The following is a 287,166-nucleotide window of genomic DNA, read 5'->3' on the forward strand; positions in this document are numbered from 1 at the left end:
GGCATTTCCCACTGTTGGGTTTCACACCTGCTCTTCATCTTCTGAGTTACTTCTTTTATTGTCATGTCATAAAATATCCTGCAAAGGCCCAATCCATGTTTCCTATTCCTCATTAGGCCTTTCTATGAAAATACTATGGACGCTTAGACAATAAAGTAGTCATTGTTCTTATCACTCTCACTTCATAATTTTCACTTCAGAAAAAGCTCCATCATTTCTGTCAATCTTACGATAAGGTAAAACAGTAAAACGTCGCTAAACTGTACTGTTTATTGCTAGAGTTGGTGCAGTCACTGTCTGTCATCACCGGTATCATATATGTGAAATGTGAGTGTGTTTAATGTAAAAAATTTAAAAAATATATAACATATTGGTTGTCTGTTTAAAGTCCAAATCTGAATTGATTTGTCTTTCAATTAAACAAAATAGGTACTTGACATAAATATTGTACTTTTTACTACATTACATGTATTCGACAGGTATAGATACTAGTTACATTTCAAGATTTTACTGGGAAAAAAAAACGTGATAATGAATTGTTAAGTCTTAAAATTCTCTTGTGACCTCTGGTTGAGACTCCTTTATGTATCAGATATCAGATGATATCACTTGTAAGCGATTAATCTGTTTGAAATTGTTGTTGTTGGCAAATTTCCTGTACTTGTAACTTTAAATACAGGATTTTTTTTTACTTATAATCCAATTTTTTTACACTGTGTTATTAATACCTCCACTTCAGTAAATTATCTGCGTACCTTTTCCACCACAGGAATTTGCATTGGCCTTAGTATCATCATAGTTTATGGTTTAGGTGTCCTGCTCTTCAAAGGATAATTAACCTTGAAAAGCTTCTATGAATCCAACATTAGAAGACATTTTTGGTTTTGATTAAGCCTGTAAGTCACCCCCTCTTACACTGGGAAGAGAAACCAGGAGGGGAAACCACGGTTCTTGCGAGCATGAATGACACCTGTGACATTGACGTGATGATGCACAGCCAGTTCTCCTCTTGGCTGCTGCTGCAGCTGTTAAGGGTGAGGTTAAGTTTAAAAGTATGTCACAAAGGTCGGGGCAAAGTCATTCTTCCAGTAAGAAGAAAGTTCGGTGAAATTATGAAATCAAGTAAAACTGAGAAATGTGGCAACCGAGAGTCGGCACCAGAGTATCGACCGCGTAGTTGTTGTCTTGTCAGCATGTAGGCATGTTCACAGGAAGGGAAGTCATAATGCTCCAGGGGTGTTTTGAGTGATTGCAGATGATTTGCTGTTGTCAGTTTAGATGTCATGCACGAGGCACATCCACAAATCAGATATTGTTAATGGAGGAATTCTTAGAATCAGATCACTACTATTATCAAGTCATCTTGAATGAACAGTTTGGACGAGGTGGTACAGAGAAAGAAGCTGATTCAGAGACAGCAAGCGAAGAAGACGATCAACAAGCTAATAAATGGCAATTAAATCACAGGTGAACAATTTATGATGTTTAGGCTCATCTTTTGTTGTTGACTTCTCTCTGCAGTTTTATTGTTTTTACCAGCTTTTATTAGGCTTTTTTCGAATTGTGCTGTCTATTTGTTTTGATGTCGTTTATCCCCATTTTGTCTTGATTCATTTCTTGGCATCAAAATAAATTGGCTTTAATATTTACCAGACCTAAAGCTAAATATAATGTGAACAGAGTCGCTCTTAGTGACAAACCCACATAAAACTATTACACAAATCTGAAGTAGAGCAAAGAGGAGAGAGATTATTGCTAATGTTGCTCAGCGTCTGCTGCATGTGTGAATATGGAACTAACCTGTTGGCTTTATGAACTATACGTGTCACATTTGTGTGACGTTCAGCTTGTTGTGGAATTGAACTTCCACAAAGACAAAGAACAAAAGAACATTTGATGACTGCAGCTTTAATGGGAGTTTTTGGGGATTCATAAATTCACATAATATAATGATTTAATGTCAGAGATTATGCACCAAACATGTATTTCACATCTAATATCACATGTGAAACAGAATGTTATACTTGATAAATTCACATAGATGTACATATGATCTTTGGACTCTTCAATCGAAATACACTACATCAAATAAACTGTTTGCAAGTGGACATACAATAACATCATTAATGATGAATAAATTGTAATTTAGTTATGATGGCTTTGCTGGGACACAGTCACCTGCGTGTCTGTAAATGTCTTTGAAAGGATGGGGTGTGTATATATGCCCTTATCCGCAAATAAGGTTTAATAGGTGGTGCGTAAAAAACACGATTATTAATAAAAAACTTCATGGATGCAGAGGGACAGATTTTTATTAGAGGGTGAGTGTGATTCCTCCTCTGAGAGTGACTGGCCTCTTTCTCTCTTTTCTGCTGTACCTACAGTATGTTCACCACTAGAGAGCAGTGTTTTCAATTTAATACTGTTGGGCTGTCTGGTTGCCTGCCCCTCCACAGTGTGTGTGTGTGTGTGTGTGTGTGTGTGTGTGTGTGTGTGTGTGTGTGTGTGTGTGTGTGTGTGTGTGTGTGTGTGTGTACCTACAGTATTATACAGTGTTAGTACAGTACACACGGGGTTATCACAGCAAGAAAGGACAGACCCCGATCATCAAATCCCTTGTGTTTAATGTGCAGGGCAGTTTGCACTCATGACGAACCTGACAGACCTGAGTCGCTTTTTCATCTTTAGTGTCCTGACCTTATTATAGTGTGTAGAGTGTTTTTTTCCCCATAAGTCACCTGTCAATCAAAAAGAGTGTGAAGTGCAACAATGTGACATCTGTAATATTTATTGTTCTGTTGTTGCACTCTCTGGTAATCGTGGATGCATGTCGCACAAACTCAAACTCTCCTACAACAGCAGGAGACTGAGTTGTGTGAAATGTTGCCATTGTCTTGCTGCAAGTTTCAATGAACAGTAAACTATTTGTCTTAATAGTAAACCCACAAAGCACCGTGTGGGTATAATCTGCAGTATTTGGTCCATAAGCAACTCTATGAATATTAAAATGAAGCATTAATCTAATCAAGTTTAACAAAATAGTGTTTCCTCCCAAAAGCTGCAAATTCAACGTAGCGGTCCGCTGATGGAGTGAAAATCCAATCTACGTCATAAGAGAATGAAATACAACGAAATAAAGTCACGCATATTTATAGATATTATGAAATTATGCTTTCAATGACTCATGTTGCATCAATGGAATTTACTGTTCTTGTAACAGGTTAGCTATTTAGTTACGTCTCAAACTGAAAGCTCACATTAAAGTGAAAATTTACAATAAATAGAGTCCCGTGGGCGTATCTCTCCCACCTGTGACGCCAAGCGGCCGTCAGACAGGTCGTCGCCTTGTTCACCCGCCAACTCGTTGGCCAGGGAGAACACATGTAGGCACACGCAGCTCAAGAGAGATGGCGTCTGTAACACACGTGCTGGACCCCACTTTGTATCACTCACACCTTCCCAGGGTCAAACGTCACAGTTGAAACACAATGTGCTGGCTTCAGTCAGCCAGCGCAGGAGATGCTGTAGATGAACAGTCATTGTGACGGCATGCATCATTGTTGTTGTTTTTTAGAAGAATTTTTTAAATTGAATTCAAATTATGAATCTGTTTTCACGGTAAATTGTTAGAACTCAGGCACAGAGTCCAATACATTCAGCAAATATCTCTCGCCAATCAATCGGACTGACAATCATTTGTGATCTGTGCCGCTGCCAAATAAACACTGGAAGGTCACCGAGTCTTTGTCAGAGAAAATTAAAAAGGAAATAAGTAAATACACCCATACTGTTATGGGAATTAGGAGGGTAATTTATAACAGACACAACGCTCCGTCACAGCTGTACGAAATGTGCTCCATCTGCTGTGGGACTGCACTGAAGGTAAAGTTCTTTACAATACTATAAGGATCAATACTCCATTCCGCACCGCACTACAGTCATATATAAACTGGGAGATTTGCATCACTTCAGCACAGTTCCTTATAAAACTGTCTTTCTCTCGTTTGTGGTCACAAAGAAAAAAAAAAGGGAATCTAACATGTAAAAATGCTGATGCTGATTTTCACTATGAACGATGGATCAAAGTGTTAAAAGAAAGAGTTGCTCCTCTGGTAAAGAATTCCTCTTCATAGTCCGCATCACACTTCCGTCATAAACAGGTTCACCCTGAAACGTTGTGATGCCGGCAACCGCACGAGACGTGTCTTTGCGACGGTGAGGAGTGGGAAAGGGAAAGCTTTCGCTCTGGGGAAAAACACCTGGACCGCTACGAAATCACAATCTGGGCGCGGCGCGTCGAGCCCTTGAGGATTAGCAATCAGCAATCAGCACAGATTAGGGCTGGTGACAAACGACTGCTTCTGTAATTAGGACGTCTGGCTGAACTCACGTCAACTGTTTGTGTGACGCACTGCAAAAAAATAAATACATCTGTGTTACTCTCAGTGAAAAAAGGGCTCCGAATATCTGTCAAGCCCCGCTCCCCGTTCACTCCAAACTGTTCAATGTCACGCGCACAAACACATTTGCCTCAGTTTCACCTCCATCCTCTCCTCCCCTGCAGCTTCTGAGCAGCGGCGCGCGAGCAGCTAATCTCTCAGGCCGACAGTGTGGCTCATGGCTAATGACTAAGTGTCAGCGAAACAGATGGGGCTGCTGTCCACACTGACCTGTTTACATACACCGAAGGCTACAGGCGCGGACGTCGCCCCCGTGATAAATCCTTCGTCCGCCACGGCAAGAAAATGAACTGGTGGCAAATGAAACCAGCGGCCACAAAAAAAAAATTGCTGTCAAATCAATACACCAACCAACGTAATTGGTCGTGGAAAATGGCATCAAACACAAATTATAACTTCTTGTAAAAAGACTCCAAGGGTGCCAAGAGCGAAAATAACCAACAAACATTATACGGTACAGCAAACAACAACAACAACCGGTTTCATATTTGAATTTGAATATGAATCTGATAAGCTGAGCTCCCCGGGCAGACAGAATCAGACAGGGCGCCAGGTGACGGATGGAAGCGCTCGGTGCTCCTGTAGACTCTTGTGAGACAGATGGAAGGAGATGGATTGGACAGTGAAAGTTACAGCGGTGTGCACTGGAACCCGATGAATGTCTGGGGGGACTTCCACTTCCTCTCCCTCATATCTTCTTCAAAGAAAGCACGGTGGACGGTATAACCTTCCTCGCTGGCCAGATGTATTTCAAAAGGGAACTTTTTTTCGCAACAAGAGGCCACCATCGTGGCCAAAAGCTTTGGAAAATGGTCCTAAAGCTCGGGTGGCCGTGGGCAATAACGGTCGGGCGGCACAGGATGAAGCGGTGTGGCAACAGAATTTAAACTTCATGACTTAGACACAGAAGACCGTTGGTCTTCACACCTTTCTTTCAGCGGTCTTTTGGCATGTTCAGGATCTTTTCCTTAACCTATCCAGGTTGTTTTTGTGGCTATCCCAGGCGTGTGTGTGTGTCTGTCTCCTAATGGCCGCTGCTTTGCTTGTGCCGAACAGGCCCGCCTCTCTTTATGAAATTAGTATGTTCTGGCAACACTAACGAATGGGACTGTTATGAAGTCTCTTCTGTTGTACAGTCATAAGATTCTATGAAAATGGAAAGACATTTTCCCCATGCGTTCAGACCATCGGGAACGTTTCAGGAACGTTCTGCGGCGTCCGGGTCGATCGCGAAGGAGTCCGGACGTGACGACGCTGCCGCTGTGGGAATCAGTGTTTTTTTGTTTATGGTCATCATCAATGTCTGGACTCCAGTGCCTGTCTGAAAGCAGCTATACGGTTTGACAGTCAAGTCGAGACTTGACATGGCAAAATCTTCATGAGTCTTGGAACTCGGACCTTGAATCAACGCGACAGCAGACAAGAATGTCACACGAGCAGGAGACTCATGGGTTTGACAGCAACAAGACATTTCAGAAAGCACTGTCCACTCCTGTAAATAAGCACAGCTAACCGGTGTTCCTCGGGGACGGGGCCTGGCAACAACTTGGTGCCCGTGTAGATTAGGAGACAAATCCTGGAAATGTTTTCACTTCCCTCAACTAGAATTTATGACAAATAAATCACATGGGGTTATCAGACCACTTCCATTTTTCCTTTTATATTTCTTCCATAAGAACTGAACAATCACATGTAGTGTTTTGCTTGTTGTTTTCCTTTTTGATACGACCAATAGGGGTTGCTCATATCCTATAAATTGGGGATGGAAACAGATCCGTAACCGACTAATAGTGCACATTTAAAATCCTCCCGTGCATCCTCTAGCACTTCAACGCCCATTCGCTCAGCCAAACGCCCGACATGTGATTGACATTGACTGCACGCACGGCGCACAAAGTGTACATTGACGGCGCGTTTTCTAAAGGGAATGCCTCCTCTGTTATGCCAGTGGCCCCCTAGATATCGCCGGTAATTCAAGGTTAGTCAAACAGGAGTTTGTTTGGTTGCTGGGCACGCTCGAGAGACTTTCCTGTCCTGGCTCGGCGACGCGCTGGCAGGGGCTGCAGCCATCAATGTCACTGCACAGACAGCACGGGGGGGGGGGGGGGGGGGGGGGAAGCATTTGTTTCCGTCCAGGCCTGTGTTGTACACAAAGAGAAAGCCGGGCGCAGAGCCAGCAGCGAATGTGGTCACCGAGAAAAAAAGGACGGGGTGTGTAGCGGCGTGCCGAACGTGAGACACCAAGTGAGATTTTGCCACCTTCGTGTCCACATGCAAGGCGCTCAGTGTAGACATGTGCACTCAGAGGCTGCCGATAGCCGGTCTGCCAATGTCAGGTCCCAGCTGCCGATGGACTCCTCCAAGACGGATCGTCACCGACTGCCGCGTGCCTCTGCACTGCACCGTCTCCTCGGACTGTTTTTCCTCAAACAAACCGGCTCAGATTGCTCCAGTGCTCTCAGAGAGCGGGGACGGCAAGGAGAGATTAATACCAACTGAAATATAAAAGAGAGGGCGTGAGATGCGGCGGGGGGGGGGTCGAGCCAAAAGCGTCACAAGTGGGAGGAGGTGGAGGGAAAGAGACGCAAGGAGAGAGAGAAACTGGGAAGACAGTGAGAGAAAATCTTTATTACATTTTTATCCAGTCGGTCTGACCGGAGGGAGGCACAGGAACACAGTTATTCTTTGGAGATTTGATTTTAAGGGCCTGAGAATAAATTCTGTATGTACTGCCAGGTTCTGCCATTCTACAGAAGAGGCAATTTTACCCTTTGTGGACTTTTTTTCCGCCTCCACTGTCGCAAAAAAAATACTTTTTCGTCGTGGAACCAGTGGGTTTCGCTCTGTAATAGTGTGACTTTCTCTGTAAAGTGCCTCGAGATGATGTCTGTTGTGATTTGGTGCAATAATACAAATAGAATAAAACTGAACTGAGCTTTCTTACAGTCTAATATTGTTCAGCTTTCAACCGAATGGTCAAAGAAATCTGTAAAACCAGGAACACGTCTTTGTTAGAGCCTCAGATGTATTTTGTTGATGGATAGTTTTAAAATCTACAGAGATTCAGTCTGATGAAATCCAAAAAAAAAGGAACAGAGAAATAGTTTTTCACTATTAGAAAGTGTTCCAATATGCTTTTCAGAAACATGATTTTAGGTGGGAGTTATCCACAAGCCTTGTCTGAAACAAAGGACTGAGCTTCGTTCAGACAATGAAGTCCGGACATTTTCCTTAATATTTCCCGGGGGGAACATGTGAGAAATATTTGCAAATGTTGCTCTGGACATTTTCTAAAATTCATGTCCGAAAAACAGCTTTGCTGACACAGTGGGATCATTGAAAGCTCATTTCAAGAAAAAAAATTTCAATCAGGAAAGACAAAGATGAACATGAACGCAGACACGATATTTGAATTGTTCAGTACTGTCCATGTGTGGCAGTTAAATATATTTACTGTATCAATAATACTGTGGTTCACCTTGACCCGAATCCAAACGAACGTGCTCGTGTGACGTGTGGTCAGAACACGTCCGACAGCATGTGGGTATATTTGTGTTTATAAGTGTTTACACTTGTTCTGAATGGACGCACTTCCAAGTGGCCAGAAAAACTGTCAGCATTGCCTCCTCCGGGCTGCATCAAGCCTGCTTCCCAAATCTGAATCTCTGTTATGTATTTTGTGTCTTTTCCCAATGGGATGCGTCGTTCAAATGGGGACAAAGGCGGACACTTGGGCCCCCTCTCTCCTCAGAGGCATTCATGTTGTTGCCGTATATAAAAATGGACGTGGTCACAGGGTCCGGAAGTGAAGCCAATGTGAGAGTGATTGACGCCTGTAGTCTCTGAAATCACCAGAAGAGGGCGACTCAGCTCGTTGCAAAAAGAAGTCAGTTTCTATAGAAGTCTATGAGTTTATGGTCTCAATCGCTAGTTTCATGCCTTCACCAACACACCAATTGTGGTCTCACGTGGAGTAAAATAGACAATAAAGCACCGTACCGTTGATACAGCGTGATTGACAGCTGGCCCGTCCAATCGGTGCATGGTTGCAGGCGTAGGTGGCCGCACAGTGGACGACCTCTCAGTCGGACCCGCCATCCCCGATTCTAAGTTTGGTGTAAACAAACAACGACATGGTGCTGGTCAAAATGGGTCACATGATCAAAATGGTGGGTTGCCGCTGGGTTGAGGCACTCAAGATAAGTTGAACAAACTATAGTTATTTTACATCAAGAGTTGTGAGATACACCAAGGGTTCATTGTGTCTACTCAACAGCGTTAAGTTTCAGTTTTACTTCTTAACCCTCTGTCTACATTACATGATTTTAGAGCACCTACTGATGATGGTGGTGTTATTGCAGCACAACTAGGCATGGCTTGTCGCGCTGCCATCATTGACTTGGCAGAAAAATGTAAGAAGTGTTCCAGCCCCACACAGATTGCAGATGTACATATCATAGGCTGGGGCTATGGGGCTATTTGCCAATAAAAAGGATCACAATAAAAAGCTGTGTCTTTAACATACCTGGCAACGGCTAAAATCAGCCTAGAGATTATCATTTTGATCAGCGCCATTTTGGTTTGTTTCTGGAGCCGGAGGTGGGTCTGATTGAGAGCTTGTCTCCTCTGCTACCGAGACCTGTGACAATGCACCGATTGAAGGCTACCAGCTGTCAATCACGCTGTATCCATGCTCCGATGCAAACGGTGCTTTGTCTTCTTTTTTACTCTAAATGAACTTTAATTTACAAAGTGAACTCCATGCTGTTTAGAAGAAGACTCGTAAATTTGCGATCAAGACCATACAAAAATTCTTTTATCTTTTTCTTTGACATTACATGATAGGGCAATTTTAATTTTTTTTTTTAGATTTTCACTGATTTGTCAGGGAATAAATATGAAAATCTGGCATATTTAGGGGATCAATATCAAATAAATTTAGGTTTGTTGTTTCCTTCCATGTTTTTGAAAATGCCTGGAGTTAGGATACTGATCAACCGACTGACCAAAACATCTAAAAGAGTTTTTTTCCTCTTTTCTCAAGCTGATGCCATCAAATGTCAAGCGGCCCCTCTGAATGACTTTTCATCCAGGTGCAGAATACATCAAGTCATCCACCAGCAGAAGTGCCGGACAGAAACTTATTTCTATGCTAATGGTGTTGACAAATGTTGTTGTGATCGGGTTGCCATTTTTGAACGGATTCAAATTGCCCCCTCGAATTGAATTGTACTCTGTGAATTATCATAATTGCATTTTCAGCCAAGATTTATATGCACATTGAGGCCGGTGTGCTCCAGGTAGCAGGTCATGGCATTCCTGTAGCAGGTCTGACTCCAAACACTGTGGATGTTTCTTCATCATTAAACATCGGTCTATAGCCCCACCTTCTCCCCTCCTCTCCTTTTCTACTTTTTTTTTCCATCTTCTTGTTCTTTCTCTCTCTTCCTGTCTTACTTGCTTTCATTCAATCTTTGACTTTTTATTCAGTTTTTCCCTGCGGGCGATACATTGGCTCACTCCTTTGTCCATTCCATCTTCCATCATCTGTCTGAGCTGTATTTAAGGGGATGACAGTTAGGCCCCCTCAGGGTTTGACTATACAGTATATATATAGTAGTATAGTTCTGCCTCCTTCATTGCACACACACACACAAACACATACACACACACACACACACACACAAGTCCTCATTGTGAGAGTTTTCTATCTTTCGCATCGACACATTCTCTCTCCAGCTCTTTTTTTAATATACGCCATTTTATCACCTGTGTAACACATATCAGTGCAATTTTCCCCCATTCTGAGGAGACATGCACTGCAGATGGCATCTCTGCTGCTGTGAGCATACGTATATCTTCAAAAGTGGACTCTGGCAAAGACACCGTCACTACCATTTGACGTCAGACGCCTCGCCAAAGAGAAAGAAATCCAGCCACCTCCGAGGATGTTAAACTGAAATGGCTCTTTATAGGAAAAAGCTTCCGCGACCCTACTCTCGCACCTCTCTGCCAGTAGGCGCCGTGTGAGTCATTGAGTGTCACCACTGTGCACGTTCCTCTCCGACCTCAATCACACACACACACACACACACACACACACACACACACAAACACACACACACACACACACACACACACACACACACACACACACACACACACACACACACACACACACACTTGTGACATTTGACATGATGTCAAATAATAGCCAAGCCTCCGGGATCACATCAACAGCATCTCTGGAACCAAGCTTACACTGGTGACGGGCTGCAGACTCAGCTCCGTGTCAAAGGTTATTCTGCTGGAAATCCCATCATCCAGGGTCGACTTTACTGGGACCAGCTTGTGTACTTGTGACGCTCTTTAATAACTGCAAAGCTCAGAGCTGGACCGGGGCTTGTGTATGTCTTGAGAGGGTGAAAGAATAATAAACTCAGATTACCTGAAAATGAACAGGATTTTTTCTTTTCTTTACTGCATCTACTCCCTATCACGTTTTGACAAAGTGCTCAGGTAATGCTGCGCAGATTGCAGTTTACACTGGACAAATAATGCCCACAGCTGCTCCGGAGGCAGCAATAGAAAAACACCGGCTGATAGAAAAAACCTGGACAGCTTTTTCGAGGAAGAGGCACAAGTTTGCAAACTGGTCGACATTGCGCTGCAAATTGAGTCAATATTTACAGCAAGTTTGAACTGCATTAATCAATATTTTCAATGTAAGGGTCTAATGATGGAGCGGGTGAGGTTTTGTAATTTGGATTGGAGTGAAGCATTTCAAAGCTGCAGAGCCTGATACAATGTGTGCTAGGTTTTTTTAGTGATTGAAAAAAAATATTCCACAATAAATTTGGATTTTATATATGTATATATAAAAAATCCAAATTTATTGTGGAATAAAAATATTCCACAATAAATTTGGATTTTAAAAAAAAAATATTCCACAATAAATTTGGATTTTATATATATATATATATATATATATATATATATATATATATATATAAAATCCAAATTTATTGTGGAATATTTTTTTACTATACTATTTTCACTTACTATTTTATTGTTTAAGTTAGTAGCAAGAGTCTTCAGCTAGCTCTTTTATCCTTTGCTTTCCACTGGACTCATGTCTAATCTTACTCTCTGCTTCCTGCCCTTTGCGATTTGATTCTGTCTCCAGAGCAGATTGGCCATTAAAAAAATCACATACATCACCTGACAAATCTTTGCCATGGTAAATTGTCATTTAATTTGGAAATGCATCCCTTAGCTGTGAGAATTAACGACACGCTGAGGTAATTTGATTGTTCGCTGTTGTTCAGTGGCGGATGCTCTACGTCGCAAGGGCGATGCGAGCATAGCGTATCTGCGGCGGGACCGGTTGTGTGACAGAAAATTATTTTTTGCTTTTTGGCCCCACACTATTTTCAGTCGTTTGTCATGTACTGTCACGTACAGCCAGGCGCACAGACACACACACACACACACACACACACACAACTTGTGAATAAAACGTCAATAATAATGTGGTCAGTCTGACATGAGTGCAAAATGTGATGGCAGGATTTAAAGGAGCAGTACGTCTGATGTTTATTGTACCAGTAAAATGGCAGGATTTTATGGCGTTGTTGATCGATTCCTACAAGAATCAAATATTACACAACTGGGCCTGCTTCAACTATAGGCAAATAAAAAATTTTTTAAAAATGCATTTGCAATTCTGGCCAGATAATCCAAGATTTACATTTCTCTTTCTTAGAACAGCCCCCCCCCTCTGTGTAAATTACTAATAATATCGAAAACAATTTCAGTCAAAATGTATCTCAGTCAAAATGACATTTTCCTTGATGCTTGATTTCCAAATTGCTCTTTGTGTGTGAACAGATGGAAGAACATGCAATCAAGGCTGATGCAGCATGACAATCTTATATTGGAATAGAGCCTTTTAAACCATTAAACCACTCCATCAGACTCTTACAAGTGATTTATGATTGAGTAAGCCCATTACTTGGTTTTCACCCAAATCATTGAGCATGAGATTGATTAAGCCACCGAAAGCCATTTTGTTTAAGTGCAATGTAATACCCAATAACTATCTAAAAAGTTCCGGTGGTTCCTCCCGTCCTCCTCACACATTAGCATTCCGGGGCCGCTGCCTAATCCAAACAATCAAAGGGCCTTTCATCCTGTGAAATTATGAGCTTGTTTGCCTGCTATTAGTTCGGTGAGAACCAACTCCATTAGCCGGGATCAGACAGATCTCTTGATCCGCGCTGCGTGCATAATTAACCACCATCGATTAGCTCCTTGGCCTCAGGTGGAGAACACCAGCAAGCCGGGGAAGTTCGGGCGCTTATCTGTCTCAAGGACCCTTCAATGGATCCGCGAGACCAGTGACCCCTGTTTGATCCAATCCTCTTCAGACGAGCCCTGTATCTGGGATGTCAGCTGTGGTTAGACGTGACCTTGATCAGTCACAGGATGATGATGATGATGATGATGATGACACAAGAGAGAGGAGAGGCTATATCATCAGCAACACATCCCTCCCCGTGAAGTGTTAGTCTTTCGAGATGGCCAGTGTGTCAGATCAGGCGGCGGTGAGGTCATAAATTCTTGCCGTGACCTCACCAGGAGACATGCAGCAGATGACAACATGTTGGATTCCGAAGCGATCATCGCTTGCCACCTTGCGTGCCGTCAGTGATCGGAAAGGAAGTGTCACATGTCCTCACTGCGACCACAGCATCGTTTCTCTTTTGTCTCAGCATCTCTACAGTTCAGTTGTTGTTCAGTTGTTCAAGCAATTCAGATAGTCTTTTTGTCGAGACGTTGGGAGGCACGTCAGTTGTTTTCCACTCTACAAATCAACCGTTGTGCCTCATGTCTTGTCGTCTGAGCAATGTGGAAACAACCCCCAGGCTTACATTAGACTAGTTTTTCTGTTAATCAATGGATTTTGTGAATTATCATTCATTGCAGAATAACTGGCAAGCATTTGGCAATTTCTTGCCAGTTCATTTTCTTAAAAGTATTTCTCTGGGACCTGCGGAACTCAAGTATGTGGAGTCACCCCGAATAGCCCGTGTCTTTGTCTTACCACTGATCCATGACAGTTTGAAGGAACTCGTTTGGAATAATCTACGCGAGCATTAGGACAGATAATGGAGGTGAGGGTGAAAAGCAGCATTGCAAGAGGCTTCTGAATTTCCATTTCTTTTCTTGTGTTACCACCAGGGGACCCATGGAACTCCCCTCGAGCAGCCCTTAGCCATGTCCCGTGGTTCCAGATTCGTATTTAACAGGACGAGCACAAACCCAACATGGGCGACGCATGTGGCTCTCTCCATCTCCGTGTTTGTGCTCGTGCCTCAATGTTCTTCACATATTACTTTTTACACTTTGACACCTTAATGTCCAGGACATCACAAGCTCCGTAAGCTCCTTCCCTTAAAGTGACAGCAACATGCGTAACTATTAGACACGCCGTACTAAACAAGAGGAATATAAACGGCACTCATTCTAACCTATGAACATGTAGCAGGGTTTATTCTCGGCGGACTATGAGTGATGCGCACGACCCCCCCCCCCCTCTCTCTCTCTCTCCTCACTCAGCCTACGTCGCTCTCCCTCCCCGGGTTCTCTCCCCTATCCAGTCTCCCCTCCTCTTCTCTGCACCTGCTCCTCCCCTCCTCCCTTGTTATCCTCGGAGTCAGAGCAGCCGCGCTCCTTCCTCGCCAAGTGATGCTCCTCGGCGGGGCGGCGCGGCGCACATCGGGTGGGTAATCGCCGCTCGCTCCGCTGCAAGGAGGGCAGCCGGGGCTGGAGGGGTTGTTGTTTTTTTTTCTTCCTTTTCTTCCTCCCCGGGTAATCACTCATTAGCTCCAAGACGACTGAACATGGGAATTTAACTGAGCTTCTGTGCGGGTGAGCTGGAGCAGGGTGGAACGACCAAGACGGGCTCAAGTCCCATCCGAGGGAAGAGCAGGAGCAGGAGGAGGAGGAGGAGGAGAGGGACCACGGGGGAAACGGTCCCGTTGAGACAGGGGAGAGGGGTTTGTGCTTGACAATAGTTTGAATTGGACTCCGGCTGCTGGTTTCTGTTGTTTGGTTGTGAAGAATAAAACCACACGGGACGCGGCTCCTGGAGTTGCGATGGAGTGAGTGGAGGAGAGGGCGCGCGGTGACTTCAGCCTCGCCATGAAATCCGTGCTGTTCAGCCGCTTCTTCATTCTGCTGCCCTGGGTCCTGATTGTCATCATCATGATCGACATCGACAGCAAAAGGACGCTCCGGGCTCCGGCGGCCGGCCGGAGCGGCCGCGCGCAGCGGGCGGCCCGCACCGGCGCACCGCGGGTCGGCGTCCCGCGCAACCAGTCCGCCCTGCCGGTCATCTACGCCATCACCCCGACGTACACGCGGCCGGTGCAGAAAGCGGAGCTGACCCGGCTGGCCCACGCCTTCCGCCAGGTGCCCCGGTTCCACTGGGTCGTGGTGGAGGACGCCGCGGTGCGCACGGAGCTGGTGGCGCGCTTCCTGGCGCGCTGCCGCGTGCCGTTCACGCACCTGCACGTGTTCACCCCGCGCAGGTTCAAGCGCACCGGGATGCCACGCGCCACCGAGCAGAGGAATGTGGCCCTCGCGTGGCTCCGGCAGCACCGGAGCAGGCGGGACCCCGGGGTGGTCTTCTTCGCGGATGACGACAACACGTACAGCCTGGAGCTGTTTGAAGAGGTAACGAGAGGGGACGTCGGTTCGTTCTACCTGTGTTATCACTGTCGTCCATCGACAGTGGCGTCGTTTACGAATATAACACACATGGGGCCCACTGCGTCTCTGATAAGTCACCAATAACAACTTTGTGTCCGTTGTAGAGGAAGAACTAAAGAGCAGATGTAGAGGTTTTAATTATCAAGTTAGATTGAGTGAAATAACAGAAATGTCATCAGTGAAAATGTAGCCCCTCAAAGTGACACTGTGTGTGTGACCCCAGAAAGCAGAAACAGCACTTGCGCACAAATACCGCAGGGTTGTTAAACTGTAAAGTCAGATGGACTAAAAGAAAAGTATGAAAATATCACACGTGATTCTTTGCACCTCAATGTAAATGTTGGGCTCCAGTTTTTGTGAAAAATCGATTAACAGCAGTAACGTCATATGAGCCTTTGCCCGTGACGTTTGGACGCAGGGAGATGCAGTGATAGTGTTCATGGAGTTTTCATAGAATACACTGTTTCAGCAGTGGGAGGTGAACTGACTGTGTTTTGACTGCGCTCTAACCAAATGTGCTGCACAGGAACAGTCACTGTTTGGCATTCCCCAAACGGGATCATCACAAAGGGAACTCAAACGTTGAAATTCACCAGGCTCGTATACTTGCCCGCCCACTGATGAGATCCCAGCGGAACCCTGAACTAAAGACCCCGGGGGACGCTTCAGACCCTGCTCTGGGAGCCGCCGGTTTCACCCGAAAGGCACCTGATCGAAAACCGCCGTGCATTCTGGTGACGCGCTCACGGTGAGGCCACACAGACGCTCGGAATTGGAGCGGCCTGTTCACTGAGGGAGCGGGAGATGACGAGGGGAGGCTAAGAAAAACGAGTGTGAGGCGAAAACAGAGGGAGAGTAATAGGGAGCACATGACTGACAGACACAGAGATGATAGGGATGGATGGCGGCCTCGCCGGTGCTGGTGCATCTCGCCGGCACCGCTGTCCAATTTACCACTGATCCTCGCCAGCACATTAATAAGCAGGGTTGTGTTTGTGTGTGTGTGTGTGTGTGTGTGTGTTTGTGTGAAAGAGTGAGAGTCTATACTCATGTGAGATTGATTGTTAAGGGTTGACAGCAGTGCTGCTCTTTAAGAATTGAATGAAATGGTAGACGTATTATTTTTCACATTTTCGGTATTTCACAGTTTTACCATTTTGAATTCTTACACTTCTGCATTCCGGATGTGATAAAACACCCCCACGAGGTCGCATGGAGTCTCATATGAGAGACTCAAAGTCGTCTGACGTATAAATACTGACAAAAAAATCCAAACAGATTGTCGTATCGATCTGTAGCCTGCTGATCCCAGTTGAGCAACATAGGCCGGACGATGTGCCGGGGTCGACCCTGTATATTGGAAAACTGATTCCTCCGTTTTTTCCGAGCGTTCTGTTTGTGTGATTTCGTGGGTATCTCTTTACACGTCACCGTTAGCGACCCTTTTGTCGTTTATATCAGAGCCGCCCTGCCGTCCTCGTCCTCTACATCCAGCTAATGGAGAGCGGCGTGCCGGTGGCGGCGGCAGGAGCAACAAAACAACCCTCTCACCCTCGCAAAATGCACAAACGCTCTCAGAGAATGCTTCCCTGATTGCAGATGGCGGGGTTCTGATTACTGCCATTCAAATATGGCTGGCCCCAAATCAGGATGCAAAACATATTTTGATGAATTACCGGAGAATAATATAGCAGTACTCTTAAGGCCGGCTGATTTGGTGACGGAGAAAAAGACTGGTGGTCTTTAATGGACGTATTTGATGTGTGATGTTTCCTTCCACTTTTGCAAGCCGTCTCGACTTCCATCTAAAATGATGTTCTGCAAACAGCGAGACCGAGTTCATTTGTGCTTTGCGACTTTTCTTATCTTCCTCTGGTTTCCCAGGCCGTGCGAGAACAAAGCTACACGACTGAAAACGGGAAAATCAGGAGAGACCTACGAGGGATTACAGAAGTGCGACTAATGCTTATTTCCATCCGACAATGAAGCAATTATTTGTTTGATTTATAAAATGTCAGAAAATAAAAAAGGGGAAACTCCCTTCACAAGTTCCTGAAGCACATTGTCACGTCTGACAACTGCTCGTACAAAGAACCCAGCAACAGTCTGTTTACAGCATAAGACAAAGGATGCTGGAAACACACAATGTTTTCTGGCAGTTTTGCTGGATCAATGTCTTCAGCAATCGATCCGACTGCCGAACATTTTTGCAGAATCAACTGAGGACAAACTTCAGTCTGAGGAGATGTTTCGTATGAGAAGCACGGAAATGCTGAATTTCCAGCTACACCAGAATCCGATCAAAAATGACTGGATATCTGTCCAGTCAATCAAAATGCAGCAGAGTAAATTTTGCACATTGTTTTGGCCTAAAGGAATCCAACCTTAACTAGAAATCGTGTGCCGACTTCAGATTGTCCGCCCTTCAATTGCATCCCTGGAATGCAACACTTGGATAAGAAAATAAACCTGACTATAGTAAACCCAGTGAGCAGGGGCTGACTCTCCTCCGACACAGAGTCCTGAGCGTTCGATTCCGGCGGCTCAGCGCAAAGAGCATCTGTTTGATTTGTTAATAGCACACTGTCTTCTCGCTGTCCTCCTGCCTATTTCATTACCCAGCTCCTCTGTGCAGGTAATGGCCTGTCATGGAGAGATAATAGGCTGTCATACAGCAGTAATAACCTGCAGAAACTGTCTGCAGGCTTTAGACTGATGGCAGTAACTGTACTAATAGTGGGTGGCAGCTTCAAATTAGAAACCCTTATATCATTTCTGGAAGGGAAATTATAGAGGTAACATTCAAGCAGCTAAAATATTATTTCACCTTGGCCCCTTGTGGTGATATTTCTTGTAGCAGTTGTGATTTAGTTTAATCCAATGCCAACAGTTGCTTGAAAAGATAGATTTAGATTTTCTCAAGTACATCTAAATACAGTACTGCCATGTTCACGCCGCAGTTTCATGGGTCTCTATATTGGCCCTAATATAATATATAATAATACAGTTAATATGTTGTAGAGACTGAATATTTGAGTCATTTGAAAATCTGATGATCAGAACACAATTTCCTATTGTTGCCAATTGTTACTTGTGAACACCTGCTCATCCAAAACCCAAGAACAGTCTGTTTACAACGAAAGACGAGCGGTTTTGCTGCATCAATGATTGAAATAATCATCCGACTACCAAACATTTTGCATCGTAATAGTTTCTCATTTTACAAACAGATTGATCAATTAAAGGCTTTTCAGCTTTTCAGTTGAAACGTCTGTGATAATATTTCTCGTAGTGATTGATTGCAATCCCCACAGTGGTTTCAAGGTAGATTTACAGTATCGCCATATGTACACAGCAACAGTTGTAGGTCTCTATACACTATATACTATGATGCAATAACTTTTGGACTACAAAACACCCACCGTCCTCATCCTATTTGAATTCCCTTACACACTGTAGTTTAATGTCCAAAGTGAAAGTGGACAGCGTGTGGTGAAACTGAGGGCCGATCATGAATACAGTTAATATGTAGACGCTGTGGATGTGTGTCATCTGAACTTCTGATGATGGGCATTATGCTGCAGCAAGGCGACGTAGACTTCAAGCATTAAAATCCGGGCCCACATCTCTGCAGGTCACATGATTTTTGGCAGCACTCACTACCAGGAGCTTGCTTTATCAGGCAGGCCTGAGATGAGCCACTAAAAGTTGCCTTTTGTGCTTTAGCCAGGTTAAGTGTTTTCCTTTTTTTCTCCTGGCCTGCGTGTGTGTGTGTGTGTGTGTGTGGTCTGTGTTGCTGAATAGGAGACCGACATCTCACCACCGTGGCTCAGCGAGTAAACGCTGCTCATTTGAAAACTATATTGGGAAGTAAATATAACTCGGCAGAGAGATAATGGTACGGGGACACGAACTGTGCACCTGCAGTTCCTTTAAGCTGCAAAATACTACAGTACAGTAACTGATCATTCATATGATGTGTATTTAGACACAGGTGAGACTTGTGACTCGTGATGCTTTTTTTTTAAGGGTGTGATTTAATGGTGATGTAAGCAGCGAAAAAAAACAAGGAATCTTGCTGTCAATATTTTGTGTTTAACTAATTTTGCCATTTGATTAGCCGGAGCGCGCGGCACTCCGGACCTGCTGTTGCCCAATTAAAAAACGCAGAACTCCAGCTGAAATCAACCCCCCCGTTTTTCGACTCGGGGTTGTTGATTACGCGAGAGTAGCTGCCCAGGCACTTTTGCTCCACGAGCGCGGCTACAAGCCACCGCCGAGTAATGAGCAAAATGTGTTACAGCCCGCCCCCGCTCCCCTCGCTTCCTCCCCTTATGAAAAAAACATTGGTACGTAGCAAATGTTTAACAAGCTCGCCTGCGCTCCCCTTACTCTCCGGCAGCGGAGTTAAAGTGAGAAATCAGGCGGAAAGGCGTTTAGCGGGAAGACACGAGCAAAGAGGAGTATTCTCCGTTTCCACACATCCGTCAGATCTCAGTCTGGCGGTGGTTTATTATGCATGCGACATGTTATGGATCAGTTGGCTCCTAGCGGTCGGCAGAGTAGAGTCACAAAACGCAAGGCTGCTCATGTTATGCCCCCAACCCCCTCATGCAATGGCGCCATGATCGGCCCTTTACACACTCTGCCTCCGTTTGGTTTCTCAGGGTGATTTTTTGCATTTTTCGCCCTCAAGAGTACAGTGTGTTGCCTTCACACGCTGCTTGCACCAGAGATGCTGCTTGTGTGGGACAATGCAAATTTCGGCAAATGTTGCTGTGGACAACTTTTCCTGCGAGCCCATTTGAGAATGCAGCAGGAAAAGCACTTATGATTTCGCTGCTTCCTTGGATTGAAAATAGCTGGAGTTGAATAAAACGCTGATAAATTCCTTACTTCATAATGTCAAAGTCATATATTTTGTCAGTATTTAATAATATGATCATGTATTTCACGATTTCTTATTTATTTAACATTTAACACTCCACGGTTTGCTGCGCAAAGAGGGATTTCTGCCGACGTCACTTCATTTAATTAAAAGTTAATTCTTTATTCATAACAAACTGACTAAACTATTGACAAAGCTGTTCTGATTGTATGATCACTCCCATGGCTGCCCCTGTCAGATCTCAGCAATTACTTTGGTGCGGGGCGATGTTTTCGAACCCAATAGGGATCATAAGCAAAGAGACCAAAATTGTGATAAATCTGAGTTTCCCTTTAAAATCACTCCTTTTTGTTGATGTGTACACGCTTGATTTACGAGTACTCAACAATAAGTCCATCGCTGGGACCCGAAGACTTTGTTTTGGGTCCGTTTCACAGTGGAGGAGCCCATTCAGAGTTGGTCGCATAAGCAGCAATCAGTAAAATTAGGCGCCGCCTCCCCCGGTCTTCGTTCCTGAAAAGCTGACTACGGGGATTGAGGGCTTTTCAGCTGACGGCAGCATGGCGGAGCTGCTTGATTCAGCTGCAGCAGGCTGTCAGCCAGGCAAGGGTTTCGTCAGACCTTTTTTGAATAATTGAACTCCCCCGGCCCCGAGAGCTCCGCAGCCGGCACGGCGACTATTTCAGGGAGCAGGTACTGTGGCTAATGCTCTTTGCTGGAGTGTGACTCAGGCACACCTCTCTCGAATGGTGCCATACCGGGTCTACTGTTCATTTATTAGTTCTGATGTGGTGCGATGGCTCCTCAGATTGTGGAGTGCAGTGTTGGATATCCACCGCTGTGCTGAAATGCAACTGGGATCTTTTAAAGTCTCCAATCATACGGCTCAGACACTTTAGGAATTTGTGCTCACAGTTAATTTCTTTGATATTAATTAGACGTTTTAATTAAACTTTCATAGTGTTAATGTTCTTCTCTTTCATTTGTTATACATCCAGTTTGGGAGTCAGATTTTTGGTTTTTTTAATAGGAAATGGTCTTAAAACCTACATGTGCAAACATTAAGGACATATTTGATCAAGTGTCCAAGCAGCGGACTGAATGCCTGCAGAGAATCGCGGGGCGGTGGGGAGGCGGCACAAAGAGGAAACTGGTGGGATAAAGGAACCAGAGCGAAATAAGCAATTCAATTTCCTCAAACCCCTATGAGCAATTATTATAATTACAGTGTTGTGGGAGAAGCGAGGGGGGGGGGGGGGGGGTGTAATGTCAGCGAAGCGAAGCAGAAAGGAGACGAACTTTGCTGAGAAAAAAAATGTCTGTGCTCGGGTTGGTGGGAGGATGAGGTTGGAGGAGAGAGGAAGGTGAAGGTGTGAGGCATCAGCTCTATTCCACTGCTTTTTTTGTTTGTCCTGAATTGGCCGCTTGACGACACGCCATCCCTACGCTCTCTCTGCTCCCTCATCAAATCACCTTTTTTTTTTTTACCCTTATGTGACACAGAGGCCGGGACACATTTCTGCTAAACCAAACCTGATTTTCACTGAACCTGTTTTTATTAAAATTGAATTGACACGTTCTGCCTTCGGGGCTTGTGACCGGCTTACAAAGGCCAAAACCTGTCTCCTCTGCTCTCTGTCTATGGAGGAGGTTCTGTAGCATCTCAGAAATGTGGAAACCTGAAAAGTTTGCCGGGCACTTTTTTTTTGCGAAGTGTAGCTGTGCCTCCTGTCATGGGAAGATTATCAACGATGTTGTTGTGATAATTGCAGTTTGTGATCTCCTTTTACTTGGAGAATAGTGGCTATTATGATTAACATACAGATTCCTGGCTATTATGCATGACATAATAGTGTGTGTGCAAAAATGAAAAAGTTGATTTAGAAAGAACATTTTTTTAAACATTTTGTGAAATGTGTTAATTTGTTGTTATGGAGCTGGCGCAGTGTTTGTGAAGCTCCGCTTAATAAACACATATATTTAAATGACTGCAACGGATTCCTGGAGTATAATATTTGATATATAACTCCATGTTTGATATATATTAATCCCAACGCCCCTCCCAAACATAAGATCATTGTGACATGTCATAATGGTATAGAACTGAAAGTCATCATACATATTGGTAATGTGTCGGGGGAAACTAAACCTGGATCTGCCGTTAACAATCCGATCACATCATCCTTGTACGCTGGCTTGTTTGGAGTGACAAACCTGTTCCGTGTAGTCCACAGTGTGTGTGCCTACAAACAGGGGATTCGTGGTGCGTCCTGTACCCGCATAGTAATGGTAACATTACACAAACCTGGTGAACCCACACATGTGCCGTGGACTGCAGGATATAGAGTTGCCAGCTCATTAGGTACAAGTAGCTAAAGCTAATGTCCTCTAATATAACAGCCTTCCAATAGATCCTCCTTCACGGAGAGTTATAATGGTCAGTTTGTGTCGAAAAGGCTTTAAGGAGGTGTTGATTCGACATTGCGGTGATTCTGGAGTTTGTGGTTTGTGGTTTTTGCTGAACTGTGCCGGGCTATAGTGAGGGGTGTTGATCATATTTGACATGCACCCATTGATGTGAACATGGTGGACAAAATACCAGAATATCAGGCCTCTCAGCTGGGAGAGGGCCTGAAAAGAAATAGTGTGACATTGCACACACACACACAAACACACACACACACACACACACACACACACACACACACACACACACACACACACACACACACACACACACACACACACACACACACACACACACACACACACACACACACACACACACACACACACACACACACAGCATGCACGCACCTTCATCTCTTTTAATATTTGTTTTTTTTCTCCCAGAAACCCATAAAGCATTCAACACGCACACACACATCATGCACCATTGAATCGCAGTTTCGTCGCCCATCCCGCAGCCTCTCTAATTTGATTCATTCATTTTCTCCCAGCTCATTTCTTCCCTCCCTTTCTCCCATTGCCTCTGCCATGCATATTAATAACACACACAGATAAAAATACGCTTGATTAAAATCACACCCGGCCCAGCCACCCGAGCACTCGCCCCGGTGCGCGAAACAGCGCAATGACGGCTCTTTCTCCGGGGCAGGAGGCAGGAAACGAGAAACATCCATAATGGATTTCATATACTTCATCATTAAGCGTCTCTGGGTGTACACACAATCCACATCTCACCTATGTGTTTGCGGGGCAGGGAGTCAGAGTGTCCTGGCAGATGAAATGTGATTCCTCTTCCCACTGAATTTTTCACCCCCAGCTTTTCTTTTGTTTACTTGTAAATAGCAGGCGATTACCGACTGAGCTGCTGGTGCCATAATTCGTCAGGACCTACAGGCTGTCACGCGGTGAAATTATTATTTCACGTGTGGCACCAGATGAATGATTTGTGATCTCAGCGCGGCGACTATACCCTGTGGCGAACGTATCCATATTAATAATGAGACAGGAGCTTTCTGGACGCATGACAGTGTCCGCCGCTGGCTCCCGACGCGACACGACCCAAACTCATGTACAGGGGCCTTCACAGATTCAACGGAGAGGCCAAGAGATTGTGGAGAGATTCAGTGAAGAGCTGTCATCAGGTCTTATCAGAAGGAAAAAAAATACTGAAATGACATTTAACTGGAATCATATTTTACTCCCTTATCCAACATTTACAAAAATATTTTCATGTATGAGTCTGTTTGTCTCCATAGAGAGAAAATATTTGATTGACTAAGGTGACAAAGGTTTATAAATATATTTTAATAAAATCAAAAAATCAAAAATAAAATGAATAATTGAAACAATTCCACGCTAAATTATTCCATCCTTTCCACAATAGAGTGGTCCAGACTGCCAAGGCCTTTTGGTCCATCCATGTGGATTTTTTTGCTGTATCATTAATGGAGTTTTGGTTTATTCATGTGAAACCTTGCGTTAAGAATTGTTGGGATTTTTATTTTAGTTTTTATTATGGACTTGGAGTGCGTTATTTCCTATTTCATTTTGAAATCGTGTCACCTTGTGTGTCTCTACATTCTTAATATCCTGCCCTTGTCCGGTTTTCCCGCTCCTGTGATTGTCTGCACCTGTCCTAATGTGTCACACCTGTGTCCAATTATCTCCCCTCGCTGTGTGTGTGTGTGTGTGTGTGTGTGTGCTCTTTCTGGTCCCATTTGTCTTTGCGTTTCTGTTCGATATCTCGTGTTCCTGCTTGTTTTTGCTTTGTGGAGTTTGGATTTTTTTGTTCGTCCGCCCGCCTGCTCGCCGGCCCGCCCGCCGATAAAGACTGTAACGGTGCGTTCACACCTCACGCGACACACGTGGTACTACCGCGGTTTGTTGTGCGTTCTATGCAGAGTATTTTCACAAGGTCGATGCTGTAGAAGAGTCGGTTACGCCCTTTTTAATGCGATCTAATGCTCTTGCCTCAAAGCAATCGGCTAGTACATTGCCTAAATTCCCCATATGCAGAAGACCTTTAAGATTTTCCAATATACCATCACCCCTCGAACCTCAGCTCAATGTAAATACGACACTGAGATCCCCCAGTCAGTATTTCACCATGTTCATGTAAAATTGTATTCATAATAAGGAAATTATTTGTTTTGCACCATTAGAAATGTACTAAGATGAAAATGTGCAGGTGATTCATGGCCCCAAAAAAAGGAGAGTACACAGGTGGACTCAGAATTAGTTGTAGCCTCTTCACACCCCATGGAGAGGAAGGACAGGTGTATTCTATTGGTGTTGCGGCAGCTTTCAACAATAACAAAAATGCTCATCCCCACAAAATCCCAGTGTGTGTCTTTCGGGGCATCATTTATTATTTTCCTTGCCCAATTCCGTCCCAGTGGGGAAGTTGTTTGCTCATGATGACAAACCTGATCATAAGGGTGAGCTCTGTGGTCTGTGGCTTTCTGGGAGAGTTGTTTGTGTTCTCATATAGACTGGATCACCCAGAACAGAAAATACAGGGCTGAGATCAGGCGTGGCTGCCAGCTCGTATGACCGTTATTCCAGAAAGGATATTTCTGTAAATATTTTTTTTTCTGAATAGTTGTTGTGTTTGTATTTGTATATTTGTATTCAAACTTTTAAAACCCTTTATTTCTATCACTTTATTAGTTTGTTGTTATAGTGATGAATATAATAATTTCATAGGGCTGTATGGCAGGCTTAAAAGATGGGATATGTGCCTTTCTTACCACTGTGGCAACACACGCACGCACGCACGCACACACACACGCACGCACGCACGCACGTTTGTTGCAGTGTTGGTTTGTGTTTGAAACTCTATTGTTCGGATTCCGTTAAACTAAGTGGGACTTCAACACTACATGTTTTATCTTCTTAGATAAAAGCTCCAACAATAAGAACACAAAGTGGGAATAACCCCTTTAAAAATAGCAGGACTTGTTTTAAATTAGTTTTGTTGGCAGTGCGATAGTAAAATGTGTGTGTGTGTGTGTGTGTGTGTGTGTGTGTGTGTGTGTGTGTGTGTGTGAGTGTGTGAGTGCGTGTGCGCTCCTGGATTGTTTCAGAACTGGCAGTGACGAGAGCCTGGGCCGCAGCCAAGAGCAGACAAAGCAAACCGCTGGTCAAAATTACGTTGATAAAGAATTGAATGCTCAGCTACAGTCAGAACTGCCAAGTCAGGATACTACAGATCTTATTGACAAAGTTTATACTCAGAGCAGCTGGAATCTGAACGGCAGCTTCAATAAATGTGAACTTCGCTGTAAGGAATCTGATATTGTGAAAGGTAATCTCTTTGCTGACTCACTCATTAGCTTTATTTACTTATTTCTCACTGTCCAGTCGATTCAACTCGTGTAATGTGAGTAATGTACCTGTTTTGCCTAAAACTACAAACTACTAGGAACCATTGCTGCAAATATTAGTTTCCATATGGCCTCAGGCTTTAAAGATGTCACACGGAACATGCAATTAGTATTTCAGTTCCTTTCATTGTGGTAGGTGCAGTTGCTTTCATAAAGGATGCATTTTGGTACCACCAAGAATGGATGTGTGGATACTTTTGAGGCGTTTCAACAATTTGGGTTGAACGAGATTTATGAGATCAATCTCTCTGCTTGGATTCTTGAGTTTGTGGAAACATACTTATTTTTTCAAAGAACCTTTCGTAGTCTTACTTGAATTTAATTTTTTATTAACCGCCTTTTTGAACAGTTTTAGTTTACCGTCTATGTAAGCACTCAGTGTTCATCGTGTTATTCCGAGGATTCAGAGCCATAGATTGTGGCAATTTGTACTTCTGTGACCCCGTTACAGCACTTGATTTTAACCAAGCCGTCGCTGTGTTTACTGTTCTCTCTGTCTGTTCCTGTCACATTAATTGATTTATTTTATTGTACCTGCTAACAAGACAGTGCTGTTTATCAGCATGCCCTGCACTGTGTGCTCACCCAACCTTCCCCGTGTAAATAAAGGTATAACTACAAGTTTGTCCTGCAAACTTTACCGGTGCCAGCAGTAATCTGCAGATGGTGGTATGAAAATCAGCATGTGCTGAAGCAGTCTCCACCGAGCAGAATAATGCACCATCTGTTGAAACACTGTCACCCCACGGCTTTGTTTGGCTCCCAGCAAACATTTTGACATTGAGTTGTTGTTGATGAGACAGCCTGCGCGACTCTGACGATGAAAACATCTGCAGTCAGCGACTTCGCACAAAGAGACCTAAACACAGTTTGTCTCTGACAGTTTACAACTGTCCACGAAGCTGGTTTAATAGACCTTTTAACTTCCTGTTATATCACATATTTATAAGCTGTACTCGACAAAGCGGATCCCGAACGCCTCCTGATCATCGCTGTCTTGTTTTTGTAATGTGATTTTTATCCTCAGATCCTACAATGAATTGACCCGGAAGCTTCCGAGAGTCATTTTGGATCTAACGACACCCTAGATAGACAGACTCACGTTAGACACTGATAACTACATGGGCTGGACCCAGTCTAGTTATAATGGATAAATGAAAGCTATAAAGACAACAAGGGGGAAAGCAGTAAAAAAAGAAAAGAAAGAAAGCTGTTGATGTACCTGTGTTTACCTCACTCATTAAATGCAATTTGGAAAAGCACAATAGACATTTGTTTGAGGCAGATGTCATTTTAACTAGGCTGCAGAATGGATTATTGACATTTTGCTCCTCCCATCAGATTTGACCACAAACCCTGCGTCTGATTGCTTTAATGCACGACTCGCTGCACTGTCACTGGTCTTTTCTTCTAGATGTTTAACTAAAGAGCATGAGAAATGTGAAGCTGTTTGAATTTCAGGATGAAAATTCCAGTGCAATAATATCTAAATTTGTTTTATGAATTCTAAACCGCAAAGAGAGAAAATGTAAAAAATATTATCCAACATTTTAGCGTCTTTCAGCTCATTGTTTTGGATTTTAGCAAAAAAGAGTCTCTGCTGCTGAGATGCTCAGCACCATCAACCAACAGACACAGTTAGTAACTTGCTGGTGAACATAGTGCAGCATTAAGCTCCTGGAGAGTGTTCGTTAACAACATCAAGAGAAAATCTTTTGCTGTTTATGGAGTTTATTGGGAGTTTCTTACGCAGGTGGGACAATAATTCTATCTGGGAGAAAGGATATAAACAAGCTACAGAAGCTTGCAAGATACTTGTAAAACAATGATAATGCACTTAGATGGTGCTTAGAAAATTACTTTCTTGCAAACCTCTGTTAACTCTGAACACTGGAATGCTGGAGGCAACGAGGACAGACTTGACATACCAGTGAAATAAATTGGATGTGCTTTCAACAGTTTGTTTCCAACGGCAGGCCAAATAGAATAAAAATAGTCCAAATCAAGTAATGGGCTTCAAAGTGATAAAGATTGGTTCCCCTGTAAGTCCAGCCAGCAATTCTGAATACGTTAGCATATCCACAGACTCTGTTTCCGTTCCAACTCTCTCTAATAATGTGTCAGTGCGCTGAGCTTGGAGACACAGCATGCAAACCTGGATCATTAGCAGTCAAACTAGGACTTAATCGCTAAGCCAAAATAACGATCGTGATCCAGGAATGACCTGGAAACGACCAACACTCAAAGTCAGCCTTGCCTTCTTCCTCTCTCTGCGCGTTTATTTTCATCTGCTTTTAAAAACCCAACGGAGCCGGAGTCTTTGAAGAATGACCTGAGAAAGAAAGGCAGACGGCAGCAAAAGAGGAACGAGGGGGAAGGGTTTTAGTGTCGCACATGCGAACGCGAGGGGCCACGGTATTTTACGCGGGGAAAGAGCTTCAAAGCCTGTGGTGTTGCTCAGGGACTCGGGCAGGAGAGATGTATGAGGCTGTAGGGCAGGAGGAAGAGAAATTAAAGGGGAGGAAAGGGAGAAGATGCTCACCGTTTTTTCTTAAGTTGAAAAAGAGGTTGTTCCGTTAAATCTCCCAAAGTCTATGCACGTCGTGTTATTTAATCAAAGATGAATAAGTTACCATTATCATCTCTGACAGTTTGATGTAAATATAGGTCAGTTTCTTGCTCTTTATCTCATTGCTGTCACACAACACGGCCTCAATGTATCCAGATCGTTCGTTGCAGGACTCCTTGGTTCTAAGTGAGTTCGAGATTCAAGTCATTTTATATTGGTGGATTTACCAGGTAGAAAGAGAGAAGGCTTCTCCGCAGAGGAAACAGAAGTGCTCGTGCACAAAGGAAAAAGAAAACACATCATGCTTGTGCAAGCACCCGTCAATGTAGACGTATATTACTATCTTGATCATTCTCCATTGAAATAACAGTGAGCTATAGGTCTTAGTTGGTCCTTCACACAATTGCTTTCCACTGCCAGCACGGGCAACTTGGCAACTTGAGTGTTTTGAGATTCAGTGCTCCTTTTTGATTGGTTGGTACAACCTGTCAAATGTCAATAACAAAAAACCTTATGTCTCCAGTAAAATCCGTGCCGACAGTGTGTGGGATTTCTATCCATCTACCGACTGAGTTATTGTTCATTTGCGTTGTATTTACCATACGTACCAGAGCCTACAGTCACTTGTAGTTTGCCGCGTGTTCGACTCCGTCTTCTGTTATCGAGTGCTGGGGAGGCTCAACGTGCTTTTTGCTGGAGGCGGACATTATTTAATTAAGCTGTCAATGGCACTTCTCCCATTCACTAATAAATCAACATTAACCTTTCCTGAACCTTATTGGACATACACACCACTCGCTGGACTGTTGGTTGTCATTGGAGAGGCCCTGGAATTATTTATTAAAGCTACAGTGTGTAATATTTAGAAGAACTTAGAAGAACTTGAATATATTGTCCATAACTATGTGTTCATAAATGTATAATCACCTGCAACAAAGAACCAATGTTTTTTTGTCAACTCTGAATGAGTCAAATGTAGATACATGAGGTGGACCCAACGTCCGGGTGAGTCGCCATGTTTGCTACGTCGTGTTGAATACGGTTGTTGCACAAAATGGTCCAGAATACGATGCGTTTGCGTTGAATTTTCAGCGCTGCCGGAAACTGGAAACGGAATCAGTGGTGCGCCACAATAAAATGTCCCCTGTTGGGTTCTCGGTTGGCAACTTTACCACCCGATGCGGCCAGAAAATTACAAAAATGACACACTTAAACTATTACATTATACAGTATATGAGACATGGATTTTTCTGCCAGACAGACATGTCATGCACTCCAGTCTTCTTTGGTCTCCTATACTTTTTCTTTGCACTGTAAATCCTCTCCATATATACGTGTGCTGTGTATACGATGTGGCTCCCAAAGCTAGTAGTCAGTGTGATGTCTGGGCGCAGTAATGCAGCGCTGCTTACCGTTTTGAGTTTTGTTCTGTTGTTTTGTCACGAGCGACTGGCTGGAGGGCTGTCTGGGTGAGCGATGAGGAGCAGTGTCTGAATGAATGGCCTTCAGGGTGGCAGGCGCTGGAAAGTAGAACACACACACACAGCGTTGGAGATACAGATGTCTCTTACTCCATTACAAAAACTCAGCTGTCCTCACACACTCCACTCTCTTCCCCTCTCTCTCTCTCTTGTTGCACTGTTTCTGGCTGTGAGCGAATTCATTCGCTGTGAATCTGGAGGGCAGCTCCGAACGGCACACTTTCATTTAGTCTTCTGTTCAGTTGGCCACAGAGTCTCTCCCCGCTGCGCTCGGCCGCACTTCAGATGACGTTACACATCTGTAATCGCTCATGCAAACTGACACACAAGTAATTCAGTTAAAGATCAACGTCCCGAGTCCGGTCACTGACTTTCACCGACTCTTTTCGCTTCACTCTGGGTGGACGTGTCCCTTGAGTCTCGCGCGTCATGTCCACTATGTTGCACTGTGATTGACGCGATGGACGAATGTGGATGAGTGAGCAGCACGGCTGTCATTACTACACCAACACATGCTTTAGACCAGCCCAACTCAAAAGGCCTTGGTCAGGTTTCAGTTCATCACACAGGAGTCTATATTTCTAGGAGTCTTCTGGACATTTACACCCAAAGATGCTGAATTCATTTCTCTAACATGTCACCAAGGACTCAGGGTAGAGTTTTGCATATATCTTACCGGATCTCTTTTCCTCCCCCCCTCTCCACAGATGCGTAGCACTGGAGGTGTGTCTGTTTGGCCCGTGGGATTTGTTGGTGGCAGAGCTTACGAGCGCCCCCTGGTGTCTGGGGGCAAAGTTGTGGGTTGGTACACCGGCTGGAGACCGGACAGACCCTTTGCCATCGACATGGCAGGTAAGCAGATCTACTCAAGTGGAGAGATGACTTGGACACGAAGCAAAACAATGATGACATTACAATATAACTAATGCGTTCCCTTCTGATTGATCCCAAGTATACTTGTAATATAGAGAAATTGATATCTATTCATCTATTGCTGAACACTTCTAAATAGATGATTGGCTCTGGAATATGATACTTCATATTTTTGCAGTGTGTCCACTCTCTGCAAATCTTGTCACGCTTTGAATGATTTAAACTTACAAAGCAGTAGTTTTAATTCCTCTATTTGGTGGCCAATGCTATTGTCAATAATTTAAATATTTATCCGTTTTATCAATTCATTTATTACAGAAGAGTTAAAAGTGAGCGTGACTCTTTTTTTTGCCCCCTGGCTTTCACAATAGGAAACTGCGAGCGTCGATCTTTCTTCCCCTTTTACCTGCAGAGATCAGACGGCTTTTCCACTGAGCTTCCGTTTTTTTTCTCCCGTGGATTAATTTGCCATAAAATGAGATCTGATCTTTCCAATTTAATGTTCTGACTGTTGCTCCTCCACGCTGGAGCTGCTGCGCTACTTTGCTTGATTGTTCATTCCTGAGATAAATCACAAAAGCAGGATTGTTGAATAAAAGTTTTCTGAAAACAACAGACTGTAAGGAAACAGAACGGGAACCCAGTGGAGTGAAAATCAAAGTGAAAGGCCTAAGGAAACTCACCAGCATTTGTGTTCTGCACTTTAAATGTTGAGTACGTATCACATATAAAATAACATATAAGAGTAACTATATTCTATTTTAATATTAGATGGCTTAAACACTATATGATCATCCAAATACTTTTTTAAATTAATGGGTTTAACCTCCTGTAATGACTTAACTCGATGATTTATTTGTCATTGCTGTTTCCTTCCAAAATAACCGAATGTCATAATGTTACATCTTATATTGTTATAAGAATTATAGAAGCACTGAATGTGTGAATGTAACTCATAGTGTTTGTCAAGACTACAGAAGTGCCACGTAAAGACTAATGTATTTGATTTCATACATTTGTAATTGATACATGATTTAGCAACACGGATGGAGACACCACATGATAAATGGACTGTATTTATGGCACTATTCTCCTCTTATCGACCACTCTAAAGTGCCTTTTACAGTACAAGTCACATTCACACACGCACACACACACACACGTTCATACAGCGCTGCTATTTACCGCGCCCTTTTTCTGTCACATTCAATTCAATTAGACTCGTGTTAAGTGTCTCGCCCGTTTTGTTGGACGACCTCCCTCACTACTGAGCCACAGTCGCCACACCAGACTTAAAAAAAAAAACTTAAAGTTAGTGAAGTTCTTCATCTTGGCTCGGTTGAAAAAGTAAGATATTTTCTATCGCTATTTATCTTTTTTATTTCCAGCTGGATAGGTGCAGCACACCGGACCCTTGTTGCTATGATCCACCGCGACATGTCATCTCTCCAATGTGCCACAGTTATCGGTTCTTTGTTGAGACGGTCCTAAGCTGAAATATGACAGGAGTGAAAATACTCTGGAAAATGGATGTGTCCAGCTTTGGCAGTGATGACTGGTCTTACATTCCATCTCCTTCCCACAGCTAACATGGGCCAACTTAAAGGAACAGTTCAAAACGTGTTACAGTCTCAAGTCTCTTAGGCCAAGTACGGAGTGCGAGCCTGGACAAGGTTTGCATAAATACAAGTGAGCACGGGGAAACAGCAAGCCTAGCTCTTTCCTAAGAGGAAAAAACATACGCCTGTCAATCTCTTTTGTTTATTTTGTGGTTTTAAAAGCCTGGCGCAGTTATTTCCAAGAGTGAGGACGAATAAACCAGCTAAGATGTTGCACTGAAGTATTGGGTGGATAAACAGTTTACAACACCCCCTCGTGAAACAAATCACAAATCATCGCTTCTACATTAACACAGCACGACTGCAGTGACATGAAAGCATCTGGGGGATTAGTGATTGAGTTTTTTGAAGGAAACAATCCAGCATCCAAATTTGTCTTGTAGTTATTATGATCCTAATGGAGAGTAAAGACTCGGCAAACGTCCGCGTAAATCTATTTACACCTTCGTGTCTCCCATGTAAAAATTCCAATCAGAGGAGGAATGAGCAGCACCGAAGTTCCCTCTGACCTCAGAGAAAAAATAATGAATCAGCTGGCCAAATAATAACACCCTGTCAGTCCCCCCACATTACGCCACTTCACCCACACGTGCACCGAATTCGGAATCTGCAGGAGGTTTTTCGCGAGCAAATCATATTAAATGTCAGAGCGTTTCCCGGGCAGAGGGATTCACTGATAGAAACGATGATTGCATGCTTATATCATTCCAAACACATATGTGGACAGAGCTGAGGGCACAGCCGCAGAACGCACGCACACGCACACGCACGCACGCACGCACGCACGGGCGCGCACACACACACACACACACACACACACCCACACACACACACACACACACACACACACACACACACACACACACACACACACACACACACACACACACACCCACACAAACACACACACACACACACACACCCACACACACACACACACACACACACACACACACACACAGGTCTGCCCTTGGGATAAGTGTTAATTAAACCACAATAACAAGATGGAGCCTCTTTTTTCTCTCCTCCACCTTTTCCCTGCTCCTGCTCCACCACGGATCTCAGCCCACCATCCTCCAACCCAACCTCCCTGTTCCACCTAATCTCACTCTCACACACAAACACGCACTGTAATTATCAGCCTTACTTTTACACTGCTCTACATAATTACACTGTCAATTTGCAACCCTAAGATTTACAGCCGCGGCTGTATTACCAAGCATCTCCCCCCCCCCCCCCCCCACTCCCTCGAAGAATAACAATGACTGTGCCGAGCGAGCGGCCCAAACTTTATTCACTCTTAAATTATTATTCATAGGATTTACAATAGGGTGTCTGCAGCGCGCTGAGTGAGTGCCAGTGCGTGTCCTAATAGTATTGTGTTACAGCGCTGTATTGTTAGCAGGCCACTAAAGCCTCCCTCCCATCTACTGCTCTGTCTCATTTAGCCAGACACAAAGGGACCGGGACAGTGATTGTGCGGAGCACTGTTCACCTCACTGTGTCTGTAATTATGCACATGTGCTCCAACACACACACACAATCACATCAGGAGATCTATTGGAAAACACACGCAAGCACACACCTGCCAGCACTTGAACTGACATGGACTACACACACACACACACACACACACACACACACACACCCCCGCACACACACACACACACACACACACACACACCCACACACACACACACACACACACACACACACGCAACTTTCCAATCTCCCACATCTTTGCAAAACAGGGCAAACTGAATGACGGGGCGGGGACATAGACGACGCAAGTACACGGACACAAAGGTTGTGCGGCTGGTGAAGTGGTGCTCGTGCGGCGGCAGTGTTCTCTGGAGATGGGGACATCGGAGTGTTTAACCTCTGGTGAACCAAGTGCTCATATACCCAGCTCCTGAGATGAGAGGAGCAGAGAGGGGGGATAGAGACGATGTGCAGACAAAGCCGAGCGCCCGCCTCCTGCTCTGGAGTAGAGTAAAGGGGTGAACCGAACAGAAACAGCTGAGTGAAAGGTGTGTGAAGCCGGTGGAAATTTTGTAAATCAAACCTTTGCAGAACTTCACCTCTCAGTCATCTTTTAGCTGTTTGTTGTAATGTGCATTAATATGTGTCTGGCGATGCTCTGGAAACCGTTTCCTCTACGTCGACACAGATGGTGCTTGAGCTCACAAACCCCCCCGGCAGAGATTTGATGAACATGTCGAGGGGAGGATGCTGAGATGGGCACTAGTGAGTGCAGAAACAGGATGAGTGACAAATGTTATTGCAATTCTTTCAGATCTTTTTTGCCTCTTTCTTATTATCCAAGCGGGTCAGGTGATAACAGGAGGTCGTACAGTACATTACAAAGAAAACCCCCTCCTGTTTCTGAGTTCAACAATGAACCTTGGAATTCAAAATTTAATAACAAGAACAAGATCCAGAGATAGTTGAATCTGATCTTTAATAATCTGGGCTTCGCTCACTTGATATAATTTTGCTCGTACAGTGTACAGGCTGCAAGGAGACAAAGAGGTTGTGTTAACGTGGAACGGGGATGAAGCAGGATAAAGAAGGAATGAGAATGATTCTTACTCTTCTCCGTATCCAGCAGGTTCACATGTACCGTCTTATTCAGTTCATGAAATCCCAGCAGCTGTTTGAATGCGGCAGGACATTGATGAATCTCAGATTTAAGAGTGTGTTGTTATCACGTCGTCTGTCCACTATGTTTACCTTCATAAACTCCTACTGCGAATTACACCAGAACGACAACACAGGCCACAACTCAGTATTCTGCGCGTTTGCGCAGCAGAGAGTGGTTCATCAATCCACGCGAGTCGCTGCCTCCCTTCCAACTTTCTTCTTTCAGCTAATGTAGCATTTCAGGGATTTATTCTCGAATTGCATAGCGGCGCTGACGTGCCTGTGTCATCTTTTATGATATGTGGTGACAGTTAACGAGGCGGGGTACATTTTCCCGAGGAGGCATCTCTCTCCGTGTGTTTAGCTGTCGTCATGCCTCACTGTGATTGGCACAGCTTATTCAGAGCGATGATGTGAGCGCTGACGGGGAATTGATTAATCACCACACCTACCGCCCTCCTCTATATTCACCTTCAAACAGCCCATTTGTGCTCTCTTGCTTCCTCTCTTGCTGTTTTCCTTGCAAACGCTCTGTCTTAATCTTACTTTTAAGACCTTTTAAGGAAGCTGACTACGTAACTTTGTTCCTCGACATTACAAAAACTCTCTAAAGCCGTACAGGAGTTGTCCCAGTTTGACCAGTAAGCGACGCTAACTCGGCCCCAGTAGTTCCTGAAGGAAGCCATAAGAAAGTGATTGAATCCAGGTGGACATGAGGGCCGAGCGGTTCGTCACATGAGCTGTGATCGGATCTCTTCCATCACTTCTTCAGTCATCAGGGCTGCTCAGTAATATTGTGTTTAAAACGCAAGTGTTTCCATGGAGATGGATCGAAATTCCAGACCATGGAACTAATTTCAAAGTGTTTTTGAGCTGCCGGACACTATTCACGTTCACATCGACCCCGCAAATGGCGAGTCCTCACATTTCATCACAACCTTCAACAGTCGAGTGTTCACATGAACATTAAAACACAGTTTTGCTTGCCCCACTTACAAATCCTGTGCTCCTCTTAGCCTGCCAATGCGAGTGATAAGAGACAGACCTGGTTTTGTGCAAACATATATTGCAACGTTTATCTTCCTCAATATGAGGTTTCGGCTTTTACCATCCCTCACCCAGTGAGGAATTTTAAAAACTAGAGACTGTAGCTTTGGAAGATATCCACTTGATTTGAATAACTCAAACTGCTACTTATATTCATATTGATGCCTGAATGTTGTTTTACTTAAGTCAGACTTACTTACTAGTTTAAGTCAACAAGTCTGCATGTGCAGTAAAGAATAGACGTTTGATGTTTGACTGATGAACTATATTTAGATTCTGGTCCCCCTGGTCAAACGGCCCATGGCAACGGGCTAAAAACAGGCAATAAGCTCACACATTTTTTGTACAGAAGGAAAATCTAGGAGAGACTATTTTAGACTTTCACTTGTTGATAACTCACTGCATGTTCAGGGCCTATGGGAAATATTTCAAATAAATGTTTTTATTCCAAATGGGTAATGTAGCATTAAATAGATACATTCAGTCATATAGGTCGGCCGGAGTGGGTCAGGAATAAAGTGGGACAAAGTTAGTGCAGAGTCTGGACAATAGCGATCTATTATGCGATCTCCATATCACAGAACTGGCTGCAGGGCAGGAGATGTCTATCTTGTAATTGCTCTCATATCTATCTGCTCCACCTGAGCCGTATTCATCTCTGTGATTAGCCTGCAGAATTGCACACGGAGCAGTAATTCACCTGATAGCAAGTGTAACCGAACGATTGTACAGGTATTTGATCAGGGTCTCTGCGTGGGGGTTTTTTGTGCACGTATAAATCAGTGTGTAAAAGCTTTCTATGCCCTTTAAGGAAAATCTCAATGATGTATCACATTTTGCTAAAATGCTAAGCACATTACACACGACTTCTGAACGAGTAGCTCTCTGTCTCACCTGCCTGTACATGTATATGTGCTGTATTCATCTGTATGTGTACATGACCGTGTGTACAGTACCTGACCTCAAATCAAGTCTACGTCTACATTAATATATTTTTGGTTTTGAAAAAGGATCACCTTTTTACGTCTATGTCCACACTTTTCCAGCTCCTAAAACGGCAACTTTTGGAAAATGCTGCTGGCCCCTTCTTAGTTAAAATAAACTCTGGGGTTGCATCTTAGTCGGGACAGGGAAGAAATTCAGACTTTTTTTTTTAAATCAACGACGCAGACGGCCACTTTCTCTTCCCGGCTGGGTCTTATCAGTCACGACTCGACTACCAGATGTGAATGTAAAGTGCTGTTAACACTTGTCGTCCTCGTCGTCAGTCGCAGGTCTTACTTTTCGCCATTGCTGTTCCTCCTTCTTTATAGTAGTTCTGCAACTAAGCAAACAACTACAGAGGAGACAATCTGCTTCCTGTTTACACCGGCACGGGCATGACCAGTGTTCGTGAATGGTCACATGATATGTGTGTGTGTGTGTGTGTGTTAGTATGGATGGAGATTCCTTGGAGATTGTTTTCATTTTAAATCATATTAATATGGACGTAGCTTAAATCTAAGAGTGACAGACTGAATCAATTTGCATGACTCCAGCTCCTCTCGGTCTCTCTCTCTCTCTGTGTGTGTGTGTGTGTGTGTGTGACCCGCGCTGACACTCACATTACTCAGAGGACAGCTGTCTGCCAGCCAAGTGTTAGTACCTCAGGATGGCTGCAGCCGAGGCGATGCTGCTCAGTCAGGGGGAGAGGGGAGAAGAGAGGAGGCAAGAATGGTGAATGACTCTGGGTGAACTGAATTCCCCACACTAACTCACTGATTGCCAAGGCGTGCCACCCACCAACAATTTGCATAGACAAATATTTCGTAATTGCGGCGAGACCTTGAGCATGGAGGATTTCTGAAATGATCCTGCTGTCAGGCTGAAAACCTGAAACTTCAGCATCCCTCGGAGAAATCGCTTCTCTGCTTTAAAGATAACCACTCTTTCATTTGAACTCTTTTGATTGGGCATTTAGGTGTAACCCTAACCGATGCTTTAGCCCTCTTACTACAAATTACATGTACTTAAAGTTACACAGTAGAGATTATTTTCCCCATCATCTTGCATTTTGCTTGTGAAAGGTAAGAAGCATCAATCATTTCAAAAAGGCTTCTGCCATGATGCATTCAGGTGTTAGTGAGCGGCTGCAACCTCTGAGATTTCAAGTCGGCCAAACAGCAACATTTGAAATGCAACAAACCACGTCCATGTGCGCTCCCGCTTATCAATCAGATTCACAGGAACAGTCTGACATTTTTGGAAATTACATATATTCTCTGAAGATTGCAGTGTCATGTCTGGCTTGCTTGTTGTAGCATGTCCGTTAAACCCGCACACAGACAAAACATTTTAAAATATTTAGGTAAAAAAGAATTTGTCCGATGTGTGAACGGCGTGTTCTCCACACTCATGTTGATGGGCACAAGGTTAAGTTACAGCGGCTGATGGTTAGCTTTAGCTTTTGTGTTTGGTTTGTCGTTGAAGTGTATAAAAGTGAACGTGTTGCTCATTTGAGTCGTCTGAGTTACTTTTCAACCTTCAAAGCCCATGTGTGGTTGTGAGACAAAGCAATTATGTAATATCACATATCCATTTTTCCAATCAGATTGATTAAATGTGATTACAGGCCAACCACTAATCCCCACCTTTGATACGGCGCACACTGCAATCAGGAACATTTTTGACTTCCCTCTGACTTTGTCATGCTTTCCTCCTCGTCTGCAGCACAATTATCACAGGCGAATGTCAGACCCCGCGGAAAATGAATTTCATATCAGCCATATCATAGTCATTAGATCCACTAATGCACTCTATCATCTTCCGCTGTGATTATAATAGACTCATAATGTGCTTTTAATTCATGCTGCCTGGCCTCCTCACCCTGCCTCCGTCTTTGATCCTCCTCCTCCTCGTCTTCCTCTCCCCGTCTCTCCCCCCAGGTTTCGCGGTGAACCTCCAGGTGGTCCTGGCGAACCCGCGGGCGCTCTTCAAGCGGCGCGGCTCCCAGCCGGGAATGCAGGAGTCGGACTTCCTCAAGCAGATCACCAAGGTCACCGAGCTGGAGCCCAAGGCCAACAACTGCACCCAGGTCAGTGCCCGCGCAACGCTGTCGCCGTGGCAACACGCTGAAAGCCTTTTGGCGGAATAACAACAACAGTCAAGGGCCTGATATGCTTCACGCTCAATTCAACAGCATTTACTGTTTGTGCTTCATAATACAGAGTATTCATTAAGGCATGTCAACAAATAAACGATTCCGATGTGCACAGATAAAATGCTGTCGGAGATGCGAACAGCATACACATTTTAGAAATGTCCCCCTATGACCACTGACACTCCGACCCCCCGTCACAGTTCTGCCTCTCTGACTTTCTAACTTGCTTTAGCCGGTTGCAGTCATTTTAAGGCCTAGATATTCCGTTTTTTTTCCCTCTATAAAATGAAACGATTTGCCTGGGTTTCGCTTCTCACTGCCATATGCAGGGCAGGATCGATGGGTTAGATATCACGTATGTCGTCACACTGCACTGACCTGCATGTTGGAGGTGAACGACACAGACTACGGTTTAACAGAAGCCCGATTTATCTTGATCTAGCACTGGTGGGTTTACGTGTGTGTGTCTGGGGCACATATTAAACTGCAGTCATCATAATCACCATCACAGCAGCAGCAGCCAAACGTGGGGCATCTCTCCTCCATGTTCACAGCATGAGTTGTGCTAGAAGCCGGTGGCACAATCAAACTTAGACACAAACAGCTTGAATTGGTTAGAAACGGCGTTATGGAGCTATCAATTCTAGTTGTGCGGTCGGACAGCTCTGATCGATGCAGCTCATCTCAAATTACCACAGTCCCTGTCGGCACTTGGATTTTATGAAGCCACTCATCCTCTTGACAACCACCTTAAAAGAAGTTTTTGTGAGAAATGGATTCTATTATGTTTTTACCTTTCAAGAAATGTGTGAGCGCAAAGTGTCACGGCCCCCGCTGTTCTAAACAGAAAACCGCGTCGGCGAGAAATTCGTTCACTGGATTTAGTTGCTGTTGGAGCTGATTTTGGCAAGTGTGATATTCTCTCTGTCTGAGCTCGATGTCTTTTCACGTCGGTATCCAGTCTCTGTTTTATTTCACACGACAAATTGTATATGTGAATGAATGAAACGTGGAGATTTCAGCGTAGCTGTATATTGTAATGTATATTGTATTCTGTAATATTTGCAGTAAATGTATGTTTTGCTTAAAACACTTCATTACTAATTGCAGTACCCTCATAACCGTCATGGACGTGAGTGTTTTGTTATGTGTACATAACAATGGATGTTTGAAGAGGGGGGAGGGAGCTCAGTGAGGCCAGTTTTTGATGCTACACACCCCTGCTGAGGATGAAAACTCGAACATCATCAAAACTGCCAACTCAGTCCAGTAATTTTTTGGTGTTTCGGCGTGTGACAGACATCTAGCAGCATCTCGGGTGCACCGGCAGTGAGTAAATGGAATCATTCATTCTGGTAGCTGCTTCCATCCTTAACACTTCAAACTGTATTTTCCCTCTCCGCGGAGACGCTCCGCCTGGCTGGAATCAACAAATGTAAAATCTAAATTTGCTGTTTCACCGTATGTGTGCAGTTCACATCGTTGCAATCCAAGTCCCCGGTGGGTTATGGGTAAATGTTTCCTGCGGGGAATGGGATAAAGCCCCCCCGGAGCTGCTGGATCATCATTTACAGCTGGCGGCTGCTGCTGCTGCTGCCGCAGACAGCTCCGTGTTGAAACTATCATCATCATTATCAGCCCCATTACACTAATGGAGGTGCCCTGCCGCTGATATTAATACAGACCATTAGGGGACTATGACATCATCAGTCACCGCCCCGCACCGCGTGGACGAGAGGATGTGAGATCAGCATTCATCATGTCACAGTTACAAAAGCAGCGGCACGTGACATCATCGATCATGAAGCCTATCGGCGTGCAGTTACACGATTCAGGAAGTATAGTTCCTGCACAGTTACTGAAATCACTGATCATAACTCAAAACCGCTGCCGCGGTGCGAAAGCGCGAGATTCAACGTCGCGGCTCTCAACCGGTCACAACATGAAACACTGGAGTTCACTCAGCCCACTGCGGTACAAAAAAAATGTGATGTCATCACATAATGCACCTGTATAGTTCAAGATGACATCATTACTCAGTGCCCTTTACATGCAATACTCTGAATTTCAGGTATGTGTGGATAATAATAACTTTGCATTTTCTGAGCAAGAAATGTGGGATATGCAGATTTTATTCTGATTTATGTACCTGTCAAATGAGGGAATGTTAATAGAAGTAAACATTGTTAAATATTGTTCAGAAATATTTGCGTGACCCGACGTCACGGAAGCCAATTAGCGCTGAGATGAATACTCGCAACTCGCCGGGTGACACATGTTGTGAACGCACCATTAGGTGATTGTGACAAATTGGAAACTGGGATCATGTGATAGGAAAATCTCAAATAGATCATATGGAAATAAGATAATATTGACATTATTACTCAAAAGTTATGTTCAACAATCTAAGAACCCTGGTCTTGTAATCACATCATCATAACTTACACATGTTAAGACTGGACACAGTATATTACATCACTGTAAAAAGCTGAGTCTGGACACCTTGTGCTTAACAGATTTCAGCAGCTCTTAAACCTAAGTAATCATCCCGACCACCTCTGGTTGGGTTTGGCCGGTGCGAGCGGTCGAGATTGAAGGGATTTCGTGTCGATGGCCTCTCCAGCGGCTGCGACACACCCTAACTCCAGGCTCTGTCCACTCAGGGGAAGCTATCGAGGATCAGATCACAGAACCTGAATCCCCCGACCTTGACAATAGCGGGCAGAAATGCTCATCTGATGGCCGGGTCAGTATCTGGAGACGACTGACAGGAGCTGTAATGCAGTTAGAGCGGGAGAGTAATGGCAACAGACAGCAGTGACAGGGCGAGAAAGGTGGGGGGAGGCAGAAACAGATGGAGACAGATGATAGCGCGGGAGGAGAGGGCAGGAGAAGAGAGGAGCAGAGGAGGGAGAGCAAAGGGCCGTATGGAGGAAAGGGGATGGGTAGATGGGTTGATTGAAGGCGGAGATTAAAGAAGTAGACGGAGGAAAGGAAAGGGACACGGGAAGGACTGCTGCCACAGACTGAAAGACTATACCATTGTCTGTTTCATCTGCATTGGCTCTCAGCTTTCTAGTCTGTCTACTAACTCAGATTTTATTTTGTTAAATTGGCTCAAGGCATTTCTGACCACTATTAGTCATTAGGTCTGGTTTGGGTGATCTGATCCTCAGTGCTTCTCGAGTGCATTTACAAAATGGATTTGATGCATTGACTTCCATCCGTCCAACCCGGGGAGAAAACTTGGACCTTGAGATTCTTTTTCTTGTTTTCATTCTTGACCACGGAAACGGAATATTTGGCAAAAACAGTCTCAAGTACTAAAAGTACAAAAACCATAACACCTGTGAAAACCATCTGCCGAGGGAGGATTGGGTGATTTGATCGAAAGCGCCACAGCTGCGGGCAAACGGCCGTGTGGTGTGATTGTTTTCGTTGAATTGGGTCTCACATGATTTCTATCAAAAACAGGCACGTTTTTTGGGCTACTGCAATGTGGCATTTAAAAAATGCTGTTGAATTTTATATTGCGTCCCATAATCAGTTTAGCATGACGTGCCAGTTTCCTTCCTTCCATATTGGTAATGGTGAACTTGTACTCACTGAGTTCGTCGCTGACGTCGCTGATGTTTCCTGAAGGACGGGGCCTGAAACACAAGTAGTCACATGATCAAGCAGGTTTTGAATGAAGCCCCAGGTTAGCTCAACATGGCGAAACAACATGGAGGCTAACAGTTATCATCCAAACTCCACCACGGTTTACAGCCTAACGGTATTATCAAATAAATCAAAATATATTTTTAATGGTTTATTTTAACACCTCAATTGATTGAATTCAATGTGATAATCAGGCTTTATCTATATTTAATATATATATTAAGTACAATCTTTTCATTATGATAGCCAAAGCCACAGACATAAGATCCATGTAGTGACTGGAATTTTAGCACAGCCATCCACGATGAGTGAAGGTAAGCTCGTGTTGCCCGATCGTCGTCCTTCCACCGCTTCTTTACAAATGTCTCCACCTGATGGGGGCGAAACAAGCCTGGGAGAAAGAGATCGAGAGAGGACGGAGGTAGGAGCAAGTGCAAAGCCATAAGAGGAAAAAGTCAATGTGATGAGTGAGGAATACACAGAGAGAGAGAGAGAGAACTGGGAGGAAGAGGAAGAGGCAGGTGAGACCAAGGGAACCGGCAGGGCACTTTCTGACTGCATGCACGCGAGCATCCCCCCTCCCCACAGCTCTGGAGTGATGCTCTAGTGGCTGCTACATTAGCCTTGTTAGATATGCAAAGCGGGCCAATTAGCAGCACAGTGTGCAGGAAGTGACATGTTCCACCTGAAGGAGCCCAGAAACAACGGCGGCGTTTCGCAGCAGCAATAAATCACGCCTGTGTGTGTGTGTGTGTGTGTGTGTGTGTCACACCTGAATTATGAGCTCATTAGCTATGGGCTAAAAAAACAAAAAACCCACACTCACTCCGAATAACCTCACTTCAATCTCGGAGGAATTAAATCCGTCCCCCTCTCCGGGAAAATATCAATCTGTGCTTCCACCGCAGCGTCTCCTCACCAATCTATTGCTGTGAAATTGGCTGCAAACACAAGACAAACAGCTGCAGTGAGTTGCGTGCTGTTTCAGATCTGATCCATGTGTAATCCGCTCTGGCATACCGACGAGCATCAAATTCAACATCAGGACCACACGACACATTGTCTGTGTCAAAGAATACGGCGGTGGCTCCTTTTTTGGCATCACAAAGGAATGCGTTTTTCCAATAAGGGAAACTGTCCACTGGCTTTTTGACAAGCATATCGACACGTCATAAAAAAACCAAAAAAAAACAGACAATGGCCAGTCTGTGCTGTTCCCCTCCACTGATACAATATGTAGCATCAGGGGTGTCTGGAAAAAGTCAGCACTGACGCTTGGTATAATCTGTGCAGCCATATTCTCAGATCCGCTCACCTCAAAACAACAATGCTCTGTAATAAACCAGAGTCATGCTTTTCAGTCTGTACCATATTGACCTCAAACCTTCTACAGACATGTTTCTATACTGACACACACACAAAAACTTGGCCATTAAATATCAGGTATCAGCAGCTTTAATCCAAAAAGAAGTATCACTCCAAGTCTTCCACAGTATCAGTAAAGCTCTGCCATCCACCCGCGTCCGCGCTGTATTTATCCAGGCATAACAGCCTCTTCTTTTTTCTTTGACGGGGAGTAGCTTTTCCCCGCTGTCAGCACATTTCCTCATCCTTTCTCCTTTCTTTTTTTCAGGTGCTGGTGTGGCACACTCGCACCGAGAAGCCGCAACTTGCAAACGAGCCCAAACATCGAAGGGACACCGTGGTCATTGAGGTGTGAGAGGACGGAGCTGAGCAGAGGATCCAAAAGCAGAAGGCTGATTTGTGGCTGAGTGTATCTCTTGGCTGGGACAAAAGACGGCCTCCTGCTTTGTCTCCTTATCGAATCATACAATCTGTTCACGGCGGCCACAGACTCGGCGGAGCTGCATGGTTCGAGACTTCTGGCCGTCTGTCCAAATGCGCTCCGTAAGAACTGGACAACACTTCGTTTTACAAACTGAGATGACTTGGATTGTTCACTTCCTCCATCTACCGTTTGCCGGTTGTGGGCAAAAACTGCAAAAACCATGTTGAATCAGTAATACGCCGTCGTCAAATGAACCGTTTCCATAAACGAGGCTTGTGGTCCATATGTTTCATGACAGTGGTATTGTATTGCTGATGTTTGTCATATTTAAAATGTTAACATTTGGGGGAAATATGTCAATCAAGACCTCAAAAACAGATGCATTGACACAATCTACTGCATCTCACTCATTGCCATTTGTGGCGTTAGGGAAAGTCATGTGGTGAAATTATTTATCTGGGGGGGAAAAAAAATCATTCAATCAGAATTGAAACACAAAGCTACGGGACGAATGGATACATTGTTTTTCTGTTGTAAAACATGGGAGAGTTAAACTCCAGTCGAATCTCAAAATTGTCATTTTTACGTTACAACGTGTTGATCTTTTTAACATAGAAGATAAAATGTGTTCATTGGATTCAGAGACGATGGGATTGTCTAATAGCGGTGAGTGCGTTTCCAAAAGTATTAGTATCATTTGTTTAAAACCACACTTTGCATAACAACTCTACAACTGTCTCATTGAGCAGATTTTTTTTAAACATACATCAGCTGTTCACTCCTTTTATCACCTGCCAAATGTTTTAGCTCCATTTGATCTGAAACAACAGCAGCTTCTTCATATCTGTACACCACGAGCAGCTCTGGTCTTCATTGGTGACATAAATTCCATTAATGTCTCAAAGGTAACGTGGTCATGATTTATTGACGCCTAAACGCAACGTAACGCTCCTTTAAATCACCCTGAACTGTTCACATGTAGCGGACTCGATCGACCTTTGCCCTCCTCTCATCCTGCACGTGTGTGATCAGGTTTGGAAGTGGCACGCGCAAGAAGAAACGAGAAACACCTCTCCTGACAAACCCCTATCAATAATGTAGCGTCTCTGGGCCGACAACAGAGAGAGAACCCTCCCTCACAGGGAAAGAAAAAACCCCAGCAGAAAGAAATGGAGAGGAATGAATGGAGTCGATGGGATGTGAGCAGCACATCAGATAGGTTTCCGGTTTCACAGCACAAATGTGCAAGGAACCATCTTCTTCGGACTATTTCGACAGCAGTGTTGCCTTGAAGCTGGAGTGCGGGACTCTTACGTACAAATGAAACGTGTTCCATTCAAGCACTTCCCCAAACGGGTTCACGTTTCAAGTTTCACATCCGGCGTCCGTCGCGACAGTCACCAGAGCTGAAACGGTGGCCGCATCCGACGCGACGGAGAGACAGCACGGCGGGAAGAAGCCTCCAAGAAAACGTCTTTGATACTCCGCCGCAGAAAGAAAGTCAGCGTTCAGAGAAAAAGGACTGCAGTCTAAAGAAGAAAGCGATGGACGGCCCCAGCAGGTGTGGCTGAAAGAAGAGATGGGAAGTCGCCTTCCTGCTCTTGGGACAGTTTGGCATCCGTATGGTATTTGGAGTGGACTACGTAGCCGTTACATTTACTCTAAAAAATGAGTTACTGTCATGGAACTGTGGGAATTTTGTTCGGCTAAAGTTCCACACCGCAGGTTTAACACTGAACTGTAGAGAGGGCCGAACATGTGTTTGTATTTCATGTACACGCAGGAAATAAAAACAGGATTGAATCCAGGATTTAACAGCCTTTATTCCAAATGACCCTCTTGTGAAACCTGGAACAGAAAACAATGGAGCAAAACTAAATTCCACAAAAGATAAAACACTACTTTTACAGTTAAAAGAGTCATTGGACAGAGATGAACAAGTCTCGCTATTTATTGTTTTAATGCACGGAACCCCCCCCCCCCCTGTACTAGGCACCAGAAAATGTAAACACATCGCAAATAAACCTGGAGGACGTTTGTATCTAATGGATGTGTGCATGTGTCGTTCACACTAACCACTTGTCACAGAGTTCTACAGTTATTGCATGGCAGAGGGACCCTGTGTACTCGGACACGAATCTCTGCAGTGGAGCTCGGCAGTGTGATCGCAGCTCCGTGTGTGTGTGTGTGTGTGTGTGTCGGAGTTTTGTTCATTTCTCATTTTGCTCTGCTGCTTTTACTCCAAGTCGTGAAGGTCGGTGGGACCCATCCAGTGTTTTCATACAGGTCCCCTTTCTCTAACACGGCCCAGTCCTGTTCCATTATCCTCCTGCTGCCAGTCTAGCCCTCTGATTGGTCTTGCAGGTTTATTTGCTCATGACTCACTGTGCTTCTCTCGTACCGCACACAACAAAACACCACAGTAAAGATGGCGGATGGCAGAACATACAGTACACTTAGAGCATCATAGATTGAAGGAGAAACATGTCGGGTGTCCCACTGGTCCAGTTTTGAAAAGAGTTAAAAAAAAAAAGGAATGAATAAAAGAAATGGATTTCCTATCCTGCTGTCGACAGATCACTCAGCGGCGAAACCACGACACAGTGAGAGAGATACAGTACCTGCTCTGCTGTTTAAAGTGCCGAAAAGACGAGCCACTGTGATTCCAGTGGGGCTCTAATTTGCCTCGGGGAGCGCAGGAGGGAAGCGGCTCGTTCCGACAACAAGGACGTGTCTTAACTGGGTCAGAGCCCGTCTTCCACTGAACCCCGTTTGGTTTTAAAACGCTTCAAAACATCACGGCGAGGCTACCAAAGACATCCAGGGGACTCACTGGGCCACCCGGCAATTACTGACACTTATAGGGGAATCCTTGACATTTAGAGTTTCGGGATGTTTTTAATGGGATGTCAGTCTGAAAAACTGGGTTGGATATATTCAGCTCCTAATAAAAGCACCAATACTGGTATTACATGTATATATATATACATCAGTGGTTCCCAACCTTTGTGGGCTTTGACACTTTTAACGATGGTTTTCTTTCAACTAGAACTGGGCAATTAATTATTTTGAGTTTTTGATGTGCAGTATATCTTTAAACTGAAAACTGGCGCATAACAGACAGCTGGGTGCATTAGCTGTCTTTTACCACATTTCCTTAAACTGTCATGTAGATACTGCAGTTTTCAGGAATGTGCTGAAACTGATTAGTTAGCCGAATGTGTATGCTCATGACATTTTGAGATATACGCTTATTCGTTTTCTTGAAGAGTAAGATGCACAGATCGATTCCGCGCTCACGTCTGTGTGTGGAGCCAGAGTCAGGAGGTGATTAACGTCGCTCGGCGATGAGACTGTAAACGGGGGAGCACAGTTAATCTGCTGCTGTCCAGAGTCTGGGTATAAGATGTGAGATATTAACATGTTCGTCAGCTTCAGAGAGGCTTTTAGGCATATAAATAAACTTTGGACGAAGTCAGCCAGTCTAGCTGTTTCCCCCGGCTTGCAGTCTTTATGCTAAAATAGGCTAATCCCTTCCCAGCAATAATTTTCAATAGCAGGCAGCCAGACATGAGTGGTAAAGGTGAACAAAGGTATTTTCCATAATGTTTCCATATTCTTTTAATTGGAGAACATGGTACTGACAGTCCGTGGCTGTATGGGCGGCTAACACATCTTAAGAATATTCATAACAAAGACAGGCCTGCAGGTTATTTAGTTTTTTTTGGCTCAACTGTTTTGTGAATATACTGAGTTTCAAATTTCATATGCAGGAGGAAAAAAAATGATTTTGATAGTGTAACTTAACTTGTGACCTCTTGTCTAGACAGAAGTCCAGAGTGATGTTGCCTTCTCTAAATAATGTTGAAGCAGAACATTTGTTGGGAGTCTTAGGAGGAAAGACTCTCCATTTATCTGTTGTGCTCCAGCTCGGAGGTAAGGAACCACCTGGTGTGTGTGATCTTTACTGCGGAGCTGATCAGTGGTGCACTCGCTGGTGGTGCGAGGACAACCCCCCCCCCCCCAAAGTGAACCTGAAGTGGTTGTAATGAGACGCTATTTGCTTTAAGAATTCTTTGCAGGAAATTATACAATTTTGTGAAATCAGTGCAAAAATAGCAACTACTGTTGAAGCAGCATTAAACACATGTCGGTCAAACCCTGTGCATTTAACAGCAACGGATGCTTTTAAGTAAAGGGAGGACCTCATCTACAGACCACCCCCCACCACACACACACAATGCCCTGTGACAAATAAAACTCAAAACCAAAGTTGCTGAGAGTAAAAGCATCAACCTCTCTCCAATATGGCTCTGAAGAAGTGGGGGTTTCACATCATATTCACATGGATACAGTACTGCTCACACGATTATCTGCTACAAGGCCCTGCTCGCCCTATAGGGAGGAAGAGGGAGACGGAGGGAGGGGTTACAATTAACACAGCAGAGAGGGGGGTGAGGACAGGGTAGCATAAACCAACCACAAGATAACCATATCTACTGTAGGTACTATTCACAAACTATCCATTTTGGTAAAGATATACTGTAATATTACTATAACAGGACTTGATGTTATTGGTCAAGCAGCTTTCTTTTTTGTTTTGCCATTTTTGAGTCTTTCTTCAGACATCACCAACAAAAAGGAAACCAAAAGAAAGAAGAGAAGAAAACACGAATTAAGACAGGACACAACGGCTGCCAGTCAATCTCCCCCTCCCCACGTTGCCTAATGTGATGTCATCTTGGCTTCTTGATGTAACCACGGTGAAGGTGGATTTAGGAATTGAGGGCAGCAAAACTGCCCCCGCTGTGTGTTCTTTATTTAGAGCCGTGAGGAAATGGGAGGGTTGGAGGCAGATTTGGCTGTTTGGTTGCCATGTGACTGCGCCATGTTTCCCCCCACCCATCCTCTGGACCACCCTCCTCGTCACTTCCACAGCTGAGTGCTGAGGGTCTGGCCAGAAGCCGTCTGTGGAGCAGTGGGCCAACCAGCCGCTGGGGCGCCTGACGTTGGCCCTCCGCCGCTCATAGCCATGCCAGACATCTGCTGGGTCATCTGAGAGAGAAAATGAAGGGGAAAGAGAGGAAGTGTTAGCAAGAAGGAGACAGCAGCGGGAGGCGTGGGCCGACCCTCCATCCTTTAGCTCCACTCCCATACCTCCCTCCGTCTCTCGCGTTTTACCTTCACTCTTCACTCAAAGGTTCCCTGCTTACCTTGCTCCCCCCCCCCCCCCCCCACCTCCTCTGCTCCTCCCGCTCGCCTTCCCTTCTGTCTCATCTATTATGTATGTGCTTTGCTGCAGCGCGACTCACTTATCTGGTCATCTGAGAGCTGTGGGTGAAGAGTGTGCGCAGGTATGTGTCAGGCCCAGACATACAGTACATGCAACCAAGTACTCCTTCATCAATCACTATTCCATTACATCTTCCAGCACAATCTGCACACACACACACACACACACACACATATCTGTCACACAACTACTGCCTTTACTCTTAAAAGCTGCTGTATATGTGTGTGTGTGTGTGTGTGTGTGTGTGTGTGTGCGCGCATCTCAGTGGTGATATACGATCTCTCATTAACCTCCCCAGTTGTCAAGCTGCTGACAGCTTTGTGATCGCTTTACAAATGTTCTCTCTGAATATTGGTGAGCTTGGTTCATATACAGGGATAAAATGAAAGGTGTAAAATGTAAGACCCATTCTGTACTTGGTGATAACGTGATCTGTGTCTGGATGTCTGAATAAGGCAAAAGGGCTTATTGAGACTAGAGCCTGACTGATCGATAAAATTACTATGGACATATTCTGTTTTTTTGATATTGAGAAAAACTTCGAAGAAAATCTATGTAGGCTATTTATGACCATTTTACTTTGAAGCTTTGCTTCCCTCGTCCTGGGTCACGTTTGCTCATGTCTGCCAGAGGCAATTGGGATCTGATTGCCATAGTGTCTACGTCACTGCCCACATAATAAATCCAGATGCAGGTCGTATGCTTATACAGTATCAGGTGTAAATGGGGCATAGGAGACGAGTCATGAGGGTAAAACAAGGACAGAACCGACTGATGTGTTGTCAGAGACGTTTGTAACTGGAACGCAGATGGTTTACTCTGTAAACACACTCAAAGTACTGTTGTTGCTGAGTGTCAAAGAAGGGAATGAGGGAGGTGTGTAATATAGAGTCAGCTAATAACTCCGTCTGCATTGAAGAGTCACACCTAATGGCGGTGACTACATTATGCAGTTGCTTATTATTTCATGGGACAAAGGACAAAATTGAGAATTTTTTCAAGAACATAATTTTATCATAAAATAACCCTGGTTCTATAAAAAAAAGCCTGAACAGTTGTTTTAAAGCTGCTCTTCCTGGGATTTTAAAGCGGCTGGAGGAGTGAGGTCTTTACTGCACTGGGCTTTGCACAGGATTAGAGAGCAGAACATTGTGTCAGACCATATATTATATTTTATGACCTGGATGATGGAAATCTTTCACAGGAAAAAAAAGAAAGAAAGAGTTCCATCGAAGAAAAAGGACAACATTTATGATCTTTTTATTTGGGTTACTAGAAATAGAGTAAACATTTAAGTGTGCTGCCTAAAAGATTAATGAGCGGAGAAACTGGAAGTGGAACCACAATGAGCTAAGTGTAAACACAAATTAATCAGCACTTATTTCTGAGTGTGTTTTAGTAACATATGCTTTATATTATGTGTGTTACCTGGGTCATATTCCACTGTCCTTGCTGCTGCTGCTGCCCCTGCTGCATATTGTACATGTTCTGCCCTTGGTTATTTGGCATCCCGCCCGGCTGCTGCATGCCAACGTAGCCTCCGTTGGCCAGCGCCATGCCGGACATCATGGCGCCTCCGCCCATCATGGTGGTGGGTGGGGCGGCTCCTCCAATCCCGGGGTTGAAGCCCTGTGGGGCGAACTGCATTTGGGGCTGGCCCATGTACATACCTGCTGGAGTACAAAACATCACACACACACACACACACACACACACACACACACACACACACACACACACACACACACACACACACACACACACACACACACACACACACACACACACACACACACACACACACACACACACACACACACACACACACACACACACACACACACACACACACGAGTTAGGTTTGCAGAGGAGATCAGAGTAACCTTCCAGCTACTGAGCGAACAGTATTTTAACTGAAGAGAAAATAAAAGAGAACCGAGCTGCATTGGCTTTCAAACAAGCTGTGATTAACCCAGTTCGGTTTTATTTTACTATTTTAAAAAACCCTACAAGAAATGTGGGAAAATAATTAATTCATGAAACAAACATAAAAAAAATCTTAATGGTGTCAAATTTTTCCATACAACCCACTTATAACAAAACGCAAAAAAAAGGAGAATTATGTCCACCACAGCCACGGTTTTTATACCTTGTTATTGTACTTTATGTCCCTTTCTGTGGAAAACAAGCTCACTCGTCATCCATTCTGCATTTTCCCACGGGATTCAAATTTGGGGATTCACAAGACACGATGCAGCATGAGGTTCAAGATTACTGCCGTTTGTTTCTCCAGCCTCCTCCCACAGTCCAAAGACATGCAGCTTAAGTTGACTGGAGACTCTAAATTGCCCGTAGGTGTGATTGTGAATGGGTGCATGTCTCTGTATGTCGGCCCTGTCCAAGGTGTGCCCCCCCTCTCGCCCAATGTCAGCTCGAGATCGGCTCGAGCTCCCCCACGTCCCCTTTAAAGGAAAAGCGGTATAGATAATGGATGGATGGATTACTGCAGTATTATCTAATTTATACATTTGTTTACTGTTTACTTGCCTGGTGCGATATCTCAGCTGTAATTAATTTTCTGCTGCTGTTTCACATTAAAAGCGTTCAACTGGCAAAACATGGGGTGCCGGCTTTTATCGTGAAACAGCCTCGGAGAACGCGACGTATTTGGCGATTTGTGGATCAGTGATAAATACTGCAAGGTGGGAGGAAAACAAGCAGAATCAGCCACAGTGAGGCAGGTGACAAACTCTTAGTGGAGTTAGTTTGTGTCACAGGTTCCAGCCAAAGTACCTCCCTCCTTGTACAGTGCAGCGGTCAGCATGGACTCGGATTGCATTTGCTCATGTCACAATGGGAAAAAGGCCAATTCTTTACTTCGGTTTTTAACAGATTTAAAATTTGCACTGGTTTGCGGGTGTTTTCTGCACATTGAAAAGCGACAACACTTCTCATTACTTCCTCTACAGAGTGTGCAGAATGTCTTTATATTTTCATGAACACATATCACCCATCAGCCCCATGTCCTCATCAGCGCTGCAGGAGACCACTGCGGGGAGATGATAAGTGGAAAAAATATATAGCAGGGTTTTTATCAGTATTTTCACTGAGTGGAAAGACCTCAAGGAGCAACTTCTTAAAACTGGCAAAAAAAAGGCAGATGTGTTCGCTTGCATGCAGGAAATGTTAAAGAGAACCTCCTCATACTGACATACACCGCAGCTTCTTCACATCATGCCATGTATCACCAGTAAAGTGGAGTCCATGAAAACATATAACTAACATGGGCTGTATATAAAATTTTATAATATTGACAATGTTGTTATTCACTCACCACTTCCCTCCTATTACAGTGCGGAGAGGCACAAACAGCCCCACGCACGCACGCGCACACACACACACTTACAGTACGTGAGTGATTAGGGGGCATTAGCCTGGCAAGGTTCTTTTGGCTTTGATCTCCATCAGCATTTATTTGGATTCAGAGAGGACAATCAAGCAGCGGAAAGCTCTTCATCCCGATTTCCACTCCTAATCCTCTGTACACATCAGTGTTATCATGCAGCAATATAATCAATATGCAAATGAGCCTGCTGTACAAATTTACTGCCTTTACCAGCCACCATTCAGAAAACACGTATCACCAATTCTTTTCCACATACTCCGAAAACATGCTCAGGTTGTTGCGTGCACGCACACACGCATGCACGCACGCACACACACAGATAAACAGCCTTGGCACTTCAGTGTTCAATCATTATAGCTGTGAGATGAGTGTGGATCCGCGGACACATCTCTATTTTTTACGGCTGCAGTGGGACTCCAGTAAATGCAGCGTGGAGTGGACCTGGCCGCTCTTCAGCGCACTGACCTTTCATCTGCCTCGCTCTGCTCCATTTCTATGATGCATCCTCCTGCCTCTCATGTGTGCGTTTCTGTGAAAGGTGTGTAGGTGTGCGTCTCCGCATGTGCGCGAACCCCGCGTCTGAGTGTGTGTGCCCTTGTGTGTATGCAGTATGCCGCTTATTGTTCCTCAAGCGCGAGACACTGCGTGTTTGCTGTCTGTTCATATCCTACATGTACAACACATGAAGTTGTTTGGCTTCAGGCGCAAGGCAAACATTTCCTTTGATTTTCATCTTGTGCGGTCACAGCCGTTTCTCCGTTTGAACCAGATTCACACCCGTTTGAAGCCACTTCCTTCTTTCCACTGACTCTATGAGCAGTGGTGCTGCCTTTGAACTTCCATTTATTTTTTTGGGCCTCTTGGGGCCAAAAGATATAAACATGACATCAGACATGTTATACCATCATAAAGATGATATTGTGAACATGTTAGCAAACAGCTACCTATGAACCAACAAGCACAGATGAAAATTCATCATTAATTCTTTGTTTCTAAGAACTCAACGAGTAAAAGTACATTCGGTTTGCTTTCACACCTACCTTGTTTGGTCTGGACGTTTGTATTTTTCAGTTTGGTCTAAACCATAATTACGTCGAACCTAAGTCCTATCAAAATTAAATCAAACCAAAGGTGGTGGTCTCGGTCCGGATCAATCTGAACCATGGTCCGGGTTGTTTGCAGTGTGAAAACACTTATTGGGATTGTTTGGTCATTCAGACCGATTGCAGGAATTTGAGTCGGCATCAAAAAACAATAGAGGAAGACGCAAAAATGAGCTGTGGTAACACATGGAGGGAGGAGGAGACAAAATATTTGCAATTTTCGCAGGATTGCTTACAGTCTTCACCTCCAACGATATGTTTGAATGATGAGGATGTTCATATGGCCTATTTAAAATAGTGTGGAGTTCTGTGCCTGAATTTGGTGATGCTGGGTGTAAAACCATAATGATATGACATTGGCAATGAAATTAATGAAATTTTCTCCATTAAAACAGAAAGACTACACCTGCCAAATTGACAACACAACGACGTCAGGAGAACGCTTAAGTCTTCAAACCAATCAACATCAAGCATTTGTAGACGCAGCCCATGTAGGGGACAATGCCAGGATGTACCTGCGTCATACAAAATCGTTCAGTGCGATCCCTAAATTCATAAATCATTAATCCGTGACACCTTTCACAAAGTCATTGTTTCAATCATTGATTAAAAAATGTATTGATGTGCGCGACTTAAACATTTGCTACAACTTTAGTGTGACGACATGCGAACACCGACTCGAGGTAAGGCCAGTGGAGGCAGTTCTCAGCAGTGGGTCGTTATTTCGACGGCACAGTAAAGTGAAATGAGCCGAGACAAAACGAAGATCGAGCTTTTTAGTTTTGTTGCCGCTTGGACGAGATGAAAGGCGGAGAATCGATGCAAAGTGGACGGATATATTGTTAAGCGAGATTCTACCGGGTGTGGTTTGTTGAACAGCTGTGAACTGTGACACAGGAGTCAGATGCCAACAGCAGAAGGTCAAAAGGTCAGTTTTGCGTGAGGTTTTCCCCTTTGGGGTTAGAGCCTGTAGTTTAACAGACTATGCTGCGAGTGCTAATAGTTAATAATTGTTCCAAGTGGGTTTATTTTAGGGTAAAACTACTCAAGGTAAAGGATTAAAAAATGTTGCAGAGCTCAAAATAACACACCCCCTTTTGCTTGGGTCTCAAGACATGAGTACGTCTCAAGACTTGAGTACGTGGAGTTGATGGGGATGATTAAGCTCAGCTGACTAAACCTGGATGACGAAGGGTTAACGAAAATGCCGTGTGTGTGTGTGTGTGTGTGTGTGTTACCTTGTCCTTGCGCAGTTTGTGGCTGGCTCTGCGGCTGACTGCCCACTGAGCTGCTGGCATACAGAGACAAGATGGAGTCTTTAGATAAAAGCTTCTTCTTCTCCTCCGCTTTAGTGGTGGTAGTGGTGGGGATAGAGGAGGAGGCGGAGGAGGAGGAAGAGGTGGAGGCATCCGCCTGCAGAGGTGCTGTAGTGGAACTGGACTGTGACGGAGACAGACAGGGGGAGATCATGAGGAGAAATATCATAAAAAAGTAATGTTTTTAATGTCATGCTGTATACATGGCCTGTGCACGTCCACGTATGAGATAATCCAGAGTATTGGGTTGGATTTAAAACTAAAGGTATCTGGTTGAAACCGCAGTTTTGGAAACTAAAACTATACTTTTTTTAACATAAATTCTAGAGAACAGACTGTGTATGGACTTATTTCAGAAATCATCTTCATTGCTTTCTGACCTGCCCGTATTTCATTTTGCTCCACATTTAAGTCAAGTCTTGATATATTCATCCTAATGGACAGTTCCACAGCACTAAATGCTTCAGCGCAGCAGCAATGTCATAGTTAATGTCAAAGTTAGTCAGTTAATTCCACTCACTTCCACATATCCATTCTTTTGATTGGTGTTAAGCTGATGTCAATGACACACTCCTCGCACATATTAAAAACTCGCCACACGACTCAAAGGGGAATCCTACGTGTCTTTCCTAGAGACTTTTAATCAGCAGAAAGCGTTGCAGCTTCACTGACATCAGCTCAACAGTGATGGAAACAACGACAAAGTCAAACTCAGATTAATTAGCTGGTCGTAAGGAATAGTTGGCCATTCTCTATGAAAGTTATTTGACGAAGAACTATCAAACTAATGTTACACGTGGTCTAAAAACAAGCGGCCTTGTAAAATAACTGTGCAAGTATAAAGTTCAAAGCCAACTTTTGGTTGGCGGATTTTGATTGTCTGTGCTGTGGACGTATTTTGGTGAGAAACAAACCAACATGCCATGTTACCTTTACAGTACCCTTATCCCTAAAGGACTTCATGTTGTTTAAGGTTTCCCTCTTGGTCTTTCTCTTGCACTTCTCATCTAAAGTTTCACAAGTGTCAGTCGCCAAATTTGACAGTTTTTCTATGTTTCTCCTCGGATCTCGAGTCTATAGAAGTAAGAAAAATGTACAGACAGACTGAGAATATATTTACTCTCACACGGTGTATAAATCGGGGAGAACAAAGACAAGACAAGACAGGGAACGAGGAGCGAAGAAGGGGGGAAGAGACAGGATAAAAATAAAAGGGAGAAGAGCAAGAGAGGAATAAAGGAAACGAAAGGGGGAGAAAAGAACGGAGAAGACAACAGAGGTAAGGAATTGTCACTGTAAGTGAGATAGATGGCATTAATTAGGCTGCTGCGCGCGCGCGCACACACACGCACACACACGACCACCTTTTCATATTTTGAAACCTTTCACTCACATCCATTACACCAAATGGATGGAGCTGACAAAAGGCAACACCTGCTTAAGAGCTCTATAAAAGTGTGTAAGTGTGTGTGTGTGTGTGTTGTGTGTGTGTGTGTGTTGCGTGTGCGGCGAGGATAGAGAAGGGGGAGGCGACAGTCAGGTGGATTTCATGAATAATATAAGGAGAGACAGTGTGATAACAGAGCACGGAGAAACAGAGGAAGGGAGGAGGAAAAAAGGAGAGGAATGATGGAGAAGCGCAGGAGGGGCATGGAAAGCAAGAGAAGGAAAGGTAAGGAGAAAAAAAAAACAGGGACAAAAAGGGGACGAGGCTACAAAGGGAAGAGGAGGAAAGGAAGGACAGAAGAAGTAAGAAAGAGAGAGGATAGTTGAACGCAGACACAGAAAGGAGAGAGAGAGAATGAGGGGACAAAATAGAACAAGGAAAAAGGAGAAGTTGAGAGGAAAGGAGGAAGGGTGGATGAAGCAATAAGACATAGTTGAGGAGCTAGAAGCTGGATGGCTACTCATGCCAACACACACACACACACACACACACACACACACACACACACACACACACACACACACACACACACACACACACACACACACACACACACACACACACACACACACACACACACACACACACACACACACACACACACACACACACACACACACACACACACACACACACGGTCCCTTTTCTCTGTAATTGTTCCAGTGAAGTTGAGTCAGGTGTTGACGGAGGCCAGGGGCGGAGCTTCCTATTAATAACTGCAGCACATTAGCGCGATGCACGGCCGAGTGAACGGAAGGTGAGAACTGTCCTCGCCTGATCCGTCTGAGGACAGACAGCTACCACGTACCACATGACTCAATCAAGCAGCCACTTTGCTGCTAAGCTCATTCGCGAAGGTGAAAAATGCACAGACCTGAAATCCGCAGTAACCGTCAGACGTTCAGCTTCGCTCTTAAAGACGCGTTCGTAGAGCGGACGGTGCGATTCAGACGGGACGTGTCGGCTCTGAACTGTGTGATGACAACACCATCCTGGATGATTTAGGCAGGACGCAGCAACATGAGGAGCAAGATGGAAACTGCTCAGAGTTGGTTTAATTATGTTTGCACATCATTTGAATTTTGATATGAACAAGGGATTGACTTTTTGCTCATTTGCTCTGTTTTAATAAGACTTATCGTACGTAAACTCTGTGAAAAAACTGTTACGCAACCGAGACTGATGCAGATGGTTCTTCAAATGAAGGTTTCTTTTGGTATTAATGCAGTAGCTTTCCCAGCTGCCTTTCACTCCTTCCTCCTTGTGAGATTGCAAGACACTAAAGCAACTATTAGTCTCAGTTTGCACTCAAACAATAGTGGAGCAATTTAGGAGATTTTCTTGCCAAAGCTAAAACAGGTGGTACACAATGTAGAATGCATCCGTCTGACCTCACCCGTGAAGGAGGAGAAACTTGAGCTCAGTATGTGCGTCGTCCGTTCCTTTCACTTTCTCATTCAAACTAGCATTAACTCAATTAAACACACACACACACACACACACACACACACACACACACACACACACACACACACACACACACACACACACACACACACACACACACACACACACACACACACACACACACACACACACACACACACACACACACACACACACACACACACACACACACACACACACACACACACACACACACACCCCAGCATCCACATTGTGTGTGAAGTGTTCCTGGGCTCCTAGCAGCAAATAGCGTAATAGAAAGCCTCTACAACAAGGCCCCATTCTTTTCACCCGGTGTTGGTGCTGCAGCCAGAGCTCTGAATTTCCACTGTGACAGCCTTACTGTCGCTATCGATAGACCCCTACAGCCACACACACACACACACACGACTATGTCTCCCCACGGTTTTCCATCACTGCTCGAAATACCTATACACTCCCCTCTGATAGACCATCTGTGGCTTTAAAACCACGCTGGGCTGGGCTGGGCTGTGTGTGTGTGTGTGTGTGTGTGTGTGTGTGTGTGTGTGTGTGTGTGTGTGTGTGTGTGTGTGTGTGTGTGTGTGTGTGTGTGAGAGATTGTGTTTACTGAAAACAAAAGCAAAACCTGGAAGTTAGAATTCCAGTAACAGCGTGTCAGAGAGAAATATGACAATAAGAAGAAACAGAAGAAAAATGAAATGAAAGAAGGAAAAAAATCAATTTCTGGTCAACGGTTCATTACCTCATCCCTCTCTGCCTCCCTGCACACACTGCATTCATCCCTTCTTCAGCAATCTCTTCTATTCTTCACTGTACCTCCACCCCTTCACTCCTTTCTCCCGACCCCCTCCCCTTATACCCTCTCATCTCACTCCCGGAAGTCATTTCTAGTTCCCCTTTCCCGAAACCAAACACAACGCACTCGCACAAAAGCTTCTTTAACTTTAACATGTGCGTCCATGTCACCACAACAAAGGCCGTGTTCAGCATGGGAACACCGGCTAGATGTTGGTCTCTGATGTTCTTTTTTCTCTCTCCATGTAACATGCAAATTTCAAGGAAAGTAGATCTGATTGGCACTGAGGTTTGTTGACTGAATGACTGAAAGCTATGACAGTTAGGATGCCTCATCCTTCACCATGCCTGATTTGTTCAGCTTAGACACGTGAAAAAATAAACCCACAAAGAACTATCACCCAACTCTGCAGCTCAGCATTACCATATTATCTAAGTATATTAATAATAATAATAATAAGTTCAAAGGGGCCACAAATTCCCTTTGCTGTGAGGGGAGACCTGGGAGTCACTAACATCTGCTCCATGCGCAGACCTTAGCGGTCGATTGGGAACAAACCAGGTCAATAAATCTAAAATGTATTTGGGTGCAAGACCATTGAAGTCCCTAAAAGTGTGCAATAAAGTTTTAAAATCAACACGACATCTAACAGGGAGCCAGTGTTGGGAAGAAAAAACACCTGATGTGGTCCCAACTTTGAGCTCATTGTTTAAGTTTTAAGGCGCACAACGCCATCACTGATACTGTAAAAATATAATGATGTATTCATGATATAAGATTTTGTGGTTTTGAGACTCCAACTTAGTGGAGTGGAGCCCACACTCACAGTGTTTCCACCACAATGGTTGACTGTACTGTCCGTTTTTATGCACTGTTGCATTAACCTCTTGTGTGTGTCCCACCTTCAAAAGGGATTTTGTCTTCATCTCCTTTTTTTTGTTTGGACATGCTGTCGGATCAGACTCCTAAATGGTTTGACAATCATCTTCTGATTGTGATTCGTCGCCAGTAGTCGATCTTCACGTCTACCTGTCGTGCTTCTGATGAAAATGAAAATCTCTCCAGCCTTCACTGCACTGTCCACTTAAAGAGACTTTCAAATTGGTTGCAATTTTGGCGGGCAGGGAGAGTTTTCGAGCACTCAGGAGAACAATTTTGGTTCCTAACGGCTTCATCAACACTCCTCGAAAATAATTAAGGGAAAATGGAAAGTGTTATGATGCATTTATCCTTAAAAGGGGAGTATTTTATCCTAAAAGTCCTAAAAGTTTTCACCGAGCAATCTGTGTGATTCACTAAGTTCCTGAACCTGGTGCTGCCTCTTCATTAATACATTACGGAGAAAGACAGAGAATCTAATTTATTTAATGAGCACAAACTACAACTCGCAATGCACTAGGCATGTGTGTCATAGTAATCAGATATTATGTAAATTACCAACAGACTAATTGCTTAATTTTTATTTCTTAAACTCTTTTTTTTTTTGCGGAGCCCCTAAAGGGAGACGATGGGGATTTTTTGGGGTCTGAACTACTTTTGTGTATAAACCCGACATTTGCACTGATTCACAGTGTGTTGATCCAGTCCAGGAAATGCTCTGCAGATACACAACTACAGCGAGGAGAGATGATGTGACGCTACTTATGACGCATTCACCGCTCAATCCTCTTTTCAAAAAGTCAAAAGCGCTGACAGCGCAGCTCTGCCAGGCCGCAGGACGTGTGGAAGGTTTTTACTCGGACTACTGCCGCATTAGTGGGTAAATCTATGATCCAGCTGCAATGACACAGATGAGCACCTGAGCCGGACACAGCTGAGGAGTGCACCCGTTTGTGCCGTGGCAACAACCAGCAGTGGTCTACTAACTACACAATACTGTATCATACAAAGCTCTGTGGATCAGAGGGAACACAACATGCATTGTGAGGTAACGCAATTTCAGTTATGTAGTGACACAGTCTTCGGTTATATCCGAGCCATGAGCGATGGTTCGATCACCAGGGTCTTGTGGCTCGTGTGAATCCCATTTGTACACCTCTTTTTTTTGTCCATAGGCGTGGGAATCTCCCCCACGAAACTGACAGTTGCAGACAGCGTGACCCGAGTAAAATCCAGAAAAAAATACATAATCCGCCTCGGTTTATACGTCTCCTCCTATAATTCACACGATTTGTACAATGCGCAGTGAGGAGAGAGAAACCCACCTTGCAGACACTCAAATGACAAATGACACAGGAAGTGCGAGTCCGCTGAGGTGCATCTACTTGATAAATATACCAGATGTGTTTTTGTGACAGACAAATGCTCACAAACGTGTGAATCCGGCAGCTTTAGGAAGAAAAAACAACAACTCAGAAACAGGATTGTGTGTGGTGATTCGAGTCAGTACCTCTCATTCTCTTAGGGCTGGTGGGACTTCACGCTTCATATCTTTTTTTTTCCCAGGCCTCCTTTTATTTGTTTATTCCTCTTCCAACCGGCTTTTCACCTCAACTGCCCTCAAACATTTCCTCCCGCTCCCTCGTTCCATCCTTCACCTCCCTACCATTTTGATTGCGTTTTAGTGCTTGTTTTTTTTTAGTTTTTTTCATTCTTTAGAGTTTTCTTCGTAAACCTTATCTGCAAACTACCTCACTCAGGGTGGGGTGAATGAGACACAGAAGAAAGAACATGAGCGTGTGTGTGTGTGTGTGTGTGTGAGAGAGAGAGAGGGTTAAAGCTGGGGATAACACAAATCCTCCCCCTCTTACAAGGCTGTAATCACATTTTTATAATTGACGTATTTGCAGATAGGCAAGCGCTCCCCGATGCAGAGCAATAGCTGCTTGAATCAGCAGGCTGTGGGCTTCCTCTTTCTTGATGCATCCAGCTAATCACTGCTCTAAAGCAATATCCGCCCGCTGAATCCCAAATTCAGCCCACTGTGTATATATATATATATACATGTGTGTGTGTAAGAGTAGGCGGATGTGTTGTCCTTGTGTTTACTGCTTTTGAGTGTAGGAGAGGAAAGTTAATGAAAATGGAAAAAGGCTGGTGCTATGGAACGGTGGTGCGACAGGTAGATTTGTGTCGTTTCCTCTTGGCAGCAAGAATCTGCACAGCACATTTTGCGTCTGATCAAAGGAAGGTTGGTAAAGTAAACTCATGACACAACTGGAAGTTTGGCCTGATGGTGGTACCATAGGAGAGGTCACAAGGTCATACTATATATATATATATGTACTTGTGTATTTCTTTGTGCAACTTTTCCAGAGATGGAAAAGATTCCAATGCTTAAGTCTTGAACGACAATGTAATATTGCACTAAATGTAATAAATGGATGTGTCTGGCCTTTCAGGCACCTCTCCATTATTAATCAGCAAGATGATTCGTGGCAGTTTTCTAAAATAACTGAGGTTCCCACAAAGACTATTTAGAAGTTGAGAAATGGATAACTGCCATAACTACTATTAACACTCCGTATAACCCTACAAAAATTGAATGGATTTGATGTAAATGCGTTGACCAAATTATAGAGAAGAAAATGCCACAGCGTGATAGAAAGCTTCAGTAGATGGAGTGACAGAGGACCTGATCATGGAGGGGAGATTAGACGGTAAGTGGGAGAAGAGGGAGCCTGGTAGCGGTAGAAAGGTTAGCTTGCAGTTACAGCAGCCCATAATTGTTCTTCATGCCTGGGTGTCCCCCAAGCCACTGCCTGGTCGGGTCCCAGGAGGCAGAGAAGCCTGTGTGTGTGTGTGTGTGTGTGTGTGTGTGTGTGTGTGTGAGTAACGAGTGAGATATAGAATTTGAAACCTAGGAATAGGTCAGAGAGTGAAAGAAAAAAAAAAAGTCAAGCCCACGCGTGGATCAATGTGGATATTTACCGTGTTCTTACAGTCTTACAGTATATGACGTGCACATCATATCACCGGTTTGTTTTGTTTTTCCTGTATGAATATTGATTCTTTGACTCAAAGGATTTACTCCATCCTCAGAGTGAGGATATGTATAAAACATAAAAAATAAAAGAAATTTGGGTCCGCATGAATATGCATGTCCTCATTTCCAGCTGAGCTGGAGGTCAAAGGCCACGCTTGAGGGACCTTGACAACGTTGCTCGGTGAAAATGTTTAATTCAACCAGACGCACTCGTTCCCTTGAGACTAGTCATGGAACGAGTGAGAAAAGAAAGAAGAAGAAATGAGTATCAGGAAAATATAGTATTCATACTCTATTCCATATCCATATCATATTCCCCCCAAAAAATGTCTTCTTCAGTTTTCATTGATAGTTAGTTAGACAGTCCTTCTTCCTCAGACAAACATCCAGTAGGAGCAGGCACTCATGGACACAATGTCTCTCAGACGCATTCACACATACAGGAGCATTACTGGAACATTCTGTGGTGTCTGGGTGGAGCATGCAGGAGGCAGGACATGATGATAATTCCACTGCTGAAGGTAGCGTTTTTGTTTAAAGTCATTAACACGCCAGCTCGCTCGCTGTGAATCTTCCAGAGATTTTCCTGCTCTATTCTCACATGGGCTTTGGGGCAACATTTACGGACATTTGTGTTCTCACATGAAGCCCCTGGGGGGAAATTTCGAGAAAATGTCCATACTTCAGTGGATGTCTGAAAGCAGCCTCCGTTACTTGCCTGTGGTGCGTGTTGATGTGTCGCCCGTTGTGTCCCTGTGTAACCTAACAGGTTATCATCGTGTTGTAGGTCAAAACACTTGTGGCCGACAATTCTGTGCACCTGAGCACAAATTGCTCGAGGCACTCAGTCCCTGCCACTGTGGCCTGTGTGTGTGTGTGTGTGTGTTTTACTGAGCGTCCAACATGTATCCGCTGGATAAAGAGTCGGCACAAAAAAATACACTGAACATGTTAACCTTATCATCCCTGCAACAAAAGTTTCTCACTAACGAAGGGTGTAATGACTCCTCTTGCAGTCTTTTCTTAAGAGTGGATCTTTCATTATAGTTTAGTCAAACATTTCTGTTTCTCCAAACCGATTGGCTTCAATCTTCTTGGCATTGTTTATTCCTCCCTTTCATTCCCAGCTGCTCTCTTCATTGTTGCAGTTCACCATTGTTCCCTCTCAGACAGACCCATTCCCCCCTTTGCAGGACAACGGTTGAATTATTTCAATAAAGGAAGAGTCCATGACAGTTTACTTGGATGTGATTCTCAGAGACTGTGTGTCTGAGAACGATGGCATGTTTGTGAATATGTGTGTCTTTGTGTATTTGCATCATAGGAGTCTCCACGGACTCCCTATGCTACAGCCTGCCTGCGGTGATAAGCACATGATGAAAGCCTCTGTGCGTGTGCGTGTGTGTGTGTGTGTGTGTGTTACCTGAGCCGGCTGTGTGTTGTTGGCTGAGGGGAGAGGGTTGGAGACCATTGGTCCAAAGATGTCCAGCTCATCGCTGATTGGTGCAGCACCGCCGGAGCTCTTTCCACCACCCCCCGGAGCATCTGAGAGAAAATATATTAATTTTACAAACAAATAACAAATATTGTTTTATTTATGTGTATGTGTATGTGTGCCTTACAATAATGTATAACAGTATAACAGAAAGCATTCGAGTGGTAAAGGTGGAAGTATTCATTATTCATATTTCTTTCTGCACTGAGAGAAAGTTACATTTGTAAAGACTGTATTTCTAAGTCAAATCAATATTTAACCTCCTGATGAAGATGATGTAAAAATAACTAAAAGTTTATGAGCAGTTTCTAAATGGACCCTTTGATGCGATTCTTTTCTTTAACTGCTTTTTTAAGGGTCAATAATGAACTTTGAAAATCAGCTTTTAAGATAACAAGGACAAGAGGTCCTTTAAGTAGTATGAAAATATGGAAATTTCTTTTATCTTCTTTTCAATGACAACTGGGCAAAATCCATCAGCTAATGAAAACTGTGCTACTACGTGGACCTTGCAGTGACACTGTTTTTACAACCAATATGTAAACACATTTAAATCACTTGTATTTGGTTGATTAAAAACGATGCAAGGCTTATGATTGACCAATATGCATGTATTACATACTGTATAAAGCCTTGTTTCAATCCAAAAGTAATGACAATTTAAATTCTAATTAAATTCAACTAAATATCATGCTTCACATTTGTGCTGCACTGTGAGATTAGACTAGTAAACAGTGACCTTTGGAATGATATGAAACGGTTTCGACTGAGCACCACCACCATATTTGCTTCAAGCTAAGACGGCGTGCAGGGTGTGTTTTCACCCGTGTGTGTGAGTGTACAAAATAACTCATCAACGCATTGATGGACTTTCACCAAACTTGGCAAGAATATAACTTGGCTGGGTATCTCCAGATGATTAACTTTTGGGGCTGATCGGTCAGTGTTAAGGTCAACAAAAATATGGAAAAACACAAATTTTCCCAGATATGTCCACAAATAACAGGGCTAGAGAGACACATTTGTACACAAATTGATTTGTGAAAATTACAGATTACCTAAAGTGGGCCTGTAAAATACTCGTGGAGTAAGAGATATGATGGTGGACAATGATAAGAAATCTATTGCAGCCAAAGTCAAATTTTAAGCCTCAAGTTATTTCTTATCTGGTTTCAGAGGAAACTGACATTAGCGGAACTGATCTTCATTATCTTTATGTTGTTTAATTAACAGTAATATCACGGAGAGTCCGTGCTGTCCGAACAGCGACCTGTTCCCATGCTGCTGGAGACAGAAACCTCCGGTACACAATGTTCGCTCATCTGAGAGAAAGAGAGAGAGAGCGATGGAGAGGCAGACAGGGGGTGGAGAGGAAGTGTGTGAAAGGAAACAGTGAGTGAACTGTGTGTGTGTGTGTGTGTGTGTGTGTGTGTGAGAGAAAGAGAGCAAGTGAGCAGCTGAGGTCATTTATATAACCACAGTGATGAAACATCCATAATTTATCCCTTTTAAAGTGTGAACAAGACTGAGCTCCTTTAGCAAGACAGCGGGGAACAAGGAAAACCATTTACTGTGAGAGGGCCAGAAAAGACCGCTCGACATCCTTTTAAACCACTTATTAAAACTCGTTTTCAAAATAATTACTTTGACTGTGAGGTCCTCCATCCTTATTCAAACTATGATTTTAATTTTTTACCCCCTATCCATCCTGTGATGCCTTCATGTGCTATATGAACTTAGCTTTTATGAATTTGGCTTTTTTTGTAAATTGCTGTAAAAAAAGAAAGAAAAGTGCTTTAATAAAAAAGCCTACCACGATTACAGGACTGTAGAGACATGACAGGTTTACATACTGAAATGGAAAAGGGAAAGACAGGATTTCATGTGCATCAATCCCACCACCCCAGCTCCGCAGTTACACAAAACTCTTTCAGCCATTTCCACGGTAATGAGCCAAGGGGGGAAAAAGGGCCCATCATTCTCATCATCTTCCCTGCCATGGCGGGCAAAGTGCCCACCATCCCTTACTATGGGATGGAGACCCTTTTTGAGAGCACTCTCGACTTCACCATGGTAACAGACCAATAGTTCAGCCTGGGGGGCGGGTTAATAATCAGCCTGAACCCCTTTCGCCTGAGTGTACACTCTCACACACAAGCACTGATACATATATACAGTACTGTATGTATGTATAGGGCTTCCCAGTGTTTTCAATGAATACAGTGACCTCATTCTGTAGCGGGGGGTCCTCACGTTAAGGGCTTGGCCACCACATCTCCCTTGATTAAGCCCTGGACTGATATCCAGGGCAATATTTGACACAAATACATGAGAAGATGTTCTATGATTCTGTCGTCCCAATGGTCAAACTGCTGTTTCACGTGATTTTTTTTCTCCATCCTGTCAATTATAAACTTCAGTTGTTTTGCTACGGCCATAAACTAAAAGATATATATGTTAAATTTAACCCATTTTCCCACCGAAAACACAACCAGGGCAAGAAATGAGGCTCGCCCCACTTCCCTGCTAGTCATCCTGGGAGTCCAGAAAAAGGGAAAATGAGCCCAGGAGGTGACCACGGTCATTAGTTACTGGGAGAAAGAGTCATTACACAAGAGGGAGGTGAGGGAAATTGACACTAAAATGACTCAAAACATTATTTATGAATTTGCCAGACTACCATTTCAACAACTTGTAAAGTTGCATAACATTATTTGCTTTTAAGTTCATTAACACAAAGCTGAATAATGGATAATGGCACAAGTTGAAACACTAACAGGGCAAAGTGAGCTACTGCCCCGTGGCCCCAGAGCCCAGGGGTGCTTCACTGCGTTTACTTGAGCTCAAATGATGCATATTTCCTACATGATGTATTTCATCACATTACCATGAAAGCAAATGACACTCTGCTCAGCTAGCTTTATTCCAGCACCAGGGGAACTATAGTTTCTGGGTCTTTGTGCTTATAATGACTCCACCGTCTACAGAGTCTGCCATGTGCACTGGATGGGAACAATTTGGCAGCGACGGGACACGTAGACAATGCACTGACGGTCTTTGGTGGTGGGTGGCCGACGGGAACAACAGGGGCCAAGCAGGGGGACATTTTTCCTCCATTAAGGTTAATACAGCTTTGTTTCTCCACTCTAAGCTTGTTGATTTCTTAAAAGCCATTTATATGTCGAAAACATTGGGGGCGACCTGAGTCGAATGGTTAATGTGCGCACAGCATGAACATACATGCCCTAAGCAACAGGTTTCTGGTTCGAGTCCCAGTCGAGCCCAAAGAAAAGAGTTGTAATGTGTGTAATGTTTTTTTCTTTGCTCTTTTCATGAATGTTAAATGGCTGCAATTATGTGATGCCTTCATCCAAAGCGCTTACACTTTGACTTTCGGTCTCCGTCGCTCATTCGCACTCACACAATGGCAGCGAGCTACCATGCAAACTGTCAGGAGCAGTTTGGGGCTCACTGTCTTTCCAGAGAAAACTTCGACATTTGGACAGAAGGAACTGCAGATCAGAACCATCAACCCTGTGAGTAGTAGAGGATTTTGCCTCATGGGTCACAGCCCACCTTTTCTTTAAGGTGTTTTCAGACATGAATTGAGTTTTTTTCTTGAACCTATGATGTTCGCAGCAGGAGACTGTCGGAGTAAGAGGCGTTCACACCATCAGCAACATTTTCGGACCATTCTGTGGCGTCTGGGTGGAGCATGCAGGAGGCAGGACATGAAGATAATTGTGTATTCTCCCATGGGCTCACTCAGATATTTTCCTGACATTTTACAGGCAGGAAAAGTTGAGGAATATGTCCGGACCTCAGCGCAAGGAGCTTTGGTCCGCCGCCTATTTCAGTCAGGACACGACCAAACTCTGCAGTGGGCAGAGAAACAGACTGGTTACTGTGCTGTGCTGCATCTCAGTCTACTCTGACCCTCAGCTGGTTAAAACCTTCATTCGGTCTCCTCCTGCTCTCTGTCATCACCCACACAGCGTTCTCATGCAGCCAGACTCACAATTTATCTTCTTACTGAAACTTTTTTCTTTCTTTTTGTTCCCCTTGTGAGAAAACAGAATGAATTTACCACAGTGATTTTAACTGTGGCTCATAAAGGCTTTCTGCTAACTAGGCAGTGACAGTAAATCCCTCACTTTGTGCTGAGGAATTGGTGCAAGCAATATTTTCTGATCATTAAAGTGTCTGACAAAATGAACTAAAAGAAAGCCTAAATGGCACCCCGTGGATGTTTTATTTTTACAGTACCAAAAGCAACATTTTTACAAGTTGGTCCATATTTTGTTTTTTGGAATTATACCGAGACAGATAAGTATGCAGTCTTTGCGTTACAAATCTCTGCAACATGTTTCACACTATTCCACTGACAGCAGCTGTATATGTATACAATAATTTTTACTATCAGGCTACACACAATCTTCTGACTTTCTTCCATCACCTACCATTTTCTCATGGGAATGTCATTTAATGAAATATGAATAACAGAAGGGGCCAAAACACTAGATTGTGACGTCCCTGCTTCATTATTTAAATGCCAACAGACCAGACAAGGTTTATATTCACAAAATGTTGTGTTTTCCCAACACGAAAAAATGTACTGCAGTATTTGTTCCAAGATCTGCTCAGACGATTGCTTTCAGAAAGCTCTTGTAATCTAAAAATCAAACAGTTGGTTTGGACAGAGGGTCAAAACAGAGTTTTTTAGCCTACTTAGTATGGGGATACATTTTTGATGATCACTGTTTTGGAGGACCCTGCGTCCTACACATTACACTTTCTTTTCTCTCTGGAGTTAAGAAGCCAGAAGCATTCCATCCCCGACTTCTTGTTGAGAAATGTTACGCTGCTCCTCAAGACTCACTGTGAACATGGACGACAACATGCCGGAAGTCAATTCATCACATCTATAGAAGAGGTCTGAGCTAGAAATGAGAGGGGCGTGCCACAAACATCTTTCCATTAATAAAAGTTTTTGAAATTGCTCCTGAACACATCTATTTTTGGAAGGGAGAAACATCTCTGAGACAGTATTTATCATCGCGGGACACCAAAACCAGCCAACTAAACCTGAAACAAATAAGTAAAATATGTTTTTTATGAGGCCGTTGTCAAAGAGAAGATTCCTTTACATGTAAGAAATTTAATACATTTAATTTAATATTTTTTTTTGTTGAAAAAGTGAATCAAACAGAAGCGCAGGGAGGAAAGTGGCTCTTTGACAGATGTACAGTAAAGTAACCAGAGTCATGGAGGAGAGATGGAGGAGCAGGGGGGACGTTTGAGTGCTGAAGGCAGACTGCCACGTATTTGACTTATTGATTATGTGTGAAATCTCATCCACTCGACATGGCTGCAAGGTGTGTAGCATTGGTTATTTATAGCACGGCATCTACTCTCACTCCTTCCATGCTGCGGTCAGGAATTTTTGATCAACCCTACATCCAGCAGTTCTTTCTTCGGCTCTTTCAGTTGTCTAATACAATACAGCTGTGAACTGGGGAAACATAGGGTGATTGCAATATTACAAATTTATGGTGCCAGGGGTTGGCTAAGGGGTTCCGTCCTGCATTTCTCTGCTGTGGTACTAAGGTCAACAAGCACGGAGCACAATGTTGGTGGCGGTTAGTGGGCCTAGACTCATGCCATGTACTCCAAACGTCACTGGTTTGAATCCAGCTTGTGACCTTTGCTGAATGTGGAACTCTCAGTATCTGATTGTCAGGTTGATCATGTAAAGAAAGTCCAACCTGATAAGTTTTAATCATCCATTCAAACTATTTTGATTAAACATTCAATCAAAATTACATATTGAAGCACATGACTGTTGGGTGGATATACCTAACTGCAGTCAGCTTGAATTTATGTGGTCTGAAGCCCCTAATGATGTGTTAACTGAAAAATGATATAATAAGCCATTAAAATATAATATCTCCGTACATGACTGAAATAAAGCCTTAACAGCATTAAACTTTTCCCCTGATAATGTTAGACATTACTTAACCTGCAGTTATCTCAAATATCAATCTAGAATTGTTATTACATCTGGCGTAACTCGATAACAGATTCGATGGAACCTTTAAATGGATTCTCTAAATTTATCCAAAAATGTAGTCAGATCTTCAGCCAACTTACAATTTTGAACAAACACAATCTATTTTTAACTAATAACACACAAATCATTGTATTGTTTTAGTGCACATTGAACAAATCAATCAAACCTTGACAGTGTAGGTACGAAAAGGGTTTAAAACCTTTCGGCTAATGACATCAACAAATAAGTAATTGGAGTCAGGAGTTTAGTCGATGAAAGAAGACTGGAGGTGTTTTGTGCCTCATAAAAAAAGAGATCTCAGAAGACTGAGGAATCGATCATTTGCATAAACTGTAAGACAAACTCTCTATACTCTCACTAGAGGCGGGCGTGAAGATAAGATGTCTCCAAACCCTAAATGCTGAATGTTCATGCACTATAGAAGAAGTCCAGAGTAACAGCTAAAGGCTTTAAGGACTCATTGGAGCTGGTTAACATCTATGTTCACGAGTCTACCAAGCAAAGGTGAAGTATAGTGGAGGGAGCTTCGTGATTGGCAGCCTCTGGGGAAGGACAGCTCGCCATCATCGAGCGGAAAACAAAATTCCCAACTTTAACGAGGTATCTCACAGGATAACGTCCGGGTAGCTGTCCGTCAGCTGAAGTTCAGTCGATGTCGGATGATTGAGCAGGACAATGACGGCACACATCAAAGTAAATCTACTACAGAATGACTTCAAACAAAAAAAAAGAAATCCACATTCAGGAGTGGTCTCCTCGCAGCCCAGACTTTAACCCAAGGGAGATGGATGACCTTAGAGTGAGTCACAGCAGAAATCCTGAGAACATGTCTGAGCTGAAGCCGCTCTGTGGGGAGAACGGGATGAAATTCTTCCTGGTCGTCTGATCCACAGATACTAGAAGCTTGTTTGAAGTTTCTGCTGCCAAACAAGTTTCGAGCACTTATCAAAGGTTTACTTCCTATTTTCCATTAGCACTGTAAATGTTTTATGGTCAATTACAAACCAGGCAATTCTTGCCACTGTATCTGACACATTAGGCATTCATTTGAATACAGGTTGAGAAGTTATTGTATAGCCCGAGGGGTTATCATATTGGTAAAAGGGCCGTCATGACTTACCCAGGCCAAGCAGGTCCACAGCTGGCTCTGTGCTCTTCTTGGGACTGGCTCTGCACTCTGACTGCTGAGACGCACAAAGACAAAGAGAAAGGGGAACAGAAATTATTTAGTATGTAATCGTAAATGTTTAATTTGTCCTGGCTGGCTTTTGTGTTCCTAACTTCACATCATCACAGACACTTGCGATTGTGTGTAAGGATTAGGCCAGTCAATTACAATGTGGAAATTACAATTCAACATTGACCTTTAGCAGAAGAATATTACAGTAGACCCACTGGCCATATAATGAAGGTCTCTGCCTTCGCAAAACAGCAGAAGATAAACTCATTTGAATTGCAGATTGCATTGATCATTATGACTTTTTGTCCTATATTTCCCCAACCAACAAGTTGATGATTTGAGTCACAATACCTTAAAAATCTAATCTTTTTTTGCTCTCCTGGTCACTAAAATCTTTTAAAGTTTTTGACCACTAGCAATCAGTATTGTTTTGGTGGCCATGGATCCCTGATTTGTCTTTATATATTCTGCTCTAAATGAAGCACATTCTTGCTGATGGCTCTACACATTTCCACTGATTGATGTACAAGTTGATGTTAAAGCAAGTACCAAGGGATATTCTTAGCCACCTAGGGTCGGCAGACGTCTGCAAAGATCTGTAAGACACTCCGATACAGTATCACCTTAATAATTTATCATGGTGAATGCACACAACCAGGAAGCAAAGAGTCAAATTAGCATTTTCAGTAATGTTCCTACCACCCTATGGATTTGGAAGACCTTTTTGCTCTGTTTGGTTCTCCACCAACTGAATTAACTGGCTCTGTTTTAGCTGCTACGTTCACAAGTCAATCACTTGTTTATTTATATTGAAAATAGTGTATCTGCCTGCATCTTTGTATCTTATTAATGAAGGTGCAAGTGAACCAAACGTTAAAGTATTTGTTACCATTTTTTTAAAAGACATATTCAAAAAAAAAAAAGATAGGAAGAGAAACGGGGAGAGATAAGAAGTCAAAGGGTACAAGACTGAGGCAGGAGAATGAAGAGGGGAGGACGGGAATAGATAGATATTTGAGAGAAAAGTGTGGTGAGGGAGAGAGTATAAAAGGTTAGCACATGGTCCATGAGAGATCAACAATGCTGGTAACAAACCCAATTTCCCCCCCAACAAAAGATCGATGGGCCACATTAGATTCAATGTCGTTCCAATCCAAAGCAATGAAAACAATTACCGTGTCCACACCTAATCAACAATGCATTGGCTCTGAATGGATGTGTGTGGAGACTGCAGCAAAGCTTGAACAGTGTGAGTCGCAGTGGGGGAGAAGTGGTTTGTGTTCAACAGCAAAAGGTTGGTGTTTGCTGTACATTCAGTTGTAGTGCAGTTGTACGGGAGCAGAAATTAAAGGGGACTTGTTATGTTTTTCTTTTTCATTTTTTTCTAACATACCAGTCTTGATATGGGGTTTTTTTTGTGACAAGAAAAAAGAATTTCATAGCAAAATGATGCCTCAACTCAGTGCAACTGCTGGAGTCTTCCCTGATGGTCTAAAATAATAATCAATAATGGTCTTCCTTGTTTAGTCCAAGAACTTGATGAACTTGGACTAATTTCTGTTGTCATGTGTTTTAGTGCAGTGTACACAACAATAAGAAACTTATTGAAAGAGATATGTGTATCTGTTCTTTTATGGCCAACAGCCAATTTGTATAATAAGGTCTGTACCCACCCGAGACACAATAATTTGGGAAAAAAAGCTGTGACTGGTCAAACCACACCCCAACGTTGTCCTCAGAAAAGCTAACATCTCCATTACGACTATTGGCAGGGAGAGAGTGACAAGAAAAAAAATTGATATGCTTGTCCATTTGATTTCCGACCATGTGCAGTGTTACATAATTGAGATTACAAGGCTACAGCCCACGCAGCTGCTGTGAGACACAGAATAAAGAATTAAGAAAACCATAATTGCTACTATGCAAAACAAGCTTAAATATGTTCAGAAGGATTTGGATTGACATGCTGGCAAAATCTGTCTGAAAGCGCAGACTGACGAGTTGCGTTTTACTGTTGAAAAAAAAAAACAGTTCTAGGTCTCCCTCGTAATTAGTTATCCTGTAAGACACAGAGTGATGCAGCTGACAGATGGCCAGTGACAGGCTGTGATTGGCTGTCAGGGTCCGTTGTGTTTCAAGAGAAAGAAATAGGAATTGGAAAGGAGGTGAGCAGTCAATAACCCCCCCCCCCCCCCCCCCCCCCCCTCACCACCACCATGTGAACAGTCTTTGGCAATGACAGCAATGCCAGTTTGAATGAAAACCACTGAACAAACCAAATGCTCTGATGACAGCTGTCACATCAGATTGCTGTCAAACACACAGCAGATAAAGAAATCAGCTGACGGCTGTTACACTGACTGACTGAGTGGGGGCAGACTCTCCTTTAAGTTCCTCCCTGATGTACTCAAGAGCTTCTGCTGACGCCAAAGACCAGACAAGTGACAGCGAAATAATGTTGAGTACCATCAACCTTTTTAGAGAAAAGCTGAAGAAGGAATCGACGAAATGTGGGGGGGACGTTTTGGATCTTGGGAATTGGCTCAGCGTTGAGGACGGAAAGTGTAGCTCTTTGTTTGCGTTTTTGCAGAGTTGATGAAGTTTCGTTAGGTTTTCTTTTGGAGCTCCAGCATTGTGGCACCTTACATGCTAGGTTCCTCCCACTATTAAGACTTCTTTTACCACGCAAGGTTTGTCAATGTAGGTTTCTTCTATGTTATCTGTGATATGTACAAGGACTATTTACACAGTAGTTATTCAATTAGTATAAGTAGTAATTAATTCCAGTGGCAGCTACTTTGCTGGTTTTTCTTTCCACGTAAAAGCCTATGTCAATAAAACAAGTGTTTCACATTGTGAGCCTACCAGTAGCAGCTAAAAGGCTTTAAATGTAGGACGCCGCTCAACTCAAAAGTCTCAAGGTCTACTGTCCCACAATCTTTCTCTGAGCCAACAGTTGACAGTCAAAGTCAAAGTGACCCAACATTGGCAAAGTGACCCAACACCGATGAAAACTGAATCGGTTCCATTTGCTGATGAACCGAGTACACTTCCTGCACAGATGTTTTGCATTAATGGCCTTCCGTCACATAATCATCCGACATAATCCCAAGGTCGTGGGAAATAACGACTGTGTTACCAGGATACTAGGTTAGGTTTCAAGGTTTCCAGCGCATCCAGATGATATTCAAGTTGATAAATATTCAACAGATAAAGCTAGAAAATGATTTTAAATAATCTTGAAACATTTTTTTAAATTTATGCTGACAAACCAATGCCAGGGGAATCACAAGGCAGAGAATTAATCAAGATAGGGAGCGAGCTCCCGGAGATGGTGATACTGTATATAAATATTCATTAAGTACATGAAACTGGACCTCAGATCCCTCGGGTACCTGAGGCATCCTAATTACATCAAAGCATGAGATAATGCTATTATAAAAAGTGCTTGATGAGACCATAAGTATCTGTTTGAAAGCAGGAAACAGCTTGTGTAACGGGCATTTAGGCCACTGCATGTAGTTTTGTATCACGTTCGGCACCTGCACAATCGGCCAAACATTATAGCTGAGAGAAAAAAAGAAAGCTACTGTCAAGGCAGCTGAAGCAAAATGATGTGTTTTCATTGTGACCCACAATGAAAACACATCGTTGTGGGTGATGTGTTTTCACATGGCTGACCTGAAAGCTCAGTTTGAAACCAAGGCTGATTTTCAAACTCCCTATACCAATTTAAACTTTACAACTATAGTGCTTAAATTTAATTTATCTAGATTGTGAACACGTTATTTGTAGGTAAAGTAAATAAAGCTGTTAGCCTTTCCACAGGTCTGCACTTAGTTGATCAAGGCTGAATTGAAAAACAAGTACAGAGTTATTGAGTCTTGTTTTACCATGTGCAAAATATAAATCACTTAGGCTGACCTGATTCTGGCTTTTACTTCACCTCATCTTGATTATAGTGAAATTAATTCAAACCAAGAAAAGAGAATACTTTCCCCTTTGCCTTTATTGACTTGCAATTGCTTAAAAAAATACAGTACAGAATTGAAATTTTCACAAGTAAATCGATTTAGATGGGGAACCAAGGATGATTTAATCACTGCATTGTTATATTAAGTGTGGACTATTCATATGCTGTTAACATTTGCATTTTATCCAACTCAATCCTCTGCCTTTTACACCACTCACCATGCCATAAATTTAACTGACAGACTACAGAACAGAACTCTGCTACTGGAAGTTCTAGTACACACCTTTCCTCTCGTCAGCTGGTTCACAATGCTACAGCAAGGCTGAAACTAATCCTCTGTCCCACATCAACCCAGATCTAGCCTCCCGTCATTGCCATGGTCTCTCTGATCATCTAGACGAGATATGTTTTATCTGTTCTCTGCTCTCTTTATAAAACCAGAGGTGACTGGGCTTCTGAGGGTGAAGCTCCCAAACTTTGGAGCAGCCTTAACTTGTCCATCGGGCTGTGGTTTGTTTAAAAAAATACCTACCAAAAACTAATTTCTATAGGATAGGCTTTTTTTTAATAAATAGTCTGTTTCCTATAGTTGTGTGTTTAAATGAACATGTATGTATATGTATGTGTGCGAGTTAGAATGCTGGTAGACTTTATTTGAAATGTGTACTTTATCCAATATGTGAAGTATTTCATAACTGTGTGCTATATAAATAAATATTATTGTTGTTATTTTGTGTTGTCTTTTAAATATCAGCCTACATCACATTTTTGTCAGATAAGTGTCTGATCATATCTGATCAAGGATGAATAAGATCAAAGACTGACTTAAATTACGTATTTCATCTCCCAGACTCGTATTTCAGTTATCATGCTTCTTATTTGATTAGGATTTTACTTTTCATTATACAGTTGTATTCCTGTCTCTTGTGTTCTTTGTTTAAACACTTTGTATCTTCAGAAAGAAAAATCCAAAACACTATTATTAGTTTTTTTGGTATTTTATGTGTGTTATTATTCAATGTATTTATGAATTCTGAAAAAACTAAGTGAGGCATCACAGTGGCACTGTATTATAACATTGATCTGTACTATAACAATGATCTTGTGGATTCAGTGCATGTTCAAAAAAAAATGCAAGCGTTGTAAATCACTTAAATCAGTTCAATTGAAAAGTGATTCAAAACAGTTCTCTCAGTGTCACACTGGTCAGTGTATTTCACATAATTCCAGGTTGGCTTGTTTAAAGTCTTGGGTCACAGCAACAGTTACATTGTGGGATTTTTGGTTTTAAATTTCTGAAGCTGAGAAAGTGGCCTGTCTATCTATCTATTGAAGTTAAACATCATCCGTAAATGTGTTTATGGATCAAAGAACTTCACTTTGGTCTGATGACCAAAGACTTCCCAATGTTTCTCAAATGACTGGTTTCAAAGTAGCACAGTATATTGGGGCTTTACTTTTCAGTTTGCAATGTCCCCAGTTTGGGCAGTGTTGTTGCAAAATAAAGGCAAATATCTAAAAAAGAAATGTACCTTGACAAAATCACACATGCTGTCAACAGCTTCAGTCCAAACATGTGGGTGTAAACCTTCAAAAAGCAACACCATTCAAACTCTGGGGAGCACTGCGTTACCACCTATTCCTGTATAAATGATGAAACAAAAAATCACACGCACACATTCCGTATGTAAACACACACCTGCCCCTTCTGCCCCTTCACAGAGAGGCTGGCACTGTACAGTCTCCACTGAGACTGTGCTGAACAGCCGAACGCAACACGGTGTTCCACTGTCCTCCTGCACACGCACGAGAGGCAGATGAAACAGGCGTCTTATCCTCAAAGGAGAGGCAGAGCAAGGTGATGGAACAAACAAAGAGCAGACAACACCAAAAAAAAAAAAGAAGAAGGAGAGAGGGAAAACAAATATTGTGGAAGGAGACGAGCGGGAGATGAGGGGCTGCAAATTGGTTAGCGGGGAGAGCGAGAGTCGGCGTGAGGGAGGGTGGGAAGGAGATATACAGAGGACAAACACAACAGCGAAAGGAAATTGAGGACGGATAGGAGAATGAGAATAAACATGAGGATGATTGAGGGAGGCATGAGACAGATAGCTGCCGACAGTGCAGCTGACAAGGGGGTCTCTAACAGAGGCAATCGTTAGAGACCCCTGCAGTTCTCGTAGAAGCTACGAGCACTGCAGCAGAAGGCAGCAGAAGCAGTAGTTCTCAGATGGTTTGATTTACCTCTATAGTTTTATTTAACTCAAATACGGAGAGAAAACCGGCTTTTATTACAGAGAGGCCCTCACTTCTAAATGGCGCTACCTTGTTTTCTCATCTCCTATTCTTATTTGCTATCAGTGCAAACTCTGGCGTCTTGGTGAATTCAGGACAATGTGTCCACTGATTCCATTTACTAAATATATCCAGTTGCAGCGGTTGTCAAACAACTGCCGATGAGACTGCGCACGTCCTCTGGTCGTTGCCTTTGTGCAGATGGAGGGCAATTGAATTCGCATATTTATGAAGGAAGTGTTAATGAAATGAAAACTCAAGCCCTACAGTCTTGTCACCCACATACAACCAACCATGTTTGAATGACAGACACTTAGGTGACGTGACAACACTCGGGCTACATCCATACTTAGTTACAAAAAATACTAATAGCAGTAGATGCTTTTCAAAATGTGGATGTAGCCTTAAGCCAGTTCCATTTGTTGAGAAAGACCATGAGATGTGGTTGAAAGCCACATTAAAAAAATCTGGTAATGGGACCTTGAGGTGAGACTGTTTTGTCACAATGTTTTGTACTTTTGAAACTCCTCCAATCACTTTAAATATGTCTTTTTTTTCCCCCATTCAGTGTGACACTCCTGTCACTGCAACACTTCCTGCACATGTTTCAAATTCAAAGCACATTCCGAATGAGACTTTCCATCCCCAAAAAGAGAAACTCAAATGCACGACATGTTGGAAAGTTGACTGATAGGTGTAGTGCAGTGGTGCCAGACGTCGTGCAGTATACCAGTCGCAGCGGTAGAACACCGGAGGTTACAGTCGCGCTGCAGGGAGTGGATTGTCTTCCCGTGGATGACAGCTGCCTTATTAACACTATAAAAGAGAATAATAAAACTGCCACCGGCTGATGAGCAAATGATGCTGAAGACAGACAGAGGCAGTTGAGAGAGAGGAGGAAGAAAGAGAAGGAGGACCGGAGAGAAAGGGGAGGATAAGGGGTCAATTAGGATGAGGTGGAGAGGGGAATAGGAGGCGTGAAGACAGGGCAGAGTAGGAAGGAGAGGAAGAGGAGGTGAACAAAACAACAGAAATGACAGGAGAGGATTACAGGGGGTGGGGGGCAGAGAAGGATGATGAAACAATGACTGGTGAACAAGAAAGAAATGGGAGAGAAGAAACAAAGGATGAACTGAGGAGATGAAAGGAGGAGAAAGATCAGGAGACAGTAAAGAGAGGGGACGATAGTGGGCAGGAGGCCAAATGTGTGTGTGTGTGTGTGTGTGTGTGTTTGTTCGAGTGACAAATGTGTGTGTGCACTGAGAAGGGAGAGTGTGTTGACAATGCATTGTCAATACAGACTGAGACATTCATATCCATGCTTCCTACTGGGATGCACACCACAAAGTGTGTGTGTGTCTGTTCGACCGCAGTAAGTGGCTGTTAAGTGTACTGGGTTGCTGCAGTTCTGCACCATTCAACATGATCTGTCACTCTGCTGGTGGTACTGACACACTCTGACACACACACACTCTGACAAACACACACACACACACACTATGACACACACTGACACACACACACATCTAAAAGGTTTTGTCACAGAGAGAAGATCTTAAGCTGCCACATGCAAGCATCTCTTCCACCCAGTTATATTCATCTGACAGTCAGGGAGAACCGAGAGCAAGAACACACACAATCTCTCTCTCATACACACTCTCTCTCTCTCTCTCACACACACACTCTCACACAGAAGTGTTTTAGAAAGGTCACAGTTTTGGTCTGATGGCTTAAGCGTGACGGCAGTTCAGGGAAAGAATAATCAAATCAAAACATTGGCCACACACACACACACACACACACACACACACACACACACACACACACACACACACACACACACACACACACACACACACACACACACACACACACACACACACACACACACACACACACACACACACACACACACACACACACACACACACACACACACACACACACTTCAATTTAGGTACTTTGTGAAGTGAATCTTATTTGTCACTTAACAGGAACAGAGCACAGAGAATCTTGTTAGGCTGTGTTTTTTAAGAAAAAGTGGCGGTTAGAATTTGTTTGTTGGATTCAAGAAAAAACACACAAACACGCAAACACACAAACACACATGCACACAGCACAAATCAGATGCTCCACATCCAGCGCCCAGCTTGTCTTGAGGAGCACACATGAGGAACTAAGACTCTAACACACATGGCTATGGGGAACACACACACAGCAGGATTTGGGATAGACACGCACAACAAGCTGGTGCTTACGTCGAACACTGGGCCAATGATCTACTGGGAAGTTTCCCCTCAGTATTTCTAACCCTCTAGAAATTGACTGCACTAGTGTCTACGACAATAGACCTCTGGTGCACGTCCGAGGGAGAAAGTTGACAGAAACGAGAGAGGTAGGGATTACAACTGCAGTACTGTTTAGATGCTTTCATACATGTACCCAAATCTGGACATTTGTGCACGTGAGAATGCGAATGTCCGCAAATGTTGCTCCGGATGTTTTCCTACCAGTCCCCGTGTAAGCTTCGTCAGTGTGAGCCCATGTGAGAATACAACAGGAGAATCTCGGCAGAATTCACAGCGAGCGAGTTAATGACTGTAAATAAAAACACTGCTTTCCATCTGTCATATCTATAACCACCTGTCATCTGTTACCTCTTGCATGCTCTACACTGACGCCCACACATTTTCCTGCCGGTGTGAACGCGTCTGACTCGGACAATCTCCTGCTGCATTTTCCTCATATGTAAAAAGGCAAACTCCAGAAACTGTCGGAAGCCAATTTTTTTCCCGTTCGTACTAAAAAACCTTTAAATCCTTCCTGCTCCCAGCCACTAGTTTGTGTGGACTGTAAACAACAATGAGAAAAAACAAACCCTCCCTATTGATTAATAGAAAACATCTCTCATTTGTTTTCGGAGTCAGCCAGACAATAAAGAAAAATCAATCTAATTACAAGGCAAATGAAGTATTTATTCAGATTTGATGATCTGATAATACTGACATATAGTGAAACAGCTTCACGCCTGCGTCAAAAATAAATAGGTTGGGGACCATCTCCTTCAGCCGGGCTTCGACATAAATCTATGATTGACAATAAATCTGTTGTGTGATATATTTTACAAAGCCTCGAGCTCTGTAAATGCCAACCAGCTCGGCGGACATGGCTCGTTCTGTTTGGAGAGGTGAGACGCGATATAACAGTCTCAGCGCCGTACAGGCTCGGCCGCATCACAGCGAGGGAGACATTTGCCTGTGCTGGTGGTGTGTGCATTATTACATCTGTGCACTTATGGTGGGGGAGGGTGGGTGTGCGTGTTTATGATCGAGGGTGTGCAAGTGTGTGCGTTTTCTTGGGAAACAGGCCTGATTCTCTTCCTCCAGCAGTGTAAATCCAGCTTATTGATTAGCCTCCTTGTGGCTACACTATCGATCCTTTGACTGCTAGACCTCAGAGATCACCACTTTGTGTGTGTGTGTGTGTGTGTGTGTGTGTGTGTGTGTGTGTGTGTGTGTGTGTGTGTGTGTCGTTATTAGTCACAGAACGCTACTTCTTTGGCTGCCCTTCACACCATCCACTCAAACTAACTCCAATCGACCACAGATATGCTTTAACAAATGCTACTGCTGCTGCTGCTGCTGCAGTATGTGTGTGTGTGTGTGTGTGTGTGTGTGTGTGTGTGTGTGTGTATGCGTGTGTGTTTGTAGGTGCTTGTACGTGCATGTATGTGTGTGACATAACCAATCTTGGGCACCATTGGGAGCCCAAAGTCCAGATGTGCAGAGCACCTAGCGATAACACCCCCCCAAATCCCCGCTTTGAATGAAACACACACACACACACACACACACACACACACACACACACACACACACACACACACACACACACACACACACACACACACACACACACACACACACACACACACACACACACACACACACACACACACACACACACACACACACACACACACACACAGCTCCATTCCTATCTCCTACAAAGGCGAGCGGCAGTGAAGGAAAGCAGCATCTTGTTCTCTTTGATAATTTATTCATGGGCTGAAAGAAAAAGACAACATACGCCAGCGGTCTAACGGGACGACAGTGATTTAGTGTTTATGGAGAGAGCGACAGACACACAGAGAGCTAGAAAGAAGGAGGAGGAGAAAGAGAGCGAGAGAGGGGGAGGGACAAATGAAGGAGAGATGAAGATGAATGCAGGTGAGGAGAGAGTGGAAACAACTCGAGAGATAATGGAGTCACTCCTTGCCTAAAAGGCACTGTTTTCATTGAGTATGGAGTACACTGTGTCCTTTCTCTTTACTTTCTAACTCACTGCTTTAAGGTTAAAAAAACACAGCCTCCTGTGTATACATGATATCTACTACTCTGTATATTTTTATTTTAAGTCAGATGATCACAGGTGATGTGGCGCTTTCTTGATGACCACAGCTGGTGAACATGTTATTACTATTTAAGATGCGTGAGGAAGAAAAAAAAAACAACAGTACCTCTAGTTAATTTCTCATTTAAATGCCCAACATATCCCAGGGTTCCTCCTGTCAATTAATAGACACATCACCCTGTCTGCCCTTCAGCCGAAAACATAAAAAGGAATTTATTTAGCCCGAGAGGAGAGAATGTGAGTGGATTTCGAAGGTCAAAACACTGTTCAAGAGGCTTCCCCCGACAGGAAACACAAGAGGGGCCATAAAAAAAGGCCACGTGTGAAAATAATGGATGACAATATCACCAACCTAGTACAAAACCATCAGTGTCGGTCGTAAAAGGTGGTTTGAACAACAGTCATTCCTCTAGACGTCGCACTAGCAGCAGCATCTCGCTCCAAAACAAAGGTGTTGTCTAAACAGTCTATGGGTGTTGCATTGCCTTAACACACAATGAGCTGAAGGAAGTTGGCCAACGGACAGGAGGAGAGTCAAAGAAACATGGTACGTTTGAGGGCGACATCACGGTACCGACAGCGCGATAAGAACGAGCTCGTTCACCTCCTGGAATTCCAAAGATGGCGGGCAACGACGTAACATCTCACGTAGTTTCTTTGATTTGACACTTTTAAATCATTTAAATGCTGTGTTCAACTTCAATCAGGTCAGGGTCAGGGTTCATTGACCTATGCCTATGGTAATAGCTTTTGGCATATACCTAATATGGTTCGTAATATACAAATGCTAACTGCAGTTTTGTATAAACTTGGGTCTCCAACTTGTTATTCTTAAGAACTCACTACACCTCTGTCATCGGGAGCGCTTCACCTTGCAAGATCCCTTCATGCAACAACACCCCAGGCGACACAAACCCCCGAAAATAAAAAAAGAAAGGAACCAAAGAACCGGTTTCTCTTTTCATTTTTGAAAGTAAGAATCTTCTTCGGGAAGCCGAGGCATGATTCTTCAGTGACACTTCTCACTCACAGTTCACCACTAGCAATAACATGGTTTGGGGGGCAGGACTGAACCATTTCATGTAAAGTACATTAGTTTACATTTCTGATCTGCAGACACATCACTACATCTGAATCTATTTATTACCAAGGATAAAATATATGTGTGACATTTAGGCTGTACACCCAGCATCTCATGTGTTGTTCAACCATGTGATTCATCACATCCTGAATTATTGATTAGGTCATATCTCAACTCTATGTTTTATAATCTAATACAGCTCTCTATATATCTGGATCTTTGACTCCTGCTCATCTCATCTAGAGAAGGGCAGTGGCCTACTGTGGGCAATAAAATCCAATCTGGCACAACCTGGATCGGACCACGACCTTACGTGGAGCAATGTTGAGATTAATGTACAAGTGAAACTGCTGTTAGGGGACTGATATGTCGCGGTAAGATATACGGAATGCAAGTTTTACTATCACAATGGACTGACGTGCCGTGAAGGCACAACACTGCCCAACATCTGCTGGAACACCTGTGTTACGGCGGCTTTGGGAAATAATCTACACTTTAGTGCGCTTGATTAAGGAAGTAAAGAAGACAGCATAATTTATCAAAATTAACATGTTTCAGCAGATATAGCTTAATTAAGGGATGTGCGATCTCGTCCTGAAATTGGCATTTAAATCCGGTTTCAGTATAATCTTATTTGTGGAGTTTACTCACACACCGTGTTTTAATTGGCCTTTTTTCTTGGTAAAAAAAACTATGCTTACACTCTACAGACCAATTAATTGGTCAATTAACAGATTAATTAACAGATCAATTAACTGGCCATGAGGTGGATGCTCACTGAATGTATGTGGAATGGTTTTGTTCGTTAAGTTTATTCAAATGAAATAACATTGTTACTTCTCCAACAATATTAAAACAAGCTGACTTTATAACAGATCTTTTGACAGCAGCCATGTGGGAACTGGACTGAGGAACTGCAGGACGAATTACGGACATGACACAAATCCACCTGATCATCCAAGAGCCAGGATGTTGTTCGCTCAGGCAAGCAATCACAACCCTCCTCAAACTGCACGACAAACGACAACCAGTCTGGCAGGAATTGAGTGATTCTGGAGTTAGGCGGGGGGCGTTCAACTCATGGCTTAATCGGTGCAGTGTGCCCAGCTTAAGAGATCAGCATCCAGAAACAGCGAGCTTTCTTGAGTCTTATTCTGTTTAGCTCAGAGATAAACAGTCAATAGCGGCATAAGTTGCACTGCTCTGACCTACGAGGTAAATTAATTGCAGGAAATGGACACTGCCAGGACTGAACCTGTGACTTTTGGTAACAGGACCATATTACTAACTGGTAAAGAGGTTTTTTTTATGTCAGCAAGAGTGATAACATCCCTGCTTCCTATCAAAAACTACTTATTCCCTTGTCCTCACACATCACTAAATGGTACAAGTCCAACAAGTGACCAATCAATTATCAAAACACAAGTTGACCCACAACCGAAATTAAATTGTAATCAAAACAGAAGTGGATGGGAAATTACCACCAAATCCTCCACAAAAATTGCAGGGAAAAATTAATGCTCTAATCATTTTCTGAATTAAAAAGGGCAGAGGCAGATGCAGCTGAGTGCAACAGCAGCAACGTTGATTTAAAACTATTCCATTGGGGCAAATGGCTTCCTATGATTGACACCTCTGCACTTACCTATCGCCATACAAGTGAAATAAATGAAATGCATAAGAGGACGTAAACAATTAAATTTTTCTATTAATAATTTGTCTTGTTGCATCTTCAATTAGCTAAGCAGAGTACAGTAAATTACTTTTACTTCTTTAGAGGTAAAGTGTATAATAAACTCTGCACCTGTAACTATATCTGTCAAATTTGATGAAATAATCTTGCAGGGTTGCCCCCTAAACCTCGATGATTTGAATACTCAACTGAGAGAGCTCCAAGGTGATTTTGTCAGGTGAATAACTGCTTCTTTATTTTTTCTTCTTTTTTAAAAGATGCTTCATTATAGACGGAGCAAAGCGGGAAAACAGGACTGCAGGTTGTAAACTTTAATGGAAACTGAAGGGAGAACGGTTGGCTGCTCTGATGCTCTCAGCTCGGGCGTCGAGTGTTCGCAAAGTCAGCTGAAATACTTATGAAGCAGACCCTGGTTCACTGCTCAGTGTGACTGATAAATCTGCAGCTGCTGCTGCTGCTGCTGCTGCTAAACAATGTGGGATAAAGGTCTAAAGGCTAAATCATCTCCTTCAGTGTTAACTGTTCAAGAGATTTTTTCACCTGCAGCAGAATTATCGGCAAATCCTCTCCAAAACAAACGAGACAGTTTGGAAAAAGTTGAAGAAATTTCATCCGACATCAGGGGAGGCTGCGGGCTGTAAACTGGACCGCCACTAATGTTAGCTCAACCTGTTCCAAGGTGAGGTTACGAATGCTTCAGTGTTCATTGTTCAGGGAGATTTTTTTTACCGAGAGCCAAATTATCCACAGGGGCCTCCCACTCTCTCTGTAAAAACAAAGCAGTTTCACATTAAAAATAAGTTACTGAGATGCTGTTCCACAGACAGGAAAGGAAATGAAGTGAATAGTGAAAGGAAATGAAATATATCTGCTGATTAAAACTCTGGTGGAGTGGAGGGGCAGAGCAGGACGAGAGAGAGGGAGTGAGAGACGAGGAGAGTGCGAAAGTGACCGGAGAGATACAGAGAAACATGGCTGTCAGCATGTTTCCTCCTATACTGGAAGATTAAACGTCAGCATAAACTTAGACTAACAAGCCTCTTTCTGTCTCCACCTCTCTCTCACTCACACTCACACACACACACACACACACACACACAAGAAATGTCCTCAAATATCTCCTTGACACTGGGGCTCATCGGCAGCAGGAGCAGCTGATAAGGAGGAAGAAACAGATAACAGCGCCACATATCTCAGACAGCACACACACACACAAACACATGCATGCATGCACGCACGCGCACACACACACACACACACACAAAGACTCTTCCATTCCTGCAACCAAAACAAGATCAATGTGTAACCTATCTGCAGGTCAACAGAGTAGCTGCAACCTCCTGATTTCTGACTTAAGGCGGCGTATGCCTTCATTTTTTCCTCTTCCTCTTCTCACACGACATGTCAATGTAAGGACAAGGACACACACACACACACACACACACACACACACACACACACACACACACACACACACACACACACACACACACACACACACACACACACACACACACACACACACACACACACACACACACACACACACACACACACACACACACACACACACACACACACACACACACAGAGCAGCTGACTGAAGAGACATGACAAGTCGAGATGTGATTGCAGTTTTGCAGACACGGTGTACACAGTGTACAATCCTAGATAATACATCTGTTTGGGATCAGGTGGTGCAGCCTTTTAACTACTTTGGTTGTGGCTGTTAAAAAATTTGTTGTTTTACATAATTTTTTTTACACACTGACCACTGAGCTTGAAAAGAGATATGAACAACTATAGCCTCTATAGATTCATTTATTATTCCATGATGCCGATCAAAGCTGAAATTTTTCCCCCTCCATACGGGAAGACAGTGCAACAGTATACAAAGAGCGTGGAGGTAATTGCGTTTTCATCGATTGCAAATAATCCCATGGCCATTGCTTTTGTTTGCCGTTAAAAATGCAATCTTTTCGGTTTTCGACGTAGATTTTCCTTCTGACACTGGAGCAAATTTATTACAGCGCGACACCGCTTCTCAGATCAGACTAGATACACAAGCACAGCAGTAACCTGAGAGAAATGACTTCAATGCTCCACTGAAAAACAGGAGTTGAGATTTATTGCAGCCTCTGCCTGCGTGGCGACAGACCGCTGTACAAAGACAGTACAATGATTTTCATTATGATTCTAGTTTTGATAATGACGTCACAGACGTTACGGTAATTCAAAAAGGGAGAAAGAGATACAAGCAAACACTGAAATAACTGAATTGAGACTTTGATGTATTTTTGTGACTGCAGGGGACTAGAATCTCATTGGGGGGAAAATTCAAAGATGAAGTCCGTCACAAGCTCAGAAATAAAGAAGAAGAGAGAACAATAATCCATCAGCAGAGTGGTAGTGAAAGTGTGGGGTTTACATTTACTGCTACTTTTTGTCTTAAACTAAATTAATATATTTTAGGTTTTTGAACTGTAGGCTGGGGAAAAGAACCAATTTGATGATATCTTACCTTCAGAAAATAATCAAGCAGCTTAATAATCAAAATAATTGATAACTGTGTTAACCTTTTTTTTAAGTAAAAAGTGGAAAGTTGAAAAGAAATAAGTGAGAGAGAGAGAGCGAGAGATGCAAAAAAGGTTCCTGGCTGGATTCAAACGCAGAACCTTGGTGATTAATCACCATCTTGACAAAATCCACAGGGACACCTCATGAAATTTGATATAAGAAAGTGTATGTGGATAAAATGTCCAGAAAGGAATTTGTATGTTTGGCTAATCCAGCAAATTAATTGTTCAAAATATAGTTGCCTCAGTACAATGAAGCAGAAATCTGGTAAAACATTAATATTGCTAAAAGCAACCCTGCTCATTGAGTTGTGACGTCGCCCATAATAGAGATATGAAAGAGATTGAATAAGCAGTACATCAACATCTCTGCTGCTAATGTCCTCCGCAACACTGTACAGAAGCAGGGAAGAAAACTAATTTAATTCAGCTCTACTGCGGGCCATTTGGTTGTTTTCCCATTTTTCTACTGTCACCAATATGCAAGATATAGATACCAGTGGAAATTTGCATCTGCTCTTTACAGGCGGAGGATTTTTCAATCCACAACCCATCTTTGAATATTACGTGACCCTGCGCAAATCCAGCAAAACACATCTGGCAAAACTCTATTATCTCCTGCTGTTATTTGTGCAACCGTCCCTTGATGCAAACATGAGAGCATGAAGAGGTGTGGTTACTGGTAATTGTGTGAATATTACAAAACAAGTAATGCTCTCAAGTGGACGGAAAATAAGCCAAAGGATAGACCCACTGAAAATAACAGAACAAAACAAAGCCTGGGAGAGAAATGCCGCAGCAGAATATAGAAATGTGACAGTATGTTTAAATAGTAGTAGAACGAGTCGAGAGAGTCCGGTCTCTGAGCAGACGGAGGTCGAGGGAGAAATGTTAATGCTTGAGCAAAGACCTGTGTGTGGTTACATTTCACTCTGTCGATACAGTTGCCCATAGCCTACATTTCTGCTCCCTGTAGAGCATCTGAACACGAACACACACACACACACACACACACACACACACACACACACACACACACACACACACACACACACACACACACACACACACACACACACACACACACACACACACACACACACACACACACACACACACACACACACACACACAGTAGTATTCCCATCACTTCGAGCTACAGTATTCCCTCTCCGCTTCGCAGGCCATGGAAATACTGAATACTCAATTTACTAACCGTGACCTAGAAACACACACATTCGCTCCTTCACACACACACACACACACACACACACACACACACACACACACACACACACACACACACACACACACACACACACACACACACACACACACACACACACACACACACACACACACACACACACACACACACACACACACACACACACACACACACCGAGTAAAGATATGCATGAACATACTACAGCCCTGGCATGCATACGTATACCCCTTATACCCCGTAACCCACCAACAATCACTGCCCTCTGTTCCAGACATCAGTTAACACAGCTCATGCTGACGTCGCGACCGGGGTTTCATTCTAGTCAAAACTGCATTACTCCAGTATAATGTTATTGCAAGTTCCCTTTCATGACGTAAGGACATCTTTCTCTGGCACAGTGACCACAACGGTCCATCTATATTTTACTAGAGCTACATTTCCCCAAGTCTCCCTGCAGCAAGGGGCTTCACTTACTACACTCAGTGACGTAATGATTTGGTTGTTTTGTGTTTAAGACAATAAGAGTTCTAGATACAAAAGTTATTACAGATTTGTTGGAAAACTCGCTAAATGCAGCTGACGTTCAAGTGACACTATCCCAACACACACTTTCACTTTTTCATTGATGGTATCACAGCTTTTAAGGTTCGGTTGCCATGTTTATGCCCCTTTTGCATGAATGAGAAATGCTCCGTGCCGGTGCACAGAGCAAAACTAAGGCATCTGTGAACAATATGAATGTTTATGAGGAGCTTCCCCTTGAGGATTCAGCTCCGGCACCACAGAGGTGGAGCGACTCGGCCTCTTTGTTGTCACACGTTGTGCATTCATAACACCACGCCGACACACGCACGCATGTCTCCGTGTCCTCATTCAGGCCTTCAGAAGCCAACCATCAATGTACACAATGATCACTTTCACTGGACTGCTTTCTCGGTCTTCTACTCTGAATCTTCCTTCAATACTGAAGTTGCATCATAGGCCAAAAGACTATACGGTTGCAAATAATGACTTTTTTCCCCATTATCGATTAATGTGTTGATTATTTTCTTGATTAATTTGACTTGTTGTTTGGTCGATAAAATGTCGTAAAATGGTGAAAATTGTTGATCCTGTTACACAAACCTAAAGATTTTAAGTTTACTGTCACAGAGGATCAAACAAACGAGAAAAAATTCACATTTAAGAAGCTTTTTTCATAAAAACTACTTAATTGATTAGAAAATAGTTGGTGATTAATTTAGTAGTCGATTACGAAACGATTAATCGATTGATTGTTGCAGATCTACAAAAGACAGGAGAAAATGTCAACATTCATAAATTTGACTTGAGTACTGATGTGATAGATCTGTGAAAAATTTAAGGATGAAAATCTAAACTCACCTCCTTAAATTCTGGCGTCTGGATGAAGGATGAAAAATAATTTGGCCACAACTCACATCTGTCATCTGAAGCTGAAGGCAAACATTTTTTTTTATTTTTTTGAACAACCAATTCTTTCTATTTCACACAACAAAATCGATGACACAGGGTTCGTAGTTTGTCCTCATCAGACCAATGTCTGTACCCCGCAATCATTTCATCCACCGGAGGGTTGAGGGCAAATGAGTGGGGAAAAAACCTTTTACGTGACACAGGTAGAAATTATGTGCAGGTTTCACCTAAAATACTACACAACCAAACTAACACAGATCATAAATGTTAATGAGTATAAATTCATGCCCTAACAGGGTTGTTGAGTAATTCCATATACAACCTAAAAGGTATAATTGCACAAGAGATAAAGTTAGTGCTAGAACTTAAACACGTCAATACATGTAAAAAATTATTTGAAAATTGAAGCTGCAACCTGACATAAGTTCATTAGTTTTTAATTTTGGCTATATATTTCAACTCTTTTTTCAAATACGACAAGGTGAGCTGGGAAGGTCAAAGTCTTTAAGGTCTTTGCACATGACCAGTTCCCCGACTTTCACTTGTCGTCTGCGTGAAGGGTCATGGGGATTTGGTTCACCTGTGTAAACTACCAGTTTTCCAGGTGACATGTCATCTATTACTTGTGGGCAGAAATTTGTACCTTTGTGTTGTTGAGTCTCTCCCCTTTATCGGCTTCCTTCTCTTTCTTCTTCTCCTCTTTTTTCTTATCACGCTCCTTCTGTGGGGAAAAAAATGTGATGGTGTAAAACAGTAGGGTACAGCTGTATCAGTTAAAGGTCATATAGCATATACTATTATACTACATGTATCAGGACAACATGGATTTACATGAGCTCTACATGTTCAAACATCAAAAATCAACCACATTTTCAAGACTTAATAACCCCTTTTTCAAATCACTAGAGACTAGTTCGCCATTAAAAATAATATTTTTATATAAACATGTTTATATTATTAGTTAAAACCCCCAAATTAACAATAAACATAACATTGAATCAAAATGTCTCCTATCCTCTTCCGCCCATTCCATCCCGCCAAGCCTTTGCTAGAAGAAACAAATTCATAAAGCTAAAATAAAAGCCCAGCAGCAGAACAAATGAGGGTGGAGTATGTGATTTCCAGGTTAAAGGTATTCACCTGGCCAAGAGAGTCGCCAAAGCGAGCACATCCCCCTCATTGGAGTTGCGAGGGAGGTTCTCCGCTGGCACCGCGAAAACAGTCAGCGACGGGCAAATGGTTGTAGATTGTTTGTATTATTTAATAATCTACAGTAAAGATGCGGTGAAGCGGTTCTGCAACATACAGTCTATCACACTGACACCTGTTCCTGTCATGCAGTCGCATTATAAGCATTATAAAACGTTTCTTCATTAAAACACCACCTCGCATCCGTCATAACTTCCTATAGGAGGAAACACGAGGAAAACACGAAAAGATTCGCCATAGCGCACAGCAGGTTACAAACAATTACATACTCGTCCCTTAATGTGATTTTAATGCACTCACAATGCAGATTTAATGTGCGGACATTATTAGCGCACAGAGAGTTGATGTAGTGTTTTCAGGTTAATGGCTCCGTCTTGCTTTGTTGTATGTAAATGAGCCGCCGCTGCTGATGCCAGCCACCGACACGCTTCAGCTAATGACTGTCAGGACACCAAAGAGAAAGGCTTTACCTCGGCGGCTGAACGCCGACAACCCAGACATTATTGTCTCTCTGCGTCTGCCTATGTCTGTGTGCAATTACTTCATTAGCTCTCCGTGTGCTTACGGCTGTTTTATATGCTGAGGAGGTTATTTCTCTCGAGAACATAATAAACAGCAGTGCATATCATCAATATTTAGGATTCAGCAAATCAGAATGTGCATTGAGTGCGTCCACCGTTATTCTGCAGTCCGTTATTTATTTATTTTTTTAAACTGTGGCTTCCGTTGATATATGCACAGTCATAAACTGATCTAATGAAAATTAACTAAAACGTCTGATGACTTCATACGCTGGGCGGTAATATTGTGGCTGCATCTTTGCTAACGCCTCCATCAGTTAGTTTCAGGATATTAAATTTGAGACCCTGGCTGGCACTAAGTCTTTGACTCAATTAACTAAGTGCTAATGAGGCTAGCATTGGGCAATTTGCTCCGGCAGCATTAGTGGGCTATTATGCTCCCATCTGAACATCACTATTAAAACATCAAATTACAGCCGGGATATTAATCCACATTGTCATGCGGCTTAGTTTATAACTTATTTAAATAGTTAATTCAAAGGGTAGTAATTAAAAGTTACTACCTCTGTTAACTATTCCACATTTCTTGAATAACAGAGGAAACTTCTATAGTTTACAGTAGTACTGTATATACTAAACACTCATTTAAAATGTATGTATTTCAATGGCATATAAAATGTCCATCCATTTGGATTATACAGATTTAACATAAACCTAATAAACCTGTATTGTTTTTTTATTGTCTTACAAATTCAAAACAAATTGGATTAATTGTTTATAGTATATAATTCTGGTTATTGTGTATTGGGGTTTATTAGAACCGTACATACATTTCAGTTTTTGACTGACAAACATGCTTCGCATTGAGTTAATTCGTTTTTTTGTGTTAAAACTATCATCCAAACGGATGGAAATTTCATATGCAACTAAAACACAGAAATCTTAAATATTAGGCCTAAATATTTAACTACTGATCTTTTGGACACAGACTAAGTTTGCAACATCACAAACAGTTCATCTGTGAGGAAAAACTGTTGGCTGTTCTCTGCTAACCAGACTGTAACCAGCCAAAGATAATCTCTTAGGGAGATTACCCCGTTATTTTAATGTGACAGTTCATTTGATCAACACTTCATTTGTTTTTATGCTGCTCAACTTGTTCTCATGTTGTAGCTGGTTGTGAACATTTTCAGGCTGCCACTTCAAATGGCAGCTACAGATCTTTGAGTTTTAGTCCTTTCTAAGGTTGTTTTTTTTCAAAGCTATAACTAATTAGATTCCATCAGGCATACAGAAGGATTTTTAATGAGGATTTAATAAAGTGATTCAATACTGGATTCAGATTTAATTAAATGCTGTTGAACGAATGCAAAAGATAATGTTTAAAAAATGTATTAAGGGGAAGAAAAAAAAAGACAAAGAAATGTAAATGCTGTCTCTGATCTCTTGCTTCTTCGGACATCTTTGAGTTTAACAAAGTTCACCCGAGTGTGACGTACTTCACCAGAACAAAGCCTTTAAACCACAGCTAAAACTGTGAGGGTGACAGCAAGAGGCCTCCCATTCTGTAAAATCAAAAATGTCTGACAGAATTTATATGGTTTAATAATCTCTGAGGCTAAAAGGAAAAGAAATCAGCCAACATTGTTTGTGACAGAACCTGCCAACTTATAAAAAAGAAAAAAAATCTATACAAGCCAATCAAATAGTCTGCCACTGACTCACTAGTGGCTTGGCCCAAAAAACTCACTGACACAAGACGTGATGACAATACCACAATAAATCAACATGACAACAAACGCTTCAGAACACGACCACAACGCGACTCCCGACCACAGAGGAAACCTTTACCTCCTGTCTGCTCCTGTCGGCCTGGGAGGACGGGGAGGTGGAGGGAGCAGCGGCTTCGGATGACTTCTGCTGAAAGACAGAGAACTTCAGACCGAGGCTTGGACACGGACGATAAAGGAAGAGAGGGTTAAAGATGAAGAGAGAGAGAGCCTTGCGGGGGGGGGGGGGGGGGCAGAGAGCACGCAGAGTTAATTAGAGGGAATGAAGGAGATTTTTCGCCGCTGCAGCAGAGAACAACTCTTCTGTAAATGCTGAAAGCCACGGGTCGTATTCAGCCACACAGCCGCACAGAATGAATGGTGTGGGGAAAATAAGGGATGGAGGGCAGTGCAGGGGCGACCTCTATTAACCTGCCGTTGACCTGTGAGACAGACTGGATGCAGGCTTGGATTGACTCTTCAGTCTTCCTGGCGACAGCACAGCTCGCCGTTTTCACAAGCAGTTTGCTTTTATTTCTCTGCTCATTAAAGAGTTTCTGGTGATCAGGTAAGAAAAAAGGGTATTTTTTATTATCCTGAAGCGCACTGGGACACTCGTTATGTGCACCATATCATACTGTATGTACTGGATTTCACGTCCTTAGTTACAATTCTTGTGAGGCATTCACAATGGCCTTTTCTTTCTTTTTTGGCATTTTCATGATTTTCAGGCAATGCCATCACATGCTCTGGTGCACATGTGTGGAATGTGTCTGTGTCATTATAGCAGTGATTGTGGTAAAACATGGCAGCACATGGCGCCGCTAGCACATGTTAGTCTCGCAGGCTGCTCTGCTGGAACAAGGTCACAATTTTCCGTGCATCAGTCAGGGTTGGACAACATCTTTTGAAGCTGTTTCGGAGAGGAGGACGCTGAACAAACTGCTATCCATCATGGATGACCATGACCATCCTCTCCAGCCTCCACCACACACTGGACAAAGACAGCGGAGCTCCATCTCCAAAAGGCTCATTCAGCTCCGCTGTCACAAGGAAATCCTTCCTGCCTCAAGCTATTAGACTTTACAATACCTCACCTGTCTGACAGAGACACTCTGGACTCTTTTTAACACAAATCCCATCACATTTGCACCGTAATGTTAGCATGTTCTTCTGCAAATCAACTGATTACACATACTGTACTATTTTACGCACATTCTTTATATATACAAATTTCTGCGATTCTTATGAAAAGAATGGTGCATTATGAACTCCTCAAAGAGAGGCTCGCCGACCCGCCGCCTCCTCCAATTACATTTCTAGCAGGCTAAATATCTAGACCAATCGGCGACAAGCAGCCAACCAGAGCACAGGTCAACAGCATTGTCGGTGGTTTATCCTGATGTAAGATCTTGTGATCGTGTGTGACACCCTGTCGCCAGGCAGTCGCGTGGCTGCAGGACTACCGATCTCAAGAAGTCATGTAGTGTGACGACTTTGAAAGTCGTGCAGTTTGAACTTGGCAAAAGCAAGAAAATAATAAACACAGAAGTAAAATAAAAATAGAAAAAAAATAATTCAAGAGTCAAGAGTCATTTATTGTCATATGTACAATAAAAACAAGTGTTACATCGCACAATGAAATTCTTACTTCAGTCATCTGCTTCTCAGAAAAAACTATTGTTTGTTTTTGTACTAACCCGGCGTAGTCAGTCTAAAACACGACACAAATGCGTATTAGTCTGGGATCTCTCGGTAAATTTTACACCAAGAGGCGTTACCAACGGACGCAGACCAAACTTCCTCCTGACGCAATTGGGTAGCAACGAATCATGCGACGTCTGTTGAAAATGTCAACAGACTACCAGAGCGTGCGGAGAGGAGATGCCTGTGACGATGATTCCGCAATGTTTGTGAACGAGCGTTGCCGTTTTTGTGGGAGACAATGTGAAAATATTGGGTACTTTTAGTGACATGCTCGTTCATCAGCGGCAGCCTTGGTTGTTTACAGAAGTCGCTTCTCTCCGCAGTAATAAACCGCAGTAATAAACCGCAGTAATAAATTATCAGATAGTCGGTTGTGATTGGACCAGCAAGTTTTCTGCCGGAGGGAAATCGCTTGTGGCAAAGGAAATGAAAAGTAGCTCCCAGCATTAGTCTGGGTCCCATGAGGCTACTGGTTTTGTAGTTCAGCGTCAAAATATATGTGGGTTCATCACTATGAAGGATCCGTCACATATTACACAAATTATTTGATCAACTAATCTAAAAAAAAATATTGATAACTGCAGTTTTAAAAGCAAAGGCAGTTATATGTGAGGAAGCCAAGCTCAGTATGCTTTTCTCCACAGACAGAGATAAACACGGTGCCAGATGGACAGAGGAGCAGAGAGGTGGAGAGGCAAGAGGGAGATACAGGAAGGGGAAAGTCAAGATTACACATTCGCAATGAGCCATATTAGTACATTCGTGTTCATGGGGCCTTGAGGGAATTCAAACCAAAAGACTGGTTTGTTCTTGGTGCTCACAGAATCGATCATGAGAGCAGGCGCCAAAAAAATAACGAAACACTTTCTACATCGATAACTGCCACTTTCAATCTATCTACGACGTCAATATCAATCCGTGCCAACATTACTCCCATCGGCTGCTTCACCACAGAAGTCCATAAATAATGAGACACGTCAGTTTAAAGATGTAACTAAACCGTTCAGACACCACGTCGGCCTCGCCTTAATCTCTTCTGTGTTTATTCTTTGCCATCTGGCTTTTTCGCTGCCTGTTCATTAGCTGCCTCCCACAAGAGCCGTGACTCGTCTTCACTTTCTTCCTCGCCACAGAACAGCTTGACATGTTGATAATCCCAACAAAAAAACAATATGAATCACTAAGAGAGAGAGAGAGAGATTTGTGAATGAAGAGTTAGACATCACATTTTCCAACACCTTCATCTCTCCCAGAAGATTTCCAGAGACTGGGAGAGGCACTGAAGCTGTTCTGGTGGCTCGTGGTGGCCCAACACCTTGTACCAAATTTAGCTACCAGCTAATTCCATTTGCAGTCTCCAGCCCAGGGACAGGTGAACAGAAACAATAAAAAACACAGCAAAACCAATTATTTCCACTACAAATAAACAATAATATTATTTTGTTTAGGCCTTAAAATCATTATCAGCATCGACTTCAACAATCAAGTATCGGTCGGGCTCTAAATATATACAAAGCTCTCCTTTTAGCATCAAGCTGTTAAAAGGCGGTCGGAGAAGAAAAATGACATCACTAACATCAACCCACCTCCTTTCTTCCCCCTCCCTCTCCTCTGCTCTTTAAACCACCTCAGGGTGCAAACTAACTCTGACAGTGTCTTTCTGAGGGCAGAACAGAAGGATGTTTTCTCCGTTTTTCATCTTCCTCCATTTCCATCTGTCTCCCTCCCTCCTCAACTGTTAAGGCATCAAACGGCGCCTGCTCCGGTTGCCTGTGGTGGTGGAGGGAGTGCAGCTGAGACGTGAATTCAGAGCATTTTCTATCCCCCTGCTTATTCTGTTGATGTCTTTAAAGGTTTCATTTTTTTTCTTCTTCTTCTTCTTCTTTTCCGTAACCCTGAAAACTTCCTCCTCTTCCAACTTTGATGCTGGCCGAGATGTCGACACAGCACTAAACAGGCACAGATGGACTGATGATGAAGATAAAGAGAAAAGAGGCTGGAGGGTGAGAGGGAGAAGTGAAGCTCAACACAGAGGAGTATGAGAGGATAGATAACACGAGCAGTGAAAGAGGATGATACCGACGTGGAATATTAGGACTATCTGCTGCAGCGAGTGCAGATAGTGAAAGAGAAAAATGGTTAACATCTTAACTGAAACCCGTCTGCTGGGTGCAAACTTTAACGGCTTCATTTGTACTCGTATACAGAGGACACTCGCGGTAGAAGTAAAGGGGGATTGGTCATCCTGAGACCAATAAAAGAAGAAGTGTGGAGGCTAAGGGATGGTTTTAGATAGTTAGGCAGTAATAAAACTCCAAAGTGTTCTCAAAGAATATGGAGTCACGGTCAACACGGTGACCTTGAGCTATGTTTTCGCGACACAGTTGTGATCACAAATCTCCCTGCAAACACTAAATATGGACGAATGCTTCTAAAGGGTTTCTGCAGGCCTCGACAGGTTAAATTTAAGACCTTCTAGGACCATTATGAATTCTATTTAAGACCTTGTTTGGCAAAAATGTCCCAGAATTACTTACAAAGTACATAAATTAGTTGTTCACCCCTTTGCCACAGTCTCCTGCTCAGTGTTCTTGAGCTCAGCTAACTTTACCTTTATTGATTTTATACGACTGATGTTTGGCTGCGATTAATACAATTTTTGCTCCAAAAACTTTTACAGGAAACCTAAACTTCATCATCCAATCATAGTCATAATCCATCAAAACATCACATTTAAGACATTTGAAGGCCTGAAATTCAGATTATTATAATAGATTTTATACTTTGTAAAACTTGTTAAGGAAACACGGAAACCCTGTTAAGGAATGGAATTACGCTAGTGCCAATTAGCAATCAGATTGATGATCGTCAACTGAAAACACAAACGCCTGTTTTCCCCCCCAATGTCAGTATAAAGGAACAATCGCTGTTAATGAGCATAAGTGGCTGCTCCTTAATTTGAAGCAACCTGTTTGCAATCCCTTTTCCATCTGCCAATGCTGACGAGTGCGCTGTGCGATCTGACAAAAGCTGGAACCTCCAATCTCCACAGGCCTGCTGCCATTACTTTCTTTTAACCAGGCTGTCCACCGGGTCCACGACCCAGACTTTTCTCGCCACTCCCCGTTATCTTTACGTGACGGGCCAGCCCACCCCGAGAGACCAATGAGACGGAGGGAAGGGTGGACTCTCCATTCAGGACAAACAAGCTGTTGCTGTTATTTCAGGATAAATAAAGTCTGATAAAACAAGTAGGTTAATAGCAGCAGCTATGCAGCGAGGTCGACATATATAATCTGAGTGCAATAATCGTCAAATATGGGGATAATTAATGGTCAGAGTTCATTCTTTAGGGGGAGAAAATATATCTTAATGAGGAGCACTGAATTCAGACACGTGAAACAGATCAATCTCAGTTCAAACACGTAAGGCAATCGACCATGAACAGAGCAACAGAGGAGTTTACACAACCACGTCATGGAATAAAACATATCTAGATTGTACATAAGAGGTTTGACTAGATTCTTATGAGGACATACAGCAGTAAGCTCTCCCAGCATGGCTATAGGTGTCCCGTGAGTGACCCTGACACCGACACTTAAATCTTCTTGCCTGAAGCAAAAGCATGTCACGAATGATGTATGTGAACCCTTAACATGCCCAAAGTGGGATCATGCTACACGCAGTCAATGCACAAATCTTAATAACAATAATCATGTACTCGACAGAGAAAACTGTGTTCTCCTGTTCAAGAAAGAAAAAAACCAGTGTGGCCAAACACTCTCTGCCATGCTCTTATGCCATCCACTGACGTCAGAACAAAATATGTCAGTGGACGCAAGGAAAGGCGCTGTAGCACACAGAACGCTGGCAAGTGGTGTGGACACGGCAGACAGGACATCCCTGTGACTAACTCAGGCTAAATAAGGCTGAAAATCAGCAGAGCCCTCCTCCAGGGGGACTGTGCGGCTCTCTTGTGACATTTTCAGGCCAATCACTGGGCTCATCACAGAGGGTTTGCGAGATGCACTGCGATGTCTCGTTGTTTCCTGTAACACTGAAATAATCTGCGGTCCATGTTCTCTCTCTCACTCACACACACACACACACACACACACACACACACACACACACACACACACACACACACACACACACACACACACACACACACACACACACACACACACACACACACACACACACACACACACACACACACACACACACACACACACACACACACACACACACACACACACACACACACCAATGAGCTCATGCGGCATGAATGATGGAAACGGAGTGGATGCACTTGTACTCCACTGTGAGCAAAGTACTGCAAGCTGTCCATTACAAGACACTGCTCTCTCTCTCTCCCCCTGCTCTCTCCAGCTTTCTCCCCATAGTCTCACACGCACACATAAACAAATAAAAGTACCATTGATTGAAACTCCTGGCGACAGTGGCAGTTCACCATAAGTCACAAAAGTTGCTTCACATGATCACAATCTTGCTTTTAATAAATCAGCCTTCATTTTTTTTTTTAGTTGTGATTTAAATGCGGCAGCATGTTGAAATCTAATCTCAACTGTCTGAGAGCTCGTTCAATGCAGGTCCACTTACACCTGCAGACACGCACCTATTGGACGGTGCTAGCGGTTTTCGTTATACTGTATCCATCACGTTAGAGTATTAATACTAACCATATAAAGTTTTCTACTGTCTGACAATATCATTCAACGTACAGTTAACAAATAAAGTGCAATGTGTCCATTGAAGACACATTCTTTTCTATAAGTGCTCAACAAATAAAGTAAAACCAACACATTCCTCTCTCTGAATTCCAACACATGCACAACCACATACGTACGTACACACTAACTATAGCTCGGGGTTAATGCAGCCAGCTCTTCTTTCTCCATCTGCACGGAACTGCTTAAAGTGATAATGAGTTGTTTTTAATAATTAATTTGCATATAAAAGCCGAGCCGTCCGCATTGGTGGCAGAAACAGATCCTAGATCACAGCCTGACTGCTGGCAACGCTTCAGAGAAGACAGAGAGAGAGAGGCAGGAGGCGAGCGGCAACAAGAAAACCAAAGAAGTAGAAGTAGAAGAGAGTGAGAGAAACAAAACGAGAGACAGTGAGAGGAACAGACAGGGAGATGAAATGAAGACGCACCACAGAAAGACTGCTGTGAGCAAAACATTCTGCATTAATGTAACGTAAGAGCGTGGCGTTTCAAAGCGTTTACATTTTCCTGCAGGTTCTTTTTTTTCTAAATGTTCTTTTAGTGCCAGTTTGTAGCCTTGCTAGACTCAATGGAGTGAGTATATACATATACATATATATACACACACACACACCGAATTCTGCTCTCTTCCTGTTGACTTTACAATCTAAATTGTGGTCAAACAAACAAACAAACAAACACAAATACACACAGATTTAATCGAATATATTCCGGTGAGCGTTCACACCGCTCCCACGTAACTCGCAGCGTACAGAAGTAGCCCACTCAGTGCAACACACCTCACAGAGATAATCTCTCTGGAAACAATTAAGACAAAGCAAATGTGCACACACCCACTCACATAAACGCCTACACAATCACCATCATTTCTATCCCATCTTCCACACAAACGGAGGGTTCAGTAATGACACCGAGATACACAAACATGCATGGAGACATCTCTCCTTACCGATGAAGCTGTATAACTAGATAACAGTGTCGTGGAAAGGTTATTCTCTGACTGTCTGCGACAGAACTTGCTATCAGATCCAGGCCACATCCATTCTAATTTTTATCTTAAAACAGCATTTTGAATCTAAAACGATCTTCGCCCAGAGGTGGCGTTTTAGAGATCAGAACTAAACTAAAATCCATGTCCACATTACACACCTTAAAACACATCCATTCACGTAAAATTGGAATGCGTGAGCCAGTTTTTGCAGGATGCAGATTGTCTACTCTGTAGTCCGTTACAGAAAATACTAAATACTAAAACAAGAAACATTTATAGTGAAAAGGGATTTCTTTTCTTCGACCATAGATAACGAGGTATAACTTTTACCGACAACACTCAAACAATGTTTTACAGTAGCTTCATAGCCGGTGGTCAAGTCGTAAGAACCAATCAAGAAGCCAGTGCCTCATTGATACAAAACATCTCAGTTTTTCCCCTCCACGCTACAATGCTCCCTTGGAGTTTTCAAAAGAAAACTGGGCCATCAGCATATCCCAGCCTTCAGTATTAGCGGGGCTCTGAAACTCCGGGGTTAGCGTGGACGGCAGGCGTAAACGTAGCAGCAGCAGCGATGGGTTTTAAAACTAAAATGGAGTTGTGTGAATGAGGCCCCAGTAAGGCCCCGTTCACACCTGGCATTCACATGCATCTTGGTGACCAATACCGAGCACAGGTGTGAATGCAATCACCTTTCATCGAGGACACACCGAGATCTGATTGCTCAGACCACAGTCAGAGATGCTGTGTGATAAACTGATGAACTTCTCCGGCTCGATGTGTGAAAGACATCGATCGCCAGCCATGCATCGACATTGACGAGTCAGTACTGGATCTCATTCAAAAGATTTGTGTAAGGAGAAGATGCCAAATGTGACAAGTAGCACATTTTGACTTCAAACATAACAGCAGCCAAAACCATGCCAACAGTCTTTGATGCGGTTCAGTTTGTCACCAAAAGGCAAGTGACAGTAAAACATTTATATTTGATCATTAATATGAAGCTTAAACAAAAGTGTGTGTAGATGGCATGATAAACACCTGAGTAAACTAAAGGGAAAGAAAAGCTGCCATTCTGCTTTTAAGTTGGTTTCTGCTGTTCGCAGATACTGGCATCAAACTGCTTTGCATGCAACAAGCAGCCGTTGATGCACAGGTTCAGGAAATGGCATCCAGCCACAGCAGTTCTGTAAACGACCGTAACGATAATGGGGACTGACAGGCCAAAACTCTGACCGTAGAAACAAGTGGTGTTGGCGATACTCACAGGAGCTGTGGTCAGAGCTTCCTTGTCGAAGTACTTTTTCCTCTCGTACTTGTCCCGGATGAAGACCTCCACTGCTCTGAAGATCAGGGTTAAGTACAGAAATGCAAAAACAGAACATGTCCAAGTATCCATCGTGAATAACTGGTAAAATCATCAGCATGCGCTGTAGTTCTCTGGAGTACTGGAAGTATGGAAGTAAAAAGGTGTTTCATGGGTGTTAGACACCGCAGACGATAGTTACAGCGAGGGAATTAATATGGCAACATATCATTTGAATATGGCTAATTTGATAAAAATACAATAATAATACCTTTTTACTAATTTGTAACATTCATATTGACCATAAAAATTCCACACACACACATTCAGGCGGTAGCTCTTCTAATCCCGAGTCTGTTATCTGCTGCTCTCAGCCAGCGGCGCTGCTGTCACGACAACTAATGGACTTCAAAAGAGTGAAGAATGATGACCACCCGCACAAATGGGCCTGCCAGATACAAGATAGGGTATTAGAGCAGCGTTTCAAAACTGGGAGATTATTTATTTCAGTCGGCTGGTGGAAGCATGAACATATGCTGCTGTGTTAACCACGCAGCTGTCTTGTCTTGTATCGTAGAAAAGGGCAAACTGGAGACTGCTGCCACGCCACTAAACAGACACTGCTGGAGGTGTCCCGCTTAAAAGTGTAGAATGTCACTTGACAAAAGCCGACCTGTCACTTCTTATTCATACTCTGAAAAGACTTCTGGGTGTGCAGACCGCGCCGAAGTTTGAAGATGAGTGAGTCACATTCGATACTGTGACTTCTCTGACTTCTCTTCTCAGAAAAAAGGCCCAACGCAGCATTTGTAGACGCTTTTCATGGATAAAGAACAGGTTGTTGTTGTTTTTATTAATTGCCCCTGAATCTCATGTATGTCTTGCAGCAAAGCCTGAGAACTGTGCAGTATTATTATTTGTTTTATAAGGCAAGAAGAGCAACTGCATTATTTTCACCAGGTTGTTCATATATTGGGGAAAACAAGTTGCTTCTGTAATGTGGTATTTTTATGCCTTTGCCAATTTTATTTTTTGTTTGTTTCTGCTGATTCCGTCCATTAAATACAATTCCAATGTTGGCCCCAAATTCACATATCGATCCTCAGCATGGGCTCAGGACGCCTTTACAAACGTGATAAAATCTTTTGGGAGATTACAGTTTAGTGCTCTGGAGGCTCATGGCGACAACAAAAACAACTGGGTGACAACCAAAAGGGAAACAATGAAAGCAAAAGCTTTACGTGACTGCGGTGACTCAAGTCATTTTTATGCAAATTTATGGTGACATTGGGAGTTTGTATGCACATATGCAATAAAAAAAAATAGGTTGCTCTTAGATTTGTATGTAAATATAGTGTGACATTTATGGGGATAAAGGGACCTTTTATGCAAATCAATACTAACATGTATGTTGACAGAAGGTTTTTTACAGTTTATATGCAAGTGCTCGTTGACGGGGAGTTTTTATTGCCAACGTATGCTGAGGTGAGTTTTTTTATGAAGGTTAAAGTGGAGGTCGAATGACTGCCGTTTCCGGTGACAAGACCATGTGAGAGAATCGCAGACAGGCAGGAGGAGGAGGAGGATACTGGTCGGTCTGCGGCCGTCTGAAGCTCTCCGGTAGGTGGGCTTCATACAGCTGTCTGGCCCTGGCGTTGCTCATGTCCACCATACTCTGCAAGAAAAGAAGAAAAGATTGTAACACTAGCGAAAGCCAAACTGTGAAACTCTTTTAAGGACGTGTCACACACACGAGTTCCTTCATACATCACATTTGCATTTAACTCAATTTAACCCCGCTGATTCCTTCACGTGCACGCTCACGCGCAGAATGAAAGACACACTGGCCGCATGTGTCAAGGCTAAATTAAGAGGAGGGTGATGAATAGGGTGATGATAGGAGAAGTAGAGGAGACGGAGGCGGAATAATCAGCCATCAAGAATTAATTAGTCATTGAAAACAGTGATTAACATTCAGAGTGAGACCCTTTCCACTCGCACTCAGCTGATGGATCGTCTCCGCCATGAAGAAACACACGCATACCTTTATCCCGGCGCACACATGCACACCAAACAAGCGGATGATTAAATAAATTAGTGGCATGGTCGGGTGAGTTTCTCACACACACACACACACACACACACACACACACACACACACACACACACACACACACACACACACACACACACACACACACACACACACACACACACACACACACACACACACACACACACACACACACACACACACACACACACACACACACACACACACACACACACACACACACACACACACACACACACACACACACACACACACACGTATTGTGTAATTCAATCAATGAGGCAGGTAAGTCATTGTATTCACAACACAACAATTCAGTTACAGTTCTTTGTATTACCGATGCACAGTGTGTACACGTGATGCTGAGTATATGCATGTCACAAATCCACTGTGAATGAGAAAAAACACTGGGATGCATACTAAATACGGCCTTTCTCTCTCTCTCTCTGTGTGTGTGTCCTTACATTGACATGTCGCTGCTTTATTTATCCCTCGTACGCTTTTGACCCACATTATTTACAGTTACGTCATTGTCACAAGATGTGCAGTATGTTTTGGACATCAAAGCCGATCTATTTCTTTTATCTTTTTTTAAATTTTGGGTGAATATACTTTCAGATTTCTACACACTAGGGTTCCCATCATGCTTGAGGTGAATGATGATGTAAATCAGTGCAATGAAAAGTCATACTGCATTAGGTGTGAGCGTGTAGAAGCAGTAAAATGCCTGGATTACGTCTGATACTTTGATTTCAAGTGTTAAAAAAAAATAAAAAATTATATTTGAAATCATTGAAGTGAAAAGAAGTGATTCCAACGTGAAAGGGGAGTAAGTTGTAAAAGTGTGCTTTTGATCTAACCGAACGGATCAATTCCAATCAATCTAAACAAAATCATAAATATAAATCACAACCAGTCCAATAGTTGTTAAGGGTCGTTTTCTTTACGTAGAGACCAGGTCAAATTCACAAATAATAACTGAGGGTTGTCATCATGGATTTTTTTCTTTAATACTCATGTTGTCACATCAGTATTTCCTAGCTGGTTCTGTGTTAAAAGGTGTGTGTATGATCCTATCTGTGCGTGCGTGTGTGTACCTGGATCTGCTCAGGTGTCCACTGGTCCAGATTGACGGATTTCACTCTGGAGATGTGGACGCCCAGGTTGCGGTGAATGCCGGCACAGCGGATACACATGAACACCCCGAGGTTCCATGATGCCCATCGAGGTCCTGAGAAGAGAGAGGAAGAGAAATTTCCGCTTTAAAACTGTACCTTCAACCAAGCTGTTTTTAACTAACTCTAACACGGTTACAGAGGAGTAACAGTGCCTTCGCATGGTGTCGGAATAGTCAGAAAAATTAGTTCCAGACTGGGAAAATGAACTTTCTGTGCGTCTTTATTATGCAAATATTTGAAAGGGGTGTCAATGTGTTAATTAAATGATCTATACATATACAACACATTTTGCTACAGTATCCGTGTTTTTCCACATTCTGACTTCAAAGCACATGAACACATTGGGGAAATGGGACCGTCCGAGGAGCATGTGGAGGCACAAAATCACATTGGGGTTTGTTTGTTTTTTATAAACGGACCTGAGCTCATCGTAGCACTCTTGGGCTTGTAGAGGTTGTCAGGTGCCTTGTTGGAGCATTGATATCTTCTTGAGTCAGTGAAAAGCAATTGCACAATTGAAAACCTGTTCTGAAAGCACAAAGTTTCCTCTGCAGAAAAGAGTTCTCTCTTACTAACCAGCAAATCTACCAATATCAATATGTAAGTGTTCGCCAGGCTTTTAAAGGGAAGGGGAGATGGCACTCTAATTGGTTTATTGCATGTAAGGCCTATAACTTACTCATGATTAATTAAGAGACTAAGTAAAACCCTTTATAAACATCCAACTGACCCTTTTGGTGCACAGCCCTCGGTCTTTGAATTTTCATTAAAACAAAATAAAAATTCTGGATAAGATGAAACAGCAGAAAACACAGCCAAGAAAAGAAAAAGGAGGCAAGCAAACATTATTCTCTCTGAAACTCTGAACCCCAGCAATGTCATTCAAAAGTGAGCTTTCAAAAATCAAAGGTAACTCACTTGAGGCCAAAAAAAAAAAGGTTGAGTTGCTAAGCAAAGTTTTCAAATAAAAAGTTTGTTTCCAGGTTCTAGTCAAACCTTTAGTTTCAAACAGTGCAGGCAGTAAGAAAACTTTACTCAGCACAAGAGTGCTTTGGTTAAATTCTCTCAGTTGAAAAACTTATTTGAGTATTTCAGGACAAACACACACTCGTCCTGAGACATTCAGAAGACATTCCTATCAAAATTGTTTGGGAAGTAATATCCCAAATCTCTTCACTCATCTTAATGGGATTTTACAGGGGAGCAAAGTGTGTTTTGTTTGTATCATTTGATTATAGTTCCTGTGGTTTTAAAAAATATATTTTTCTCTGCCCTATGAGTCCTATCAGTAAAGCAGCAAAAGGAGCAAAGGAAAATGTGCGGACGTATGTTTTTTTATTTTCTTAATTCAAATAATTACTTTCATTTAGTGATTAATAGCTTTAATTAAATGTTGCTATGATTCAAAACCAATTTCCAAATATGAGAGGTACTATAATAAAGGGGCCGTTTAGCTTAATGAAAGCAGCAGACTCCCAAAACCTGATTTTTCAAAAGCTCAAGTGTCACATAATTTATTTTTAAACCATACAATTACTCCACAAAAAAATAAATGAAAGCAGGAAAATTGCCACATTTAATCCACTCCATGTGATATGGAGACAAGTACTAATCAGGTTTCTTTTCGAATTTTTTTTGCACAGATGTGTAACGTTCTCTTTTTTGTAGAAGTCCAAGTTGGACTGAGGATCTTTGCTCACTACAAAGAGACCACACTCTAAAAAATAACCAATACTGGACTGCACACAAAAAAAAAACCTGGAAGATCCCCATCATGTGTCATTACAGGTGGAAACATGCAGCTGGACAGGATGAGTTGTGAGGACACAACTTATCTTGGACAGAGTTTAACACTCTTCAGCCTTCACAGCACCACATTCTGACAGAGACGATGCAATGCCGGGAAATATGGGCTCAAAAAGAACATTTGCGAAGGAGCTTTGTTGAAGTGAGAACCAGACAAAGTGAAACTGTTCCAAAGTGTCCGTTTGTCCCGAAGATCTGTCACAGAGCAGATCAATGATGTGACACAACATATTGGAAAAAAAAAAGTTTTAATCTCTGGCCTGAGATGAAACAACAGACATAACAAAAACACAACTAACTCGCCCTTTTTGATCCGGTGGCATCACTGCCGAGTGGAAGGAATTACTGACTTGTCAAGACACACATGAAAACACCCAATATCGAGGATCTGTTTGAGCAAGTTGTTGTAGCTAAAACCCGCTAAGTGTAGCATCATCATCATCATCATCATCATCATCATCACTAGCATCTGACATCAGACGCCTCTGAAAAGAGAAGCAGTTGCAGCCATCACATCACAGAGGTGAGAAAAAAAGTAAGTAAATAGTATTTACTTATACGGCATCTTTCACAGACACAGAACCACAAAGTGCCCCAAACCAATAAAAAATACAGCAATAAAAACACCAACAACAACAACACAGCAATAAAACAAATCAGGACCATAACAGGTAGAACATATTTGTGTTCAATAATTTAGTATAGCCCACGAAGGATGTTATAAAAATTTTAAAAACCTTTGATAGGAGGGAGGTTTCACCACCCCTGATACATAGAGGACCAAACGACCCCTGCTCTGCCAGATCTCCGTGGGGATAAATAGGAGATGGCACAGAAATGACAGTCAAATCATTTTAATGGACTGGTGGCTACAGTCCCTCAGCACCATCTTCGGCTCTGCCCTCATCCAGACCACGAAGCTTACTATCTGTCAATTTGATGGCTGAAAGCGACTTTGAGCTCAGGAAGTGCAAAGGGATCAAAATTTATGGATCCAGGCTACATAGCGGTGTGGTGAGGCAGGCGGGTTGGACGCCAGCAGGCATGCATGCAGTCAGTCCAGTGGGCTCTCCGGGGTCTCGCGTAAGAGCATCAGTGTGTTTATGCAGTGGCACTAATGTACTAGACGGCCTAAAGGGGTATTAGGGCGGGATGACTGAGTGTTAAGCCTAAATCAAGCAGCTCAGCCGTTGTAAGCTGGACTCTATCTGCTGGAAATCTATCAGCGTGGATTGGATTTCACTTTGGTTTTGCTCTCAGTTAACCTATTAAAAAGAAAATTCCCCAAAAACAAAAGTTTTACATCGTGCACAGAGCACATATACATCGTTGATGTAAGCATGAGCTGGAAATTAGTTTCTGGTACACACAGCCAATCACATTTTCCTCTGAGATGATACTGGTAAGTACCAGTGGATGATGACCAGCAGCGCCTCTGGGTCACTTTAATTGTAATCTGATTATTTCATTGTTTCAGCTGTAGCCAGATTACAGAAACTCGGCATTCCTCCATCAGTTTTAAGAAAAAAAAACGATTAGCAGAGGTAGATCTCGACTCTGGAATCCCGATTACTTTGCCATGAAAACCATGAACTAGGGTTTTCAAAGTTGTTATCGCTATAATATTAATCAAAAAACATCTCACATTCAACCAAGCCCAATTCCTGCGCTGGGAACACACGCATGGATAAAGTTGTTCCATCATCCTACAGTCCATGTCCTCTCTTTTGACTGAATTACTTCTGATTAAAAACCCAACAAAACTTAAAGACGTAACTAGCCAACCAAATTTATGTAAATCTACAGTTTTGCATACTTGCACGTAATCAGGTAAACAGCATTCAGTCCCTTTTCTGTTGGTAAAAAAAAACAACAAATTTGAGGTCCACTGAACAAAAATAGGAAGTCCGTGGATAAGTAGATGCTTTGCTTCTGAATCATTAATATCCGTTTGTGTCTCTCATGCACATAATTCAGATTCAATAACTGCTTTATGATGTTATTCATCTTTATACTTACTCTGCATTGAAGTTTGGACAAAAATAGACAGCTGAATTGAGTTCCCCCCGTAGATATGAGCCCTACAGTCCCTTCACACACTCACACACTCACTCACTCACTCACTCACTCACTCACTCAAGCACTTCCATGCAGGTAAATTTGAGTGCACCCTGCAGAGAGCTTTAAGGAAGGACTACACACAAGCCAATATTGAAACAAGCTGATGCAGACAGACACGCCCACAGATAGATGAAGATCTTCATAACATGAAGATGATATCACAAACACACAGCTTAATAAATGTGCATAAATATTCATTTATATTCAGACAAACTCAAACACACACACACAGGCACACACACATCGAGGCCAACAAACAGAGCCATCTCAGCTCTCAACAAACACCCCCCCCCCCCCCCCCCCCCCCCCGAGCCTTGGTGAGTGACAGCGGAACTTTCCAACTGGGAGGGGGGGCAGCTAGCCGAGCATGAAATTAAAGCCCCAACTGTCAACCTGAGGACAGTCAGGACGACTGATGTGCGTGTGTGTGTGCATGTGTTTGTGCAGCACAGGAGGCAGAGGGTGACCACAGATGTGAGCTGAAGTGTTTCACTCCCCCGTGCAGAGATCAATCTGAGAGATCAGGTGATAAATTCTGCAGAGCACATGCCGAAGGTGTGAAAAACGCTCCGAAGCAACAAATGCGTACGAAAAACCAACGAGGAGCATCTGAACTCACTGATGTGACTCCTGCGAGTTCATTCGATCAATATTTATTAGTGGGAACAAACGTCAGGAGGCAAGGAAAGCGGAGCCGGCTCTTGCTCCGGAGGGAAGAGGCACAAAGTTTAAAGGCTGAAGGAGGCAAACTTTTTGGACCTGAACCACGTCTGACTTGACTCGTACAAATCCTCCGGGTCCAATAACACTTCAGCCTTTAACTGCCCTCAACCACAACACCCAGAAATCCATCTAGGCTACTGTTCCAAAAGATTCTGGCTGCTTTTATTTGAATCATCTTTTCATTTTAAGTACCCTGTCTTCACGTCTTTAAGGTTCTTTAAATTATGTTTGTCTGTATGACCGCAATTTATTCTTTCTCCATTTTACTTCCAGGAATGAGAAACAACAGCTTACGCTGCTGCACGAGGGCAGAATGGAGCGGTGTTCTCCTTTAAAAAGGAGGTTGACAAACATCCATTTCCTAATTAATAAAATGTCTTCTCGCCGCATCACACGAACGCTGCCAAAGTCTCCAGCAGAGGCTGGAGAAGAGTGACGGGCAGGACACCGAGGGGGAAATAAAGAAGAGCGGTGTTGCTCCCTGCTGGTCCATTAGAGTGATTCAGTGTGAGAGCAGAGAGGAAGAGGAGGAGGAGGAAGAAGAGTGGACCGACTGCCTCTACATGGAGAAATGATTCCCTTTCTGCACTGTCTCTCTTCTTCAGGGAAAACCTGATGAAAACTAAGCATGTGATCATAAACACTTTAAGAAAGCATCATTACATGTAACAGACTGAAACAGGAGTGTTAATAAATCACGTTCTACACGTTATTTCATCATTAGATTAAAGATTAATGAGTCCGTCGTACTGTTTAGCATTTTAATGTCACACAACAACTATCAACACACACAAGCATGCACACACACACAGCAAAAACAATGGATGAATCAGTCAAGTGTAGATATGACTCCATCTGCTGGTGACAGAGGGTAGGGACGGAGATTCAGCCAGAATATATTGAAGGATTTATGTTCCTTTAAATTCCAACAAAGGACCCAAAACCAATGATGAATTGATCCCATCAACAGCACTGTCTGTGTATCCAGCACGTGTTGTTGTCCAAAAACTAATTTTAAAAAGAAAACACATCAGTGCGTCGCACCCGCTCCTTCAATATTTTCAATCTCCAGTACAGTGAGTGATGAATTATCAAGTCATTTGATATACTCAAAGCTGATATAATTAAAAATATAGGACCATGTTTCATCCTTTTCCATGCCTTTACATTCATAATTTATCCTTCACAAGACAAAATTGTGTCCACAATACAATAAAGACTTTTTTTTAAGTAGATAGTCGACACAGGTTCACATAAAATTCACTAAGCGACTGGAGAACAAAAACAGCAAACTGCAGCTTCTTGCCGTGTTAACTCGCCTGTCCTTGACAACTGCAATCGCTGGTGTGTGCGTGCAATGTTTATGGTCCATATTAGCGTGTGTGTGTGTGCGTGTACCAAGACCAAGGACAGGTTGTCAAAGCACTGAGTGGCCTGCAGGCATCTGCCAAGATCTGCTGTGCCAGCACCGAGGAGAACATGTGCCAGCTCAGAGCAGCGCCCCTGCCGCAAATCACATCGCTGACACACTGCCCGCGTGTACATGGGCAGCATTTGAGTCACATTGTTGAAATGACAGTGTTAAACCCAAAGGCGAAAATGATAGTCTTGACTCTAAGTAGTTGATGGACCGAGATGCCAGTGAGGACAGGGGAGTGGAATTGCAATCAATAAGGACTCTGTCTGTCTGTCTGTCTGTCTGTCTGTCTGTCTGTCTGTCTGTCTGTCTGTCTGTCTGTCTGTCTGTCTGTCTGTCTGTCTGTCTGTCGCACACACACACACACACACACACACACACACACACACACACACACACACACACACACACACACACACACACACACACACACACACACACACACACACACACACACACACACACACACACACACACACACACACACACACGAGACGAGCGGGAAGCTGTAATTACAGCTGAGAGACTAAAGGTGAGTCACCACACTGCAGTGGTCGGAGCGGGACCAGCCACACCCAGACATGCCGACTGCAGCAGGCAGCTTGGAGGGCACATGATGTGTGGTCATGCGAACCTCAAACCAAACTGATCAATCGAATCAGAGCCCAGTGGACTGTCAGCCATGAGGTGGGAAAAAAATCAATAAAGGCTAATACACTGGCTGTGTTGAGCGTGGAAACGCTCATGTTCAATCTCTGAAGGAAGAAAATTTCACAAGCTGACTAAGAAAACAAGCTCAGGTGCACCTACTGAACAGAAGCTCATGTCTGAAAGAGACCGTTTTACCCACAAGCCGTCAGGGTACTGAGCCACGGACGCTGCACACACAACATACACATTGCCCCCCCTTGCCCTTCCAACACACACACACACTAGGCCACTATAATAATATCATGTATAAAAAAGAATTCCTGTTTACATTTTTTTATACTGTCTACATTTTTTTATAGTTCTATAGCTTTATTCATATAATTATACTCATTGCTGCCACATAATGCTTATTACTGCCACTGTAATATGTCTACTGTAGTATATGTCCTTTATCTATAAATTGATTGATTTATTTCGTTATTGGGAACATCATCACATCCTGTGACGAAGGGGGCGAAAGTAACTTGCCAACAAGTAATATCCCTCTTCGGGCAAGAGGACAACTGAGAAATATAATATTTATCTTCCTCGAGGTGGGACCTCCACCTCCAATGACTTCAGAGATTATATTAAAAAAGAAGGACCAGAAAACTTTGTGATCCTCAACTACAATTTGAAAAACACGTGTAGGACAGCAATTAAGATACTTCAGCAAATTCTCTGCACGGCTGGGATTTCTTCACTAACACACTCTTCTTGTCAGTCAGCTTTTTTTCTTCCTTTAAATAAGGCTTTACAATGAGGCTTTTCAAACCGCGCATCGTTTGTATAAAAATAGCTGTGACATTTTCACACATGACTCATAGGGCATGGATGGATGCTGCTGCTTTATGACCAACATAAGTGAACTTGCCCCCGGCTGCAGGCTTGGACTGACTGTCGCTGAATGATGGGGAGGAAAGAAACCAGTAGATCAGATTTTAATGCAGCTCAGTAAAGGGAAACAGGTAAATAACTCGATCAACTGCTGTGATCATTCATAGTCTGAATAAAGACTCAGCTGTGACAGGATGGATATAGGCTGAAACGTTGTTGGGGCTGTTAACTAAACACACACACAATACTTGGGTTTACAAGACAGGTGCTCCACAAATGATGATAATCAACTCGAACGACAAACACCGTGGATCATGAAGTGCTATTCAGTTTATTCCTTAAATTGAAGATATATATATCAAAAGCAGCAAGTGTCAAATCATGATGAAAACAGATTCAGTGACAGAGGGAGGTCTTGTACTACAGACTACTGTTGTCAGGTGACACCAGAGGTGGTGACGTCAAAGGCGTCTGATCTCAGTCATAGGTACCCCCAGCGACGTTCAAACTCCCATTCAAAAGTCTGGGAATTTCACACTCATCGACAAACATACACTTCGTTTTTGAGACGTTTAAGTCACGATCCTTCCTGTGGCATTTTCACTACATCAGTTGTGCATTACATAATGACATTAATAAGTTGTGTTTAAATTGATGCAGCTGACTGATTCTGGCATTTATTCAAAAGGCGTGCACATTTTAAGTTTACATCTTAGTGAAATACAGTTATGTTTTAATGTAGTTGTTGCAGGTCGAATTGAGGAGTAGTTGCTAAACTGTCATGAAACATATTAGACGGAACTGTACTTTCGACTCTGTGTAAAGGAAATGTGGAAATGTCCCGTTTTTGAATGGAGCCTGGTTGAGGGCAGCTGCTCTGCATGTGGGCATCGCGCGTCAGACGTGAGGTGTTGGCTGCAGAGATGCTGGCGGGTTTTTCTACGCGCAACATTCATCGGGCAGAGTAAAGTACACCTCTAATTTAACGATGTCTACACGGGACACGTACGTTTTCCGCTCATAAATAATCCAGTCAAGGACATGACATCGATACTGTCAAGTTAGCCACAGCTATCTAATAGGAAACCGGAATTAGCGACTCATGGATTTCAAATAAAAAACAAAAAGGTATGAATTTCGGGAGGGAAATCTTAAAAGCACAAACGTGTATTCAGCGTGAGAATAAACAATATTCAACCTTAATATATATAATGAAAAGGCCATAAAATCATAACGCTGCTTATCATATATATATAGTCAAGTAATCACAGTGTATTCACAGCTTTAAAAAAAATACAACCGATAAAAATAGAAAGGTAAATCATAGTGTGAGCTACACACATCAACAACTCACGTGATTTTTTAAAACAAATGCATAAACACAATTATCAATTGTTATAAACAACACCCGTTGCCGTAGTATCATGCGTTCTCGGCCGTTGTCGAAAATTAACGACTTTATTTTGAAAGTGCTACACGGAAGTTGTTCATTTTTGTCGTTGATTGGCCGACTGTCGCCCAAATATTAATTCGTTTTTTAGGTTTATTTTTCGGACCGGACAAGCAACAACATGTTTGCAATGTACAAAATTATTTTACAAATAATAACAATTTGAATGACCCTCTTCGGTGATTAATAACTGGGCCAATGGGGAGATTGTCAGCGTAGCAACACATGAAAGTGACTCCCATCAGAATAACGTTGCACTGTGTTGCTAGCTTAAGCTAAGTCCTCACCCACCAGGTGCCCACATCCTCTCATCTCTTCCTGCTCACGTCTGACACACACTTGTCTGTTTGTTTGTTTGTTTGTTTGTTTGTTTTTTACCTTTAGCTTCACAGTCAGCACAGTGTTTGTTGTGGTCTTCCCTCAGCAGTTTTGACAGAATGGCCTGATGCTGCTCGTTGAGTTTCTGGGCTTTCTCTCTCTCCGACCGCGTCGTCATCTCGCCAGAGTTTTTTGGGGCAAGTTTTATTCCTGCTCGTGTGACGCACAATTAAAATATTAAACCACAGCAGAATCCTCAGCTTGTTTCACAGAGGGTGGCACATCCCCGTGTCGTCGCCGCCGCCGCCGCACTGGAGCGCCTGTGTTCGGTTAGCTGCAACCTGCTAGCAAGGTAATATGGACCTACGGCGGCAGCATCATCCCTGCTGCCTTCACGACTGTCGGAATTTTTAACGTCGCAAATTAGTCAGAATCAGCTTTAAAAAAAAAAATAATTTAAAAACACATTTGCTTTATTATTTGCTCCTATAATTTAAATTATTCCAGTGGGCTGAGAGGAGATAGGGAAAGTGAATGATTATAGATAAATGCAATTGGAATTTCATGAAAATTATGATTTAGGTTTTAGTTTTTACAAGTATGAAGAATTTATGGACAGATCAGTGTTTTAGTTCAGATCTTAACCTGAAGAAGAAGCTCAATAAGAACCAAGAAGCCTTGTTTGACCACAGAGATGGGAGCACCTCCCTCACAGACAGGTGTGATGGAGGCTCCACCACCTCACACACAGACTTATTGACCGTCTTAACAAGTCAGGAATGTCAGTGCCAAGTCAAATAATCTCTGAATAATCCTGTCAGTTTCAGCAACTTTATGAAAATTGAATGAGGTGTTCAGAAATATGATCACCCCTTAAAATAGCATCAATAATTGATATGAAATGGGTCTGGTTCTACAAAAGGTCAGTGCAACCTCAGTCTGCAGGATAATCTATTTTTTAAACTTCTCTAAGGTAGACCAAGCCGGACAGAAGCAGTATGACGTACTGCCTGACGTAATGCCCTGAATGACATTATGAATGAATGATCAAAGATTAAAAGCAGTGGCAGTCTCATTTTGGTTGCATGGAAATTGTTACTGTATCAGCTTTAATGTTGACACACAGCAGGACCAAAGAGACAGCAGTAAAGTGTTAGACAGTGACATGGCACAGGCAAGGTATTCGTGAAAAGAAAAAAAAAATGTAAGTACATTTCTAACAAGTGGTTATCAGGATCACTGGCAGTAGAATTAATTTTAAAATGTATCATCAAAACACATTTTGACATGAAGTGTTACAAGATCATAATTCAAGTAGTACAAGAAGTTAGAACAATTGCAATAAATTAATATCAAATATATAAGGTACACCACATTGCACGTAATTACATGTGATTGTACCAGATCAACTCAACAAAACATCAGCATAAAAAAATCAGTTTTAGGTTAATGGAGCAGTTGTTAGCTTAGAAAAGTGTCAAATCTTAAATGATGAAGTTGAATAAGAAACTGTTAGACATACGGGTTTACTTCACCTTTAAAGCAGACAATTTCAACATACACACCATGATCCAAAACTAAAGCAGCATCACCACGTCATAATGAGCGAAACACAGTGACAGCAACATGAATGAAATTCATTTCACAGACATATAGATCCTTTACCTCTTAATGGTCTTCACCTTCACATACGGTATGCCATCACGAGACAAAGGAATGAAGTGGTCTTATCTCTAGTTTCTCCCTATGAATAACAATACATCAAATAAACACATTAAAAAAAATTAAATTACTTGAACTGAATTTTCACATTAATCCCTATCACCACTAGAGGACAGCATAGGTCAAGTCATGTATCTTAAATGGAGTCTTGTATCCCTTGGTCCAGTTATTTTGGAGCAGTATCGACTGTACACAAAAATAATCCACCATAAAGGATGGATTTTTGGATTGTGATGTGACAGAGCATAGGTTGCACTGAACTATCCCCTCAAGTCTTACAAAGAATTAAAATACAGGTATTAGCAATCTTCATGTAATTTGCAGTTCCAATGGAGGTCATATGGTGTGATCCTTAGACACTGAGAAAAATTCTTATAAAATCACAGAATGGATTCACAAAATAATGACGTTATCTTTCATTTTGGTCCAGTATGTGTGCAAACATTGGATGCTTTCAGTTTTGAGTGAACTTAAATTACTACACAGATAAGTCAAATACGTGTTCTTGAATAAAACGAAGACTGGAGTGTTTTCATGATGTCAATCAAGGGTGTTTACAGTCGTAATTCTGGCCATGACTCTGTCTTTAACAGTATCCCATGACATCATCAAGACGCCTTCAAATCGAAGGCTGCAGGGACGACGTACTTTTTTTTAGGGCAGACTGGAAGTTAGCATCACCCTGGTTTCCCTCTACAAAAAGCCAATAGGATTTTTTCATAGGAAGAAAAAATTGATGTGAAAATGTTAACTGATCTTATTTCAGGCCTGTAACCAAAAACTAATTAAATAAAAACCCCATCATCTTTAGGAGAAAGTAAGCAGATGTAAAAAACATGCTAACACAGAGCCGCGGCACTTAAATTCACCCTCTGGCGGCCATGTTAGCGGTCTTAAAAAATTGGGGCAAGAATGGTATTTAAGTATTTACTACTCTTCTGTTTCAACAGGATTGAACAAATTTTGTTAATTCATAATCTGGTTTTGACAGCGAGCTGTTTTTTTTCCCACCAAAAAATAAATCTAACTATCCTGCTAATTCAAGTATCAAGTTAGCTAATCATGTATTAGTCTAAAAACCTCATGAGCAAAATTAGCTAAACTACCTAACTCGCAGCTGCATGTTAACACTTCTTTATCTGGCTAAATAGCAAACAAAACTCAAAACAAACAGCCTCCTCGGTGCGTACATGCAAACTGACCGAAGCCATTATCGGGACCCAGACCCCAGGAGCAAAATTGGAAAAGAAGGCCGCTCTCATTACAAAATTAGCTAAACATCCTTATAAAATGCTGATATGAATTGGGAAATGAAGTTTGGTAATGTTCGTCCATCGTCATCATACTGAGCAAACTGGGTCATAGGGACCCTGCAGTCAACATGTTGCTGTCCAAATGTTTGACATGTTTGACAAGTCAATGTTTGCTGATGGTCGGCAAACAGAAGTTTGCAAGGCTTCTCTCTAGATTATGACAATTAGTTAACCTGGGAAAAAGAGTTCCCTATTTCATACTAAAACGAAGGACAAAGATGTTCTATACAAACTTATGGCTATGAGCATCTCACACAGTGCATGAGACAGAATGAACTATGACATTTATGGGAGATATTTTACACTGTGTGTTTCCATCACTGTTTGACGTCAAATGTTTGATAAAGATTAAAAAATTGAAAATAGAAAATTGAATTACTGAGGAAAATTATCGATTTTCAGATGCCAATTTGCATTCAAATACTTGGATGAAAACTAAACTCTTGAGACAATAACAAAAGTGATCAAATTCCAAATTAGCAGCAGCAAGTAAACCGAGGCCTGTCAATACTGTTACTATGGCACTTTTCCCCTAACAAGTGAAACCATCAGCGACCTTGTTTTGTTTGTCGTTGCTTTTTTCAATGGACACCGAGTCAGAATTGTGTCCCATCAGCAGCAATGTCAGCATTGTTAAAAGGTCACAGGAGATGAAAAAAGAAGTCTTGCTGTGTTCACAAGACAGACTCGATAGCTTCCGGCAGGCCCTCTGCGCCTTTGACTTGGTGCATGACTAGTGGCGAGGTCTCCCCCTCTGCCTGGGCGTTGGCCACTGCCTCCACCCGGACCTCCGCCAGCTCCCCGTCCTGCTGCTGCTGCTGCTGCTGCTGCTTCTTCATCTCCATCTGGTTGATGTGGTGGAGGATTCCGGCACCCAGAGCATCGCCCTCCACGTTCACCACAGTGGTGGTGCGATCCCTGTATACAAAGTGGTCATAACAGAAAGTGTCAGGCGTGCACAGGTCAGTCTTCTTCATATCAAACAGCTCAGATTATATTAAACGGTTAAAAGCGGTTATGTCGTGTAGAATCCCTGACGTTAAGATTTTTAATGCTTTGGAGTAAATGTCTTCTACCAGAGTTCATCTTTATTATCTATAAGCTACTCCAATTCACTGCCCTATTATTCTCTATGCTAAATGTACACTATTTCCTCAAGAAAAACTAGAAGAAATGCCTAAAAGGAGCAAAGAGCCTTCCCTATCAAGCAAGCAAATGCATGGAGGGGCCACATCACCTTTGAACTCCTTCAGTTCAAGATCGAGTTACTTATCTTCAAATCTTCTGTTTTTGTTGCAGAAACATGAGAACTAGTTGAGGCCCTGGAGTGAGTTTTGAAAGCCATACTTTTGTACCGCCTTTGACCTATCTCATGGAGCAGGAATTATTTTTCAAATGTAAAACACTTATTTTGTGTTTATATTTTTTGTTTTATATATATTTTACTTATATTGCAGCGTGTTTATTTGCTTTGTCATTACAAAACAGTGGAGCTGAGGGGTATTTTTTTCACACCGTGTACCCTTGCTTCCTGCCTACTGACCTGCCTTTTGGGAAACTCTGAATTACTTTTTCTTACTGTAATGTTGGCAAGGTGTGCGTGTATGTGATTAGAGGTAGCTTTGTGCGTTTTCTAATGTGAGAGTCACTCGGGTTCGCAGGCTGTACTCACACAATCCAGTCAACAGCCAGCATGAGGGACAGGTCATTGGTTGGCAGGCCAATGGCCTCCAGGATTATGGCGATGGTGATGATGCCGCCCGCTGGGATGCCTGCTGCGCCAACACTGGAGGCCGTGGCTGTCACCCTAGAAATATTAATACATCATTTCATGAATGAGAAAAATGCACTGTTCTGTTTTCATCTCTGAAAAGTTCAGCTGACCAAAAGGAAACTCACAGGATGGTGAAGATCTGTCCGGCATTCAGCTCAAAATTGTTGAGCTGAGCAATGAAGACGGCAGCAATGCACTGAAAAATGGCTGCCCCATCCATGTTAACTGTGGCTCCAATGGGTAGGATGAAGCGGCTAATGCGTTTGTCCACACCATTATTTTCCTCAACACACTTGATCATAGAGGGAAGAGTTGCTGAACTGGTGATTGACAGGGAGAGATACAATACAGTAGTGAATTTATTGCATTTTTGTCAGCCTTTCAAGTGAATGTAATGCCAAACATTTTTTTTACATTCAAGTTCAAACAAAGACCTGGAACCTCCGCATCCCTGCAAATGCCTCCGCTGCCCAGTGACCTAGAGCTTCCACTTCTGAGCAGCAAAACCTCAGGTATCATTTCTACAATATTATCTCTTTGCGTATGAGGTAATGCGACTCTACGTTCACCATTAACAAAGGTTTACTGTCTGTAGGATAGCTATGACGCCAGCATCTCTGTTTCTCAAGGTTAGATATTCTCTCTTGGTGGGACATTGGTAACTGGGATCTACAATGTAAGTCACACAGTGTGAAATTGGCCTCTATCTGACGGTTAACTCACATATGTTTCTATATATGAAATTAAAATTGCTTTTTACCTATCAATACAGTTCATATGGATCCCTGTGATGTGACAGTATACCTGGAGCAGGTGGCAAAGGCAGTGGTGAAGGGGGTGATGAGGCCTGACAGGAAACTGAACGGGTTCTTGCGTGTGAAGCCGAAGTAGATGAGAGGCAGGACGATGCCTCCGTGGATGATGTGGCCCAGGATCGAAGCAAAGATGTATTTTCCCAGACTAGTGACCAGAAGAACCACATCTTCCATCTCAACAATCTTACTGCCCACCAGGAACATGATGCCAAAAGGGATATACCTGAGAGAAACAACAAAATGTAGAAGGAGAAAAAGATTGTTTGATTGACATTTACGACATATTGAGTATTATCAAAAACCAGATATCAATGCACCTGTAAAATCCCATATGCATCCAGCTCTACTCACCACATGATCCAGGACACCAGCACCATGGTAGCCTCGTTGAAAGCATTGAAGAAGCGAATGAGTTCCTCCCCCTCATCCCCCAGCTTTTTCAGGGCCACACCAAACACCATGGCGAATAAAACCAGACCCAGGATGTTCATGCCGTCAATTTCTGTACCAATAGGAACCTAAGACACACAGCGGAGACTTGAATGGTGGACCAACTCCACATGAGCATGAACATTTTATATACAACTTTAAAACAAGACACATTGAAGAAGTTTTCTTAGCTTAGCACCTCATGTGCTGCATTTCATTATGGAGATGTTGGACAATAGCACCAATATATACTGCACCTCTTGCTACAGAGTGTGCGTGCTTGGGTGCCCAGGTCCGACGGCAGATGAAGGATTCAGTGAACTGGATGATGGTTAACGAAAAAGGACAAGGACAAATCCTGAGCTCAATCCTCTCCTATTGTCCTGAGTTCTCCCACAGCTCCACCAGCTTCATCCCCTGGCACCCGGGGGGTACTGTCCACCATGACCCATGACAGACAAATACCATGGACAGATGCCAAGATCAGATCTCCCCCCGATTGTCTCCCTAACTGGGCGAATGGGGGTAAACCATGGCCACTGAGGAAAAAGCTATAGGATATAACTGATGAGTGCTCAATGTGCAAATTTAGTCAAATCTGAGTTATTTAAGTGGTGCTGCTAAAAGCCCAAAATCTAAAAAGTCTTTTACGCTGACATGTTTTTTTGTTCAACACACACAACATCCAACTGTTAAATCAACAAGCTCACCATAAACTTCTCTGTGACCCAACATGGACTGTGATGAACATCCATAGTCTCCATAGAAGGGTAGTAAAACTAACTTGAGTTTGCAATTGCTGGTTTCAGAAAGATGCGAAACCTGTCGGATTAACAACACTGAGGAATTTGCCCCCGTTTCAGAATTTGGGTTCCTCAAGGGTCAATTCAGGGTCTGTTAATTTCTCATTTATATGCTTCCCTTATCAGTTAACAAAACGTAAAGTCATTGTTATGCTGACGACACACAGTTATATTCTGAAAGAGTCCACAAATACTAGTAGCCTGACTCAAAGTACCGATGCCCTTTCTGATTTAAACTGTTGGACTCTATCACAATATATTAAGCCAGTTCCAAGAGATCTGGGGGCCCTTTTTGATCCTGGCCTTTGTTTTGAGGACAAGGTAAAGAGGGTTGTTCAGTCCTACTTTTTTCCAGCTGTGACCATTCATACCTTTTGATAGAGGGTGGTCCCATTGGTGTCGTTTCCCACAGCAACCATCTTGTAGTCGGTGGCATACTGAAAAATGAAGGACAGGAAAACTTGTTGTAGTAATTTCGTTTGATGCTGTTCATTCGTGCATTTTTGTTTAGGTCATTCTAGTGCTGAAATGTGCAGCTCCAGTGTCAAAATATAAATTATTGAAAATGTCTGTGCTGTATCCTGACACATCCCCATTGAAACAAATACCAATAATCTTAAACTCTTAAACCTCCTCTTAAAAGCAGTAGTAGTAGTTTGTTATTTAAAGACAATATGATATGTTTTCTCTCTCTGAGAGAAAGTGGACAAAATTAGTACTCTTTTAAAGTCAACCATTTAATCAGAGCGACTCTTACATTTTGTTAGTCTCAAGTCAACAGTTTTTTTCTGATGATTAAGAACATTTTGTACAATATACAATTCTGATATTATACAGGCATTCTACTTATGTGAGCGGTTTTTCAGATATTTCTAAGCAGGAAAAATAAAACAGCTTTTATGTTGTGGGCCAGATTTTCAGACACTCAACTGGACACACCAGCCCTGCAACGATTCTGTCTCTCCCTCTCTGGTATTATTTAAACAGCCCTATAGGATAAAGGTTCCCTACATCTATACAGACCTATACAGACTTTAAATGAAGCTGCAGTCTCTTGATATTGAAATATTCTTGGACATGCAGAAGCATGTAGCACAATCGACAGTCAGAAAACTGAGAAGACGGCCTTCCCCAGAATCTAAATCTTACACTTCATTCGTTTAAAAAGTCTTTTTTAAAAATGCAACGGCTCGTCCTGTGTAAATCTCCCCTCTGCTCTGCAGTCTTGGTTTAATCCACACTTGGAACAATTCCACAGGGGCTCTACCACTGTACAGGCTGGGTGGATGAGTGGGTGGGTTGAATATAGAACTCAATGACCCGACTGCATTTTGAAAGTCCATTTAGTCCCCCTGTGAGAAGTCACTACCTTGCTTGTGGGTTTATTATTCACTGGCCTGGCCTTAGGCAAGTATAGACCATTGGTTAAATGGTCTAAACTTGGTCACAAGTGTGTGTGTGTGTGTGTGTGTGTGTGTCTAATAAGTGTGTGTGCGTGCACAAGTATATAGCTATCTTTTGTGTGTGTGCATAGCCATTCTGTATCTCCACATCCCCAAATATTGAACTTTCCTGTTTCCTATTTTAGCCCAAGCAGACAGGATCATAATTCTAGGAAGAGGAGTGGGCCATGTTCAAAAGCAGCGAGGCGAGGTGGGTTGCTAGGCTGGTGGGAATGGAATGGTCTCGCCATGGTAACGGCTGGTAAAGGACAAGGAAAAGAGGCATTTGGGCGAGCAGCGGAGAGCAGCCGGTGTCTATTCTGAACGGCTCCTCATTAAGAGGCTCTCAGCGCCGCAGCCAGTAAATGAACATGGAGTGGCATCTGCGTGGCTGGTGAAATAAATTCTGATGAACAATCCATACAGGTGGTCAGGGGGAAAAACAGAAAGAAAGTAGCAGTAAAAAAAAAAAAAAAGGAGGAAGTGATAAAACAAGTGCGGTGTGGTGAAAAGTGAGGTTCCGGCACTCACCGAACGGAAAGCAGCAGCCACCAGGTTTGATGGGAATAAATTTCTGATGAAGGAAGAGAGAGACAAGTTAGAAACATGGTTAGATAAGCAGTTGTTTGACTTCATGTATTTGTATTCAGACTTTTTGGTCCCAGATTTTGCCAGGTTTCTCTACAGAGAGGCTGCCTCCAGCTGTGTTCCAATTTTAAACTGCATGCTCCTTCTACATAGGCTTAGGGTCACAGAATAAAGTTTACTGGAAAAAAAGGTAACCCTTGATTTTCAACGTGTTGTCGATGCTCTCAGGTGGAAGAAATTAACAAAAAATATATAAAAATATATATCTTTAGGAAAAACTGTTAGCGATGTCTTTAAGTGACAGTTTGTTTCACGTCAAGTCATTTATACAAAACAGTATAATTTGTTCATATTTGAATGTAAAATAATTTAATTTACAGCTTGTGGCTCCACAGACAAGAAATAACAAAAAATGGGACAATGTGAGGGTGTGTGGCAAGATAATTAATTTCATCCTGCATAAGCAATGTCTTTCTTAAATTAACATAATTTACGCAATTTCAGAACTTTGACTCATGGAGGTTAAGGACATGGGCACATGTGGTGTAAGCGTAACTAACTACCACAGATGTTTAATACAGTATCAGCACTCTGTAATGAATGATAGACCCTGTTCTTATATTGTCGAGTGATGAAAACTGAAAACAGGGTTTGAAGCAAGAGCCACAGTCAGCATCCTTTCACACTGGGGTAAAGCAAAGGTCTGGATTAACATAGAAGGGTTTCATGGGTGAAACATTCACCTGGACCACCTTCCCTGTGTTCACGGTTGAATTCGGCTGTTTGTAGATGCCACAGGGTCAATCATTCAAGAGTCAGCATGCTTCAGCTTTATGGTTCTGTCTCGAGTTAATAAATCCTTGCTTGTTTTTCTACCTGTCCCTTTTTAAAATAACAAACAACCTGTCTGACCTTTAGACATTACCACGAAGGACATGGCTGCCCCCACCTCACACGTTTCACAATTTAGGAATCCCCAAGATCCACAAAGAAGGGAGCCCGCCCAGGCCAATCATCAGCAGCATTACCTCTGTTACCTTCAACAATGTGAAACATGTAGCCACCATCTTAACCCCTTTGGTGGGGAACACCCCCGCACCATGTCCAAAACTCCATGGATTTTGAGCCAGACAAAACCACGGTACTCTATGATGTGACTTCTCTGTTCGCCTGCATCCCAACCATGGAGACAGTGGAAACAGTACGACGAGCACCGATGGGTTAAATACCTGGGTTTCACCACAATACAGTTAGAAGTGAAAGAGCCTTTTGGATGACAGGTGAAACGTCGTCAAGAATCCCAACAAAGTCCAGTTGCTCCTAATTCGACACCCTTGGGGATTGTGTTGTTTGGCTGCGTCCATTGCTTCTGTTCTGGGTGTTCGCACATGACTTCTGTTCTTAAGATTTGACCATAACATCTGGCAAACAAGGTTAACAGCGGACATGGCTCCACATTAAACAGTACAAGTCAGACTTCAGACAAATGCAAATACCTGTTAGTATAAAACAGTGCTGAACCTACTCTAGAAGCACAGACAGTCTGGTTTGGTACGTCGTGCCTTTCGTCACAACTATAAATCCATTATAAAAACGTGTGGGGTCTTACTGTGTTGTACAAAGAATCACACTTGACTCACCACAGCCAATCAATTCGGTTCATAGCCCTTTGACTGGCGTCAACTCTGCCCTCAGTCAGAGCCAAATGCTACTTCAGACCAAGTTCTTAAATGCCTTAGCTCCACTGGCCACACCGGCAGGTAGACATGTTATCTTCACTTAGTCATCTCTTTTCTTTTCCTACTGATTTTATATCAAAGTCTGGTTGCCACAGAAAAACAGAGCAAAGGCCTCCTGAGCTCTTCTTCCCTCCATGAAGGCGTCAGTCACATGATCGGGGTGAGGATCTGGATTAACCCAAGAAACCAGAGCCGAAGAGCGGGCATGTTTTTCCCACCGAGGCTCCGCACAAGAGCCCCACTGCCTCCTCTCATGTGGTCTGATTTCCAAAGCTCTATTACATAACAACTTGAATTGTAATTGAAAGTAATTGGAGCCAAACATCAAGAACAATCGTTTAAATTTCCAGACAGCCGAAGAGGGTTTTCACTAAAAGTTGCTCAGTTAACAGCTGGTGAACCACAAGCCAGAGGTCCTGAACGCACAAATCACCGGGAAGCCTGTCGATACACAGGAAGACAAACAAAGGGGATGAGACGGGGGCGAGGTCAAAAACCTGTAAGGGTAAAATAAACATGGAAGGCTAAACAAACGTCTGGTCTGCTCATCACAGAGGAACTGACACGTACTGGCACAGAGATTAAACACACTGGGAGAGGGGACAGGGTGAGTGGGTGCAACGAAATTAGTCAACCCACAATAACTGAAAGAGAACAAACTGCACTAGTTTAAGTGCAAGTATATAAATAAAAAGCTATAAGACACAAATAATACAAAACAAGCTGAATTATTGCACTTGGGGTAATGCACATGCGGGAGTTAAGAAAGCAGAAAATATGAATATATTTACATTAATTAATTGTGTGTGTAGATTGTCAAACACTGACAAGGACCTGACAAACAGTATTGCCGGAAGTGTATTTCTATAGCACTTATTTAAACAAGGTTACAAAGTGCTTTACAACTTTTGTAAAAGGAACAAAAGAGCACGGAGCAAAACAAAGACAAAAGAAGAAATAGAGAGATAACAAAAGAGAAAAACAACAGTTCAACCCAACTCAGGCATTAAAAGTCTTTCGTATAGAAATATGGTTTAAGCAATGATTTAAAAAACTGGTAGACTGCTGGTGAAGTCTAATCTCCTCAGGCAAGGAATTTCAGGGCTCGGTCACCCTTAGTTACCAGCCTTGACTGAGGAACTACAAGTGTTGGTTAAGATTAGATTAGATATTGCTTTATTCGTCCCACAATGGGGAAAAAGATCACATAGGTTACGACTTGGAGCATAGGAAGTTAGTGACTCCATGATATATCTAGGGGCCAGGGGGCCAGACCACGCTGAGCTTTAAAGGTTATTTAAAGAATCTTCAAATGCATCCTAAATGTAACTGTCAGCCAGTGAAGGGAGCAAATAATTGGGATATATATAGACATATATATATATATATAAATAACATATATATATAATTGGGGCCCTGTGCGCTTGGTGTTGGTTAAAATGCGAGCAGCAGCATTCTGTACTATAAGTCGAGCTACTGAGGATTTACTGATTCATATTAATAGTGCACTCTCGTGTGCACGGGCGTAGCACTGGGGGAGGGGGGTGGGGGGCGGCACTCTACCCAGGGTCCAAATAGTGTAATTAGTGTTTCCTAAGTAATTCGTGTCATAACATAAATTACAAAATTGTTACATTGGTTGAGAGACTACACTATGTATTTAAAAAAAATAGTGGAGGGTCTCTGAGAGCCCTCTCACCCCTTTCGAAAGGCGCAAAATGGTTTAGCCGCCCATCACGACTCGGCATGAGATTTTGTCAGCTAACCTACTGACCGGTGACTTTGTCATGTGTTCCCTCAAGAAAGTAAAGTCTGGAAAACACACACACAGTTGTCATAACAGAATCGGCATCATAGTTGGGGCCTGCTTATGCGTAGGGCCCAGAATGTGGTGCTACACCCCTGCTCGTACGGCTCCGGAGTAGAAGCAGTTACAGACCTGAACTATGTGGACTCAATCATCTGTCAAACCTGCTGGTGCTACAGAATGGGACCTCAGAAATGTACTCGCAGCCATCTCCAGTTCCATAGTCCCACTTGGCAAGTTTTACAATGAATCTTTCACAACATCTGCGGTCTCTGCACGCGTCTAGAGACCAGAAAAAAAACATATGATCCTGTTTTAAACACATTCTGAGCTGTCAGCTTCAGAGGAATCTGTAGCAAAAGAAGAGTAGATGAGATGCTAAGCAAGAATTTGTTTTCATATTCTGTACTAGTCTCATCCTCCCTTAAATATACTGGAGCGAGTGGTCACGAGGACAAACTCAGCAGTGTATCACTGAGAAATAAAAGCCGACTGTCCACCTGCTATGGAGATAAGGGGAGAATTGCAACAGTTTGGGAGCAGCAGACGGTGCTGCCGGTAGTTTACCCCTCCACCTCTTCGCCCTTTCCCGTATCGAACACGGCCGTATGCATTTGACTTGTCAGCTTTGTGTTTATGGATCGAAGGATCGAAGACATTCACCCTCCTGTGATCTAGAACAAACCACTCCTAAGCTCAGAGGATCTCATCGTATATAATAGGCGGTGAATCCTCAGTTAGACTCATTCAAGACTTCTCTGAGCCCCCCTTCCTTCTGATTGTACCTAAAAGGTGATGACCTTGTATTTGGCATGCTGGACTGCATCTCGATACATACGCTGAACTCTACGACTGCTTCCGCCTCCATCTATCGTCTGCACTCTCACCTGAACACAACTCCAGTGTCCTGACCCGACACCCAGGAGCGACCGTTGCCGCACCTTTTGATCCACAACACACACACACACAGTTTCAAAATGTTTCAACGTGTGTGTTGTGGTTCCAAAGGTGCGGCAACGGTCGCTCCAGGGTGTCGGAGCGATTACAAGCGATGACGGATAAACAAGTTGGCAAAGCCCCGTGCTAACCTTAACCCCTCAAAATACACTCCACTCCTTCAGCAGCTGTCAGCTTTCCCTCGACGGTGGGAACTTATTATTAGGAGAGCTCCCGCGTGCGTCACCGAAGGCCATGCAGCAAAAATATTCTGGTATCTTGTGGGCTGAAGCTGCCATAAGGCTGTTATCTACATTTTTCCACATTCAAAAGTTTCAAAAAACAGTTCACAAGACCTTGGTTGGAACGCCTCTGCGAAAGTCCAACATGCAACCTCACCTTCATTCCCCCCTTTCCCGCTCAAAGGACAAAGCAAGAGGGACAGCATGACAAAGTGGCACAGCGTCAACGCAAAAAAACAACGTTCTTACTTGCAAGGCATATATTCAAAGTCCAACTTAAGTAAAAGTACAAAAGTTTAGCTCATTTATCACCGCGAGTATTCAAAGTGACCCGTGTTTCATATTGTTATAGAGAACATTTGATGTTTGAATAGTCAAATAGGAGTCTTACATCAGGAAAAGTTCAGCAGCTGTCAAATAAATGTGGTGGCGTATAAAATGACGCGACACGGAAATAATACAAGCGCTTCAAAAACTGCACAGCACTCAAGTTAAATACTCTGGAGGTACTGTAAGGAGGTGAAAGATGGAGTTGTCGCTATTCATTCAGCATGTACCAAAATGATTTGTGCCAACTTGTGCAAAGTTTTTTAAGGGATTAGGAGCAAGGGAGCTGTGTAATTATCTATAAAGACTGATAACACACCACCACCACCACCACCACCACCAGTGGTGTAAGATAAACCAAAGGGTTAGGTGGTTTCTTTTGGGATATCAACTCATACAGGAACATGCACACCGGAGTCTGAGGATCGCTCCAAGCGTCGGGCCACTCTGTGCCTGCAGCTGTCACTGTGCCACAACTACATCTTCATAACTACTGCAGCATCGCAGCAACCTCATCCCTTATCTCTGTCGTCTCGGCCGCCACGGTACCTGGCCAGGTCCAGAAAGGAGTCGGCGGTCTCCTTGTCGCTGGTGACGCTCTCCAGCCCCAGGCTGTTGCTGTTCAGCCCCCCCGCGCCCACGCCGGGCTTGATGATGAACGCCAGCGTCACGCCGATGCCCGACGCGATCAGCGTGGTCACCAGAAAGTAGGCGACCGCGATGCCGCCCAGTTTGCCCAGCGAGCGCGTGTCCAGGCTGGCGGCGCCGGAGACGAGGCTGCAGACGACCAGCGGCAGGATGATCATCTTCAGCATCCGGAGGAGCATCTCGCCGGGGAAGGCGAAGTAAGTCATCTGCGCCTTGGTCAGGTTCATGTTGCGCACCGCCATGCCGAGCCCGACGCCCACCAGCACGCCGGACACCGTCATGATCACCAGCAGGTTCTTGCTCAGACACGCCGCCGCCTTCTGCGCGAAGCTGCCCGACGCGCTCTTCCCCGCGATCTGCTCGGTGGAGGCCGAGCGGGGCACCGCGTGCCCGTTGATCTCGCTGCCTTTCTCCATCGTTTCACTGTGGCCCTTTGGAGCAGCGTGCGCGCGGGGTCGGGTCGAGGTCGGGATCGGGGTCGGGTCGGGGTCGGGATCGGGGGTCGGGTCGGGGGTCGGAAGCTGAGTCCGTCCACAGTCAGCGCGGGATGGAGTCAACCAGACGTCTGCGCGCACTCACCTCTCCTGCGCGAAGGCTGCTCCGGACTGGGAGGCTGAGCGCAGCGCAGGAGCAGGGAGCCAATGGGAGGCGGAGCCGGCGGAACATGCGCACAGTTTCCTCCACTTTCAGAGAGAACAAATGATGCAAGAGCAGGGGGGGATTGCCCGAGGCTGCCCGGGCAATGTGGCACAGTTCCCTCTGCTGAATTCAAAAAGCGATAAAGGACTGTAAAATCCAAAATAGCACATCACCGTTTTAAATACATTAAATTACCCGTAATCAAGAATCAGTATACAACTTTTAATTTTACTGTCATAATATGTAGAAAACACCTAATTTTACTGTGAAAATAAATAATTATTGTCAAATAAACAGAAAAATAGCATTAAGTCAAAAACATGTATTTACCCTAAAATGAACTGTACTATTCTGTCTAAGTTACAAATTACGCTGTTTACATTTAAATATACGGTTTTAAAAAACCCATTTCTTAATGTTCTTTGTATTTCATTGTAGGCTGGCCTACTTGTAAATTGATGAAACACATTTTCTTTTAGACAAAAGAACAAAACAAATGACACTTTAAAAAGTAAAGATTTGTGTTTGTACACCTGACGTGACAGCGGCCCCGCGGGAAACTGTTCCCGAGGAGTCCGGAAAGACAAGAGTTGGAGAGATATTGACGGATTCGGACTTTTCGGTTCAATAACTTACAAACGAAACGTGCTATAAACACAAGCGTAGCCTCTTTCCAATCACAATTGTATACTCAATGAGCTACAGTATGACATTTCCATCCAATTGACCTGAATTCCGCGCAGGAGGAATGACACGTGTCTCTATGTGCAGCGGCAGCGAGGCGAGTGCCCAGGGACCGTCTGCAAAGTGCCTCGCCGAAAAGACGAGCGCCACAAAAAAATCTATAGGTTCACTGCTCTTCACTGTAGTGTTACCAAAATCACCACAGACAAAGATGGACTTACGATGGTCACACTACAGCTCTTCTTTTGGACAAGAAATGCTCTTGGATAATTTTGGTGAATTTCTATTTGAAATCATTTTTAATAACCTCGCTACTGTACATTGCAGTGTCACCAGCGTCGTGTGAGGCCAGTTTCATGTTGTCACAGTAACGGCTCACCTGAAGGAGCATGTTGTCACAGTAACGGCTCACCTGAAGGAGCATGTTGTCACAGTAACGCCTCACCCGATGAGCATGTTGTCACAGTAACGGCTCACCTGAAGGAGCATGTTGTCACAGTAACGGCTCACCTGAAGGAGCATGTTGTCACAGTAACGGCTCACCTGAAGGAGCATGTTGTCACAGTAACGCCTCACCTGAAGGAGCATGTTGTCACAGTAACGGCTCACTTGAAGGAGCATGTTGTCACAGTAACGGCTCACCTGAAGGAGCATGTTGTCACAGTAACGGCTCACTTGAAGGAGCATGTTGTCACAGTAACGGCTCACTTGAAGGAGCATGTTGTCACAGTAACGGCTCACCTGAAGGAGCATGTTGTCACAGTAACGGCTCACCTGAAGGAGCATGTTGTCACAGTAACGGCTCACTTGAAGGAGCATGTTGTCACAGTAACGGCTCACTTGAAGGAGCATGTTGTCACAGTAACGGCTCACCTGAAGGAGCATGTTGTCACAGTAACGGCTCACCTGAAGGAGCATGTTGTCACAGTAACGGCTCACCTGAAGGAGCATGTTGTCACAGCAACGGCTCACTTGAAGGAGCATGTTGTGGAAGGACGTGCCATGAGTTGTCCAGTGACTGAAGGAGCCAGAGCTAATGTTAGGAAATATTACATGAACACTGCCATGTTTTGAAGTTCTAGTGGAGCGTCTTCCCCATCCAGTCTTATTGTGTCTTCCATATGAGTGGAACAGCCGGGACTGTTCTCTAATAAGAATTCAGTGGATCTGGACCAGCAAACACCTTTTTTAGCTGAAAAAATGATCAGAAGAATGTACAGCACATTAATTGAGCATTCCGTTTTTGTTGTGCATCCTTGAAACAAAGAAAAACAGGAAGCAATTGTCAGTGAATCCAAGAGTCCTCACTCTCATCCAGGAACTCTCAGATCATGAGCAGAGATAGACATGTTAAAGATGGAGAAATTTGTTTCTATAAGATTTTACATTGCAGGCAGGGAGTTTTTCCAATTTTGGCTTTTATTTTTTTTACTGCCACGGTCAATTTAGAATGATGGGTGACTTGTTCCTTACTAGCAGGGAGTTTGCTGAGTTTTCTTGGCGATCCATGCAAATGAAAGTTAGTTGGATTGTGTGTGTGCTTGATGAAAAACAAAACACGGACAGAACAAGAGGTCGAATACACTTCATCTTTCATTCGTGGGTCACTTTGATTTGTTTTACGCGCGTTTCATCCTCCACGTGAGACGAGGAGGACTTGGACCTGTGAGTGACAGACGGGGGGCGGAGTCAGCACCATGGTCAGCTCATGTTGTTCACCGTGCACGTTACATTCGTCCCCCGCGTGCATCCTCGGTGCACCTCTAGATATTCACCACGAGGTGGCGCCGTAACAAAGCGACTGTTTCCGCACAGCAGACAGAGGCGAGCTACTGTAACAAGAGAGTAGAGAAAAAAACATGAAAATAAATGACAATATTTAAGCTTCATACTTCTTGCTTCTATAAAGTACATTTCCTGTTTTTGTATGAAATATGCTTAAAAAAAATGATTATTATGGCTGTAATATTATTATCATCATTTTATTGTTGTAATATTTTATTCTATTTCTTATTATTTATTCATTTTACTTCACAGTATGAACTTGGATCATACATTTCTTCATCTCCATTTGAATTATTTAACTCACAGTGTTAATTATTTCATGTGATATGTTACATTTTTTGACTGGCTGATAAGCTTTTGCTGAATTTTGCTGGGAAGGGGTTCTTGGGGGGGGGGGGGGGGTGTCCACCTTTCACAAAATTGTATTGATAAAATATATTCACGTCCTGAAATATTATTTTTAAGGGTTATAATGACAGGCGTGTTTTATAAAAGAATAATCTGATGTTTTAATGAGATTCATAGAGTAATAAAATGGCAGCACCTCGGCTACAGACAGACAGACAGACAGAGAGAGAGAGAGAGAGAGAGAGAGAGAAGCAGCCCTCTGTCTCTTTGCCTCTGCTCTGCTGTCATCTGCGTTGTCCTCGGTGACCTTAGCTCGGCTGTTGCTAAGTTGAGCTAAACTTTCCCTCCCTCCGCCAATAGAGACAGACTGTCCCCCTTCCCCTCACAGCTGTGTGGCCTGAATGCTGGAAATAACCCCCGGCCGGCAGATCAGGAGTCGAGGCTGTTCGACAGTGGCAAATGTTGGCGCTGTGCCGCGTGTGAACTAGAAGAGGGGGGAAAAGAAGAAGGAAAAAAAGAAAGAAAGAAAGAAAGAAGCACAGTGAAGACACAGGCTGAGCTTTATAACGGTGAACAGCCAGTGAATGGAGCTGGTGAAAACATTTATTAAATATCAAACCTGATCCAGTCTGTGCCGTTCGCCCTGACGACCCCGACCTGATGGAGGGACACAAACATCCTCCTGGTTTTCTCCAGTAACAACTGAACACAGACTGATTTGGCTGAAACACTTCTGATCGGATGCCACACGTGACTGGGATGAACCCGTGCACCTACAGCTTGTGAGCATTTAAACGGCTTTGCCAGTCAAAGTGATCAGAAGAGTCTGATATACAACTAAATGTTTCAGTAATAATACTGATATTTGAGTGATTACAGTTGAGTGTAAAAAAACAAATGTTATACCTTAATCTAAGTTTCGTGTGCAAAATGTCAACGATGACACACTAAAGTTCAACAGGTCTCCACCAAATCTCAAGGGAAATATATCCGGCTATTTACAGGTTATGTACATGCATGTCAAAAACCAAACTGTGGACAATACGAGACAGTGAGGAGACACAACAGACATTTGCTCTTTTTACAGTTTATTGTATATATATATATATTTATATATGTATATATATATATATATATATATATATATATATATATATATATATATATAAAACTACAAAAGTAAGACTGTTTCAAATTCACAGACAGCTGTCCATTTATCTCATATATACACGTATATATATTGGGATCCAAGTGTGGACTGTAGAACATACATACATACATGTATGTACAGTCCGCGTTTGGACGCCAATACAGTGATCAGCTGATAGTTTCTCTCTCTGTGATCTATTGCATAGAAAAAGGCACAGCTCTGAGGTCTGTGTAAAATACAGCCTTCGTAGAGGGAATCGGCCTCGACTGGCGTCGGTCTTTTCCCGGCTGAATCGAACCACCGCCTCCGCGCGCTCGGGCAGCGCTAAAACCGATCCGGTAACAAACACTGATCAGAGAAGTCTCAGGAGCTCGAATGTTGTTCAAACTATGTACATTACTTTTGGCATTGAAGTGTCCAGGACAGGCTTTGGAGTCTTGACATCTGAAGGTTTGGAGACGGGTTTTTGAGTATTGCTGCATCAACTGGAAAAAGGATGAACAAAAATATGAGTACAAAAGATGTAAAAAGTTGTGGCTGCTGACCCACAAAAAAGGGAAAAAAAATATCTATGACAACAAACAAACAAATAAACAACATAATAGAACTACTTTTTGTATATAAAAAAATGGCTTCCACCCATAATTCCACACTCAGATACATTCCTATCTGAAGTACATTCCTACCACACATTCTGTACACGCATTTACAATCCAAATGTTCACTTCACATCCAAAATAAATATATTTACACAGAAAAGGAAAAGAAAAAAACCCATTATGAATAAATAACTTCATTGACAAAAAAGAAAGAAATTAAAACAAGCACTCCAAAATTCAAACATAGTGAGAGAAACGAGACACAAGTCGTCGATAAACAGTACGAGTTGGTGCTGCTATCTGCTCGGCTCACGATGCAGGTCATTTACATACGAGCTGAGGTCCGACGCACACGCCCGGGAACTAAACATCGTCCAATCGTAACATGTTTCGAAGTCGCTCCGGCCGAGACACGCACGGGAAAATGAGTCAGACTGAAATGCAGATAACACATTCTGTCCCATTAACAGCTACCGAGTCCCACCAGCTGGGACCTCTGCTAGAAATACCATTAACAGACCACTTTACACCATGGAAAGGCTGCGCTGGTACACACAGAGGTGTTCGGGGTTGTCTTGTGTTATTCGCTACCGAACTTTTTTTCTGAATTAAAAAAAGAAAATATTCATCCACCCAGAAATATTCCCTACTTGGTGAGGAACCCTGTATTTCAGGATCACGTCGCGGTGTCTTTTTCTAACATTGCCGGGAATATCCAAACCGATGGAGACGTTGTGTGTAATGATAAGACGCGATGTTTGGTGGCGGAACAGTGATACGATGAATTGCAATGTGAACGTTAAAGCTGCAGTCGTCGATGTATTTGTGATTGGATTAAAACTATTAACCCCTTCATTTTACGGAACGTTTTCTTCTTTTAGCTCGTCACTCTGGCTTTTGTGGTCGTTTAGAAACAGCTCGGATGAAACTCACTACGGGCAACACGTCGCAGGCGAAGCTAGCGATTAGCACAGCGGAGCATTCACGTACCAGCTTGAGTGTTCGTTCAGGATCAAGTTGGTGGAGAGCAAAACGGAGCAAAAAGGAAAGTTAAGGTAGTTGAACCTATCAGGTGGCCATGACAACTTTATAGGGTGGTAATATATGACGTGTTTAGAGATTGTTCTGTTGCCCCCTAGTGGCAATTTTACAACAGTCAACTAATTAATCAGGACACTTGACTTGATAGGGCTGGCGAAGCAAAAACAAAAGTATAACAGGTTAAAATGTGATCGCAGCAGAGTGATGACTTTTGTTAACTCATTATTTCAGTATTTTCTAAATATTACAATCATTTGACAACTTTTTTTGTTTTGTGGTATAAACCTTTTTAAAACCTCTTGTGGTTCTGCAACTAGTTTGAAAAGAAGGACGCTGCGTCTGTGAATTACAAATGCACGTGTCCACTGCAGGAGCCTTTTTTCTGACTGAGAAAAATACAGCATTCACGGTGCCAATGTGTTTCGTCCATTTTCAGAATGTGTTGTGCGTAAATGATGGCTACATATGTGACGAAAAAAGTTCAACTCTGATCAGAAAAACACGGAATCTGATTCACGTAGAATTGCGTGGCCTTCGCTCGGAAAAAAAACATTCGTGGAGGAGAAGCTCGTGGCTGCTGCTGGACACCGAGAGCTACAGGACTTGACGTGGCTGTGATCGTAAGAGGCAACAGGAGGCGAATCAGTCGCTGTGCTCAAGATTTCGGGGGGCGACACGTTTTCATGAAGTCACACTGGACTGATAGTCGACTGGTAGCATACAAGCTACAAGACATACCTAAAACACATTGTAGCAATTGCAAAACTTTCCCGCACTCGTCCTTTAAAAATTAGCCGTGAACCGACCGCCGTCCTCGGGAGCTCACGGACCAGCTGATGTTACTCTTTCCTCTTTTTGTGAGGGTCGCGCGTCTGTTTCCCCCGTGACTGGCACATCATTTGGGAACCAGCCTCTGACGCATAGTAAGAGCCAGAACAAGAGCTCCTCTGCCTGCAGCTTATATATGTAAATTACAGATCTGTGAGTTTGCTCCACAACAAAATCTGAGTTTTTGCTTAAGACAGGTGATTTGATGGTTGCCTAGCAACAGTCGAGGGGGGGGGGAGAGCGATGGCTTTCACACACACAAAATAAAAAAAAGGCAGCGCGGCGTCTTTTCGGGGCCTTTGGGTGACACAGCAGTTCTCAACCCCTCGAGCACTTTCCATGAGTTCTTATCCAGTAAGGCACCACAGCAAATATCCACATCTGTGAACTGGTTGAGAGGGAGGTGTGTGTGTGAAGAGGGCTTTCAGCTTAAACAGATCACATACATGTCAATGATATACCGAGAATTTCTATTCTATTTCAAACTGCGTGAGCGTGGTCTGCTGGGAGGAGGAACTACCTCGTCTCAAATGCCGCACTTTGCCATCACATCTTGTCTTTTGTATCCCCCCCCCAAAAAAATCATGCATGGTGGGTCTGATTCTTTTGCATTGGTTGCAGTTTGGACTTCCGACTTCAGTGGAAATACACAAATACACAAATTCTAAATTATCGACGGGACAGATTTAGCCCTCCTGTTATCGTATGTGTTTAAATGATCCGAGAGCTGCGCGGTCGACCTCGACAACGTGGTTGCACAATGTACAGAGGAGCTCTGAGATTTGGCAAATAGAGCTCCTCTTCTAAACACAAGTAAGCAGACTCTGCATATGTGCTGTGTGTGTGTGTGTGTGTGTGTATGTGTGTGTGTGTAATACTGTATGCTGCGCTGTAATTTGTCTGTCACTCATGTTGCTAATTCTGTGCGACCCCAAACCAGAAATGAGGCAAAAATATTCAGTTTTCTTTGTGTGATTCAGAGGAATTCTCAAAACGTCTTTACCCCCCCACAACCTGTGTGAGCCGTGTGTCCAGATTTAACATGTGTTTAACAGTGTGTGCTTGGGTCAGACCTTTCAGGTCTTCTAACTCTTAACTGGGAGGCGAGCGTCGGCTCTGGCTCTGCCGCCGCCTCCAATGTAAACACATGCAGCTTTCCTGTGGGTGCAGCTCATTTGAATTTCTGCTGTAAATGAAGCATGATAACTGGCTCCGATGACCGAGCTCATGTAAAACAGCATCCAGCGCAGTTAGATGTGCCTGCCCACAAAAAAACAGAGAAGAGTCCTGAACTGAATTCATAGACACGATGGGGACAAGCACAGGCGTCCCCCTTCAACCAACAGAGTTCAACAAACAACCAGGCGACAACGTGATTCAGAGCTATTCCCAACGCGTAGTTACATAGCCGAGCTAATGTGTAATGTAGCACACTGGTAAAACAACGCATGTTCTCGTAGAAACCATTTTTTACACTCGCTTAACAAATAAAACATAGCATCTGTAATAAGATAAAGATTAAATAATTATCATTTGATCGTGAGAAAATTATCTTACTTAATTATAATTTTAATACATTACGAATAATTTAGAAAAAACATTGAGGCGTATGACCTCGCTAGGCTGTTAAAGTGAAAAGGACTAGAAAAGAAAAAAATACTGTATAAACAGGAATTGAATAAGTGGTCATTTTTGAAAGGCACTCATCTGCTAAAAGCAATGAATTCAGTGAGTATTTGTGTGTGTGTGTGTGTGTGTGTGTGTGTGTGCGTGTGTGTGTGTTTTACGTCCTTTGTATTTCTTTACCTGTGAGAAGTAGAAGTCCTCACAAGAATATAATGACCGCAAAATCCTCCAGAATGAGGACAATGTGCCAGTCCTCTCTTTTTCTCTCTCTATTTACAGTTACTCTGTGGGGTTAAGGCTTCGGTTCAGGTCAGAGATTGGAACCAGGATTAGGTTTAAATTAGGGGTTAGGGAATGAATGGAGCCAACGGAGGTCCTCACAAGTATAGAAATACATACGTATTTGTGTCTTTGTTTCCCAGTTACTTCATTTCCATAATTGGAAAGGCGAGCACAGTGCATGCACAGTGTTGTGTAGTAGTAGTAGTTGTCAAAGTAGTACTAATTGACATCACCATCGATGTTTACAATTACCGACCTTTAAAGTTTTTTTTAAAAAAAACATAAAAACAACGAGGAGACCCCCAAAGCGATCCCAAAATTTCATTCCAGTCCGTTCTCCGGATGAAACTATTTGTGTGTTTCTGAAGCGGGGGAGTGCGCGAGTCACGATCCCACCAGCACCTCCATGATGTGGTCCAGTTCTGTCAAATCTATTTTGAAAGGCTGATTGGCTGAAACCTGTGGGGCAGAGCCGCTGTACGGCGACGCCAGCGATTTGAGGAGGTCGTCGGTCGTCACCACCGGTGACAGTTTGGCGAGGCCCCCGCTGGCTGTCACGCCCACAGCCCCCGCTGTCGTACAGGGGTCAAAGTCATACATGGACGTGTCAATGTCAGCGAACAGGACATCGTCCAGCGCCAAGTCTGTGAGGAACCCCGAGGGCGAGGCGGAGGAAGGAGCGGAGGAAGGACAGGAGGAAATGTCTACCAAGCCACCAGGGGGCAGTGTGGGCAGAGTGTCCATCGGCCGGAGCTCGGTACAGCGAGCTTCTGCTAGCAAGACGCCAGCCGCCTCTGGTTTAGAACCCACGGTCCTGCAGTCTCTAGGTGGAGGGAGGGGTGATAACTGGGGGGGGCGGGCGAGTGGCGTGGGAGCTGGGGAGGTAGTCACGGTCGTAATATTAGCTGCTGCTGTCCTTGTTATGGCTGTGGGAGGACCCAACTCGATGTCACTCAGAGTGGAGGGGAAACCGTCACCTGACGAGGGAGGCACAGGGACCCTGGGGGACACCTGGCTCAGAAGTGCCGAAGGTAACGGGGGAGACTGCGCTGGGGGGGGTGACAGAGGTGGAGTGGGCGGAGCACAGAAGGTTGAATCTCCTCCATCCTCCTCCAGTAAAGAGGCTGGAGTGAGACAGGCTTCCAAAGGGGCGGGGCAGGCCTCCACACGGCTGAGGCACGCCTGGGATGCCTGGCAGTTGGGAGGCACCATTGGGTGGGGTGAAGGCGGAGGAACAATCACCGGCATCAACAGTGCAGAAGGCTGGGATACCTGTGGTGTCGCCGCCGTGGACAAAACACCAAAGGAGGGCGGCGCCTCGCGGAAGCCCTCGTCCATGGGGTCGTCAGGCGGCGGCGACGGCGGCAGGAGCAGCGGCCGCAGGGAGCCCTCCTGCTTGAGTTCGTCCTGGATGCGTCGCAGCATGTTGTTGATGAGGACGCGGCGCTCCAGGCTGGGCTCGCCAAGAGGCCGCTGGCTGTACAACTTCATCAGGGAGATGTTGAAGATGGTCTGGCGCTGCAGGGTGTACGACACCTTGGACAGGCCCTCTGGACAGAGGCCCAGTCCCGCTCCCACCACCGACGCCTCCAGCGTTTTGCCTTCCAGCCCCTCTTCATCCTCGTCCAGCTTCCGCTTCGCACCTTTACCGAACATATATCTGAAAAACAAAACCAAAGAGACGAGATTAATTCATTTGTCTCTGGATTCAGAAGACACAAAGATAAAAACTTTCTTCCTGCTTTGTTAATGATGTATTGCTCACTAAACCTCAAAAGTTCTGAAACATCCAAAAACATCAAAAAAATTAAAAACCAGACTATTGGGGGACGTATGTTGAGTCAAATCTATAGGGATCAGCATTCGATGATCAGTGTTGAACCACGTCACCTCACTGACGCACAGATACTGTAAATTCACCAGAGAAGTTTTCTGACTGAAACCCAGCAGCTTAACATGGTGATTCAAGAAGCTGCTTAAATGCAACAAGCTTACTGCAACAGGGGATTTAAAAAAACATACATTGAAACCAAGAGCAGCTGCATTGGAAGAGCCCCACATAGACACACACAGACACAGACACACGCACACACCAAAGTTATGTAATAGCAGCGTTCCCTGCTGTACCACAGGATCATAGGCCAGATTTAAAGCCCGGCCCCCTCCACCCCTCCCTTCTCCTGCCATATTAGAATAGCACATTGAGTTACATGACGGGGGGGGGGGGGTGTTGTTTGTGTTTGTGTTTGTTTGTGTGTGTGTGTGTGTGTGTGTGTGTGTGTGTGTGCGGTCACGCGCGCATGGGGGGTCGGTGGGAGAGAAAAAAGAGTGCCATTGTGACGAAGTCACAGTAATTCCGAATTTCCATACATATTCCAAATAGTTAACTAGATCTAATCTCTAACTAATCAAAATATCTGATACTATCATTATTGGTTTTGCAAAGACAGAAAGAGAAAGAAAAGAGAACGGAGAAGAAGAAAAAAAGAAAGAGACCAGGCATCGCTGCAGTGTGTTTGATTCTAATCCAGGCTGACAGACTCATGTAGCCAGTCCCTGTCTACACTCTACACACACACACACACACACACACACACACACTGCGCATGCGCCTCCTCAAACACACACACACACACACACACACACACACACACAGGAAGTGTGAGCTGCAGGCCCAGTCACCACGACTGGTTGGTTGCCATGACAAACAGAGTCAGCTGGGAATTCACCCAAAGAGATGACAAAGAATGGGATTGGGGAAAGGAGGAGGAGGATGGAGGGAGGGGGAAGAGGAAGGGTTGTGTGCTGGGGGGCAGGAAGCAAGAGGAGGAAGACGACGAGGAGGAGGAGGAGGAGGAGGAAGTAGAGGAGTAGGTGAGAGATTGGTGTGGAAGAGGTGGGAGGTGAATGAGCAACACTATCTCCTTCCTCTAATGTAACTACTGCTGAGTTGCCTTTGAGCAAGGCACCTAGCTGCTCTTAGACTTAAAATGGTTCATAAATGGTGCAGATCAGTTGGATTGCTGGCTGTACACATATTGTTTCATATTAATATTTGACTGTTGTTGGGGGACATATAATAACCTCTTTCTGCAAAAGTACCTCAACATGGTTCTATGTTGTGGAGTTAGACTCAAGAGTTGTGATCGTCCATGGCAATGGTTGCAAACTGACTGGCTTTTGAGTGTTGTGACTATTTACGTAAGCTGCTTTCAGACATGTACTGAAGTCGGGCTGTATGAGAGAATGCAAATGTCCGTTGCTCAGGACATTTTCTGGAACTTTTCCTCCCGTCCCCCTGGTAAAATTTCCCGAAAATGTCAGAGTGAGCACCTGTGAGAACACAGCAGGAACATCTCGGGAAAATCCACAGCGAGCGAGTGGGAGCGTTGATGACTGTAAATAAAAACACTGCTTTGCATAGCGGCATTGTCATCATGTCCTGCCTCCTGCACGCTCTACCCGGACGCCGCAGAGTGCTCCCGAGATTTTCCCGTTGGTGCAAACCGAACGCATCTGACTCAGACAGTCTCCTGCTGCGTTCGTCATGTGTGAAAGGCAAACTCCGGAAAATTGGGTCATGTCTGAAAACATTGGGACTAGTTTGAATTCTCTGAAAAGGTAGATTTGTTTTCTGATGGCAGCAAATGTTAGAAACAGTGACAGAAGTTGTCCACCAGAGAAATATTTTTTGATAAAAAATATCCTGCTCAGTACATGTCAGTAAAAATACCCACAGATTAACAAGGAATCCTGGTTTCTACTATTTCTACGCAACCTTTTCCAATGAAAGAATTTCCCCCATTCAGGTAAAAAAAAAATCTTGCTTTTACTCAAATATAAATCAGCAAGTTGTCAATACCGCAGTAAGACTCCCTGTTTAAGTGCCTTGGCAGGAAAATGAGGCAAATAAAAAGGTTAAACCGGTGATTTGCATCTCAGACATAACATCCAGTTTTTCCACAAATATGCTTTCTAATCAGGTATGGGGCGTGTACTCTGAAGACACATTTTCATGTCTTTTCAAACGGCCTGGAGGCCACGGCCTCCACATTGTTCAAATGTTTAACCTGCGCCACTTCCTACTTCTTTTGACTAATCTATCTCAAGATGGCTACTGTGATGCTTCAGATTAGTATTAGGCTCCTGAAAGCAGCAGAACTCCTGGGAGTCTAAGTTGAAAACATCCCTACACTCATGTACATGATTGATTCTAATGGAAATTCTACAAATACTATATTTATTTTAAACACAAATTCAGGAGACTTGGTTCGTCTGCCTGTTTCATACTGTAGTTTGGAGCTATGATTTGGACACACATGACAAGAAGGTGCGCAGGACATGCATGCATGTCTTAATGAGCATATCCTGGCACCAGTTACCTGAATTATTGATAAGAGGTTTTTTTCCCCCCCCATCACTTTCACAACCAAAGAGGAGATGCCTGCAGCATTGACGGCGTTGTCTGATTGAAAGCTGATCTCTGGGAGGAGCAGAGCAGAGCAGAGACGCCGCAGCCCTGAATGGAAGATGCAGACAAAATCAAAACATATAAGAACTGCAGCAATGAGGAGCTTCTTGACTTTTACTTTGTTGCCCAGGTGCGAGGATTTAAAAAAATGAATCTACATGTCCATGAATTTATATCAGCCATGTGTTTCGTTGCCGCCACTTAAATGCCAATGCTGGGAAAATGGCGAATCGGGAGAGTGCCAGAGAGAGAGAGAGAGAGAGAGAGAAAAACAGAGAGAATCAAAGAGTGAGCAACAGAGTTAGTTTCAAAGCAGTTTGCGGGTGTGTGATTGAGAGCTGAAGCAGCTGCACATGTCTGACTCACTGACTCATGGAAGTGTGTTTAGACACACACACACACACACACACACACACACACACACACACACACACACACACACACACACACACACACACACACACACAGTGGGGCTAACATACCAGAGGTGCCCCACCCCTTACATTCCACTTCATTATCCTCCTCTTCCCTTTCCTTCTCCTTCTCCTTCTCCTCCACCTCTTCTCTTCTTCTGCCTCACACTTTTCTCTTTTCCATCTTTTCTTTTTCATCCTCCCTCCCTCGGTCCCTCCAGTCGTCGGCTCACCCCCTCTCCACCTCCTTTCCGTCGACTGTCAGAGTTCACAGGCCAAGAGCCATCCTACACACTATGAGCCATGTCTAGAGATGATCACGCCGGCAGGAGAAAAAAGTCAGAGAAAGAATAATAAGTGAGTCAAGCAGATAACAAGCAGTGGAGGAGTGCCGCACTTTTAAAATGGAGCCACAGTTTCTCTCATTCAAGGTCACTGTGACTTCACACGCCGCTGTTAATTGTCTCGCAAACTAGTGTCTTAAAACAACCTTTTCCAAAAGCTTTTCCATGAGGTCAATGTTGGAAAAAGCCTCTTGAGAAGAAGAAAGAAGCAAATGACGAGAACTAGAAACCGACCTAGAAACCGACCGACCTGCAGTTCTGAAGGTCAAGACCATGGGTGCTGGAGTCAATATTTTTAAATTAGTCAGAAAACATGAAGAGTATTCCGTGTGTGCAAAGTGAATAGTACTTGAAGATCTAATAACGATTTCTGTTATTTATTATTGTAAAACATGTAGTGTAACTTCAGGTTCAGAGAACCCTATAGTCCAACAAAATAAGTGTGGAGTCAATCAACCACTTAATCATATCAACCTGCATCATATCATCACATCAGAGGCCAAACTGCACAAGGTTTTACTTTACTCAAAGTCCACTATCTACCCATCATTTTCTTTATCTATGTAATCAATAAGAAATCTTGTGGCGTCTTGTGTTTGCAGAGCTTTGACCTTTTTTCTGATCCTAGAATCCGTCTGCAAAAAATTGTGCGGCAGAAAACAAATAAACAAACAAACATATATTCGGATAATTAAAAAAAAAACTCCAGAAACCATCCACACACTGAAATACTTCTCCACAACCAGGCCCAACACATCCTGTGCACTATTAAGGAGAGAGCTGCCGAGGATTAACTCCGATTGATGAGGACAAAACACAATCGCACAGCATCAGAACCTGAACTATAACCTGAGAAAGAAAGAACAACTTAACACGTTTGGATAAGAAAACTTGACTTCAAGGATGTGCACCTTGGTGGTAAAAAGTTATAACATAATTCAAAGAGACAGAAAAGGCTGTGAATTTAAACAAATGAGAATGATTGAAACGTATGAATCTAAAAACAAACGGATGGTGTAGAACATTAGAAACATCCATGTTTTATACATTGAAGGGTGAGGTCAGGTGTGCGTGTGTGTGTGTGTGTGTGTGTGTGTGTGTGTTAGCCTGCCAACTGTGGCTGTAACCGCACATCAGACATGTGGGCTGAGCACATTATTCCAGGGGCTGGCTGTAGTGAGTGTGTGAGTGTGTGAGTATGTGTGTGTGTGTGTGTGTGTGTGTGTGTGTGTGTGTGTGTGTGTGTTGTGCGATAGTGCAGTGCTAGTGGACGGACTCTGCAGTGATATTATGATCCTGTAACTGGATACGCTGGTTTCCATGCCTGAGAGTCACATCCACCCCTCCCCCTCACCTCTCCATCGGGCTATTTCAGGTTCTCTGGATGCACTAAAGTGTGGACACACACACTACGCACACTACTCTGCTGCAGGCAGACACAGGAGTGTAGCGTCGCGTGTGTCGTGCGCTCGGCGCGGCGTTCGCATGTGCACGAAAGGCACACGGCGGCTGACTCGCCACTCACGGCCATGACTGCACTTCAACTGTTCGTCGTCGCTGTAATGCATCCAGCCCTGCACATGGGGACGACATTGCCACAGTCACTCCTGTGTGTGTGTGTGTGTGTTTGTGTGTGTCTCTCTCTCACAGACACACACACTCATACATAATGTAGAACTAGTAAACACATTCCAGACAAAACCCAGAGGAAGAAAGGAGTTGTAGTGTTTGCCGGATCAGACCGGCTATGGTAAATAGCAGCTATGCTTCCACACACACAACTTCAGATACAGTTACACTATGACGATAGTTACTTCTACTGTTTCTACAGTAGTTCACAACAGCCCGCTACTGCTGTGACTACCGCTTTTGCTACTCGTCTTGCTAATATTAATACTGGTGAGGAAACTAATCCTTTGAATTTTTGGGGGCATTTTTGGAGAATTCTCGCACACATGCATGAAAGGTGCAAGAATCCCCGTCAAAACCTTGCCAGCTATTTTCTTCCCACTAAAAGTTTTGTCAGTTCGCCGTTTTTGCACGGGCTTGCAAAAACACACGACATGTGTCTTTCCCCAAAACAGCTGCTCTCAATCACACTGGGACCGTCTGTGGTGCTCAAGAGCCTGAAACGTAGAAGTGACAACATTTAACTCTCTAGGACATAAAAATACAAAAATTAGGAATGAGTTAACACGCTTGGTTTCAAAGGGGAAATTCTCATAGTAAATAAAGGTCAGTTCATTCATTTTTTTTAACTTCAAGCACAATTTTGCAGCCAACTTTTTGGAAAACGAGGCCACATTATTGTTTATATAGGTATAAGTGTTAAGTGCACTAGTAATGAGGTGAAACCTCAAACAAGTTTAAGTTGTCTTGGGGAAAAACTTCTAGTAGTTTAGCTTATTAAAAATGTTTAAGGATCAACAATGGAGGACAGATAGTAGAGAAACCAAAACAAAATAAATAACCCAATCATGTGGCAGGAAACAATGTCTGTGTGTGCGTGTGTGCGTGTGTGCGTGTGTGCGTGCTCGTTTTTTTTCCCTCTTGTAGTGATCATAAATGCTCACATGACAAGTCAGTTGGTTATCAGAGAGGGAATTCACTACGGTCTCTTACATAATGACAGACCTGGTTACAAAACACTACAGTTCCAACTGCGCAACATGTAATATCCCAGTAATAAAGACGCTCCAGTGTGAGCAGCCGAGCCCAGGTTGGTTTCAAAACACTAAAAAACAAAGCTGAAGGTTTTTTTTTCCACAGTTGTGATAAACCATGAATGCTTTACAACTCTTCTTTTTTTTTTTTAAGAGTGACCCTAAGTGAGTTGACGTGAATGGGTGGTTTTCTGTAGTTGCTTCAAGTGTCTGAAGAGGAGATTCATCACACACTGATCACAATCAGAGAGGATGTAAGGAGGGCAAAGGTCAGGGCCAAAGCAACAGAGTAGTAAACCCTTTTTGACTTGTGTTGAAACTACTCCAGCGGCCAGTGTATTAGGCACACGCAGTTAATGGCAGGGGTTGCAGTTGTAATCATTATTCAGTCTACCCTCATTGACACAACTAGAAATCCTCTCAGGACAATTCAACAGCACCTCAGGCCACAGGAACCTAAATCATATGATAATTCATTAAGGATTTAAAACAGCAACAGCAACTGAGTACATGTGTGCAAATCGAGCAACACATTTCTGCACCGCCAGTTCAGCAAAAACTATGAGTCAATCATAACAGAGAGACCTGACAGGTGCTTGTGCTTCAATGACTTGCTCTCTTGGGATTAAAGGTCCTATGTTACTTAAAGGGACAGTACGTAGTTTTACAAAAAAGTTACCACCACTGCCTGAGTCTCTTTCTCTCTCTCTCTCTGTGAGTTCAGTGAAGGAGGGAGAGCTCATCTTTCACTCTGTTTTTATGACCTGATTTATTCTGTTTGTTCAGTAATTTTGTTGTTGCGTGTTTTTTTTTTCATTTCATTTGTAGAGGACCGTGATGTTCTCTGGTAAATCTTAATTGACATTGGGTTTTCAAAATCAAAATCTCTCTCTCTCGCTCTCTCTCGCGCCCGCGCGCACACACACACACACACAAACACACACACACACACACACACACACACACACACACACACACACACACACACACACACACACACACACACACACACACACACACACACACACTTAAATCTATAAATAAATCGCAGAAGAAGAGAGCAGAATTAGGCCAGCAGACGTGTCCACATGCAGGTGAGCGCTCCGTCGAGCCTCTTTCACTTAGAAAACCCGCAGCTCGACACATCCGGTGACGAGAGCTTACAGAAATCCACAGCGTCTACACGTCTGGTCACTGGGCGGCGTACAGTACAGTACAGTACAGTACAGTACCAGTCATATCCATCTTATTACTGCAGGATCTGCCTTATTACTGCAGCGTGCACCACCATACCACAGCAGTATCGGCCCTTATTACCGCGACGCCCGTCTTCGTTAAGGCAGCACCGGCTCCAGCGCTGGAACTGTCATCATTCTTGCTGCCGGCAGCACCCTTATTACTTAAGTATAATCCTTATCATTGCGGTACAAGCCGCGAGACCCCATGCTGCTGCACTGGGAGCTTTCATACAGGTATTCAGCCACTGAAGGTATGCGGTGAACGGTAACCTGCTACGGCCAAACCCCCCCTTGCTGGGTGGTCGACTCAACAGAACTTGCCTCGTAGTGAGAGATTGACAATAAAAGCCTGCAGCTGCCGATTCTACGTCGTTGTCCAATCCATCTTCAAATCAAGGCCGCACAAACAAACAAAACAGATGATAATTTGGTGAAAATGCGTTGTTTTGTTAATGGCGTCTCCCAATCCCCGAAATTTCCTCCCAGCTCCTCAAAACTCAATTTATTGAGTCTGAAAATAAGGGCTGCAAGTTGGGAGGAAAAAAAAAAGGGAAATGTGGAGGATCTACTGTGTTTTAAAACAAAATCTGGCACTGCATCTAAAACAAGAGTTTTTAAATGTCCTCAGGACATTACCTGGATTCTGGGGACCTCCTGAGGTGTTTCCCCCCCAAAAAAACTAGGCTTCCGCCCTAACCACTGTGTCATCTGCTCATCTACAGCACAGGTGGGCTACAATTGTATAACACTGCATCCGCATCCGTCTGTGCCGTGCCGGTCCGACCCGACCCGGGTCCCCGGACTGTGGGGACGTAGCCGGTCCACCAGACGAGGACCCGGGAGGGTGACCTCCCCTCGGCCGTGCAGGCTGCTTGCGGGAGACGGCGCAGTGTTAGAGGAGGAGGTCCGGCCACTGAGCGAGCGGACCGCTGCTGTGTTGTGGTGCATGTTATGAAACAAGAGCCCCCCCCCCCCAACACACCTCTCCACTCCACCACTAAAAGCTGCACGGCTGGGACGGTCCCAAACACCGGACGGAGACCAAGTCGTTTTTACACACGCACACCAAAAACCGAGTACACATTCCACCACTTTGCAGAAAGGCTGTAGATTCTGCTCTGCACAGCTTCAGACGACAACAATTGAATAACGCGCCAAAAATGTGTTGTCGTTGCAAATTCATGCATCCATGTAAATATGAGCTCGCTCTTATCAGTGCTGTTGTTGACACATGGGCCTGTAATCTTCCAATGGGGACACTTGTTACATGTGGCGTCGAATGTCAACGCAAGGACATGGAAGAGTACTTTTAGGGTCATTTAATGTAATTTGGGAATCACTTGTTAAAACTTAGGAGAACTCAAGTGCCACCATTGATGCAGCTGTCTCTCTCTCTCTGTCTCTCTATCTGTCTCTCTCTCTCTTTCTGTCTCTCTCTCTCTCTTTCTCTCTCTCTCTGTCTCTCTCTCTCTTTCTCTCTGTCTCTCTCTCTCTCTCTCTGTCCCTCTCTCTCTCCCTCTCTCTCTCTCTGTCTCTCTCTCTCTCTTTCTCTCTCTCTCTCTTTCTCTCTCTCTCTGTCTCTGTCTCTCTCTCTCTTTCTCTCTGTCCCTCTCTCTCTCTCTCTGTCTCTCTCTCTGTCTCTCTGTCCCTCTCTCTCTCTGTCTCTCTCTCTGTCCCTCTCTCTCTCTCTCTGTCTCTCTCTCTCTCTCTCTCTTTCTCTCTCTCTGTCTCTCTCTCTGTCTCTCTCTCTCTCTGTCTCTCTCTCACATCAGGTTTACAGCATGTCCCAGCGGCTGGGTGGGTTCTGGGCCAGAGCCCCTCAATGTATTTTGATGTTTTTAAAAAAAAAGTTTATCAGACACTTTTTCCTCCGTGGTGATGAAGTGGCCAGTGTTGGAAACTGGAACGAGTTTTGTTGTTTGTCTGTTTGTTATTTCCCCGTCAGGCAGAGACAGAGGCTCGGTGGAAGAACGGCGCCGACAAGAATCGGAAGAAATTTTACATTTAACAAATAAACTTTTTTCTTCTTTTCTCTCTCTAACAACCAGGACTCCCCGCTGCCCACGGCTCCACGGACACAACCGGCCCCTCCGCCGTGTCTATTATTCATCAGAAATAGGTTACACTGCCCCGGGTCCTGTAGTGAAAGCCCTGCCCCCCCCCCCCCCCCCCCCCCCCCCCACCCCCCCCACAACCCCCCCACCGGCGCGTCTTATTTTCACTCTTCGAAAGGTAGAAAATGTCGTCTTACCACATCCAGGTCGGCCGGAGTGAGAGAGAGAAACATGGAGGGGGGGATTTAAAAACACTTCTGTCAGCCGCAGACACACGAACCGTCCGAGCAGCCGGAGACTCTGACACACAATGGCGCTGATAGGAGGAGAGAAGCTGCCTCCGCTCCTCGCAGGGACGCTGCTGCCTTCACGGGCCGCGGGACAACACGGACCGCCGAGGCGACGCTGCACGTGTGCGCTGCGGGTCCCGCAGTCGGTGTTGTCACACACACACACACACACACGCACACGCACAAGTTTATCGTAGTGATTAAAAGATTAAAAGAAAAGAGCTCTTTTGAAAAAAAAAAATCGACTTTTCCTTGACATGACCGTTATGTATGAAAAAGCTGACGGTGCTTTCAAATGTTGCACTTCCATAATTACAGAATGTGATCGACGGTAGAAATGGTGCGTTTACGACTCCGCGACTGAATATTTTATCTATTAAGTCAGTCATTTAAATTCTTCAACATGGCTTAGTAGTCCTGTGTCCTCCTATTGATGTTTGAAGGGCAGAATCTCCAAATCACTTAAAAGCTACAGTTCATTCATAGATACGTTTCTGACAGACTGGTCAAATGGCACCGCAGAGGTCGTTATTCGTGTAACAACGGTGTAATTACGGTCATGATGACAGGCTCCATTTTGTTATGGAGGGGACATTTACGAGGAGCACCTGAAGGTAGCAGGAGAAGCTGAAACCGAGCAGCTGCCCCGAGATCTGGCGTCGACAACTTCGCTCCGCCCACACGCGCGCGCGCGCACACGCACGCGCAGACACACACACACACACACACACACACACACGTCTCTTTCTCTCAATCCCCTATAGAACTTTAAAATGTGTTCATTAGACATTAGCAACATTTTGAAACTGTAAAGTAGAAGCAATGTTCACATTGTTGAAAAGATACACGCCCCACCACTACTTTTATTACAGTGTCCTGGTTTTATTTTTTGAAGTATCTTAGAGAATATTCCGTATCTGCCTGTGATTCATCATCGCCTCTGACATGCACTGAGAAACTTCTTCTTATTGACACGAGAAAGGCCAGTGGTCACAGAAAAATTAGCCGTTTGGCTGGTTCATAATGTCCGACCCATACCCCTGCGGCAGCAGATGGCGGGGTGATGTCCGGTAAACTCAAACAAAACCCAGCAGAGTCTGCGACATGAAGACAAAAACACCAGCGGAGCATCCCGGGGGCAGAAAAATGGGCATCTCGGACCGTTTGTGCCCCCGATGCCCCCTGCTGCACACTCACCCAGTTGTGCACTCACAAACACAATGCAATGTCTCACTGGTTTGTTTGTTTTCCCCTCAGGCTGCCCGTTCTTTTTGATCAAACCTGCTATCGCAATTATTTCCATTTATCGGAGTCCAGTGTTTTCAGGATTCATCCTGAATCGCAAATCATTTCGTTTCTCCTCACCACCTCGACCGAGCATCTTTGTAAAATATTTGGCTCTCTGATGAAGCTACACTGGTGCAAGGAAACTATTGAGCCCCTGCGACTGAACCCACAACTACCACTGACTTTGCCATTTAAAATTCAGATGTGACCAGGCCTTAAGTTGTCATTGGCTTAAAAGTTGCAAGACATAAAAACTTCCATCACTGGACTACATCACATGTATGACTTCTTTCTTTTTTTTTAAGGCTAAACGCACTCAGCATTACAGTGGAGACAGCAGAGATGTAATGAAAACTGCTATTCTATAATGTTTCAGTTATTCCTCAATAAGAATTCTGAAAAATTTCAAATGTGACTCCTCAGCTGTAGTACTGGCTGAGAGGCGGGTTACAGTCGGGGAAGACTGTAGCTCTGTACGTGCGTGAGTACGTAGCTTCTGTGATGAATGGAGATCTGATTTTAGTCCTGCGTTCATCTCTCTGGCCTCTGAGTTGACTCACGAATGCCGAGCAGCGAGGAGGGATGGCTCTAAATAAAGATTTCAGGTCAAAAACAGGAAATGGCTCAGTGAGCAGGGAGGGCAGGGCCATAGCAACACCAACTGGAGAGCTGCACCCACAACATCTCCCTCCCTCCCTCCCTCTTCCCTCCATCTATCTTTATTTATTTCTCCATCGCTCTTCTTTTATTTCCCTCTCTCTGTAAAATCTGCCTCTCCCTCGTCTCCCCTGCCGTTTCGCCACGAATATTTCCGCCATCGCTGAAAGAAAAAAAGCACAATTGCAAACGGTCACCAGTTTATGCAAAATGACATGAAAATGTATTGTTTCCAAACGTGCACTATAAGATGCAACGCGATTATTGGCATCTATGCTCACGTAAAAAGAACACGAGACGTTGCAGGCCACTCAGAAACCAGTATGTGCTTCACTCTTCTGTTGCTCTGACCTCTTTGTCTACGTTCCTCTTTGCATGTGTCAGGTTGTGTGCCACTGTCAGTGTGAACCTGACTCATGATGAGTTCACTTGGCCTCACTCAAACCCCGCCCCCCACACACACACACCCGACCCGACTGCATGAAGCTACATGTTGCTCCCATCTATCGCTGTGTTGCACCTTTGGGTGGCAACTCTCAAGTCGGCGGCCGTCATGTTCCCTTTATACTCGCCGTGACATCACTACAGTCTATGAATGCACCAGACGCACGAGTATAGAAATGCGAGTATGATGCCCACACACAGTCGGCGTAAGTAATCATACTTTGTCTAAGTGATAAAGGAATCCCTCCATGTTAACACCAGTATGTTTTTGACTCTATGAAGGATTTTTAAAAAAGCAATAACACACAGCTCGAACATTTGCATTTTGCAAGAAATAGTATAGTAATCCATTACTACTACTACTACTGCTTCTGCAATACTGACTACCACCATAACTACTATTAGTTTATTAATTTTCATTACTCCCTCATTTTGTACAACACTGTTGCTGCTACTATTGCGGCTGTAGTCTCACAACATGGGTTTGAAGTAGCATCTACATAAACAGCCACACACACTACACAAAAATACATCATTATATAACAGGCACAGTCACTGAAGTAATCCAACAGAGCTACATGCTTAGCCCTACTGTAACCTTCTCCCCAAAGACATCCTTCTAGTCCCACTTTGCATAAATATCCAAAAATAACTAGTCCGCAAAAAAGACAGAGTCCATGTGCAGAATATCAAACAGGTGTGACGAAGCAACCGAGTCAAACAAAAAGGAGAAGGGAAAGAAAGGCTACGTAACTCGTGTTTATGCCGCACAATTTTCTGACTTTCTCTCCAATTTGTGCTTTTCTTGTGAAAAATTAGACAGCGCCACCTCCTTAGGCCTCTCAGGAACCAATCTGAAAAGGGAACATTATGTTTCAGATACTCGCAACTCAGATGTGCCCTGTGTTGAGAGGTCACGAATTGAAATTTCTTCGCTTTTAAGCATCTCACGACATGATGTCATCAGGGTTAAATCTCGACCCGGGTACGGGGGGCGACCAATTTAAGGTTGTGGTGCACACTGGGGGCATGGTGTTTAGAATACATGGGCTTTATCAGGCATGAATGATCTAAAGGGGAACAAAAACACTATGATCATGATAAGATCCAGCACTTTATTTCATTTATTTTTTCATTCGTTGGACACATCAGGATATCTCCACCTCTGCTGCTTTTTAAAATCCTGCCTCATGTCTCTTCCAACCCTCACAACTTGGTTGAAGCATTATACTAAAATGGCAGAGTACCTATTTAAAATCTTTATCTATAATCTTAAACTTGTGTTTATGAAAAAGAAACAGTAAAGACACAGGGATTGGACAAAATATCACAAACAAGTAGCGTGGTTCAATTTATAAATGTTCCATTTTTTGTGAAGGTTTTTGTTGGTTGTTCATTCAACTCAGCGATCAGTTTTGAGGCGATAGTTTTACGGTGTTGTAGTTGTAGCTGCATTGCAATGCACTGGTGTACCTACTATTCAGTCCCCATCTTATCTTATCATATTATTACTCTACTTTACCCCACAAGTGGATAGATAAGACCTTGAGGCGATTCCTTAAAACACTGCTTCAATGTGTCTGTGTAAGAAAATATTCTCTTGCATCACATTTGGAAACTCCGAACACTCAGGTAAGTGTACAGGCAGGGAGATTTGACCTTTGATAACACAGATTTAAAAAATACCCACATTTAAACTTCAGAGTATTTGACACAATGTGATCCTAAAAAATTTAAACTAAGAACAAAACTGTCTTGAATACAGAAGAGAAAGGCATCAGTGTCTGCCGGCCGATTTGGGGAAAGGGCGGTGAAGAGGACCAGATAATATTATTAATACTAGTTAGACATGGGTGTGGCACGCCAGCCCAACATGGAGCGAAAGACGGAGAGGGTAGAGAGGGAGGGAGGGAGGGGAAGGGCTCCACACCAAAAGCACCCATCTGCTTTCTTTCCCATTCTCTCTCCCTCTCTCTTTGTCTTTACCTCCCCCTTTTCTCTCTCTTTGTCTCTTTTTTAGTGTCCATCACTCCCCTTCTGTGCCTCATACACACGCAGCTCCTTGCCTCACGTCCACACACACACACACACACACACACACACACACACACACACACACACACACACACACACACACACACACACACACACACACACACACACACACACACACACACACACACACACACACACACACACACACACACACACACACACACACACACACACACACACACACACACACACAGAGGATGGTTTTCATCCTTAATAAACCATGATATATCCATGATTAGTGCCAGTACTATGTACAACCCTGGCAACACTGTATAATTCCAACTGATGCAAACCCACACAGATTCACACAGAAAGCTGAGGTGGAATCTCGTCTGCCCCCCTTCACCTTTACACATCTTTACTTTCATCATGTCGTGACACTTTTAAAGCAGAAATCAGAAAGCACAAGTGAGCAAAGTAAATGGACCTCCTTTTTTTTCTCCAGAATTTACAGTATGTTATAATGTGAAAGTTACCAAAAGGCGAAGGACCACTAATGAGAACAAACATTCAGAGTAACGACACCGCTTTAGGTCAAATGTACTGTACAAAATGTTAATTAGTCAGTTAGGAGCATGATATACTCACAAAAAGCCACTCTTCACCAGACACACACACGCACGCACACACACTATCTCAAGATCGTGACTTCATAGCATTATGACTTTATTCTGACTCTGTTATTTCAATACATGTCAGGATAACAAGTGGTGCATTTGAGTGTCTGTTAACACTGACATGATTACAGTTTAATTGCAGTGTTTGTCTCCACATGAAGGAGAAAATGTTGTCCCGTGACGATCAGGGCTTAAATGTGTCATTATGTTGGGATAACGTGATTTACAGAGTCAGTTTCATTTTCGTCTACAGTTTGTTATCCAATCAACATGTGACAATTAAGTCGTGGTTCCAAGTAAATAGTTTTCCTCTAGATTAAAGCGTAATTATTAATGATCTTGAGATAACTGCCCTTAAAATATTGCCACCAGCCACACGGCTGCTTCAGGCTTTAGCTACAGAAAATTATCAAAACAATGTCATCCAACTACTCAGAATTTGTTTCACTGAATATACCATTGCATGCAACACTACATACTTTAGAAAGTTGTGCAATGGTGTCCGAGTTCTTGCTCGGCTGTGATTGGATGGCTGAGCGCAGCTCACAGTTAACCCCGTGATTGCAGCTCTCCCATTTGTTGTGCACTGTCATTAAACGCTGCGAATGCAGAAATCTGCTCATAGCAGCTGTTTGATTTTGCACAATTTGTTTTGGGTCTTTTTCCATCTTGCTGAGATTTTTGTAAGTATGTGTTCAACTTTGTATTTATTTTTGAGGCATGTAAAGGCAGAAGAACGGCTGTAGAGGTTTGTACATTGCAATTGGGTCTTTATACTCCAGGCTAAAAGTCTAATTAAGTCTAACACAAAGGTCTGATTAAAAGGGCGAATCTGCCATTACTGTATTGATTCTTCTTGTAACAGGTGGACTTAGGCTGAGTGCCACAGACAGAGCGGGGAAATCAGAGATTGCTGACAGATGAGTTATCACATGCTTGTTTTTTAATGACAATATGAAAAAATAACACCTTTACTTTAATTTAAAATAAATTGATTTACCAAAAGGAACACCCCTTACATCCTCTGAAGGCCAAAAGTTTATGGAGCCTATACATCGAAAATAGTTAGGGAGCTCCAAACTAAAGTTTTCATCTTGCAAGAAGAGGGGCCTTGACTAAGAACATGGGCCAACGACCCAGACAGAAAGTCAGAGAGAAAGGAAGAGAGAGAGGGGGGGGGGGGTATGTTTACTCTGTCTGAGTGACGCCTCCAGTGTCAGGTGACTTACAGGAAAGAAGTTGTTGTTCTCTTTCTCTTTCTCTCTCTCTCTCCCCAGCTCTGTCCCTTTCATTTATGTCCTCTCCTCGGCTCATACATTTTGAAATGACTTAGTTTTTCCTTTGTCTATTCACTTATGCGATTGGCGTGTTGGTTATCAGAGTGCAAACATGTTGATGCTGTAGTGCTGTAGTGTTAAGACAGTCAAGACATTTTGAGACACTGAAATAACATAACGTACAGTACAGTACAGTACAGTACTCTGTTGTATGCTTTAATGGCGTATGGCCGGGGGCTATGTGAAAAAGGTTTAACCTAACACTTTAGTGTGTGTGTGTGTGTGTGTGTGTGTGTGTGTGTGTGTGTGTGTGTGTGTGTGTTTCCATAGCAAACTGGTGAGTGTGACACATTCCAGTGGGACAACTCACCAATAGTCTCGCAGTAGATGGAACACAGATACCTCTGTCCACTGGGGAAAACTCAACAAAAACACATTGATGACGGAGAATTCAGTTCCCACAATTTGACGCTTTTCTCTAAACCGCAGGTTACGTGCAGCTTGGGTCACAGGTCGCATGTACCTCCATTCTGAGCGGTCTGAACGGAGTCAGGTGAAAGTGGAGGACGTCGCAGCGGTGGAAGTAACCCCTGGACGTGACACGGTGTCCGCGGTATTTTTAGCTGTAAAAGCAGTAGAAAGAAAACCACGTAACAGTAGATTCTGCAGCATGACAAAAAATTTGCACTACAAGTTAAACCGAACTGCAAAGAAAAAACTCGGCGGAGAGAGATACTGTAGCTGAAAACAGGAAGGTCATTAATCTTCGAGGGAAACCGGGCCGGCTCACAAGTCACGGCACGAGGAAGCAGCTTTAGAGACTAGCAGCCAGCAACAATGCTTTAGCTGGTTATCCATATTTCTTTTCTCCATTTTTTCAATGGTCCAGCAACATTGTTTTACTAACACTTCTCTCCATTCCAGCAACTGTTTGTTTGTCGGAACAATGCAGACAACAATAGTCAAGGAAAGAGTCTGATAGCTAGAGGTTCACCAAACTTTCACATCCCCAAAAACAGACTCCAAAACTTTTTTCCAATCTAAATCTAAAGATATTCATTACACTCATATGAAAATAAGAAAAAGCATCCTTGGATTCTTGGTTTGTTTCTTTAATAAACTTAATTCAGACTGATTATCAAAATTATTGTTGGCAAATTTTCCATCAATAAATTAACAGATTAACTGAGTAATACTTTGAGCACAATTCTCATCTTGATTGACTTCAGTAGCTTCAATGTACATTATTTAATGTACAAGTTGAGGCTTCAGTTGGCACAGTCAGTCTATAATGGGCCTTTAATGGTACATCCATGAAAAACGCAGTCTAAATGTCTTGCTCTTGTACTTCTATTTTTAATTTGACTCATTCCTTGTAACATTTTGACTCCACTAATATGTTATATTTGGATCCGATTGCTTTCCAGTGTCTCCAGACATTAAGTCTGATGAGCAGTGGCTCCCAGTTTACTTTCTTTCTGTGGTGTGATCATTATTATCATGCATATATCCTACTTTTGAAAAACTTTTTTTCTTTCCCCTTCTCTTCATTTTAATAAAAGGCGAAGGGGTTGTTTTCATAATGAGTTCTCTGTTCGTAACAATCCAGCTACATGCAAAGTAATCTATTACTTCTTCCCCCGCTGCTGCCCTCCTACGCCAGACCAGACTGGCTGAGTCAGCTCCGCTGCTCTATCACGATTCAGCCTGACACACTTTCCCTCCCTCAACAACCCCCTCGCCCCTACCCTCAAACTCCCCAACCCCGAAACTTCCTCACCTCTCGGCTTTCACTGTCATTTTCTTTTCTTTAATGTTCTGTCTGATTGCGATCACTCCCCCCTCTATCTCTTCGCAATGAGACACAAAACAAAATGAAACCTCCACAAACTCCTGCGGCTTTTTTCTCCTCTATTTCATTCTTCCGACCCCCTCGCTCCCTTCCTCCCTCCCTGCTGGCTGCCTTCAGGGTAGCAGAAGGGAAGTGAATGGCTTCAGCCCTCCCAGCTGGTCCCATCACCCAGCAACCCAGAGCAAAACAAAAGAACACACACACACACGCACACGCACACACATAGGCCCGCAAACGGGCAGGCAACACGCACACACAGTCAGGTTCACCGGCAGAAGCGTGCATGCATGTTCTTAGACACATGCTGACACGCATGCAGATGAGTGCCCGCACCCGCACACACACACACACACACACACACACACACACACACACACACACACACACAAACACACACACACCCCCACCTTTGCCCCACCCCACGCTCACAGTCAGCCAGCCGTCCCCTGCAGACTCCCACCCATCATCCCTTCCTCCAGTACCCCACCCATCACCCATCACCCCCTTCTCCCCTCTCCAGACACCCAGCCCTTTGTCCACTCTCTGCTCTCCCAAAAAACATACTCAGAAAAACATGTGCTGGTCCACAAGAGAAGTTGACACAAAGCGGAGAGTAAATGCACTGGTTGGTGTTTGTGGTGTTCTCACACACACACACACACACACACACACACACACACGCACGCACGCACGCACGCACGCACGCACGCGCACACTTGTTCACATACGTACCAAAACAGAGCTCCATTGTTATCTTAAGTTGTCTAAGTCATATTTGGCAAATCAAAGTTGTGTATGCACCTCTGTACTAGTGCAACTATTTACATTCCCGCTTTTGACAGATGTCAGAAATTCTGTTCAGTTGTTGCCCTCACAGCGGATGGAAATAATCAAATAGAGGGTAGAACTTTGAAATGTAAATAAAGCACCTTGTATGAAAGTGGATGCAACTAGCGTACTCTTCCAAAAAATAAAAGTCACTGACCTGTAGGTCTCCATCACCTAAAATATTTTTGGTAAATTACCAGAGATGACAGAAAACAATTAATCATTAATATAAGAGCAGAGTCGGGTTAAGACAGTTGGGTCTCACAACCCTAATCCCACTATAAGTGTATTCTGTATGTATTGAGAACAGATATAGTTTGTAACACGTACTATTTAAGCACAATATAGACTGAAATAATAAAGACCGTAAAACAAAATGTAATAATGAATTTAAATCAGGGCCCCTCTACATGATAGATCAAATGCAGCTCTTGTATTACAGTCCTTTTGCTACTTGAGCCTCGTTCACACTACACAATGTTTTAGCCCGATATTTCACTCGCAGACAATTTTGAAACTCGCCAGCAAAACCCCAAGAGCAGAGTCAAATGTGCAATCGATCAACAGTCGCTGATCGCTGTGTGTGAAACCCTCATAGACGTGATTTGGGAGGATCCTCCCAAGTCATTTACTGTAACTGTGTTAAAGAATCTGCAAGCGCGTACCAAGATTTGCGAATAGACGTACATACGTATACGTAAAAAGCGCAAGGGGAGGTCAGACAACGACATAGATCTGCATCCGGTGACTTGTCTTGTCCTCTAAACGTGGCCTTAAATCTGGAGCCTTTGCCGGTGTAAACAGGAAGCAGGTTGTCTACTCTGCAGTCGTTGCTTAGTTACAGGAAAAAACAGCTATGATGAAAAGTAAGAGCGAGGTGATCTGTTTTCTTGGACCTGCGGCTGGGTGAAACCGGTACTGACGGTAAGTGTTGGTGACACTTAGCATTTTTTCCGCTGTCATGACTGATAAGAGCCAATCACGAAGCAAGAGACCGTTCTGTGTAGTGGAAAAGATCATGTGGTATTTGTTGTCAGATAGTATGTACAGAGCTTACTTCCTGTTCTGAGCTAAAAGACAGAATACTACATTTTTCATCATCATCATCATCATCATCTCTCTTACCCCACGGTATTCCCCAACAGCTGCCTGTCAGGCATTAAATGTAACTCCAGTACCACATATTTCTTTGGAGCTCACGTGTAAATCTGCACATCCTGCACACAGTCAATACATGTTACCGACCACTTCTTGACAGTTTTATTATACGTGGATCAATACACATTGCTATGTTCCTATTGACTCTATTTTTCATTGTTTCTATATTGTCTTTTTGTTTATCGCTGTAATCTCCAATGCATAAACTCACAAACAATAAAAAATAGAGCAGGCATTGTGCAGCAAAATAAAAGTCATGTCCATACAGTCCTAGTGTGAGCAGTCAGAGCAGGGCAGCGACTGGAGATGAAAAGAAAAAGAAGAGGAAAAACTGAATATTTAGTTTAACTTTCCCCGTTGGCACGGTGATTGTGAGCCAAAGCAAACCTGCAAGAAAAATGCTTACAAGCTTCTTCAGCCCAAATTGCTCAGTCAAACAAATACAGGCAAAGTGAAATGTAGTGCGATTTTTTCTGGAAACAACACAATGTGGAAAACCTGAGAATGTGAGCCGCTTCTGCAGGTTCGGGGAACACAACAGCAAATTAAATGGAAAATTCGGGTCGGGAATGAATGATCTGAAGTGATTCCAGCCCAGACTCATCTGGACCTCGGTCGAGTCCACCTGAGCTCGTGCTAGTCCAGAGTGGTCCAATTGTGCTCAGCTCAAAGCTTAACCAGTGGTGACCAATGGAAACCAGCACGTCCCAGTGCCAGTAGACACATAGAAACATAACACAACAAAAAACAAACTCCCAACCACACACACAAGCACGCACGCACGGGTGTGTTTGCTTTCTTCCTCATTAATTATTCGGCAAAAAAATCTGCTGGCCTCAACTATCCACACACACACACACACACACACACACACACACACACACACACACACACACACACACACACACACACACACACACACACACACACACACACACACACACACACACACACACACACACACACACACACAGAGTAAGTGAGCGCTCTACCCAGGTGCCACCCCTCTCCTGAATGTCCCTGCTCTCGTGAACGTGTCTGACAATCTCCTGCTGCTTTATTCATATGTGAACGGCAAATTCCAGACCCAATTTTTTTTGGACATTTTCTGAAGTTCATGTCTAAATAAAAAAATAAAAATTGTAGACTGTATGTGTGTTGTTTAGATCTGTATTTGTTCTGTGCAAAGCCCAACCCACAAGTTCTGGATAATATACTGTATTCCCTCCTTAATTTCGAACTGACAGGTGGGGGAGTCTCACGTATTTGACCTCTCGTGGGGTCTTTTTTACACCTGGAGAGCTGTTGAGGTCACCCGTGCATTGTTGACCCGGCCGACCATCATGTGAGGCATTCGGGCCACATGGGCGTTAAGCCATCTTGGGAGGGCTCTCAAGTCCGCATTAGAAGTGGCTGATAAGTGGCGTCAACCACCTCCTCTGTTGAATGAGGGCCATTCACTTCTTTCTTCTTTGTTCCACCTCCAGACATTTACACAATTTCAACCAATAAAGACCTATGAAGATAAATGCACCTTTAACTGACTGGGAAATGCAACGATATGATAAAAAAAATTCCAGAGAGAATGCCCCCAAATGCGGCCGGCCTACTTGCTTCCACTCAGACCCCTTAAATTATGGCGTTACACGAGTCATCATTGAGTCAGAGACCAAAACAGCAATCTCCTCAAATGCTGCTCTGCACCACTGACACAGATATCAGTCACTTGAATGGCTGCCAAGCTGACACATCACTGTACAACAAAGTATATAATCATTAGGTTTTTATTGTACAGCGGCTGCAAGCCAAATATCCCAATATCGGCGCTGGCCCGTTAACAGGCCCACACTCATTCAACATTTGCCTTTCTTTTTTTTTTACAGTATGGGCACAACAGTCCACCATGCAATACTGTATTCGTGACAGTCCGACAGGTGACTGGGAGTACAGATAAAGGTAAACATCGTCTAAACTGATCAGATTAAAATCTGATACTATGTATCTGTCAAGACTTCATGAAGCTTTTTTGTACACTACTTTTTATTATGTTGATTTTTTCATTAAAAAAAGCCTTTTAAGTAAGTGAGTGGTGCATTCAGGAGATGTGATTCGGTGCCACTCACTTTGAATTATCGTATTTAAAATAAACATATCATTATGGACACTTGACTAGACTTGCTGACATTGGAATTCAGGAGCTACTTGCCAAATGCATTGGTCCCAGATAACATCTGGCAACAAGTTTTTTTTCTTCTTCTTTTTTGAAATAGGAACCATCTTTTCCATTTAATAACAAGCAATATTCCATCAGATCTGAACTGAGCATTAAAATAACCCCATTCCCCGAACTCACACAAGAAACACGCTGGTGTTTGTGCACATACGCTCAAATGTTTAATGCTGAACTGCTCTCTCAGTCTGTCAGGCTGCACCATTATGTTCGGCACCGAGCAGCATATTCTCGCTGTCACACACACTGAGTGGGAGGACGAGTGTGTGGGAGGGGGTATTCCGACAGAGTACATGATGTGACATGGACTATACCATACAGGTACCTACAAAGTGTTCAGAGAACACTGCAAATTCCAACAATGCAAATTTCAACTCTTTTGACATCTCTTTTAGACTCAGTGTTCAAATCAAAAATAACATAAATACTAAATACATAAACTCCTTTTGTAATTCCACGTTTTCAGTGTATTATGAGATTCATGGAGAGAACAGAATATTTAGAGAGAAAGAAGAAATGAAAAATCTACCATGAAAACTGTTATTTTGAACTCGAATGTGGTTGAGCGTGAAAGCTCAGTGTCGACCTCGGAAACAGAAGTTTGACAAAACAAAACAAGAGTTTTCCAACGCTTTCTACTGCATTTCATGGTCTTCCTCAGCAGATGATGTCTGTGCAGTTATCATGGAGAAAGCGGAATTGCCAGCATTGAACTATGAGTATCTATCTATCGTCTTTTTGAATTCAGCCTTGTCCATTATTAATTCTTGTAGCCTTCTCTACGAACACTGCTCTTCTGACATCCGATCTCCCTGTCCGTTTGTGTGTGTGCGCGTGTGTGCGTGTTTGTGTGTGTGTGTGCGTGTGCGTGCGTGTTTGTTCTGCATGTACAGCGCTGTGTGCCTGAGATCCATACTTGTTTAGTCATGTCTCCTTAGGATCTCATCTGAATACAGCACAAAACTTCCTCAGTCTGTAGATAGTGTAAGTGCATTGTATAACCAAACAGTAGAAAGCAGGATGTATAACGATGTAATGAAGCATGCTTATATGATGATTCAAGTCCTCGGAGCTAAAACGTCGCTTCTAATGATAGCATTTTTATGCAACATTTTCATTTTACAAATATGTAAGTAATGATTTTTAATAATTAAAACACAACCTAAATACATTTTGTATAAATATACATATAAAGTAAAATATAAATGAGGAGTTAAAACGGAACAGCTTGTGAGCTGTTATCAATCATTGTTCAAAGTGTGTTATAATAAAAAATGAATCAATCAATTACAGTCTGCCTTTTAAACCAGTTCCTGACGGTTACAAAAATATAACAGCAACTAGCAGTCTAGCAGGCTTTCAGTATGTGTGTTACCCTCAGTATTTTCCTCATGAATCAAAGTTGATATGTGCATTTTTCTTTTTACACATACACACACAAACACACGCCATTATGTGAGAGGGAAGGAAGAAAAAAGGTGCTGCATGTGTGAATAATGAAAAGGAGGTCAGTGCCTGAAGGGGTGGAGCAATGGTGAACACTGCTCAAAGTAAAGGCACTAAGAATATACATGTACACACACACACATGCACGTACATTGTGATGGTCGATTGATGGGACTGCATGTCTCATCTTTGCACTTCCACATTGCTGGTAAGGTGCAAATACAACTGTAAATCCTTCACAATATGAACTCTACATCTCAGTGTCCTAGACACAACACTCATATGCATTGCTGAATTGTGACTTAGGTATTTGCAAAAGGTAAAAATCGAACAACAGGAATTTAATCATGTTACATCTGAAAAGCTAAAAAAAAATGTCCCGTCGTCACATCGAACGGACCAATCCCAAGTCAGTATCAGCTGTCAATCATGACGTTTCACCAAAATTTCACAGAAAAATTTGCACTTGGCCCAGCTCCCAACTGCTAACATGGAGGAGGCGGGGTTTACGACATATACTGCAGGTTATCACCAGGGGGCGATGGAGAGGTTTTGGCTTCACTTTTGGAAGCACGTCATGTCGTCCATCTTTATATATGCTTCTATATGGATAATCAGATGGTGAGGATGACGACCTTTTGGACCGTCATCTTTAGCCTCAATCAACAATTATACGTGATAAATGTGTAGCTAAAGGGGGGCAGGCTTTGCAAATGGGCAAGTCTACAATAATATTGTAACAGACTTTATTAATTCCTTTTCATTTGTAATATAATAATAATAGGCTCAACCGGGACCTGGAAGTTTTTTTCCAGATTAAGAGCAATATCTGGAGCCGAAACTGACGATAGCCAATATATTTGGTTATTGAGTGACAAGCGATGTGAGCCACAGTGAGGGTCCACCATGAAATCCATCAAAGTGGTCAGACACGACAAAATTAAAAAGGATTATTCTGGACTTAGACTCTTTGGGTTCAGAGTGAAACATGCACCTTTACCCACGGGTCCACATTAACAAGCTTAATACAGCATCAACACGCAGAGAGAAGCCGAGCGGAGGGTCAGAGGCTCAGGTTCACCAGATAACCCTGCTTACAGGGGAAATTAGAGGGGATACCTGTCCACTGATACAGTGGAGTAACGCCAGTCCTGCTGAAGGATTATTGTGTGGTGATGCTATCATCACAACCACTCTCCCACTGTCTATTTATAGTTCACAGAGCTGCCCCCCCCCCCCTCCTCCCTCTCCCCCTCTCTCTGTCTCTTTCAGTCTCCCTGTCACATTCTCCACACTGAATGCCAGCTGTATTGAAAGGAAAAAAACTAAACAGAACCACCAACAACCACTAGTTAGTCGTCAAAACTGACGGAGGAATACAGCACCTGTCCATGGCCTTACACAGAGAACTGCTCTGAAGTTGGTTAACTTCGTACATCCCCCATATCACACATGAATACAGCAATTTCAGCAGGTGAAATTGTATTTGTAAATCAAGATTACAGTGGATATATATAATGTCCTACTCAAACACGTCTTGAGTAGACACTAGTGCTGGAGCAGAGCTGGAAATTTTGGGCAATGACATCTCCCAGCACTAGATTCTTCGTCACCACAGCGTACACTGCAAAAACTAAATGGTTAGAAAACTCAACATTTCTAAGGGCAACTTACTGCACTAGATTCTGTTTTGAAGAAAAATCCCCTACAGTTGTGCAAACTAATTATCTTCCGATCTGATCATTTACCTTTCATAATAATAAAAATTTAGCTATCACTAAGAATTTTAGTACCACTGCTGAGCAGGGCCTGGGGGATTGAACTCGTAAATTTCACATGTACACGCGAAACAATTATGTTTTCCAAAATTAAATCTTAAATGCAGACGGACTGCATTTATTTAGTGCTTTTCTAGTCGTATTGAGAGTTCACACACTACTGGCACAGCAAAGCCATTAAATATTCTTTGGTCACTTTATACAAATATGAAAGTGAGCAGAGCAAACTTAAGATTTTGTTTTTTACAGCGTACGGCCACAGGTACACACCTTCAAGCTCAGAAGTTTTGAGACAACCAGGATCTTATTAACCTGATTATTAACCAGATTTCAACCTGCAGTCACACATGATCTGTGGAGTGGTTCATTTGAGAGCTGGACAATGAGGTTCATTTAACTTGTTCAGGTGAGAAGAAATTCGTCGGTCCTTCCCTTGCACTTGGAGCACCACCTGTTCTGTGTTGCAGATTTTGAGAACAAACTACAGGCATCAGTTGAGTGAAACTATGCAACAGTTTGCCACTTATAGGCCAGAGTGAGTCCAGATCATAATTGAGAGCGAAATCCAAAAATCAAGGCCGTAGTAAGAACGTCATTCCCTCAAGGAAGATAGGCAGGTGACCGTTTATTCCGACCAATTTTAGTCTGGTCACATTATTAGTTTAGATATTCTACTAGCAAACAACATTTGAGAGGTTTTGCAGGGACCTGGCCTTCTTTTAGTGCGTGAATGTATCACACCAGTGTTCAGACAGAGACGGTGAACATCGGATGGCCGCTGATTCCGTCTGCCAGACGGACCGCAACGTCTGAGCCCCAGGCTGCGGGCACACAGACCAACCACGGCACCTTAATCTGGATTAGCTGCTAAATTAGAGACCTGATTGCTTGTGTAATCCCGTTGACAAAGTTCGGCAGGCCTCATGGCCATTTGACGGTGGCCAATTCATTCAGGCCGGGTCGGAAAATCCAACATCATCAGAAAAGGAAACATGGTCAACGACAGGTATACAAGGTATAATAGATGTCAGCAGAAGGAGGGACGGTGGGTCAAGCAATATTTACTAAGAATGTTATTTACTGACATGTTTAATCATATTTTTTTCTGTATGTCTGTATAACATTGATTCCAAGTAATATATTAATCAATCTTTAAACACAAACAAACTCTTTATACATCCAGAATGATATGGAGTAATGAATAAAAAATAACTCTAAATTTTACATCAGGTCAGAGGTCTCTGGGGAATTTCCAGCCAGATTGTGCTAAAATCACTTTCTTAACTATAGCTTCATACTTTTGTCTCGCCTGCAGGGTGGAGGAAATATTTTAAGAGCACAGGCAACAACAACAACTTCTACTTCTACTAACAGTAATAATTTCTCCAAAAAAACACTTGAAAAAAACACTGGAAAAATTATCTGTCTTTCCCATCAGTTTGAACTTGATGACACTATATGTAGGCAAATGCTCTCTCTCTCTCTCTCTCTCTCTCTCTCTCTCTCTCTCTCTCTCTCTCTCTCTCTCTCTCTCTCTCTCTCTCTCTCTCTCACTCACACACACACACACACACACACAAGCAGCAGCATTACACTCGTGTTGTAGATCAGGTTAGGCCCAAGTGACTGCTGTGCTGCACTGGAGCAGCAGGCAGATCAGGATATGGCTGTAAGTCTGTGTGTGTGTGTGTGTGTGAGAGTGTGAGTGTGTGTGTGTGTGTGTGTGAGAGAGAGAGAGAGAGAGAGAGAGAGAGAGAGAGAGAGAGAGAGCTTAAAGACAACATGGTTATATAATAAAAGCAGCATCAGGAACCACAAAAAACCCCACCGTGGCCAGTGTGTATCCAACTCCAAAAGCTTCAGGTGTCTCTAGTACGAAAAACTTTTACTGCGTGGGGTTTTCTAAACTGTTTATAAATCAAATATGGCTGAAATAACTAATAATGTTTCATTCTATTATTATTATTATCATATTTCGTGTGCCATGTGTTTGCCGATTTGAAAAGCCCTTTGGTTCACTGACGTCTTGTTCCATCGCCTATTGGCTTTAAACAATAAGCAAGGTCCAATCAACGACAGTTTCCCCAGTGTGGTTTGGCGGTAGACTCTGCTACGGGCGATGGAACGGTGCGTAACGGGGATTCCACGCTGCGCTCTTCCTCTTGACACAGGCAAGCCTACTTTGTCCATCCATTGCGCACTCACTCGCCCGATTGTTTACCACACCAACGGAGACTTCTTTAATAAAAAAGTTGCTTCAATGAGGAGGCAACACGCGGACGCGCGACATGGCACGTAGCGCGCCAGATACACGGAGAGGCACGGAGAAACAAACATCCTCGATCGCAAGCAGCGGAGACACCGGACTGCGGGGGACGTCTCACTGGAGTTCGAGGTGCAGTTTAAAAGACAACTCACCCTCTGTGGCAGATCCGTCCAGCACGGTGCTGAAGTAGAAAGTATGCCTGAAAGAACCGGCTCTCGGCGTCGCAGTGGGACGACGCGCACTCTGCCGCTGATGGGATGTCTAATTACTGACTTTACAAAAAAGAAAAAGAAAGAAGACAAATAAACAAACTGATGGGGACCACGTACAGGGTCGGTCCAGCGTCTCCAATGTCACGGATCACGGCCAATGCGAAGTCATATAAGATCAGCCACTCCGGTGCTGCATTCACGTGTCGTGAAGCAGATTGTAAACACTGAAAAAAAAGCCAGTTATTTGCGCGCACGAAGTCCACACCTCGGCCACATTTGGATTTTAGAAAATAAAGCCTATTGCTCATAAAGGAGCATATAAACGTGCGCACAACCCCTGATAAGTTGCCGTGTCTGCGTTTCCCCTCCCCATAACTAAGCATGTTTATGTGACACGACTTTAAAGCATTCGTGTGTTCGCACGGTCCCTGAACGCAGCAGCGGGCTGTGTGTGTGTGTGTGTGTGTGTGTGTCGAGTGTGACAGACGTGTCGTGCGGTGACTCAGAGCTGAGTCAGAGCGTCGTGTCCCGCCCACACCGCGGCGGCGGCCAATGGCGCTCGTGCGGAAACGGTTCAGTGTGGCAAACAGTCACGCAGCCCTCCACCGCCTCGTGTGTGGTGTGTGTGTGTGTGTGTGTGTGTGCGCGCGTGTGCGCGTTCGCGTGTGTGTGCGCGGTGTTTAAAGGGACGCCGAGTCCCGGTCCATATACGGAAACGAGTCCGATTGACCATTTATGGCAGGTGGTCGAGGCATCATGTTACATATTCATATTTGTCATTAATATGAACATGTATATTGATAGGCTACATTGTGAAAGATGAATTGGATCAAGTGACAGTGGTTCCTTTGTCCTCCTGGCTGCTGGGTGTCCTATCCTTTTATTTTTAGTACTGGCCGCTGACTTGATGATGAACATGTCTGGAAAAGCTCAGTAATTAATGTTAAATATATCCTATGAAGTGATCTGTCCAATAGTAGTGCTGTGGAGAATGTGTTCCATTTGAAATTTGTAGAGTCAAAATTTCAGAATTCCCCACTTGGAAGTTTCAACTATTCCGCCCCCGACGACAAAATTTCCGACTCGGAAGAACCTCAACAACCGTGACCCCCCAAATCCAAGATGGCTGCTGTGTGCCTCAACAGCAGGGAAAAGCTGTAGCAACATACTGTTTATTAGTTCTTCTGTCCTGTTTGTGACTTATTAAAAAAACAAAAGCGACTTTTTCTACCGGAACACTATGATCTCACTTTAGGTTAATGGTGCGCAGCATTAATAATACATTTGTCAGTTTCTTTGACCAATAGCACGTGGGCAATGCCACACGGGCCTACACCAGTAGATGGTTACATGCTGGGAATCACCGCAATGGCCTGTCGAGGACAGGGAAGAAGAAAATCGTAAGCTCACAAACATGAATGTCAACGATGCGAGTCTTAAAAAAAACAAAACAAACAACAATATCGACTTTGTCTAATTGATTTGGTAATAGAAGTATGTTTTGTCAAGACACTGTGAAAGTGAATACAACTCCCTTTAGCGTCTGGAACTTAGAAAACCTTTTGTACGACCAAAAAGCTTGTAGCAGTTCACCAACTGGCCTCGTGAGTCATCACTACATCACCAGGCTGCCAGCCACACCTATTTCAGGTGGAGAAGTGGAGGAGTCCTTTTTTTTTGCTCTGCTCCTCATCTTCCCAGTAAGCTACAGGTTTGTCAGAAGGAACTGTGCACACAAACACAAACAGGGCTGCTGTACTGTTATGCATGTACAATATGCTAAACTGCCTGTCTGGTGGCCTCCAATATCCAAAAGAGGGGGATGATATGCGGTGAAGCAGCACGCTGCCATGACTGCATCCCTCCTTTTTCTTCCAACCCTGCATCTGCTTCTGCTCACACCTCCCAGCTTCACTGCTACCCAAAGGACTGAAAAGTGCAGGAACAGGTAACCCTTGATTTGCATCGACCTCTGCTGGCAGTCAAAGAGAACTGCAGCGGAAAGTCCTACACAAAGTTTAAACCTCCACGCACAGTCATTTGACGCTCCTACCCCTAGTCTCTTTCAACTAGCTGCAACACTAGTGACTCTGGCAGAAAGCTGCAGCCCAAACCGCCACCTACAATTTCTTTTACCCAGGTAAGGATTTACCCAATTTCACATGCAACCTCTGCCAGCCTCCACCTAAAGCCTTTCTTAGCCTCCTCCCCACAGTAGAGCAAAATCCTTTCCCAGCCCCTTGCTGCATCCTCTAAGCCCAGACCACAGCCTTCAGCCTCTGCCAACTACTTCCAGGAGCTACACCTTGCACCCACAACTGACCATCAGATGCAACACCACCACCCACCACTTTCAGCCTCTGCCTGCAGACTACTGATGCCAGCTACAGCTCCAGTCTTCAGGTGCTGGCGACAAACATCTGCAGCTAAAATTTTTGTTACCCAAAGTCATGAAAGCTGCAGCGTCACAGTTTCTATCAGCATCTCAGAAAAAAACAGATGAGCGAAATCATCCATGGGATAATTCTCCAACTTAACATAGTGGCGCCCAAATTTGATGGCAGCACAAAGACCAGCGTACACAGTGCTCTGTTAGATATACAATTTACTGACAGATCTTATCTTAAAAATAACATTTGTAGAATATGAATTCATGGCTGGATTCAATTCGTCAGGGCCCCACAGCAAAAGTGTAGTGCTGGTCCCTGATTGGTCACATCAAGTAGCCTACACAGGACACAGGAGACTACATCAACGCTTCAGGGTCTGTCCACACACTCCACAGGAACCAGCCAGGAAACCTGTGCTGACTGTATCTATCTCCAGGTTTTTTCTATGTGTCACTTTGCCTCTGTTGATTTGATTAAACACAACTTTATTTAGGAATGTGGAACCACAGGAGGCCAATATAAAGAGAAATAATAGCGCTCATAAAAGTAGATGCTGACACAGAGCTTCTTCAAAGGACAATAAAGACCACAGCATAAGCGTTTAATGCAGCGTGCACCGAGGCTGCTGTTGGCACTGGAGAAATTAAGCGTTTCTCCCCAGCTGCATGTCCACCCTCGCATATTCAACACCTTAAATCTATTATTAGCACTACAGCAGTGAAATGTTACTTTGTATAACTCATTGTATATTCATCAGCTACACAGGTGAATATCTCCTTCTCAGGCTACTTGAATCCATGTAGAGAGAGAGAGAGAGAGACTCGTACAAGCATCAAACAGACAGAGGTTCATTCCCTTTGTTGAAAAGTCCTTTGCATTTGCATTCCCACTGTATCTAAACCACAAAATGTGACTCAAGTGAATAAAATAGATCTCAGCCTGAGTGTTCTTGATCCAACTAGACAAATGACCAATAAGGCAAATTATTAATATCATTATTCATCTTCAACCTCTCCTCGGACTCTTCCGACAAACATCCACTGATGTGGTTAGTTTGAGACCGATCGCATTTCTGTCCGTTTGCTACCTCACTGTAGTGTCTCGCGATACTGTGTCACTGTGACAAAACAAATGTGTTTTAGTGCTTTGCAGATTGAAGGTGTGTTGCACGAGACAGTGGGTGAAACATAAATCTTTTTTTAATCACCATGTCTGCTGGCCACAGTGGTTTATTTTAAAAAGTGACTGCAGCACATCTCTCTGAAGGAGCTTCCTCTCGTGGCCACACAGAGGATTTCACTGAACAACCAGTTTGATCAAAGTAGTGATGTTACAGCATCAGAGGGCCGCGTGCTTGTGAAGTGCACTGTATGAACGGTTGAGTGTAAAGTGGGATTTGTTTCTTCTTGTGCAGCAGAGAGGAGGAGCTGTTGGGCCACAGTGGCACCAGGTGCTGATGGGTAATGAGCTGCCGTCAGGAGGAGTAGGTCAGGGGAAATGTCAGTCCAGTGACAGAACCGCATGCTAAAAACTAGGGCCAAGTGATTTTAGGAAATAATCACCCCTTATAAAGAATGAAAGAGAAATTTGAATTTGACTTGAACGCAAAAATATCAATATCGCCAGCATTGGCCCTTAAAAATAGATTTTTGTGTTTGGGCCCTTCTTCAAGATGGGTCCTTATGGTCCCACCACTCCAGTTCATAGTGCTGCCTATAGTGTTAATGTATGGAATTTTACAATTTATTTAATTATCACAATATAATTGTCACGCAACAGAACATGGCACTTTCTGGGGCCTTCTCAATGACAAGACAGTTGCCCACTTGCCGTTTGTGGCAGGAACACAGGTCTCAGATATTAATAATAATAATGATAATAATAATAATACATTTCATTTATAGATGACTTCATATGATCAAGATCTGATTTGCTTTTAGAAAAAAAAAAGCGAAATACGCGATGCTCGCAGACCAGAGGAGTGACGTCACGTCAGGAGCGCACGGACCAGAGACGTTGGTGCGCGCGTAAAATGGCTCGCTCCGCCCGCTGCCCAGCCGCCGCCCCCTCCGCCACATAAGCTGGCGCAAAGCTCGTTAAGCCCCCCACTCTGATCTGTGACTCACGGGCCGAGATGAGCTACGCGGACCGCTACACCTCGTCCTCCTACCGGAAGATCTTCGGCGACTCGCCCCGGTTCCCCGCCTCGCCGTCGCGCTCGGGCAGCGCGTCTCCCCGCTACTCCACGGCGCTCAGGTCCACGGCCGCGTCCCGCAACAGCGCGTCGTCCCTCGGCATGTACCGCCGGGCGGGACGGTCCGCCAGCTCCTTCTCGCCGGTGCCGACCGACTCCCTCGACTTGTCCCAGACCTCCGTCGTCAACAACGAATTCAAAGTCATTCGCACTAACGAGAAGGAGCAGCTGCAGGTAGCCTATGGACATAGGGGTGACACAAAGGATGAATTTATAATTGTGCAGCTATAAGGTTGTTGTTCTTTGGTTGTTCAAACTTTCGTGTTTAATATTCGCCCTATACATGAACTGAGCCTAGGGAATAAAATGACTTAGGTCTCAGTCTTTGACCATCAGGCCATGTCGTAATTTTACATTTCCCTACGTGTATAGGACTAAATCAGTCTATATTAGCCTAAATCCAAACTAGTATTGGGCTCATAGTTTCCTAATTCTGAACTTTATGAAGCCCTTGATCACTCCAACTCTTTAAAATCATTCAGACATATTTATCATAGTGAAAGTACCGACCATTATATTTATAACTCAAACGTGACCTGGCCTTTTGAGCACTGATTTGATTATCAATCCCCCTCAATCTGATACTTTTTTTTTTTTATTGGACAGAAATTAGTACACTATTATGCATTTTTAGGTGCAACTGTAAACCGTAACGAAACCAGACCAGTAATCTGACTAAACAATCTGAACTCAGGTTCCAACGACTTGTCTGCTCTGGACCGTTTCACTGTATCACAGTCGGTAGCGTCGCTTTGTTGTAGCTGTTCAAATTTCCCATGATTCTTTGTGGCTTTTTAAGATTTCTCGTCTGTGTTGGTTTAAGAGTTGAGCCTGACGGGGTCAGCGTCCTGACACCAACTATTATATCCATGTTAGAGAGGCAGAAGATGTCAGCTAATGTCAAGATGTTAGTCTTAGCAACATTTCAAGGTGGAAATATGTCAGTGTTGTACTTACAGATAGTCCGGGATGTAATACCAAGTTTAGTTTTAAGTGAATCAGCACTTCTGGTTGGCCGCCCACATGATAAACAAGCATTTATACTTTTTCCACAGGGTCTGAACGACCGCTTCGCCATGTTCATTGACAAAGTGCGTCACCTGGAGCAGCAGAACAAAGTGCTGGAGACGGAGCTGGTGACCCTGCGGCAGAAGCAGAACGAGCCGTCCCGCATCGCTCATCTGTACCAGCAGGAGATGAGGGACCTGAGGTCCCAGCTGGAGGAGCTGAGCAGGGACAGGAACCACATCCTGATCGAGAGGAACAACATAGAGGACGAGCTGCAGGTAAGACCACAGGGTAGTTTTGAAAAGGATGGGGAGTGTGTGAGGAGTTTTTCTTTCTTCAATTATTTTTCCTGTTTGCGTTTTAACTGCTACAAACTTCAGTTTCCACTTAAAAATGTCATCTTCACCATCATCTCATTTCTCCAATTTACAAAGTAAGCTGTGAAGTTAGTGTGCGATTGTTCTTTGTATTGTATTGTATTTAAAACCTTACTTGCCCATTAACTCACCTCGCTCACCCTTCATGTCACTTTTCAGAAGCTCAGTGTGAAGTATGACGAGGAGGTGAACGCGCGGGAGGAAGCAGAGCAGACCTTGAAGTCTTTCAGGAAGGACGTGGACGATGCTGCTGTCATTCGCCTGGACCTGGAGCGCCGGGTGGAGTCGCTGACCGACGAGATCACCTTCCTGAGGAAGGTGCACGACGAGGAGATCCAGGAGCTGAGCAGCTTGATGGAGGTGCAGCAGGTCTCCGTGGAGCTCGAGCTCGCCAAACCGGACCTCACCTCGGCCCTGAAGGAGATCCGCAACCAGTACGAGTCCATCGCCTCCAGAAACCTGCAGTCGGCCGAAGAGTGGTACAAGAGCAAGTTTGCCAGCCTCAGTGAGCAGGCGACCAGGAGCAACGAGGCCATGAGGGCCACCAGGGAGGAGATCAACGAGTTCAGGAGGCAGCTGCAGTCCAAGACCATCGAGATCGAGACCCTGAGGGGCACCAACGAGTCTCAGGAGAGGCAGATCTCAGAGATGGAGGACGCACACAACGCTGAAGTCGCATCCATGCAGGCATGTAGTCATAGTCTTTAAAAAGTACCGTCGACATTCGGGGCGTTTTCAATCCTTTCTCTCATCAAGTTATTTTGATATTCAAGGTATTAAGTTATTATTAACTCCTTAAAAAGGTACAACTGCTTATGAACTTCCCACAAGTAACTATACTCTAACTGCAGTAACGGTCTCAAAACCTTTTGTCCTCTATTCTGATAATTATCAGACTACAGAGCTCTTTCATAGGACACCTCTCTAAACATTAGTAATGTGCAGACTTGTGACACTAAAGCCTTGGAAAAAAAAGAAAGTGAATTGCTCTCAGTTGTCAGACCCGGTCGCCTGCTGCCACGCGGTGCGGAGGTCAGTTCTGTCTGTAGACTAATAGGATTGGAAGTGAGCAGATCTCATGATCTTGAGTTATGTCAGAGATAAGTCATCAGTCTCAGCGGGACTCGCTAGCAACCTCACGTGAAGACATTTCCATAAGTCGATGCTGTTCCTGGCCAAATTTTTTTAATTATTATTACGTATCACTGCTTTGCGGCGCTAGTTGGCAGATTTTATTGCCTTTGAGCACAGCTGATCCCTCCTTTTCCATCTTTATGCCAAGCTAAGATAAGCTAACTGGCTATAGATAGATAACAAAAAAGAGAGAAACTGTATTTTCCAAAAGCAGGTTGAGATTAATCAATTAGCAAATCACCAATCACAATAGATTGAAAAGTATTGAAGAGTATTGGCAGCAATAGTTTGGTAAATGGACACTCTTGGCGATAAAGTAAATACACACACTACCCAAATTGTGAACTATTCCTTTTACTGTAAACAAGGGAAACTGCAAATTCACTGGGAAAATAAAAGCAGCAAGGCTTCCCACCCAAAAGGTAATTTATATTTAAGTGTCAAAATTAAAGTTATGGCTTTCTCCTCAAAGTTTGATGACTCACCTTATTCAGGTTCAAGGTCTGAAGTCAAGTGATCGTGCGTGTCAATCAGATTAACCTCTGACCTGCTAATTGGATACACAGAGGCCATCTGCTTTCACTGGCTGTTTAGAGAAGGTAAAGCTCCAAAAGGTTATTTTATTCCTCTGCAGGAAATAGGACTTTGTGCCACAGAAAAAACAAATGCGTTTGTATAGATTAAGAACAGTCTTATGTACATGAGTGATCATATGTCTGCCTTTCTTCTTTCCGTTGTAACAGGACACTATTGGCCACCTGGATACTGAGCTGAGGAACCTGAAGGGCGAGATGGCCCAGCACCTGAGAGAGTATCAGGACCTGCTCAATGTCAAGATGGCCCTGGACATAGAAATCGCTGCCTACAGGTGCTGAGTTGGTGAAAGGACAAAGCCAACAAGGGATGGCCCTCTCTCTGGACTAGAGGAGTCTTAAAGCATTGTTGGGGGCTGTAATGTGTCTGCGTGTCCACTCTGACTTTGTGTTTCTTTGTGTTTCTTTCGGTCCCACAAGGAAGCTGCTGGAGGGAGAGGAGACTCACTTTAACTCAGGGGTGTCCTTCGGTGCTGCCGGCTACAACTACCAGCCCAGATCCTCCGCCGGCTCCTCCAGGAGCAGCCAGAGGGAGAAAGAAGGAGGCACGAAGGAGAGCTTCAAGGAGATCAGCGAGGACAAAGATCAAGCAGACATCAACTCCAACAACTGAAGACACACAGACAGGGAATTCTGGAATGTGAGAAGAGATATACATTTTACGTATAGTGAGTTGACAGTAACATACTGAGGGAACAAGTGATACAAATGTTGAGGAATTAGAGATGTAAGTCAGTACTTTGGGTGATAATCAATAAGAAAAATACACATTTTTGAAATCTTTCCTGGGGCATAGGTCTCAGTACTGAGATGATCTTTGAACCCAAACTGATCAAACTTTCTTGAAATTAGTATTTCGTCGCTTGTTATGTTGCAAATCTGCCACGTAATAAATAAAAAGAAGCCAACCTGGATCAAATCTGTTGTAAAGGTCTCCATAGATTAACATGTAGAATTGTTGGATGTGTATATCCAATGTGGATGAATTCCCATTTTGCTGCCGACACCTGTGACAGGGAATAAAATGCCCAGATGGAGACTTTGTTAAGAGACTAAATGTTAGTATAGTTCCACTTCTGTTGTTGCAGTGTTTTCAGTTTAAAAGCCTCTTGGGCACATAGGGGTGTAAAGAAGAGGATCATGTCTGGTGGCTTTTTTATTTGCTCTACTGTGTTTTGTTTTATGACATTACTAAGTGTAGATACAGAACATAGTTAGTGTTGCAGATACTGTGAATAGTTTGGTACAATGTTCACGACCACTTCAGTGGGAAAACTGGATAATCATATACCTTTGTTGCAGTTGCACTGAATAATGAAATTAATAAAATAACACTGCTAACAAACTGTTTCCCCTGCTTTTATATCCTAGTCAACATATTCACAAATACAGGAGGAGGTTCCATCAAAGCTTCTTGGTTAGATGTCAATCTTCACTAGTTAAAACCACACTGGGAAAGAGATTCAGCGTAATAACAATCTGCAGAATTCATTCAGGATGGCAAGATATTTACACAGCTAAATAATAAATGATCACAGGCTTTATATTCTCTAACAATCAAGGAGGAACCATCCACCCACCACGAAAACTAAAGAGCCAGTCAGTGAGCCCACAAATAGACAATATGACCATAAAGTGACAAACCAACATAACATGACCACTAAGAGAAACAAAAAATTTGGATTTCCATGCAGAGGCATGTGGGTGGTGGCCTTTACAATGTCTGTGTTCATTGATTCAAATATTTCAAGTTTAATCCACAACCTATAAGCAATGCACAGGTTTTTATTGTCAAGGACCACGGCTTTAAATTTGAGCCCCCCTCCCTCCATATTCCAGTTAAACCAACTCCTGCAAACATGGACAAATTAATTAGGAAACCTTGTTCAGTTGTGCATCAATTTATTAATTCAAACAAAAGTAGGAAAGCAAATTTTAACAAAAACCTATCAAATCCATCTGTAAACAAACACCCTTTAAATAACTGTGTTAGTGCTCTGATGAGTCACTTTATTAATTTACATCAGTAGACAGTTTATATAAAAGTTAACAGCTTAAATCAAATGTGTAAATCAACAAGAAGCTGGAAAATATGCCCTGTAGATCTCAGCTCTAAATATCAAAATACACACACACACACACACAAACCTTTGGTAGTAGTAGTTCTCTTGTTTCAAGCCCTTTGAATCAGAGGTATCATTTTGAAATCACAGTCGACCCTCAAAGTCATTAAATACCAAAAAAGGTGAGATTCCCTGAAAATCCCTGGATTCCAAAAAGAGAGGCAACCTACACTGATGCAGCTTATATCGGCTTCACAGGCCCCATCTCAAATTTAGTTTCCACTAACAGTAAAGTCCAGTTTTAAAATTCACGTTCTGTAGAGTGGAAGCACAAAGTCATGTTTACATACTGGCACTAAAAAATCCAATGTATGTACCCGTCATTTTGAGAGATGAACATTTGATGCTTCAGTGTGGAATTTTAAAGAACAGTTAGCATCTTCTTCATCCCTGACTGTTCAATAAAGAAAACCACATTAAGAGTTCTTTGATTTTACGCAAAGATTCGACTGAAGATAAAGGCCAAGAGGAGAGTTCACCCCCCCTTCAGGAATGAACTCGTGGTCAGGAGTGGGAGGGCAGGACCAGGCCAAAGTGCAGCACCAACAGACCGTCCTGGAGCAAAATAGAAACAAGGCCTTCTGATGAAATCTCCCGTTACTACAGCTCAAAGTGGTTTGTTCCCGTGTGTGATTCTGGTGCGTACCTGCAGCGCCTCTTCGCCCACAGAGCTCTGCACGTCTTTGAGAGACTGGTAGTGATCGAGGAGGTGATCTCCACAAACCACATCCACCTGCAGGACAATCAAGACCAGGCCTGTTAGCCCTCGAGAGAACTCTGTTTTAGATGATTTAAAACTCACAACTCTTTACATGTCTGGAGGGGAAATTTATGAATAAACTAACCAAAACAATTCACATACAGGAAAATACCATGGATACATAAGTAACTGGATGGAGATGATGGAGTAATTTAAAACTGCTACTCAAGTGTTTGAGCAATGTAAGAAATTAAAGGTAAGAGTTATATAACTCCTGTGACCTCTGCTACAATGAATGACCCTGGGTTCATCTTCCCCTCTTCCTCTCCAGGTTTGTCCAGACAGGTGAGGGCGGCGAAGCCAGGAAATCAGTATAAGCCGCTAATCCTCATCCACGTGTTACTAAATACAAAATAGTCCAACTCGTGAACTGTGCCTCTGTCAAACAGATCACACCTGAATGGTTCAGTTCGTCTGTGCTCTGAGGAAAGGAGGACACTCCTAAACCTAACATTTGTGATCATGGGCCTTCTCTTACCCCTGCTCTGAGACAGACATATAGTATCACTGCACTAACAATTTGATTGTAATCAGATTACGTTTGTTCTTAAAGAGTGTCTGTTGTCCTTCAGATGTAGACCGCCTGCTGAGTTTTTTGACTCTTCTATGTTGGGCTCTTGTTTTTAAATTCAGACTTTGTTTCGTCTCCCCTCTGCCGTTTTCACACAGTGTTTCAGTTTCTCTATCGATCTCTGTTCCCATCATGTAACCGTTTTGAAACGTTTTTATCACCGAGCTTATTTTCCATAATCGGCAACACCAGTTAACCAGCGTCCAAACGCGTGCAACCCTGGTCAGGGGCATCATGAAGCAAGGTCAGCTGACAAACGCTAACCCACACAGGTACTGGTCCTATGTGGATTTGTGGAGCATGAGTAACGCTGACTGTGCTACATCTTTCAGCAAGAGGATGACAAAGCTGATTTACACTTGGTACAGTGTTGCTCTAATTCACTGACAAACCAGTAAATCAATAAAATGAAGTACATTGCACAACTTCAGTTCAAAAGTTGAGCAGGACAAACGTCCTGCTCAACTTTTGAACACTTATCCGAAGCCACTGTGCTATTTTGAACCTGCTCACTGTGCACACCTACACTTAAGTGCAACGCCAGCTGCCTTTTGATGTCCTGCATCCAAGTTTGTCTGAAGCAACGATCAGGATCAACGCTGCGGTCATGTCACTGTGTTGACTGATTAGCTGTAAGCCCGATGGACTCACCTGGCAGGTTGGGCTTAGCTCCATCTTCCTCCTGATGAACAACTCCACGTGGCGGACAGTGGCCTCACCAGACACACGAACGTACCGCCTCTCTAACGGCTATACGTGAAACAGGGTCAGAGGAACATACTGTGTAAAAAAGTCTTTCAGAGGAGGGTCATTCATTAAAAAAGAACACTACAGGAAATAAAAAGGTAGTATTAGAGCCATGTCATTAAAATATATAATTTTAGCATCACTAACCACCCTTGATTCTATCCAACGGGCCTTGAAGTGACAGAATGGCTTGATCAGATATTGTACTGCTGCTTGATCCTATTGAGTAATCAGACTTGGGTGCAGCAGCTTACATTGCATTCAAGTTGTGTCAGAATAATCTGAAAAATTAGTTTGCATCTGGGAAAATTCACGTGAACGCGACCTCAAGTCAGGACAAATACTCGGAAAGTCAGCAAAAATTATAGTACACGAGTTGCCATTTCATACACTAAGAAACATGGCAAAGAAAGTGTTTGGTTGATGATAAGAAATTTTTGATTGATGGTGCATATTTTCATCTTCAATATAATCTTTTTGCTAATATTTAGTTTGCATTATGGTATTAAGTTGTAATGTTATAGTTGCTGTCCATGTAGAATGAGCTTATTATTTATGTGGCTGTCACAGCTGATACTTTTTCATTGCTCTTTGTTATTATGCAAATACTGAACAAATGTGTCGAGGTAAGGTTTAAATAAAACACATTTTGTTTACAGCGCCCATGTTTTTAACCCCATTCGACTTCAAAGTACACGAACAAAACAAAGTTACAACACCGACTTCACACCTCAAGAAACGGGACAAGAACACCACAACCTTTACTAGGTGCGCTTTGCCGTGTCCTCACTTTTTCTCTTTCAGTTCACAGTTCATTACTATCAAATGACACCTGATGAATATTGATGATATAAAATTGAGGTTGTTACCTTATAGTCAATAATGCCCTCTTCAGCCCTGAAAACAAAACATGAGTCAATGTCAGTATATCTTTTTTTCGACTGAGCAAGCACTCAGTGTACGACAACCGCGCCATCTGGTGACCAGTCTGAGTAACTGCGCGGCAAAGTGGTCGTCCCCGTTTACTCAAAGGTGATTCCCACCACTTCCACGACCAAGTCCAACGACTGCCGTGGAAATACAGTAAACTAAAGATATTTTTTCCACAAACAATATTCTGTTTCAGAGCACCAGAGTCTGAACCTTCTCTGTTTTATCCTGACAGCAAGTGTGGGTAATAAACTCAATGAAACATCTCCCTAGTGAGGGGATGAATGTTATGTGAGACCTTTAAATTAAATATAAATGTGCTGAATGTATACAGTTCCAGGATCCTTACCCTACAAACTCCAGCATCACAGAAACGTCCAGCTCGGGGGGAATGGTGAACACAGTCTGAGGAGCGTTATCCTTCTTCTGCCTCCTTAACACAACGGGACTCGGAGAAGAGATCACCACTGCAAAGGACGGAGGATAAAATGACACGTCAAGCATTTGGCGACTGGCCAGGGGGGGGGGGGGGGGCAAGAAGAAACCTCAACAAGACGTAGAAAATTCTTCAGTCTCTGATCTAAAAAATGATTCAGGGTCAAACTATTTACTCTTTACATCAAACAGTCTTGGTGTGGGTCTAGACCCACTCAATTAAGTCATATTTTTAGTTACAACTACAAACATTTACATCACTGCAATCTTTCTGACCCCTTTGTGACACTTTCTCCTCTGACATATACTAATATAAGTTAAGTGCTGCAAAGTTGTTCTCCGACTTGAAGGACCTTTGTTCCCCACTGATCAGTCTGATAAAACAAAGGTACCTCTAAAGTAAACTGTGGATTTACAGTGCAATTCATTTTAACAAATACTACGATCACCCATCAACACAACATTACATTTAACATTGCCACATTGTTCACTTGAAACTCTTAATGCAAAAGTGTTAAACCTGATTTTGGCACCTCCAGTCCTCTCTCTTTGTAGAAGTTACACATTTGTTCTCGTTCCACTGTATACAAAAAAGCACATCAATTACATTAAATACATCTTAAAATACATAAATACAAAACTTAGTCCAGTCATCTGCAATATCATTAAAATGTTTCAAGATTCAAAAATGCATGAGATGATTTTTTAAGTTTGTACATTTATAAATATTGAATGAAACATAAACGCCAGTCTCAAGAACCGTGGCAGGGGAGGAATTTCCCAACATCGAAATGATCCCAAACACACAGTAAATATCAAACGAGTTTTTAAATTAGAAAAAGGTTCAAACTATTTGAAAAAGTGTGTCCCTAACTTATTAGGGAGTATTTTTAAGTGAACAGAATAATCTCTGAAGAACACAACATTTCTCCACAGATGTGTCATGGCCAGAAAAAATAAAGGCGGACACACAAAACATTGAAAGAATTTTTAAAAATCAAATCTTGTTAATGAAGGGACTTTTGTTGCAGATGTTTACAATGTATGGATCTTTCATTATAGTTTAATTAATCAAACATCTCTGGTTGTCAAACTAATTCAATGGGTTTTATTGTACACTAAATATGTACTTACACTCCTCCAGGAAGGGAACCATTTTGTAAACAATATCCTGCAGTTGTCTGTCAGGCCTGCAGTAGGAAAAAAAAGGGTTTGAGACAGTATAGACCACTTTCTTTCAGATCTGAGTGGCAGCAGATTCCCAGTCTTCATAACATTCATTTCAAACCGTTTGAAAATCAGAATTTCAGTGGCTTGCCAACCCTATTCTCTCTGACTGACTTCAATTGAACTGTCAAAAACTCGTCTGAAGGCCACTGAAGTCATCAGAAGTTGGTACAAATCATCAAGGGTGAGCGGACCTACCTGATGTTGTAAATGGGTTGTGTTTGGTGGACAACAATGCTGCATGTGGGACACCTGTTGCTGTAGAAGAAGTGCTTCACGATGCAGCTTTTGCAAACTGGGAGAGGGTTAAAAAAAAACACATCACAATATAAAGTGACACAACCAGATTAATATGGACTTTCGATAAAGAGATGCATATTTGCATAATCTGGCAATTTGCTTCAATTTGTTAAAGACTCAAAACAAGCAATGAGTCGGATGTTTTACAGTAGAATATGACACTTGGCTGGACTGTCAAGGAAAGAAAGGTTGTTTTTTTTAAATCATATCTTTGGCTTTCTTATACTACATTTTTTGTATTAATAACTGGCCAATGTAGATACAAATTTATCAGTAATAAGATGATATAAAATGATGATATATACTGTATATGTCCAAACTTAGCCAGAGTCTAACTATGGTCTTGTTGAACTCTGGCATAGTTTGGACATCATGGCCAATGAAGTTAAGATTTCCAAAAGCGATACCAAATGAGTGCCTGCACGTTTGCGATGAAGAAATGAATGTCCAGTTGATTTGAAAGTCAGCCATCAGGGGGGAGCTGAAGGACGCGTCTGTGGGCACTTACATGTGTGCAGGCACTCAGTGATGGTGGTGGCATCGATGAGGAAGCCGCAGCACAGCGCACAGCGGATGTACGGATAGAACTGGTTGAGGGGGAGCTGGGGCTGCGGAGAGGAGGACGTTCAGTTAGAAATTCGACAGCGTCACGTGGTTTCACGTCTGCCTTTAAAAGAACTTCCGGCACGGTGTGTTTCACTTCATTAGGGAATACATTAACTTTTTTTTAAAAATTGATTGCCAGTATTCACTGTATTCATTCACTTCGTAATCGATAAAGTAAAACAAAGGAAAGTCACACGAACAAATGAATTGTCCCTGAACGCACCTCGTCGTCCGAATCGCTCTCTGACAAGTTCGTCGACCCCTCATGACTCCTGCGACCACACGGAGGCGATGACATTCCCAACAACACTTCGCACGACTCCCTTTTTCCTCTTCTGTCAGGAGAACAAAACGGGAAACGTTTTCTTTGAGAGAACAACGCTCGTGCCTTTGGACGTTGACGATGTGTTCCACTCGCTGTCGGTGACTTGTGGTGAATTAGCTCCGCTCGGCTACCTGACTACCTGTTAGCATACTTTACAAACTACAACACGGAAAACATGAGCATGTTAGCGCGCGTTGCTGCCGTTAAAGCTCAGTCCGTGCTAACGTGACAGAAACAAATCACTTCAAACCGAAATGAAATGTTTATTTTTGCTTTTATCTACTTTTGTTGTATCCTCCACGCTCACGTTAGCGACTCGATTTCCCTCGCTCGCGCTACGCGGAAACAACAATACGACATCCGGTCCGGGTCCTTCAGAATAAAGGTGACTTTACCTAAATAAATAAATTAAATTAAAATAAATATCTAAACACAGTACACCCACACTTTTATATCCACGTTGTCATTTAATTAGTATGTTGTGGAACTCTAAAACTGTTCAAGCCTTCAATACGAATAAAATCGAGAAACAATATTTAAGAATGTCGTTTAGCAATATGGTGGATTTAATTTGACAAAATTGCACGAATCACAGAATGAGGGGACTCTACTGGAATTCGACCTGCCGTATCAAATACAGCAAAATATAATTCCACACACACGCTCTACAGATGCTCTTACATTTATTTTTTGAGGACACCATGACGTGTTTTCCGGAAAGAGTGACGCATGGAGAAGATGGTTGTGTTTTGATTTTTACCAGCAGGGGGCGCTCAAAGTGTATATAAAATAGAGAAATGGAATGGTTTGACAGTTTTTACAGTTTTAGTAGAAGACTGCTGTTAGAAATGAATGAGATCCCTTTGGGACAGAGTGAACAGATGGTGTAAACATCACCCTTCCGTTTTCTTTGCATCACATGTTAAATTGGGGAGTTCAGAGATGAGCTCGGATCTACAGACACTATTCAAATCATGTTTAAGTGCAAAATTTTGTGTATTTATTTTTTTCATTTTGAACTTGTTTGAGCTCCAATATTAGGTGAGGGAAACAAGTCCTGTCCTGCACCTTCCACAAAGCACCGGCAGCATTTCACCGTCCTTCACCTATATGCCTGCTGTGCATGACGTTGCACCAGATCAACCTCTGTTTGTGTGTGTGTGTGTGTGTGTGTGTGTGTGTGTGTGTGTGTGTGTGTGTGTGTGTGAGAGAGAGAGAGAGAGGATAATGTGGCCTGTCCTGTTTAGCAGTAGCACCTTATATCTCTGAGGAGCATCAGCGGGTGCGAGCAGCCGACAGATTTATAACTACGCAGCAGGCTGCAGCTGTATAGACATGGAGAAAATGTTCCTCATGGGAGTTTAAATGTTCCTTGTACGGCAGGACAGAAGGACAACGTTTGTCTTTTTGCTGCTTAATAGAGGCCAGATTTGCTTTCTATCAATACTGTAAACTGACTGAATCCATTCATAATGAGTGTGTTTATCTCCTAAAAATCCCCCTCTTGGTATAATCAGCCTGTTTGTGTGCTGAACCATAAGTGCTTGCTGATATCTGGGGCTTTTTATGATCAAATGGTTAAATGTTTTTTGAGGTTTTTTTCCGAAGAACTGTGGACTACTTTCTATCTGCCAAAGGACGCCTGTAGGAACATACAGTTGAACACATCCCCATTAGTAGGGCTGTTCGCTTTTCAAGTGACCCATGTGTCTCCACAGGTGATGCAGTTAAGTCATCGTCAGTAATGTGACATCGGCTTACCCCAAACCTTTCGTAACACAATCACTGTGTTCTTGTGTAAACATCCTAGTGTCTTGATAGACCAGGGGATTTCCACACATCTGCTCATTGTGTGTGAGTCTTGTATTGTGGTGCACATTTTTGCAGTCATGTGCATCCTCATGTCACCATGATCACTGATGTTGCTCTCACAGAAGATGTAACTTGATTTAGTCTCATGCACAAGAAATACCTTCAGAGACAGTTTGAGCAGATTACGTCTCTGGAAGAGCAGCATTCGGGATGTGTAGTGTACATGGCTGACTTTTTTAATTCCAACACTTTACCTGACAACGTGTCTGTTTTCACTGGTGAGCTCGCAGTTTTACAGGCCGCGGGGTGTGCTGAGGCGGTTGAACCTCCCTAACCTCACCTCATTCAAAATTTTGAATATGGGACCGTGTTGTTAAGACTTTTGAGGGAAACATATTTGCTTATAAAATTGCTCAAGAGCCTCTTTCAAATGAATCTATTGATCTGAAGATTTTTTGGTCTGGTAAGCCTGTGCTTCAGTGTTTGCGAGAAGAAGGAAGATAAAGAGTTGAGAGAGTACAACGAAGAGAAGGGGTGGCTGATAAAAGCAAAAGGATGACCTGAGGAAAAGTCCAGGGAACGCCAACGTCATTTGGATTCATCCTGTGGGATCCATGAATATATTCCCAGCATTTAATGGAAATCCAATTTCAATTTGAACCTAAGTGAAAGACCGACAAACTGACCAACCAACAGGCAAACACTGCCATCCCTAAAGGCTAATAAGTAGGCTATTAAAATAGAAAACAGAATTTTACTGAACACAGAGGGCAGCGTTTATGGCTGGAAACATACCGCCTGCTGAATTTCATCAGAAGAAGGGAAACAGCAACCTTTTTTTTTGATTTAGGACTTTTTGGCACAGTTTTTTTTTATAATAATAGGGCTAATATAATAATAATAGGATAATTGATAGGGCAGTGGCGTAACTGTACAAATAAACAGTTTTTAAGTAGCAACATGTAAAAAACTTGAAAGAAAAAAAAGACTTGAATCCAAATGACCCTAACAAAACACTAGATATATTTATTTTCATAAGTCAGCGGATTTAAAAAGCATTTACAATTTACACAGTGCTCATACTATGTTCCATGGTACACATAGAGAATGGTGTTCGTGGGGCACCCCCTCAGTCAGACAAGAAACCAGCTCATACAGGTTCTTCATATCAGTGCAGTGTGTCTATTTATATCACCACAGTACAGAACAGTTCTTAGACATGAATGAATGCTCGGTTCATTTCAGTCTCATTGGCATCGATGGCATCCAATGGTTTGACAAATGTCAAAGTGTTTTAGCTGACATACTAAATAGCCTTTATTGACAGCCAGATAAGATTCAAAACATTTCTTTAAAATAACTTGAAAACCATGTATATATTTTATATGTGTAATTTTTGAGGTGAGGTCACCTCTGACCTTTTCATTGTAGTTGAACAAGCATGCGAGTAATTGTCTTTAATATCAGCTCCCACATGATTCAACTGTTTTGTCTTTAGGGCGTCACTCGCTTCCTTCAGCTTGGCAACACACTGTGGGATGGAGCCGATTGATTGTGACACAATGAAAGATTACGGCACAGCCAAAACACTCACACACACCACTGAATCTTGTTGAGTTTGCAATGGTCCTGTTTCGCTTAATTATGTCTGGTCATTTTGATTGTAAAAGAGGTCAACATCTCTCATTCCTCATCAAATCTAGGGCAAAGGTGGTTCTGATGTCTTCGAAGCTGGTGCTGTCTGGTGGTTGAGTCTTCCTCTTTCCAAGACCAAGACACATCATATTCATGTGGAGCTGAATATAATTATGGGGCAAACTGAAAAAAAAAACCCTGTCATGTCTCAGAGGCAGAGCTGCTCTGGAGGCAGAAATAATCTAATTAGCAGAGTTACAGAAGTGACACTACACATCCAACATTCCCAAAATGCTGTTTGTGTGGATTAGAAGGACATTTTCTAAAGCTGTTAGTACATTATCTGACTCCACTCGCCCCTTGAATACAGTGGCAGGAAAAAAGTAAGTGAACCATTTGGAATCACTTGCATTTACATGCAGTACAATGCTGCGAGGAAAGTACACGTCATTGTAAGTAAATAACCATTAAACAAACGCATGGCTCCACACAGGAGGGCCAGGAGGGCCAACTCCTCATGTCCGTTTACCTACACCTTAAAAAATAAGGGACACTCCTTCAATGATAACAATCAACATATTTTAGACGCCTCAGGTGAAAACTGATGGTTGTTAACACTTCGACTCCAACAGCTGTAACAACTGTTGTTACAACTGTTGTAACAACAGCTGTAACAACTGTTGTTACAACAGCCAGGGGCACCAACGAACCAAGTGACGTCTGATACCCCCCCCCCCCGGGTCAGATACCTGGGGTCAGTCAGTCAGTCAAAACTGAACACGCCTCTTGGACGAGAGGTGAACCGTCTTCCAGTGTCTACAACCAGATCCCACGGATAACCATGACCTGGATGACTGTCAATCTTTGCAGATAAAAAAAAAAAAAAAGTTTCATCCCGACAAACGAATAAAATTGAAAAAAACACGGCTCCCCTTAAGTCAAAGTCCGGCCAATGAAACAGTTTAAAGACTGCCACCAATACTCACATATAGTATAAACTGGAATTAGCTGGTTAACATCCATCTACCCAGTTTGAATTAGAATGCAGTGGCCTTCAGAGGATCTGCAGCTTTATTAAGGCACTTGTGCTTTAGCATAGCCTAGGTAGGGTACTGTAAATTGCAGTATGTAGGCTAGTAAGCCTTAATCTGGTTATCAGTGAAAAGTCTCTACCATTGTCCCATTAGATACTTTGGCTGGTAGGTTCTTTGGTTCAGTACTTACGAGTTATAACGTTTCTTCTTCCACGGTAGCTCTGCCTCAAAACATTGAACTCAAATGACAGTCTGCCGGGCAGTGAAAGAGGACCCTCGACAGGGACTCGTGTCGACTGAGGTGCTGCCGGACATACGTTCCCCCTCTCAGACCTCCAGGAGGCTTTGCCGCCGGTCGGAGGCTTGTGGCGGGCCAGGCTGGAGGCGACAGATGGGCTTGTTGCACATGGGGCAGACACTGCGGATCTCTAACCATTTTAGCAGACACCTGGGAAAAGTAGATGGACGAAACACCGGCTGTATTAGCATGTTTGGTCACCTCAAGTCCATGAAGTTACGTCTAGGTAGAAACTGGAAGGAATCGAGACATGAAACAGAAGTTTCTTTTCAGCGGTCGGTTAACGGTTTTAAAACAGGACTGATCCGACAAGACGTGCAGGATATTTAAACAGTTTACAGGTGCTGGAGATACAGATAGAGAAACATCAGTCAGAAATAAAAGCACACCAGTCTAAAAGACCTGCTGTCAGCGTCACACCTACGCCGCAGGGCAAAAACAGGTCTGAGTTGCACAGAGCTTGTTCCATTTCAAACGTGCAGGGACATATGTTGTCAGGAATTTGCTTGTCATTTTCCGAAGGGCACCCCTGGAAAACCTTCCCGGATGTCACTGCCTCTCTGACTGCATGAATGAATCAAGTCAGGAGTTCTTTTCATTTGACTGTGACTTATAAGTCCAGCTGTGTGTGTGTGTGTGTGTGTGTGTGTGTGTGTGTGTCAAGTCAGCTGTCCGAGCTTATGAAAGCAAAAATGTACAGTAGAACTTACTTCTTGTGAAAAGCATGCGAACATGGGCAAACCCCGAGCTCTTCCCTGCTGCGGAACTCGTCCAAACACACGGCACATGTTTGCTGAAAAGGGGGAAACGAGCAGTTAATAAATCAGGTCAGATGTAAATGTCCACTGCCAATTTCAAATATGGTAGTTTAAACAAAAAGAAAGATGAACTTCTGTTTTGTTGTTAGCCGTTTCTGTTTCTTCCCTATCTTTCCCCTGTTTCTGTTGTGCACAATACTACACTCAAGACAGTAGACTTGGTTTTTTTTAGGACACTCAAGCTAATCAAAATGTCAGACAGCAGTGGCTTAAGTTATTTATTAGCATTTCAGAGACAAAGGCCTGTGGCTGAAATAAAGACATATGACTTCCAACTGAGAATCGTCGCACATAATTTACTTAAAATTACATTTTCCACAGGGGCTGTATGGTGTGAACGAAAATGTCCGCAAATGCTCCAGACACTTTACGTAACGTTTCCTGCCAAAAGTTTGAATGAGCCCGCGTGAGAATACAGCAAGAAAATCTCTGGAAAATTCACAGCGAGCTAGTGGGCGTGTTGATGACTTTAAACAAAAACACTGCTTTCTTTGTATTCTCTACATTTTTGCCCAATTAGCCAGTTAGCATTGGTCTAGGAGCTCTGCTTCTTTCAACTGTTTCATAAAAGTCTTAGATCACATCGAATATGATCTGTATTGGACTTACACCAAGAAGGCTCAGTTTCTTCCCCGCTCCTTTCAAAACAACCTGTTGACGAGAATGGATTTGTCACAAAGTGCATGGAGTTCAAAAGACACGAAAAGGTGAATGATACACTCTGATATACTGTTGCTTGACAAACTGGAAGTGGACATACTACCTCATTGTAGCCATACTGTTCTCTTGCACCTTGTCGCCTCAGTCTGTAAAACACACCAAAAAAAAAATCATACTTTAGTTTGGACTCATAAAAATTCTATAATTTGCCTGATAGCTCCACATTTGTCTTCACCAGGACTTGTCTCGTCACGCCGCATAAATCAGCTGGAGTCGTGGAATTCACACAACGCCACATTCCAGCGAGAGCCTGTGCATCTGAGATCTGTAACACTTTCAGGAATACGTCCAAGTATGAGAAAATTCTGACTGAAATGACTCTTGTTAAGTTGAGCATTGTTGAAAGAATAAATCAATTAGTTTGGGTTAAGTGAACCACAAAATAATTTTTAAAATATAAAAATAGGGTTAGGGTTAACACCAAAGTCTTAGCTGATGTGCCTTAACCCAAGACCTGGGTGCGAACCCAACTCTACAAACCGTACTCCCAAATATGCAGAATATGTTTTTCGAATATCCGGCTGACAGAAAATACACTAGATGATTAAAGGACACCATCTCTGTTAGGGTTAAACAGGTTCTTCCAGAAGTCAACAGGAGTACACCGACTTAACCCTAGCAAGTCTGTCAGAGCCTGAAGCAGTGTTCACTTGAACTTTTATCCAGCAACAGATAGTGCACGTTGTTATGGCGCGAGAGGCCCCTGCATTGATGATGACCTACATCAGCACAGTGTGGCTCTTCACAATATTCAAACCCAGTCTATTAAGAGTTTTAAGAAGATTAGTGATGACGTGCACTCGTGAAACTGGCCCATGATACAACTTAGGAAATTTCAGCTGATATCAGCGAACCCATGTGAAAGACAGATCTGGCTGTGGTTGAATCATTCTCTCACTCCTAAGAAATTGAGACTTTTTTTTTAAAATTTTGTTTACATTGAGCAATCTGACCTTGTGTTATTTTCAGATTTACATTTTGGTTAGTAAGTTGGCTGTAAGCTAATGGCTACTAAAACTCAGGTGCAGTTGAAATCATATGGCATGTCAATTTAAAGTCATACAGCCTCTTGATGCTTCAGGCTTCGATGGTGATGCTTAATTATTGTTTCTATATGATAAGTTATAAAAAAATATATATTCTACAATTAAAATATACATATATAACATATAAAAAACATATGCAACTATCCTTAAATAGAGATGGGATGAGGGACAATAGAAACGACAAAGCAGTATTTAGGGAAGCTTCATTTCAGAAAAATAACTCGGCATTTCACTGAACGTTTGACAGACGAGTTGAACTAGAACAATGTCTCTAGGCAGAAGTGGATGACTTTATCTGATTTTAAGGAGCGTGCTGTTACTTGTCCAGTTTGCCATCCAACACTCGTGGAGGAGCTCCACCTCGGCCTCGTACCTGAAGAGATAGCAGCAGAAGATGAGGCTGAGCATGAGGACAAAGAGGCCGATGCTCAGGATGATGATGTAGATGTTGAGCGGCAGGTGGAAGAGCTCCTCGGATGTCATCTTGCAGTGGAGTTTGGAGTTCTGCAGTCCAACGTCACACAGACACCCTGAGAGGACGGGACACGGGGAAAAAGATGACGCAGGAGTATGAATACAGAGAGAGAAAAAGCAGTGTTTGACTGAAAGCCAGAAAAATTCAATCAATTCAAAAGGACATTTTGAATTATCTATTGAATATGCATATAAATCATTAAAAATAAATGAATGCATACATCATCATGATCATTTTAAAGTTCACTTCAAACTTCCCACAGAAACTGTGAGGATTTTATGAAAGGTTTGTATTGGTCAGTATGCAAAGTCTAATCCAACTGGGTCCTGAGTCGACTTTGTCTTCACACAAAGAACAAGGAGGTCATGAATGTAGCCCACTGTCGGTAGTAATGCAAAATACACATTCATGTTTTCAACTGCCTGTTGAAGATTTTTATACATGAAGAGCAACAGTCACACACGGCCACAGTCAGATAATTCAATTGAGAGGATTGTAGCCTTCATTATGAGGCATTTGGAGTCCCAGCAGAAATCACAAAGAAAGAACACATCACGCTTCACAGATGACAGAAGATTCTGGCATAAATCTTTAGGAAAAAATTCATAGGGATGTGGGTTTCCATGTTTTACGTCATTCTGAAAGACATGATTATTTAACTGTTTACATTAATCAAATGTGTAATGTGACAGGCATCACATTTAGCGACAGACACACAAGGAATCATCAGCCTACTCTGCAATCGCCCTCCGGCAGAGTATGGGAGCACCTTTAGTCAAAAAGTCTCACCGCTCAACTTAACCAGATGCAGCAGACAGCTGTTTTCAGCTAAATGGCTTTGATAGACTTTCTGTATATATACCTGCCCAGCAGAAGACAAAGTACGCAGTCTGCTGGTGAATACAGTGGGACATTTAGCATCTGTCTGATAGTCTGATACAGTATTTCCCTCAGGAGTTGGTTGAGGCTAAAAAAAACTAGCCCGTACATCAGCTAATTATTCAAACAATTGCTCAACTTCACTAGATGTGACACTTAACAAACATGTTTGCCATTAAAATCTTAAAAGCCAATTTGTGTTTATAGCCTTTTTGTGCGGCACCAGTGAGGACAAACATCGCTAGTGCAGGGTTGGCCGTGTAGCTCTGATCATCAAGATTAAAGAGAAATTACATGTCACTTGTTATCACCAGAATGAGGTCATCTATAACGGCCTGTCACTTTATGTACATTGTCATCTTTTTGTCCCCTTGGTGGGATATTAGCCCACATGCCATTGTTTTTGCATGGCCCACACCCGTCTTCATGACAAACATATGCCTAAGTGCATCGTCCTGTCAATGGCAATACCATTACCAGACAATGCCTTGGTCCACCTCCTGTGGCAAGGATGCGGAGTTGGATTTTAGGAGGTGCACGCGTGTGGCCGTATCTGTGTAACTTGTAAGGCCTGGCACAGTGGATCCACAGTGCATCTGAGAAGCCTCTGGTTTCACAGATGCACTGTAATACTGCTTTCACTTTCATGACATTCTTGAGCTGCACAAAGTTGTTGAAACTTGAGTGAAAGTTGAGTGCACGTGTAAAGGGTGGTGTGTAAGTAACAGTCATGGCAGAACCCAACTTATAATTTTGCTTTAACTAAAGAGGTGACTGAGAAATACATCCTTATACACACAGGAATGTGTCCCACTTGTGTTGCGGCTTGGCCTGAGAGCTGTACTAAGCCTGAGGGGCTAGAAAATGGCACTTTTCATTCCTTGAGATGCACGTCAGCTTTAAGCTGCACTGGTTAACTCTTTCTTCAGGACAAGTGCCACAACTCTTTCTGTGATTGTTGACGTCCTGGTGCAAAAGTCAACCTCTCCATGGACAACGGTCGTGGCAGTGGGGTGTAGTTTTGGTGTACAGTGGATGGGGGTGGGGAGATTTGGCTAAAGAAGTAGGCAGCTGTAATCTTAGCACGATGTTGGTGAATCATTGATAGTGAAGCACCGAAAGGTAGGCCACCGAGCAAATGTACAGTGTGAGCAAGGTTGTAGCTGAACACTGTTAAACAGGAATGGTAGCTTTGGTTTTGTGTTTCGGACAGATATCCAAAATGGTCCTCCCTCCATAGGATATTTTGGTTTGTAATATATTTTTGGTCATATTTTTGTCAAGTCAGTGGTAAAACATGATAAACACATGTAATGTGTAATCGTGGTTCTTCTAGGTCATACTCTAACTTTTTAGTTTCACAGTTTAAATTTCACATTAGAATTTAGGTATTCATTAATCACTTTGTAAGCTTGTGTGTAAAGTTGTAGCCTGTTTTCAAACTAATCTTAAAATGTCTTTGCTTGCCGGCGTGTCAGTCGGCTGCTACGAAACAGTGGAAGCTCTGGAATTACTTTTTATAAAGGTCATATAAAGGTATAAATTAATAAATAGGTGTTATTTAGTCTGTGGCTTCACATTTTGTAACCTTCCTGTATATTAAACAGCACTTTGATACAGTTACCAGGAAGTTGGCTTAATAATAATAATAATAATAATAATAATAAATTTAATTTATAGAGCACTGGGGTGTTTCCCACTTTAAATTTCCTGTGTAAATGTAAATTAGCAATTTACAATTGGAGGTTCAGTGTGTAATGTTGGTGGTGAAGACTGCAACCAATAATAATAATCACAATAATAAATTTCATTTAACCAACTGAACCCCCCCACAGAATGCTGGCCTCCAGGTGACATAAATACATCAAAGGCCCGCAGCGCTCGAGTCAATGTTTGGTTTGTCCCTCATAGGCTACTGTAGAAACACGACGGTCTGTGGAAGAGGACCTGCTCCCTATGTATAAGGGGTTCATTCTCAAGTTTAAGAATATACCGCACTTTCTTAGTTTCAACTGGTCATACACTTCATGAAAATAAAATTATGGATATAACATTCCACTTTTGCCAAAAGACCCCCACCCCTAAACCCTACACACTGGGACCTTGAAGTTTTAACTTGACCAAGTTTGAACTAGCAGAAAAGGCCTTCGCTGGCAACTTACCGTTACACCATTTGACAGGATGCATTAAATGTGCAGGTGTTCAGATGGCAAAGCCAGAAAAGGTCGCAGGGGTTTGTGACCTCTCCAATATCACAAATTCTGATTTTCCACAAAACTCTTCTTCTTTTTTTTTAGATAAAAGAGACTGAACCTTTGAAGTTCAAGTGATATATCTCCTTGTGGTCTGGAGTGAGCAGACCTGATGAGAGGGTCCAGCTCCTCAAGAGGACACCGAGCTGCTCAACTGAACAGTGATTATTCAGTCAGCAGTGGTGATGATGATGATGATAATGATGAGGATGATGATGATGATGACAATGTACTAAAGCAAACATCCACCTTGAGATTCTTGGACACCCCCTTCTGCAGGACAAAGAAACCCCGTCTTGGAGATTAACCTTGGAGGTGGAGGATGAAAAAGACACCAATGTCACTGACAACAACAAAAAAAAAGAGATGATTATCCTCCAACATCCAGGATGTGTCGGTCGTGAACCTCTGGCGGAGCACGCGCCACAGCTGCTCTGCTTTGTCTCCTCGTCAAAACATTGTTTCGAACGCGCCCCCTCCCCTCCCTCCCCTCCCTCCCTCCCCCCTCCCTTTCTCTTCCTCGCTCTCTTCCTCTGTCACTTTTTCCTTCTCTTGTTCAGATCTCCACGTCGCCAGCCGAGAGAAACCTGCCGTGGCCAAGTATGGAGGGACAAAGGGAAGGACATGGATGGGTTCCCCCCGGGCGGGTCGGCCCCGGTGACGGTCCTGTGGAGAGCAGCGGCAGCTCCTCGTCTCTTACCCCTCGTCTGACTTCCTGCGCCGCGCGAACACAGGACCGCGTTCGACCCACGCGAAGACAGTCCGGCCGAGGTTAATTCCGAGCCAGGCTTCGCTCCTCTCTCTTCTGTGCCGTGTCTTCCTCTCACGGTCGCTGTCCTCATCTCCTCTTCCTCGTCTCGCCTTCTGCTCAGTTTGTAAACAGATCCGCGCTCATGTGATTCGCTGTCTGCATCACAGCTCTGCCTCTCACCGCCCCCTCCTTCCTTCCTCCTCCCTCCTTCCTTCCTCCTCCCTCCTTCCTTCTCCCCTCCTTCCTTCCTCCTCCCTCCTTCCTTCTCCCCTCCTCCCTCCTTCCTCCCTCCTCTCCTTCCTCCTCCCTCCTTCCTCCTCCCTCCTTCCTTCTCCCCTCCCTCCTCTCCTCCTCCCTCCTTCCTCCTCCCTCCTTCCTTCTCCCCTCTTTCCTCCTTCCTCCCTCCTCTCCTCCTCCCTCCTCCCCTTCCTCCTCCCTCCTTCCTTCTCCCCTCCTTCCTTCCTCCTCCCTCCTTCCTCCTCCCTCCTTCCTCCTCCCTCCTTCCTTCTCCCCTCCCTCCTCTCCTCCTCCCTCCTTCCTCCTCCCTCCTTCCTTCTCCCCTCTTTCCTCCTTCCTCCCTCCTCTCCTCCTCCCTCCTTCCTCCCTCCTCCCCTTCCTCCTCCCTCCTTCCTTCTCCCCTCCTTCCTTCCTCCTCCCTCCTTCCTTCTCCCCTCCCTCCTCTCCTCCTCCCTCCTTCCTCCTCCCTCCTTCCTTCTCCCCTCTTTCCTCCTTCCTCCCTCCTCTCCTCCTCCCTCCTTCCTCCCTCCTCCCCTTCCTCCTCCCTCCTTCCTTCTCCCCTCCTTCCTTCCTCCTCCCTCCTTCCTTCTCCCCTCTTTCCTCCTTCCTCCCTCCTCTCCTCCTCCCTCCTTCCTCCCTCCTCCTCTCCTCTCCTCCCTCCTCCTCTCCTTCCTCCTCCTCCTATTCTCCATCACCCTCCTCACCCCCTTCCTCCCTCCTCCTCCCCTCCTTTCTCCTCCCTCCTCTCCTCCATCACCCTCCTCCCTCCTCTCCTCCCCTTCCTCCTCCTCCTATTCTCCATCACCCCCCTTACTCCTCTCCTCCTTCCTCCCTCCTACTCCCCTCCTTCTCTCCTCTCTTCCTCCCCTCCTTCCTCCTCCCTCCTCTCCTCCATCACCCTCCTCCCTCCTCTCCTCCCCTTCCTCCTCCTCCTATTCTCCATCACCCTCCTCCCCCCTTACTCCTCTCCTCCTCCCTCCTCTCCTCCCTCCTCCTCCCTCCTCTCCTCCCCTTCCTCCTCCTCCTATTCTCCTTCACCCTCCTCGCCCCCTTACTCCTCTCCTCCTTCCTCCTCCCCTCCTTCTCTCCTCTCTTCCTCACCTCCTTCCTCCTCTCCTCCCCTTCCTCCTCCTCCTCTCCTCCATCACCCTCCTCTCCTCCTTCCTCCTCCCCTTCCTCCTCCTCCTCTCCTCCATCACCCTCCTCCCTCCTCTCCTCCCCTTCCTCCTCCTCCTATTCTCCATCACCCTCCTCCCCCCTTCCTCCTCTCCTCCTTCCTCCCTCCATCCTCCTCTCCTCTCTTCCTCCCCTCCTTCTTCCTCCCTCCTCCTCCTCCCTCCTCCATCCCTATCCTCCTCTCCTTCCTCCTCCTCACCTCCTTTCACCCCTCTCTTACTTCTTTCTGTCTTTCTTTCTGGGTTTCTCCTTCTGCCCACTACCAAGCTAACTGCTAACTTGCTAGCCAGCTGAGCTAGAACTACTTAGTAAAAAAATGACTCTCAGCTTTTTTTTGGTGCAATTTTTCTCTCGCCATCGTTCTTTGTTATTCAAGTCTGGCATTTTATTCAACAATTTATAACATTTAGTTCAAAGTTACTTTAGAGGGGAAATAAAGCTTTGAGAGCTAGCGAGTTAATAATAATTGTTTTACAAACTCATTAGCACGTTAGCTTAGCTCGGCTGATAGCAAGACAAATATTTCACACATTTTATCATTTTATTATTTATTGAGGAGTTAAGATGACTTGCTATTTAACAGGCCTGAAAATGTTGCAGGTCAAAGTTCACCAAAGTTGGACCCATTATTTGGGTTTATATATATATATATATATATATATATATATATATATATATATATATCAGTGGCATGCCTTCAGGTTAAAGAAAGCTAAAAGTCAAAAAATAAAATATGTAATTTAAATGACACCTAAGTGGAGGCTTTTTCTGTCTTCTGTTGATCTCAGTGAGACTGATCTAACAACATTAAAGTTATAATGATTATTATTTTTAGCTTCTAGTAAATTTTTCCTATATATTATGTTTGTCCTTAGTCAAACATACCATTTTTATTGTTGTTTATGGTAACATTCTCTTGAGTCCTAATTGCGAGTATCCTAGCTCTCTGTCCCCTTCCCATCATCATGAGACCAATTATCACATTCAAAGCTGTTTTCAGACATGAACTCTGGAAAGTGTCTGGAAAATTGGGTCTGGACATTCTGCTGAAGTTGCTGTTCACATTTGAGGAATGGAGCATGAGATTGTCCCGGTCAAATGCGTTCACAACAGCAGGAACATTTCCCGAACATTCAGGTCGGGAGTTGGTGACCGGCCGCCCACCTGCTCGCCGTGAATCTCCCGGGATGGGCTCCGGCTGACACTGTCTGGACATTTTTACTCGGGGGGCTGGAAGGAAAAATTCCGGAAAATCTGCAGAGCAACACTAACTTGGTCTGCTACACAGACTTCAGTGCATGTCTGAAAGCAGTCCAAGAGAACCTTTGGCCTCCAAGGTAGTGGTGGAGATATTTTCACGGCACTACTTCAACCTTCAAACAGCAGAGATCACGCGATGTGGTGGCGCTGGAGCCTGGTTCCCCAGTGGGCTTTTGAAATATATTTTAACGAAGGTATTATGGCACATGTAGTTGAGTAAAAAGTAGATTACTGGCTCAAAAATGTACTTGGCTAACAGTAAAGTGTACAGTTTTGAAAAAAAGTACTTTTTGTACTCGTCTGTGTTATTTGTAACGCATTACTACCCACCCCTGTATATCACCGCCCAGGCCCGAGGGAGTGATGAGTGATAAGGGTCATAGCAGGTTGAAAAGCTGGGGGCACAGGAAGGTCTGCTTCTAAGTTGGGCACTTAGGCAGACATGTCTGTTTCTTCCAAGCTATTTTTGGATGGATGTTCAGAGAGAGAGAGAGAGAGTCAGAGAACTGAGTGGAGGAGACGAAGCAGTGACTGGAGAACCAGCATTAGGGGCCAGAGGAGGTGGCTGAGCTGGAGCCACAGCAGACTGTGTCTGTGGGCTGGTTGAAGGCTCCTGGGAAGCAGTTTTGGCAGGAGGTTCATTACCAGGGGTCACAGGAGGAGGCAAGAGGCAAACATTGTCAGGAGGTTCAGCAGTAGGAGTCATGAGAGTTGGATCTGCTTCTGTGTCCTCCCCCAGACCATGCTCCTCATTGGAGTCTTTTGGATGGATGGATGTGGCCTCTGCACCACCCTCCACATCTGTTGGCCGGGTTGCAGTGTCATTCTAAGGCTGGAAAAGGACACAAATCTCCTTCGATGTCTGGAGAGAAGAAGACGAGACAAGGTGCTGCTACTGTCAAAACTGTTAACACTCTTAGATCGTTTGTGTCACTGAACAAGAGCAAACACCAGCCGTGGAGTCATAATCATTCTAGGATTTGTTTTTATTACAGGTTTGGCTGACTTAAATCTGAGTTTATGTTTTAATTTCATATCTCGTTTTAGTTTGAGTGGGGCTTTCAGAGAGATAATGTTTGAGTCAGTTTCGCCAGCAGAGGGCGCTCGAGGATCGCACATTAGATGCAGTCATTCTAAACACTTACATTGCAGAAGATGGCGCTGTTATTTGTTTATATAATGTCCTGGCTGAAGCATGGACAGGAGTAGCAGGCTGATCACAAGGTAGTGTCATTGTCCTGTTAATAAAATCGTATTTCCTGCTCAAACTATTTCCAAGTATAAGCACATTAAATTACCTCCATTACTTTGTGAGATCCAGGAGCCCTGAATACGAAGGCAGCTTGACATTTATGTCACATTATTGTGCAATATCTCTGAAACAGTGCACCAGCTTTCATTTCTCCTGCCCCTGTTTCTAAGCTTACATGGCAAGACTCAGTGTTTATAGGCAACGGTACAAGAGCAGCTTGAGCCAGAACAACAAATTACAAGTTTCTTTAGTTGATTGCCACATGGAGGTCAGCCCCCTGGTGTGGTGCAATGTTAATATATGTAAATGGCCTACCGTGCCCTGACCAGACAGAACAAGATTTAACCAGCCTACGCCTGGCTGAGGTTGCTTACCTCCAAACTTCACACATGTCTAACAGTGAATTCCAGCACTGCACCAAGAGAGACGGGAGCACGGTTGTGTTGACAGTGAGGGCCTGAAGGCAGTTGACGTTTTGATAAAAAAAAAATCACTCTGAACGAAATTATGTGAATTTAACAGAACTAACAATATCAGACTGATGTAAACTTATAAAAGTATTTTGAGGGAAAGGCAATATTGAAAACTTTGGCTATGTTGAATATGTTGTGTTTCGGCTTTAAAAAAAATAACTTTTCTTTAATGGCCTGAGTCAAGCCACCTTTTAAATCACTATTGCTTCAATATAACTGACTATACCCAATACATTTTCAGGTTTATGACAATTGTACAGAGATCACACACACACACATACTTAGTTGCAGGTTTATTAGGCAGTATTTGCATTCAAATGGTTTTAGATCTCATTTCAGAGCTAAATTAAAAAAATACACCTTACACCGTGGATTACATTTCATAAAAATAACGGAGGCCATGGCCTACCCTGCGAGTTTGTTTGCAAATCTTATACCACAGTCAAATCCTTAAGTTTGGACAAATGTGAGCATACAGTACATGTAAATGATAAACCACAGCAGTCAAAGTGCCAGTCATGGGACGAGGATGAGCATACTTCATCCCACATACCGTTTGTCATAAACTAAACTTTCCCCCTCCCAAGACTATTGAATTCCTAAAAAACTGAGCTGATGTTTATTTGTATCTGGATATGAGCGCGCTTTTCATCTATTGCTCAGGTAGAGGACTATAGGAACGTGTGAGGATGGGGATGGAGGGCAAAGCAAATGGCATCCATGAATCAACCCCAGAGATAATAGGCTTTGAAATCTTGTTTGTTAATAACAAAGGCTCAGATATAGGCCAACTGTCTGGAGTGTGAGGCCGATCCAAGGACAGCGACTCGACAATGCACTGATACTATAGGTGAGATAACAGATAACTTGAATTTGACATGGTATGTCTATATATATATATCTATCTATCTTTAACTCAAATCATGATTTTAGGTTATACTTTCATTTAGGGACATATACATGATATGGTATATGACATCCACCCACCATGTAATCAATTATGACATACTTTGTGGTCACAGTGCATATGCAATGAACTGAAATATTACAATGACCAATGTGCAACTGTGAAATGACACTGCTGAAAAAAAGAAGGTTTTCAGGACTAAATCCAACGTGCACAAAAAGGACCTGCACACGTATCACAGACTTGAAGAAATGAGTGGTGGACAGTGTTGCTGGGTAGGGGACTCAACGCCCTTCGAAAAAAAAGCCCCCCTGAATGACTTTACTGGGCTGTGTACTGTCTCCACTACACACCAAATCCAGTATTTTTCCATCAAGTAGCGCGCTGGACCACGTGACCACAGAGACGCGGGGTGAAAAAAAACAAAACGCTGTCATGTTTGCATCCTCAGTTGACAGCGGCGCTCTCTTGAATATGTCTCTCCACTGGCAACAATGTAACACGCGTGCACATTACGACGACCTGACACCGCTGCGGACACTATATGTTACAGAGCGGCCCGACGTTGACTTTGTCGCTGTTGCCCATTCGGGGAACGAATTCTCCTCCAGGTCGTTTTTTGTAACCCCGTGCGTTCGCGATCGTGTAACCACGCCCACTCGTGGCTGGTGGAAAATTACCAGCTTACAAGCAACAGGCAAATGAATGGCACTTGCAGTTCCGTCACTGTCGTTCAACCAAACTGCGAGAAACAGCCCACAGTCCGTTCAGGATGAATATATAGAATAGGTTTTTTTTGTTTTTTTTTAAAAAGTGTCCGAACATCCGCGGGCTCTTTGAGCGGATAACGTCGATGAATGGAATTAGTTTCACACATCGCATTTCACGCGCGTGAAGTAGAGCTGGGAAGGTAAATGTACAACTTAAGGCCCCCTGGAGTAACAATAAAATGAAACAGTGGGTCGCCAAGTTAGTCGCTATTCTGATAAGCGGAGTCATGAAGGAGTCCATTCTGCATATGGGAGTCTGCCCTCTTTTTCTCTCCGGGCGGAGTAGTCGCGTGGGCGCTTGAGTGAATTGAAATAAACTGACAGGCGGCTCCGCCAATGGGGCGCCGACTGGGAAGTGCCGGCCAACGCCGCGGCCAATCGCGGCGCCGTGTGGGCGTGACGCCAGTCCAAACTTTACGCGGCGCCATCGGCTGAAAACTAAACCGAGATGGAATCTCCCAGTCTGAACCGGTTTCAACCGGTTGCGAGTTAGTTGCTTGAGAGAGGAGAGGAGGCGCAGGCACACAAACCTCCACACCGCCCCGCTGGAGATCCATCAGAGTAACGAATTAATCAGAGAAACAAGGTTTTAGTAAAATGTATCGGAGTAATATATTGCTGGGTTTGCCGCGATAGTAAAAAAAAAAAGAAAAATTGGAATCCACATCAGTGGTCCTCACCAGCCACAGACATCACTCACTCCCGGAGCTGGAGATAGTCAACGCTGCAGAAATAGGAAATATTTTTTTCTCCAATCAACAGTGATACTGAAGTACTCACGATATCCTGTAGTGTCTTTGGCAAACGTCACTCCTTTTTTTCAGTCAGAGCCTTGGACTTTAGGTAGGTAAACTGGGCTGAAGTGCAAAACCTGCTATGCTGTGATTAACGTCTCTTGGCTGCTGTGTGTGTGCAGGGAAATCAAGTGCATTCTCCTGTAGTGTATGAAGTTGTGTTAGCTCGTAGTCGGCGTCGCCTGTCACAGTGCTCCTGTACAAAACACAAGCTAATTCCGAATGCAGCAGCAGCAGCAGCAGCAGCAGCAATGGGGAGAACCACATAGCCAGCGACTTTGGCCGCTAGCTAGCATCCGCCACTTTTCGAGGATTAGCTAACGTCGGCTGTCAAGAGAAAGTGCTGGAACTCAACCCAAGTAAATGCACCGTTAACGCGGGCGGCCTCTCGCAACGTTGCGTGTGTCGCTGCAGATGAATAAGTAACCAAAACTGCTGTGTGATGATTAAAAGACCCGTGCCTCTCCCACCACCACCACCGCCGCAGCAGCAGCAGCAGCAGCATCACTCGTGTGCATGATGTGAGCGGATGTCAAGTTGACGTTGCTCGGTGCCTAGCGGTAGCCAGTGTGAACTTTTTATCTCCGCGTAAGCGCAAATCGTCCAACAAATTAGCGTGAACGAACGGGACTGTTGCGAATACAAAACACCCGCGTCCCCCGCACAGTGCTGCTCCGTGATACAGCGAGTGCAGTTCCCGAGCGCCCACCCCGTCCCCGGCTTCTCTTTTGGTGGGAGTGGCTGTGGTCCACATGTGAACTGTTGGTGCCCCACGCTGCAAACAGAACGCTAGAAGAGGGGTGGGGTGGGGGGGGCGTGAATGCTACAGCTAATGTTAGCATTGTGCGTGACTTGCGCACCTTCCGCGTGACTTCCGTTACTTTTTTAACAGATAACGTCAGTAACTCTGTCAACACAGTTGTCAGCTGCGTGCACGCACACACGCACACAGTCAGGATTTTGATCGCGGATGCCTGTGATGTGTGTGTGTGTCGTTGGGAGTGAGCGCCCGTCACTTACGGATGTAAACAACGTGACGTCGCCTTGTATATTTGGCACGTGTCTTGATAAATAAAAAACGATGAAATTAAAATGGCAGTGGACAGACGTTTTTGATAAGTCTGTGTGCAGTGGATGCATGCTCTTTTTTAAAAAACTTTAATCAGGTGTCCCTGACGTTTTATGAATGAGGTGTTCAATTTTGGCAATGTAGTTTGGTGTCAGTCCGAAAGAAGCCCCCTAATAACAAGTGAGTTGAGGTAACCTGAGGGTTTGAGGCACTTTCACAGCAAGTGTCCAGTGTTTTTGCTGCCTGAGTCCTCACTTGCAAGTTCACACTCCTGGGTTTGATCAGGGCACTGTGTTTAAAAATCGGCCCAGCAGAAAAACAGACAAAACTCTCCTTTCAGAATCATAAAAAAAAATGCATTTAATCTTTCATTTGTCTACTTACTGAGCAGTGACAGGCTTGTGACACCCATGAGCTTAGCTTCTTAAAAGGATGGCTGGCTGCTGGGCTTGGGGGTGTTTGTGACATGGTCAGCTGTTTAGAATTGTTTCTAAACACACAGTTCACATGACTTTGCCTGTTGAATGTTTACTGTGCACTCTTGACCCCTCCCTCTGCTGTCCTTGTTGCAGAGCTCTATGCCAGCAGTTATGACAATGTTAGCAGACCATGCAGCACAGCAGCTGCTGGACTTCAACCAGAAACTGGATATCAACCTGCTGGATAATGTGGTGAACTGTCTATATCACGGAGTAGGACCACAGGTTCGTTTTGAATTATAATCAAATGCACAAAGAAAATGTTTGTTTTTTGTACATTTTTGACTGTGTTGTTCAATGCCAACTTATCTTTAACATATGGTAATATTGCATGCTAATTCTTTATTTCCTGTTCTACCTGTAAGATAAATTCACATGACGGTTATAGCAAAGGCATGTGTAGAAACTGCAGTTGACGTGCAATCCAAAATGCAGTTGCAAGTGACTTCATGGAACCGCAGTGTGAAATGTGTATTTGTATTACAGCAAAGAATGGCACAGGAAGTGTTGACGCATTTAAAAGAGCACCCGGATGCCTGGACGAGAGTGGACACCATCCTGGAGTTCTCCCAGAACATGAACACTAAAGTAAGCAAGCTCCAGTCCCGAAAACATTGGTGGAAAGACACTTACTTGTGCTTTGAGGAAGACGTCTCTGAAAAACAACAAAACAACAACAAAAAGAAACAAAACAAACAAACAAAAAAGAAGACCAAATCACACTAGGTCACAGTGGTTTGTTTATGGCAGGCTTTTCATATAAAAGATGCCATATGCTGGATCTTTTTTTATTGAAAGCAGCTTCATGTACTGTACATGTGTATTTTGGATGCCCATTGCCCCAGCAGAAGTTGGCTATGTAGTCCTGGCAGTATTTGCCCCATGCTCTAACTCTTGAGCTATGCAGGACCTCTGTCCTTCTGATAAAACAAATTCTGCTTGGATCCGTACGTACCAGTCAAACAATGGACTTTGTCTGTCAACTCCTGGTGGTAATAAAATCTAAATACCAAATAAGCCTGTTAAGATTCTGTTAGTTCTGGAAGGGAATGATCTGCTACTTCACTCATCTTTCGTAGTCCTGCCAATCTTCTCAGCTAAATTGATGTCAGTACTTTAGATAAGATATTCCTTTATACGTCCCACAACAGAGACATTTGGGTGTTGACAGCAGCTAAGTGGATAGCAGAAAAATAGAGATCTATCTTGTTTGGGGTTAATATGTAGTCAGATGCAATATTGGTCTTCACTTTAGTACATTTTAAAGTAGTTTTAAAAAGGTTAATTATATGAATCAAATCATCCATTAACGCAATCATATTTTTGAGTAATAGATTAGACAAAACTTCACTTGTCATTCAACAAATAGCCACACAAATTACTTAACATGCTTTACTGCACATAAATCAGACGAGACTCCAAATTCAGGACAAGTCCAATCTGTTTTGTAGCTTAAAAGATATCAAGCTTATAAGCTTATAAGACATCAAGTAGGAACCTAAAATTGGCTGTTTCGGTTCCCTTACTATTTTGATATTTAGGCATGTTTGCATGAACAGGAGTCAGTTCCATGTGCATACTGTGACTGCAACTCTTCACTGATTAATATTTGCTGCATCAGTTTTGCAAGGGATTGTGAGTTAAGGTTAAAAAGGGGGCAGACACAGTAAAAGAGATGCAGTCAATAGGCGTGTAGTTCGAGTGAAGCACATCAGCGTCACCTTTTACCCAATGGTTTCCTGTAACATCAAAGCACTGTTGCTCTGCCCACAGTTACACCTCAGCACATCTCCGGCTACTAAAAGCACTCACACTTTCATAAATAGTATCCACTATCATCAGTTAAATTCTTGATTCAGCAGACTGATATTTCTAGTAAACTGATTATTGATGAATCATCAACATTCATGTCTTCTGTTATTTAAAGTTTTCAGATTAGGGTCCTACAGCATGCCTGCTGCCCTGCTGATAACTGTACATAGTGCCCGTCCTGTGTTTCAGCTGATCGAGCAAACTGACTGTGAATAGTGAACCCAGTGCACCAGTTTTCAGAAGCACTCACAAGAGATTCACAATTGTATCGACAAATCAAAATTGGCTGTGATATTTGAAATAAATTAAGCTTGATACAATGTCAATGGAAAATGAACATATGAACCCAGTATGAAGCAATTAAACGTCAACGACTTCCTCAAAGTCACGGTGACATTAGCTTTTTTTCTGTTTTGCTTGCCTGTTTTGCTTTTAACACTGACGTTCATTACTAATGTGTGAGTTGATGTATCAACCATATTTTTTTCCTAGTTTTTAAATTTGTAATTTGCCAAACGGGCATTAGAGGAAAAGAGGAAACAAAATGTAAACACCTCTTGAATTCTGCATTTATCTTGTCTCGTTAGATTTAAGGGTGCATCATTTCAAATCACTTTGAATATTTTTAATTTTTTTTAGTATCTACAGTAATTATAGTATTTGGAAAATGTACTGAATTCAAGCTGTGACTATTTGATATTAATCACAATGTTCCATTATGTTTATGGCTTGTAATAGGAAGAAAAGGGGTGTGTCATCCTGTGCATCATGACACAGCTAGGCTTTGACGGCAGGCCTCCACAAGGTCTACCCTTTTTTAAATTCCCTTTGACTGACTTCTGTTCATCCGTTTCTATTGCATCTGTTTCATTGGACAGAGGGAGGGTACAGGCTGCAGTCAGTAGGATCCGTTGAGAGAGACAAATCTGTTGGTGACTTAATTTCACCTGTAGGGATCACGGCTCTGTTCCCGCCCCACCCGTCTCTCCTTTTACAGTGCGTCCTTTTCCTCCTCTTCCCTCTGTTTCCCCTCAGTTCCTCAGCAAAGACCCTTCAATGATGCGCCAAAATATTTGTCAGTTTTTCCTGCCGACAGTTCCTCTCTTGTGGTGTTTTTGTGCAAAGTGCTTGGCAGTTAAAGGTGAAACACGACGAGCTAGAAATGTGTGCAGCTCTCAGAGTGGCACCTGTCAGTGAACCTGTAAGGAGATTTCACCTTTAATCTTCCAGCACCCATTGTCTGTAGCACATTGTTAATCCTGCTTTAATAACATCTTATACTACATGGCATTTTTGAAAATCTTTTTGGAATCATTGTACTCTTGAATCGATGATCCCTACAGTTGAAACAGTCAGTTAAGTAACACTAGATCAAAAACTTAACGTGAAATTAAATGTTTGTTTTTTTATTCTTGTTTTTCCTCATGCTTCAAAACAAAGCATTCAGAAACTGATACAGGGCATAACCTGTGGTTGGTCTTGCTGTTCCTTATGACACACCAGTTAACGGGATCTGATCTAGGCTTTCCATACACTTGAACCATAATGCAACGCCTAAATGAGTGAAAAATTGACTCCCGTGGTTTAGGGCTGGGTAACGACAATATTTTACTGGTTTGAATTCTGGTTCTAATGAAGTGCTGGTTCTGATTCTCTGCATGCTATTTTAGTAATAAAGGAAACCAAAGTATGGCGGCAAAATCACCTTCATTATCAGCAAAGTTTTAGGCGGCCATTACAAAGTCACTTGTCGTAAAAGGTATTGAAGTTTTCTTAGAAAGAAAAACAGGATAAATATAGGATGATAATATACATTTTATACTTGGCTGTATTTATTTTGGACTCATTAGAAATGCAATAGACCCAAACGATTCAGACCCAAAAGCCCTCTATTTAAAAAAAAAATTAAAAGTTAAGCCGCATTGGTGGGCGTGTGTCGCTTCAGGTAAAGGTGAGATCTAGTTTTCTGATCTCATCACACGGCGCAGTGCTTTAATATATTGTCGGAAGATTAGTGTTTTTGTTTTTTTAACATTTTTTTTTAGCTGCGATTAACTCTCCCTGTATCACTAGAGCCTGTTTTAAACTGCTGTTTTGAGCTCGAGCTCCAGTCTGCCCACCGTAAGCACTGTGCCTTTGTGTTGACACGAGACCTAGAAGGTTCAAACTTACTTTCAGGAGTCGTTTAAGGCAATCTGATTTGGTTCTTAAAAAAGTCAGTTTTTACCAGCTGAGACCAGTCCCAGTCAAAAACCAGTTGTCGATGCCCAACCCTACATAGGCTCTGTAATCTTTGTAAAAGAACGTTTAACCTCGACCCTGTTATGTTTTCTACACTATTCGACTCACCCCTGGAGCAATCAGAGCCAAAGCTGCTTAATGAATTGTTCTTATTTCTCTGCTGTGTTTTGCTGTCTGGTGTGATGCTGGGAGAAACAGCAGGACTTCTGCAGTGTTCCAGCTCAATGCTGCTCGTATAGATATAACACAAAAAAAAAAGACAAGTGAATGTTCTGCATTCTACAAAATCTGCATGAAAGATGTGGCTCAGTCCAATACAGTTTAGCAATGCAAGTTATTACAGGCTGGTCCACTTCATACTGTTTTTGGTTTGTATAAATATTACACAGTGCTTGTTGTTGACTGTGATCATAAAGCTTCATTCTAATGCTCAACCCTCTTTGCGTGTTACAGTACTATGCTCTTCAGATTCTGGAAACGGTTATCAAAACAAGATGGAAGATTCTTCCCAGGAATCAGTGTGAAGGTAACTTTTTAATCTTTGATGTTGATCACAAAGTCCTTGCGCTCTGTCAGTGTCGTTCCCTTTTTTAAATGTTGTGACGTGCTGTTGCCATGTTGAGGAGTATTCCCCCACTGAGCATGCTGGTTTGTTTTCTGCTTGACTGGCTTTGCACTGGCTGCTGCAAAATAGTTGGATTCTGCTGTTTTACAGAGCAAACGACCAAAACACCCGAGCACCGTATGGCATATTGAAAGAAGTAGGGACACTTAAGTTGGAGCTGTTGGCCTTGCTTACATTGCTTTAAATTGTTAAAGCCCCATATTGTTGAATTTTTCTGTGATTGTGTCTATCAGATTGTTCTGGTGTGTAGAATAATAGGACATTCCCAGTGTTACTTTAAACCTATTCATCTCATTGTATCCAAAGGACAAAGAGGGTTAGATGGATTACCAACGTTATCATAGTGTCTTTTAAAAAATGATCTTTCACGTTCCACACAGGCGCTTTGATTTTGTGTATATGGAAAAATTCAAGATTTTCATTTATCATTATTATGAACATTATGAAAAGTTGTTTATGATATTGTTTTAGACATGGGACAACGCGCAGAAATGTCAAAGGCTACAGTGTTGCAGTATATCAGTACCGTAATGTAAAAGATTTTAAACGTTCAGACTTTAATCATTGCATAATTGCTTTTTGATTAATTTGATTTGGTGTTTCTCAACGAATCCCCGTTTTTTCAAACTAAATGTATTGTTCTTTGTTGCCGCCTACAGCTGAAGTCATTATTTATTTTAGATCTTTTTTTAAGAATCTGAGAAACCAAGTGGGATAAAAATGTCTAAAAATGAACAATCAAGTGCAAATCAGTTGATTCTGCCTCCCTCCATTCTTAATAAGTTTTGCTCAAAATTCATTTTTTCCATTGACCTAAGACTTCCCTACTTCTGACCATAGATGCCTGAATTTTGTTCAAGTGGCAAACCCAGTGCAGGGCGACGGGCAAGTATGTCTTTTCCCCCCTTGTGCCAGAGTATTGCCTTGTTTTCGGCTCCGCTCACTACATCCCAGCATATCAATTTCAAAAATGAGTACAGCTACAGTCTAGAAACACATGCGAGGGAGCTGAAAACAGTTTTTTTAAGATGCTCTGTTCACATTGACAATCTTGACTTGTCTATGAATACAACTTCAGCTTCCACTGAACTGACTAAAACCTTTGCCCACTAGAAGTTCAGTGGCAGCTGCAGCCAACATCCATGTATTCACCAACTAGCTTGGCAATAGTAGGTAAATGGAGGACTACGCCTTAAAAAAAAAAGTACAAAGGTACTGGGATATGATTGGTAGATTCAGCTTGTTATGAGCCAGCAGACAGAGTAACGTGCTCCAGGCAGCTCGTCATGTCAGGATATGTTGAGATGTACACCTTTTTCTCGATGCACACTAACGGTGTTTGTCTTATCTCTGTGTATTTGACAGGAATAAAAAAGTATGTTGTTGGTCTCATTATCAAGACGTCATCGGATGCATCGAATGTGGAGGTGAGTAAAACTAAATTTAATTTAAAACCTCAGCTGACAAGTTGACAAAAAGACGGCAACAACTGTGTTGCATGAAACCAAAACATTTCTGATGAAATATTAGGTTAATATTTACGTGTAGCCTCCAGAATAAAAATGGCAAGTGGCAAATAGCTGTTTAAATTCCTTTTAATTAAAATTAAATTGACTTTTAAGTGTCAAGGTTAACATATACCTACACTCATATAGTCCTAATTTTTACTTTTAACAACAACCATTGACAAACTCATTTACTACAAAGTGGGAATTTTGTGTGTTGATGTCAGAGCAGCCTCTCTTGGGATACTCATTAGTAATCAGGGTAACCACAGTGCCGTGTAATTCAGGCCTAATGTGGTGACTTCAGCAGTTGTTTTTTTCAGCCGACTTGACCACTTAAACACCCAGAAGTTAGAGCTGTTAAAAATGAGCCAGAGTTGAATCAACTCCAGTGAGAAAACTGTGACTGGGTTCAAGTGTAACCGTTCATAACTTTCGCTTCTTGCAATTTCCAGAAATGAAACCCAAAATGAAAGTTAAATCGTTAAAGTGGCCAATAGTTGAATTCATACTCCAAACAAACCGAGGGCAGGGGGTTGGGAGTGTCTAGCCCTCTCGTGAGAAACAAGGAAAAATCCCAGAGTGCTGCTGCGTTGGTCAATGGCCAATCACAAGCAAGTTTCAATCCTCACGTCAGGCTGACATTAGCTTGAACAAATCTGTTATCAGCATACTTTAGGGCAGTTGTTGACATGTTGCCAAACCTGCATGGATTAGGGAATGATCCTTTCTACACTGGTTGTAATCTGGTTATATAACTGCTAGGTTGTTTTCTGTTGGTTATTGTTGAGACCAGTTTCACACTGGATCTGCCTGGTCGGAGACAGGGAAGGTGCAGATGAGGACGTGAGGTAGACGGTAGACGAACACGAGAGAGAGAGCAGCAGCATCAGTTTCTGAGCTAGAGGAAAGAGTAAAGTAATGTTGCCAAGGGGGGAAGTCTGCAACACAGGTTTATAGCCCACTCACAGTCACTGCTCTTTTATCCTCTCATGTTGGACTAAGGGCAGACTGGATGCTACGGTGACTCACTATCACCTCTTGTGGTACAAAGTTGTATTACAAGATGAAATGGGCCAGGGCTAGCTGGTTAGCATGGTAACCTCAGTAAGTATCTGCAATACAATACATAGACATAATAAGCTGTTATTTCTTCACATTCTGTTAACTGAAATTCTCACATATTGCACCTTTTAAATGTAATTTGCAAAGGAAATTCAAAATCAGAAATGAGCGAGACAGTGGCCATGTTTGTTACCAGATTATGTTAGGAGGCATTTTTGCCTTTTAACAAGAGGTTAGCAGTGGATAAGAGTCAGTTCTGGTGAAGGTAACATTTAAAAATTACAGAGTGCTAGTGCCAGCTATATGAAAACGGTGTCAATCTCTCACTGATCTGCCACCACCTGGCTGTTAGTGTGTAACCCCGTGCTGAGAAAGCAGTTCCTGGTGTTTGCATCATTCTCAAGCAAAAAAACCCCTCTGCAAACCATTACACATTAAATCTGACTGCACAGACCATGTCAGGGTTATTCAGATTATTGAGCCAGCCACGCAGACCAGGCTGTCTTTTCTTTTTATTATGTTGATGCCAATTTTTTAGTCACACTATCTTTTAATTTTCTCTTTTTTGTTGTTGTTGTCGTATTACATTTCATTTTGCTTTGCCATGTTCCAAATTAATGATAAAATGACAATGTGCATCCGTAAAATTCATTCATCTCTTCTTTATTTGAACTTTTTTAGAAAGAAAAGGTTTATATCGGGAAGCTGAACATGATCCTCGTTCAGGTAAGTCTCAAATAATAATAATAATAATAACCAGTCAAAAAATCTCTTCACAACAAACTTATTTTTAAACTAGTTTTAGTATTTCAGCTGATTTTCTAGACCTTGAACCGGAGAAAGAGCCTTGTGCTTGAAACATCACCTCGGCAAATACAATCCTTTATCGGAGATTTTCCCAATGTCTAGATCAAACTCCATTAACGTTTAGGCTGTCAAATGGTAAATACATTGTTTTTCTCTTCTTCTCCACTGGAAACTCCGATTCAAGTCTGTTTTTTCTCGATATGATGCACGGCCATCATTGTGCTCTGTTGTTAACCGGCAAAGTGGTTTATCAACAGTGACGCGCAATATAAAGTACACAACAACATATTACATAACAAATAGTGTCAGGAAAGTGCTGAAGCTTGTAAACGCTCAGCTGCAGAAATTAGCGGTTCACTGCCCTTCGCTGTCCGATATGTGTGTCCGATATATATATGTGTGTGTGTGTGTGTTAAATGTTTATGTGAGTGAGGGAGGGAGCTATTGGCTCACTGGCCTCATGAGTGACTTGGCATTAATGCCAGTGAGAGTGAGTCACTGCTTGCGTCAGCGCGACGAACGTTGTTTTGGCTCCAGATTCCACACTCACCCTTTAGAAGGCTGTGTTTAAAATGTTTGTGTGTATGAATGATATATTTGTACCAGTGTGGGTTTCTGCTTTTTTTTAATGTAAAGTCTTAAACCCACTTGTTTATGACAGTTTTTTTCTGTTGTATTCCAATCGTAAGCTCCTGCAAAGCTTAAACAGTGGCACGTGTTTGACCTGCTATTGAAAGACAGGATGGTTATTTTTAGCAGAAGTCACAGATTAGATTTTTTTTTTCATTTTTAGACCTCATATCTTTGTCAGCAGAAAATCTGTGTAACACTGATACATGTGTCTGCAGATCCTGAAGCAGGAGTGGCCCAAACACTGGCCCACCTTCATCAGTGACATTGTGGGGGCGAGTCGCACCAGTGAGAGCCTTTGTCAGAACAACATGATCATCCTGAAGTTGCTCAGCGAGGAGGTGTTTGACTTCTCCAGTGGCCAGATGACCCAGGTCAAGGCCAAGCACCTAAAAGACAGGTCAGCACGCTACAACGCACTGTATTTAACCCTGCAAAGAAAATCACAGAAAAGGAATTTGTTTTCGTGACTACCGCGGAAAGACACTCAAATTGCTCTCATCATTATCCTAATTATCCTTGCAAACCCGCAGGATGTGGACTATCTCATTAAAGTCAGTTCTCTAAATATTCATCATGATTAACTCACTACAGCACTAATAAAGCATTTGTCTAATCAAAAAAATAAAATATAAAATATATATATTAAAAATATATATATTACAGCAAGCTGTTAATCCAGTAATGTAATGCCGTGATCTGCATCTAACAGAGTTGCGAACTGTCTTTGTCATGCACCGACTGCATGGCTGCATTAGCCACAGCCATCAATCCCTTTATTACCTCAAAACTACATTTGACAAGTCGATCAGTATTATAAATGTATCAGTATAATGTAATAGATTTGCCTTAGTTACTCACCAACATGCAAACGCTCCTTTGGCTGCACAGCAGAGGAAACCGTGATATTTACTCTCTGAGACACAATGTCAAAGATGAATAAGCTTCATTTCCTGCACATCCAAGGTTTCCTGTCGAGCACAATTGATGGTTGTTGATGTTTCACTACATAATCCTGCTGCCCAGGTTTGCCCACAGACAGACTCTTGTGCTCCATTCATATTATCGGATGTTCCCAGTGATGTTCACTACAGTTGAAGTCTTGTGACTGAGGGGAAAAGGTGCATATATCTAAGTTATATGCCTCTTCACTGGTGACTACTTTGGCCACAGGCGTTATATTTTCAGGCTGTCTGTCCCGTTCTTGTGAACACCTTGACAGAATTTCTTCAAATTTTGGCACAAACGTTCAGCTGGACCTGATAATGAACTGATTTAGATTTTGGTGGTCAGTGGTGACCTCATGTTCCTCTGAAAGCAGTAGGAATGCCTGGAGATAAAAAAAAATTTTTATCACACTTTTATAAAATAAAGACTCCCTATCAGAGACTTTATTCTTCACAGAAAATCTAATGTACTGTAAGTGATTGTTAAGATAATCAACTAGTAAGTAAATTGATCATAAGAAATACTGTAGGTGTTTCACATTAAACGTTATTATGAAGATGTCAATTTAAAGCTCAACATTTTAATTTAAGGAGGATCTTGAAATAGGTGTTGTGTCTCTTGCAGGATGTTTTTTTTCATGTGTCTCTTTTGTCTCCTTCAGCATGTGCAATGAATTCTCCCAGATATTCCAGCTCTGCCAGTTTGTAATGGTATGAACATCCTCCTCTCTTTCTTTTTTAACATATGTTGTACAATGTTTTATTTTTCTGTGACAGTCCAGTATTCACCTGTTTGTCATCTCATTGTTTGCACCGTAGGAAAATTCCCAGAATGCCCCCCTGGTCCACGCCACTCTGGAGACCCTCCTACGCTTTCTCAACTGGATTCCCCTCGGCTACATCTTTGAAACCAAACTGATCAGCACACTAGTGTATAAGGTTTGGACACACACAATGTCATTTAACATTTTCATTAAATTGCAGAAATTGTTCCTGCATACGAATAAATTATTTTCAAAAGATATTTTTCGAAATCTTCTTCAACATTTGTTCCAACTGTTTTTTAGTTCTTGAACGTGCCCATGTTCCGCAATGTGACGCTGAAGTGCCTGACGGAGATCGCCGGTGTCAGCGTCAGCCAGTACGAGGAGCAGTTCGTCACACTCTTCACACTGACCATGTGTCAGCTCAAACAGGTCGGTAGGAAATAAAACGACACCTTTCCAAATTAGTTTAGTTTAAATAATTGCAGTTTATATCTTGTTTAGTACTTAATGATGGTTTAAGAACAATATTTGTTAAAGGTAGCAATATTGAAGTTTCTGTTTAAACAGGTAAGCATGTTACTGTCGCTTTAAGAGAAATAGCTTTCTGCATGGCTTTGACGTTAATTAGGTCATTGCTTTAAAGTTTGTTCGTCCATTCAGTTGAGGCTCAAGCAGCGGCCGAGCCACACGGTTTTCTTATCAGGTTTTGAATACTCCTGTAACAACTCAAGATGTTAGAAACTGTGGAATCAATACTTTTGTCCTGTGGAAATTTTTCATGTTTACAAGTTGATACAAGTTAAAAGAGTCTCAATTCTGCACGCCCTCTATCTTGGCTGCTGAGTAGAATTTTAAATCTGAACCATCTTCTGTTTAGATGCTGCCTCTGAACACCAACATTCGACTGGCCTACGCCAACGGGAAGGACGACGAGCAGAACTTCATCCAGAACCTCAGTCTGTTCCTCTGCACGTTCCTCAAGGAGCACGGGCAGCTCATCGAGAAGCGGCTCAACCTCAGAGAAACATTGATGGAAGTAAGAGAGAACTATCGCAGGAACATAATATTCACATACAAGGGCTGTAGGAGAAATATATTTCACAGATACAGTTTCATGTAAACGGCTGCACTCACAGTGTTACTGTTCCCCTTTCAGGCGCTCCACTACATGCTGCTGGTGTCCGAGGTGGAAGAGACGGAGATCTTTAAGATCTGTCTGGAGTATTGGAACCACTTGGCCGCGGAGCTTTACAGAGAGAGTCCCTTCTCTACGTCCACGTCGCCTCTGCTCTCTGGCAACCAGCACTTTGACGTGCCACCACGCAGACAACTCTATTTGCCGGTCCTCTCCAAGGTACCACACGACCAATCATCTTCAACTAAAGAACTGACACATTCCTGTACGTCCCTTCGATTGGCATTGACCACATCCGTTTCCTCTCGATGATATTTGCAATAACATGGTAATATGATACAACCTTATTTAAGCAACATTTTTCCTGTGAAGGTAGAGATTGCACAAAACAGGTGGTCTTCAGGGGCTGCAGAAAGGTTTCAGTTAACGGAAGCTCACAGTCATACTAGAATCCGTTGGCACTGGCCGAGCAACAGGTGGCCGAGAAACTGCTGCCAAAAGAGTCGCTATTTACAATGTTACTGGAAATCAGCAGCCGATAAACCAAAATAACAACAGGCTTTTTTCTTTTTCTTTGGTGATAATATTTTACGTCGCACAACATAGAGACAAACACCATATTGTATATTATCCTTTAACGTTCATGGCCACACAGACCGCACTGTGATATGTTTGACACGTGCGTGTGCACAAGTGTCAGATAAAGCGCGGCAGTTCTTCAGTGTGTGAGCGAGCTGACACATTTTTATCTCTGGCGACAGGTGCGTCTGCTGATGGTGAGTCGGATGGCCAAGCCGGAGGAAGTGCTGGTGGTGGAAAATGACCAGGGGGAGGTGGTCAGGGAGTTCATGAAGGACACGGATTCCATCAACCTCTACAAGAACATGAGAGAAACCCTCGGTACGGCACAGTGATCCTTTATCCGTCTCTGTCCTTTGTATGCTTTTCCTGGGCCACTTGTTTTTAATATGCGTAATATTCAATTGATTTAAAGGGTTGTTTGTTTTGCATAGCTTCTAATTTATGCATCCATCTAGTCTCATATAGTCTATAGACATGTGTATATATTCCTCCAAAAGACAAGGTGAATTTTTCAGCACCACTGTGAATTTCACTTCTGTACAAAGATATGTCCTTTCTGTTTACACTGACTGATGCACTAACGACATGCTCTGTTGTCCCACAGTGTACCTCACTCACTTGGACTACGCAGACACAGAACGCATCATGACAGAGAAGCTACACAACCAGGTGAACGGCACCGAATGGTCCTGGAAGAACCTCAACACACTGTGCTGGGCCATTGGATCAATCAGCGGGGCCATGCACGAGGAGGACGAGAAGAGGTTCCTGGTCACTGTTATCAAGGTATTGAAAAAAAAAAAAGAAGCACTGAACTCGTACATGTATGTAGAGTTTTCAGGCAGCGGTGGAGATCCGGGAGCACTGGTTGACATCAAGAAGCAAGCAAACCAACAAGCTTACTGTTTCTAAAAGTTGTAATCTAAGCAGTTGGACATCCAAGACCTCTAATCGAATGTTTACAATGTGTTGAAAATATTATTTAGCCGGTGGCTGCAGAAAGTATTCAGACCCCTTCACCTTTTCCACACAATTTTTAACACATTTGTAGCCCAGGTTGAGTGTTTATTGATGCTGAGTGATCTCGACTGTCTCAGGATCTGCTGGGTCTGTGTGAGCAGAAGAGAGGGAAGGACAACAAGGCCATCATAGCCTCCAACATCATGTACATCGTTGGCCAGTATCCACGTTTTCTCCGAGCCCACTGGAAGTTCCTCAAAACTGTGGTCAACAAGCTGTTTGAGTTCATGCACGGTGAGAAATCGGCTGTTTATTCTCCAAACCTCCACGTAACACTTAGACATGGATCAAATGTCGTATTTTTTTTATAAAGCTTAAAAATCATCCTCCATGTCTCCTCTTCATCAGAGACCCACGACGGAGTTCAGGACATGGCCTGTGACACGTTCATAAAGATCGCCCAGAAGTGCCGGCGCCACTTCATCCAGGTGCAGGTGGGCGAGGTGATGCCCTTCATCGACGAGATCCTCAACAACATCAACACCATCATCTGTGACCTCCAACCGCAGCAGGTCAGCGCAGTGACACACATCTTCGCCACCTACAGGTTTATCATGCTTTAAGCCTTAGGCTGCATCCACACTGGTACTTTTTGATTTTAAAACGAATCACTGCTGTTACGTTTACGCCTGCTGTCCACACGAGTCCTTAGAAGTGTGGAAACACTGCGCTCCCCGTTTTAGTTTGCGAAATCCGGGGAGTGTCCACTCACTTCCTGATTGGTTCTTATCCCTCACGACTCGACTACCAGTGAATGCAAAACGTGTCAGTAACAGTTCCACCTCGTTGTTGATGCAAGAAAAGAAATCCCTGCTCTTACTTTTCACTGTTGCCGTTTCTGGTCCCGAGTACTTTCTGTAACGAAGCAACCGACTGCCAAGTTGACAGTCTGCTTCCTGTTTACACCGACATGCACGTGTACGTGAATGGTCACATGTTATATGTTTTCAGGTGTGTTAATATGGACGATGATTACCTTTAAAACGCCGTTTTGAAATAAAAATTGATGGATGTTGCATTGGTACTAAGAAGATACATCTTTTAGCAGAATTCCACTAAAATAATTCTCCCACTCCCTGTCTCAACTTTGCATACTTACAAGTTTTCCTGTGTGTGTCCAGGTTCACACGTTCTACGAGGCAGTAGGTTATATGATTGGGGCCCAGACGGATCAGGCTGTTCAGGAGCACCTCATAGAGAAATATATGCTGCTGCCCAATCAAGTGTGGGACAGTATAATCCAGCAGGCCACGAAGGTAAGCGCCAAGTTTACTCGGACACAATAAACCCGTATGTCTACGACTGACAAACAAAGAGCAGTGTGTTAAGCTGTTGCCTTGCACACGTCAGAACGTGGACATCTTGAAGGACCCGGAGACTGTGAAGCAGCTGGGCAGCATCCTGAAGACGAACGTCCGAGCCTGTAAGGCCGTGGGACATCCCTTCGTCATCCAGCTGGGACGGATTTACCTCGACATGCTCAACGTCTACAAGTGCCTCAGCGAGAACATATCTGCTGCCATTCAGACAAATGGTAAGGGAGGTGTGTGCTTGTGATCTTACAGTTGACTGATAATAACTTGTCTCTACATTGATCTCACTGTCGTTCATCTGCGAGTGTGTGAGGTTGTGGCAGCTCTCTGAGCCGCAGGCAGATGGAGTCGTAGTCTGTACGACCTCTTTATGATCTCTGCCAACCATTTGCTTTGGCGCTGGATTGAATATTAATGCTTTTTGTCCTCAATACGCAAGTAACCTGACATTGCTTGCTCTTCTGTGTTTTACCTCTCACTTTATTGTGCAAAGACCGTGTCACTTGGTTGTTGTTTTGGCATGCAGTCCTTCATGTAAATCCAGCATTGCTTCTGTGTGATGCAAGGTTTAAATAAATACCCATATGCTTCCAGTGGCAAGTGTTAGTACTTTGTGTGGAAAGATCCAGCTACACACACAAACTATAATTTTGTGCTTTTCTTTAGTTGGAGTTGCAGTAGATTTCTGTTTTGTTATTGCCTTTTCTTTTCTTTCCTTGCATGTGCTTTTTTGATGACACATCCGAGTCTTTCTGTGCATAACAGTGCAGTTTGAGGCGCGCAGCATGATGAAATATTAAGGATTTCTGTTCGCCTCCTGGTATGGTCTTTGATACAATCTGCTTTAGAGTGGATGTTATTGCAGCGTGTGTTTGTGGCAGTCAAAAAGTCTGTGAGCACATGGGTTGGTGTTTGACAAAAGAAAATACTGACTGGCGGCTCAGGGGAAGAGACAAAAAAAAATTGTTGTGGAGGGGTCGCGTGCACCAGCCTGATTATTGTGGAAAAGGTTGAGAACCACTGCTCTTAAACAAACAAGAGTTTCCAAACTTTACTAATCTATCATCTGAAACCATATTTTTTCCTATTACAGTCTTGCTTGAAAATAATGTGTTGCTGGGGAACTGCTTTGCATTTACCAAACTATATCGTAAAACAAACAATAGAGAACACAGACTCATTAAAATGCTCCTGCAGATCTTTATCTTCTCAACTTGTCCACCGTTTGTGCTCGAGCCCCAAAAATAATAACACTCAAAAATCAAATGTGTTTCTGTTCCTCGGTCCCTCTGATTACAGCCATAACCAGCCATTCTTAGAAAGATAACACGAATCAAAGATACATAAAACACTTTTTTTTAAAAGGCTAATGTAAAGGCATTTAGTAGGAAACCATGGTGTTGCCAAAACCACTTCTAACAATTGTGTCCACAGCTGCTGTTGTGACACGACGATCTCAAAATCCTTTTTCATCACACAACTATTTGATACGATTTTTGTTGGTTTGATGACGATGTTCGGGTTTTTGCAGTCGGTGCACATTTAGCTTTTTACTGAGGCAGCAGGTTAAAAGCTGTGTTGGTGTCTTTGGTACTATGTGTTTTAACGTGTGTGCGTCTCCCTTCTGTGTGCAGGTGAGATGGTGACGAAACAGCCCTTGATCAGGAGTATGAGGACAGTGAAGCGAGAGACGCTGAAACTGATCTCGGGCTGGGTCAGCCGATCAAACGACCCGCAGATGGTGAGAAACGTGCAGAGGAAAACCCTCATAATTCACTGCAGATGACACGAAGAACAATCGTTCATTCTAAACTCACAAAAAGAAGCAAATTGTATATAAGAATGAAAGATAAAAAGTCTATATTTTTACCCGTGTGCTCTAATCCTGTTGGTATATTTAGATCAAGCACAAAGATTTTATTTCCTCATAGAGGACTTGGCTGTTTCTGCCCTCAGCTGTTTTTATCTGCATAATAATTCATGTTCAGCTTCTGTGTCATGCACTTGAGCAGCCACAGCATTAAAACTGGTAACTGGTTTTAATATTGAGGCAGATTGGTGTTTTATCCACGGCCTGTTTTTAATCAGACCAATTAAAAAAAAAAAATTAGAAGTCATTACCCCTGACGTTCTTCTTCTGCTGTTAGCGTGTCGATCACTGCTGATCCCCCGCTGTTGTCCTCCAGGTCGGGGAGAACTTTGTTCCGCCGCTGCTGGACGCCGTCCTCATCGACTACCAGCGCAATGTCCCCGCTGCCCGGGAACCCGAGGTCCTCAGCACCATGGCGACCATCGTGAACAAGTTGGGCGGACACATCACTAGCGAGATCCCCCAGATCTTTGACGCCGTCTTCGAGTGCACCCTGAACATGATCAACAAGGTGAGACAGGATGTTTAACTGATCTTGTACCATTTAGTGTTTGACGTTGATTCTCACTAGTTCAAAATATTGGAGGTGTTTTCATCAAGGAAACATAATTTGAATTTTCTGAAGATCAACCATCTTTGTCATGTGGTCTTATCAGCAGGCTGTTAGTTAAAGTTCTGCACAGGACTGGTTTTATTTAGAATTTGAGGAAGTTGGTTGACAATAAAGGAACTGGGTAGCAGGTTACATTTTTAAAGTGTCATTTATCATTTATTTATTTAGTCTTTATTTTTCAGTATTATACATCTAGTTCACATTGTAGAGTCAAAGGAATAGGTCAGTTACTCCACACACCTAATTTAACGGATCACTGCACTTCAGTCGTCCTCGGCTGGAGGCTTCGCCCTCGTGGCTCTCTAGTTAGTAACCAGCTGGAACCTGATTGGAGGATCCCAGACGATTGGGCGACACTTGAATTTTACTCCACGTGGGAGAAAACGCGAGAAAAATAGGTTTCCGGTGACAAACTGTCAGTCGTAAGAGTTTCTGAACTAAGCCTGTAGACGGCTCCATTGGTCGGCTGAGATCCACGTGACTGACTGAAGTTGCGACATTTTTTGGCCGGGTACATTTTGGGAGATTCCGTTATCAAATCCCTTCAGCAAAGTTCTCTCAAAAAGCACCTTGATACAAAAAGTCACTTTTTGGACGAACTCCACTGACCCGTGTCGGAGAGACACATCTCTCCATGTCAGAGAAGCAGAGCAGCAGTTTGTTTTCACACCTGCACTGCAGCTCTGAACTGCTAACCCCCCATTTTGTTTTTAGACATTACCCAGAGGAGTTGTATGGGTTCCAATCAGATGAGCGAGACATAGAAACTGATGTGACCCTGCCACATCCCGAGTACAGAGTCCGTGTGATTTGTGATTGAGCCGGTGTGCAAACAGATAAAGGACCAGCTGACACTCAGCAGAATATTTTAATTGGCGTATTACGGTTCCAGAACAGTTTTCAACTATGGTCAGTCCTGAATTTTGAAAAGCGTATCACACGCCAGATAAGAGGTTTTGAACAGTCTTGATGGATTATTTTACTATTGAACCCGAGAACAATTAGACTCTGACACACCTACCACATGGTTATTAATAAAAGACATGTATCACACTAAAGCTGTTTGAAGTCCGGACATTTTCCTGAAATTTTCCGGAGGGGCTGTATGGGAGAACGCAAATGTCCACAACTGTTGCTCTCGGAAAATTCCCAGAAAATTGTTCTCTATTCTCTCCTCTCAACCCAACCTCTTGAATTATATAGATGGTGTGAACATATTGAAACAACCTTTTATCTGTTATGTGTTTCCGCCAGAACTTTGAGGAGTATCCCGAGCACAGGACTCACTTCTTCTACCTGCTCCAAGCTGTAAACTCTCACTGCTTCCCCGCGTTCCTCGCCATCCCCCCGGCCCAGTTCAAGCTGGTGCTGGACTCCATCATCTGGGCCTTCAAACACACCATGAGGAACGTGGCCGACACCGGTAAGTCAGCAAACACACACACACGCACATTTTTACGTGTCACGTCGTGGTCCCGGCCCCACAGCAACGTTCAGGTGTAACAAACGTTCAGCTGTGGAAGACATTTGAGGAATGCTGACCCGGAGATGTGTGTTTCTGCTCATCCAGGTCTGCAAATTCTCTATACGATGCTGCAGAACGTGGCCCAGGAGGAAGCCGCCGCTCAGAGTTTCTACCAGACGTATTTCTGCGACATCCTACAACACATCTTCTCCGTGGTCACGGACACGTCGCACACTGCTGGTGAGTTTACAGAAGAGAGTCCACTGAGGGCATCGATATAAACGTCCTACCTAGAGAGGTGACATATTTGAAGTTCCTGTAGTAAGCTGGTGTGTGCGTCCGTCCCGCAGGACTGACCATGCACGCGTCCATCCTGGCCTACATGTTCAACCTGGTGGAGGAGGGGAAGATCACCACAGGGCTGAATCCTGCCAATCCCACCAACAACCAGGTGTTCATCCAGGAGTACGTGGCCAACCTGCTCAAGACGGCCTTCCCTCATCTACAAGAGTGAGTCTGAGCACACATGCACGCACATACACACAGCCTCACACAGACACATCCTCACTGTGTTTCCTTTGTGTTTCAGTGCTCAGGTGAAGGTGTTTGTCACCGGGCTGTTCAGCTTAAACCAGGACATTCCTGCCTTCAAGGAGCACCTCAGGGACTTCTTAGTCCAGATAAAGGTGAGGGGTCATTCAAGTGAACAAAGTGGTGTACAACATTCTGCTCCTGCTCATCCTACTACGCATCACGATGAGGAGTTTGAATCAAGTCTTGGTCCTTGTTGTTTCTTACACAACCTAGTAGCTATATTTTCTGCCGTTGCGTCCATCTTTCTTCTCACAGAGGTTATCAGTGGCTGCATTACTTGCTGGTTAGCTGCTGTTTCCAGAAATAACCTTTTCCTCCACGGCCAGGTTTCCCTTCTAAATATACGGGAGGTTTGTGGCTGTTGTGCCAGCTTATTGTTGGAATATAAATCTGTGTATGAGAGCATCACGGTGAAGTCACCGAAGGACAAGTTGGACTAATGGCTACATTAACCAGCTGTCAGGCTCAATGGAGGCTCAGTGTTTTTTATTGGTGGTCATTTCTCAGATTATCATCTTTAAAATTAAAGATGTTAAACATTTATAAACGTGTTATACAATATTTTAAAGTAAATAGGTTTGTGTTTTGGACAGTTCAATATGTCTCCTCGGGCTTTCTTATACTAAGAGATGTAATAATAAGTTAACCTCAGCGTTTTCCTTCTTCTCTACCTCAGGAGTTTGCGGGCGAGGACACCTCGGACCTGTTCCTGGAGGAGAGGGAGGCGTCGCTCCGTCAGGCCCAGGAGGAGAAACACAAGATCCAGATGTCAGTGCCGGGTATCCTCAACCCTCACGAGATCCCAGAGGAGATGTGTGACTGAGCAGCAGCTTGACCCAACTTGTACAGTACTTCAGACAACCAACAAACAAAAACAAACAAATAAACCCGAAACCACAGCAAACACAACACAAACCCAAGAGAGGCACTTGAGTGTGGCGGGAGGCCGCTCCCCCTCCGCAGAGCGGGCCGCCGTCCCACTGGATGTTTGTTGACCAAAACAATGCCAATAACATGTACATGACTACCGCGTCGCCCTGTGGCCCTTTTTACATAATCTGCGTTTTCTATTGGAAGCTTTTGTGTATTATCTTTCCAGAAGCATCGATCCCAGTTTACGTTCTGTTGGTCTCTTGTCTCATCCCAACACCTGCATGATGAGGTTGTAACAATTAGGACACGTTATCAATTATTATTAAAAAAATTGTTCTGTTCCCTCCACCTCCCTCGTTCTCTTTCCCCCCAGTTCTTCCTCCTTCCCCCATATATTTGTTTATATATAAATATATTATATATATACAGTCTAAGCAGGGTTTTTTTTGTGAGAACAGCTAATGTGTCACGTCAGCATAGAGGCGTCGAGACAGGAAGTGGTCTCTTAGAGGCGCGCGCACTGCTTATTTAGTGCCCCATGGCATTGTGGGAGAATGTGAATCTAACGGATAATGAATGAAGGCTGAGATGCTGCTTCGTGTTTCAGCATCTGTTGCCTCCCCGAGTTCTTATTTTATTTTCTATTGGTCTTTTTGTTTTTAGGGAAAGCAAAACCGAATATGTGCATATCATCCCAATTGTATAGCATCTTTCTACCATGGGAACATTGTTTTTTTTTCTTCCTTTTATTCTTTTGTTTCTTTTTGTTGTGGGTGTGTGCGTGTGTGCTGTCGACCAGTCGACATCAGCGTTTTGTTTTCCTCTAAGAGGATTGTTGCTCATTTGTGAGCCTTCATTAATGGGATGTTTTAAGGAAGTGGCGGAGGTATTTATGGGTTCTTGGTTGGTTGCATCTTTATAACAACTCCTGTTTAACTCAGATGGCTTTCAAGATTTTGAATTGTACTAATTTAGATCGTTTACCATGCGGTAGTGCTTCAAGACACTACTACCTTTAGAGCAAAATGAAAAATAAAACCGGGTTTACATTTGATTTTGTATTTTTTTTTTTTCTTTCTTCTTCCTTCATTTGTACCTGTTTTGAGTTCTGTCCAAATAAATAAAAGGCTTTTTGTCCACAGAGCAAATGAATTGCCAACGAGTTTAATTAGGAAAAGAATGTATAAATCCAAATAAGTACCCGATCTCTAATGGCAAATTTCCCTTCTCAAGGTGTTACATTTGTTGTGAACTTTTTGAACTGATTAAAGTTGAGAATTTTATAATGCTGGCTTTGCTCCGATTTATTTATTTCACGACCGGGACCCATTTTTATTTCATCATGTCCTCACAAATGGTTTTACTGAGAAGTAAGTCAAAGTGCTAACAAAAAATATATATTTTTATATTAATGGGAAAAATAATCATGAATATTTAAATCCTCAAAATTATATAAACTCATAATAATAATGTTAATGTTACACTTTAAGCTGAAAACCCTGCAGTTTGAATAAGTGGAGCAGATGAACTGATAGCACGGTGGTGGTGGTGGTGGTGGAGGAATCAAGTGAGGCATTCATGTCCTCGGATGTGGAAAAATAACAAGTTTGTATTTTCAGTATTTTAACCACACACACACACAGTTCATTTGTTGTTGAACGATGGCAAAATTTCAGTCTTCTTATCCCAACTTCATTAAAGTAATTGTTTCTCACTGGTTTTCTCACAAGGTAACAACTGGGACATCTATCTCCTAGTCAAATCTGTTTTTTTAGGAGGAAAAAAAACATCTAAATGTAGTAATAAGTAATTAATAAGTAAAAGTAAATATTGATGTTGATGTTGGAAAATCATCATAAAAACATAAAAGAATATATTTATGTTCTGTCCTGGTCCCAAGATAAACGACAAATCTAGATCCCGACTCTCACCTGGACTCAAACACACTGACGAAGATCCTGGAGGGAAAGGTAGATGATGATGATGATGATGATGATGATGATGTCTGTCGTCCTGTCATTCCCTCACTACTCCTTGTGGCATCTGGCCGTTTCTGCTCGGACATCTTCGTCCGGGGCTGCTGCTGCTGCTGTGTAAGCCGAGCCTGCCACTGATCCCTGTTAACTTCCTGGTATTACACTGAAGGTTATGATGCTTTTCCAGTGAAAGTTGATACACTCGTCTGGACACCAGCCCCAACGACCTGTCACCGCTCTGATGCAACCAGAGAGGAAGCTGGTGAACACGAGCAGAAAAGTTACGGTCAGACTTTAAACACTACTTTTGTTCATTTAATTTTTGAACAAGGAGAATTTTGGAGGAAGGTTTTTGTGGTTCATGGCAAAAGAACTTAACTTTTTGCCATCTGTGGACTTCTTCTGGTGTATTACTGGAACATATGTCTGCTCTGATGCTTTACATCGAACCCACTCTCCTGGACCATAATTCAGTCCGGCTGTACTGTAACTGGACGCCCCATCATCCTCCTCCTCCTCCCTCTCTTCCTGACCCAGATCCAGAGATCCTCAGCCATTCTCGGCATTTGCTGTCGAGGAGAAGAGGGAACAGCTGGGGTAGCCCCCAGCCCCCCAAAAAAGGGAGAAAAAAAGCCCGCTCTCTCCACACTTCATACCCCCTTATGCCCTCCTCTGTCGGTTATTAATACCCCTGTGAATACGTCGGACAGGAAGAGCCAGGTTAGCACACCCACTGATCGCTGGCTCTCTGACAGAGAGGGTGGTTGACCCCACACCCAGGGGCAAATACCAGCCCCTCTGCTCAGGACTTTCACTTTCTACAAACTGCTCGTTCTTTTTAGAAAAAAAAAAGGATTTGAACCAAAATAAAAAATTTCCAATGAGGAAAACCAATCAGGTTAAATTCTGTGACATCACCTGAGTGTTAGCTGGAGCAGCGGTGACAGGTTAGTGGTCAATCTGGGGCAAAGTTGACTTCTAAGGGTCCGTTTTTCCTCCTCTGCCATGATATGCTGCCACCCGGTGGACAGGGAGCGTCAAAGAAGAAACACGTCAAATGACCTGAGGTCGGCGTCATTCATGATTTTTTATTGGTCCCAGTGTTTTTACAGTACACTCACATTCCAGTACAGACGGAGACGACTTGAAGCATATCTGAGGGGAGGGGGAGATATTTGTCAGTTATATTGCGTTACATCTGTCTCATCCAAATGTTTGCTCTTCACCACAGAAGACAAGGATGATTAGTGCAGAGTTAAAGGTGCTGATGTGCTGTGATGCGATGGAACGAGCCGAGTTGTGTTGACGCAGTTAACACTTCATCTCCTGTGTGATTTCTGACCTTCTCTCTCAAACTAGTGTTTCACTCTCACAAGTTTACTGAAACGAAAACAAATCAGATGTGTAAGTTAAGATGAGACTCGGTAAAAAAGAAAATCAACTAGAGCATTTTGCACGTTGTCCTTTGCAGAAATTTCCACTTCCAAAAAAAAAGAAAGAATGAGGTCGGTCAAAGTGCAACTCCTAAGCTGGATCCAGAGTTCTGGTCGCAGCTGCACAAATAAAACAGTGAGAGCTGAGAGACGGAGGACGCAGCAGTTACTGGTGATCCATACGTAGTCACCTGAGTTAAGCAGAGAGGGGAGGGAGGGGTGGTGAGGAGGAGACAGTCCCGCAGATATGAGTGGTGGCCGTGCTAGAGGGGCTGCCGGTCGGAAGTTTACGAGTCCTTTACAGAAGGATCGTCTTCCTCTTTTGTTCCGTCTGACTCTTCATCAGCTCGGCGGCCTTCGTCCCGTCGAGTCCTTTACGTCGTCCGGATCTGAGCGTAGCGGATTTTAGGTCTGCAGAGTCAGAATAAGAAGACAGTTAAGTATGAGTGAGTGAGTGAGTGAGTGAGTGAGTGAGTGAGTGAGTGAGTACCTCGGTGTCTTCTCTGAACTCTGTCTGGTTTGAGATGTACTCTTAAATTGCCCTTCTAGTCTGGAGTAGATTCCCCCTGCAGGCTGCAATAACACACACAGACACACACATCAAGCAGCTGCAAAAACTACAACCACTGGGCTGACAGATCAACAACGACCACATGCTGTGAATTCAGACCGCAAATCTCGGTAAAAACACGCACACGCACACACACACACACACACACACACACACACACACACACACACACACACACACACAGACAGACACACACACACACACACACACCTACCTCTGCAGTGTCCTTAGATTTGCTCTGTTCCTGGTCTCCAAACCTCATGTTCGTCAGGTGGCCGACGATCTCCACCATGCGACGCTGGTCTGTTCATAAAGACAATAAAACCGGAAGAAGAAGAATCAAAGTTCCTTGTCTTTTCAGACTCCTGTCACATACAGAGTGAAGACTTTTAATTTAACTTAACAAAAGATACTAAGTGTATTTTGTAATAGTAAGTGTATGAATTCTTGAATCAATCAGGAAGCAAATGACTGCGTTGTTGTTTCCAAAAGTCTCCGTTTGGTATGGTACATAATTGACAATGCCTAAAAATACAGAAGTATTAATAACATTCCACTTCCTCCTTTACCTTCTTCCCTCTGCGCATCCTGGTTGTAGCGTAAGGAGCGAGAGCTGTCCCACTTACTCTTCTGGACACTCACGCTACATAAAACACACAGAACAGGCGCCAAAGTGAAGCAAAGATCAGAAGCAGAACACACACTGCATGACTGCAGCTGATACACAAGTATTTCAGAGGAATGTGTGTACGAAGATTACGAACTCACAGGAAAGGTGTGTTGTCCCTGGTCTGTGACTGTGGGGGAAGAAAAACAGAACAGTGCAGGTTTCAGGCATGAAAGTGTTAAATATAGAATCTGCTGCCCTTTAATATTTCAGTAGGAACAAGCAAAACAGTTAAAACAATATGTAAAAACACTGTTTCTGGTCAAATCTGCTGATGCTACTGGAAGACCACAATGTCTGACTGTGTCTCTTTCAGCAGAGGTTTTGATGCAGTCGAGCATGAATCTGCAAGTAAAAAATCTTTCAAGCTGAATTATTTTGCTCGGATGAACTTTCTAACTTCATATCAAATACAAGTCACTGTGTTGTGAAAATCCAAGTTCTACATCAATATTGCAGACAATTCCATAATTGACACACCCTGTTTCAGAACATTTTCCGTACCTTCAGAACAAAGCTATCTTTCGGTCTACGAAATTTTGTAGTATTTCTTTCTTCTATTATAGGTTTCTTTTTGTGCAGTGTGAATTCATCTTTTACACATTTAACTTTCCTTCTGCAGGATTTTTTTACTCAGCTGAGGAATGTGAACCGAATACTAATGACATCACCGACTCACTTTCTCTGGTTTGTCTTTGCGCTGGAAGTTCGGAGAGGACATTTGTTTTTTCAGAGGTCTATGGGTTTTCTTGGGCTTCTTGGCAGCTGTAGAGAGAGAAAAAGGAACAACATGATAAAAATATACTGACGGCGTCTGACGCCACCTGCTGGACAAAGACAGCAACTGTTTTATTTTCCAGCTGTAAAAAAATTAAGGATTGAACAGTTTGACTGCTGATTAGATAGATAGATAGATTACAGACAGTTACCCCACCTTGTTTCTTAGACAGCTCCTCTTCATCCCCCACCTCATCTTCGGTGACCTCTGACCCAGTGGTGTACTCCTCGTCCTCTGACAGGAGAGGCGCTCTCTGCGAGGTCACAGACGTTAGCAGAGACATTAGCACTTAAGACGACGGCTGCGGCACCCTCGAAACTTACGTTTGAGTGCTCCGACAAAAGATCTCAGTAAAAGCTAAAGTTGCCTTTGCGTACAGTTTGCTAACACTGAATAAATACCACAATAGAAGCAGATACTGTGTGATGAATGAAATGAGGGGGAGAAGCCCTACCAGTTGCAGACTCCAGTTTTTCAAAAGGGAGAACTGGTTGGAAAAAAAGAGAAAGTGGCTGATGTCAGAGGCAGGAAAAGGACAGAGGCAGGGAGACACACAGGTAAAGAGAAGAGAAGACGGAGGGAGACTCACGGTGCTGCTGTCTCCTCTCAGAGGTCCGAGGAGCGTCGGCTCCAAGAGGACGTCACAGTCCTCAACCTTCTCTGCGCCAGACGGACTCTCCTCAGTACTGACACACACAAGACACGTCATCAGAAAACTGCATTTACCGCTCACACATACATCTCACAACGAGCGAAGAGAGGAACAATTGAATTCGAATGATTCCACAGACTTGGTGCTCACCCGTCTGCAGGTGGTGTGTTGTTGGACAGACACACTGCGTCTCTGTGCAGCAGCAGGTCATTGAGGACTCTGGTCTGGGCTGAACTCACCTCATCGCAGTTCTCTTCGTCGGGTACGTTCACTATGTGGTCTCGCATCTTACAGCCCTGAACACACAAATAAAAAAGATGATGATTTCCACTTTTACGAGAATCCTACACAACAAAGGGAGTTTGGAGATTGAAGCATCACAAGAACACTCAAAATATTGATGACTTTAGCACCCAGGGAAATAAAACTCAACACAGCTGAGCATTGTGAGGACAAACTGGACAGCTTTTGTTTATTTTTCAAACAAAAGTCGGGGATGGCTAAAGCTTCGAGACGCAGCTCTCAGCGAGTTTTAGACACTAATTCCAGCGTCGACACAAAATATCTGGGTCAGTCAGGGACACTGAAGTAATAAACTGAATTAATCCCAATATTACTAATAAAAATGTTCTTTTTCTGTTTCCCTGTCTTTGTTTTACACCATATTTTATAAGTTAAATTTTGTACTAAATACAACATCACTGACACGGGTCAACTGTTCATCATCTGTCTCTTTGTGCTGCAGCTGAGCTGTTTTCATGTCTGGATGAACTTGGGAGCTACGTTTATTCATCCACCGTAGTCACAGAGTTTAATCGGACTCAGTGGCCTTCCCAGCATGCGGCTGGGGTGGAGGGCATGAAAACAGACAGTACCGCCGTTATGTTAATCCACCTCAATTATGAGGAGAATGCAAAAGTTGCATTGGTTTTAATTTGTGTAACAACAACCACATATTCATAGATGATTACTTTTCTGGTCAAATTAGTTCCCTGTTGTATGTATGTGTGTGCGTGTGTGAGAGAGTCCTTACCTTGGGCATACCAGTGGGGTCAAAGCGGAGAACCCTCTGATTGCAGCAGGGGTAGATTCCTGCACCATGCAAGCCTTTCTCTGCCCCCAGGCCGGGGTACAGCACGCTGTCTGGGTGGTACCTGCAGTGGGTCAGCTCTGCACATACAAACACCTAAACGCACACACACACACACAGAATAAATCTGTAATTTTCTCTCCTCAAACACATCACTGGTGCAGTAAAGTAATGCACGCACGCACACACGCACGCACACACCTGTTGGCATCGGGAGCAGGTGAGGTAGTTGATGGTACCCCAGATTCTCCAGTAAACCAGTACCCAGGAATTGAGCTCCTCATACAGTCCACAGATGTATTCATGCACATCCCAGCTCTTCTGTCTACACACACACACACAAGCACACAAGCACGCACACAAGCACACACACAAGCACACACACACATGTAAGGTTATTACCCAATAATAAGCAGCTGTAATGTTCCTCGACATATTTCAGCTGAGATCTACAGAAACATAGGAACTCTGACGATATGAATCTTTTCCTTGCACACTGCTGTGACACTGAGTCACGGTGAACGGCTGCTGTAATACCTCGTGTGTGTGTAGATGATCTCTCCTCGAGCATCGATGTTGATTTTCCCCAGAACACAAGAAATCTTCCTCTCTGTGTCTTTGGTCAGCAGCTTAAGACACAGGCCACACCTGTGATTCCGACACACGTACGACAAACCAATAATGGTCAGGAGAATTAAGGTACAAGGGAGAAGAAAAAAAACGTGCAACCAATGTTATAAACTCTCAGACATGAAAAAGCAAAAGAAACTCTGACTGAGGAAAACGTTGCTCGGAGAAACCAAGACGCTAACTCCCCCCCTCACCTGTATAGAGTCGAGGCGTTCCCCGGTGAATCTCTGCTCCGATGGCTGTGATCGAAAAGACGCTCAATTTTCTTCTGGAACAATTTGCTTTAAACGGAAAGGAAATAAAGGAAGGACATTTTCCATGTAACACCTTATACTTTCACTTGAATAAAGGAATTTTAAATTTTTACATTGTCATGTTGGTACTTTTACTTAATACTAAATACATAATTCTGAATACTTTTCCTACAGGTGATAACTGAGGGGACGTCCTTCTGCACATGCATCTCCTCCTTTTCTGTCCAATTTCAAGTCGTGAAACTATCTATTCGTTGTTTATTTTTAACAGAATCAACTCGGGAGGCATAGTTGTGATGTATGAGTTCGGAAATGCCATTTTTAAAAACGCTAACCATGTCACTTGATATCAATAATTTTTACTCCTTTTAACGAACTCCATCTTAGCTCCACCTTTCCTCCTTCTCCTGCCCTGTTCAGCTCAGCCCAGCTCTCTCCCCACACGGATGGAACGCCGCGTCACGTCTCACCTCTTGAACTTGTCCTTCTTGTCCCTGATGTCATCGGCCTCGTTGTGGCTGAAGAGCTCGGCGATGCGTGTCGCCAGGTTGCTGTTAATGCAGTTCATGTTGCAGGGTGTAGCCACGATGGAGCTCATGTGCTTGTGGCAGTACTGGATGCATTCCTCCACCTGAACAATGACATAGATACACCGCTTTCACAAGGAGTGTGACTATCATTTCAATGATCCCAACTTCATAAACACATTAACAATACTGCTTCAATGTTATCTCCTCTAACAGTCTACATATCTACATTATTAACATCCATGCAACATCAAGTCTATCTATGGGCCTGTTGTTTTCCCTGAACGAGGAGAAGTTATCAGATGCAAAACATCTAAACAATTACTTGTATTATAAACGTAAGTGTCAATTTAATAAGGGGACAATTCTCTAAATGACATCTGAAAAACAAGGGGCCCGAAGCACGACACCACACCCAGCTTCACAACACTTACTAACGTATCCATCTTCAAGAACTCGGAGGAGATCAGGATTGAGATCACATTGCTGGGCTCTGTAATTGACAAACACCACGTGACCAACCAAACAAACCCCACAACCAACAGACATCACAGAACACACAGCCAGTGACCCACCAAACACGTTGACCAATAAATTCCAAGCACCATCCACTGATTTGCACTAACAGGTGTTGTGGGTGAAAGCTCAGGCATTCCCATGTGGAATAATGCTGTGTCTACTACTGTGGATTTTTACCGAGCCGAGGTTTGTCCCTGATTCCTTCTCCCGCAGAGTTCCTCCTGACGTAGTTCATGAGCCAGTCGAAGATCTGCACGTCGCAGTGGACGGAGATGTCCACCTCCTCCCATCTCTGGGCGTCCACGGACAGGTACTCGGCGAAGTAACGCATCTCTTTGACGAGCAGATCTCTGGGACACGTGAAGTCCTGCTTCAGGTTCTTTGTCTCGTCACAGACATGGATGACCATGTTGGGACTGTAGGAAGAAAAGTTTATATCTATCATCGCTCAAATGAAACAACATAAAACTGAAAAACTCTTTACAGCTGCCTTTCAAGTTTACACAGGTTGAGTATCACTTTAAGACTGTAAACAATATTATGAGCTAGCAACACTAAAAAGTAAAAGCTTAAAATATTACAATCATTTAAAAAACGAGGGTAATAATACATATGCGAAATGTACAAAAGCATTCATTACATTACAGCAGGAGTTGAGAGATTAGCTGGCGTCACTGCTGTGGGAAACAGCACTTTGTAAAGGCGGAGGTTTTACAAACTACAACTCACTCTCGTGGCTTCGGAGGTTGGTCCTCATCCTCTGCTGAGACTCTTCTCTCCTTCCTTTCCACAGAACCAACCCTTCCTGAGAGCATCGACTTGGGGCCTTGTTATCAAAAAAAAAAAAAAAAAAGGGGGAAACTATCAATACCATAGCTCCGTGTTTTTTGGGCACTGACATACATTTTTAGCAAAGAATTGTACTGCCTGTAAAATATTTGATTGTTCTAGTAGTGCTTTTGACAAGCCGGAGAACAGTTCTAGTAAAAAAATAAAGAAAAAAACGGAATCAATTAACTTAAACTCAAATAAAGATGAGCTGTAACAGCAGTCGAGAATCTGTGCTGCTCAGGGTGCCACTGACTAACCTGTTACTTTGCTGGTGCTCTGGCCACTTCCCGTGTCCACCATATCCCCGGTGTCCAGCAGCGTAGACAGGCCACTTGAAGGGGAGGTACTGCCCTCCGTCAGGGCATTACACTGGTTGTCCACATGAGGAAACCTCCCTGCGTTATTCAGCTCCTCAAACCGACGGGCACACTGCGAGATCACATCAGTGCCACGATATAAATATTTCTCATCAACAAGTCCGGCTTAACGTTTTCTGAATAATTGAATGACTGGTGAACAGATGGAAGCATTCACACCACGGTCACCGGACGGTTTTTTTCACCGTACCTCCTTGGCAGTGAATCCCGGCACTAGCTTGGCCACGTTGTCCCAGTTGATGGGCTGGGGCGCCCCCCACAGAGAGCCCAGCACCATGTCCAGAACCAGGACGTTGTTGTCGTAGGGGAAGTTGTTGTTGTCCGAGCAGAAGCGGCTCATCTCTACAAAGACAAGAGACGCGAGACAAGAGGCAGGAGGTAAGGAATGATAATAATTTAAGCAATTTTTCAAACAAAAAGGCTGCACGGACTCGGATTCAAACTTTTCAACTGCTTTTCTTTTCTCTCCCACCATATTCTGATAATTTATAGCCCAGATGGGAAATTGTTAAAATGAGAAAATAATCACTTGCATAATAAATTACATAAACAAATTACAAGTGTAATAAATTACACTTGCTGGTACAGTACAGGTGTATGATGTTCATCCATCAGTGGTGCGGACAGAGAGGAGACACTGACGCAGGCCGAGACCCTCTGCTCTCCTGCTGCATCAGCATCTGGCGCTTTCGGGGGTCAAATTAAAACCAGCTGGTTTCTCTACACACAGATCAACACAGGACAGAGAGTGTGAGAACATAATTGTTGACATACTTATCTGTTGTGAGAGATATTCTCCCCCAGTCGTCTCGTACAGTAAACTACGCCTGTGCCCGTCTCATGTCATTGTGTGTGGATGGTGATGGTGCTGGTGCTGCGGTCTCCTCCTCCTCCGCCTCCTGCCGGCTAACCGCTTCCTTCGCTACCGCTAGCTAACTTTGCGGGACAGGGTCTGCTGCCTTCAGGGACTCCTCGTATACTCCGGCACACAAGGCCCAGGACATGCGTCACCCTCGCAAATGATGCGGTCAGTAGAGTCGTTTTGTTCGGATGTTGTTTTTCTGCTGCCATGCGATCAATGCTGTAATATATTCGACAAAGAGTGGACTTTAAAGCCTTTTGTCAAACGAGTAATGTATCAAGTCAAGATCGAACCTTTCAGCCAAACGACACGGGCGCGACTAAACTAATTCCGACAGTCCTTCAATGCACCGTTAGCTTTAGTCAGGTAGCATGTAAGCTAGCTAAATAAGTACGCACTGTCACAATTTTTAAAACAGTCGTACGACAAATTTATAATCGACATGTAGCACTGTGAAAATACAAACCTGGCGGACAAGTCCTAAAATACTTTGAACGAAATTTACAAAAATGGTTCCGTCGGTATCTACCACTGTGCGTCGTCGCGAGAGACAGCAAGCGCCGCAGCAGCAGCTGGCGGTGGCTCTTCCGGTGGCAGCCACAGCAGCCACTAACCGTGGATGTATGAACTTCTTATAATACGCCGCTACACCTGCAGCCACCGCGCTCTGCTGCTGTCTGTTGCGGCAGCCACCGATCAGCCGCTGTTTGTATTGTGCTGGGAATAGTGTCAAGCCTGAAGGGACTGGACTAGTTTCAGGAAGTGACGTAGTGTAACCTTAGTTACTGTACACATGATAGTTTTGCGGTATTTGTATTGCTCAAGTTTACCATAGTAATTTGTTTGGCTTATTGAGCTGTTAAGTATACAGGGATACATTATATATTCCAACAACTCCACAGCATCATTATGGCAAATGTACAAATATGTTTACTGTAAAATTGAGTGAATTTACCGGTTTTCTTTAGGGGGGACCATTATGAGTGTTACAGTAGTTTGACGTGTGCGCAAATGGAGATGGATGAGTGGGTCTTTCACAGATCCTTCATCTCAGAATCCAAGGTTTGCTGAATAAAAACTCAATTTAGTAACATGAGAATTTTTCATTCTATAAATGAATAGATAGCAGAATAGAAAAATCATTTTTGAAATATATTTATTTTCAAAATAACTATTAAATATTTACAAAATCACTTCCTGTGAACTATTGAAAGTGTGCAAAATTAGCCTCTTTTCATCTTGAACAAATCGAATCCCATTTGCTTCATAAAGTCGACATCAACGTGAAGGCCTAGATCAAACACAATTTTAAATTATTACAGCGTTAAACAAAACACGTTAGATTAGTTCTCATTTCGGTTACTGAACAATCTCAAGCCATAACGTCTTGTATCAGACATGATCCTTAAGAACAACAGTGCAGTGTACCACATTTAGATAATACACAATACTTTATTTTCCAAGCTCTGACTAAAGAAATGTAAAGATAAACACACCGACCCTAAACAGAACAGTAAAACCTCTTCTGACCAATAACCTTAGCAGAAGGCCCAGATTGTGTGCGATGATTTGAACCATCATAGATGAGTCTACGAAGTACATTGAGCTTCTTTGATGACGTCCATGGTCTTTCTCCAAGCATCTATTGACAGCTGATTATTAGTCAAGCTTCAGAGTTCAACATTGCAAACCAGTAAAGACTGAGCCGACCGATGTTGTGAGCAGAGGAATGCACAAACATCACAGATCAGTCTTCTCATTTATGTTAAGCACTGTGCTGGAGGGCACACTGGAGTTGGACGTTCCCAGACTGAAGGAAGCTGGTGTTTCTGTGTACACCGACTCTAGCAGCTCCTCTGAGGCAAGTGAGGTGGAGGCTGAACCGAGGCCTGGGGGTAAGGCTTGGGCAGGATTCGGTTGCGGGAGTGCGGCCAAGGCCGACTGGGAGGCCTGTGCATTCGCTTGCTGGATCTGAGAAAGTCTCTCCATCTCTGCGTTTTTGCGGCCTCTCCTCTTACCAAGTACCTTGACGTAGTTGGCTGGGACGAGCCCTGTGGTCTGACCATCCACGCTGGCCAGCAGCCAGCCACGCACCCTGGGCTGTTGCTCTACACACGAGAGAGAAGAAAAGGTCTGAGCTCAGCAACATGTAGGACATTTTGTTCACTCAAAGTTAACAAGAGAGACAGAGAGGCTAATGAAATCATGGTATCAAGTAATTTTATGTCATGTTATTGATGTACACTTTTAGTTGTTTGCTATGGTCTTTTTAAATTTCTAAATCAACTCAGAAACTGTCAATGGATAAAATAAAGACCAAATAATAAATCACACAATGATCCAATACTGCTGTAGAACGTTTTCTCTGATTTGTAACATTGAACATAAAGACTGAGTGCACACAGAAACATTAAACTATTTTCCTAGGAAGGGAAAATGATGGCCGCCAGTCATCAAGGAGCTCTCACCTTTAGGGGCGAGGTTGAGCATATCTCCCGCCCGCAGAGAAATCTCCTCCTCAGATGCAGCTGAGAAGTCATACTCCGCTCTGGCCACTACATGGTCGTCCTCACCACTGGCCCAGTTGGTAGCTAAATAAAAAGGAACACAAAACATCTTTACTTGTTATGGTTGGGAGTAAAATACTGGCTACATATATACCAACACAATGATGTTCAATTCCTTCCCTGGTATAGAACATCTTTGAAGACATTTTTATTTCAATCAAACACTTTAAACATGCTTTTCTCCAATGTACATAATCTCACATGTACTGCAAGTCTCACCACTATCTTCGGAGCGAGGTATAGAGCTCAGCAGTCTCCAGATGAGGTAGGGTCCACCCAAGACCACAGCAAAAAACAGCAAGATTGGCCAAGATTTGACAGTTTGATCCTCCATTCCTGTTCCAAACCCAGTGGACGCACTTGTAGCGAGGGCATCAGTGGCACTGTCCGCCCATAAGTCCTCGACTTCGGCATCCGACCTCCGCCCCAGCAACCTCTGCAGCCGTCGGTAGAGGTAACGCAAGGTGCGCACCAGAGCAAAGGCGGACAGCACTCGGGTGAGGTGTGCACGCAGCCGTGTTAGGTGGTTGGCTACATCCAGCACGGCGCGGAAACTGTTATACACGGCAGAGAAGGTGGCGTCCAACATCATGCTGACGGAGGCGAAGGCCTGGACGATGCTTTCAATTGACTGGAAGGCTCCGCGGCTGCTCTCCTCCGCGTGCTGCACAAACCTGCTGGGGGCGACGTCTTCGTGTTGAGAGAAGCGGCTGTACCCTCCCATGCCATAGCCGCCGCCGCCGCCACCATAGGCGTTGTAGGGGCTGTATCCACTGTACATGGAGCTCCCATAGGGGCTGTAAGAAGAGTTGAAAGAGCTGTAGGCCGGACGGTAGGACTGCTGGACGGGACGAGGGGGCGGCGGGGGCACCATCCTCGTAAGGACAGGGGGGCCGACGGACGTGGACGGGCCTGGAGCCGGGACAAAGTCTACAGACCTATTGGATGGAAAAGCCAAGATAAGGCAGAGGATGAAAACATTGTTGGTGACAGCTTCTTAACGCGCACACACAGACACACACACACACACTGGTCAATGATTACCAGGAAGATCAAAACAACCCTTTAGATTTACTCGACTGATGGAAGGTCGCAAAGAGAGATTTTCAATAATTCAAATAATCAGTTATTGGTATGAAACCGATTGTACGTTCGAGCAGTAAAGTGTTCTGTTGAATCCTGTGCGTCACAGTACAAAGACAAGGTAGTTACACCGAATCCCTATTGCATATCATATTTAAAATAATACAAAATGATCACTTACAATAGTTACAGGCGGAATTAAAATGTTGAAGTGTGACGAGAAACGTTTAGTTCCCCAGAGGGGTCATGACAGGGCCTCGTTGGGCCTAGCTCAGAAGTTAGCCACTTGAACAACTGGGAGTCATTTTAAAAAGGTAAGTTAACTGACAAAAGGAGAAGGCGATTGGTAAATTAACAATAAACCCAACTGGTTAGCTGCTGGACAGAAAGTTGTGATGGCTGCCACACTGTGGAGGTTTTCTCTTTTGTTTTTGGTTTTATCGTGCAACAACTTTGGTGCTAGCTAGCTAGCTTAGCAGCGAGAGCGAACCAGCTGTGGCGAGTAAACACTGACAAGATGTCAAGACGGCGAGCTAGCAGACGTTTACCTGTAGTTCACAGGTGCAGTCAGAGCCCCCGGGATCCGTCTCTCCCACGGCTTCGGCGGAGGTTGTGAATCCATCGCGAAATATTTGCCCACAAACGTCTGGAAAACACTGTGGAGCCCGCTGTCCCCCACCGACTGTTCCTCCTGCTGCCTTCACGTGCCCCTCGTGATTTCCTACTTCGGATACCGCAACTGATGAATGACGTGTGAATAATTATTACGTTAGACGATATTCGATTTATTTTGACAGCCATCATTTTGTCTGTTAGATGTGAGCAAGGTTAACGCAATATTTATCTTCAAACAGTGTTCCAATCGAATTCCCACAATGTTATGAAATGTTCCCCGACAACCCCTAAAGGCACCAACTGTTACTCTCAGTCGTCTGCAGACCGGAATTACAGACAGAAATCAGATTTTGTTCACGTGACTTTATCTATCTAAAGACAGCACAGCCACTAATTTGCTCATTTATAAATTGTTGTATATTTTGTCCACTGTTTAAAAACTACATCCCAAAATCCATTAAGTTTTTCCACACTCGATTGATATAGCCTGGGCCGTTAAATAAACTGTAGTTCCCCCCTTTGTCCAGCAGAGGGTAATGTAACTCAACTCGACAATCCTGCACCTACGTCCTACAATAATACAAATATAGGGGAATTTCCCTCCCCTGTAATACACTGAGGGGAAAAAAGAACACAAAGTTCCATGGGCATAATAAGGCTATAAAGAATTTATCCTATGTGGATCAATAAAACTTATCTTAAACATTAACACTGTTAGGAGGTTTGGACTTTATGATGTACGTGTCCAACCTGCACTAGGTAGCTCAGGAATGCAAGCTGAATGAACAGACTGTTATCAAGTAAACTTGAAAGTCTAACAAGTCATAAATTCAGTTCAGTCATTTCCCATGATCGAGCCACTGACAGCAAATTGAGAGTTTGCCTGCTAAACAGAAGGCTTATGGGCCTTAAATCTAAAATCTACACACTGAGCATTCACCCTCCATCCCGCATCAGTCTTATTTCATCAGTTATGTGGCAGCCCTAGGATTTGACTTGGATTCCATGTGATGATGGATTCCCCTTTTGGACTTTCACCAGCACTCAGAATCCAGGCAAGTTCAGTTCAGTTTACCCTGTAGTCAGGTCTGTGAGGGGGCAGCTTGTGACGGTGCTGCAGTGAGCGTGGGGAAAGCTGCTCATGAGCGCAAGCAGTGAATGCAAAGGCGTGTACTGTGGTTTTAGGAGAGAGCCCTGTGATGTCCTGTGTGTGTGTCTGTGTGTGTGTGTGTGTGTGAGAGAGTTGTCACAATAGATTCTCTGGGGGTAAGACAATAGCCCAGGTGCCTGTGTGATGCTGCAGTGTAGGTGTGCGTGTCAGGCTGTTTGCGACATCCCGGGGCAAAAGGCGAGAATCCAAAGTGTTGGCCTGTGATGTCGGCGTGCGTGGGAAGATGCTGAGCTGATTATCCTCGCGGTATTGTGGGTTTGTTGTGCTATGCACATGTAACCTTTTCCACCGTGATGACATGAGAAGGTCAAACACAATAAAAGGATTATTACATTGAGGCAAATCTATAAATACAAGCTTCAGAAATACATTACAAAGGTCAAAATGGAATTACCAAGATAGAAAGAAGTGTTCCTAACTTTCCTCAAATCTTTGCAATTCCTCGCAAAAATATTTTTGTTTTTATCCATGTCTTCAAGACTGTAAAAATCTTTTCAAAGTAAATCTGGAGCATTACCTTTTGGCTGAACTGCTCACATTCAGCCGGGAGACACGTTAGCATAAAGGTTATGAACAGGGAGAAATGGGTAGCTGGCTCTGTCAAAAGATTTAAAAAAGAATCCTGTCTTATAGTGTGTTTGTTTAATCCACACACAAATAATTAAGTGGTGCCAATGTTGTTATCTGACTTAACTAGAAAGCCGATACATTTTCCCAGAATCTCGAACTATTGATTTTATTAGAACAAAGGGAATTAACTTACAATGAAAAAACAACCGCAGACCAAAAGTATGTTGAAGTGTATGGACATACTCTTATGGCAATGTAGCATTTGTTTAAGTCAAGACGTGAAAATGTGTGGAAATTGAAGAATGAAGTCAAACAAGCTCCTCAGGCAGAAGATGCAGCAGAAGAAACACCGTCCTGGGACCATTGCACCTTTGCAGTAATCTCTGTCAAATCTGGTCTATTATCTATTTCACAGAGATTGAAATTGAAAAGAAAAAAAAGAAAAGCCGCGCCAGCCACAAAATTCCACAGACTTTTCCACAAACGTCTGTTCTCGCTCTGAAATTCCAGTGTTTGCAAATATATACTGTGTATTTTTTCTGGCCAGTACGCAGGGTTTGCCTAAAAGTGATGTGGGTACTTTACACAAACACTTGTTCCCCCTTGTGTTCTTTTTTGTGCTGCGTTTGAGTGTTGCATAAAATATACACGGCGGAGGGGAAGATGAAGGCTAACACAAAAGTGGAACTGTCGAGGGAGAGAAAACATTGGTGGAACGTACAGAAGCCAGCTTTTTTATTTGTATTCAACGCCAACAGCATGTGCACCACAGTATGTTGACATGGTTGTGTGGCCGCTTTGAAGGTCGCGGAAAGTGGAAAAAAAAAACGGAAAGTGAAAAAGGAAAAAGTGTGAAGGCTACATTGCCAACTAATGCACATCCAGTAAATAATTCATAAAACCTTCAAGTTAAACCTTTTAGGATTAATATGTTAGGATGAACTCAGATATAATTCTAACAATAATTTAAAGGACATCTAGGCTGGGCTAGTTAGCTTTGGCATGACATGTTTGACTGCTCGCTCTTTGCTTTACCTCCATTTTGTTCCTCTTTAATTTGCACATATTTTACATGTCCTTTTCCACTGCATGATAGTATTCTACATAAAAAAACTGAAGTCAAAAATTGAAAAGAACAGTACGCCAGTGTTGAATGAATAACAGGAGCAGTTATTCCACTTATTTCCATCCACATTTGTCACGAATAAGCAGTCAAGACTTGTAGTATTTACCTATAGAATGATACTTCCAAAAGAACATTGGAGCTACACACTATGTAAACACATTGTAACACGCATGTATACACAGATCTGGTCAAACATTCACAGTGAGAGCTTTGTGGGATTTTCCCTGCTCTGAAACATGAGTTGAGTCTTGCACGAGGAGCCTTTTTTCTAGCTACACATACGGTACAATACCTATAATTAAAATGTACTAAAGGAAGTTTGCAAATTGCAGGATCAGGGAAATTGCACTAGGAGAATGGAAGTTATAACCGCTCTCCATATTTGTGATCGAGGTGTTGGCCCAGTGACTTCATAGGTGATAAACATGACTACTTATGTTTATGGCATTGTTTGGACATCATGAGTTGATTAAAAATTGTAGTGATTCAGATAGTAAAAATAGACAGATATGGTAGAGGACATATATAGGTGCAGGCTCAGGAAGTCATTATCTAAGCAAGACTTTTGCAACAAGGAAATAGGCATTTTTATATGTTTTGTCATGAAACCCCAGATTTGATTTTAAATCCTTCAAATGAATATGAATGTGTACACATTGTATGCGATTGGCAAAATCCGACGAATCACTAGTAATGCAATGTAAATAAATACAGCACATAGTGGAAGTGGTTCAATATTTAAAAATCAAATAAATGTTTCTATTATTAGTACTGTTTGCATACGCCTCCGTGAGGGCACTGCACTGGTGTCTGACTACACCGATGACACGTCCCAGGTGCAGTGTGACCGGATGCCGGTGTTGTCAGCGACGATGTGCAGTGAGAGATTGTTTGTGAGCGTCAGAAGGAAGGGGGGTTAGTTGAGAGTAAGGGGAGGAGACAGAGCAGCAGAGGACGGGCATTACTGGAAATAGGTGGCTAAACAGGTCTGGCTTGCCTTTTCCAGGACGTGGTTAGGAAATGTTGAAAGAGACACACTGCACCACGTGTCTAGGACAAACTCTCATCACGCTTGCACAGATAAGCAAACATGACATCACACACACGTTGAACATGCATGTGTACCGGCACAGTCGTGCAGTGTGTGTGTGTGTGTGCGTGTGTGTGTTTTGACTGTGAGAACTTTCCAACAGGCACTAATGCAGGTACATACAGTAGCTCCTGGTGGAAGTGCAATGCCCTGATCGTTAAAGAACCACTTCCTCGTTGTGCCAATGTGAGAAGACGTCCGGCCCGCTTGTCGTCTACCAGCAAACTGGATTTGATGTCGCAACGTCTTGTTGCATTACACAGCCCCAGTGCAAGCTTCACATATTTAAACACATGTATTTGTCAACCCGAGACCAGTACGTGCTTGGTGGAGGATTTAACCCCCAGACAACCCTAACCCAGGGTAATCATCTTCAGAACGCTGTCTTAGAAGTAAACCTGAAAAAGAACCACACAGGGATATGTTCGACCTAAGAATGAAAGCTGAAAAGGAATCGTAAGCCCCGGGCCCAAAAGTCTGTCCGTGCGTAGTTGTCTTCTGGACACTGAGTTGAATCTAAGTCGTACTGCCCAACGTCTAGAGAGAAATTACGCCAGCTCAAGTTTGGTGTCAAAATACCAATGTTCTGTGAAAAGGTCAATGTAGTAACCTGTGTTACAGGAACAAACGCATGACGTGCATCCCCATCATGTCATCTGCAGATCAACCTGAAAAAAGCAGAAACAGATCATAACAATAATAATAATAATAATAACTAAATAAATCAAGCTGAACTAATCAACATTTTTATTCAAACATTTTAATTTGTGTAATGTGACAGGGGTCAATCGTAATGACACAGAGAGAATTACCCAACTCTCCCCTGAGTGTTTTAGCATCTTTCAGCTCATTGTTTTGGTTTTACAGCTGCAACAACTACGTTTTGGTTCAGACGCTCCACTTCCATCCATTTTGTTTTTCCAAGTGTAGTCAACTGCTGGCAAACAAGGGCAGCGACAAGTTATAGAATACACTGGCTAAAAGGAGTGTAAATAGGATTTACGTTTGTTGGATTTTTTTGGACATATCAAGATTAATTATGCCAAACATTTTATCTTCAGCTGCTTGTCGAGTACTTGTCTTCTGAGTACTTGTAGAATGTTTATGTTTTCAATATTACTCAGAAATGCTGACAACTCCTATTCGGGGCTACCGTCATTTAAGTTTCAGTTCAGGGGAATGACAACTGTAGATCAAATCGAACATTCATTAACAAATGCCGTCTGCAAAGGGAGTTAGGACCAGCGAGCCGAAAATGAAAAACCCGTGAACGGATTGTTGACGGTATCCTGTGCATTGAGGTTAAATCAGGGTTCAGTGTGGTTCTTTCACGACAAGACAGGAAGGAAGCTTCATGCAGCAGTTCACCTCAGTCTCCCGATACGAGAGAAAACCAGCAGCGCCGGTGTAGCACATCCTGGGTTCCTTGGTAATGACGCTTCAGGACACACTGCTTGTAAATTACCTCGGTCGACAACAAACGTCGAATTTTCGAGTAACAAGATAAGAATCCAGATGTCGCTAAATTGTGATGAAATGTGGACAACAGTGATGTAACTACTGTATGAAACTGTGCAGCGTCATCATCGGTTTCATTACACTAATACAGTGTGTTTCAATTATATCCCTCACATCTACGGCAGAATCAATGCTAAGAAGAAGTCTGCGATCATTTGTTTTTAGTATTTTGACATTAGGGGCCACATGGGAAGACATAGGGCCTAATTTGCTTTGTAAAATGCAGTTGGTCTAAATACATCTTATCCGAAGTAATTATACAGCAAATGTACTGCCAAATGTAGAAAGTCTGTCTTTCAATCTGTAGATGATCGAGATCGAAATGAAGATGTACTTAATTGTCCATTAGGGGAAGTTGTCTTGTCCTCAGAGTAACTGCCACACAGAACGTTAACTGTGATACTCACATAGTATTGTCGTGTTTGAAAAAAAGCTTCACCATAGAGTAATTAAACCTTAAACCTGTAGTGACTTTGCCATCCTTGATTTGACCTCATACGCATGTAAGTCATAAATAAGGCGATTATGTTATGGACATTTGATGCAATAGAGAAGATGAGTCAGTAGATTGCAAATAAGAGGAACTGGTAGGCCAAGAGATCATATGGAAATCATCTTTGAAACTATGTGAGTGGTAAACCTGGAAGTCCAGAGTTAAATGCTACACACTGAGCTGCTACCAGTCATAGTTGTCACTTTCCATTTATTGTGCAACCAGTGCTTTCTAAATTATTCCATATTCTGTACAAAACCCTGATAATTAAGTTAATCAAGTGTGTTTTTCAGACAAGGCATTATCCAAGTCCAGTGTGTTGTATGTTGAAGCCCTCATAATTTGTATTCAGGGTTTTTTTTCTTTAATTTTTTACCAACTGAAATAGTTTCAAAAGATTGCCATGACCAGGAGTGGAGATAAAACTTAAGATTTGCGTATTGCTTATGATTTAATGACCAAATTAGATTGATGCTCATGTCTGTGTGGTGGGCTACATATACCCATTGGCTGTCTTGAAATATATTTACCGTACAGATAAGTGGTATCAATCTTCTCATCTCACCCTGGGGAAGAAAGCATAAAAAGCATACTACCGAAAATGTCAAACCATTTTTTAAAAGCTTTTTTTTGTGATGGTCTGATATTGTTTTTCCCGGATGTTAATTTGATCTGGGAAAAAAATCCAAACGCCTCAAAAGTGATAAGTGAAAAGTAGGAATGACAATTATTCGTAAAGGAAAGTGTTTTGATCAAAGGTTTTTGCCTTGACCAAAGACCATGATGAGAAGTCATCTGAGGACAGGCTCAAACTGAAAGTGCAAGGTCACATGGCTCAGTGTAGTCATCAGTTTGTTGTTGAGACCTTACCTAGTCATAGTCAGGCTATCAACAACTTATTATCTCTACCCAAGAAAACTCAATGGCCAGAACTAACTATAAAACACTTTACACAGTCTAAATATTCATACCATGAGCATAGATAATACTTGTTTCTGATTAGTTGGCGTTGTGCCGATTTAACCACCTCTACCAGGTTCTATTCAACAGCAGTTAGCGGCGACAACATCGCTGATCCTTCATGCTACATTACAACAGGTGAGAATAGGTTGTGGGTGGTGATACAGAAAAAACTAATTTCATTGAATCAAATCTTTTCTAGTTTTATATTGGGGTTTTCTGTCACGTGGCCACATTGTATGTGGGATAATGCACTCAGAGATGTCCCAATATTTAAATAATGTAACTACAATATTTTTTTTAATGTCTTGTTACTTACATGAATGTATTTTTGCATGTGTTGGTTATTTTACACTATTGTAAATATGATAAGAAATAATAAAAGATGTGGAAAAAAAGGATATTCTTTATTAAGAATTCATTCTATAGTACAAAAACATAACCAAAATAGCAAAACTTACAAAGCAGTCATCCAAATAATACCAAAAGGCCTCTGGAAGGTATACAAGTAAGACAACATGTAAGTCAGAGCGAGGCTCGTGGTGAGTCGCTCTGCAGGCCACTGCCAAGTTCTTCTCCATCATCAGCCATGGTATCAGTCACGTTGGACCTTGGCCGAGGCACTTTCTGTAACTGTCTCTAAGAGCATTAGTTGAATAATTAAAACAATAACTCACAAAATGGACATCTTTATCCATAAAAAACATCTGGTAGAAATACTCCGAGAAGAACTCTGGATGATACATGTGATCACTTGTATGACATAGTCATTACAAAGGAAAGACACCACTGAATGTGCTTCCTCACACTTCCTCAATGGAAATTTCTGTACCTTGCCACTACTTGAGTGCTTCAGCGTAGTCACTGCTTTCACCCTCAACTATGGCTAACATGAATATACAGAGTGTATTTAACAGCAAATATGCCGTTAAAATCATCAATAAAACAGCTACACACCTTAACTGACATGTATAATACGTGTGAATCTCTTAAAAAGCAATAACAAGTAAACCCATGATAATATGCCATTTTGATGCTGTACTTTCTAAATCCCTAACATCCTTTTTACCCCTGTTTTTTTTCAGCATCAAACAACCAACAAAACATTCATTGCTATACAGTTTGTTGACAGTGAATCCAACTTCACCTGAGAAAAAAAGAAAGAAAGAAAGACAGTAGTACATTCACCTCTTCAGAAATCAAACCGGTCTGAGGCCCATTTCTTCCACACACAGGTCTTAGTCTCACGGACACCCGGTGGGCTCAGTTTTATTGACTAGTCTAGAGAACAGCAGCAGCTGGAAGCCAATCAATGGAGTGAATTTGGGGGTGATTGGAGCAAATTGGCACTTAAAACACGCCAGCTCCTAAGAGGTTAGTTGCTGTGGTGGAATCTGTACAGAAGCCCACTTCACACCAATTGTGACACAAAAGTATCCTTGATATAAAAGGAGGCAAGGTTATGGAACTGCGTGGCCTCAAATTTGCCAAAACAACAGATTTTGGTTGATGAATTTCGGGAGAGAAATGTCTTTACAGACCTACCAAGTGACACATTTGACCAATCAGAGGTAGGGAGCCTTCTCTGTGATGAACTAGACCATAATCTGTTGTGCCACCAAGAATAAATACCTCTGTCTGGTTTGGTCTTATGCCCACAGAGGGAATAACCCAAGCAAATGCCAACTGAACAACCCCTAAGCCAAAATGGGAGATGTAAAAGTTCTGGCTTTGTAACAAGAGCGATGTACTCATTGGAGCTGTCTGTCTCCTGATACCAAAATGTCACTGCTTTTAGTCGCTTTGCCGAGTTGCCTTGATCCAGTCAGCCAATGTTGGAAAGTGGCCCTCTGAGGCCATGCTGTTGTTTGAGTAAGGATTCTGCAAATTTTTAAGAGCCTGGGCATTGCTAATCATTGGATCCATGGTGGTGCCATTGCTCACAGGACGAGGAAGCAAGTTGGTGTAAGTACTTTCTTGGCTTTCGCTTGGGGATTGCATGAGAGCAGCGTGGGTCTCTTGTCCCACTGTGATCTGGGGCTCCTGCTTCAGCTGAAAGACAGTCTGAGAACCTTCTCCCACCAAGCCCTTCAGAAAATCTTCCCCATCCATTCCCTCTAAGAAGGGGAAAGAGCCCAGCCCCTGTGACCCCCCTCCACCCCCAGGTACTGGCCCATTAAATGTGTTCTGGACTGCACCGAGGGGATTGTAACCAGACCACAAAGTCTGGAGACCCTGGTTCGGATTGACAAGATGGTTCTGGGCTCGGGTCTCGGAGGGTAGTTCATCCCTTTGCTGCTGCTGGTGCAGTTGGAAGTGCGCCTGGGACTCCGACTGACTCCGTCCAGAGGCCTGTGGGGCCGTGTCCAAGCACTGCAAGTCCCGCATGGAGAGCTGGGGGAGGGTGTTGTTCTCGCAGGGGCTGTGCTCCATTCTGTGGGAGTAACCAGATCCACGGTTCGGCTGCTGTTGTCTGCCGCTGCTGGGACCGGGCAGGTTGCAAATGGCAACAGACGGGTTTATGGTGACTGTATCCATTGAGGGTACTGGACCGGGGTTGGCCCACGATTGGTTCATTTGTAAATTAGAAGCCTGTGATGTCATGATCACATTCTGATGGCCTGGTTGGTAAGGCTGGTTGAATATAGCAGGTTGCTGCTGCATCGTATTTGCGGGCTGTGGCCTCAGGAACATGTTGCTCGCATCTGGAAAACATGGAGTGGGATTTAGTGTGATTACAGGGCAGTATTATCCTAATATTGATGGAAATATTTGTATTTGGCAAATACAAGTGAACTCAAGTTAAAGCAGTTACCTTTCCGCATGTTATTCATGGTAGTCTGTGACACTGCCTTTGGTCTGTTCATAGTTAGGCCAGTGAAAGGACCACCTGAAGGAAGACCAGAAACCTTTGTTACAATAAATATGTGCATTGGCATATAAAGGAAATGTGCGGAATCATAATAATGGTTATACTCTTCAACACTACAAAATTTCATACCTGACAATCCTGATATCTTAATCAGGTGCTCTCTTCTGCGCTTTTTCTCATTGTAGCCGTAAGGATCTATAGCAAATACAAAATGTTCACATATATCACCTAAAAATAACTGGGCCCAACATCCTGGAGGCTACCATCAGACACAGAAGAATGTTGATAGTTTTAATCTAACACTCACGGGAAAGAATGCACCCATTGCTCACCTTTGTCGTCGGGCAAATATCTGAAATCCATCGGCTCGCTGACTTCCTGATCCGAAGGTCGCCGCAACTGCATGTGCACAGTGACTGACTCTGTCACGGAGATGTTATAGTAGGACGGCGTCTTGAACACGATGGCTACCTGGCGATGAACGTCGGCCTGAGAGAAGGAGCCCTTGGCCTCCCAGCCGTCAGATGAGAAGAATCGCACCTCAATGTCATCTAAGGGTAAGAGGGGATTGATGGGATGAGAGGAATGGGAAACTGAATGAACAGGCAAAGGAGATGGGCACTATGGCTGCGAAAAAGCAAAATGGATTGTGGAGAGGATGAATGAAGAGAAATGCAAGCTTTGAGAAAAACAAATACTGTCAAAAATATTAAAACACTGATTGATTGCAAAGGTACACACAACACTGACGGTTTGTACCTTTCTGTACTTTGTCACACAGTAAGAAGATCTCATCCCCTCCTTTAACAGTGCCACTGTTCCTGTTGACTCTGCAGATCCTCAGCTCTGCTGTGTTTGGGGCCCCTGATGATGCAGAAAAAAAAGTTCTAAACATGTAACCACAACGGATGCAACACATCGAACAACTAACTAACTAACTAACTAACAACTAGTATATACCACACATAGGACAACATTTATTTGAGGAAAAATCAGTTTACAGTTGAAGCCTTGCCAGATTGAGTCACATGTCACATGCCTGTTGTCAGAAGAGGAAGTGCTCCATGGTAACGGTGTTGTTTGAGGGTAAGTGTGTATGAAGAACTTCCCCTTTCTCAATGTGTGTGAGGAACACACAACTAGTTCACCGAGTGCAACACTTCAAACTTTGTTGAGAGGATATATATATTGGAAACAAGTACACAGGTCTTGCAGCAAACAGGTACGTGCGCTGCAGAGCTGTGCGTGCAAACGCGGCTACTTGTGTGACACAATTATTGCACAGCATTATTGTATTTAAATTTTTAAGGACGGCCTGAATTCCCGTGTGCGGCTATTTCGTTATGTGTTCTCATTGCCTGACGTGACATCAGCATGAACGCAGCCGATGCGGACGAAGCTCGGCCAACTCACTGTTGTCGTAGATGGGGTTTGTGACGATGGGGTTGAGCGATCGGGTGTAATGGCCGTTCTCATCCTGTAGGGAAACCTGGATGCACAGGCGAACCACGTTCAGGTCGTACTCTTCTGTCTGCAGCAGCTGCTCGCGTGGCACTGTGGTGTCATGGAACATGAATGTCAGTATCATAGTCAAGTAAGAATAAAAAAACAACAACTTATATTATATATAAATATATTATATTACTTATATTAAACAAACAAGCAGCAAAGTAAGGAGATATATACTGGGGTATACTGGGATATTTACTCTCCCCTACATGTCAAAATGTTGACGCAAAGACAGACATATAGCGGAGATAAATTTTGTCATGCTTCTGTCACATCTGTGGGCTGCCCCCCAAACCTCAACTCTGGATCAAAATTAACACGTCACAGACAAGCTTTTTGAAGCGTGCCCAGCCTACATTGTCATCTGCACACATTTGCACTTTCAGCATCACACATCTTGCCCTCCGAGGCGACACACGAACACACCTAGCAAGGAGAGCTTTTACTGAGAGACGCCCACCCACACACACACACACACACACACACACACCAGGCTTTCACATCTGCCTACTTTCTCTTCCTCCATCTCTTAATTTCTATCTTTCGTCCTCACGTCAAGGCCATCCCCGCCTACATTCTGTCGCTATACGGTGACGCTCGGCGACGTCACCTCAGGGTGGAAAGAAGTGTGAGCGTGTGCACGACACCAAGGCAAGAGATGAGACTCCTGCACGAGTGACCACGGTGGCTCCTGACGTGAGTGAAAGTGGTGGGACATGAATGATTGTTAAGTCAATTCTCACCAAATCTAAAGTCATTTCTAAAATGCCATTTTTTTAAACAGCACGTTACCAGACTATGGTAAACAACACATGACAGAAACACTTCAATATACAACAAAAGAAAACTGCAGTGCGGTCGCACACGGCATGAAGGGAAACTCCTCATCCTTCTGTGTCACTGGTCGAGCTCTGTGCAGACAGCGTCAGCTCCAGCTCTGTCTCTGCATGCACTGCTGGCACCAGCCATTTTTCCTCTCAAGGCTCAATTTCAAATGAAGGCACGCTGGCCACGAGTGGAGTTCTTTTGATTTTGCAAAGTCAGAAGTGATCAAAACTTGTGACTTGTCGTGGATTCATAAGAAAAAAGCAAAACAGCTAAACAACTTACTCTCTCTCTGTCATTTTAGCTTTTCCCCACAGGGCCTTGAGCATTTCAGTGAGGAAATGGTACGATACACGTACACACATATACAAGACAAAAGTTGTGTGGTTTTTACCCAAAGCTTTGTTCACAAGCTCAGATATTATATATCCGATCCAGCCAAAGCACGTCAGTCTGGCTCTGACTTTCATAACGATGCTCTACATTAGTTGGCGTGTACTGTAGCAGCTCCCGACTGTCTGATCTGCTTAATATCAACTGTAGTTTTGTTTAGTTACAGCCTAAAAGACTGGTGGTTGACTCTGCACATTGTTTCAGCTGCATGCAGCTCTGCTCCCTTTCAGATTTCTGTTTGGTCATCAGGTTTGTCTTTTTCTGTAGGTGGCAGAACACACACACAGTGGAGAAACTGAAGGAGGAATAAACAATGACAGCCACGCAGCCCGCGTATGAAAGCGCAACTGCCAGTGCCGAATACTGATGGAACTTGCTCTTCCTAGTGTGCGGTATGTGCGTGAGTGTTTATGCTGTTTGTGTTGTCGTGCGAGGCAGATGCTGGACAGGTGGGTGGTAGGTAAAACTAGTGGTGATTGACTGCATGTGGTGGAAAGAACCTGGGTCCCAGAGTCACTGGGCACCGGCATGAAGCTGCATGAGGCTACGTCAGAAAAGTGGCATCGGTGGTGACGGGGGACAGTGCTGGTGGGGGGGATCCAGGGGAGCAGGTGGGAGGTGGAGTGCGGGGTAAGTGGTGAGTGTGAATGTGGGAGCGGACTGTGAGAGTGAGAAAGAAGGGGAGGCAGGTGCTTCGCCTTCACCACAAAATGTGTCTCCACTGCATGACTCACAATTTCACCAATGTTCAGTTTTGTGTCAGAGGCTGACGCTCATATATTACAGTTACATCATATTTTATAAAATACACTGTGGCAGGTCAGTTTTCCTCTGAAGTCTGTGTGTTCGCTTTACAGCTCACAGGGACATTACTTTAAGGCACAAACATCATAACGGAGGGTGGTTTGGTACGTTTTCTGGCAAAGGCCAATGGCAAAACCACTTTGAGCAACAAGACAGGACAAGCACAATAACAATTGGCGAAAAATAACTGACTTTAAGGTGACCAACAACTTCTAGATAAAAATATTATGTTTGGTAAGGGCTCAAATAAGGGTCACAAGGACGTTGAGCTTGTGCAGTGATATTCAGAAATAGTTACAAATCCTGTGGTTTTAAATCACTTTGTAAAACCATGAGAAAGCCGATAGAGGGAGGGGGGTAAATCTACTGCAAGTCACATTCCATAGTGATTTCGAGTGATAGGTGTGGCCGTGGCAAGTATTAAATTTCTATTGTTCTTATTTCAGGAGGCAAAACTATGCTATACTATACTAAATTAGTGAGATTTTCAGCCTGTGAAACAAAAACACCAGAAACAATTATCCAAAAAAGTGGAACATCCAAGCATATCATACACAAATCAGCAGCGTGGCTTCAAAAAATGTGATGCACAACCACACGCGTTTTAAATCCTTTCTCAACCATCAGCAAAATCTGAAAATATGTATTTTTTTGATTTCTTGGCAAAAAAAGATCTTTCCTTCGAGTGAGCTCAGCGAACATCTGCAACAGGTGCATCACCACAACACGGTGACACGTGAGGGGAAAAGCAACAGAGAGTCAAATTGCTACGTCAGATCCGTGAGCGTTCACCTCAACCACCGTGTAGTGTAATCTCGTCTCAGATATTCTACAGGCACCTGCACCGTTGGAGCTCAAACAGCACACGAGGAAAGGTCTGCTCGCGTGTACAGGTGCTCGTGTGAGTGCGACACTAACACCACCACTCCCCCCATGACACAGGAAGTGGCTGAGTTTCGCAGCGGAAGTGAGCTGAAGGGAGGGGAAGGTTTGACCCACGAGAAAAAACCCACCCAGCTGCCCATTCATTTCACAGACCTGCAAACGCATCTACCTTCACCAGATACGATATGATCAAACGAGCGTCACATAGCTGTTTTAAATCCATCGTCATGCATGGTGCCAAGAATCTGAATCTTGCACTTTGTAGCGGTGGCTTGTAAAATCGCTTCAATCTACAATCGGTCAGTCAGCTAAACACTACAATGATGAAAATAAAGCCCTCACTTACTGTAAACCGTCAACAGGTAGCTATGGATGGAATTGAACTACTGGATAATGATGACACTTCTAAATCAGTTGAAAAACAAACAAAAAAACCATTTGAATTTTGTGAAATTTCCTGTGTCTACATTTAGGAATATTCACTGCATGATCTCAAAGGCCACGGGTTTAGTTCCTTAGCTCTACAAAAATTCTCATACACGTAAGAGAGTAGAAAAGAGATGTGATGAAGCTCAGTAGAGCAAAACACTCAAATGTCAGCTAGGGTTCCTCTTCATATCACACACAAGCCATCTGTATCGCAGTTTCATGTTTTTTTGGGTCAGTGGCTGGGAGACTTTGGGCCTTTTGCCCAACGCACAGGTAATTTCTGTTTAATAATTTTGACAAAAACAAACATCTTACGTTATTGGTCTAGAACAGCTTGAGTACAGATTATTGCTCACGTTACTGTTTCGGCGACTCTCATTTTTTAGCATTGACTGGTTGTTTTCGTGGCTTATTCATCAAAATCTAGGAATTCTCCTGATCCGAATTTTGGGCGTGGCCCATGTGGCCTATGTAGAGCTCAGATGACATCCACAAAAAGTGAAGACGACGATACAGCATGCCGCCACTTTCAATCCAAAAAGGTGAAAGTTGCTCTGGGACTTTTACAGACGGGCTTCAGCTTGTCGGATCATCGTGGCATCATCACAGCACGATAGGCCGCTTGCATGAGCGAGAGAGAGAGAGAGAGTCACCGGATCTTTCTCTGAGAGGCCACAACCGGGACACACCACGAGTCACCACAGCGGGTGAACTGGTGGCGAGCTGCTGAGCCCAGTTCAGGGGCAGCGGGATAGGATGGCACACGGGAGAACTGGCAGCAATGACGTTGTGTTGCTTGTTGTGATACAAATGAAGGACACACACTAAATTATGGTTTGGCAAAGTCACAGAAGACCCTATTACTATGAAACATACTGACATAAGCTTACAAAAATCGGTGTTTTTAATGGCACCAAGCGTGCTACAGAGTCATCAGCAAACACACAGCCGCAACGATTGAGAGACAGAAAGTGAACGTTGCCCGTCTGACTAAAATCTGGTCATAAATTTTCCTTTCCCTCCACCGTCTAACAGACCTGCAAGGCTCCATACATACAGTACCCTGCGTTTATCATCATCTCCGAGGGCCGGGGAACCCCCCTCCACCCTCCCTCTGTTAATGACTCCTGCATTCCCAGCTCTCACGTGGTATACTGCACTGCGCTGAATTGAGCAACTGTGACCAAGAATGGGGAAGTAGCCCTAACGCCTGTTTGTACACGAGAGCTGCCGTCTGTCTGCACCGGAGGACAAGCAGAACGAAAAAGGGCGCACAGAGGAAATGGCCCCGCTGTAGATAGTGTGGCAGTGAAGAGAGCGACATTTTTGACTCGGCGTGAGGAAAAAAAAAATCTTCTCGGCTGCCTGAGAACTAGGTCAACCCCCACGAGGAGGCGATTCGGCTGAAATGTTTTGAACCTGTTTGACTGCAACAAATGCAGTTACAGTAAACAAGAGCAGAGATAAAAGCGGTGGCAGAATTCAGACTTGTATTTCAACTCAATATAATGATCAATATAATAATCAGTATAATCTGAACCATATATTGGCTGAGACTTCAGAGACTTGGCAGATATGCAAAAGCTAATCTCAACACCATTGTTTTTGCATCGTGTTCAAGACAATTTTGTTCTATTTGTTATTGTTCTTATAGTTAAGTTATATTTGCGAGCATGTATCAATACGAGAACACGAAGGTCGGGGCTGGAGTTGGAGGACTCACCGTTGAAGGGGTTGATCCCTCTGGTAATCCTCTGTACGATCGCATCTTTCACTTCCTTCCTCCTTACGCACTGGATACCAAGATTCTGGAAACTGTGTCAATGAGAACACGAGAAGGTGACACGACTGATTAGATCTAAATAAGACACACTGGATTACGTACCATTTATAAAGAGATGCTGTTGTGCACAGAGTTGTGTGTTTAAGTAAATAAAGCACATTCCCACTAACATTTTTTTCTTTGTCTGATCTGCAGAAGAATAGTTTCGCTCTATGTGCACAGAAAGGCTGGAATCCTACATTTATCTGAATTTACGACAGAAAAAACACGAGGGACGTGCGAATTATACACATCCGTAACGATGACTGACTCATTCACACACGCTCGAGTACGCACACATACACAATCGGTTTTCTCGCTCCAACACACAGCAGCAAATATGGATGATGTCACTTGGGGAATTCCCATATTGCTATCCTCATCGCAGACATGGTTGAACAAATATGCTTCCTGTGTGTGTGTGTGTGTGTGTTTATGTGTGTGTGGGCCAATGCGATTTGCTGTATGACTTTCTTCCTTTGTATCTGAGAAGGGACCGATCTACATTATTTACACTGGGTGTCTTCCGAAACCGCCAAGTGAAACACAAAATACTGCTAACGGAGAGAAAAGGTGATTATGCTGCGATTTAAGTGTGTATGCAAGACAGAGGGTGTGTTCAGTCATTTCTGAGGTTCAGTGGATGACGACAGTGACGTCAGTGAACTACAACAGGAGTGCTGTCAGAGGAGAGGAGGACTCACGCGATCACTCTGCGGTCGGGACCGAACTCCACCTCGTAGAATCCGTCTTTGCAGTCCTTCCCCACCAGGTCATGTGGATGCGGGCGATACGGTTCGTTCTTCGTCACCAAGTAAACGCGCACCTTACCCTTACCAGAGTAGTTCAGGATCTGTGGACGAAGAGGCGGGGGGCTGTTTTACAGGGGCAGTCAGCGATTTTGGAGAAAGCCCGTCTCTCTCTCTATGTCATTGTTGATGATTTTACTGCACTGGATCGGGCCACGAACCGGGTATGAGAGACCGACGTGCTCACCACTAGGCCAAAACCCCCGAGTCGTAGCGTCACTCGCTAGCACGTCTCTTAGGGTGGAAGTGATGTTTATAAACTGCATACACAGTGTTTGGAAGTGCAGTCCGCACCATTTTTTTTGTTTTTGATTTGCAGAACCTGGGCTGAGCCGGAAAAAAATATTTTTTCAGAACCCACAGCCAGCGGACCGCGAGTGAATATTCGCAGATTTTCACAAAATGTGTATTGGATTAAAATCGCTTACTGCCTCTTTAACCGTTTAGGGATTATACACTGACACCATTGCATGCACTTGTACACAAAGACACATGCATGTGTGAGGAGGAGCGAGGATAATTACGTGCTGTCAGAACCTTGTACGATCAATTTTGTTCTTTAGTCCTTTAGGTGCATTAGTGCACGAATAAACGTGTAAATCTTTGCAGGAAAGGCTGAGCTCACTGACCTGCAGGCTGGGGTAGGTCCTGTTGTTGTCGGAGCTCTTCTCTCCGGGGATGCTGCCGGCCGAGCGACCCTCACACTTGTACCTGAAGCGCATTCCCCGCTGCCGGGGCTGCTCGAAGATCTGGGCCGCTGGCTCAGCCACTGGAGGGCACAGATGATGAAAACAGTCAGTGAGGGGAAATTAATATCAACTTAGATTCAGAGGACCAAGTGATTTAAAAGTATTAGATTCGGGTCGACGAACCATGAATACATATGCCTGGCAAACAGATTTTGTTCATTTTTGCTTGAATTCTGGGCCTGGCGGTAAGTACAAACTTTACAGGGTCAAAGAGGTCAAAAGACATGTGTAGACGTACAGATTAAAAACTGGGGTGAGATCTTTTTTCAAAGAAGACATAGGACAGACACAATAATAATAATAATAAAATGAATGATGGCTGAATTCCATTAAGCTGCTTCAGTTTCATGGTGTTGTATGAAGTCACGTTGCTTTGGACCTGTGTGTTTCTTTGTGCGAAATCAAGATGTCTGCAGTGAAAAAGGTGAAGGAATCGTTCGGTGCATGAAGAAGAGCTGTTTTAGTGTTGATGTTTTCAGGAAACAAACACTGATTAATGCTCTTTTCACCAGTTTTTACTTCCTCTTTTCTTTTTCGGTACAAACTGGCAACGGCGATTCAAACCCTCTGCGTCTAATAACTGTGTCTGTGTATTTGTGTAGAACTGAATAGCCTCTCCCAACCTCCTGGTTTTTGTTCTGCATTTCAACTGCTAAATGTACAGTAATAATGAGCACTGATTAAGTGATTTGCAGTTAGTCCACACGTCTTGGTTAGAATTCAGCAAAGTTTGTTTGAAAGCTGAAAGTTGTTACGAGTTCACTTTCAATAAAAGTCTATATTCAGAGTACAGAACTGCAGTTACGCTTCTCACTGAAATAGTTGCTGCCATAGTATTGAAACAGCATTACATATCATGTCTAATGAAATAAGTGAAATAATCAGTGTCCCTTTTCACATGAATCGTGATGCCCCACATGATGCCTGCGCAAGAGAGGAACTAAAACTGATCCGGGGAAGTGTGTCTTGTTTTTGGTTTACAGTGTTTCCAAAAATGATTCAGACACAATCGCAAATACACACACGGTCTTGTGAACACAACAGCCGAGCGACAAGAGCGCAGTGCTCATGATGTTCAGTCGCCCAGTATGAAACAAGTCAGGTCACATTTCTGACATAATTAAGAAATTAAGCTTTGCCAAAAAAAAAAAAAAAAAAAAAATGTCCTGCCTTCCTCATTTTGCAGCTCTATTAGCAAACACAGAACCGAAAGATGACACACAAACACACACACACACACACACACACACACACACACACGCCTCTCTAAAAGTTTATATATATATATATATATATATATATATATATATATATATATATTTTTTTTTTTTTTTTTTTTTCTTCTTTTCAAATTGAGGAAGTGAAATGACAGATTATTATGGGGGCACATCTGAAGACTTGACCAGCAGCTATGGGCCTAACGTCGACACCAGGGGCATGAGAGGGTCCTTACTGAGGTGCGGGTCGTCCCCCAGCATGGAGGGCATCAGAACTGCGGAGGGAGACATGTGACACAGAGGAACAAATCAGACAGGTATGTCTATGCATGCACGTTACACAGGACGGCACAGTGCTGCGACATGAAAACCCCCAACAGCCCATTTCTGACCGCTGGATGCTGCCGGAAGCTTGTCGCCTATTGACACGAGGAGGGAGAGTGACTGACGTCTGTCACACTCACTATTTAACTCGACACATGAAGGAGCCGGTGCTGCTGTTCGACGCGGAGGCTTCAGACATCGACGCGAGGGAAGTTACACGATTACCCGTTTGCACCACACAGACGTGGCTGCTCTTATCGAACGAGGTCCCAAACGTGTCAATATACACAGCGCCGATAGAAATATGAATATGACTGTTATTACCACACAGCAAACCGAGGCGTCGCTACTCACCATTCATGACGGACGCGCTCGCTCTCAGTTGCGTCTGCGGAGAACTGCGAGGTGAATGAGTGACAGCGCCGAGAGAGGAAAAGTCATATTTGTGGAGGAGAGGACCAGCGGGAATCCCCCCCCCCTCTGGCCCCGCCCCCTCCGCCGCGACGGACCAATGGGAAGCCGCGTGACGCACAGCGGAGTAGACGAAGGGCGACGAGAGGAGTCACCCCCCCCCTCGCCCTCTGGCCCCGCCCCCTCCGCCGTGTCAGACCAATGGGAAGCCGCGTGACGCACAGCGGAGTAGACGAAGAGCGATGAGAGGAGTCACCCCCCCTCCACACTGCTGCGTGGGCTGGGGTACGACCGGGGACCCTGAAAGTTGTGATCGTTTCTGGATACTGTTAAAAAGAAACAAAACGTTGTCAAAGTTAGTGTTCAATAAAGAAAAAATGCGTTAAAGTTAAGCAGTTTGTTCTTAATATAAACAACAACAACCTAAACTAAAGCATTTGTTTTGAGGAGTAGTGTGATCTCAGGAAATAGACGAAGGCTATTTGCACTTTATTTCAGGATCCAGGCGGCCTTCAGCTTTCTTACAGATGAGAGTTAGATGAAAAGACACTACTCTTATGTTTATACACTGAACAAGGAGCCGGAGCCAAAGGAAACAGCTAACCTGCCTCTGTCCACAAGTAAAATAAATGGTTAATTTCTCAAACCTGTGCTTTTAGCAAATTGAGAGGACACAGACAGGTGAGCTGAATCTCTCAGATGAACTCTAATGGCCAAGAAATGTATAATTTAAATGTTTGTTTTTTTACATTCTACATAATGTTGTTTTTCAGGATGTATCAATGCCGCACATTCAGGGCATTGAGCTTGGGGTTAAAGCATTGCGGTGAAATAAGAGCACAGCATAGTCGTCACTTATTGTCTCCACAATATGGTCAATTGAAGACGCTTGCTATAGTTGTTTCAAAATTAAAATCCTTCTCTGTGAGTGATCACCCCCCCTGAACTGCTGGACGGCTTTTTTACTGAATGACTTCACTCACGTTTCTAAAATAACAGCAGCTAAAGCCAAATGTAGTGAAGGTACTAGAAAGTCTTACCAAATGAAAAACAGCACTTTGTGAATCTGCTGATGTTGTGTTTGTACATCAGTGTTCTTTATGTACAGCAGTGTCTTCTCACATCCAACGTCAAGTTACGAGAGGAAAATGATTTTCTGGAGGATTCAGAGTGGAGGCTGGTTTATACACAGGCAACATCTTTGTAATCTAAGTAATCAATACCTTCCGCATAGGTTTGTTTGCAGGATCTGGAGAAACTCGCCACATTTCCTGTTAAACACCTTCAACTTCATCCTTAGTTTGTACACAAATACTTTATGTGAAGGTTTGTCATTAATCCATGTATTCCTAAATTCTCTTGACGAAAAAGGATCTCGGGTGTCAATCCTGTAATTAATTAGTTTTTTCTGCACAATAGCTTAATGTTTTGGACGAAACACTGATGGAATGTACTGTTTGTGGGAAGTGGTTTACTGTGTGGGAATTAAAAAGTTAAAAGTAATTAAATCATGCAGGATTGTTTCTTTACATTCTTTTCCATCACCTCAGCCCTCTATGAACCCCCCATTCAGTGTAGTATCAATATATTGCATATAAAACCTAAAATTATGAGTATGTAAATTGTTAATGTATTTACTAATCTAAGTTGCATCTCATGTGAATTAATATATATTAAAATTCAAAAATGTCACCAAACAGGAACAGGCATCGCTGGTGTTGGCCCTGTTTCCTTTAGGACAACTTTTGAGGAAGTAGATTCTTAGAGTTTTAGCGCCACTTGGTGGTTTTACAGTATGCACACCCTGTGCTTATGTTCTTTCACAGGACTTCAGTGCATCAATTAATGAAAACATCTATCATCCCAAATCTCAAGAGGCTCAGGTTTCTTTCTCGATCAAAGATAGAAATAAATAAAGTAAACATTTCATATTTTTCAGTATCGTGTTCAAAATGTAAATCTGCAAAAACCCCATTGACAAAAATCACCAGATCACTTGTCTGACAGCGCATGTGAATGTGGATCTGATAATTTTAGTTATCAGTTAATGTTTTAGCAGCTATAGATAAAATTAGTTTTAATAGTATTGGGTTTGCAAAAATACCATTAGACCTTGGGGAGGAAAATGATGCATGTTATTTCACTATATGGAATAAAAGGCAGGGGGACCTGATGGGTTTGGTCTATATCTGGATCCTGCCAATAAAGGAGGCACAGAATGCAGAATATTTTCCCGTGTAAAAAAACCAAACAAAAATGGCATCTGACCATCAGTGTATTCACCACATCTCCTCCTCACATGACTGTCATTACTGGCAGCACAATCTCAACTGAGATTCAACATGTTGGAGAAATGTAAAATAAAAAAAACAGACAGACTCCGGAGTTGTTTTTTGGGGTTTAATTTGGTGTACGGATTCATTTAAAGGAAGTGATAAACACATACAAAAATACCCTTTCAATACATTTTTAGAAACAAACATCTAAATGACCTTTTTTGTTAAATGTTTCCGAACAACAAAACATGAGTTGTCTGAGAGTGGTGCAGATTTAATTCAAAAAAGACCTACCTGCTATGAATGCTATTAAAAAAAAAGATCACATGGTACAAATATGCAAATATAAATAAAGTGATAAGAAAACCCCCAATAATGAAGAATATGTCTTTTGGAAAGAAAAGAAAAGAAAAAAACTAAAGAAAAAAAAAACCCCAAACAAAACTGTTCTCTGTACATTTTGTTGGGGAAACTGATGCTGGAAAAAAAGAGCCTGTGTCCCAACTCTCTACCTTCTCCAATGAAGAGGGCGCTTCTCTATAGCATCACTTTACACTCTGTTGTATACATATAGCCTCTGTGCTGAGGACCAACACAGAGAAACCCAGCTTCAGACCATTAAGATGGAGGGTTGGGGCCAAAGCCAGGAAGAAGTTGTCTCCTGACCAGCCCCCTCCCGTGGCCCCAGGAGATGCCTCTTTAAGAACCTCCACAGGAGGCGCAGAGAGTTAACACCCAACACAAAGGGAATTCCGTCTCTCTCCAACACACAAACCATCTCTATGCATGCACGCTCACACAGAGTCAACCACATACGCATGCATACGCACACAAACCAGCACAACTCGTCAAAAAGCTTTTTCTCTTTTCACAAAGCACCAGAAACTCTCTCATGGACGTAGAACATGGAAAATGACCAGAACTCCGCTTCGTCAGGATCAAGTTCCGCTAGCAAACGGACCACGGTAAAGCGGTGGGGATGGGATGGCGAGTGATATCCTGAACGAATTTGTCGTTTTAACCTTCCTGATGGACTAGAGGATGAATTGGGCATCAATGTGTCAATCACAGGTACAAACACAGAACTTATGTTTAAAGACTTCCTCTTCACCGTTTTCACTCACTTTTTCTGACATCGGGTTTTAACACACAATGGAGTGAGGAGAAAAAACCTACCACCCCTCTCCTTTAAATCCGAGATGAACAGTAGGTCTGACTAATGACACTGGAGCAACTGAACAGAAGGATTAGCGCAGCGCTCTGATGCGGTTCTTCCAATGTTCTGTGCTAATCCTTCCAAGAGCTAAACAATGACTGAGAAGCTTCACTTCCAGAAAACGCACAACATTTCCCGTTGTTGTGAGGAGGATTTTCTTGCTCTTACTGGCACCTGAGAAGCACTGATGTCACTGGGTGTCAATGATCACCTACACACTGACCTTGAGCCCTCGCTGGGTCGTCATGGTGGCCCGAAGAGTCGTGGTTGTGATTTCCGTCGTAAGTAAAGCCCTCACTGAATCCTCCCCCTGCAACTGTATCCAAACCTATACAATGTTTACAAAAAATATCCGGGGCTGGAGACACATTTTCTTTTTGGACAAACAGTAGAGAAAAACAAGAAATTACAATTTTTTAAACTTTTTTCTTTTTCCTTTTTAGATAAAACTACAATAGAATGGTCAAAAGACTAAACGATAATCTTTTGCTTGCTTTTAAGACAAAAAAGTTATGTACATCAACATTTACTGTACACGTTTTCTGTATGGGAGAGAGGAGCGAGAAAAGATCAGCATACACAAGCAGCGTGTGTAGCAAGTGTCGATAACTGTTTTGGGCCGTTTTAAAATATGTTAACTTGGAGAGAGAAAAAAAGGGGGAAATGAGGAGAACAGCAGCTCATTTTCCATCACTGCAGTGTACTATTTTTTTTTTTTTTTTAACACACTGAGGGAGACGAGTAAAAAAAAAACCTGTTGCTTTAGTTCTCATGTCAGAATTCTCCATAAAGTTGCGTTAAATGCCCTCTGGTTGTGAGTAGGACAGAGGGCGCAGACAAACATTGACCGAATCACCTATCCACTGGCAAATCTGTATTCTCGGAAGATCTGAGGTGAGGTGTCCGTCCTGCTGCTTCACTCTCGAGACTGACTGATCGGAAAGGAATTCCCTTGTCCCCGAGTGAAGTGGCCTTCTAGGTGTTTGACTTAACTATGAAGCCCGACCTCTGTGTGAGTATGAATCCAGTTTGTTAGACGCGTGTTCAAGCTATGTGGATTCTGGCCTTCTCTGTTTCTTTCAGCCTCTTGGCCTGCTCCTCCAGAGAGGGGGAGTGCGGTCTCTTGGAGGCTGCTCCGTTCAGCGGATCGGCTCCTCGGCTCACTAATGTGGGGATGGAGCTGCCGACGGCGGGCACCACATGTTTGGATGTCACATGTTCTACAGCGAGAAACAGGAAGGTCAACAAACATTGTTCATACATTGTCTTTTGACAAAAAACACATTGTGGTTTTAACAGTTTTTACGTTTCGGTCATGCAAGTCCAGTTTTTAAACCATGTGCACTTCTAATTGTAGTGTACAGATACCATGGTTACAGGTCTCTTTCTTGTCTATCATAAGGTTAGTGGAAAAAGGTGCTATTTACGTGTTAATATATCACTGAATAATAAACCCACCTCCCAACAAGAGTCGAATGATTGGTACTCGGTATCAGCAGATATGCAAAGTAAAGGAATCCGTATTGGAAAGGGGAAAAATGGTATCGAAACATCTCTAGTTTTAAGTCTTGTAATATTTTTTGGCACAATATGCCCTTGACAGAATTAATACTGGGGGAAAAAAATTGTAATGAGCACCTTGATGGCTTAAATTTCAGAACGGATACTTACTTGAGCCAATGACAGGAATGGACATGCCCTTCTCTTCGCTGGCAGGGGGAGCGTCAGTGGTAAGAGTGCCCTCGAACATTGGGGGCTTGGGAGGTGTGATGCTGCATGAGATCGGAAGGTACAAGTACATTAAACAATAAGCAAAACACCTTATGAGACAAATAAATAACACCCAACAGTTTAAATCGCCCTGTTGCTCCTGGAACAGTAGCTGAGGCTCACTTGTGGCGGTTGAGGGCCAGTTTAATTGAGTTTTTCACAACACGACAACTGTTGCTGGCAGGTAGGGGCGAGGAGGCGTCTGGCAGCTCCATGCTGGGAAGTCTCTGAGGTCACAAAGAACAAGATAAAATCAACACACATGCACTGGATTTAAAGTCATTTAGATAAACGTCCCCCACATAAAGCAAGTAATTATCAAACCATTCGGGTATGAAGTAGAGCTACTGGTTACCTGTGTTCTTGAGGTATCAATGGTTGGAATGGGTTTAGCCTTTGATCCAGAGAGAGGGGTCTGATGGTGATGGTGAAGAGACAAAAAGTCCATACATTTCAATTCATTTTCTTTCTGGCTTTACATGAACAGCAAATGAAAGCAGACAGAAGAGAGAACACTTACAATATTGGGTCCTTCTCCAGGTGTACAGGAGTCAGAGGCGGGAGGATACGGCTCCTTGAATATGGAGTCGTCATTGGACACCACCTGCCGAAAAAAATACATTATGTATCACAACTGCTACTCTGCATTATGGTTACAGTTAATCCCATTTAGTTTAAATCTATGTATTCAAAAGACATTCATACAGGTAACTCCTGCCCCGAGCTGAGAACACCCTCGTCCTTACCTCCGTTTCTTTGTGCCTCTTGGCCAGGTCCTCCTCTGTAGGCGAGTGTGGTCTCTTGGCGGGAGCGCCGTTGATGGATTCCTCTAGACCGTTGGGCTCCATCTTGGGGCTGCTGGCGGCATTGGGGATCACACTGCTGCTGACTGGTGGGGAAACTGGCCTGGCTTTAACTGGAGGCTCTTCAGAATGAGAAAGAGGCAGAAGTGAAGAAATTAGATCAGAGTGTGCTTTTAAAAATATTAGAGATCCATTTAAGGACAGGCTATCCACATTACGATTGTAAATTAATACTATTCTCTAGATTTGTGTTTACTACCATTTATATATATTGTGGCAAGACTTTGAACTAATAATTATATACTGCATGACTATGCCCTTCCATAAGTAACTTAATAACATGTGTAGTAGTCATTGAAAAACTCACGTGAGCCAATGACAGGAATAGACATGCCCTCGTCTTTAGCAGCTGGTTCTGCACTGGGTGCTGCACTAGGCGCTTCACTGGGTGCTTCACTGGCTGCTGCACTGGGTGCCGCTTCACTGGCTGCTGCTGCACTGGGCGCTGCTGCACTGGGCGCTGCTGCACTGGGCGCCGCCGCACTGGGCGCCGCCGCACTGGCTGCTGGGGAGCCTTCCACAAAAAGCTGTTTGGGAGGGCTGACACTGACAAATGAAGAGAAGAAAGACAAAGAACATCTTTGAACATCTCTGTGCCGTGTTGTACTTTCGAGCCTGGTTGCTGTTAAGACCAGGCTAAGACAGGATGAACAGGAGAAAAGGCACAAATGAAAAATATGAAAGTGCACAATGTAAAAAGTATATCACACCTGTCGTCTGTGTCAGAAACAGGCTTGGTGGGTTTGCTGGCTGGGGAGGTAAAGGGAGTCCCTGAGTCTGTGTCTCTGGAGCTGTCCAGGTGACTGCTGTCCAGAGAGATCCGCTTAGAACTCCCGCCATTAGAGCTACGGTTCAACTCTGCTATGCTCTGTGGAAAAGAAGACAAAAAATAAACAGGGAGATAATTAAGACAAAAAAACAAACAAAAAAAAACTTGCCAATGAAGATATCTCACCCTCTTCTTCTTCTGCACAACTTCAGGAGGAAGATACTGATGGAGCTGTTTCTTCTTCACATGTGTTGCTTCAATCTTCATCCCGTCCTTCAGCATGTTGATGTTGTTGGCTTGTCTGTACACTGCAGAGAACAATCATTTTGTTAAGGAAGCGAAAAGGCAGAAACTGTTTCTGAACTCATGCGTTTGCTGTATTTATTTAAAAAATATTACGCTGCATTTATAACAATTTTATTCACTTGCATTGTTTGCCTAGATTGTTCCACAGCCACCCATAGAAGATGCTAAGTGATACAATTGGACTAACCGGTGTCTGTGAAGGACTGGATGTCGTACGTCAGGTCAATGTTCACGCTCTCCGCATTCTCCACTTTCTTGAAGATGATCCCAATGAACCACATGGACACAAAGTCGTTCCTGTTTAAAATGGAAAATATTAAATCTTGTTTATTTAATGCTGTTTGCAGACCAGAAGTTATGCAGAGTTATCCTGATGCAGAAAAGTACAGTACTCCTCTTACAGAACTCTCAAAGCTGCAGTATAATTCAATGTACCTGCTTAATTAACAAGAACTTTGCCAAAAGTGGATGTCATTACTCACGAGCTAATGTTAGAATGATTAGCAGAATTTGTCTCACTATTCCAGGACTATCTGGATGTATAGTGTGTACAATGTGTAATTTGTGTGCATGGCTACATATAGACTCACTCGTTGCGGTTCTCTTTGGACCCGGGGAAGGACTGGGGGTTGACGTGAGCCAGGGTGATGTACTCGTTCCTCTCCAGGTTTCCCACCAGAACGCGGATCTTTGACTCCACCAGGCCGATCCTGGGGGAAAACATCAGGATGTGCTCACAGGAGGGATGGTAATACAAGAAGTCAGGCACCACTGTGCCAGGTGGCTCAGTTGAAACGTGCCAAAGCAACTTGGAACACAAAGAAAGACTGAAGGTGGTTTTACCCTGTAAACCTACTAGAAATCCAGTGCTTGGACACTCACCATTCTAAGTGATTTTCTTCTGTGGATGCACTGGCAGTCAGAACGATGTAATGCCTGCAACACAAAACAGAAAAACAGCATTAAAGCAGGGTTTGCTGTATCCTATGGTGTAGAACAGTTTCAAGGCCTTTCAGAGGAGTGAATACCTCCGTCAATAAAATCTGTATTTGTTTCAACATTACTGTGCAATAATGATCATCTTTACTGGGCTGGACGGAAATTCAGTTTATGCTTTATTAATCATTAAATGTGGCAATTCTGCAGCATTACTGAGTCACATCAGTGCTCAGGTGACTAACGTCGCTGCAGTGGTGGAGCACGAGCACCTACAGCTCCTGGAGTATAGCTCAGTTGTGGAATTCAAACTGTGTTGGAGGAGCTTTCATAAACAAAATGAGTTGAACCAACTCTACCAGCCACAGTTAGGATGAGTCAAATCTGCCCAGTGTTCAAATACACAAAAGAATAAGCAGGTAGGAAAAAAATCAACTGGCATCGTCTGGTTTTAGTTTCAAATGCTCAAATAATCTGTGGCCTGTCAAACAGTTCATTTCCACATGGTCTTACATGATTTTTAAAAAAGGTGAATACAAGAGAAAGATGAAGCTCTACGTGTTTTATTTATCTTTCTTTGATCAATACATTTTTTTTTTTCATCTGACAAATTCAATACCTACTTGTATTTTTGGAAAAAGTTGGGTGGCTCAAAGAGTTTGGACCATTCTGCTTTTCCCAGAAGAATCTCATCTGTTATGCTGAGGCCTGTTCGTAGGAGACACAAGGACAAACACATGCAAGGTGTGACAATTTATCATTCTACAAAGTGTGCCATTACCATTGCCTCGGGCTAAACTGGACAATGTTTTTAAGAACATGGCAACCAGGTTAACAGAACGCAGAAATATGGTGGTTACGATATCGATTCTTTGCAATCCACATTACCATATTTGAACTCCTCGCTCATGATGGTGCGTGTTGACGTGGAGACGTTGTACGTGGAGTTCTGCTGGGGATAGGCAGGCGTGATGATGGGCATCAGGTGGTATCTGTCGGATGGATTCACCTAAAAACACGGCACAGAGGAGCGAGATTGTTTCCACAGCCGGACATGAGCCTTTCGGCACACCACACATGAGCAAACTCCTGCCACACAAAATTTTATTTGAGCACAATGCTGAAAAGGCTCCATGGTATTTGCATTTTTTTCTCAAGTAACGCAAGGAAGGGAAGAATTCGTTAAATATTTTTTAAATGACCTGAACCTTGTATGATACTAATGACGGCTGCACAGCTGATCACCTATTTGTCAGGTGGGACTGATCTTTTTAGATCTTCCCTTATACTTAACACCGAGATAATGTGAGGTATGAACCATACAATGAGCGCAAGATCTCCAGCGTCAGAGAAAGTCGTTTTAGCCAGTTCCTTTTAACGTTATTCAAATTGTGGCCAAAACTTCTCAAAAAAATGCATAAAACATGTAGACTGAGAGATTACAGATAAATTTGTACTTCAATTTTCTAATAGTCCATTTTATGATGACAATTCCCTAAATTAAGCAGCATAAACATTGGAGAATTTATATTATATTATATTTATTTTTACCCAATGCATACTGATAGTTGGTCATATTGTGACTGAACGGAAATGACAACAATAGACCATAAAATCTGGGAGCATAGGGACTCATGAAAGGGGAACCCGATCAATGTCATGGTCACATGAGGACAGAAGAATGAGGTGAGATGGAATGAGACAATGAATGTACCAGTACTCTTGTCTTGCTGGGTTTACTTTAAACTATTTTCCATAACTCAGATTAACTCTGTCCTGATGGGGGTTCCTGTGTCCGCACAGCAGTACACATAATAAGCAGAAGCATAGCAACATTACACAGATGTGGAAATACAACACTGTTGTCATACTCACTCTGGGATCCCACACGGGTAAATTCAAATTACTGTCCTCAGGCTGTTTCAGTAACACAGGATTTGGCCACTCCCTGCAGAATGGAGAAAGTGTAGTAAATAAATGTGTGAATACCAAATTATAATAACTGACATCGTAGACGGTTGTGCAATACTGCCATCACGTGGAACAGGACAAAAAAGAGCCAGATTCTCACCATTTAGAGAAAACCAAGAAGAACTTGTGGACGAGTGTGGCAGCTACAGCGTTGGGGTAGAGTTGGCAGGTCCTGGCCACCAGCATGGCCCACGACACTCCACCCAGAAAGCCCAGCATGTTGGAGTAGATCCCACGACCTACAGCCACAGGACACATTACGTCAAGTCAGTGACATCTGAAAGTGACAATAGACCAATTTTTGGGGTCTAACTTATCCTCATGGAGTAAACGTTGCATGCACAATATAATGGTTGTAGAATAATGACACCATCTTGTTGCCTATGCCTCATTTTCAGTCTGCCACCAGGTACAGAATCTGGGGAAATTAAGGCTTGATTTACAGCACAAAGGAACTATCATGTGCAAACCAAACAGGAAGAAGATTTGTTTTCCCCTGTTGCAATAGGTGCCCTGGTGATGGTCCAGAGTTTACATGCCCAGGACTCATGAAACATGTAATAAATACAGACAAACCAAAAGTAGATGTTAAAGTGTATTTGTAATACTAGGAATGGTTTGAATCCACTTACGTTTCGCCCACAGTTTGATAGCTCTCAATGTCAGCCTGAAGTTTTCTTTGTTTGGCACCAGGTACAAAATCTCATCAGTCACTCGACAGCCTGTGATAAAACAAATATTATTTCACTGTTGGGCTGGGTGCAGCCCTTCGATTCCACATCTGTTACACTGCACATTAAGCTTTAGATATACCTGCCAAATGTGGTGTACAACAAGCTTATGCATTTATTAACTGTCACTCTGGAAAAGAAGTGTACCGTTGAGGCTGCGGATACACCGAATGTCCAAGTTTCTCAAGATGGAGTCTCCCCTCAGGTCCAGGTTGTCTGGAATGGACTGTAAGGCCAGTCTGGCAAAGAGCAGGTCAATCTGCACAGGGAGAGATGGAAAAGAAAGTAGATATTAAAAGAGAGTTCATACGATCCATCGTCTGCACCTGTTGATCCTGTACAGTTTCCCCAGGAGGAAAACACTTCTGATCTTAGTGGGTCTGAAGTTAAACTACTCCTAAAAAAAAGGGACTAATATAACAAAACAAAATACTATTTATTTTGAGTCCTAAATAGGTAGACGAGAATGGCAAAAAATGCCTGGTCTTGCACAAATGACCAGACCATTTGCAATTACGAGCTTCTAAATTGTGTTTAAATGCCTTTAGTTACAGATATCAAGACTTCAAATGTCAACTACAACATGAACACAATGAATGGAGATATTCGAAAAGTAGTTGATGCTCATCTCTCACATTTTTTGATATCTCACATCTGCTCTCTACTAGTGGTTTTCACATATTGGGCCACCAACAAGTTGGGCCACCAACCTGTGTAAAAAAGTTTCTACATTGTTCCCCCAAACAACCCCAAAAAATTAGATAACTTCTGAAGAAAAATAATATTATGTAATATCTGGTGGTCCATTAACTAACATTCCAGCCTGTAGTAGGTCAGACCCTAGTAACTGAGAACCTATTATGTAGACAACACAGACCACTTGGATCTCACAGTAACTTACCTCTATTCCATCAAATTTGAATTTTATCACGGGTACAAAAGCATCCTCGACAGCCTTGTCGGAAAAAAAGAAAGACACAAAATCAAAAACAAGTCGGGGACAAGACAAAGTCACATGGCCGACTGACAATGTCATGGAAAGTAACAAACGCCAAATGAAATAAGTGTAAAACAAAGTCACGAAACACAAGGGTTTGCTTCCAGCATAAACTGTAGCTATGACTTACACACCATAGTGTGGAGGAATATTTGTAGACACTTTATGTATGTGAGAACGCAAATTTTGCTCCGGACATTATCTATAACTCTTCCTGCCAGCCCCACAATTAAAATTTACTAAAAAAAGGTCCAGTGCTTCAATTTGAGAATACAAAAGGAAAATCTTTTCTGAAAAGAGAAGATTCACAGCAGGTGAATGGGCGCTCTACCCAGGCACCACCCCATCTTCTACACCAGAAAACCTTTGATTTGACATGATCGTGACTTGAAGGCTCAGAGATAAAACAGAAGCTAACCTTCATGAGGAAAATGACCAAACATGGAATTATTTGAGGGTTGTTATTTTTTCTTTTTTACATTAAAGCAAACAGATAAGTTTGTTTGTTGCCCTGTGTACTTCAATGACACATGTGAAATGCAGCAGAGACTTACCCTCAGGTCTTTGATCTCTTCATGCTGTTTCAACTTCTCAAAGAAAGACTGGAAAAAGTCACTTCTCTCTACGTGGCGTGGAGCCACACATAAGGCATCAATATCAGCTCCTGTAATAAACAGTCACTTTGATCAGTGTAATCTGTGTTGCTCGGTGGGTTAAATGGCTGATGACTTTAATAACCATCTGATAAGTTGACCAAGCACAGAAGCTGCATTCAAGGTTGGAGAGAGTGTAATGAAACACTGTGGGTAAACAAATTTTGACTTTTTTTTTTTTCAATCATCCTGGCCTGCTTTGGACAGTCTCAGCCTATAAACTGCAACAAACAAGACCATACACAAGGCTTGGCTTTGCAATGGCGATGTCTCATGGTAGAATGGGAGGATGTTTTTAAAATTGACTGACTACATATCCATTTCTGAACAAAGCTTCAACAATAAATAAGTCAGGTGAGACTTGAATTATATACATCTTCAAGATTGTGATATAAAAAAAAATCCACAAGGATCCAGGATCCCAAGTATTAGTTTTCAGTATTTTACCTCCAAAGGTGTATTTTCATTCAACAATAAATCGGAAGTTATGAAATGCTAAAGACATGTTTGTCAATGCACAATTTAGCAAGGGTGATCAAGTTACTTTTGCAACTTTATGCATATACACAATCAAATGTCGATCCTTTCTTTATCGTGCTCAGTTGTGTTTTGTCCACTGCAGCCTGCTATTGTTGCAAAGCGGCTCTCCTTTGGACAGGACTGGAACACCCTCTCTTTATTTGCAACATTAACAATACAAGAATTTTTAAATGCAGTTTTCAAACTGTCTCCTCTACAGTTCATATCCTTTACAACTGATATATTAAGTGTTTTATCGGTTTCAATGGAGCACATTAGGGCAGTTTTCAATGTGTACAACTGGCAACAATAAACATATCACCAGAAACTGATCAGCAGTTGCTAAGGTGATGCCAATTGATGGATGAAGTGTGACAAATGTGCAGCGAAAAAAAAATCTTTTCTGTACAATAAATAGCAAAACACAGCAATGGGGTTTTCTTTTTCCCGTCTGTACGTTTCAAATAATTAACCTTTTTACCTTGCTTTTTGTGTTTTATATTAACAGCAAAGAGGTAAACAGGACCACACTCAGAGCAGTGCCTTCAGCGTACATTGAGCCTGTGTTTGGCCAGCTTTCAATCCCCCAAACTGGTCTTTTCAACAACACTCTCAATAGCAGATAAATATGACAATGCCTGCCTCGTGCTTTAGTGTGGTCAGGGTGAACTGGGCTTTTCAAAAACAACTGACTCTGTCTGACTCCGACAGGGTTGAGTGCTGTGTGCCAGTGAATACATCCGTCTCTCTTTTCTCCCTTTGAAGGCCAATATAGCCACACATACAGTTCATGTTGCTGTAGTCAAAGTTTAATGTTGTCCAACAATTTCCTGGCACAATAGAGGGATTTGATTGAGGTCACTGCATTGCATGTATGAATATAACGTTAGAAGAAGAACCGCACATACCTTTTGTGTGCACTCCAAGACGGTACGAACCAAATGTAAATATCTTGCCCCCAACACAGCTAATAGCTGATGGTGGAAGATTCTGTGGAGGAGGGAAGCAGGTACAACAAAGTCAGTATGACAATTTCGACATGGCAAAACAGTAGAACACTTCCAATTGCTTGACAGTATCCGATTTCACGGGCCCCATTGAAGAATCCAAAATGCGCCATACATATCACAGATTGAAATGCACACAGCAGGACATACCTTTAATTCACTGATCTCTGCGATCCATTCTTTAACAAAGTTATTCAACTTCCCGAGAACTGCAAGTCTGAAATGACACACAACTTTTAGCAGGTGTCTCTTAGCACGTGAGACTGAAAATGATACAGATATATTATATACAGTTACATATTCCGTTGTCTCGAATGTAAAGGAAGCAAGGCATTGGCACCACAATAACACGAAAATGTTAAATAAAATGCATACAATTCATTTTCGCTGAGACTGCTGGGGCATTCCTCCTACATGTAGTGACCGGTTCCTCACCTGTGGTTCAATTCCTCTTCGTCTTCAAACACCCCAAAAGGCTTCATAGCATCACAGAGTTTCTTGGTGTACTGGTGGTCTATTTCTCGCGGGGGGGCGAGGCTGATGGCGGAGGTGATGCCGTAGTGTTTCTGAGGCTGCTGCTGCTGCTGCTGCCCACCAGGCATGGTGCTGCGGGGGAACACGACAAGGGAACACGGTGCACAACATGACATGACAGCCACCTGCACAACGACACTTGACGCCACTTCGCTCGTAGTTCCGTCTCAAGCCCAACATTCAAATGACGATCAAAGTGTGAAATGATAATTCGGTCCCAAGTTAATGCAAAGCCGTTTATAAACTCCGACCGAATGTGTAAAGTGTCACTGCTTGATGTGTGCATGTTCCTCCGCGTAACCATGTGTAAACACTTCGCTGCGTACAATGACATCGACGTGCTTAACTTACATCGTTCAAATAAACGGCGCCCGACTGACTCCACGGTTTCGTGCAAATCCAAATCCGAAAAATAGGCGAAATGATCGACAATGCAGAAACGTGTTCTACAATACGCTCCTGTTCCACCCCGGTCGGTGGCGACTGCACGTTAGCCGAGATGCTACAAACAGGCTCGAAGGCGCTAACAAATTAGCCAATTTAGCAAGTTAGCTAACGTTAGCAGGTCGCTACGGAAGAATTGGCGAAACGAATGACCCGCTTTTCCGGCCATGCCCGTCTCGGAGTTGACATCCGTACAAACAAAGACAATGTGTGGAATTTGTGAATTCGCCGGGGCACATGCAAACACTGGATAGTCAAGCAGCGCGCAAAGCGAGCTAGCCAAAAGCCCCGACCGCTGCGGGCCTTGTTTGGTTGTTGTGACAGTTGGCTAACGTTAGCATGTAGCCTATTCTTCAGGTACTCTCCTAAAACACGAAGAAGCGCTGTTCACCAGTGGAAAGTGTGCCACGTGCATCACTCACCTTGACATCTCTTTCATGACACTCTTGCGAAGCGCTGCACGTTCCGCAGATGTTAACCAGTATATAAAAAAAAAAAAAAAAAAAAAAAAATCTATGAGAGTCAGCAAGTGGAAATGATAACAGCCTCGACCTGATTACAACAATGGTCACTTTCCACAGCGCCGTTCAAACCTTCCCCCCTGAACCGGAATCACTTCTTATAAGAGAACGCACCAGTTCGTAACCCTGACACGATATTCATATCTCATTCGTTAAGAAAACCCCACATGGGGTTGTTGTTTTTTTTTTTTTAATGCCCGCCGCGGAAAATCACACGTTTAATTGTTATTAGTAGTTTTTTTTTTTTTTTCCCTTTCTTCTTATTCGTCAAAACTACAAATGTAACGGCATTTGTCGGGACAACGTCCGTGTGCTGCACGCTGAGGCTCGGCAACCGTCGTCAGGAGGCAGCGCGTCATCAGGGCCGCAGATCACGTGACCGACGAGGAGGCCTGTTATGACGCCTGAGCCCGGCGCCGTGTAGCACCGCTAGCTAGCGGCTACGTGTCCCCCACACAACTGACACTCGAGGTGGGTCTGGAGGAGTGAAATGCGACGCGTATATACATGCACACTTAACTCAGTAGCTGGTAAAAGAGCGAGAGTAAAGGCTAAGGCGTAACACATTGGAGAAAAGGGTTCTTCGGCTAATTTATCTAAGCTAATATTGACTATTTTTGTTAGCCTGTGATGGCACAAATGTATATACAGCATATTTATCACTGCAAAAACTCAAAGTGTTCTCCTCAAAACCTTTACAGGACAAACTAAAGCGTAAGCTCGTTGTTACAGGTGGACACTTTTTTTAGTTGTATTTGTTAAAAGTGTTCAATAATAATCAGCTTTACTTGTGACACAGGGACACACGTTATCTTGTGATTGTTCAGACAAACAGAGGAATGTAAAAACGACAATTTATTAATGCAACGTGCCATTGTGTACGTAAAATAAAGTCATGTCTGTACAGTGTTGTGTTTATTGTGTTGTGTTTATTGTTGCTGTGCAGTGCTGTGTCCACCAGGGAGCAGCACCTCTACCCTGGGAAACGTGTGTGTGTGTGTGTGTGTGTGTGTGTGTGTGTGTGTGTGTGAGTGAGAGAGTTATGTGCAGTAAAATGAAAAAATTCTGATTCCATCATGATGCGAATGTGATGTCATCCCCATTGATGCAATAATCAAAGGCACACGCAACGCCTGTGATCTCATCATCGCATGGTACTGGTGGTGAATTCTCCAAGAATCCCATTAGAATTATAGCGGACAGAAAATACAAAACCAGACGGAGACCCCCACCCGGAAAGACAAGCACAATTTCTTGAGGGAACTCAACATGGCAGAATCGTACGGCGTGCTAGACAAAATTGGGGACCAGCCCAATCCGCTCCAAAAGGAGGACACCCATCAAGTCAGGGATCAGCTGCAGCTGAAGGTGTGGGAGAATTTTTCCAACTTTCCAAACATGGCAGAGGAAAGAGATTCGATTTTCTGGTACAAACTTTTTGGAGTGAAGCAGTCCAACATTGTTTTGGACTGTATGAATGAGACTTAATAATTAAGTTTATAGTAGAAAGCTTTTACTGAACTAGTAGAATGCTTCCAGCATTCACACCAAATAGATTTGGGGGTAATGAGGAAAGATTAGAAACATAAAATATGAGCCCATTTCTTTAATTTCACTGTGGTCTCAAAAGGATTTGAGTTGCTGGCTGTGGTTACATGTTTCTTTTTTTGTTGAGTGTTTCAAGTAGTCCTGTCAGACTAAAGTAGATTAACCACTTATTTGTGCAGTTTGTGTTAAAGTGGAACTGGGGTAATAGCCACGATACATGTATGTTTTTCTATTCAGGCATGTGAAGAGGAGATCAAATCCCTCAAAGAGGAGATAAAGAGGTTGAAAGATGAGCTAAAAATGGTGAAACATCAACTTGAGAGAGAGACCAAGAAAAGGTTCACTACCCCGGGGAATTCAGATGGTCTCGCCCTGCTGGCCAAGGCTGAAAGCGACCTGAAGAATATCGGCCTCCTGATCAAGGTAAGATGCCTCAACTGATCATTTTACCACAGAATAACAGCAGGCTTGTTTATGAATGGTTGGGATGGTGAAACTATAATACTGTTCTTGTCTTTATAGATGCTGCTCATTCAAACTACAACACATCATGAGAGCAGTGAAGACAAGAAGCAAAGTGTGCATGAGGACACTAAAACCTTCACCCCTTTCCACCTTCTTCCCTCACCCACTGCCCACTAGCCCCTTCCCCCCTATCCCCTCCACCTCAACCCATGCAACCCGTGCATCTTTAAAAAACAATAAATAAATAAAAACTTCAAATAAATAACATCCGCCTGTGTTTGCCTTTCTGAATATAGATACAGGATTCATGGCTCTGATCAGTTTCCACGGTATTACATTATTTGTTTTTGGTTCTTTTAATATTTAAATGTGTCATTTTTTCTGTGTTTATTTCATCCAGTGTTGGATCCCTTATATCAGTATGCTGTTCTTGTCGCACAGGGATGTGTCAGTCAAATTATGCACTGACTTTCCAGTAGAGATCTACTGCGTTTGCACAATGTCTGCCTTTTGCTGGCTTGATTTGCAATGGATTCAATGGAATGGAATGGAGAGTCACAGCCGGTCAACCCTAGTTATATGTTAATACAGTACAAACAACCTTTGGCCTGTCTAGCTAACAGCTCCTCCCGGCTTGCCCTATACACTGTCTTTACCCTATTCTGCTTTTTAGACTTTCAGTGTCAGTCACATTGTTTGAACTAGTCAGACTATCAGACCAGTCTTGTTAAACTACAGCAGATAGCCCAATTAGTTTTATAAAAATGAGTAACAATCCTCTTCTTGTGAATGTGGAAAACTGGGTTGCAGAGAACCAAAATGCTTTCCTGCCACCAGTGTGCAACAAGCTCATGTGAGTAATAAGTTTTACATTTTTCATGTCAGCCACATTGTTACATGTGTGTGAAATTACTGAAATTCTCCTCAAGGTGCACTGACAAATCATCAGCAAATTCCTATTGTCTATTTGAGGACACGTGAGTGCATTATTGTCTTTGAATCCTCAGGCATTTTCTCCAGTTGAATGTCATGTTTGTCGGAGGTCCAAACACCAGGAAGGATTATCATATCGAGGAAGGGGAGGAGGTAAGATGATAGCACTGATTTATTCTGTGTAAAATCTTAATACCACCACTGATGTACACTTCGCTAAACCGAGAGAAACAATTAGTCAAATCACTTCGCCTGGCTGCTGCTGCTACTTTCTTTTTTTGGGGTCCTGCTGTGTCAGACTTTGAACAGTCTCAAAGTATAATAGATCGTCATGTGGCAGCACATGGAATATACAAAATGCACTGACCTAAAGAGGTAAAACTTGAATAACATTTTAGATTTCTGGTAATTTTCTGCACTCTCTTAAATATCTATTTAATCATAAATGTTGAAATTTACCAAAATAGCATTGTACAACCACCCAAAACAAAAGCATTGATTCAACAGAACAAGAAACATCAATCTTTTTTATTCAACACATTCTTCTTTCTTGTCAAAACCTGGTGCCTGCTTTACCCACAATGCAACTCTACCACCAACAGTTATGTCAGACATTACTGTGTGTTATAACAACTGATGTAGCCTTGGACAGAGATGCGTCTAGTCTTCCCCAACCCCTATAAACACACTGATGTATAAAGTCCGCGCAGTTCCCCTTTAATTCTTCTTTTGTCCTCCTCTCACTGTTTCAAATAGTTATTCTACCAGCTGAAGGGAGACATGTGTCTGAAGGTGATTGAAAACGGCAAACACAAGGATGTGCACATCAGAGAGGGAGAGGTGAGTGCTTGTGGTTTTTTTAATAAAAAAATACTTTTAGTCTTCATTGGCTAATATTCTGCATTGTAAGTAAAGTATAACATTACTTTAAATGGAGTCCAACTGTAAAACAGTACAAACCCCTGCAGCCACTGCTCCTTTAAAACATTAAGGTTTTTCCGTTAATCAAAATAAACTGGTCACATGTTCAATGATCCAGTAAAATACAGAAATTTGTCTAATGAACTATGTCACACATTGTCATTTAATTTCCCCCTCTGTTAGATGTTCCTGCTGCCAGCTCGGATACCCCACTCCCCACAGAGACAGGCCAACACTGTGGGACTGGTGGTGGAGAGGAGACGACTGCTGACGGAGACTGACTGCCTGAGGTTCACTACTGTCTCTTCTCTTCTCTTGCAAGTTTTCTAAGTGGTTCAAAGGTGCATTAAAATTACTGTGTGTTGCTGCTTTCAGGTACTATGTGGACAACACAGCTAATATCCTGTTTGAGAAATGGTTTTACTGTGAGAATCTTGGAACTCAACTGGTGCCAATAATCAAAGAGTAAAGACGTCTTCCATCCTCCATTGTCCAATATACACTTAAAAACCGTCTCCATTAAATCACTGTATGTGCTTGACTACAGTTGTTGTTGTTAATTTTGTATTGGCAGGTTCTTGGCATCAAAGCAGTACAAAACAGGGGAACCGGATCCGAGTGAGTTGTACTGAAATTTCTTGTGATTCCCAATAGAATTTTATCAAGTCAGATCCCTGTGAATTGTGTCATTGTTGTTGTTTGATGAACAGACGAAGTCTTCAGACAGCCTCCATTCCAGATGAACACTTTGAACGTGATGTCGCCCTTCTGCTTCAAAGACTGGCTGGACAAACAGAGGCCATCGCTGGCGAGTGGCAGGCCCATCGACATGTTCGGAGCTCAGTTTGAGACAGAGGTACTTGGAGAAGTGTCTTGAACTTCAATGTTCATTTTATTCAGGCAAAGCTCGTGCTTGACTGTTTTTAGGTAGTGTTTTCAGTGGTGTAGATCCAAGTATGGACTTTTTGTCCTTATTCCAAAACATACAACAAAGTAGATATACTATTATATTCCTAGAGTGTGGAACTTTTCAGTCAAAGACAAACCTGTAAAAACCTGGGCACCCCTCTTTTATGTCAGTTTAAATGAAGGGTGGTCAGTTTTTTATTGTAGTGATATTGGGATTGAATGTAACAGATGGCCAGGGTTCTCCTATTTAACAGCAATAACATAGCAGTTCCAGATACAGCGCCAGATTTTCTGTCGGGTCAAATTTACCTATTTTTTGCCATGAGCAAAGGGTTAAAGTATTTAATGTACTTCAAGGGACAGCACTTGGCCCAAAGGGCGCAGGCTGTGAGGCGGAATCGCCATGGAAGAAAAACGTAATCCATATATTTTAGCGATATATGTTCTTAAATATCCCCATTCAATCTTTGTTTTGAGAGATTTCTTGAACCTTTCATTACATTGCTGTAGTCCCGTTGCATACAGGATCACTGTGAAATATGCTGTAACATAATTACTCTACATCTAAAAGAATATTAGTGCTCTTAACACTGTTTTGAAGATAGAAAAGATGCTATAACACTCTTTTTTTAAATGAACCCAACAGGCGATGGTGTTTGGACCTGGCCTGTCAGAGACAACAGTGCCTCAGAGTGATGTGTGGATTTGGCAGCTGGTATGTTTCATAAAAGTGTTGCTTCTGTAGCTTCACTTTGCCGTCCCAACAGTCTGTCAGTGGTGCTTAGATGCCGCTGCCCCTAAAGTGTGACGTATCTGTGTCTGAGCCTCTGTTAATCATTTTGTCCATCTTTACCTCGTCATTTTCTTCTTTTGTCACTCTCTTTCTCTCTCTCTCTCTGTCTCACAGGAGGGATCCTCCAGAGTCACTATGAATGAGGAAGAGTTCACTCTTTCTGCAGGAGACAGTTTACTTATTCCTGAACAGAGCCAGTGAGTAAATATTAACAATTAATGACAAACCTAGGGTCCACATTACTAGATACAAAAGCACTACAATTTCCACTTTGATGTAGTTTGAATGGGGCTGACTTAGCAATCATTACTTGAGATATTGCTATCGAGATTTTAAAATATGTGCACCTATAAAAAATCCTTCACTGGCTTCTTCTCCAGGTACCGGTGGCAGAGAGATGAGGCAACTGTTGCCCTGTTCGTCGTTCAAAACCCTGAGCGGAAGAGACCATGACCATGGCCTGCCAATTCACAAACACACAATAAATACACTTTATACTTCATGTAGGAGTGCACCATGCACTCATATGTAATAAGCTCCGTTACGTGTTAATGAAAGTCAACCTTCAATGAGTGATAATTCCCGAAAAGTTGTTGAAGCAGAAACTGTCAATTGCATTGTAGTTTCAAATGCTGCTGGTCAAAGGTTTTAAAACACCGCTGTTTTAGTTAGAGAAATGTATGTAGTTTAATATCTCAATGTAGTAAAGCACAGAACAAATAAACAGTTGGAGATTTTAAAAAAAGAAAAATGATCATGGATTTCTTCAATAGCCATACACACTTGTTGCATTTTTTTATGAGGCTAGTCAAACATTGGAAAGTTGGTCCCAACACTGGTGCAGAAGTTCTCACTAATGTGTTGCACTTGTAGTTTGTTTTCTTTCACCTCTTGTCCACTTCATCCCAAACCTGCTCCATGAGATTTAAAGTTGCTGCTCTTCATCCAAAAAAGGTTCTGGTTCTTTTCGTCTGATGTTTTGTGTCATTATGTTGCTGTAGGATGAACCTCTGACCAACCAGTCTGTCTTCCTTTGTTACTTGCCTCACTATTCTAACTGTACTAGAGACTACTGTACCTGCAGTACAGTATTGTGCTAGTAAAACATCAGAGATAATAATAACACTTCCTTTGTACAGACAGAGGGTTTGTAAGTCATTAACACCTGTAGGAATTGTTAGCATTAACTTTCAAGTCTTCATTTACTTCCAGTGGTGCAGGAAACCTGCCATTAACAAATTCCTTGATCCCTAAAAAAGGCCTGTTTTCTATACCACATTTTCATGATTTGTCAGTTTTTTATTGAAACAGATATGAGAGTGCTTCCAGTCTTCACAACCAACTCCTGGCAAGAAAGAAAATGGGCTTATTTTCCCCAAATGTCCAAAACTCATTTGGGACATATGAGATAACTCCAGACTGACATCACTTCACTAGTGCAGTCTTATCCTCAGGGTGTTCCTGATCACATGCTGCTCTGCTATGAATGCTGCCACAGCCCAGGGTAGTGCGTACTCCAGGGTCACCAGTCCTCCCAGATTGTACCTATAACCCGAGTAGTCCCAGGGACAGGCCCTCAGGAGCCTCAGGCCTGCCCCCCAGCTCATCTCCCAAAAGTAGATGAAGAGGGTGTAGGCCGTCAGGCGCACAGGCAGTGGCTGATGCTGAGCCAGCAGCCACGATCTCAGGCCCTCCATCAGGTAGATTGCGGTGGCGTACATGGGCAGCGCCCACAGGCTGGTGTGACCTGCCAGCCTCCTGTCTTGCGTGCTGCACCAGTCGCACACAGCAGTGAAGGCCACCTCACACAGGCAGCCGTGCAGTGCATACACATAGAGACGAACCAGAGCAGAGAGAGGACGACTGGAGCTGCCGCCAGGTTGTTCTGCCGGGGCTTCATTTTCAGCACAGCTCCCTGTCACACAGAAACTGAAATGAATGTACATCTTTGGCCCTCTTAGAGAGTTTTATGTACCTTCCCAAAACAAAAAAATATACTATATTTTAATTAGCTTTAGTATAAATTCACTATAATTTAGAGAGGGAAACCCAATCAACAGGGAAAAAAAAGCCAAACATTGAACTCTAGTTTACATTTCCTAATACCACAATAAAACCCTGTGTGTTGTTGTTTCCCAGATTTCCACCCAGATCATTAGAAGAGCTGATAATTCAACACTATGCGAGCTAGCCTGCTGGCTCCAGTTACTTAACATAACACAAAGCAAGGAAGGGAAGTGTACATCCCCAAATTTTTGAACTATTCCTCAAGTTAAAACATTTACTTAGCATTACGGACTCCAAGAAGAAATGCAAAACTTGTTCAGTGACAGCAGGGGGCGCTGCAGTCAGTGAATTTTTGTCCATATAAATTTGAGCTACACAAAATTGAGGGACAATTTAAAAAAATGGAAAGTGTGTTTTCTTTGACCATTATTAATACTACAGGGCTGTTTTTCTGCTTTTACTACTGTACACAGAAAATATATATATATATATATAATCTACTCAGTGTAAATACTCTCCTGTTTCGTCCCTTCTCCACAGGACACAGAGCATGGTGTAAGACATAGTGTACGTGCATGTGTACTATTAGCCTGTTAATGAGGATTAACAGGCTAATAGCCCAGCTTAGCTCAGTTGAAGGCTCAGAAAATCTTCACCAGGTTTTGACCCGGTACTAAAATATGTACCATTTTATTTTTAAAGTCTATCGGAGACTGTCATCGTCAGTTTATCTCTCCTCAAAGTACAATACAATCAACAAAATGATCAACAATAGCTTGAATCCAATCAACAACTGAGATAAGGATGCAGTTAACAAAAAAAACCCCATTAAACCTGAAAACGTCATATATGAATAATATTAAATAGCAGAAAATAGTAATAATTCTCACCTTGGTCATAGCTACATGTACCTTGTGTTCTCCTTTTCTTCAGTTGTCTCGTCTCCATCCCAGGGCAGCATGTGGGTCTCTGTGCCTTTGTAATCCTTTGCTTCCCTGTGTGTGTGTGTGTTGTGTGTGTGTGTGTGTGTGTGTAGTGTGCAAACATTAAGCTGCTCCATGTTATCAGTGAGACAGTGATGTCTCTGTCACAGGCTAAAGTTGTGAACTCAGGGAGAGGAAGGAGCAAACCTTCACCACCTGAGAAAAAAAAATTGTATGTGTGTTGGCTTGCACTACCACTACTAGTATTGATCCCACTGTGCCAGCTTGAATATTATATTTACTGCATAGGGTAAGTGTGCAAAAAAGTGCAGACTTAGTTGGCGGCATCTGCAGCTCCATTTAATGCTCTATGTTTCATGTTGTGGGCCAACTGGGGGTTTATCAGGGACACGGAATAACTGGGTGTGTCAGTGAAGCTGCTGTAAAATATGTACATATTTATAGTAGAATCGACTCACATACAGGTCTATTTTAGCCAGGCTAACGATATGGTTCAATGGATTGCAATATCTGCCTGTCGTTCGCTCCAGACCAAACTACTTGATGGAGATTTTGCACAACAATTAATGGAAGTACGATTTTAAGACTCTGGGTGCACATTGGAAATCATATGCTTCTTCCCAAGCACTAGTCATAGGCTCAGTTTTTCCAATACTTTGGTTTATGACCAAATATCTGTAAAACTAACAACATTAACATGCACAACTGCGAACACATCAACTAAGATGGGAATATGGTTGATATTACACCTGCTAAACATCAACATGTTGGCATTGTCACTGTAAAGTAAACTGTAAAATTGTAGGAAATGCATTAAAGTATTTTTCTCCATATCTAATTACAGAAATAATTAGTGTACTTGGACATGTTCAGAGAGCTTTAAACACATACTGTATAAATATGGACTCTGAGTTTCATTAATGTGCAGCATGCAGTGCAACCATAAAGTTTTTGACATTGTGCCACTGCTGGGTTCCGCGTGTTTGCCGTTTGTGCACTCTAATAAAACAGTTGAGGGATGGTGGACCTCTAGATCAGAGTCCAGTGGTTCTAGCAAACACACCTTTGGAGCAGCGAAGGGGGACTACGCTGCTGTGTGGGAGTCATTGACCATAAAGTTATCGAGCTGACAAAGGTCAGCCTCTTCCCTCAGTGGGCAACAGGGCTGACTGTGTGTCTATTGTAATGTTGTGTAATGGGCAGTTACCAATCAAAGTTTGTTTAGGGAAATTATAACTCTTTCTCTCTGAGAAAACCAAGAGCAGCTTCACCTGTTGCTCTCTGCAAAGTCAGCCACTGTCAGTCAGGCTAATGTGATGAACTGCATCCAACTTTAATTTCAGTTAATTGAGGAAGAAGAAGATGACATGAAGTGAAATTGGTATTATTTTGTGTATGGATGTGACTCAATTTAAGATGCAATAACATATGAGATTCAGTGAAGTGAGATTACTGTAGATGCAATTGGGCAAAATGAGAAGCTTCAGTAAATTATTGGAGAAGATGAGTAGTGTACTTAATACTACATGAATCAGTGAATGGTAGGTATATGGGATTAGGTGAGATGAGATAATATACAATGAGATACGAGGTGAAATGAAGAGAGATGAGACCGGTTAGATATAATTGAGTTGTAATGGGTCGAAATGATCCTCAGGGGAGATTAATCAACATGAGATGAGGGCATGACATGATATGACATGGGTTTGGATAATGGACAATTTAAGATAGGACAGTGACAGGATAAAGTGATCAGACGAGATGAGATTGGATGAGAATGTGTTTTTATGGGTTTATGTGAAATGGAGATCACTGAAGATCAGTAATGATACTTAAGCCATTGTCACCTCCAGTTGGTTAGATAGATAGATAGATAGATAGATAGAGAAGAACCACAAAAGTGCATTGAATGATTTATCTTCCATAAATAATATTCAGTGGCTAATTAAATGCCACTGCCTCAGCCAAGTGGATGTTGTGGTAGCAACAGACATACAGTTTTTTTATTTATATTTTCTTATTCATCTCGAACCATCAACAAAAACAAAAAATCTGATAAAAATACAGAAACAAAACACAAACAGATAAATCACTCAAAACAAGGATGCGTTCAAGAAGGAGCGGGGAGAAGCATAGATTTTATATAGTCCTGCCCCAACTTTACAATATCATATTATTGCAAAAAACCCCAACAACAAATATATGTATATATGCTGCATGTATATATGCAGGTCATACAAAAGCATACTGTACAATAATACACTAACTAAATTGCAAAAATATTATATTTAGGTTTCCTCCATTCTGTATTGGTCAAATATTATTTTCTTGTATCTATTTAGGTTAGGTTATGAACTGGATTTCAGTAAGAGTTTTTGTCATGGTATTTGTATGACGTCCTTAATGTCCCATGTTCCTATAATGACTGCACAGTCGTCTTTGATGGACAAACATTATATTTAACGGTTCACATTGTACCCAAATGAGACCTCCAATGAGGATGATACTCTAGAAACATATGTCAGTCATATTGTTCGGTTACGAATCGGATATTTGAGTCTGTCCCATGTACTGTATACAAAGAGGAGTGTCCAGGCGCTGCGCGTCTATCACGCATCGCGTTGTTGCGCAACGGTATCGCTGCGTGGACGTTTACTGAAAACACAAGTCCAGCATCGTGTTGTCGAACTTCGCCCTGAAACAAAACAGCGTTTACCAATGAAAAAAAGAAGAAAGAAAAGGTCATAATCGCCACTATTATTGTCGTTTGGTCACACGGTTATAAACCCCGCTGCGGCAACTGCACAGTGAGCTCCAGTGGCGCAATCGGTTAGCGCGCGGTACTTATATGACAGTACGATGCAGAGCAATGCCGAGGTTGTGAGTTCGAGCCTCACCTGGAGCAGTGTTTTGACAACAACCCGTTTTGCGCGAGTTGACTTTCTTTTTTG

At 43.1% G+C, this 287,166-nt stretch overlaps 14 protein-coding genes, 2 long non-coding RNA genes and 1 other non-coding gene across 50 annotated transcripts; 6 read left to right on the forward strand and 11 right to left on the reverse strand.

Moving 5' to 3' along the window:
- The first annotated feature begins 14,136 nt into the window (after positions 1 to 14,136).
- Positions 14,137 to 46,609, forward strand: b3gat2 (beta-1,3-glucuronyltransferase 2 (glucuronosyltransferase S)). Its single transcript, XM_035605209.2, has 4 exons — positions 14,137 to 15,200; positions 30,737 to 30,881; positions 39,136 to 39,284; positions 44,644 to 46,609. Exons 1-4 carry the CDS (start codon positions 14,667 to 14,669, stop codon positions 44,728 to 44,730), a joined length of 915 nt encoding a protein of 304 aa, XP_035461102.1. The 5' UTR covers positions 14,137 to 14,666; the 3' UTR covers positions 44,731 to 46,609.
- On the reverse strand, positions 46,605 to 116,235 carry smap1 (small ArfGAP 1). 15 transcript variants are annotated; one of them, XM_047334733.1, is made up of 11 exons: positions 115,906 to 116,233; positions 106,403 to 106,536; positions 104,821 to 104,906; positions 103,193 to 103,268; positions 94,554 to 94,622; positions 91,616 to 91,693; positions 72,220 to 72,283; positions 64,958 to 65,079; positions 55,840 to 56,041; positions 51,521 to 51,762; positions 46,605 to 49,854 (listed from the first exon to the last, which is right to left on the reverse strand). In XM_047334733.1, the coding sequence occupies exons 1-11, from the start codon at positions 116,021 to 116,023 to the stop codon at positions 49,726 to 49,728; spliced, it is 1,320 nt and encodes a 439-aa protein (XP_047190689.1). In that variant the 5' UTR covers positions 116,024 to 116,233; the 3' UTR covers positions 46,605 to 49,725. The 15 variants fall into 15 exon arrangements, with proteins under 15 accessions (XP_047190689.1, XP_047190691.1, XP_047190688.1 ...); XM_047334735.1 differs by having other exon boundaries at positions 51,521 to 51,765; positions 72,220 to 72,280; positions 91,616 to 91,690; positions 115,906 to 116,232; XM_047334732.1 differs by having other exon boundaries at positions 51,521 to 51,765; positions 72,220 to 72,280; positions 115,906 to 116,232.
- A 685-nt stretch (positions 116,236 to 116,920) lies between these two features.
- slc1a4 (solute carrier family 1 member 4) lies at positions 116,921 to 131,037 on the reverse strand. The gene is made up of 8 exons (XM_035605207.2): positions 130,332 to 131,037; positions 124,675 to 124,717; positions 123,073 to 123,138; positions 121,821 to 121,987; positions 121,459 to 121,692; positions 120,780 to 120,974; positions 120,553 to 120,687; positions 116,921 to 119,798 (listed from the first exon to the last, which is right to left on the reverse strand). Exons 1-8 carry the CDS (start codon positions 130,844 to 130,846, stop codon positions 119,555 to 119,557), a joined length of 1,599 nt encoding a protein of 532 aa, XP_035461100.2. The 5' UTR covers positions 130,847 to 131,037; the 3' UTR covers positions 116,921 to 119,554.
- LOC118283349 lies at positions 120,874 to 121,564 on the forward strand. Its single transcript, XR_004784506.1, has 3 exons — positions 120,874 to 121,166; positions 121,284 to 121,330; positions 121,427 to 121,564. It is a non-coding gene; the product is annotated as an uncharacterized LOC118283349 (long non-coding RNA).
- A 5,931-nt stretch (positions 131,038 to 136,968) lies between the features above and the next one.
- Positions 136,969 to 169,401, reverse strand: sertad2b (SERTA domain containing 2b). 5 transcript variants are annotated; one of them, XM_047334951.1, is made up of 4 exons: positions 168,933 to 169,401; positions 150,793 to 151,013; positions 143,795 to 143,931; positions 136,969 to 141,072 (listed from the first exon to the last, which is right to left on the reverse strand). In XM_047334951.1, exon 4 carries the CDS (start codon positions 141,066 to 141,068, stop codon positions 139,797 to 139,799), a length of 1,272 nt encoding a protein of 423 aa, XP_047190907.1. In that variant the 5' UTR covers positions 141,069 to 141,072; positions 143,795 to 143,931; positions 150,793 to 151,013; positions 168,933 to 169,401; the 3' UTR covers positions 136,969 to 139,796. The 5 variants fall into 5 exon arrangements, with proteins under 5 accessions (XP_047190907.1, XP_047190908.1, XP_047190905.1 ...); XM_047334952.1 differs by lacking the exon at positions 150,793 to 151,013; XM_047334949.1 differs by lacking the exon at positions 143,795 to 143,931 and having other exon boundaries at positions 168,933 to 169,399.
- Positions 169,402 to 173,370: 3,969 nt separating this feature from the next.
- On the forward strand, positions 173,371 to 178,084 carry inaa (internexin neuronal intermediate filament protein, alpha a). The gene is made up of 5 exons (XM_035607069.2): positions 173,371 to 173,810; positions 174,692 to 174,922; positions 175,181 to 175,708; positions 176,899 to 177,023; positions 177,169 to 178,084. The coding sequence occupies exons 1-5, from the start codon at positions 173,517 to 173,519 to the stop codon at positions 177,359 to 177,361; spliced, it is 1,371 nt and encodes a 456-aa protein (XP_035462962.1). The 5' UTR covers positions 173,371 to 173,516; the 3' UTR covers positions 177,362 to 178,084.
- Positions 178,085 to 178,633: 549 nt separating this feature from the next.
- Positions 178,634 to 185,148, reverse strand: pcgf6 (polycomb group ring finger 6). Of its 2 annotated transcripts, none has more exons than XM_035607073.2 (11): positions 185,056 to 185,148; positions 184,671 to 184,782; positions 184,350 to 184,449; positions 183,740 to 183,836; positions 183,449 to 183,504; positions 182,835 to 182,894; positions 182,229 to 182,346; positions 181,819 to 181,846; positions 180,854 to 180,952; positions 179,518 to 179,604; positions 178,634 to 179,426 (listed from the first exon to the last, which is right to left on the reverse strand). In XM_035607073.2, exons 2-11 carry the CDS (start codon positions 184,743 to 184,745, stop codon positions 179,376 to 179,378), a joined length of 771 nt encoding a protein of 256 aa, XP_035462966.1. In that variant the 5' UTR covers positions 184,746 to 184,782; positions 185,056 to 185,148; the 3' UTR covers positions 178,634 to 179,375. The 2 variants fall into 2 exon arrangements, with proteins under 2 accessions (XP_035462966.1, XP_035462965.2); XM_035607072.2 differs by having other exon boundaries at positions 185,080 to 185,147.
- A 2,436-nt stretch (positions 185,149 to 187,584) lies between these two features.
- On the reverse strand, positions 187,585 to 196,766 carry LOC118284297 (RING finger protein 122). Of its 3 annotated transcripts, none has more exons than XM_035607074.2 (6): positions 196,442 to 196,766; positions 192,509 to 192,665; positions 191,133 to 191,175; positions 190,979 to 191,020; positions 190,262 to 190,344; positions 187,585 to 189,701 (listed from the first exon to the last, which is right to left on the reverse strand). In XM_035607074.2, exons 1-6 carry the CDS (start codon positions 196,581 to 196,583, stop codon positions 189,581 to 189,583), a joined length of 588 nt encoding a protein of 195 aa, XP_035462967.1. In that variant the 5' UTR covers positions 196,584 to 196,766; the 3' UTR covers positions 187,585 to 189,580. The 3 variants fall into 3 exon arrangements, with proteins under 3 accessions (XP_035462967.1, XP_035462969.1, XP_035462968.1); XM_035607076.2 differs by having other exon boundaries at positions 195,991 to 196,587; XM_035607075.2 differs by having other exon boundaries at positions 195,652 to 196,587.
- Positions 196,767 to 202,750: 5,984 nt separating this feature from the next.
- On the forward strand, positions 202,751 to 226,059 carry xpo1b (exportin 1 (CRM1 homolog, yeast) b). Of its 5 annotated transcripts, none has more exons than XM_035605232.2 (25): positions 202,751 to 203,410; positions 205,003 to 205,134; positions 205,396 to 205,497; positions 209,416 to 209,488; positions 210,953 to 211,014; positions 212,839 to 212,883; positions 213,813 to 213,994; positions 215,204 to 215,252; positions 215,361 to 215,480; positions 215,609 to 215,737; positions 216,186 to 216,344; positions 216,465 to 216,662; positions 217,205 to 217,343; positions 217,630 to 217,811; positions 218,123 to 218,279; positions 218,394 to 218,557; positions 219,167 to 219,301; positions 219,396 to 219,588; positions 220,993 to 221,099; positions 221,545 to 221,739; positions 223,096 to 223,264; positions 223,412 to 223,546; positions 223,657 to 223,816; positions 223,896 to 223,992; positions 224,577 to 226,059. In XM_035605232.2, exons 2-25 carry the CDS (start codon positions 205,009 to 205,011, stop codon positions 224,721 to 224,723), a joined length of 3,225 nt encoding a protein of 1,074 aa, XP_035461125.1. In that variant the 5' UTR covers positions 202,751 to 203,410; positions 205,003 to 205,008; the 3' UTR covers positions 224,724 to 226,059. The 5 variants fall into 5 exon arrangements, with proteins under 5 accessions (XP_035461125.1, XP_047190704.1, XP_035461126.1 ...); XM_047334748.1 differs by having other exon boundaries at positions 202,753 to 203,410; positions 219,396 to 219,579; XM_035605233.2 differs by lacking the exon at positions 202,751 to 203,410 and adding an exon at positions 204,592 to 204,610.
- LOC118283361 lies at positions 212,805 to 221,613 on the reverse strand. 2 transcript variants are annotated; one of them, XR_004784511.2, is made up of 3 exons: positions 221,480 to 221,613; positions 214,456 to 214,565; positions 212,805 to 214,025 (listed from the first exon to the last, which is right to left on the reverse strand). It is a non-coding gene; the product is annotated as an uncharacterized LOC118283361 (long non-coding RNA). The 2 variants fall into 2 exon arrangements; XR_004784510.2 differs by lacking the exon at positions 221,480 to 221,613 and having other exon boundaries at positions 214,456 to 216,424.
- Positions 225,514 to 236,686, reverse strand: sanbr (SANT and BTB domain regulator of CSR). 5 transcript variants are annotated; one of them, XR_007031521.1, is made up of 26 exons: positions 236,407 to 236,686; positions 235,853 to 236,159; positions 235,269 to 235,420; positions 234,959 to 235,130; positions 234,600 to 234,696; positions 234,048 to 234,286; positions 233,786 to 233,844; positions 233,295 to 233,455; positions 232,765 to 232,851; positions 232,478 to 232,588; positions 232,142 to 232,265; positions 231,884 to 232,036; positions 231,001 to 231,146; positions 230,788 to 230,884; positions 230,653 to 230,685; positions 230,355 to 230,451; positions 230,100 to 230,185; positions 229,522 to 229,550; positions 229,323 to 229,396; positions 228,968 to 229,056; positions 228,673 to 228,755; positions 228,374 to 228,593; positions 227,871 to 227,904; positions 227,668 to 227,762; positions 226,705 to 227,008; positions 225,514 to 226,536 (listed from the first exon to the last, which is right to left on the reverse strand). XR_007031521.1 is itself a non-coding variant. In XM_035605240.2 (22 exons), the coding sequence occupies exons 3-22, from the start codon at positions 235,416 to 235,418 to the stop codon at positions 228,557 to 228,559; spliced, it is 2,124 nt and encodes a 707-aa protein (XP_035461133.2). In that variant the 5' UTR covers positions 235,419 to 235,420; positions 235,853 to 236,159; positions 236,470 to 236,686; the 3' UTR covers positions 227,813 to 228,556. The 5 variants fall into 5 exon arrangements, 3 of the variants coding, with proteins under 3 accessions (XP_035461133.2, XP_035461131.2, XP_035461134.2); XR_004784508.2 differs by having other exon boundaries at positions 227,871 to 228,593; XM_035605240.2 differs by lacking the exons at positions 225,514 to 226,536; positions 226,705 to 227,008; positions 227,668 to 227,762 and having other exon boundaries at positions 227,813 to 228,593; positions 236,470 to 236,686.
- A 393-nt stretch (positions 236,687 to 237,079) lies between these two features.
- pex13 (peroxisomal biogenesis factor 13) lies at positions 237,080 to 240,308 on the reverse strand. Its single transcript, XM_035605242.2, has 4 exons — positions 240,139 to 240,308; positions 238,727 to 239,445; positions 238,409 to 238,531; positions 237,080 to 238,048 (listed from the first exon to the last, which is right to left on the reverse strand). The coding sequence occupies exons 1-4, from the start codon at positions 240,210 to 240,212 to the stop codon at positions 237,681 to 237,683; spliced, it is 1,284 nt and encodes a 427-aa protein (XP_035461135.1). The 5' UTR covers positions 240,213 to 240,308; the 3' UTR covers positions 237,080 to 237,680.
- A 7,211-nt stretch (positions 240,309 to 247,519) lies between these two features.
- Positions 247,520 to 260,250, reverse strand: rel (v-rel avian reticuloendotheliosis viral oncogene homolog). Of its 2 annotated transcripts, XM_035606057.2 has the most exons (11): positions 260,126 to 260,244; positions 259,684 to 259,722; positions 258,111 to 258,250; positions 257,377 to 257,525; positions 256,574 to 256,665; positions 251,419 to 251,559; positions 250,765 to 250,869; positions 250,338 to 250,556; positions 250,135 to 250,200; positions 249,949 to 250,023; positions 247,520 to 249,838 (listed from the first exon to the last, which is right to left on the reverse strand). In XM_035606057.2, exons 1-11 carry the CDS (start codon positions 260,130 to 260,132, stop codon positions 248,928 to 248,930), a joined length of 1,944 nt encoding a protein of 647 aa, XP_035461950.1. In that variant the 5' UTR covers positions 260,133 to 260,244; the 3' UTR covers positions 247,520 to 248,927. The 2 variants fall into 2 exon arrangements, with proteins under 2 accessions (XP_035461950.1, XP_035461951.1); XM_035606058.2 differs by lacking the exon at positions 259,684 to 259,722 and having other exon boundaries at positions 260,126 to 260,250.
- Positions 260,251 to 262,568: 2,318 nt separating this feature from the next.
- papolg (poly(A) polymerase gamma) lies at positions 262,569 to 276,101 on the reverse strand. 2 transcript variants are annotated; one of them, XM_035605965.2, is made up of 24 exons: positions 275,597 to 276,101; positions 274,632 to 274,802; positions 274,347 to 274,413; positions 274,098 to 274,179; positions 272,572 to 272,681; positions 271,922 to 271,975; positions 271,168 to 271,279; positions 270,922 to 271,011; positions 270,390 to 270,528; positions 270,194 to 270,266; positions 269,207 to 269,327; positions 268,942 to 269,026; positions 268,265 to 268,318; positions 267,973 to 268,092; positions 267,570 to 267,679; positions 267,263 to 267,384; positions 267,018 to 267,175; positions 266,615 to 266,853; positions 266,191 to 266,369; positions 265,965 to 266,048; positions 265,800 to 265,859; positions 265,568 to 265,671; positions 265,346 to 265,446; positions 262,569 to 264,894 (listed from the first exon to the last, which is right to left on the reverse strand). In XM_035605965.2, exons 1-24 carry the CDS (start codon positions 275,611 to 275,613, stop codon positions 264,719 to 264,721), a joined length of 2,628 nt encoding a protein of 875 aa, XP_035461858.1. In that variant the 5' UTR covers positions 275,614 to 276,101; the 3' UTR covers positions 262,569 to 264,718. The 2 variants fall into 2 exon arrangements, with proteins under 2 accessions (XP_035461858.1, XP_035461859.1); XM_035605966.2 differs by lacking the exon at positions 275,597 to 276,101 and adding an exon at positions 275,082 to 275,501.
- Positions 276,102 to 278,337: 2,236 nt separating this feature from the next.
- On the forward strand, positions 278,338 to 282,009 carry haao (3-hydroxyanthranilate 3,4-dioxygenase). Its single transcript, XM_035605967.2, has 10 exons — positions 278,338 to 278,561; positions 278,716 to 278,794; positions 279,398 to 279,481; positions 279,746 to 279,852; positions 279,938 to 280,027; positions 280,137 to 280,180; positions 280,273 to 280,418; positions 281,118 to 281,186; positions 281,379 to 281,461; positions 281,645 to 282,009. The coding sequence occupies exons 1-10, from the start codon at positions 278,473 to 278,475 to the stop codon at positions 281,715 to 281,717; spliced, it is 864 nt and encodes a 287-aa protein (XP_035461860.1). The 5' UTR covers positions 278,338 to 278,472; the 3' UTR covers positions 281,718 to 282,009.
- Positions 282,010 to 282,564: 555 nt separating this feature from the next.
- LOC118283676 (transmembrane protein 229B) lies at positions 282,565 to 284,429 on the reverse strand. 2 transcript variants are annotated; one of them, XM_035605970.2, is made up of 2 exons: positions 284,183 to 284,429; positions 282,565 to 283,179 (listed from the first exon to the last, which is right to left on the reverse strand). In XM_035605970.2, exons 1-2 carry the CDS (start codon positions 284,316 to 284,318, stop codon positions 282,698 to 282,700), a joined length of 618 nt encoding a protein of 205 aa, XP_035461863.2. In that variant the 5' UTR covers positions 284,319 to 284,429; the 3' UTR covers positions 282,565 to 282,697. The 2 variants fall into 2 exon arrangements, with proteins under 2 accessions (XP_035461863.2, XP_035461862.2); XM_035605969.2 differs by having other exon boundaries at positions 284,162 to 284,425.
- A 2,597-nt stretch (positions 284,430 to 287,026) lies between these two features.
- trnai-uau lies at positions 287,027 to 287,120 on the forward strand. The gene is made up of 2 exons: positions 287,027 to 287,064; positions 287,085 to 287,120. It is a non-coding gene; the product is annotated as a tRNA-Ile (tRNA).
- Positions 287,121 to 287,166: the final 46 nt, after the last annotated feature.

The sequence above is a fragment of the Scophthalmus maximus genome, chromosome 10 (genome assembly GCF_022379125.1).
Source record: "Scophthalmus maximus strain ysfricsl-2021 chromosome 10, ASM2237912v1, whole genome shotgun sequence".
Taxonomy (NCBI): domain Eukaryota; kingdom Metazoa; phylum Chordata; class Actinopteri; order Pleuronectiformes; family Scophthalmidae; genus Scophthalmus; species Scophthalmus maximus.

Bases quoted from the DNA above. Each gene is read 5' to 3' on its own strand.
- b3gat2 (XM_035605209.2), top strand. From the start codon at position 14,667: ATGAAATCCGTGCTGTTCAGCCGCTTCTTCATTCTGCTGCCCTGGGTC. The intron at 15,201-30,736 runs GTAACGAGAGGG...CCCTCTCCACAG, and splicing joins GCCTGGAGCTGTTTGAAGAG to ATGCGTAGCACTGGAGGTGT. The intron at 39,285-44,643 runs GTCAGTGCCCGC...TCTTTTTTTCAG, and splicing joins AGGCCAACAACTGCACCCAG to GTGCTGGTGTGGCACACTCG.
- smap1 (XM_035605208.2), bottom strand. From the start codon at position 116,023: ATGACGACGCGGTCGGAGAGAGAGAAAGCCCAGAAACTCAACGAGCAG. The intron at 94,623-103,192 runs GTGAGTATCGCC...TCTGTCTTTCAG, and splicing joins AAGCTCTGACCACAGCTCCT to CAGAAGTCATCCGAAGCCGC. The intron at 91,694-94,553 runs GTAAAGGTTTCC...TTTTCCCCACAG, and splicing joins CCGACAGGAGCAGACAGGAG to AAGGAGCGTGATAAGAAAAA.
- slc1a4 (XM_035605207.2), bottom strand. From the start codon at position 130,846: ATGGAGAAAGGCAGCGAGATCAACGGGCACGCGGTGCCCCGCTCGGCC. The intron at 124,718-130,331 runs GTACCGTGGCGG...TTCCTTCATCAG, and splicing joins TCCTTTCTGGACCTGGCCAG to AAATTTATTCCCATCAAACC. The intron at 123,139-124,674 runs GTGAGTGCCGGA...TTCATTTTTCAG, and splicing joins TGGCTGCTGCTTTCCGTTCG to TATGCCACCGACTACAAGAT.
- sertad2b (XM_047334950.1), bottom strand. From the start codon at position 141,068: ATGTTCGGTAAAGGTGCGAAGCGGAAGCTGGACGAGGATGAAGAGGGG.
- inaa (XM_035607069.2), top strand. From the start codon at position 173,517: ATGAGCTACGCGGACCGCTACACCTCGTCCTCCTACCGGAAGATCTTC. The intron at 173,811-174,691 runs GTAGCCTATGGA...CTTTTTCCACAG, and splicing joins ACGAGAAGGAGCAGCTGCAG to GGTCTGAACGACCGCTTCGC. The intron at 177,024-177,168 runs GTGCTGAGTTGG...CGGTCCCACAAG, and splicing joins ATAGAAATCGCTGCCTACAG to GAAGCTGCTGGAGGGAGAGG.
- pcgf6 (XM_035607072.2), bottom strand. From the start codon at position 185,132: ATGTCGTATTGTTGTTTCCGCGTAGCGCGAGCGAGGGAAATCGAGTCG. The intron at 183,505-183,739 runs GTAGGTCCGCTC...TTCCTACTGCAG, and splicing joins CAACCCATTTACAACATCAG to GCCTGACAGACAACTGCAGG. The intron at 180,953-181,818 runs GTAACAACCTCA...TTTCACGTATAG, and splicing joins AGGGCATTATTGACTATAAG to CCGTTAGAGAGGCGGTACGT.
- LOC118284297 (XM_035607074.2), bottom strand. From the start codon at position 196,583: ATGAGGACAGCGACCGTGAGAGGAAGACACGGCACAGAAGAGAGAGGA. The intron at 191,021-191,132 runs GTAGTATGTCCA...TCTCGTCAACAG, and splicing joins AACAGTATGGCTACAATGAG to GTTGTTTTGAAAGGAGCGGG. The intron at 190,345-190,978 runs GTAAGTCCAATA...CCCCCTTTTCAG, and splicing joins AGAAACTGAGCCTTCTTGGT to CAAACATGTGCCGTGTGTTT.
- xpo1b (XM_035605232.2), top strand. From the start codon at position 205,009: ATGCCAGCAGTTATGACAATGTTAGCAGACCATGCAGCACAGCAGCTG. The intron at 216,345-216,464 runs GTAAGAGAGAAC...TTCCCCTTTCAG, and splicing joins TCAGAGAAACATTGATGGAA to GCGCTCCACTACATGCTGCT. The intron at 217,812-218,122 runs GTATTGAAAAAA...CGACTGTCTCAG, and splicing joins TCCTGGTCACTGTTATCAAG to GATCTGCTGGGTCTGTGTGA.
- sanbr (XM_035605240.2), bottom strand. From the start codon at position 235,418: ATGAGCCGCTTCTGCTCGGACAACAACAACTTCCCCTACGACAACAAC. The intron at 232,037-232,141 runs GTGTGTGCGTGC...GTGTGCGTTTAG, and splicing joins CCTGCTCCCGATGCCAACAG to GTGTTTGTATGTGCAGAGCT. The intron at 231,147-231,883 runs GTAAGGACTCTC...TTGTGTGTTCAG, and splicing joins ACCCCACTGGTATGCCCAAG to GGCTGTAAGATGCGAGACCA.
- pex13 (XM_035605242.2), bottom strand. From the start codon at position 240,212: ATGGATTCACAACCTCCGCCGAAGCCGTGGGAGAGACGGATCCCGGGG. The intron at 239,446-240,138 runs GTAAACGTCTGC...TCCATCCAATAG, and splicing joins ACTGCACCTGTGAACTACAG to GTCTGTAGACTTTGTCCCGG. The intron at 238,049-238,408 runs GTGAGAGCTCCT...TCTCGTGTGTAG, and splicing joins GCTCAACCTCGCCCCTAAAG to AGCAACAGCCCAGGGTGCGT.
- rel (XM_035606057.2), bottom strand. The intron at 250,557-250,764 runs GTACAAACCGTC...TCTTACCCTTAG, and splicing joins GTGTGACAAAGTACAGAAAG to ATGACATTGAGGTGCGATTC. The intron at 250,024-250,134 runs GTATGAAATTTT...GTCTTCCTTCAG, and splicing joins TAAGATATCAGGATTGTCAG to GTGGTCCTTTCACTGGCCTA.
- papolg (XM_035605965.2), bottom strand. The intron at 270,267-270,389 runs GTGAGAATCTGG...TCCATTCTGCAG, and splicing joins TTCTTGGTTTTCTCTAAATG to GGAGTGGCCAAATCCTGTGT. The intron at 267,176-267,262 runs GTGAGATATCTT...TCTTTTCCACAG, and splicing joins TTGTGCAGAAGAAGAAGAGG to AGCATAGCAGAGTTGAACCG.
- haao (XM_035605967.2), top strand. From the start codon at position 278,473: ATGAGTAACAATCCTCTTCTTGTGAATGTGGAAAACTGGGTTGCAGAG. The intron at 280,419-281,117 runs GTACTTGGAGAA...TGAACCCAACAG, and splicing joins GAGCTCAGTTTGAGACAGAG to GCGATGGTGTTTGGACCTGG. The intron at 281,187-281,378 runs GTATGTTTCATA...TCTGTCTCACAG, and splicing joins ATGTGTGGATTTGGCAGCTG to GAGGGATCCTCCAGAGTCAC.
- LOC118283676 (XM_035605969.2), bottom strand. From the start codon at position 284,318: ATGTTTGCACACTACACACACACACACACACACACAACACACACACAC. The intron at 283,180-284,161 runs GTGAGAATTATT...TCTGTGTGACAG, and splicing joins TACATGTAGCTATGACCAAG to GGAGCTGTGCTGAAAATGAA.